Source organism: Dendropsophus ebraccatus, chromosome 5 (assembly GCF_027789765.1).
Source record: "Dendropsophus ebraccatus isolate aDenEbr1 chromosome 5, aDenEbr1.pat, whole genome shotgun sequence".
In the NCBI taxonomy this organism is placed as follows: Eukaryota; Metazoa; Chordata; class Amphibia; order Anura; family Hylidae; genus Dendropsophus; species Dendropsophus ebraccatus.
The window spans coordinates 131127160-131415517 of NC_091458.1; the positions used below are offsets into that span (position 1 = coordinate 131127160).

General features: G+C 43.0%; 10 protein-coding genes, 2 long non-coding RNA genes, 7 other non-coding genes and 2 pseudogenes across 25 annotated transcripts in view; 17 read left to right on the forward strand and 4 right to left on the reverse strand.

The window, feature by feature from the left end:
* Positions 1–10965: 10965 nt before the first annotated feature.
* LUZP1 (leucine zipper protein 1) lies at positions 10966–70827 on the forward strand. Its single transcript, XM_069971290.1, has 5 exons — positions 10966–11230; positions 51136–51199; positions 61969–65092; positions 66827–66974; positions 69955–70827. Exons 3-4 carry the CDS (start codon positions 62108–62110, stop codon positions 66971–66973), a joined length of 3132 nt encoding a protein of 1043 aa, XP_069827391.1. The 5' UTR covers positions 10966–11230; positions 51136–51199; positions 61969–62107; the 3' UTR covers position 66974; positions 69955–70827.
* LOC138794300 (U2 spliceosomal RNA) lies at positions 25735–25850 on the forward strand (annotated as a pseudogene).
* LOC138794308 (U2 spliceosomal RNA) lies at positions 26240–26451 on the forward strand (annotated as a pseudogene).
* Positions 70828–86638: 15811 nt separating the features above from the next.
* LOC138794195 (mucin-22-like) lies at positions 86639–88945 on the forward strand. The gene is made up of 2 exons (XM_069972972.1): positions 86639–86649; positions 87799–88945. Exons 1-2 carry the CDS (start codon positions 86639–86641, stop codon positions 88943–88945), a joined length of 1158 nt encoding a protein of 385 aa, XP_069829073.1.
* A 9090-nt stretch (positions 88946–98035) lies between these two features.
* Positions 98036–126530, forward strand: KDM1A (lysine demethylase 1A). 4 transcript variants are annotated; one of them, XM_069971294.1, is made up of 19 exons: positions 98036–98200; positions 104555–104720; positions 106110–106243; positions 106338–106416; positions 106812–106904; positions 107444–107550; positions 107759–107840; positions 108477–108577; positions 117430–117572; positions 117758–117848; positions 119151–119285; positions 120079–120152; positions 120284–120395; positions 120475–120607; positions 121434–121621; positions 122573–122687; positions 122786–122913; positions 123953–124099; positions 126017–126530. In XM_069971294.1, exons 2-19 carry the CDS (start codon positions 104570–104572, stop codon positions 126194–126196), a joined length of 2193 nt encoding a protein of 730 aa, XP_069827395.1. In that variant the 5' UTR covers positions 98036–98200; positions 104555–104569; the 3' UTR covers positions 126197–126530. The 4 variants fall into 4 exon arrangements, with proteins under 4 accessions (XP_069827395.1, XP_069827392.1, XP_069827393.1 ...); XM_069971291.1 differs by lacking the exon at positions 98036–98200 and adding an exon at positions 98274–98734; XM_069971292.1 differs by lacking the exon at positions 98036–98200 and adding an exon at positions 98274–98734 and having other exon boundaries at positions 108477–108571.
* An 11225-nt stretch (positions 126531–137755) lies between these two features.
* On the forward strand, positions 137756–137892 carry LOC138794237 (small nucleolar RNA SNORA16B/SNORA16A family). Its single transcript, XR_011363393.1, has one exon. It is a non-coding gene; the product is annotated as a small nucleolar RNA SNORA16B/SNORA16A family (small nucleolar RNA).
* Positions 137893–138274: 382 nt separating this feature from the next.
* On the forward strand, positions 138275–142902 carry LOC138793819 (uncharacterized). Its single transcript, XR_011363358.1, has 4 exons — positions 138275–138342; positions 141062–141112; positions 141444–141493; positions 142866–142902. It is a non-coding gene; the product is annotated as an uncharacterized lncRNA (long non-coding RNA).
* Positions 138367–138503, forward strand: LOC138794238 (small nucleolar RNA SNORA16B/SNORA16A family). The gene has a single exon (XR_011363394.1). It is a non-coding gene; the product is annotated as a small nucleolar RNA SNORA16B/SNORA16A family (small nucleolar RNA).
* Positions 141199–141332, forward strand: LOC138794251 (small nucleolar RNA SNORA44). The gene has a single exon (XR_011363406.1). It is a non-coding gene; the product is annotated as a small nucleolar RNA SNORA44 (small nucleolar RNA).
* On the forward strand, positions 141552–141622 carry LOC138794271 (small nucleolar RNA SNORD99). The gene has a single exon (XR_011363425.1). It is a non-coding gene; the product is annotated as a small nucleolar RNA SNORD99 (small nucleolar RNA).
* A 972-nt stretch (positions 142903–143874) lies between the features above and the next one.
* Positions 143875–143945, forward strand: LOC138794270 (small nucleolar RNA SNORD65). The gene has a single exon (XR_011363424.1). It is a non-coding gene; the product is annotated as a small nucleolar RNA SNORD65 (small nucleolar RNA).
* Positions 143946–144056: 111 nt separating this feature from the next.
* LOC138793820 (uncharacterized) lies at positions 144057–145270 on the forward strand. Of its 2 annotated transcripts, none has more exons than XR_011363359.1 (3): positions 144057–144124; positions 144893–144912; positions 145086–145270. It is a non-coding gene; the product is annotated as an uncharacterized lncRNA (long non-coding RNA). The 2 variants fall into 2 exon arrangements; XR_011363360.1 differs by having other exon boundaries at positions 144058–144136.
* On the forward strand, positions 144178–144247 carry LOC138794242 (small nucleolar RNA SNORD49). Its single transcript, XR_011363398.1, has one exon. It is a non-coding gene; the product is annotated as a small nucleolar RNA SNORD49 (small nucleolar RNA).
* LOC138794272 (small nucleolar RNA SNORD99) lies at positions 144946–145020 on the forward strand. The gene has a single exon (XR_011363426.1). It is a non-coding gene; the product is annotated as a small nucleolar RNA SNORD99 (small nucleolar RNA).
* A 5298-nt stretch (positions 145271–150568) lies between the features above and the next one.
* On the forward strand, positions 150569–181482 carry LOC138793036 (cell cycle control protein 50B-like). 2 transcript variants are annotated; one of them, XM_069971295.1, is made up of 8 exons: positions 150569–150743; positions 158236–158459; positions 161372–161479; positions 163984–164091; positions 164910–165000; positions 166178–166321; positions 172697–172888; positions 181009–181482. In XM_069971295.1, the coding sequence occupies exons 2-8, from the start codon at positions 158247–158249 to the stop codon at positions 181191–181193; spliced, it is 1041 nt and encodes a 346-aa protein (XP_069827396.1). In that variant the 5' UTR covers positions 150569–150743; positions 158236–158246; the 3' UTR covers positions 181194–181482. The 2 variants fall into 2 exon arrangements, with proteins under 2 accessions (XP_069827396.1, XP_069827397.1); XM_069971296.1 differs by lacking the exon at positions 150569–150743 and adding an exon at positions 156800–156896.
* Positions 181483–185037: 3555 nt separating this feature from the next.
* ZMPSTE24 (zinc metallopeptidase STE24) lies at positions 185038–196670 on the forward strand. Its single transcript, XM_069971297.1, has 10 exons — positions 185038–185316; positions 187252–187398; positions 188838–188924; positions 189260–189376; positions 190346–190498; positions 190839–190980; positions 191204–191364; positions 193179–193289; positions 194542–194685; positions 196446–196670. The coding sequence occupies exons 1-10, from the start codon at positions 185215–185217 to the stop codon at positions 196668–196670; spliced, it is 1389 nt and encodes a 462-aa protein (XP_069827398.1). The 5' UTR covers positions 185038–185214.
* A 5945-nt stretch (positions 196671–202615) lies between these two features.
* SMIM12 (small integral membrane protein 12) lies at positions 202616–204674 on the forward strand. Of its 2 annotated transcripts, none has more exons than XM_069972520.1 (2): positions 202616–202673; positions 204058–204674. In XM_069972520.1, exon 2 carries the CDS (start codon positions 204113–204115, stop codon positions 204386–204388), a length of 276 nt encoding a protein of 91 aa, XP_069828621.1. In that variant the 5' UTR covers positions 202616–202673; positions 204058–204112; the 3' UTR covers positions 204389–204674. The 2 variants fall into 2 exon arrangements, with proteins under 2 accessions (XP_069828621.1, XP_069828622.1); XM_069972521.1 differs by lacking the exon at positions 202616–202673 and adding an exon at positions 202870–203165.
* A 28374-nt stretch (positions 204675–233048) lies between these two features.
* LOC138793039 (gap junction alpha-4 protein-like) lies at positions 233049–238490 on the reverse strand. The gene is made up of 2 exons (XM_069971298.1): positions 238319–238490; positions 233049–235042 (listed from the first exon to the last, which is right to left on the reverse strand). Exon 2 carries the CDS (start codon positions 235022–235024, stop codon positions 233966–233968), a length of 1059 nt encoding a protein of 352 aa, XP_069827399.1. The 5' UTR covers positions 235025–235042; positions 238319–238490; the 3' UTR covers positions 233049–233965.
* Positions 238491–240516: 2026 nt separating this feature from the next.
* Positions 240517–256467, reverse strand: LOC138793040 (gap junction alpha-4 protein-like). The gene is made up of 3 exons (XM_069971299.1): positions 256374–256467; positions 255493–255599; positions 240517–241634 (listed from the first exon to the last, which is right to left on the reverse strand). Exon 3 carries the CDS (start codon positions 241614–241616, stop codon positions 240633–240635), a length of 984 nt encoding a protein of 327 aa, XP_069827400.1. The 5' UTR covers positions 241617–241634; positions 255493–255599; positions 256374–256467; the 3' UTR covers positions 240517–240632.
* Positions 256468–267289: 10822 nt separating this feature from the next.
* LOC138794196 (gap junction alpha-2 protein-like) lies at positions 267290–272283 on the reverse strand. The gene is made up of 2 exons (XM_069972973.1): positions 272236–272283; positions 267290–268270 (listed from the first exon to the last, which is right to left on the reverse strand). Exon 2 carries the CDS (start codon positions 268262–268264, stop codon positions 267290–267292), a length of 975 nt encoding a protein of 324 aa, XP_069829074.1. The 5' UTR covers positions 268265–268270; positions 272236–272283.
* A 12416-nt stretch (positions 272284–284699) lies between these two features.
* The window catches only part of LOC138793041 (gap junction beta-3 protein-like), a 12043-nt gene continuing 8384 nt past the window's right edge, over positions 284700–288358 (reverse strand). Inside the window, exon 2 of the mRNA XM_069971300.1 lies at positions 284700–288090. Coding sequence (XP_069827401.1) covers positions 287270–288076 — 807 coding nt within the window. The 5' untranslated portion in view covers positions 288077–288090 and the 3' untranslated portion in view covers positions 284700–287269. The remainder of the gene's footprint in view (positions 288091–288358) is intronic.

Below are 288358 nucleotides of genomic sequence, written 5' to 3' on the forward strand. Positions count from 1 at the left end.
TAATGAACCCGAACGCTCAACAGCAAATTCCCGCTGTCTGCCTGCTCCGTGGAGCGGGCGGATCCAGCGGGAGGAACGCCTGGAAAACTGGGATACAGCCTATGGCTATGGCTGTATCCCAGTTTTCCAGGCGGTCCTTCCACTGGATCCGCTTGACAGCGGGAATCATTACCGAGGGTTCGGGTTCGTACGAACCAGAACCGAACTCGGTTCGGACCATCCCTAGTCTTAACTGTAAGGTCTACTATTCACACTTAGGCTATGTTCACACACAGTAAAAAAAAACTAAAACCAAATATGGTCATAATAAAACAGGTGTGAACGGGTGGACAGGTAAAGCTGCCTATATCGAGGCTTAATATAGGCTGTTGTACTCCAAAATAATCATTCAAAAAAATGCCAGAGATCTGGAATTTACTTCTATTAAGAAATCTCCAGTTTTCCAGTGCTTATCAGCTGCTGCATGACCTGCAGGAAGTGGTGTGTTCTTTCTAGCCTGACACAATGCTCTCTGCTGCCATCTCTGTCCATGACAGGAACTGTCCAGAGCAGTAGCAAATCCCCATAGAAAACCTCTCCTGCTCTCCACACTGGAAATAATACATCACTTGCTGCAGGGCATACAGAAGCTGATAAGTACTGAAAGATTTGACTTTTCTTTTTAATAGAAGTAAATTATAAATCTGTATAACTTTCTGACACTAGTTGATTTGAAAGTATTTTTTGTAGTACCCCTTTAAAAAACACTTTGGAATTCTACCTGTGACCCCTGCGCCTACACTGTGACCTGTTCTGTCCATATGATCGCTTTCTTAGCTGCAGACGATAGAGTGTGTATGCAATCTGCAGTCCACAGAACTCATAAGCTGCCACTCCACTACCAATTAGCCACTGACAGTTTTTTTGTCATACTGTGCAAAGACTGAAAGCTTTCAGCAGGTGAAATGACAGCTCATGAATATCATGGACAATACAGGACATGCACACTATGTAGTCCACAGCTAATAGGGTGGCTTTACACAGTTTTTTTTTTTGCTGCGGACTTCACTTGGAATTCTGCCTGCCTCAGTGTCTCAATTCTAAGTATAGGGCGCCTCCGCTCTCCACTCCAAGAATTGGCATGTCAATTCTTTCAGCAAAGGTTCCCTATACTTATCATTGAGACACTGAGACAGGAGAAATTCCGCTCAGAATTTCATTTCCGTCTCTCTTCCTCAGTGTGAACATACCCAGGCACAGCATAAATAAAAGAGTTTTATGTCAGCTCACCCATGATAGCCGTAAACCTCTTGCGGTGTGTGGACCGCCTGAGTTTGAAGCTTTTTAAGGTTGTATTGCGGGCCGCAACCCGAAAATCCACCAAAATGAAAAACATCACAAAAAACAAAACAAAGAAATAAAGATAAAACACGCCATGTTTTTATCTTTTTTTCTTAGTTTTTTTGTGATGTCCCAATAAAAGCTATACATTTTTAGGAAGCCGTGGAAGGAATTTTTTGTTTTGGTATACCCATGCACAGTAAGTGCCTGTATTAGGGTCTCTGTCATTGCATTATGTGGCTTTCCGATTAAAAAAAAATAATAATAAACCTGGAAAATAATCCTACATGAAAATATAAACAAAGCTTGCTGTATAAGCTCCTCCGTAACTATATATGTTGACACATGTTATATTGAAAAGGTGGAGCACCACACTTGCTGAGCTCTGTAAAGACTAATAGTGTAATCCTACAGACTAATTTTTATCGTTGAATCATGGGAAAAACAGGCATGACGTTATAAGTTTTATAGGGCAAAGACTGACAAAGTAAAAGTATTATGCGTCATAAATACTGGCAAACAACATTTTGGTACTTTCCATGTCTTTATTTTAGTACCACTTTTTCCCACTTAGAACGAGAGGAATTTTGACACGTTCTCAGTGTCGGGTTTCTATGGAGGGTTTAGAAATGTAGTAAATCTTATGTCATGTAAGATTAAAAATTCCCAAAAGTAAACTGTACGATAGATCAATAACTTTGTGAAGGTGTCTGTTTGTTTAATATCAGGTACGTTATATTGGTAAAGTCAAAGTAAAAGTATATATGTATTTAGGGTGGCACTGTTATGTTTATTACAAGGTTTAACCCCTTCATGCCACAATCAATTTTCATTTTTGCACTTTCATTTTTCCTTATGTTTAGGCTTATGTTCACACGCTGTAAAAAAAATTAATTTACAACCAATACAGCAAATGAAAAATTTTTTTAAAAAATAAAAACATGCTAAAGATGAAATGCCTGTAACAAAAATAATGGTGAGCACACCCAGTCTCGTGTATGTGACATTGGACTCTAGTCTTGTTATATATAATACAAATATGATTACCTAATAGAGATCCTCCTGTTAGAGTTCACTATGTTATGCGCATCTGCACTAGGTTAATAAGTAGAGATGAGCGGATTTCCCGAAGTTCGGGTTCGTATGAACCAGAAATCTCGGCATCTGACTCCTGCTGTCTGCCGGCTCCGTGCAGTGGGTGGATACAGCCTAATTATAGGAACGCCTAGAAAACTGGGATACAGCCTATGCCAATGGCTCTATCATCTTACACAGACCCACATATAACTATACATGTAACATAGTATAATGGGGCAAATCACATAAAATATCAGCAACATGGCAAAATCACAGTATGTAGATAAAATAAAACATATTTAGGGTAGCTTCACACGTACCGACTCGCAGCGTTAATAACGCTGCGAGTCGGCTAGGTCCTGGCAGATCACTTTCACTACATACACACAGCGGTCTGAAAGACCGCTGCGTGTATGTAATTCTGCCGGCCGCTTAACCCCTTCTGTTGCCACCCGGCTCCTGCTCTGTATACATTACCTCTCCTCGCTGCACGGGGTCCCGGCGTACTGCTCTCCCGCCCGGCCAATCAGTGTGTTGCCCAGCCGCAGCCACTGATTGGTCGGGCGGGAGAGCAGTATGCCGGGACCCCGTGCAGCAAGGAGAGGTAATGTGTACAGAGCGGGAGCGGAGCAGGAGCCGGGCGGCAGCTGAAGAGGTTAAGCGGCCGGCAGAATTACATACACGCAGCGGTCGGTTAGACAGCTGCGAGTATGTAGTGACAGTGATCTGCCAGCACCTAGCCGACTCGCAGCGTTATTAACGCTGTGAGTCGGTACGAGTGAAGCTACCCATAAGCAATGTTATGTGCATGCACACTAAATTAATATGTTATCTGTTGTAATGTAATGTATTGTACTACTTCACATATCACTATATAACACAGCATCTTAAAGCAACTCTGTACCCACAATCTGCCCTCCCCCCTCCCCCAAACCACTTGTACCTTCTGATAGCTGCTTTTAATCCAAGATCTGTCCTGGGGTCCGTTCGGCAGGTGATGCAGTTATTGGCCTAAAACACAACTTTTAAACTTGCAGCCCTGTGTCAAATTGGGGTGGCCTAGAGTTTTTCTGCCCTAGGCTTGCAACACCCCTTTGTCCTTCCTCCCCATCCTCCTCATTAGGAATGCTCCTTGAAGGATTTCTCCTATTCATCACTTGTCTAAACAGTTCACAGGTGCCTTAACGATCCAGCACATGTTCAGTGTTCAGACAAGTGATGATTAGGAGTAATCCTGCCCAGGGACATTCCTAATGATGAAAAGGGTGGGGAGGAAGGACAGAGAGGTGTCGCTTGCAGCTTGCTCTGCCCTTCAAACAGTCACCACATACATCAGAGATGCGGACGTTTTTGAGCTCCCGCCACCATATGCGGTGATCGCAGATCCTCCATTCCGGTAGACACCGTAGATGCATTGGCCCATCTTTTAAATGTTTTTCATTTGTCTTGGTGTTGTGGTTGACATGAATTAAGATAATTTTCTATTTTTTCACTATCCTATCCTACTTTTCCTGGCATTTTTAAAGTCCTATATAGAATCCCACTGAAATCCAAAAAAATGCTATACTAAAAGCAAGTTGCAGTTTGGGAAAAAAAATAAAAATAAAACACATGGTTATGTTTAAAAAAAGACTTAAAGAGTAACTGTCATGTTTTTTTTTATTGCAGAAATCAGTAGTATAAGCGATTTTAAGAAACTCTGTAATAGGTTTTATCAGCCAAAAAAGCCTCCTTCTGTACTCAAGAAGCAATTTCCCAGCCTCCCCCCGACTTCTTATCTGTGCATTATCAGGCAAACACGTCTTCATTACAGAGAAGCCAGTGAAGACGGGCTCTGCTCTCTCCATTGTAAGCCTATGAAGGGGGGAGGGGCTGAGGGAGATGAAGGAGCAGGAAGAGGTGACATGAAGGTCAGCTGTCTGTAGACTCTGGGCAGCTAAAACGCTGGATTCAGGTTTCAGAAAGGTCAGTGCTTATCTATGAACTTACTGAGAGAAGATTGCAGGGTGTTGTGCTCTGCAGGACTGCTCTGTGCTCAGTCACTCCTAACAGCCCCTCCCCTCTCCATAGCCACATAATGGAGACAGAAATCCTGCTTCATTTGATGTGAGGGGGGGAGGCTGGGAGATTGCTTTTTCAGTACAGAAGGAAACTCTTTTAGTACATAAAACCTATTACAGAGTTTATTAAAATCGCTTGTACTGTTGATATTTAATGTTTTCAGAAAAATGGCCCTGAAATGACAGTTACGCTTTAAGGCTGGGTTCACACACAGTATATTTGAGGCTGTATTTGGTCCTCATGTCAGGTCCTCATAGCAACCAAAACCAGGAGTGGATTGAAAACACAGAAAGGCTCTGTCCACACAATGTTGTAATTGAGTGGATGGCCGCCATATAACGGTAAATAACTTCCATTATTTCAATACAACAGCCGTTGTTTTAAAATAACAGCACATATTTGCCATTAAATGACGGCCATCCACTCAATTACAACATTATGTGAACAGAGCCTTTCTGTGTTTTCAATCCACTCCTTGTTTTGGTTGCTATACAGCCTCAAACATACAGCCTCAAATATACGTAGTGTGAACATAGCCTCAAAGTGGTTTTCTTTTTGTGGACATTTTTTTTCCAAATGTATCCTGGTGCTGCAAAAATAAAAATACTCACCTACCCTGATCCCCATCAGCTACCATTCCAGTGGTTCTGCTACTGCTAGTTCCAATGACATCCTGTCAGGACAGGTGAGTATTTTTTTTTTTTTACTTTTTAAATCTTGATCCTCCTGCAAAGAATGGTAAATAAGATGACCTTTTCCGAACAAGATTTATTTGACTAAAATAAGTTGCAAAGTGCTACAGCCCGTGTCTGCTACACTTAAACGGCAACTGAACTTGAAATGAATATTATAAAGGAAAACGTTACAAAGATAACTCTGCAAACAGAAAATGACAAAAAGATCATCTGTAGACACAATCACATAATAATACCCCCTCCTTTCTTTAGGAACTGTGTGCTTTCCTCTCCGGTCATTAGGCATACCAAACCAGGTGGCAATGACCGAGCAATATCTTCCAGACTTCCTCCTAAACGTAGACCAAGCACAGAGAAACACAATAGGTTCTTATACATTCCACAAACAACTAAGATTCCTAAACTTCTTCCAATTATGTTTGACAGTTTGATGAAGGATACTGTATTATATAAGTATTTTTACTCTTTAACCCCTTCATGACCAGGCCCAAAATTACCTTAATTACCAAGCCAATTTAAATTTTTGCATTTTCATTTTATTTCCTCCTCACCTTCTAAGAACTATAGCGCTTTTATTTCTCCATCTACAGGACCATGTAAGGGCTTGTTTTTTTCAGGAACAAGTATACTTTGTAATGGCGCCTTTTACTGTACCATAAAATGTATGACGGAACCGCAAAAATATTATTTATGAAATTATTTTTGAAAATTGGGGGGAAAAAAAGCAATTCTGTAACTCTTCGAGGGTTCTCGTGTCAACATAATGCACTTTATGCTAAAACTGACATATCTTTATTCTATACATCAGTCCGAATACAGCGATATGCATGTTTTCATAGCTTTTTTTAATGTTTTACTTTTCTATTTTTTTTTACAGTAAAACTTTTTCCAATGGAAATAATTATGAATAAAATTGTCTTATAGTGACTTTTCTAACGGTTTTATTTTTTCACCTACAGGGCTTTATGGGGTATCATTCATTGTGCCACGATCTCTAGTTTTTATTAGTATCATATTTGTATAGATTGGACGATTTGATCACTTTATAAATATAACATAAGGGGGAAAAAACAGCAATCTTGGCGTTCTTTTCCTTAACGCCATTCACTGTGCTGGAACAATATAGTTATATTTTAAAAGATTAATTACGCACGCTACAGTATACAATATGTTTATTTATTTTTAGATGTTTTATTTGTATATTTGGAAGGGGGGGCTTTTAAACTTTTATTGGGGGAAGGGCTTTGGCATATTTTTTTAATTTTTTTTGCCTTTTTTACACTTTTTAAGTCCCCCTGGGGGACTATTACATGCAATCATTGGATTGCATATACACTATTTAATGATATGACACTACATAGTATTGATTAGTATTATATGTGCTCTTCTCATACAGACTGCCTGAGACAGACTCTGTTAAAAGATCGCTGATTGGACCGCACAGAGGTAAGTTTAACTCCTCTGGCAGTCAGGGAAGACGATCGGGATCAGTGTGATTGTGGGGGTCCTAATCAGTAAGTGACAGGAGCTGCTCCTGTCACACGAAATTGCAGCATTTAAAGGGTTAATGACTGGCAGTGCAATCGTTAGGGCCTGGCTGCTGCTACCAACGAGTCCTCATCCGCTATAAAGTGAGCTCAGCACCTGAGCTCACTTTATAGTTTCCTAGCAAAAGCATATAGGTACGGCATGGGTCGTCTGGTCACAGGCAGCCATGCCGTACCTGTATGGAGAGCTGACCATACAATGCGAGCACCCTCAGGATTCTCTGCTACTAAATGTGCACTGCAGCTGTACACGTGTGCAGTGAAGGAAGACACCTAGCGTCATATGTATAATGTTGATTTAAACATAGAAAACGAGAGAGTATATTGCAAAACTGCTAACGATCACAACCCCAATATTTTTCCCCAAAATGTTTTTGTTACGTTTTTCAACTCGAAAGCAACATAATGGTAATCAATAGAGTGGAGAAGGGGAAAAGGGAAGGGATTGAGGAAGAGATGGGGTAGATAGGGGAGTGTCCAGTCCTCAGGCATTGTGTGAGATATGGAAAAGTACAACAAATTACACTTTAAAGGCTGGTTCACACTATGTATATTTGAGGCTGTATTTGGTCCTCATGTCAGGTCCTCATAGCAACCAAAACCAGGAGTGGATTGAAAACACAGAAAGGCTCTGTGCACATAATGTTGAAATTGAGTGGATGGCCGCCATATAACGGTAAATAACTGCCATTATTTCAATATAACAGCCCTTCTTTTAAAATAACAGCACATATTTGCCATTAAATGGCGGCCATCCACTCAATTACAACATTATGTGAACAGAGCCTTTCTGTGTTTTCAATCCACTCCTTGTTTTGGTTGCTATACAGCCTCAAACATACAGCCTCAAATATACATAGTGTGAACCCAGCCTTAGGGTATATTCACACGGGCGGGCTCGCAGCGAGATTCTCGCTGCGAGCCCGGCAGGTCCTGTCAGTTCCCATACACTACATACTTGCTGCGGTCTAAACGACCGCAGCGAGTATGTAATTATACCGCCCTTAACCCCTTCTGCTCCCCCGCTGTGTATATACATTACCTGTCCTCGCTGCACGGGTTCGGCGTCCTGCTCTCCTGTCCGGCCAATCAGTGTGTTGCCCAGCCGCAGCCACTGATTGGCTGGGCGGGAGAGCAGGACGCCGGACCCGTGCAGCAAGGACAGGTAAAGTATATACACAGCGGGGGAGCAGAAGGGGTTAAGGGCGGTATAATTACATACTCGCTGCGGTCGTTTAGACCGCAGCAAGTATGTAGTGTATGGGAACTGACAGGACCTGCCGGGCTCGCCGCGAGAATCTCGCTGCGAGCCCGCCCGTGTGAATATACCCTAAGACTGGTTTAATGTGGTTGTTAAACAAATGTTTGCTAGCATCTATGTTACGACTCCAAGACTCACACACACATTTAGATCACCACTGGGTTCTTTGACAATATTAGGTTCTGTTCACATGATTATAATAGTGTATGTTTTATTTTTTGTTTAATTTAGAATCCAATGTCATACAGTGAATGTAAAATTAAAGAAGTCCGGCAATTTTCAAAGAAGGGCAGCCGGCAGGGGCAGTGGGGAATGAAATAAGTACTAACTTGCTTCTCTTTGTGGCTGGAGTGTGTGGCGGGACCGCCCTCAGCTGATGGACAGCCCGCTCTGCCAATCAGTGACTTGAGTGGCGTCCCTCCCCAGTCACTGACTGGCCGAGCAGCCAGTCCATCAGCCAGGTCATGACGTCTGCAGCGCCAGAGATCCCAGAGCCTGGCAGGGGTCCCAGATCGGCGATCCAGGGCTGAAGAGGCACAAGAAGAGGTGAGTTAATACTCTTTGTTACTTCCCCCGTGCCCCTGCTTTAAAAAAAAAAAATTTAATTTACTAATATGGCATCAACTGTGTGAATCTTTACCTGCACACACAGGTTTTTGCATATTCCCCTACAGTATTGTGATGACATTAGGATCTAGGCTTTATAAGCAAGATCCCTCCAATTTGTTGAATCATTTTTCAGTCTTTTCATATTATCACAGGGTGGTCTACAGCCCTGTACTCTGACCTAGGAAGTCTCCCTCGCCATCCAAATTATAGCAGATCCTCTTTAGGATGGGGCTAAACCAGGGGATAGGACTGTGGAAGTAATATCTCCATAGCTGTAACCCCCTCTCTCCCCGGACAGAGAGTGCTGCATCTATTTGCCCACATCTGCCCTGCTCATTCCTTCATGCTCCCTGCAGTCTCTGTCCGCCCTTGTTTCCCATTCTCTCCATGTACCTGCACTCACACTCAGCTATACACACTGCTGCTATAATGTGCCTGCACTCACACTCATCTATACACACTGCTGCTATAATGTGCCTGCACTCACACTCATCTATACACACTGCTGCTATAATGTGCCTGCAATCACACTCATCAATACACTCTGCTGCTATAATGTGCCTGCACTCACACTCAGCCATTCAAACTGCTGTATATAAAGTTTCTGTCTCTGTCCTCCTGCACAGATCAGTGATTCTTACTTCCTGATTGGTCCAGGCTGAGCACACACCCCTTCCCCATTGCTGTCATGTGACCACACAGACCTCTGACAGCGGCCCTGCTTCTCTATTCTAGCCTGTTGTACTACACTACTGCATTATGGGGATCTGCAGTTCCATCCTGTGTCTACACATTGCTGCTGTGTTATCAGGTGTATGCCCTTACTATACATTATACTCCACATGCTGATTGTTATACTGTACAGTAACCTATAATATGACATTCAGCTGTTTCTCATTGTTTGTTTCATCTGTTCTACATGTTATTCAGTAAAAAAAATCATTATTTTTGGGGTGTGGAACCAATTGTCTGCATATGAGTGATTTCTCAGGGAAAATTTGCTTTGGTTTAAGAATGGATTTGGATTACAAGCACGGATTATGTTCGTAATCCAAGGCACCACTGTACTAACTTACCTTTCCCTGTGCCGACGGTGAGACCAGCCGTGGGACCCCCGACGGGCTCCAGAGCTGACAACACCCGGCTGATGGACTGGCCGCTTGAACGGTTAGTGACTGTGGCGGGACACTGCCCTAGTTACTGATTGGTTGAGCGCCCAGTCCATCGGCCGGGAAAGGCATTTTCCTTTCGAGTCGTGATGTCATCAAAACTCGGGGGAAAAATGCCTTTTGGCTGGGGTCCCACGGCCAGAAGTAAGTTAGTACTTGTATTCAATTTCCTCCTGCCGGCTGCGGCATTTTACAATCCGCCGGACTTCTCCTTTAGGAGACGTTCACACGTACCGGATCCGCAGCGTATTTCTCACTGCGAATTTGCAGCGAGACCGGCTGCGGATCTCTGCCCAGTAAACTCTATGGGCAAACAAACTTGCAGGAGGATGCACATCCCGCTGCGAGTTTGTCAGCAGGCCATCCTGTTAACCCCCCCGGCCGCCTACTTCACCTGGTCCCCGCTCCAGCTTGCTTCAGGGGTTCTCGGGACGTCCCGCTCGGCCAATCAGTGCGCTGCCCTGAGCGCACTGATTGGCTGAGCGGTACATGAAGACACCGGGAGCCCCGAAGCAAACCAGAGCAGGGACCAGGTGAAGTATAGGCTCCGGCGGCCGGAGGGTTAACAGGACGGCTGGCTGACAAACTCGCAGCGGGATGTGCATCCTCCTGCAAGTTTGTCCGCTCATAGAGTTTACTGGGCAGGGATCCACAGCCAGTCTCGCAGCGGATCCAGTACGTGTGAACGTACCCTTAACTAGAACTGTACAACCTTAGCGGATCCGGATGCAGTACAGACCATTTTTTTTTTTACAGATTGCGGGGTACAAATACCGGACCTATATGCAGACCTGAGAAATGACTGAATGTGTGAGGCCTGAGGAGAAGAGTGGAAAAGGAAAAGGCAGCCATTTCAATTTCCTGGCTCCATAAAGGGTTAATTGTCACGTGTACCATTTATTAGGACGCACATCCACTGTAACCCTCCCAGTCCCCTCCGTGCCGGTGTCCTCCATAGTTCCCTATCCTGCCACTAACAGGCGCCAAAATAAAAGCGTCTCCCTTGTGTCCCCTCAGCCCGGAGCCCGCTCCGTGTTAGATAAGAGCCAGGCTCCCTGTGAGGTCTGTCACGCCGCATCCCGCGCTTTTCCTCCGCCTTCTGATTCATCACCTCCTTCACGTTCCTTCCCCAGCAGACCGTGCGCAGCGCTCCCTCTCTCCCGCCCTCTCTGTCTCCGCTCACTTCCCCGTCTCCCCGGTCTATCCCTTCCCCTGGGCGCTCCGGGGCTCCGCCTTTGCTGAGTAGAGCGGAGGACTCGGCCCAGCCTCTCCTTATATGGCCGAGGACTGACGGCAGCAGTGTGGAGGCTGGTCCGAGGGAAGGGAAGCCCACCTTACATTGTTACTATCCCCTGCCTGGAATGTGATGTCTGAGCCCTGCACTGCAGGGAAGGGAAGAGAAGGGGGAGAAGAGGATCTGAGCAAAGGAAATCGCTTCTCCTGGGGACTGGACACTTTCTGCTCTGGGATTGCTGATCTCTCCATGGCGAGGTAAGGAGCAGGGGATCTGGCTTCTCAACTGGATCCCAAGTGGATCTCCCTTGTTTTAAGTTTACTAACTTTACTCCTTTACTTTACTATCCCCCATAGTGTGTGCACTGCCTTTATTCTCCAGTGCTTCCTCTGCTCCAGCTTCTTCTTCTTCTTCTTCTTCTTTTTTCCTAATAATTCCTGTTTGTGATAAATCCTGTATTAACTGGATCTCCATAGATCCCACCAGCCTCAATGATCCCCATCTCAGCATGGCGAAAGCCTTTGTGGTCGGTGTGAAGGAATGTGATGGATCCTGTGGTATGTGCAGAGGTTACAAGGGGGGGAAATGACTGCAGTAACCTCATCTGCAGTGGGGGGATCAGGTGGCTGCCATTCTGCCAACAGCTGCCTGCGCTCCTACCCTATAGCGCTCCTACCCTATAGCGGGGGGCCGCTCATCCCGGATGGAGGAATTTCTTCGCCAATATCTTACCAGGCTATTTAACCATTAACTAATTAACCGCTGTGTTGTTTGACGGCTGAGGAGTGGAAGGGGTTAATCCTGTAGGATAGGCCTGGCTAGTGTTAATAGATCATTATGAGTTCCTTATGCCGGATTTGGCAAACCTCGAAGACTTAAACCTCGTGTAAGATTATAAAAGTCACTTCCTTATTGATTTATTTGGTTATTGCTAATGGTTTATTATCTATGTAAGGTTTAGCTAGAAAGTGTTTGTTGGTGCAGAGGAAGAAGCCTTTGGGTTGTTAGGTAACACTTGCCGCAATGATCTTCTAGGTTGGATTTCGTATGCGCTGCCTGAATCATTGGTCTGCAATGTGATTCAGGGATCTGTAGGGGAGCCTAGAAGAAAACTTTAAGGAAGGTGTGCACCAATACATTGCCCTCTCCGAACAATTCGGCGCTCTGCGCTGCTTCAGTTCGCTTTTTCCCCGAGGACGTGCAGGTATAGGTGACTTTCGATGTCGAGCAAACTGTAAATGTTGTTGTTTTTCCCCTTCGAAAGAAGAATTTTAACGTTCTTTCAGCCGAAACTGCATCAAGGTGACTTTCCAGTATATGCCTGCAGTAAGCTTTAGCAGAGAAATAATTACAAGCTGCAAGTAATGGCTATTCATTCAGTCCATCGCTAGGGAAAAGGTCGCCCTGCTTATTTCTGTGGCTGTCTGAATAGGCAAATGGGATCTGAATAGGCAAATAAATATTGATGCTTTCAGCTGTAATTTGGATATTAATCCTGCACATCAGCCTTAATCTCCCCGGCAGTGTAAAGCATAGATGAATTCTGTCAGCGTGCTGCTCGCAGATTGCTTGCTGAGCGTTTATCTGCAGGCCGAAGGATAAGAGGAGCCTGTGTTGGTGCGGAGAATATGTCATGTCTTATGAATTGGAGGGCCTTGATCGTATATAGCACATGTGAGATGTGATGGTTATGAGAAGAACATATGAAGATTGGAGGGCCTTGATCGTATATAGCACATGTGACATTCAGGGAAAGAGCTTATAAAGATTAGAGGGCCTTCATTGCATATATGACACATGGGGGTCACAGGAAGAACATCTAAAGATTCCAGAAGCCTTGATTGTATATAGCACATGTGAGATGTGGGGGTCACGGGAAGAACATCTAAAGATTCCAGAGCCTTCATGGCATATAGCACACATGAGATGTTGGGGTGAGGGAAAGAACATATGAAAATTGGAGGGCCTTCGTCGCATATAGCACACATGTGAGATGTGGGGGTTATGTGAAGAACATATGAAGGCAAATAGATAAACATGGCTACTGTTGAAGCATTCACTTGCCCCGTAAATGTTTATATCTAAGACAGTAGACATCCTATAAATACAGATCATTGAGTTGGTCGGTCCTTTCCAATTCTAATTGACCATTTCTGGGTAAGCTAGGTGACGTCCAATGTTGTCCAATGAGCGAACTGGGTTCGGGTTCGAGTCCATCCGAACGATCTGCATTTGATTAGCTGGGGCTGCTGAAGTTGGATAAAGCTCTAAGGTTGTCTGGAAAACATGGATACAGCCAATGACTATATCCTTGTTTTCCACATAGCTTTAGGGCTTTATTCAAGTTCAGCAGCCACCGATTTGGATGGACTCGAGCATGCTCGAGGTTCGCTCATCTTTAAATGTCTCCAATCCACCTTCCATGGAGGTTGTCCCCTATCTTTTAGTAACTTGAAAGATTAGTATAGCCATTAGAGATGAGCGAACCTCGAGCATGCTCGAGTCCATCCGAACCCGATCGTTCGGTATTTGATTAGCGGTGGCTGCTGAAGTTGGATAAAGCCCTAAGGCTATGTGGAAATCATGGATATAGTCATTGGCTGTATCCATTTTTTCCAGACAACCTTAGAGCTTTATCCAAGTTCAGCAGCCCCAGCTAATCAAATACCGAACGTTCAAATTCCCCGGTTCGCTCATCTCTACTGGGGGACCCTATTGGGTTCTCTTTAAAGTGTATGTACCAGTAGTACTTCGCTTTGTTTTTGTTTTATATGAATAGATGGGCGCCGGCCTGGGGATGCCAGTGCCACAGTCTTTTCTTTTTTTTGTTTTTGAACGATGGCCCGGTTCCCGAGCACGGCACCAGCCGTGCGTGAAGCACCCCAGAATCCTCCGCTTTGGGTAGTTTAACTTGTTACACTGTCAAATCATAACACAGCATGTAACGAATCGCTTTACCCCATTGGCAGTCCAGCGGTGAGATCACTGGCTGCCCTGTCCATCGGTATTCATGGCAGCCAACCTTCCGAAGACCCCATGCATGCCATGTTTATGCTTCTGCTGTGGCTGTGTGAATTGCTTTCCGGCATAATGCTGGTGGTTACAATACACTGCACCATTACTGTAGTGCAATGTATTGTATCAGTGATCAGCAGATTGCTGGTTAAAGTACACTAATGGAACTAGTATACAGTAAAAAAAAAAAAAAAAAAGGTGTGGAATAATATCTAATAATTTCACCCAAAAATAATAATAAAAAAAAATGCATGTTTCATAAGGGCATGTCTGTAACAACCCAAGCTATAAAATGTATACCATTATTTATAGAGCACAGTGAAAACAACAAAAAGGATCACTTGGTCCTATACAGTATAAGTAAAAAAATGTATAAATAAAAACTATACATTTTCCCTAAAAAACGAGCTCACACACAGCTCCATCACAAGATAGATAAGTACGCTATGGGTTTTGGAATGTGGCAACAGTTTTTTTTTTTTTTTTTTTCAGGAAAATTGTTTTTATTAAGCATTACTAAATAGAAACAAACTAAAACTATACGGAAAACGGAAGGTTTAGGCTACACAACTGATGGTCTGACGGCAGGGTTTCTTGTTGCCTGCATCGCTGCAAAGTGACAGAATTGTGCACGATTTTTGTACAAAGTGGCAGTTTGCACTCCTTTTTTGTGTGCAAAAAGGGTCTTGCACACAAAAATACTGACACGTAGAAACTAAAGTGAAAAGATTTGTACCTTTTTTCTGTATTTTAGAACCATTCCAGACATGGAAGTGTTAGGACTTATTCACACATCCCATATTTTACAGATACTACGGACGAGGAAGCTCTGTAGTGGGAGTGTTCAGCCGCCTGGCATGATGTATCAATATCATGGAGGAGCGGGGAAACAGTTTGAATATCCACAGCAATGTAATGACACAGCCATGCAGCTCTGTCACTATAGTGCCGCAGAGATTCTAACTGTTCTCTTTTTGTAAGGGATGTCTGACTAGTTGTTGCCACATACCACTGAAGAGGAGATGAGCAGCCATTCAATTTAGTATGATTTTAGTAGAATTTTTGACATGTCCATTCTTCAGTGCGGAGAGAGGAGGCACGTGAGCCTCCCATGGACTCCCAGTATGACATGGAAGCTGGCTGGCCGCCAGTTATACTCCGTGTGAACGGAGCCTTACATCTGGGCCCTTGTTTCTAGCAAGAAAATTCTAAGGCACAGATGTAAGGCTCTGTTCACACGGATGATTTTCGTTCCCTGTATGGTACAGTAGCAAATCTGAGGCAAATTAGTGTATACAAGAGGCCCTATACATCTGAGTAGGAGCTCTATTACAGCCTTGAACAAAACAAGGGCAGTGTGCATAAAACCTGATCTGCCTTACACATTTGGCGTTTTTTCAGAATGGCATTTTTTGCTCTCCTCCTTGGCGTTTTTGAGGCTATGTGGTAGTTTTTCCAAAACGCAGCATGCTGAGGGTGTACCATTTGTTTCTACCATTGACTCCAATGGGATTGTTTTGGTTGTCTCAAAAATGCCATTGCTTTTTTTTTTTTTTTCTGGTGTTTTTGTCACCTTTTGTGGACCAACAGCTAGGTCATGTGATGGAAGAGGAAAAAAAAGTTCAGCAGACAAAAATGCCTAAACCACAAAAAAGAGAATTCACACATGAAATTAAAAAACGCAAATGCTTGAGAAAAAAAAACGCAACATTGCTGGTTTTTGTGTCTTTTTCCTTTTTTTTTTTGCATAAAAATGTAGGGCGCACCCATACGTTTGCTTTCCATAAAAATTTATATAAACTCGGCAGAAACCTATGTATGTATGTATGTATGTATGAATACATCCGAGTCTATGCCCATGTGTAGCGATGTGGTGTCGATGTCTGTGAGCCATGGGCAGTGCAGGGGTGTTGCATGAATTATGACTGTGTTTGGGCCCATATGCCCTAAATAGGCATATCTATACCTGTCTGGGACGCTTATGGCGTATCCACAGGATCCACTCTGGTAGATTGGCCTTCTATAGCAAGTGTCTGATTCTTCTCTTGTAATTTAAAGGTAATGCAGAAATCATAGGGGAGATGCCTCCTTCTTTTATATACTGGTTTACTGAAATACATTTCTTTATATTGTATGCAGACAGATCCACGCACACGACTGATATAGTTAGGTATTCCTTTGTATACACACCCTGTGCTTCAATAAAAAAATGTGTATGTTCTTGGGTGTAACCATCATTGACTCAGGGGATGCAATTGCCATTTGCTTCATTGGTTCCTTTTACTTTTCTTTTCTGTGCTTTAGGTTTTCAACTGCTTTATCACCTTAAATTATGAGAAGTCCATGAACATGACGTTCAGAAAAGCTGTATGGCGTATAGGTCTTTTGAGGGCAACAGGATGAACTGATCTTAACTCCAGCTTTATAGTTACAATTTAATATCAATATATATATATTTTTTTTTTATTTGTATTTTTGCTATACTAAGGACAGCTTCACACAAACGTATGTAAATACGTCCGTAATAGAGATGTATTTCAGATGATATACTAACAGAATCCCTTTTTTTTTTTTTTCTGTACATTAAATACTGATAGGTGTCATGGAGACATGGCTGTGTAGATTGCCTGTCAGCTCAGTGCTGATATAGACAATACACTGTACTACTGTGGTAGTGCAGTGTATTGTATCATTGATCAAAAAAATCACTGGTTAGTGTACACTGGTTAGTTAAACAAAAAAAAAGTGTAAAATACTTCTGAGAAGACAGCTGGTAGGTGGCATAGAAATACATATTTTAAATATTTCACAAAACTAGATGGTGAGAATGAAGGTAATCCTCTTACCTTCATCCTCAGTGTCCTGTGCACTGAGAACAGAACAGCAGGTCAGAGTCCCTTTTAGGGAATGTGTCCCCCCATAACTCATAAGGACACTAAAATCATGGAGCAGAGCTCAATGTAAAACATTCCCGCTCTTTATCTAAGTTCTGCCCCAACAATTTACAACACACACACACACATTTAATTTTTCCTCAACATATTGATGTTTCTGCCTTCCATCACTTTTATTCACTTTGCTATCATCTTTTTCCTTTAGCCTATGAAGGGTACTGAGAACTTTCCATTTTTTATTCTATACAAAGGTAAGAGATTTGGCTTTGTGATTCCACAATCTTTGTAACACCTTTCCTGCTACCATCAGTAGTGTTTCCAGGCTCTTCACCATCTCCAATTTCCAGGGTTTGCGTTGACAGGATCACACAACTTATGTGTATGTGGACAACCTATTCTCTCCTGGCATCAAATGATGGGCTAAAGGAGATTTAATTTTCTTTTTCCTTAAAGGATTCTCCGATTAAAACTTATCCTCTATCCACAGCCGCCGGAAAGAGCCGAATGCTGTACTCGTCTTTCCGGCAGCTCCATAGGGAATAAATAGAGCTGCAGGTCATGTGCTGACCCATACCTGTATTCATAACAAAGGAGCTGGGGGGATTGCGGGGGGACATGGTGGTCAGAACCCCTGTGATCTCTTACTTGTCCCCTATCCTGTGGATAGGGGACAAGTAAGATTTAATTGGAAAACCCCTTACAGGAGATTGTGCCTGTAAAAGTATACGCTGCTGGTATAAGTGTGGAGTTTGCCAATAGGGTCTCTCCTGTAACATAGAAGCAGTTATGTATTTTTTTGGGATGGGGGAGGAGCAATATTAAGCATTTAATTTGCTGTATGCATTTTCGCATTAAGAGTGCATGAAGACTTCCAATCCTGTCAAACAGGTTCCCACAATGACAGGAAAGGTTAGTTTCTTACAGCACGAACCTGATTACTGGTTTATTACTCATCAAAGCCTGATTTGTCCTAGATGTTGACTGTAAAGGGAGAAAGGTGCACAAAATTTGTAGGCATTAAAAGGTGGACCTTACACCTTAGGGCCCTATTCCACGAGCCGATTATCGTTCGGATAATTATCGGATAATTGCTAACGATAAACAATCTCAAACGACCAATATTGCAAATGACCTGAAATCGTTCACACAATTACTCGTTACTTATGATCGTTCTTGCAGTTGTTTTGTCGTCCCTATTGCGTTTATTGCTACTGCGAACGACCGAACGACGCCTTATTCCATGCAAACGATGAGCTAGCAACGATAAAACTAGGTCCAGGTCTCATTAAGAGATCAATGATTTCTCGTTCGCCGTTTAATCGTTAACTTTTCAACCAAATGATTATCTTTGTTCCGAACGATTTAACGATTATCCAAATGATGATCGTCCGTGGAATAGGGCCCTTAGAAATGAACAAACCTATTAGTTCAGCGCTTGCTTTCTCCTCTATCCCTGTTTCCTGCCTGTGCCATTACACTGAGACAGTGAATAGGGAGCAGCAGGAGGAGCTGGGCTGCCCATTGACGTCAGTGGCGGTCTGCTGACATGATCAGGATTTTTCAGGGGGTTGAAAATGATAATCGTTTCGTGTAATAGACTCTGTTAATAGAATGTTTCTTAGTGAAAGGTAGTTCATTCATTCTTTGCCCGGGGCCATCTTGAACAACTGTAACAACCAAGATTCCCAACTATTTGCTTACCACTGGCATTTAGCATTTGTTATGTCACGGTTAGCTGCCATATTCTCAGAAGCGCCAGGAAAACTTGGTGATTTCAAGCGATAAGTTGATGTTCTCATGAGATGCTTGGATACATGCATGTAATGCTGAGGCCATATTTGCTCTTTGTATTGTCAACCAAACAAAGTTCTTTCCATGAATAATAAAAAGCAACCCTGGAATATTAATTGCAGACTAAGTACTAGGTGATCTTCTGGGAGCACAAAATGTTATGGAGAGTCTTATCAAGACCTAAAAACACATCTATCTAGTCTCTGAAGAAACGCCAACAGATCGTCGTCCTTCTCAATGTCCTCCACCTCATCCAGTAATCGTTTGAGGCTGTCGGCGACTGCGCACTAGTTAGATGCTCCTCTGGTAGTCTCATACTGTAAGTCTCACAGCTGTCCCCAATTCTGCATAGTACAATTGCAGCAGCATTGTTATTGATGTGTCCCTCCACATCCATGGCTGGAGATCTATTCCGTGTGGCTGCACTGTCCCAGGTTATGCTGATGTCTCTGGGTTGTCCTTTAGGGCTATCCAGGCACTATGCTGCCCCCCTTATGCCTTAGATGCCTCTTAAAATCTCCATACGAGCTACCAGATTTGTTATCCACCCGCCACTCCGCATGCCAGCATGAGTTCTTTGAGATTCTGAAAGAATTGGAAAGGGGGGGGGGGGGTCAGGCCCTTTAGGTGTATCTTCTCTGTAGTACACCTCGTGAAATTAAGGTATTATTAGACAAAGCTATTTTTAAGGATTAACAATAAACAATCGCGAACAAAAGTTACTTGATATCATTCACCATATTACACAGAATGATAGTCGTTAGTTACCATAGTTACTTGAATCATTTACTCCATCTGATCCCAGCAAAAGAGCGAATAATGTCGAATTACCCCGAACGATTAGCGATGATTTTGGTGTCGGCACAAAATCTGCGATGCATAAACGAATTCTCATTGGTCGATTAATCGTTGCGTGCACAAAACGATTATCATCTAAATTCAAACGATATAACTATTTTTCACACGATAATTGTCCTGTGTAATAGGGCCCTTAAGCAGGTTCCATTGTAGTGAAGTTTAACAGGATTTATTCAAGTATATTCTCAATACGGTAAACACCAACAAAAAGAAACATCAGTGGTGGTAATTCTCAAATGCTTCCTAGCACCCACATGGTCTGGCTTCTTAACACGCAGGGGAAAAGTTACAGATAACAGAGTTTCACCAGTCCTATGCTGCAATCCATCTGTTTCGCACTGGGCTACAGTCTGTCCCTTTGTGGCAAATTGAACTCCTGTGCTGTGATCTATGGCTGCTGTTCTCACATAATCTAGCTTTGTGTGGTGAGAGGGGGATACGGCAGGTGTATGCCAGGGAGAAGAGGCGAACCTGTGCAGGGGTGAAGTGATCGCAAACGTGGAGTCCAGTCAGTGTGTTGTGAGATAAAAGGAAGAAAGGTCCTGTTGGTTGTGAGGTAAAAACAGTAAGGCTACATGCACACGGAGCAAAAGTGGCTAAATTCTCCGCCGCTGAATGCCGCCAGCCAGTGGCGGATTAAATGTACCCTGGGCCCCGGGCTGTCCACCCAACCTGCCCACCCCCCAGTCAATCTGCCCACATTGTGATCCGCTACTGCCCCTCCCCCACGCTGTCCCCAAAAAACACTGCCTGCCTCGCCTCCTTGCTGACCCCAATAAACATAATGTTTGGTCCCTTGCTGCTACCCCCAGTAAGCATTGCCCACCCCACTTCCGCTGCCCCCAATAAACATATTGCCAACTCACCCTGATGTTGCCCCCCCCCCCCCAAGGTCACAGCAGCACAGAGGATGTCAGGAGAGGAGGGGGCTGATCTTATAGGGGAGGTCACAGCAGCACAGAGGATGTCAGGAGAGGAGGGTGCTGATCTTATAGGGGAGGTCAAAGCAGCACAGAGGAGTTCAGGAGAGGAGGGGGCTGATCTTATAGGGGAGGTCACAGCAGCACAGAGGAGTTCAGGAGAGGAGGGTGCTGATCTTATAGGGGAGGTCACAGCAGCACAGAGGATGTCAGGAGAGGAGGGTGCTGGTCTTATAGGGGAGGTCCCAGCAGCACAGAGGATGTCAGGAGAGGAGGGTGCTGATCTATAGGGGAGGTCACAGCAGCACAGAGGATGTCAGGAGAGGAGGGTGCTGATCTATAGGGGAGGTCACAGCAGCACAGAGGATGTCAGGAGAGGAGGGTGCTGGTCTATAGGGGAGGTCACAGCACCACAGAGGATGTCAGGAGAGGAGGGGTCTGATCTTATAGGAGAGGTCACAGCACCACAGAGGATGTCAGGAGAGGAGGGGGCTGATCTATAGGGGAGGACACAGCAGCACAGAGGATGTCAGGAGAGGAGGGTGCTAATCCTATAGGAGATGGTCCCCCTTTCCCCCCCTTATAGATGACCCCCCTCTTCCCCCCTTATAGATGACCCCCCTCTTTCCCCCTTTCCCCCCTTTATAGATGGTTCCCCTCTTTTTCCCTTTATAGATGGTCCCCCTCTTTTTTCCCCTTTATAGATGGTTCCCCTTTATAGATGGTCCCCCTCGCCCCCCCCCCCCCCTTCCACAGCAGTCAGTAAATAAAAAAAAAAAAAACACAACTCACCTGCCATCCGTTCCCCCGTCGATCCTCTCGGCTCCTGGTCTGTCCCCGGCTGCCTCCGGCTGATGTGCGGCTGCCGGGGGTGTCTCGTCCTCTCCCCGGCAGCGCGCGCATCACACAGCTCACTGTGCCGCCTGGGCCCTGACTTCCGGTACAGGGCGTCTCTAACGTGCGCTCTTAATACCAGAAGTCAGAGCATAGGTGGCACAGTGAGCTGTGTGATGCGCGCGCTGCCGGGGAGAGGACGAGACACCCCCGGCAGCCGCACATCAGCCGGGGACTCCTGTGACCGCAAGCGAAATAATGCTTGCGGTCACAAGAGTGCAGTGGCGGGCCGGGCCGCAGCGGCGTGGGCGGATTATAATGTGGGCGGCGCAACATGGGCCCCCCCGGAGCCTCGGGCCCCGGGCGGCCGCCCAAATCGCCCACATTATAATCCGTCACTGCTGCCAGCCTCCCTGTCATAATAACAGTCTATGGGAGGCTCGCACGCCTCCTCTCTCCAGGCTGAAGAATGAACATGTTCATTCTTCAGCCCGGAGAGAGGAGACGCGCAAGCCTCCCATAGACTGTAACTGTGATGGAGGCTGGCGGCATTCAGCGGTGGAGAAGCCTTAATGTTTTTACCTCACAACTAACAGGTCCTTTCTTCCTTTTATCTCACAACACACTGACTGGACTCCACTTCACCCCTGTGCAGATTCGCCTCTTCTCCCTGGCATACAGCTGCCGTACCCCCCTCTCACCACATATCTATCTATCCTCATATGTGGTCTTTACTACACATGTAACTACATATTTGTAGTTGCTGTGTATAACCCCCTGCAGGAAAAACAAACTCATTTTTAATGAGCTAACAAATAATTGCTAGTCATAAAAGGGCATTCTATTTATTGAGAGGGGGGGGGATAAAACCCTACAGCCTGTAAAATAAGCTACAGCATACTCACTTTGCCTGGTCTAGTGCCAGCTTTGCAGTCCACCCCGCTGCCTTTGTTAAATTACCCCAATGATGTGCCTCTTCTGCTGCTGCTGATGTTGTGAATTCACTGCATCCAGTCATTGTGACTGCAGTGGATCCAGAATCAGTAAGGGGTGGTATCGGGGTGGACCTGGTGAGGTGAGTATACACCATTTTGTTTCTGCAGTCCCATGAGGCTACTCTTTAGTTTTATAATAAATTGTAATACCCTTTTTCAGCTGACGTACACAGTACTATATCTAGCTGGTGGTTGAATGTGTCCTGCCCCCTCTTCACCAACCCACTGATTTTTCTCTATGCACTGTTAGGTAGACCGGTGTCAAGCAGATGCTAGATAGGCTTTTTGGATTGCAGTTATTGTTGTATACCATTTAACTTATTTATTTCTATTACTGTCTAAAAGCATCCTTTTTTTTTTTTTTTTTTTTTTTATTACATATTTTGACACTTATTAAAGGGATACTGCGGCAAAAATCTTCTTTAAATCAACTGATTTCAAAAAGTTATATAGATTTGTTCTCTGCTGCCACCTCTGTCTGAGACAGGAACTGTCCAAAGCAGAAGAGGTTTTTTTATGGGGATTCGGCACTGTTCTGGACAGTTCCTGTCTCGGACAGAGATGTCAACAGAGAGCACTGTGTCAGGCCTCAAAGAATACACCATTTTCTGCAGGACATACAACAGCTGACAAGTATGGGAAGACTGGAGGTTTTGAAATGGAAGCAGCTGACAAGTATGGGAAGACTGGAGGTTTTGAAATGGAAGTAAATTACAAATCTATATAACTTTCTGAAACTAGTAGGAAGGAATCTTGACTACGATTGTTAAATAAATAAATTAATCTTACCCATATACCTAGGACATGGTGACTAGGAGATGAGATGGCTAGTCCTTTAATCTCACCATGCTAGGGGCCCATTAGCCCATATAGTTACTACTAATGTTGTTCCCGTTGTTGTTGTTGTTGTTGTTGTTGTTGTTCCCAAAATCATGATCACAAGCAGTATCTAACTATAAGAATTTTTTTTACCCAGGTCCAATTTAAGTTTTAATGGGTGCCATACAGTATTTTCTTAGGAAATACTGTGTTTATCTGGCCTGTTTTAGTTTCCATACATGTGAATAAAGAAGAATATACCGTCCCTCACCAGCCGTGAATTGCAGCGTCACTGTCCAGATTTTGCTCTGTGTTTTCATGTGTAATACCTGCATTGCTTACTGCAGTGATACGTTTGTTGCTGAGCAGATGGTTTTCTTGCAGTTTTTTTTTCTTCCTCCTCTTCTCCTCTTCACTGCTGTAATCCTTTAGACTTTGCCTTCTGCATTAATTATGAACTTGGTGCTCGAGTTCACAAGGTGCCATCTGCGGCTACAGCTGAAAGTTCAAGCTGTTTTATATGATGGTTTCTGTTACAATGGCAAATGATTTGGGAGGAAAGCATCATGCCTACTATGTATTGGGCCGAGCAACTGAACAAAATAGAGGAGACTTTCTAAGCAGAATACATAAAAAAAAATCTAGTTTAATTTGTGCCAGAAATAACTGGTGCGTGTGTCTTGTGCCATGTTCTGTTTTGGAAGGAGTCTAGAAAATGAGTAGCACCAACCAAGAGGTGGTGTTTAAAAAAAAAAAAAATAATAATTTAACCAGAAGTATCAAATCTTTTAGGGTATGTTCACACGCTGAGAACTCCCCGCGGATTCCGCTGCTCAACTCTGCCCGCTTCCTTTATACTCTCCTGTTAATTCTTCGGACAGACGGCGGAATCCGCCCTACCATAAAATAGTCTATGGGGCCCCGGTGGAAATTCAAGTGGGAGCACAGAGGGGTGAGTGACAGTATCCGCAGGGAGTTCTTTGAGATTTCTGTAGTGTGGATATACACTTGGGGGCCTATTCCACTGAGCGATATTCGGCCGATAATCTCTCTGTGTAATAAATACAACGATCAGCTGATGACAACGATCGGCTGATCGTTGATATAGGTTTGAACCTATAATTTTCAGGCGCCGACCGCATATCGCTACGTGTAAAAGCGGTGCGCAGCTGACGTTTTACATTACATATCCAGGCTGCAGGGCTCCTCTTGCGGTCTTCTCCCCGAGTCCCGTGCGCTCCAGCTTCAGAGCCGCCTGTCTGAGCTGACAGGCCGCTCAGCCAATCACAGGCCGCTCTTAAGCTGGAGCGCGCAGGACCTGGGGAGTAGAAGACCGCAAGAGGAGCCCTGCAGCCTGGATAGGTAATGTATAAAGCTTAAGCAAGGGCTGCAAGGACATCGATAAACGATAATCGGGTCAGTACACTTATCACTCTGACTGTGGTGTTTTTTTTCTGCTTCATTTTCTCCCAGTTTAATTAACAAACCATTTGATTTTGATCTATTAAATATATTTAAACAACATTTTCACAAAACAGGAAAAAAAAAATCTCAATATATACTGGTCCACCCTCTAAACAGCCAGACCCCTGCCAATTAAAATATCAGTATATACTGGTCCACCAGCTGCACACCTAGATCCTGGCCAATCAAAACTTTTAAAATGTAAAAAAAAGTGACTGTAACACTTCAAATATGGTAATATGACTAGAACTCTACTTTTTTAAAAAGAGAAAATATCTATGAAGGCCTTTTTAAGGTATAATCGTGCTATGTGCAAAGGAATGTACCTGTGAAGGTGAGGATTCACTGGTGGTACTTACCAGATGGCCTTTTAAGCTATACACGGTTACAGAAAAACCATAGGATTCTTGTGGTTCATAAAACAGTGAATTTCCCCTCCAGGCAGGTACTGTTTGTTTCTTTAGTTGACTTGGAGGAATGTCTCAATTATTTGAAGTTTAAAAGCAAGTCTTTTAAGAATTATGTTTTAGGTGTCACACAAAGAATGTGCTGCAGCTTTTCATTTAGACTGCAATACAAATACATAGACTTCTGCTATGTGGAGGCTTTGTTGCCATCATAGAATTCCAATTCCTTTCTGACACCTGTGTTACCATGTTTGTTCTTTCTCCTCTCTCTCTCTGTCCCTCCTCATTCACACGTCTATATGTTTTTGGGGACTATATTTTGAGTCTGGCAATGATGTCCCATGCGGTGAGGAGACGCAAGAGTGCCATGCCGGCACGTTTGCATTTTAAGATGCATTGCGGTTCTCCACACACACACACACACACACACACACACACACACACACACACACACACACACACACACTGACATACTCATGCTTAGTTTGATCCACAATCCTCTAAAAAAAAAAAAAAAAAAAAAATGATGCCATGTCCTTTTTTTTTTTTTTTTTTTTTTTTTTTTGCACAGATCCACAAATTTTGTAAATAGTAAATGAGGCCTTTAACTGATATTTTGGGGAATGATTTCTGTGTAATCAGACCCCTCATTGTGTGGGAACAAGGTTCCGCATATGGAGTCAACACATGTCTATGAGTACTAACACTGGTTTTGAATAAGGGAACATAAGCCCTTACCATAGATTAAAAAAAGGAAATGGCCAATCGCTTCTCTACCTTTTGGCTAAGATCAAGTGTAGTATCTGTTCTTATCAGTTTAAAGGACAACTCGCGGCGTCAGCAAAAAAATAAATAAAACACTAACAGACACAGACCCTATATTCACCATCCCTCCCTAAGTTGATCGCCAGTCGAAAATCCTGGCGGAACAGCATAGGCGGAACGGCTTCAGACAGGTGACTAACACACATTACAAAGTTATATAACTTTGTAATGTGTGTTAGTTAAAGGGGGGGAAGCGGACGTGGGAGTTGTCCTTTAATATCTGATACGTCCCCTATCTGGGGACCATATTTTAAAGAGGACCTGTCATCCCCCCCCCCCCCCCCCCCGTGCCGGAGTGACAGGTTCCCGGCCCCCGCTAGAGCCCCCTATACTGAGATGAGTCCGATGCCCATAGAGAATGAATGGGGAGTCCGACGCTCCATTCATTCTTTATGAGCGTCGGACTCCTCTCAGGAGCGTGCGCGCCGGGCTTCGAGCGCTGAAATCTCTGCCACCGGATCAAGAAGCGGGACTTGGTGCGATCAGGTAAGTGTAGGGGGCTCTAACGGGGGGTCGGGAGCCTGTCACCCCGGCACGGGCGGTGACAGGTTCTCTTTAAATGGATTTTTAGAACAGGGAGATGGAAAAAGTGCTTGCTCTGTCCTCTCCAAGCATTGACCTGGTATTGCAGTGCTTCCAGGTTCATTGCACCAAAAAACAAACAAACAAAGGAAATGGCCAAACGTCTTGTATATTGAGGTTATAACATTTTTGAAAAATTTAAGTATGATTTTGCATTTGGTAAACTTTTGCCTATATGTTAATTTTCTGGTGTTCTTTGTTATTTTCAGTGGGAATTTTCCCACACCATGTAATTAAAATTTTTGCCCTATAGCGATACAAGATATTTGAGTATGCCATGAAATAACGGCCGTCTGTGGATGGATATATCATGTTGCAATACTCGCCACAGAGTTAGGGGCCACCCTGGTGTTTCCCTATTTATGTTCCAATACTCGTAACCGGGTGGGACTTATGGGGCTATGTATCAGGGTGGTTTGGTGATCTCCCCACTGGGAGGCACCCCCTTGGCAATGGGCTTTCCTCTCCTGGAGGGATATCTGGCTATTCCTGTGTTTTGAGACTCGTACGAGGCTGCACAGACCCCTCTTTTTATAAATGACCAAAAAGGAATTACATTTGTGAATTTCGGTTTGTGAATTTATTTGCTAGATATTTGTTAAGAGATTTTTCCTCTGTGTGGTAGAAATGATATGCTTCACATAGTTCAAAAAGATACCTGAAGTCCTCTCTCCATCATGGATTTTCTCATGTTGGGATCTGTTTTGTGCCTGAATAAGTCCTCATAGCCTCCTAAAACCTCTTCAATGAATCAGTAGTTCATGGTGGGTGCCCTTGATTTTGTTAGGAACAGGGAATCCATTAAGTCGTGTAGAAGCAGGTCGAGGATATGATGTTGGCACCCAATAAACACTCCTCCATGCATTGTATTCAACCAGTGACAAAAACGCCAAGGTTTACAGTTCTTCAGATACACCAACTGAAACCTACTGTTATCAACTCTCTTGCCATCAAAATGCAGGCAGAGTTCCCCTTAACCAATAACTTTTTTTCAGCCTATTTACTTTCTCTGCATCCTTGACCCCCTCAACACCAGATCCTGATTTTTGATGGTGTGGGTACATCCATTTCTCCTTCGGCCTCCTTCCTCCTCGTTCCTCCTTGAAGAACAGTTGATGTTTGCCTTTATTGACAAGGACAGTATATATTTCATACATCGTGAAGAACTATGGTTTTTCGTTCCGCTTTAAAGTAAAATTACAATGGGTGCGGAAGGTTTTTCAATGAAAATAATAAATGAACACCAGAAAACTAAAACCTAGGCAAGTTCATCAAATGCGACGTCAGGATAATTAAAAACTTTCAAAAAAGGTAAAATGTCATAACACTAATGTATATGTGTCTGTAAACAGGTGGCAGGTTGCCCAAAAATTTTTGCGACTGTCTTGAATGGAACGTGTAGAAATAGAATCTGCATTTGCCACAATACAATGAACTTATTTTTTTTTTTTTTTAAATTGCAATGGTCCTGTAAGGCACATAATCATCGTTACATCCCTCTGAAACGCAGATGGTCTCTATTCCTGTGGTATTTATGACTCTGTAAATATCACACAGGCTGAAGTGCACCTAAGTCAATAATTCATCTGCCTGACCTCTGAGTCTTGTAACCAAACTGCGTAGAGTCTCCCTCCTTCATTGTTAGGACTGTGTATAATATAGTGTGTGACAACTGTGCAGTGATGGCAGTGATGTCATTTTGTCACTATGTATCGTATGTGTTTAATTTGCCAATGGTGATATTTAAAGGTCAGGGAGCACAATGTTAAAGAAACCTCTGATGATCATGCAATTTGCACTAACAAGAAAACTTACAGTAGTTTTAAAGGGGTTATCCAGGATTACAAAAAAAGAAGCTTTCTTCAAAAAAACAGCACTATACCTGTCCTCCGTTCACTTTAATTGAATTGAGTTGCAATACCACATACAAACTGAGGCCAAGAGTGGTGCTGTCTTAGGCATGTTGGCAAATACCAGGCCTCTCTGCACAAAGCACCTCCCCAGCCTGATTTCAGCTTGGTAAGGGCCCTAGAATCCAGATAGGAGTCCATTATAGGCAGCACTGAGAGGATGGGCTGGGGAAGCCTAAGCACTTAAAGGAGAAGTCTGGCAAAATTTTTTATTAAAGTATTGTATTGCGCCCTCCCCAAAAGTTATACAAATCACCTACATACACTTATTACGGGAAATGCTTATAAAGTGCTTTTTTTTTTTCTATGCCCTTACTACTGTATCAAGGCTTCACTTCCTGGATAAAATGGTGATGTCACGTCCCGACTCCCAGTGCTGTGCGGGCTGTGGCTGCTGGAGAGGATGATGGCAGGGGGACACTGAGGGACACAGGACACTGGAGGGACACTGAGCATCCCTCTGCCAGCAGCCACAGCCCGCACAGCTCTGGGAGTTGGGTCGTGACATCACCATGTTATCCAGGAAGTGACATCACCATGTTATCCAGGAAGTGAAGCCTTGATGCAGTACTAAGTGCAGGGAAAAAAGCTCTTTATAAGCATTTCCCGTAATAAGTGTATATTGGTGATTTGTATAACTTTTGAGGGGGCAATACAATGCTTTAATAAAAAAAAAGGTTCGCCGGATTTCTCCTTTTAATATGCAGGGTCTGTCTCCTGGATACTTGCAGGCATGGTCCCTTGGACATTTAAGGCTATGTTCACATACCGTCAAAATAGCGGCCATTTTTCTTAGACTTCCATCATTTAAAGAGAAATTATGGTTATTTAGCAGCTGTTATAAAATGACGGCCGTGCAATTTAAAACAGACGCCCCATGGTGTGTGAACATAGCCCCAAACTGCTCTCTTGGCAATACAGTGTGCAGTGACTATGGTGGAAGGTATGTTAACACTGCTCTCCCCATTCCCTATATATCACTGTCAGTTTTGGGAACTCAAACTCTTTACGGACTATCTTTTAAGCCTTGTGCAGAGCCTGCGGGGACGGCACCTGGCTGCCTTTTTTAGTTTCACCTAAAAAAAAAAAAAAAAAAAAATCTGCTTAGTAATGACATCCTTACGTCACCATAAAATGTTCTGCAATATACAATTGGACATGCAAAAATAGCTCTGTGGATGAAACTGCAAGCGTTATGACTCTTAGGCGGTATAGAAGAAAAAATTAAAATCCAAAAAGTAAACTTTTCTGTGTCCTTGAAGAGTTAATACTCCTGGCCTCACTACAAAAATAGTATTAGTATTTAGTAGAAATAGTATTTTGGAACTAATTTGATGACCTGCTCTTCCAGATCTGTTTTCTGGATGTGCAAGGAAATAGTCTGATCTGTGGAGACCACAACGTGCGACTTGCAGGACTTTAACAGGTTTTAAAGGTCCTTTTGCAATAAGTGGGGATTTTCCAAAACACACATACCCGCGGCTGTGTCAGTACAGTAGCGTCAAGACTGACTTAAACAATCCCAAAGCTTCCAGCATCATAATGAACCATTATGTCTGAATTTCCGGCATCTGGTCCGCTGTAAGCAGTTCTTGCACAGATCGTATATTGTGTAGATTGCCCCTTAGTATTCTATTTACCTGCAGGAGAAATGACGCATTATGCAGGGCACCTTCTGGGTCATGAATGACTGGATAGGACCATTTGACTGTCTACCACTTGGTAGCACCAAAAAAAAAATTGAGAAAGTGCTGGCCTCATAGGCATGGAGCGCTCTGTTCATTCAGGGACATGTTTCACCCGTGTTCTTGTGATTTGTGGGAGTCCCAACAGTTGGATCCCGATAGGCAACTTGATATCCCCTTCCCTGTGGATAGGTGAAAACGTTTTGATGGCGATACTCTTTTTTTTTTTTTTTTTTTTTTTTTTTTTTTTTTTTTTATAACTGAAAAGTAGGTTCTGCTGGGAAGCTGTTGGGTCCGGGTGTTAAGGGCCAGTTCACACAGAGTAAAACTGGCGGAATCCGTGTCAGACTGGCAGTCTATGGGTGGGCTTGCGCACCTCCTCTCTCCGCGCCTCCCTGCTCAGAAGAATTTCAATTCTTCTGTGCGGAGAGAGGAGGCGGGAGCCCTCCCATAGACTGCCTGTTTGACATAGAGGCTGGTGAGATTCTACAGCTGAGAGTTCCGTCGCGGAATTCGACCAGTTTTACTCTATGTGAAATGGCCCTAGCGTGGATTTTATTTTGACTCGTATGGTTGTAGACCAAAAAGACCCCTTCATGGCGGCAGTATACCTTAAAGCAGGATAATGCTCCCTTTCTCTGGGGTGTATTTGCTTTTTTAGGTACATTGTAATATCTATTTTCCCGTCCTTTAATGAGTTAAGTTCTGAGAAGCCAATGCAGACAGTCTTGTTTTAACATGTTGTGTTCAAGTATTTCTACCTGCGACTTGTGCACAAGTAATTATTCCGAATATTTAAGGGAGTGTTACATGTCCCAACACAGATTGTTCTGTTAGTTGAAAGTAATCTGGTAAGTTGCATCACAAAGCGTATATTTAATTAAACTAATGATTTTTGGCATCTTAAAGTTGATTTTAATAACTGCTGTTTTAGGTTTTAAAAATATTTTTTAAAACTTTGTATGAATATGACAGGAACTAGGATTCTGTGAAACTCTGACAGCACAGACGGTAAAGCCCTGTCATGGAGAGGGGAAAGTGTTTGAATATTCACTGTAATGACATGGCCACGCAGCTACCTTGTCCGTGTTTTACGGAATGTGGGAATAAGCCCTTAAAGAAAACCTTTCATTAAAGGAGATTTCCATCTGGTCTTGTCAACCCCTAAACATAGGATTTAAAAGAAAGTTTTAGCAAAACTTTCCAGCGCCCTTAAAGGGAACCTGTCACCTCGGGACAGAGACTGTCCGCCCCTGATACTTACCTACTCCTGGCGCTTCCGCCGCAGAGAGTTTTATATTACTCTGGTGCCAAACAAGTGTTAGAAGTACAGAATAAAACTTGCCTTGGAAATATTGTTTGAATTCTGAATTTAAGATGAGAGCTGGATAAGAACTGTGGTACCACCGTGTGTGTATAAATATGTTCTGGCAACATTGAGTGGAAGGTCCTCGATGTAATGAAGTGAGGCTTGTTACGTTGAGTTGGGCAGTTTCACTCGCATGCGTTTTAAGGCTATGTTCACACTGCGTAAAACTACGGCCGTAGTTCTCGCCGCAGAACTACGATCGTAGTTTTGCGGTGTGTAACAAAGCCTTATGTTGAATGGGATCCCGTCCAGAGCGTACACACATTATCGTATGCGCTCCGGCCAGGAGCCCATGCGGCGCCGGAACAAAACTGACAGGTCAGTTTTCTGCGGCCGGAATTCAGGGAATTCCGGCCGCAGAAAGCCCTGTCAGTTCACACAGTGAAGCGAGCGCCTCCGGCCGCTCGCTTCACTGTGTGCTATGGGAAGCTCTGATGCGGGCGCGCTGACGCGCCCACATCAGAGCTCCGCGGCCGGAAAGATCACCCGGACGGTACTTAAGGCCCTATTCCACCAACAGATCTGACGACAGATTATCTGCCAAAGATTTGAAGCCAAACCCAGGAACAGACTATAAACAGAGAACAGGTTATAAAGAAAAGACTGGATTTCTCCTCTTTTCAAATCCACTCCTCGGTTTGGCTTCAAATCTTTGGCAGATAATCTGTCGTCAGATCTGTTGGTGTAATAGGGCCTTTAAGTATCGGCCGAGATGATCCGACCAGAGGCCGGCCGTTCCGTGACCCGGCCGGGGTCACGGAACGGCCGGTCTCATACAGCGTGTGAACATAGCCTAAGAGAAGACGTATTTAATAAATTATATTGTTTCTGGTTTTTGTAAGACAGAATTGAAGGTATCTTGATCTGTAGGGCTATATAGATAGATATAATTTTATTTATTTATTTGCTTTTTAAGTAAAATTACTGTTTGTTTTCCATTAACAAAAAAAGTAAAATATGTAGCTTGTAGCAGAGCATAGACCAAATCTGCGTGTTTAATTACTTCTTGTAGAACTGGAGGCTTCTAGTTCAGGCATCAATGGTTCCATGGGTGTTTCTTGTCTGGACTTTGACTAGACTTCTAATGCTTTTTATTATTGTTTTATATAGAGCAATTCAGATCTAGTCATTGTTTTGCTTTGGTAACACCACTATTCTCTCTGCAGTCTCGAGCAGATTGTTACTCATCTGTCCAGAGGTGTAAAAGTAGAGAAAGCATGTTACTTTCGATAATGACAGAGCATTCATACACCACAACAAACACCTTTTTAATTCTGTTACTCATGTATAAAAATACACTACAATGACTTTTACTTTTAACCCCTTAGTGACCGTCGATATGGCTTTCTATGGTGGTCACTACTAAGCTTTATTTATGGGTAGTTTAACCTGTTTTAGGCCGCTGTCAAGTCACAATAGTGGCATGTAACAGGCTCTGGTGGGGTGAGCACCCATCCTCACCTGAACGGAAGTCCTGCAGCAAAGACCCATCTTCTGATCGGGTCCATGGCAATCCCGTAGGCCTTTTGAAGGCCACACCATGCCCACAGCGATGGACAGAGTTAGTGACTGTCTGGAAGGGGTCTAAGGGTCCTATTCCACGGGCCGAGGAGGGCCCGATCAACGATGTAAATGAGCGGTGATCTGCTAGATCGCCGCTCGTTTACTGGGCCTATTCCTCGGCCCGATGATCGTTGAGCGAGGGCTGCAGGGACATCGTTACCAATGTCCTTGTAGCATCATACTTTACCTGTCCAGGCTCCTTCTCTGCATGGTCTTCATCCCCGGGTCCCGCACGCTCTATCTTCAGAATGGCGGTCCCGGACTGTGATTGGCTGAGCGCTCCGTCAGCTGACGGCCATTCTGAAGATACAGCCCGCGGGACTCGGGGATGAAGACAGCGTGGAGAAGAAGCCTGGACAGATGATGTATGATGCTGCTTGTCAAATTGTCGGTCGCCCGCCGCACACCGCTATTCAACCGTAGCGATGCGTGGTGGGGGAACGATGATTTTAGGTCTGGCCCTAAATGAACAATCAGCCGATGATACGATCATCGGCTGATCGTTCTCTCTATTTCACTGAACGATAATCGGCCGAATGGGGCCGATCCGGCCGATTATCGTTACTGTGGAATAGGGCCCTAACTCATGATTCTTCATTTGGAAGCTGTAAATGTAATAATGTTGCATGTTTTCGTGACACCAGATCACAGCTGTAATCCTCTTTACTTTCTATGATGTTTGCACTTTACATTAGACAGATTTTTTTGTGATTTGAGCCTTCAGGGAGAGAAGAACTCGAAGTTTATGTAAAGTGAGGAAGACTTTCCTCCTAATATTACCAGATTTATTTCAGCATTCCATATTATGTTCTAGTGTATTGGCTTAACGTATTTGTACCCGGTTTTGTATTATGGATGTGTGAATGACCCTTACCCGAGACTGCAGTGGTGTTCAGTAGAGATGAGGGCGACTCGATCGTGCATCTATAGCGTTCTGTATTACTCCTGTTTTTTTTTTGTGACTTCGTGGGCTAGATTAGCTGTTGCATTGATGCGCTCTTGCAGTAACTTTTGCAAAGTGAGCCACTCCTAGAAAAACATACTACTATTCAAGGGATGATAATCCATGCTTTTAGAGCAGAGTGGTGGTCTGTAGCCTTGATAACCTAGAGTTGTCAACAATGAAAGGGAAAGAGCGGAATATCAGGAGGAGGCACATTTGCTAAATGAATGTGTAATTGCAAAAATATTAAACTTGACAAGCCCTACAAGTATAACTTCGGTATATTCGTTGAGATGGAATTCCCCTTGAAGTGGATTATGTTAGGTTATCACCTCTGATTATTTATACTTTCTCAAAAATATTCATTGTAAGCAGGGAATGGGGGTAACATAATAAAGAACCTATACTTATTGGTCCCGGTGCCCTCACATAATTACTGGTCCTGGTAACTTATCGCACCTGAAAACTATCAATTCATTCCATACATGTCATTAACTTTTCTGTCTCCTTTCTCCCAGTTCTGACCCTGCTGCTATGTGCTGAAAACACAGAAAACTGTGTCTGAGCTGCTCTCTCCCTCTTCCCCCTCCTCCCCCTCTTCCCCCTCCTCCCCCTCCTCCCTTCTGAGACAGTTATGTAAACAGTATCCCTGGCCACTGTCTCTGCACTGTGTAAAGTGGGGAGGGTTAATCTAAGGTCAGGTTACTTCTGACCTGTGATTAATCCTCCCGGCCTTACAAAATGGAGAAACGGATGGCCAGGGACACAGTTTACATAAGCCGTCTCAGAAGGGAGGGGGAGGAGGGTGAGACAGAATGAACAGATAGCACACAGTTTTCTGTTTGTTTAGCAGAAAGCTGCAGCTAAGAACTGGGGGAAGTAAACAGAAAAGGTAACACCATGTATGGAATGAATTGTTAATCTCCAGGACGAAGAATGATCGTCATGTATTTTACCTTAGTGGAATACCCTTTTTAAAGTTCATACTCAAATGAGGAGCATTTTAAGGCAAAAATGTCACTCCTTTAGATTCACACTCCTGTCCGCTAGAAATTGCAAATGCCACTGTTTATGAACCAAAACCAGAGGTGTATCCAACCAGAAAGAGAAGTACACGTCCTCACTTTATATTTTCCTCCACATTTGAATCCACTTTTGGTTTTGACACAATTTCTAAAAAAAACTGTGTGTGTGAATCCAGCCTCAAGCAGTTTCTAGAGACGCAGAGCAGTAGTTCGTGTAAGGTAGCATAGCTTATGTTCTCAGAGAAGCATTGGAGCCCGGTGTAAAAGGGGCGGTGTTCGGAAAAGTATTTGGCAGCAGTTTACGGGTTACAGTTAACATGTGGCTTTAATGTTAACATTGTGGTAGGAAAATCTTAGACTTATCTAGAACATATCAAGAATAGGGTTATTTACATAGTTCCACATTTTTATCCCTTTACCAGCTATTTCCCTCGACTGTCAAGACCATCTTTTGCCTTTGATCTTTATCCGTCTGAAGACATTAAACATTACTCAGGCAATATATATAAAAAGGGTTGTGTTTAGAGATGAGCGAACCTTGAGCATGCTCGAGTCCATCCGAACCCGAACTTTTGGCATTTGATTAGCGGTGGCTGCTGAATTTTGATAAAGCCCTAAGGCTATGTGGAAAACATGGATATAGTCACTGGCTGTATCCATGTTTTCCAGACAACCTTAGAGCTTTATCCAAGTTCAGCAGCCCCAGCTAATCAAGTGCCGAATGATCGGGTTCGGATGGACTCGAACCTGAACCCGGTTCGCTCATCTCTAGTTGTGTTTTTTTCTTTTCTGTGTTTTTTTTTTTTTTTTTTTTTTTTAAATTGGATGGTAGTCTAGCTTTAGGGTTCACAATTTCAGGAAATAATCATTGTCTATATTATAAACCTCACCATCTTCTTGGAATGGAAAGTATACTTTGTTTGCCTTACATGTGCATTTCCATTTCCCTACAGGATTTCAACCGTAAGGAAAAATGTATTACACTTTAATGCTGTTGTGGCTTTGTATATGTTTGTCAGGATGGCTGAGCCATCATTGGCGGAGTGCAATTTCAGTAAAGAATGAAATTAGGCAACTTAAGGACCTTTTACGTGGGTCAATATCGGCCAGGAACATTGCTAGAAACATTCCTTTGACCAACAATCAGCCCGTGTAATAGTGAGATCGAGGACCAGGAAACCGCCTGATCGTGTCTTTGAGGCAGGCTTCAAAAGGTATAGTTATTGGCCGCACTGTGTCATGTGTAAACTGTGGATGTGCGTCCTATAACGATAAAGGCAAACTTACAGCACGGATATGCATAACAGTATGCATACTTACCCATCACGCTGCCTGTGATCCGGCTTTCCAGACCTCCGGTTGCTGCTGTATCTCGATGCCCCGCCTTCTCCAGAAGGATTTAACAGCTGGGACCTGGAGATACAGGACTGGAGAGCCGAAGAGCAAAATGCTGGATCACCAGCACTGCAGAAGGGGTAAGTATGTACTGCCTGTGACAGTACTGATATCTGTGCAGTTAGTTTTCATGGCTGTATGAATGATGCAAGGCTGCTTCGTGCAGCGTGGCTGCTTGATTGTCATGCCGTGTAAAGAAACTGCAAACCATTTTGCCAACTGGTGCCCGATTTGCCGCAGCCCATGGCCAGCAGGATTTATAATGTGAAAGGACTTTAACAATAAGAGAGTAGGTTAATAACATGGTACAGAGCCGAGAGAGAATACACTTAGGCCTTATTCACATGTTAAGTGATTTTCAAGGGCCTAGGATGAAGTCCGCTATCTATTCCTTGATCTGTAAAAAAAAAAAAACAATAAAAATCCATGGTTGCATCATTGTTAGTGTTTTGCACGGATCTGCTTAAAACTTTTTAAACTACACTGATTACATTACATGTTTTTTATGGTTTACATGGATGTACACGGATCTCATAGACTTGCATAGGGGAATCAGTGCCGTGCTCTCGTCTGAGTTACGACGTCGTGATTTTTTTTTTTTGTTTTTTTCACACAACAGATTGTGAATCCGTAAAAAAATGGAATGTGTGAAAAGCCCCAAAAGAAACCAATGGGCTAAAAAATTGTCTGTGATCACGGACTTCACAGAATGCGTGAATAAGGCCTAAAGGCTCTCAGCGCTCGTTTGCTCCTCGTTCCCCGCTCACTGCCGCCTTTTTCAAGCGCCAGCAGCGAGCGGGTGAGTTCGGGGAGAGCTGCGGAGGGGTTGCCCGGGTGATCGCTAGATCATCTGGGCAGCTCATAGCATACAGCAGCGTGTGCTACCGACGCTCCTACTACAACGATCAGCCGACATGAAAGATGTCTGATGATCGTTGCCTTCTATTCCATGGGACGATTATCGGCTGTAACGGCCGATATCTGATTAATACGGCCAATAATCGTTCCGTGGAATAGGGCCTTTAGTGTCGTCACCTGCTGGTTCATTCTAGGACATGTCAAAAGTTTAATATGCCTATCCGTGCAGTCAGTCTCTTTAATCAAACAGCAGGTTACAAGCATCTAACCTTCTGTTATGTTCCCTTAGTGCACCAGCCGATGAGAATATTTTACTTAACTTCATTGAATATGAAGTTAATCTGTATAACGTTTTGGCAACAGTTAGATTGAAACAAATGTATTTTTCTCTGGAGTACCCCTTTAAAGGAGAAGTCCGGCGAAAATATTTATTAAAGTATTGTATTGCCCCCAAACATTATACAAATCCCCAATATACACTTATTACGGCAAATGCTTACAAAGTGCTTTTTTCCCTGTACTTACTACTGCATCAAGGCTTCACTTCCTGGATAAAATGGTGATGTCACGACCCGACTCCCAGAGCTGTGCGAGCTGTGGTTGCTGGAGAGGATGATGGCAGAGGGATGCTCAGTGTCCCTCCAGTGCCCTGTGTCCCTCAGTGTCCCCCTGCCATCATCCTCTCCAGCAGCCACAGCTCGCACAGCTCTGGGAGTCGGGTTGTGACATCACCATTTTATCCAGGAAGTGAAGCCTTGATGCAGTAGTAAGTGCAGGAAAAAAAAGCACTTTGTAAGCATTTCCCGTAATAAGTGTATATTGGGGATTTGTATAGTGTTTGGGGGCAATACAATACTTTAATAAAAATTTTCGCTGGACTTCTCCTTTAAGGATATCCAAGTTCTCTGAGGAAATGGTTGTTTAACAGCCAGCCTTTTTATACAGTGCCTACAGGTAGTATTCAACCCCCTGCAGATTTAGCAGGTTTGATAAGTTGCAAATAAGTTAGAGCCTTCAAACAAGAGCAGGATTTATTAACAGATGCATAAATATTACAAACAAAAAAGTTATGTTGCTCAGTTAAATTATAATAAATTTAAACATAAAAGTGTGGGTCAATTATTATTCAACCCCTAGGTTTAATATTTTGTGGGAAAAACCCTTGTTTGCAATTACAGCTAATAATCGTCTTTTATAAGACCTGATCAGGCCGGCACAGGTCTCTGGAGTTATCTTGGCCCACTCCTCCATGCAGATCTTCTCCAAGTTATCTAGGTTCTTTGGGTGTCTCATGTGGACTTTAATCTTGAGCTCCTTCCACAAGTTGTCAATTGGGTTAAGGTCAGGAGACTGACTAGGCCACTGCAACACCTTGATTTTTTTTCCCTCTTGAACCAGGCCTTGGTTTTCTTGGCTGTGTGCTTTGGATCGTTGTCTTGTTGGAAGATTAAATGACGATCCATCTCAAGATCCTTGATGGAGGAGCGGAGGGTCTTGGACAAAATCTCCAGGTAGGCCGTGCTATCCATCTTCCCATGGATGCGGACCAGATGGCCAGGCCCCTTGGCTGAGAAGCAGCCCCACAGCATGATGCTGCCACCACCATGCTTGACTGTAGGGATGGTATTCTTTGGGTCATATGCAGTGCCATCCAGTCGCTAAACGTGTCACGTGTGTGGTTGGCACCAAAGATCTCGATCTTGGTCTCATCAGACCAGAGAACCTTGAACCAGTCTGTCTCAGTGTCCTCCAAGTGATCCTAAGCAAACTGTAGATGAGCCTTGACATGACGCTTTGAAAGTAAAGGTACCTTACGGGCTCGTCTGGAACGGAGACCATTGCGGTGGAGTACGTTACTTATGGTGTTGACTGAAACCAATGTCCCCACTGCCATGAGATCTTCCCAGAGCTCCTTCCTTGTTGTCCTTGGGTCAGCCTTGACTCTTCGGACAAGCCTGGCCTCGGCACGGGAGGAAACTTTTAAAGGCTGTCCAGGCCGTGGAAGGCTAACAGTAGTTCCATAAGCCTTCCACTTCCGGATGATGCTCCCAACAGTGGAGACAGGTAGGCCCAACTCCTTGGAAAGGGTTTTGTACCCCTTGCCAGCCTTGTGACCCTCCACGATCTTGTCTCTGATGGCCTTGGAATGCTCCTTTGTCTTTCCCATGTTGACCATGTATGAGTGCTGTTCACAAGTTTGGGGAGGGTCTTAAATAGTCAGAAAACGCGGGAAAAACAGATAATTAATCCAAACATGTGAAGCTCATTGTTCTTTGTGCCTGAACTACTTCTTAATACTTTAGGGGAACCAAACTGAATTCTGGTGGTTTGAGGGGGTTGAATAATAATTGACCCTCTGAATAAACTTTTCTCAATTTTAAAAAACAATAAACAAAGAAATAACATTCTTTTTTGCTGCAGAGCATTTCACACTTCCAGGCTGATCTACAGTCACAATGCCAAGTTAATTCCGAATGTGTAAACCTGCTAAATATGCAGGGGGTTGAATACTACTTGTAGGCACTGTAGACTATTGGGTGTAGTGATTCCCCTGTAAAGATGGCAGTTTTATTAGGACCTCCGTGTAGTTGGAATACATATGAAATCTTGGCTAGAGATCGTCCTAATTGCTAAAATATTTAACATCCACTCAGGCCATGCTATAGTTTCCATTGACAAAGATTCCTTCTGGCTGTAAGGTGTAGACTTGACACCTGATACAAGGATGTGTCCCGTCTGCACATACACATGGGCTTCCACTGTTTGCTTTTCTCAGTTATGTTAGCGTCTGTTTGCTGTTAACGTCTGCTTGTGCTGCCACATCACTCTTCAAGGTCTTTGCGCCCATGTTTACTAAACAGACTCTGTGGATCTGTATGGGGCTGCCGTCACCTATTCACCTCCCACCGGTGACTCTTCTTTTACTGGGCTAAAAATAGACGAGACTAAATGATTCATTATAGGTAAGAGAAGCCGATTCCAAAGGCTGAGAACTTTCCTTAACTTTTATGAGTAGTAGACACTTCCAGTATTTACATGGGTCTTGATATATAATGCATCTTTAGGGCTAACCTACTTTGAATTAAAAAAAAAAAAAAAAAAAAAATTAAAAAACTTTTATAGAATTTTATTTTATAAAAAAAAAATATCAGGAATCCCTAAAGCATGCATGTAGGTTGATGAACACTTATATCTCACATCAGGACTATGATTAGTACAATTAACATTATATTTTATGTATATAATGTAAATGTGGTTGACTACTCATTAGAACTAGGACCTCTGGCATTGTGTAGGCAGTGCATAAGGTAGGTAGCTGTACACCTTTCACCATACAGAACATGTTTGGGAAAATTGGGAGAGTGGGTAAGTCTCTGCTAGAAAGCGATGGAAGTTATCTCCCTAAACATCTCCCAACATCATCAAAAGTGTGTGTGTGTTTCTCTATCCTCATAACTAATTTCCACTTCAAGTATGATTAGCTGTATTTCCCCATGGTTAATATATCTCACTTCACTGCATTTCAGTGATGTACTAAGTTCTTACCAAGACATCTAAAGGGTGCCATAGAGTACCTGTCACTAGAGATGAGCGCAACTAGAGCATGCTTGACTTCCATCATTCAGCATTTAGATACCTGTGGTTGAAGAAGTTGGATGCAGCCCTAGGGAATCTGGAAAAGTATACCGAACTATTGCAGCCGAGCATGCCCGCATTGCGCTTATCTCTACCTGTCACCAAGAACTTAAGAGCAGATCATATAAGTCCTGTGAGTTGCAAGGTCAGCCTCCTGCTCGGTCTCATTGATATCCTGTGCATTTAAAGTCCACACCTTGAATTCTGTCATGTTCCTCAACCATTTTATAAAATGTAGCAGGATGCATGTTCCTTCTAAAAGACACCGCTGCCATTAGGGAAGACTACTGTCATGGTTGTACTTGGTCTTCAACACATACCAGCTATCTAAACACTGGTAAAGTAACATCCATATGAATGCCGGTGTCCATGCTCATTGCGCCGAGCATCGGCAATTGCCCCATCATACTACCTCCCCCACCATGCCGCCTTCCCTCTGTACATCCTAGTGCCATCTCCTGTCCAGGTAAACAACACACATAGCCATCCATCTGATGTGAAAGAGAGTCTCATTCCTATGACCAGACCGCCTTTTTCCATTGTTCCATGGTCCAATTCTGATGCTCTTTTGTTAATTTGTTTATTGTAGGTGGTGGGCAAGGTTAGCTTGGCTATTCTGACCATTCTGTGCCTACACTGAAACGTACGCAGTAATCTGTGATGCGTTCTCTTTTCTAATGCTGATCGCAGTCAGCAGTAATAAAAGGTATAAGGCAACAGACTAACCTTTGCTCCTTACACTTGTCACTGTGCCTTAAAGGGTTTATCCAACATGGCCACTTTGTTCCAGAGACAACACGACTCTTGTCTCCAGTTCAGGTGTGGTTTGCTATCAGGCTCCATTCACTTCAATGGAACGGAGTTGCAATACCACACCCAAACCAGAGTCATGCTCTATGGAAGAAAGTGGCCATGTTTTTCTTTTATGCAAAATAACCTCTTTAAGGCGTTTATCAACCTTTCACCAGTTAATCACTTGTCTTTTCTTGGACCACTTTTGCTAGGTAATAACCACTACGTATAGTTAACACCCCACAAGACCAGCCATTTTGGAGAATCCCTGTTAAATGGCCGCCAACCTACTTGAACTTTGGCTCATAGACTTGATCATGTCATCGCTATTTTGCAGGGACACTTGGCTCAGCTGTTTACTATACCAGCCTCGTCTCTGTGTAATTTACTTGTGAAACCTCAACACTAATATTTCCTAGTCCTATTGACTTACTGCAGGCATTAATAGCGGATAAGTCGCTCATTATATGATTCAGCTCTCATCCCGCCTCATTTACCTTCATCCCGCTTGCTAATGTATGTCCTCCCCGGCATTCCTTATTGTCAGGATTGGCTCCTAACCATATTTGTACTGTCATGCCATATTGAATTTGTGTAATAGAAGCGCATTTTTTTTTTTTTAATTTTTTTTTTTCCCCTGTAGAAATATATGAAATGAAGATCTACACTTAAGCTCCAAAACACAAAGAGGTCTGGACTTTGTCTGGCTCCGTCTGAATATTCACTTTGTTTTCATTTAGATAAACTGTTCTATTTCGGTCTGTGAAAAAGGAAATGTCTTGATTTGGTCGCAGACTTTTGGAGGGTAGAAGTAGATTTGCAGTCCTTGTTCTCCACAGCAGTAAATTGCAATCATTTTATGTGTCGGCCTAAAAGTAAGGAAACGGCTATCTAACTTTTTAGTATTGTTGACGATGTGGCTACAAATGTGTTACAGAAAGGCTGGCCCTTGTGTTGTCGCACCATTTGCAGCACATCCTATTGTCTGCTGAGTCACTGCCCACCCCCACCTTCTGTCTGTCTAAAGATTAGCCTGTAACGCTGTCGTATAGGAAGGTTTTCTGCGGGGTCCAAGTACACCAGTTGATAATGTGTCGGTTATGGCCATACCATAAACCTGTTCAGATAAAATAATGGAACTATGTTCACCACCTGGTCTTACTTCCTGGTGCCAGACAGAGCGCAGCTCTAGTTTCTGTTAACATTTAATTTTCTTCTGTCTACAATACAATGCCCGGTCTACCACAATAAACTGTTTTTTTTTTGTTTTTTTGTAGTACATGCAAAAATGATTTGATATGACACGGTCAGAATATTTAGTTGAAATTCTTGGTATCAGCTGCTATATAGTGGGGGGGGGGGAGGAATCATCTTAAAGCGACTCTGTACCCACAATCTGACCCCCCCCAAACCACTTGTACTTTCGGACAGCTGCTGTTAATCCAAGATCTGTCCTGTTGTTCGTTCGGCAGGTGATGCAGTTATTGTCCTAAAAAATTACTTTTAAACTTGAAGCCTGTGCCAAACGGGAGTATCTGTGCCCTAACTTTGCACCGCCCCTCCTCCCCACCCTTTTCATCATTAGGAATGCCATTGAAACATTTTCTCCATGCTGAACATTGCGCAGGAGGTCCTTAACGATCCAGCCCATGTGTCGGGCTGCCACAGCTGACGAATAGGAGACAATCTGCCTGGGGCATTCCTAATGATGAAGAGGGTGGGGAGGAGGGGTGGTGCAAAGTTAGGGCACAGATACTCCCGTTTAGCACGGGGCTTCAAGTTTAAAAGTATTTTTAGGACAATAACTGCATCACCTGCCGAACGGACCCCAGGACAGAACTTGGAGTAAAAGCAGCTATACGAAGGTACGAGTGGTTTGGGGGGTCAGATTGTGGGTACAGAGGCGCTTTAAAGGGAATGTACCACTGGTATTTCGCATTGTTTTTCACATGAATAGGCCGGCGCCAATCTAATAGTGAGCACCAGCCAGGCATGAAGCACTGGGGCAGGCTCGCCAGCCCCCCAGTGTCACTATCTCAAACCCTTCCCCCATGACGCGGCTCCATTATAATCAATGGAGCTGCATCAAAGAGGGGGCCCTGTGCTTCTTGCGGCCTGGTTCTTGCGAATAAACCAGCGCTGTCGTTATATCGTTAATCGTTCTGTGTAATTGCAGGCAACAATCTAAAAATCGTTTGTATGTCGTTGATCATTGATTTACATCTAAACCTAAAATCATTGCTAATCGTTCACTGTAATTCCACATTCGTTCACTCAAGTTCCGCGTTTGTTCACTAATCGTTTAGTATAATTGCATATTGTTCATTCATTGCTGGGATCAGATGGAGTAAACTATCATAGTAACGAACGCAGTAACGATCGTAACTAACGACCATCGTTCTGTGTAATATGATGAACAGTTTCAGGTTAACGATACACAATCTTGTTTGCGATCGTTTATCGTTAATCGTTAAAAATCGCTCTGTGTAATAGGACCTTTAGTGCATCAAGCTGAAAATGGGGCTAGTAATTCACTGCTAAGAGGGTGGACTGCTATAAAATGGAAATGGTAAAGGAATGCAAAGGTTAAAGCAAGGCAATCCAGTCATCCACATGCCGTCTAAAGATCAGGTCACTTGTCATGCATTTGTTTTGAGAAGAGCAGGTGAGAATCCTACTTTCATTACATCATCCTTGGGTATACGGGAGGCGCCAATAGAGCCATGCTGTAAGCAAGGTGTGAAGCAATGACTACATTCCCCATTATACTGTGACGCACTGTTTTCCAATGAAACTGTTACATTAAAACCATACACAGTTCCTTGTTTTTCACTTCATGTCTGTGCAAACAATGAGCTGAGTCTTTGGGAGTGGCCACACTTCCTCTGGCCCCATTGCCTGTACAGCTGATGTCTACGTCGTAAGACACTGCTTTTACATATGAGCTTGCTTTGAGTGACTGGCCTGTGTCCTGATATAGGGTCTTCAGAACTGTGTAACGTTTATGTGGTGTTGGTGGTTGTTTGTTTTTCTTTCTCTTTTTCAGTGGACAGGGTTTGTTAGAAGCTGTTCTAACTGGAGACCTTTTTAGGCCCTGTTCCCACTGAGCAAAACTAGCGGAACATGTTCATTTTTCAGCGCGGACAGAGCAGGAGCGCACGCCTCCCATAGACTCCCATTATGAGCGGGAGGCTAACTGCATTCCGCCGCGGAATTCCGCTAGTTTTGCTCAGTGGGAACGGGGCCTTACTGTGGTGCATGTGGCACAATGTGCTCGCTCAACCAGGTGCCAAATCCAATAATATGCATAAAGCTAATGTCCCTGTTCTAACATCAGATACATACTTCCCCATCACTCTTTACTCTTTGGATTTATATTTAATTCTTCAGTACTGCTAGATTCTTTACTTTACATGTGTTTTTATATAGCTTTCTCCTGTTTTTTTAATTTATTTTGATCACTGAATCACACTTATCTGCTGAAGAAGGGCCCTATTAGATGGAGTGATAATTTGCCGATTCGTGTAATAAAGACAGGCAATCATCTGCTGATTGTTTTGTCCTTTTATGGTGCGTTCACACCTACAGGATCTGCAGCTGATTTTCTGCAGCAGGTTTCATTTAAATAACTGAACACAGCATCAAATCTGCTGCAGATCTGCTGCAGATCCTGTAGGTGTGAACGCACCCTTAATATGTTTAAAGATCATCAGTCACCGGCTGCACATCACTACGTGTAATAGCGATGCTCAGTCGTCAGCTGAACAATGTGTAAAGTAAAATAATAAACTTTATACTTCCCTTTCCACACTCCCCAGTGTCGTCCTACTTCTTTCCACTGGCACGTCTGAAGCCATCTGTGCAGCCACTGACCGCTCATCCAGTCAGTGGCCATGGTACTGTCCCATCTCGGCTAGGCATTGACTTGTCACTTTAGACACTGCTTTAGCAGTGTAGTGAGTGGAGAGAAGCTAGAAGGAAACCTGTGAGTGTGGAGAGGTAAAATACACACTTTATTCTCTACTATATACAGCAATGGCTGCATGAACATCGCTAACTATGTCTGTGCAGACTTTACTTCACGATCATTGAATTGCCTAATAAGCTCGGTAAGCAGCCCTAAATTGTGGAGTCGGGCAGACCCTGAAGGTCTTACAGAAACCTTGGGTTGTTCTGACATCAGCTCTCCTCGGCAGAATCGCTGATCCACCAATGTGTTATGCGAAGGCCATTTAAAGGAGAAGCCCGGCAAAATTTTTTATTGAAGTATTGTGTTGTTCCTTAAAAGTTATACAAATCCCCCAATATACACTTATTACAGGAAATGCTTATAAAGTGCTTTTTTCCCTGCACTTACTACTGCATCAAGGCTTCACTTCCTAGATAAACTGGTGATGTCACGACCCGACTCCCAGAGCTGTGCAGGCTGTGGCTGCTGGAGAGGATGATGGCAGAGATGACAGATGCTCAGTGTCCCTCCAGTGCCCTGTGTCCCTCAGTGTCCCCCTGCCATTATCCTCTCCAGTAGCCACAGCCCGCACAGCTCCGGGAGCCGGGTTGTGACGTCACCATTTTATCCAGGAAGTGAAGCCTTGATGCAGTAGTAAGTGCAGAGAAAAAAGCACTTTATAAGCATTTCCCGTAATGTGTATATTGGGGATTTGTATAACTTTTGGGGTGCAATACAATACTTTAATACAAGTTTTCACCAGACTTCTCTTTTAAATTGAGCTATTGGTTTTTACAGCCGCATCTAAATGGCCAAATAGCCAGCGCAGGTAATTGCTACATTTTGTGATCTGACGCACAAAAACACATTTGAGGAAAGGTGCAATGTTTGGTCTTGGATTCTTCTGTAGTTTGAGTGTTCTTTTACTGCCTGATTTTGTAATTTTCTGCTGTTCTTGACCCATTTTTCTACATTTCTTGCCTGGCCAGCTTTGTAAGTGTTAATATAATGTATGTAGTTCTTTAAAAGGAAATTAATCACTTCTAGAACAAAGCTTAGTAGTTGGAAAAATATGCAGACAAATCGTTCTGACCAGACCTCGAAACTTCCTGTACTGCCAAGTCTCCTCTTAGAAGATATTGAAATGGCTTAACAAATGGACAAAAAAGGAATTGGTGAAAACTTGTGAATCATGAATGCTATATATGTCACGAGATCTATTTGGAGGTGCGGGAGATTTCTGCTACGTCCTTTTATGTATATGCAGTATATATTTCACAAATTTCTGAGATGATGATGTGTTACATGAAATTGAACTATAACTGCAATTGCATCACACAAGGTGATATAAGGTAGAAGGGACTGGAGGACCTATTGAAAAGACCATGCAAGGATTTTAAAGCTTACTCATCGAGGCAAAACCATGTGTGGCATCCAAGGTGTGTCTGAAATGTATGTGCTATTGTGACCGTTCTCCTAGATGGCCGTGGAGTTAATGATTTTTATCAAAGCAAATGTACCACCATTATATCGCGGTTTTTTTTATTTATATATATATATATATATATATATATATATATATATATATATATATATATATATATAATAATTATATGAATAGACCGTAATTGGGTTGCCGGAGCCGTGGACTTTTTTTTTTGAACCACCATATGGTGCTGGTCTATTACCAAGCACCAAGGTGGACATGAAGCACTGGAGACAGGCTGGCCGGACCCCAGTGTGACAAATCCCTCTTCCCTCTGTGACGCGGCTCCTTAAAGGACAACTCCGGCGGGACCCCCCCCAAAAAAAAAAAACAGACACACACAGACACCATACTCACCATCCCTCCGGTGACGATCGCCACTCCATTCGCCCGCCGTCCGCCTCACCGTCACCTGCGTCCGCCGTCCAGCGATGTCTCTTGCTTCCGGGTCCATGAGAGAGAAAAGGCTGCCAGTGCGTTTGCGCACTGGCAGCCTTTTCATTGGCTGGAGCGCATCACATGGCTTCCAGCAAGCTCAGCCAATCAGGGCTGAGCAAGCTGGAAGCCATGTGATGCGCTCCAGCCAATGAAAAGGCTGCTGGTGCGCATGTGCACCAGCAGCCTTTTCTCTCCCATTCACTCTCAATGAAGAGGAAGAAGACCCGGACCGCCCCCCAGCTCTGACGTCACCCGACACCAGAGAAGAAGACCGTGACGACCGTAATAGGTAATGTATACATTCTTTAACTTCCGGGGTGGGGTTCGGGGGTCGGAAAGTAGGGAAAGGGGGCCAGACCGGGTATTTAACCACATTACAAAGTTATATAACTTTGTAATGTGTGTTAAATAAGCCAAAAAAAATTTGTCGCCGGAGTTGTCCTTTAATAAAGCTGCGTCACACAGGAGCCGGCCGGCCCGCCTCCAGTGCTTCGTGCTCAGTAATAGACTGGTGGTGGTCTATTCATATAAAAAAAAAATCGATGTAACGGGAGTAAATTCTCTTTAAGGGTGCGTTCACACCTACAGGATCTGCAGCAGATTTGATGGTGTGTTCAGTTATTTAAATTAAATCTGCTGGGATGTGCTGCAGATCCGCAGCAGAAAATCCGCTGCGGATCCGGTAAGTGTGAACGTACCCTAATATAGATGAACGTTCTACGTTTTATTCTATATATGATTTATTCTATAAATGACATTAAAATGCAATTAGGACTAATACAGTATCTCATTCATTTAACCTTTTTATTTTCTCAAGTATAAATTACTTTAAATCCCACCACATCCACTTATCAATTCCGTAGGGCTCTTCCTACCATTGCCCCCCCCCCCCCCAACCTTCTTACAGCAAGATACAAGGGTGGGCCAGGCAGGTGAAAGGTGTTTTTTTTTTTTTTTCCTGGGCACAGCGCAACTCTACCATATTTTTTTCTTATACCGTGGATACCTACAGCTTGCTTTGCCCTTTAAACGGCGGAGATGCAGCTGTTTTTGCACTGCAGATTCTCCAGTCCGGCTCCAAGTTTTTCAGCACCCGTCCTATAGGACGACACCCGGCGTGTAATACTACATCTGACTTTTGAGAAGGGTTTTCCTGGGTTAAAAAGCAGTAAGTAATTAATAAATTACCGGCATCTCAGTCGTCTCTTGCACTTTTTCGTCGGAGGTGCGGGGCCATCAGGTCACTTTTTATTCAGAATACAGTAGTTTATAGCATGATCTAATATACCGCTGTAACAAGGCAAACCATTTTGAAAATTCTTTTGTCAATCTTTTTAAACAAGCAGCAGTCTGTCCTACAGCCATCCCCGACCTCTGTCGCTTTTATTGTAGCTAACAGTACACACCTGAGGTGCTGAGCGAAATTCTTACTTTGCATGTATGAAATTGTAGTCCAAGTGAAGAAAGGCCCATCCCCTCTCTAGGCCATTTCCTTCTAGCATGCACTGACTGGAAACGGGGATGTGATATCTTTTTGTGACTCACACTTTATATATGAACTGCTTCCACAACTCCACCCTCTTATTCAATGAAACAACTAATTGTGTCACAAAAAGTTATGAAATCTGGGAGTAAAGCAAATGACATAGTAGTTAGTAGGTACAAAATAAGACACTGCTTGCCTGGTATGACCTAATAAATCGGGGCTAATGTACTGACACAGTGCTATTACTTTTCCTAGACACAAGTGTCACCAGAAAGGCATAGTGAAAATGGAGAGTTCTTAGTATTTGATACTGAAAAGGATGATGACAAAATGTGAACCTTCAAGTCTATTAGGCCATGGTGTAGAATGTCAGTTTACACTGTTATCGACAAGCAATTTTTTTATTTTTGCATTTTTTTTTTTCCTTCTCCATGTTTCTAAAAGGACATAGCACAATAACCTTTTTATCTATAAACCCATGTGAGGTTTTATTTTTTGGAACACCAATTGTACTTTGTAATGACACTTAATTTTTGTTTTTGTTTTGTTCTTTCAGATTTTTTGGGGGGCAGTTCAGATCTAAAAAAGTACCTCGAAGGAAGCCCCAACACAAGTCCCTCCCACCAATTGGTCTGCTTAACCCCCTCCAGCCGCTGCAGTGTAAACTAACGTTGTTGCAGCCTATGCCTGAGGCTGCAGCGACGTTATTTACGATACAGGATGACACAGGCACACGAACTGTGCCTGTGTCATCCGCCGCAGCTTTTTAGGGCTCGCAGCATTTATAGGGCTTCGGAGAGAGAGAATTCTCCCTCTGCAGAGGGAGAATTCTCGGTCTGGTAACCATTGTGGCTCTGCAATGTGATTGCAGAGCCTCGATGGTAGCCTCAGGCTTCCGACATCCTGGATACGGAGGCCAGCGGGGAAGGGGAGGGAGGTAAGGCCGGCATGCGGCTGCGAGGTCTCCCCCCCCCCCCCCCCCCCCTCTTCCCTGCCACTGTTACAAGCTTCTAACAGCGGAAGGGACAGAGAAGAGGGGGCAGAGCAAGGGACTTCAGCTGAAGTCCTAAAATGACCTAGGCAATCAATGACCCATGGTCTTGAAAGGGTTCATTTGCTATTTAGTTTTTTTGACACAAGTGTAAACCCAGCCTAATTTACTTGCAAAGACTAGATTTTCATACAAAATAAAGTAGCAAAGTAAGATGCATTGTACGCCTTTTACAGTATATAATTAATTACTTTTCCTGACTATGTAATTGTTATCAATAAATGAAACCTGTCAATTTTCAAGCAGTACGTATAAACCAGTAAGTTTGTGCTGGTTTGGACATTGACTGTGACGTTTGATTGAATTGAACCAGAATAAAAATGACGTTAAGCATGAACTTTTATATTCATCATATAAGTATGTATTTTATTTTCCACCCCTTTTCTGTCCAAATGGTGCATTTGGACCAGTTTGGACTGGTCCCATTAGAAAATGTTTTTTTTTTTTTTCTTTTCTGATCAGTGTTTATTGAAAAATGAAACCAGTATAACATGCCATTGTACAAACCTCAACAAGAAAGCATTAGAGACCCAATCTGATCCAGCAATTTGTGCCACATGAAGGAAAATGGCACATTGGACCCTGTACTGACCAATATGTTCTGGCAAATTGTGCGGTGCTAGTAAAAGTAGCTGTGCCTGTTCTAGAGTTTTAGTTGTTTTTTTCCATACTGCACAATCTGCATCCAGTTGTGGAGAAATGTCATGTGTACGTGCTGACAAATATCAACACCATATGTGACCTCCTTATTTCCACCGCACTTCCTACACAGAGTAATGATTGCGAAAGGAAGGTCTCTTAAGCTGGCCATACTGTAGAAATTTGGGATGTTTTTTTTTGGTGTTCACTACTTTTAAACATTAACAGATCAATTGGGTTTTTTAAAAAAAACCTCCAGATGGATAGATTTGGGCGAGGGGGGGGGGGGAGGTTGGAATATGTGCTTCGTCAATCGTCATTCTTATGTAGCTGACTGAGCTGTAGTGTGACTTGTTAAATTGCAAAGTCTTTCTCTATAGTTTTAGTTCTGAGTATTTTACCTGCTTATACTTCATGTGTCGTGTGCCTGTTAGTACTTTTGTCTACATGGGTGTCACCGCCTTGTGCTGTATGTTTGACCTGTGCTCCAATACTCTTTTCAGATTGATATATGTTTAATTTATCTTTTGCAGATAGAGATACAGAAACTGACGATCACTGGCCCTGCTCACAACTGGAATGTGTAACGCTTGACAGGTATTTCCCTTTAGGTGTTATGTGTTTATAATTGCTAACCAGCTTTTATAGTATACAGCTATGGCTAGGTTCGCATGGCCTTTTTGGCCCCATGCAGGGCTATACGTTGGGATTCTATAAAAAAGATGCTAAAGTTAGCCCAGTGTGTAGACAATGGCCCCGTTGATTTAAATGGTCAGGATGTAGTCGTTTTGAGACTGTTCTGTCCATTTCCTGGACGAATACTTTTTATTTTATTGTGTGTGTGTGTGTGTGTGTGTGTGTGTGTGTGTGTGTGTGTGTGTGTGTGTGTGTGTGTGTGTGTGTAGGCCTTAAAAGTAAAGTCTTCCTCACTTGAGAAAAAGTCTATGGGCATAACACTAGATTCAGCTTTGCAGGGGTCCTTAAAGGGGTATTCTTTTAAAAAATCTATTTTAATATGTTGCTGCCCATGGCAAGAACATAACAAACAGTATTCTTACTTTTCTGCGCTCCCCCAGTTTTCTCCTGCAGCATCTTCAGGTCCTGGCCAAGATGAGTCCACTTCCGAGACGGACTCTGAGAGTGACAGCCCGCTCAGGCAATCGCTGGCCCCGCCGCTGTCCTGCCGGAGAACATCCGGGAAGTGCAGAAAGATAAGAATATGCTTTTTTGTTATACTTGCCATGGGTAGCAAGATATCAAAATTTATTTTAGAACAGGTTACTCCTATCTGTGTTGATAAAGAGGGCGCTGGTTTACCAAGGTAACAATTCTGGATATTTAACCCCTTAGCGACCCATGACGTATCTGATACGTCATGGTGCCGCTCGGGGTGTTCAGAGTGGGGTCCCGCCGGGACCCCGCTCTGAACGGTGCTGATCCCGGCTGACACGTGCAGCCGGGCAGTGCCTCTATTAGCCGGCGCGGGTCCCGTTGCCGCGCCGGCTAATTAAGCCTCTAAGTGCAGCTGTCAAACCTGACAGCTGCACTTAGAGGCTTAGGTAAACACATCCCTGGTGTCTAGTGGGACGGATCTCCCCCCCGCTCTTCCGTTCTTCCGTTCTTCTTTCGCTCTTCCGTTCTTCTGCCCGTGCCGGGCCTCAGCGTCGGAATGACGCTGATCCCGGCTCGGCAATAGATTGCTATGGCCTGCAGCAGGGGGGCTTCTAGTTACAGTAAAAAAGTGTTTTTATTAATAAAAAATCCCCTCCCCTAATAAAAGTCCAAATCACCCCCCTTTTCCCATTTTATAAATATAAATTAATAAATAAATAAACATATTTAGTATCGCCGCGTGCGTAATCGCCCGAACTATTAATTAATCACATTCCTGATCTCGCACGGTAAACGGCGTCAGCGCAAAAAAATTCGAAAGTGCAAAATTGCGCATTTTTGGTCGCATCAAATCCAGAAAAAATGTAATAAAAAAGATCAAAAAGTCGTATATGCGCAATCAAGGTACCGATAGAAAGAACACATCATGGCGCAAAAACTGACACCTCACACAGCCCCATAGACCAAAGGATAAAAGCGCTATAAGCCTGGGAATGGAGCGATTTTAAGGAACGTATATTTGTTAACAATGGTTTGAATTTTTTACAGGCCATCCGATACAATATAAGTTATACATGTTATATATCATAGTAATCGTAACGACTTAAGGAACATGCATAACAAGTCAGTTTTACCATAGGACGGACAGCGTAAATGCAAAACTCCCCGAAATCAAAACAAATTGGGTTTTTTTTCAATTTGACAGCGCAAATGATTTTTTTCCGGTTTCGCAGCATATGTTATGGAAAAATAATGCCTGTCATTGCAAAGTACAATTGGTTTTGCAAAAAATAAGCGCTCATATACGTCTCTAGGTGAAAAAATGCAAGCGCTATGGACTTTTAAACTTAAAATGGAATAAGCAAAAGCGCAAAAACGAAAATAGGCTTTGACCTTAAGGGGTTAAAATTTTCTCTTAAAGGCGTAAAGTGGACACCAGCGAGATAACAGAGATGCACACTAGGGCTTGACCATTATGGCCTAAATTGAAAAAAAAAAAATTTTTTTATGTATAATTTTACGCTTAAAGGGGATGTCACCTACATTTCATTTTACTGATTAGAGTCAGGTACTAAAAGTTATTTTATTTAAATCTGTTTCTATTTTCTGACATTTCTTTTTTTTACTTTTTGTACATTATGGGGGCTGCCAGCTTGCCTAAGCTGTTTTTAACAGCATTTAGTGACATGCTTTACAGCAAGCCTCATAGATGACAATAGGCGACAATAGAGTCTGTCCCCTTGAAATGACTGTAAAACATTACACATTACTAAGCGTACTCTGTGACTCTTGTGCTCCACAGAAAGCTTCTGTTTTGTATTGATGCTATCTACTTACTGGTGTCACATGTCTCTGCTGTAAAGTGATCTGTGCAGCATTGCAGCCTCCTCTTATCACCCCAGACAGAACAGGTTGTCTCAGCTTAGTTTTATGCCCAGTGTTGAGAAAGACTTAATCCACATGCAGCGTGCAGTGTTAACAGAGGCATAGATGTGCTGCCAATGTTTTGCTTTTTTCTGTTGTATGTGGGGGCCATGGCTACCTTCTGTTGTCTTGCACTCCACCCATGTCTCTTGGGTGGTATTGATAAAGATTTGGCTCCTATCTGCCCAGTTGTAGGCTTATTTAGCCCAGAAGAGGCCATTGCTAGTGTGAAAATGCTAGAGTAGGACCATGTCTCTTAGGACACCTTTATGTGGTGACATGGTACACTTTGTTTGATCAATAGTTTGCCAAGATCCTCATTTTTTTTAAATATCTATAGAGCAGGTTTTTATTTTGTGTACACTGGGGGAGTATGTACGGTAAACACTGTAGGTTGCTGTTGCACTTTCTGTTTTATTGTATGTCTCTCTGACATGTCAAATGGTTTTTGAAATGACAATTTTTATTAGGGGTGTGTTTTTTTTTTTTGTTTTTTTTTAATACTCAGGGGACTTTTATAACCAGTCATTTAATTGCCTATTGAATTCAGTGTACTAAATAATAGTTTTTTTTGTGTAATCTGCTACTTCAGCTGACTGTATAAGCAGATCTGTCATGGCAGCCACTGATGCTTTCAGAAGATTTCAGGCTGCTGATCCAACCCTATACCACCAATACAATGCCGCTGTCAGTTTTGAGGTCATGCCTCTTCCCCACCTTGCCGCTCACCCCTGCCTGCCCATCAGGGTAGCAGGACGAAAAAAACAGCACCTTTTCTCTGACGTCCGCCAGGGGCATGTTAGAACAGAAAAATAAAAGGTGTTTTTCTCTAAAAAAATTAAATGCCGTCTGCACTTTTTGCCATTCATCACTGCTAAGCAGCATGCTGACTTTTAGTATTTCAAACGTTTGCGTAGGAAGGGAAATGCTGGCAGTTGTTTGACTGGTTATTAAAAACAGGTTGGACTTCATGAATTCAATATGTGATACAAATCACTAATATGTGAAATAATTATTATTGTGTTGTTGAGGAGTAAACATGGCTGCCAAGTCCTGCTGCCCTCCTGATTGCTACTGTTAAAGTACTGCTGATACAGGTAATAAGGATTACATGCTTAAAGGAGAAGTCCAGCGAAAATATTTATTAAAAGTATTGGTATTGTATTGCCCCCCAAAAGTTATACAAATCCCCAATATACACTTATTACGGGAATTGTTATAAAATGCTTTTTTTCCCCTGCACTTACTACTGCATCAAGGCTTCACTTCCTGGATAAAATGGTGATGTCACAACCCGACTCCCAGAGCTGTGCGGGCTGTGGCTGCTGGAGAGCATGATGGCAGGGGGGGACACTGAGGGACACAGGGCACTGGAGGGACACTGAGCATCCCTCTGCCATCATCCTCTCCAGCAGCCACAGCCCGCACAGCTCTGGGAGTCAGGTCGTGACATCACCATATTATGCAGGAAGTGACATCACCATTTTATCTAGGAAGTGAAGCCTTGATGCAGTAGTAAGTGCAGGGAAAAAAAGCACTTTATAAGCATTTCCCATAATAAGTGTATATTGGTAATTTTGTATAACTTTTGAGGGGGCAATACAATACTTTAATAAAAAATTTCGCTGGACTTTAACTCCTTACAGTGGGAAACTCCGTACACAAATATAAACGTACAACCTTATAATATTTGTGATGTCCCATATAAATGCCCCCAGTATATGCAGTGCCCTGTACTGAGTATTGGTGAAGTCCTGTATGTGGTTGCTGCAGGTTAAATGACATTTGCAGATTGTTAATATAAAACCCGCAGAAATATTGGCCGTATTTTCCCATCCAGATTGTAGGGATGGAAATGCTGTGCTATGTAATTAGAAACATTATTTTTTTTTCTATAAATTAGTACCAGCTTAGGGAAATTGTGCTAAATTTAGATTACATCTGTCTTGCCTCTTCCCATCAAGAACTGTTAACACTGTATTATATAACCACGCTTTACATTTTCTTTTTAGTTGTTTCTTTGCAAGATGTATAGTGGTCTAGTCATTGTGTGTTTCAAGAAAGAAAGAGTCCTCTGTAGGAAAGGCAATTTTGCTATATTTAGTTGGAAAAGAAACTCAAAATAAGAATTAAATATTTTTTTTTTCTACAGTGTTTCCCCGAAAACAAGCCGCCCCCCCCCCCCAAAAAAAAATAAAAAAAATAAATAAAATAAGACACCCCAACTACCTTACCCTCTAGCCTAAAGTAAGGCATCCCCCCCAAAAATAAGGCACCCCTACTCTAAATTCAGGGCCCCCCCCGAAAGTTTTGCCACCCAGGACTTGCCTAATCCCCTTGTGGACCTTCACAGCTGGCACCACAGGCATATACTGGTCCTTGGCCTCCACGTCCTCTGCACATCCCGCATGTTCCACTGCATGCCTGACACACGTCCTGTCGGCACGTCCTGCTGCTGATGTGCTCTTAGTCCTAGGGTAAGTATTGCGGGGAGCATGTCTTATTTTTCTCCCCCTCACCGGGGGGAAAGAAATCAGACATCCCCCAAAAATAAGACACAGGGCCTGTTTTTGAGGGTAAAAAATATAAGGCACTGTCTTTCGGGGAAACACAGTAGTTATATTTACAGTTTTGTTAGGTTTTTTTTTATGGAGAAAAAAAAACCCAATTTTTATGCTTACTCAAATACACTGTGCAGACATAAGAAATGGGGCTCTGCATCTACATTGTTTTATAGCATACCCTGAGGAGAAGCAGCAGCATGAAGAACATTATTGTGCAGTAGAATCAAGTCGTAAATCATGGGTCTCCAAGTGGCGGCTCTCCAGCTGTTGCAAAACCACAATTCCCATCGTGCCCGGACAGCTAAAGCTTTTGATTTGGCTGTCCAGGCATGATGGGAAATGTAGTATTGCAACAGCTGGAGGGCTGCAGTTTGGAGACCCAATGCCGTAAATCAACACTGTGAAGTGTAAAATTTTTTTAACCCCCTTCACGACAGAACCCTTTGATGCACGGATGTCCGGGTCAAATTAATGCAATGTTCCTCCTTGCCTTCTAAGAGCCATAGCGCTTTTATTTTTCCACCTACAGGCCTGGTAGAGGTTTTATTTTTTGTGACATGATCTCTAGTTTTTATTAATATCATATTGGTGTAACAGAAAAATTAAGATTGCCGTGCGGGAACAATAATGTTATATTTCAGTAGATCAGACAATCCCGCATGCTACCATATGTAAGATGTTTGTTTATTTTTTAAATATTTTTATAATCGGCAAGGGGGTATTTTAAACTTTTATTGGAAAGGGTTTTTTTTTTATCCTTTTATTACACTTTTTTTCACTGTAAAACATGCAATCAATAGATTTCATATACTGATCTATGCTATGCCATAGCATAGATCAGTGTTATCGGTGATCTATGTATAAGAGCCTGCCTGAAAGCAGACTCTATTCATAGATTGCCGATCCGACAGGACGGAGGAGAGCGACTTACCCCTGCCCGTCGGCACAAGTAATCATCACCCCCCCCCCCCCCCCCAGCATGGCTGCAGGGGTCCCGATCACTCGGTGACAAAAGCTTGTTCTGTCACTGAGTACCCTAAACGCCGCGATCGCTATAGATCGTGATGTGTGAGGGACCCCTCTTACTGCAGCGGTCCCACACACATCAGTAAGCCCCTCAGTCAGGAACGTTTATATATACGGGGTATGTGCAGTAGGAACGTATATATAAAGGTTACTGATGGGAAGGGGTTAAAAAATATGACACAGCCCCTCCCCCAATAAGTTTAAATCGCCCTTTTTACAATTTTACAATTAAAACATGTAAAAATAAATACTTAAACAAACATATTATATATCGTCTCATACAAAATTGTCCGATCTATTAAGTTATAACAGTAGTGTTCCTGTATGGTGAATGGCCTAAACGAAAAGAGGGGAAAAAAGCGCCAAGATTGCAGATTTTTTTGGTCACATTACATTTTTCTGGTGCTAGAGTTTATGCCACTATCAGGCCTGTAGGTGGTTAAAATCAAAGCACTATGGCTGTTAGAAGGCGAGGAGAAAAAAAATAGCGAAAACGCAAAAATGAAAGTTTGCTCTGTCCTTAGAGAGTTCATAATGAATTGAATGGGAATGTACCCCTAACCTTATCAAGAAAAGGACATAGCCTCAATAATGCTAAAATCTGGTGACTGAGCTGACCACAGTAGATACTTATTAGGAACTTGTCATCTTTTTTTTATTTTTTTTTATCCTGCTTGACCTATGAAGGAGCTTCAAGGGGTCACTCCAGTGACTGGTAGTTCAGGTGGCATAAAATTGCTGAAAGGTTCCCTTTAATTTGTCATGATCAGAGATCTATTTCGCCAAGCAGTGTGGATAGGAGCATTGTTATCCTGGAAGATTTGATCACCATAGGATGTATATTGCTATAAAGTGACCTGTACAGACCCTGTACACTGACTGGTAACACCACTAGTTAGATGGCATCAGTATAACACCATAACTATTGCCTGTGAAATTACCTCTTCAAAGCTTATAGAGTATGCTCAGTAATGTTTCACATTCATTTCAAAGGGATGGACTCTTGTTTATTGTTGTCTATGTCCATGAGGCCTGCTGTAAAGCATATCACTAAATGCTGTTAAGAAGTTTTTTTTTTCTGTTTTCATTACCTTTCTCGTTATTTTTGCTACTGTAATGTATAAGCAGGGGTATAACTAAAAATGTCTGGGCCCCATAGCAAACTTTTGATTGGGTCCACCCAACGTACCACTAAAGCATTAACTGTAGTCATAACTACATAACTGCAAGTGCTGGTCAGGAGTACTTGCAGTTAAAGGCACATTTGCATAACCCGGGAGGCCAGCTCGGCTACTGGGTTCTGCAAATGATGACGGCGGTGTATTGCAGGAGCAGGCCATGGGGCCCCCTGATGCGGCGGGCCCCATAGCAGTTGCTATGGCTGCTATAGTGATAGTTACGCCCCTGTGTATAAAGTACCAACTCACAAAAAAGCCAAACCACCTTAATATCCATAAATCACATCATTGCATTAAACATAAAAATAAAAGCAATTATACAGGAAGAATCTGTACTGAAAAAACGTCGCTTACAGGATATGGTATTGATATGAGAAAATAATGTAATACAGTCTAATTAAAAATATACAAAATATATCTCCTATCCCAAAGGGCAGGATATGCACCCCTCACTTAAGGCCAAAGCCAGGGATGGTTTTGAAAAGAGAATAAATCTCAGTTTTTTCTTTATGACCTGTTCTGTTTATAGTCTGTTCCTGGCTTTGGCTTTAGTGATCTGTCAGATAAATAAGGCTCTTATTCAATATAGTAATAAAATGCAAAGTGCATTGAATATTCTAGTCAACAGAAATAGTAAAGTGCTATATGATACATATTTTTACCCAGAAAACTTATTGCAGCCAGCCCCTTGATCACCACACGCCCCAACTTGTGTTTCAGCATTCGTCATTGTCAGGGTTGGTACTTTACTATTTCTGTTGACTAGAATATTCAATGCACTTTGCACTTTATTACTGTAATGAATAAGTGAGGTGTGCATATCTTGCCCTTTGTGATAGAAGATACAATTAGATTGGATTACATTATTCTTCCATATCCATACCATACCCTGTAAGCTACGTTATTCAGTACTGATTATTCCTGTCTACTTTATTAAATTATAAAAATTTAAATGATTTAATTTATTGATATTGTGGTGGTTTTTTTTTTTTTTTTTTTTTTTGTGAGTTGGTAGTTTATATGTTTATGCCAGTAACCACTTAAGGTTATTACCAACCCTCACTACTTAGTGATTAAGGATTATGAGCATAATTTTGTTCTGGGACCGCGCTTGTAATCCAAATCCACTCTTAAACCAAATCAGTGATTTATGGGAAGTTTTGATATGCAGACAATTGGTTCCCCACCCCAAAAATATTTTTTTTTTAAATTCTAAATAACATGTAAAACTAATGAAACAAACATTTAAAAACAGCTGAATATGTGATATAAATTACTGTACAGTATAGCAATCAGCATGTGGAGTATAATGTATAGTAAGTGCAGAAACCTAAAAAAACAGCAGCAGTTTGTAGATACAGGATGGAACCGCAGATCCTCATAATAGCGAGGATGGGAAACACAAGGGGGGACACAGACTGCAGGAAGTATGAAGGAATGAGCAGGACAGATGTGGGCACATACATGCAGGGCTCTCTGTCCGGGGAGAGAGGGATTACAGCTATACCTCGGTTCCTGAACACCTCGGGGTTCGAACAATTCGGTATTCAAACTTAATTTCCACCTGATGTTTTGCTCGGTACTCTAACATTGCTCGGTATCCGAACAAAACCAGGGGGATAACTGTAAGCTGAGCTGATGTTCAGCTGACAGTTAAAAGTGTTCGGGAACAGTAGGAGGCAGGAGCGGACGGCTATTTAAACTTGCTGCCATGCCCCTGCTCCTCTCAGCTGCGGGGGACACCCTGTAAAGAAGTGGGGAATCCCATCATAATGAAGGGAATCCCCACTTTACAGGGTGTTCCCCGCAGCTGAGAGGAGCAGGAGCACGGCAGCAAGTTTAAATAGCCTCTCATTGCGGACACGCCCTGTAAAGAATATATAGCCTGCGGTGCACCCATGCTCTTGGCCCCACTCGCCAGCTTCTTAGCTTCTTGCTCCTGCTGCTCCCCGACGCCTCTCTAGGGGTGAGTGGGCCCGTGGGCGCAACAGCACGGGCGCGCCGCAGGCTATAGAAGTGTACCGGCTGGGTAAGCGTATAGGAAGTGCTATGGGCCAGCGGGGGTGATGTTGAGACATAGGTCAGTGCGACCGTTGGCCGGCTTCTGCACCTGACCCACGTAGTGTAAGATCCAATTAATCAGATTTACATTGTTCCCTATGGTAACTTACAGCTCGGTTCTCGAACTGCTCGGTTCTGAAACAGCCTTCCAGAGCAGATTATGTTCGAGAACCGAGGTACCACCGTATGTATGTGTATATGTATGTGTATCTATTATCTATATACAGTGCTTTATAGCATTGAGGGTGTGCTCTCTAGTTTTTGTTTTTTTGTTACGCGTTCTGTGAATACGGTCCATGTATGGAAGATAAGCTACGGACCAGAATGGAGAACTCCTGGCATTATGATTCATTACAGTTAGCGTGACTATTTGAACTGTTTAAAAGCTCCTGGCATTACAATGAATCATGATGCCGGGATTTCTGCAATCCAGTCTGTAGCACATCTTATGTGCACGAAAATGTGTGAATGCCCCAAAGTATGCCAATTCAGAGAATTTTCTTTTTAATGGCAAATATTTATGCCTTACTAAAATAATAAACTTAAGCTATTTTTCCTCCTTTTTTATCTTCTCAGCACTAGTCTAAGTAGTTTATTATGATTTCTAATTGCTGATTCAGACTGTGCAGTCATCTTGCATGTATGTGTTTGAGAGCTAAAAATACCTAACAAAATGTTCATAACATCATAGACCAACTCAAGACCCCTCCCCTCCGTGAGCCAGAGAGGAGCCACTGCAAAAAATTGTTCCTATTATGACAAACTTAACACAATGGCTTAGATTTATACAATCTTAGGCTGGGTTCACACTCCGTATATTTCAGTCAGTATTGTGGTCCTCATATTGCAACCAAAACCAGGAGTGGATTGAAAACACAGAAAGGCCCTGTTCAAATATTTGCTGTTATTTTAAAACAATGGCTGTTATATTGAAATAATGGCAGTTATTTACAGTTATATGGCGGCCATACACTCAATTTCAACATTGTGTGAACAGATCCTTTCTGTGTTTTTAATCCACTCCTGGTTTTGGTTGCAATATGAGGACCACAATACTGACTGAAATATACGTAGTGTGATCCCAGCCTAATGGTGCGTTTACACAGACAGATTTATCTGACAGATCTTTGAAGCCAAAACCAGGAGCAGACTATAAACAGGGATCAGGTCATAAAGGAAAGACTGGGATCTATCCTCTTTTTAAATCCATTCCTGGCTTTGGCTTCCAAAATCTGTCCGATAAATGTTTCTGTGTAAACGCGCCCTAAGATGAAAATCAGACACCTTTAATTTCTCAGAATTGGCTGTGATTGGTTGCTATCTGTCTGAGACAGAAATGTGTCCAGTTTTTGTCTCCGATTGATAGTTCTTGGTCAATGATTTCAATGTGTGCTATGTAAACATGTCTTGAATGAATATACTACCTACCATTTTGATATGTGCATAAGTTTTGGTTATATAAAAGTAAAGCACTATACTTTTTTTGTACTTTGTATCATAGGGTAAGATGGTCTCTGGATGTCCTACAAAGCGTTCTCATCAGGAAGAGAAAGGATAATTCTGAAACTATCCGTTTCAGAGCATTTTAGTTGAGCTATTAAAGACTCTCTGAAGAGTTCTTACTCTTTTTGTGGAAAAAAATGGAGCATTCAAGTCGTCATTTACGTTTTAAACTACAAAGTCTTGGCCGACGTTTGGATGATTTGGAAGAGGCAACAAAACATCTACAGAAAGCTGAAGATGAAGTTCTCGACCTTCAGGATAAAATTATACAGGCGGAGGGGAGTAATTCAAGCATGTTAGCAGAAGTGGAAGCTTTGAGAAAAAGAGTGCTAAAGATCGAAGGAAAAGATGAAGAAGTGAAGAAAGCAGAGGATTTGTGCCGACTGATAAAAGAAAAACTGGAAAATGAGGAAAATATTACCCGAGAACTTAAACTGGAAATTGAGCAACTCCAAAAGAGAATGGGAGAGCTTGAGAAGCTGGAAGAGGCTTTTAACAAGAGCAAAAGTGACTGTACGCAATTAAGCCTTAGTTTGAATGAAGAAAAAAATATGTCTAAGAAGTTGTCTTCTGAACTGGAAGTACTTAAAACCAGAGTGAAAGAACTGGAATCTTCTGAAGGTAAACTGGACAAAGCTGAACAGTTTTTAACAGGTGAGCTGGAGAAAATTAAGTCTTTGAGCCTCAGTTTTGCTAATGAAAAGAAGCAATTGATAGAAAGAGAAAAGCAGAATGAAAAATTAATTTTGGAACTTAAAGAACAAATAGAATTAAAAGGGAAAATGACAGGGGAGCAAAGTAGAAATGAATCCAATGCCTTGGAGAGATCACCCGATCAACATGAAGAGCATAATAAATTCAGAATTGAAGACAGCCTAACTTCTAAACCATTGCAAAGAGTTGGATTTGATTACATTAAGCAGTCAGAGATTCAGACAAGCAGCAACAATGAAAATGAGAAAAACAAGTACCAAGAAGACAATAAAATAAAGGAACTTAACCAAGAGATTGAGAAACTTAAGAATCAGCTCAAACACTATGAGGGACTCGAGCAAGAGTTGAAGCAGCTTAAAGAAAAACACTGTGAACTACAAGAAAGCTATGTTAGTGAACTGAATAAAAACAAACTGGTCACTGAAGAATTGCAGACATTACAAAGGCAAAATAACCAGTATAAAGAGATTGAAAATGGCATTCTTGAAAGTGAAGACTTCATTTCTCGAAGTAGAGTTAAAAATGAGAGAAAAAGTAAAGTAGCATCTACTGAGCCCCCCATTTCTAAATATACTTCACAAGATTTATCAACTCAACCGCTGAGAAATGATAGGTATCGACATTCAGAAGTTCTTAAGAGACAATTATCAAACTCTAGTTCAGGCAGTAGAAGAACTGCAAGGTCCACTCCCCTTCTTGATACAACTGGAAATCTAAAGAAAGAGGAGAAAGTGGTGCTCTCTTATGTTTCAAGTAGTAAAGATTTTAGCATGGTGCATAATGATACTAAAAAATCTAAAGACCAGCCGTCAGTTTTAAGTAGGTATCCACCAGCTGTTCAAGAACAAGCCCCTCAGAAGTCTTGGAAAGCGTCAACCTCAAAGCAATCAGACAGATCTATGAGGTTTTTTGGTGAAGATTATTCTGTTAAAGCTTACAAAAAGGAGACAACTTTGGAAAATGAAGTTGAAAAGGGGACTTCTGGTGAAAAATCGGAGAATACAGTACACATCGAGGAAATGGTTTCAACTGAAGACAGCTTGTCAAATTCACCTCTGCACCCAGATTTGAGTAACCTTAGTCCAAGACTTAGTAATATTCAAGGAAACACTGACATGACTGTTGGCTCAAAATTACAAATGAATTCTGATGTGGAAATAAAGTCCTCGTCTCGGGATAGACACTCCAGATATGGAGGTATTTTAGGCCGAGAAGACAATGTCACGGATGTTTTTGCTGAGCAAAACACTAAAGCTACAGTTTTTAATCATGAGGAAAGTGATCCACAAATAAGTCAGACTTCAAGTACGCACAAATCCTACTATAGTAGAGATAAAACAAGAGGTAGAGCCTCAAAACCTCAAATTCCTGAAAAGCCCCATATCTTAGAAGCAACAGATCACAGAGATTCTGAGAGAAGGACCAGGCTTTCGGGACTACACACCAAGAGACAATCAAGTTCTAGAGAAAAAGTCTTAAACCTAGATACTACTAGACATTCCTCTTTTGAAAGGCACAGTTATTCCAGTAATAAGGAGGCAGGGAATCTTAGAAAGATTTCTTCTGATGGCGCAGACAGTACAGAAACAAATTCTCACATTTCTGTGTCGCCAAGATCGTGCAGTCCACGAGAAGCGTTACAATCAACTATGGTTATTAAGCCCATTATAATTGAAAGAGATGTGAAGGAAGTTATGAGTGACTATAGAGCAAGATCCAGCTCCGATGTGAACAGAACTCCTACCAAAGTGAGTAGTATAAAAATTTACCCATCCGAAACATCTTCCCGCACCAACACAGATGAGATCATAAGAGAAAGACATACTTCCACAAGCAATATTAGACTGTCTGCAAATGATCAGCCACTGCTAAAAAACAACATCAGCATCCCACTTGAAATCTCTTTAAACAAAGATGATCTGATCTTAAAGGTGGCAGATAAGGATGCAGCCTTGAATCATAGGGAAGTGAGTAAGAACCTGGACCAAATTAATAAAGATAAGGTCAAGGAAAATGATTTAAGTATAGAAACAGTCACGTGGAAAAGTCACGACATCGGAGAAACAAATCATTTTGACATTAAAAGTGTAACAAATAAAAGCTCTTGGAGGAAAGGTGGTTTTGGTTCCACAGAGGAACTGGATCGGCTCGGTAATGAAAAGGATGACATGGATTCAAAGTCTAGACGGAAATCATGTTTTGATGGTGAAAATTCGTCAAGGGCGCGTTCTAGTGATCTGTATTCAAGAAGTAAAGTTTCAAGTATAAATAGTTATAGCCCTACCCCGGAATTTATCTCTAAACGGAGTCAAAGTAGTTTAAGTGCAACAGAAATTATTGCCAGACGAAACAGTCCAAGCATGGCTGTCACATCGGGAAAAGCTTCTTGGCATCGCTCAAGTTTTGAGGTGGGTGATTACTTTTTGTTTGTTCATAGCGTGTGCATTTGTTTTCATGCCTTCTGCAGTGTGTTTTCTTTATACTTTACGGGATTTGTGTCAGCTTTTAGAAATAATTAGCAGATTCTCTAGTCTACAAAATTAATTGCAAGAATCAATTTGCTAATTATTTTTAAAAATTTACCAAAAGTGACTCTGAAACCCAATAAAACGTTTTGTTTTTTTTTTGTTTTTTTTTTAATATGTATTTTTCAGATTCTAAAAAAAGATTCTAAAATGTTAGGCTAATTTCCTATGATATGTCAGACATAAAGAATATTATTAAAAAAAAATTGCTTATAAAAATTGGTTATATTACGACTGGTTACTGTCATGTAAAGTAATATTTAGGTATTGCTATTACAAAATGTTTGTGTCGATATTGACGGGGGGGTTGGGGTTGCTGGTCTTCGTCCTCAACGTCTTCCACTAAAGTGAATGGGAGAGGAAAAGGTTGCTGTGCACTTTTCATTGGCTGGAGTGCATCACATGACTTCTAGCTTGCTCAGCCCTGATTGGCTGATGTGCACCAGCAGTCTTTCCCTCTCCCGTTCACTTCACTGCAAGTGAGGGAGATCCAAAGACGCCAGCCGGAGCTGAAGGGAACGCGGCCGTCGGGGAGATTCAAGTGGCGATCGCCATCGGAGGGATGGTTAATATAAAGCATGGGTCTCCAAACTGGGGCTCTCCAGCTGTTGCAAAACCACAATTTCCATCATACCCAGACAGCTAAAGCTTTGGATTTGGCTGTCCCTGCATGATGGGAAATGTAGTATTGCAACACCTGGAGGGCTGCAGTTTGGAGACCCATGGTATAAAGTGTGTTTTTTTTTTTTTGTTTGTTTGTTTTTAATTGTGTCTCCGGAGTTGTTCTTTAAGGAAAGTTAGTTAAGGCATTGGAACTAGAATGTCCAGGCAGCACTTCTCTTCCAAGGGAATAAAGGGTCGGACATATTTCATGTATGATCTTTCTCCCATCAGGAGACTGATGGACTGCCATCAGTTAGTGACTGATTCTGCCAGACATTCGCTTTCAGCCAAACTATATCTGTGTAAGACTATCTTTAGAAGATAAGATTAAAGGGGTCGTGCCATTAAGAAAACTAGGTCTAAATTGATGCATATATAAATTAAAAATTTCTGAAAATGTACGGTTTGAGAGACTTGCTAACCGCCATTATTGTATTGATAAACCTGTTGCCCTTTGTTAAGACCCACTAAGGTGGGCCAGGCATGCTCAGTACAACTGCAGTCTCCAGGAAGTGTTGGTGGTCTCCAGCGAAAGAAAACCAGGAAGTGATTAAATCCATGGGGGAGAAAAACATTACATGGAGAAGGAAAACCTTTTTTTTTCTTTTTTTTTAATCAACACATGTGTACACCTGTACATCTATATGTAGTACACATCTCATTTCACCAACTTTGGTTCTTGCTACAACCCCTTTAAGAATTGTGTTAACTAAAACTTTGTGTGTGTGCTTGTAAAGCAGCCCCTCAGGAATACAGTGATATCCACATATTTCTTGATTTTACTTAACATTTATAAAAATTGCTGACTGCTACCTTATGGCTATAAGTGATGTCAATGTCTATAGGCTTTTGTGCCCTGGCTGTGCCATCCATAAACATTCAGCTGATTATCACGATCTTTCTCTCTTTTTTCTAATAGTGTGTTTTTGTTTTTTTGTTTTTTTTTCCTTACAGGTTGATGATAATTTTAATTCTAGAAGAAAATATTCCAGTGACAATTTGTATAGAACAGACTCTGCAGGATGGAAGCAGAATACAAGTACAAACCAGAGGCATCAAAAAAGCATGGTGGAGGAGCGGATCCGGCAGTTGGAGCACTGAGGTAAAGACCTTGTATACAACTATAGCACAGTACATGCTTCACAGTTCTGTACAGATATGTGTTATACCCCAGCCTATGTATAAATAGTAATGTCAGCCAGATCCGGCTCATATTGTTAGATGAACTGGCTCACCAGCATTTTTACCATGATGATGTGAATGGAATGGAATTCTTCCTTCTTTGTCTCTTAAGTTCTTAAGTAATTGCTTTGAATGATCACTCCTTTTACAAGGATTCACTTTACATTTAAAATGTTATTGAAGCTTGTAATGACAGCTGAAAAAGGTTTAACTGCCTTTAAAACACAAATGCTGGTAAAGTAATGAAATATATGTCTTTATTATGTGAGATGTGCAAATAATCGTTACAATGAAGAGGGTCTCCCCAATCTGGAACATCTCCAGCCACTTTCTTTTCTCTTCTCTTTGTTCTGTTTGGTTATTTTCTGAATTCTTCTGGTTGTCTTTGTATTCGTCTGTTCTTCCATCGGGTTGGATAAACACTTAATAACCTAAAATGACTGCAATTATGGTCCATGGCATTTTGTATCGGCTACATAAGTCATATGTGGTTTTGTCACTAAAATTTGACTAAAGCCGCCTTTAACCGGTTCCCTGAAAATCTGAATTCTAAAATGGTAAAATCATATTTCCCCTATGCCTATATATATTCTCAAAGTAGCCGCTCTGTACGTCGCTCTCCTTGTGCAATTTTGCATCAAGGTGTAACACGTTGTAAAAATGTGTTTCTGGCTAAATCAAAAACCGACTAAAATAAAAATACCCCCCCATAATTCATAATGCATATTGTACCAAAAAACAATGAGTTGGGTTTAAAATTTAAAATTTTAGTGGTGTGATACAAAGTTCTCAGGCCTTATTCCCACGTAGAAACAAGGATGGGGATTTTTAGGATAGTCCAGCAATCCAAGTTGTGTAGAAAAATATCGGAATTAATACATAACTTTAATTCTCTTAGCTAAAATTATAAAACCTTTTTATAATTTTAGTAAACAGAATAAAAGTTATGTTTTACTTCCGATATTTTTCTACTAGTCTTGGAGTGCTGGACTATCCTAAAAATCCCCTTCCTTGTTTCTCTGTGTGAATCCACGCCTGGCTAATATTGGGATCTGTGCACCCTATCATCTCCACTAGAGTTGAGCGAACCGGGTTCAGGTTCAAGTCCATCCGAACCTGAACGGTCGGCATTTGATTAGCGGTGGCTGCTGAACTTGGATAAAGCTCTAAGGTTGTCTGGAAAACATGGATACAGCCAATGACTATATCCATGTTTTCCACATTGCCTTAGGGCTTTATTCAAGGTCCGCAGCCACCGCTAATCAAATGCCGATCGTTCGGGTTCGGATCGACTCGAACCCAAATCTGGTTCGCTCATCTCTAATCTCCACCCATTTTCAATCAACCTTCAGCAGTCCTCAGATGCAAGGTGAGCTGATCTACCTTGTTTTTCTTCTTCGCTTATTCCCATATGCGTATTTTGCACAGAACATGGAAGGCCCATAAATTATATGTATGTATTTTAACGTAATAGGCCATATTACATGTGGCATTTATTAGCCAAACAAGTTCATACCTCCCTGACCAACGATCAGCTAATAAATGAGGAAACGCGCTGTTGTTTCCTGATTGAGTTCTAATGACCTGTCAGAAAATCATCAGCTGTCAGCGGTTCTCTTTACATTTTCCTAATGCAGTGTAGGGCCACTGGGGGGAATATACTTATGTCTCATTTTTAGCTCCCAAATGCACTAGATTTATTTAAGTGGCTCATGCTGTCTGGTAAATTCGGTTGTCCAGTCTAAGGCTGCATTTACATGTCCTGTACAATTGTCCGTGGCTGGGGATAAGCGACCACGTACACTTTTAGATGCCATTAAAGTCAATGTGGCCATTCACACGATCCGTGCCCCGACCCGCACAGTGCAAAGATAGGACATGTCCTAGTGTATATTAGACTAGACTACACCGCCTTCTCCCAGCAGTGTAGTCCAGGCCCATAATGCTCTCCTGTCATTGCTGGGGGGGATCCATGTCGGGCGGCGGGGGCATCAGCTAGGGGATCCATGCCGCGATCCTCCTCTGGATCGTGTGAATAAGCCTCAGGTTTAGACCAACTACAATTTCCCTACACTAGAATCATGTGCCGCTTCACTGATAAGCTATGTCCCTTTTGTTAAATGAGGCACAGGTGTCTAAAAAAGTATTTAAACTTTGTTGAGATGAGTGAATCTCAAGCACGCTGAGGTCCATCTGAACCAGAGTGTGTGGCATTTGATTATCGGTGGCGCTTCCTGAAAAACATGGATATAGCCATAGGCTGGGTTCACACACAGTATTTTTGCTCAGTATTTTGGCCCTCATATTGCAACCGAAACCGGGAGTGTATTGAAAACACAGAAAGGCTATGTTCACACACCGTTGAAATTTAGTGGATGGCCGTCATTTAATGGCAAACAATTGGCGTTATTTGAAAACCTTGGCCGTGGTTATGAAATAATAGCAGTTATTTGTCGTAAAATGACGGCCATCCACTAAATTTCAGCAGTGTGTGAACATAGACTTTGTTTTGGTTGCAATATGAGGACAAAAATACTGTGTGAGAACCCATCCATAGGCTGTATCCATGTTTTTCAGGACTCCCTAAGGCTACATCCAACTTATTCAGCCACCGGTAACCAAATGCTGCACACTCTGAATCTCGAGCAGGTTCAGGTATGTCCAATCCACTCAGCTCAAAGTATGTCATACATCACGTAAGCCAAATTAGTCCAGAATTCCTACACATCTGCCTCACTGTCTTCTGTTGTTCAGGGAGAGAAATGTACTACTGCCTATCTGCTTTCTCTTTTCTCTTTTGGGCTGATAGCGGACAGGTCACCATATAGGTAGAAAATGAATATTTTATATCCTACCGCTCTATATAGTCATGCCTAACCTTTACCGTCTTTTGTTTTCAGGTCTGTGTTCAAGAAGAAAATGGACTTTGTCTTTAAAATCTGAAGACGACGCTGCGTATACATGTTGGGTTCCCCATCAATGTGCACTTCCCGTTACTTAAGAAAGGACCTCAGCCATCTTGTTTGATCGTGCCCCCCCCCCATCCCTCTTACTTTTTTAGCTTTATCAATGAAATTGGCAAGGGAAATATTGCATGATTTCTCAGGGTAAAAAGAAGGGCACATATACTGCATTTGTAAATATTACTAAGTACTTAATTGGCTTTTTTTGAGGGATATATAAATATATATATATAGAGAGAGAGACATTTTTTTATATATTGCAAACCTGGCTTGCATGGCTACTGCTTATTATGTAGGTACTGAAAGTACTATGTTATAATATCTACTTTAACTTATAAATTATGCGCAGAGCAAGTAGGAAATTGTGCAAGCGTATTTTCTGTACAGTCTGGCTGTCCAAGCGAGCGCTAAGCATGTAACATTTGTATAAATACCAGGTAAATGTATTGTTTCTTGCAGCACAGTGTATATGTATATAGGAGCAAGGAACAGATTCTAAATAGCACGCAAAGATCCTTCTATTTCTTCCACATCAGCATTTTTACATTTGTCATAGATGCGGTCTTATTTTGTCGTCAAAGGTTTTTCTTATTTTTTTTTTTTATTTTTATTGTGTTTTTGGCTTTTTTTTTGTTTTTAAACATGGTTTATTTTAATTAAAATCCGTTGTATACAAGACTACTAAATAAATTGTATTGTGTCTTATGAACGAAGATTGTCACAGTGGGAAAAGAAACCAAACGAAACGCATGATTTGCATCATATGCACTTAGAGATTGTGGTGTATATTAATAGCAATTTTTTTTTTTTTTTAAATAAACATTGGTCATCTGTACATATGAGGTGCTAGCGGTGCTGTGAGCTGAAAAACTGTTAATGACCCAGAATGTCACTAGTATGGTTTGACTGGTTTGATACATCATCATGAATGTTTGAGCCATAAAATGCAGTGGCCAATAGATTTTCCCCAGCAGATCGTTTTAAGGGACATTAACACCTAATCTTAATCTAAATATGCAGTATTCATTCGTACAATGTCAGTTCTAATAGCCGTATTAAAAAAGATTGGCCAAATTTACACGTTTATAATTTCCTTTGCTCTGCCCTCACTTATATGCTAGAAACAAATCCCATTTCCAGCATGGTGTCTGCCATTTTGTCGGACAAAAGCACAGAACATACTGCACTGTTTTTGTTTTGCAGAGTTTTTTTTTTTGTATGTTTTTTTTTTTTACAGGGGTTATCCAGCACTACAAAAACATGGCCACTTTCCCCCTACTGTTGTCTCCAGATTGGGTGGGGTTTTGAAACTCCATTCCATTGAAGTAAATGGAGCTTAATTGCAAACCGCACCTGAACTGGAGACAACAGTAGGGGCAAAAGTGGCCATGTTTTTGTAGCGCTGGATAACCCCTTTAATGGACCCTCTGATGCAGATGTGAATTGGATCTAATCTGTCTATTTGGGTTCTATAGAAATCATCTTGTGTATTTTTCATTTTAAAAGGACCTTGACAAAAAACAGTTATACTGGTATAAGTTTTGGTTTTTTTTAAATCAGAAAAACAAAGTGAGATGTCCCTATTAATAAAGGCCTTCTGTGTCTTTTCACTATACATATACTCCATTTATTTTCCTGCTGCATTTTTTAATCATAAATTTTATTCATAATCTAAGATTGTTCATAAAAAAAGAATAAGTAGTCGAATAAGACTGTGCCTTGAATTAAACTTTATTTGAAGACAGACTGGTTATTAGGATTACTTGGTGTCTTTGTCCATGAAGCAGAAGACAACTGAAGGCTTCTGCTTCTCAGCACTCACTTCCTGTTCCTTGTCTTGGAAGTAAGCCTTCTGAGATATGGAGGTGGTGGGTGAATGTCCCAAACTTTGCGTGCAGACAAAAACCACCGCACGTATGTGATGTCCAATAGCGGCACAATGTAGCCAGTGTTGAGGCTCTGATGACCTGAACTAACAGCTGTTTGTTTTAGTCAACAGACTCTCGGTCAGGCTGGAACTTGCATCAGTAATATGGATGTAAATGGTTGCATGTTATACGCCTGTGTGAAACAGGCCAAAGACAGTGTTTGCGTATTTGAAGTGTTTTTGCCGCAATTTAATGCAAAATGGCGTTATTTTGTACAATAGCTGTAAGATAGCTCAGGATTCATTTTTTCAGAATGCCGGGGGAAGGGGTGGGTGAAAATAAAAAAAAATATATATATCATCCACCTCTCTCCCACCCACATTCTGCCTCTTTGGTCGCCGGTGTGCGGTCACTTCCTGTATTGAGCCAGGACTTTGGCCGTTCAGTGGCTGTAGTGGTGTTCTGCCTCTGCCGCTTAATGGCTGAGCAGGCCTGTCATGTCTCAAGTCCCAGCTTAATACCAGGAAGCACCAGAGCGGGGGGAGTCAGGGAGGTAAGTGGATGATGTTTTTTCACCCACCCCTTCCCCCATCATTTTGAAAAAAGGGGTCCTGGCTGAACTGTCCCTTTTTTAAAGCAAGAATATGGAAAAGAGGAGCCTGTGGAGCCTCATTGAAGAGTCTCAAAACACAGGACTAGCCAGATATCCCTCCGGGCTCCTAGGACTTCACTGCATTGAGTGCTTTCACTAGCAGCCGGCAGTGTTGTCATTTGGCTGGTCTCCTTGAGTTCAGCAATCTGTTTCTCTTTAAAGCAAGAATGGCAGTGTGCAACAGAGAACAGCTTATTACAGTGAATGCTGACCAAAAATCTAGGACATGCCGTTTTCCTATATGTGTGAACATTGACGGTTTTCTTAATAAGCCATAAACAAAGGTGCCACAGAGAGGCTTATTCACATGGCAAGATCTGTGGTCAAATCGCTTTCCCATATCTTTTGCTTCAGCAGGAATTAGATTGGAGTCTACAAAAATTTTACTGGATTTTACAGAAAACATATCCCATTGATAATGCTGTCCGGTCTTCAGGCATCATCATCCTGTCCAAATAGAACTAAGTATTTTGATACATACCTTTTGTGGAAAAATTAATAATGTAAATGGGAACTCAAGCATCAGTTTAAAAACTGAAATGCTGCAAAAGCATAATATATTGCATATACAATATGTCTACCCTAGTTCTGAAACCGCCAAAAATCTATTTGTTTTGTCGGTATGGAGTCCTCTCCCCTAACATATAGTCCTTTATTTCCTGGTTCAGAAGATATTCAGTACTACGATTCTCAGAATGCATTTCTCTCCCAACCTGCCCACTCCCCTCCCACAGAATTCTTGCCCAGAACTGCTGCATAACATAGCACAATAGTCTGCAGAAGCCGTATTCATTCCATCTTCACAATATAAGAAAAAAGAAAGCGGCACTCGCCTCTCTTCAAGTGCGTTATTTTTTTTTTTCTTTCTTTTTTTGCGTCTTTTTTTTAAAACTTTGCACAGGAGTGAGAGCGTCTGGCTGTGCAGGAGCTGCGACGGCCCGTTTTGTGCCTTACCGGCTCTTCGTCTGGCTGTGCAGCCCCGAATGTGTATATATAATATATATAATATATATATTGTTCACAAGAAGTTATATTGCAGCACACAGATCCCATAAAAGCCATCTCTTTATTTTCATCTCCAAGTAAAATTGCACTTAACCAACCGCATGAATATGAACCCCCACCTGCGGGAAGGATCGGCATGAGTATGGTAGATCGGTTTCTGTGACTTTGTGGCCTGTTTTTGAGTTGTTTAGACTATCCACATTAGGAATAGAGTAAGCTACATGGGTGTTTGTGACCATTGAGCAGTAATGTAGCCTGCATGAATTGTTGTTGATTGCATTTTCTGCCATAGGAATACTTAAGCATACTCAAACTTAGGATAACAATTGAGCACTCAGTATTGTATTATCTTAATATAATGTAAAAACAAAAATAAAACCCATCCTTTTATATTTATATAAAGGTATAATTTATCACCATGCTGTAACCAGAACTCTGGGGGGTTGCGGATATAAGGTGTCTGACACCCTCACATGACCGTGCTATCGCTGCTTTATACTGTCAGGGCAGTTTTAGTCATTTTGAATATGGAAGAGCTGGAGTCTACTCTGTACATATAGAACAGTTGTATCCCCACTATATTTTTATAAGGACAATAGAATCTAGTAGATTTTTTTTTTTCTTTTAATGAGGGAAATATTGCAGGAGTGGAAGCTGCTACAAACCTGTGAAAGATGGAATCTGAAAAAGTGGAAAACCACAATAATTCTAACACTTTGCCTATAGATGGCTCCTAAATGTTTTATTGTGCGTAAATCTAATCTGGACCAGTATAATGACTGCACAACTATTACACTTATACCACAAACTGTAGTTAGTGTAGTACATTTATTTTGCCACTATGTGGAGGTTATTTTTATTTTTTTTTAAACTATGGTTGTCTGCTTAAAGTGTGATGTTACTGGATGGCACACCGCATTTAGGCAATGTAACCACATGGTTTCTACTCTTGCACATGATCGGATTCATAAAAGTATTATGGACTAAACTATACAATGTACACGTAATCTGTGATTTGCCACTAACATTTGCTAAAGGAAACCTGGAGATTACGTTAACCATGGACTTTATGCACAATATTTCTGGTTATGCATCACATCCTACCATTTCCATCTGGTTTGTATTGAGGCATCTACCAGGACCTGTATCTCCATGGATTAAAAACGCTCCGGTTATTCCACATGCGCTCACAGTTCCACCCAAGTGCATCCTTGAGCTTAAAGTTGTGATGGCCATATGTATTCCATACCAAACTATAAAACTCTATTTTCATATAAGATCTCTATTAACCTGTGTCATTCCTCTATGTATTGTTTTGTTTTTTTCTTGGATTTGCCTGTACAGATGGCCATTTATCAATCTTTGATAATAAAAAAATTGTTTTTACAAATGTGTCTTGTCTTTATTTTTTATTCTTCCTTTGTGCTTCAGTGGTATGGGCACCAGGTTTGTGATCAGTTTGATACAAATCTGAGTACATCCCATAAGATTTAAAAGAGAAGTCCAGCGAAAATTTTTATTAAAGTATTGTATTTCCCCCAAAAGTTATACAAATCCCCAATATACACTTATTACGGGAAACACTTATAAAGTGCTTTTTCCCTGCACTTACTACTGCATCAAGGCTTCACTTCCTGGATAACATGGTGATGTCACTTCCTGGATAACATGGTGATATCACGACCCGACTCCCAGAGCTGTGCGGGCTGTGGCTGCTGGAGAGGATGATGGCAGACGGATGCTCAGTGTCCCTCCAGTGCCCTGTGTCCCTCAGTGTCCCCCTGCTATCAAAAATAAAAACCGTTTTTTACAATCCGAAAGTTAGGCATAAACAGGCAGAAACAGTGATAAGGGTTTGCATTAAAGGGGTTGTCCAGCGAAAATCTCTTTCTTTCAAATCAACTGATACCAGAAAGTTATATAGATTTGTAATTTACTTCTATTTAAAAATCTCAAGTCTCCCCATACTTATTAGCTGCTGTATGTCCTGCAGGTAGTGTTGTTTTATTTACAGTGAGACACACTGATCTCTGGCTGAGACAGGAACTGTTCAGAGCAGGAGATGTTTTCTATGGGGATTCATAGAAAACTGTCTCGGCCAGAGATGTCAGCAGAGAGCGCTGTGTCAAACAGTTCCTGCAGGACATACAGCAAATAATAAGTATGGGAAGACTTGAGATTTTTAAATAGAAGTAAAGTACAAATCTATATTACTTTCTGATATCAGTTGATTTGAAAGAAAAAGATTTTTGCTGGATAACACCTTTAAGCATGATTAACCTCTTCCATTGTCTCTCCGTCAATATTTTCTCATAGACTTACACTTTAAAATATTGATGGAATGAGCAGCCAGACAGGGAGCAGATCGCTCTGCCTTAATCTCTCCGCAGCTATATCTCCTGATCAAAGAGGGTCTTAACAGTAAGACCCACCGTGATCAATAACTTGTAACATGTCTGATATGTTAGAACTTATTTGAAGTGACAGGTACGTTTTTACTACAGTGCCTGAAGGTTTGAGATGCATCTCATTGGTGCAGGCTGCTGCTTTCTCCCTATTTGGCTGCATTTTTTTTCTTCCTTAGATTAGCTTAGAGGCTTACCAGGAAATCAGTGCGGGTTTCTTTAGCATGGCTTTGGAAGACACTTCCTGTTTATCAGAAATTGTGTGTGTTAAAAACACCACAAAAACAGTGGTTCTCAGACAATGAAAAAGGTTTGTAGCGACCGTGCCCAATTTAAGCTGCAGTCACAGATCACATTACTGAGATAAAGTGTCGAGGACATAAAGTTCCACCTTTAAATTTGTGTGTGTATAAATATATATATAATATATATATATATATTTTTTTTTAATTTACCATATTCCACAATGGGGTCCCTCTTATTTCTGTGTCTCAACAAGACCTACTTCCCTTGGGCCAATTTTATAGCAAGCTGAAAAAGTATGGTATTGTAGTATGGGAATAAACTGGAAAAGCTAAAGGAAATCGATGCAAACACAAAAGACCTACAAGATATTCAAAAAAAAGAGAAAAGGCATCCGCTTTTACTATTTTAAAAGACGTCCGTTATTGCCACAATGTAGCTGACTTTAATGCAGTCCATTGAATTCAATGAGATGACGGACGTCCAGTGCACACAGTGTATAAAACGACGGACGTTGTCTGCATGGACGTAAAAATAACTATCAAGACAATTATTTTCGGACATCTTTTGCAAAAAGCGGACGTTATTTTTTAGTTGGTCACACAGTTTTTCTTTTTTTCACTGGCCTTTCACCGTTTTTACTATTAACACCTTAAAGACGGGGCCCATTTTCGTTTTTGCGTTTTCGGTTTTTCCTCCTTGTGTTTAAAAGGCCATAGCACTTGCATTTTTCCACCTAGAGACCCACATGAGCCCTTATTTTTTGCATCACTAATTGTACTTTGCAATGACAGGCTGAATTTTTGCATTTGGTACACTACGAAACCAGAAAAAAATTCAAAGTGTGGTGAAATTGAAAAAAAAAAAACGCATTTCTTTTATTTGGGGGAACTGTGTTTTTACGCCATTCACCCTGGGGTAAAACTGACTTGTTATGCATGTTCCTCAAGTCGTTACGATTAAAACGATATGTAACATGTATAACTTTTATTGTATCTGATGGCCTGTAAAAAATTCAAACCATTGTTAACAAATATACGTTCCTTAAAATCGCTCCATTCCCAGGCTTATAACGCTTTTATCCTTTGGTCTATTTTTTTGCGCCATGATGTGATCTTTCTATCGGTACCTTGATTGCGCATATACGACTTTTTGAACGCTTTTTATTACATTTTTTTCTGGATTTGATGCGACCAAAAATGCGCAATTTTGCACTTTGGGATTTTTTTGCGCTGACGCCGTTTACCGTACGAAATCAGGAATGTGATTAATTATTAGTTCGGGCAATTACGCACGTGGCGATACCAAACATGTTTGTTTATTTATTTGTTTACTTTTATTTAAAACCTGGGAAAAGGGGGGTGATTCAGACTTTTATTAGGGGAGGGGGCTTTTTACTATAAACACCACTTTTTTTTTTTTTTTTTTTTTACACATATACTAGAAGCCCCCTTAGGGGACTTCTAGTATATATACTTTGATCTCTCATTGAGATCTTTGCTGTATAGATATGCTGCAGAGATCAATGAGATCGGCACTCGTTTGCTTTCGGCTGCTGCAGCCGGAAACAAACGAGTGCCGAGCCGGGGACGGCATCAGACAGGGAGATCGCTCCTCCGGGACAACGTCCCGGAGGAGCGATCTCCCCCACTAGACACCGGGGAACGGTTGCCTCCGGTAATCGGAGGCAGCTGTCAACTTTGACAGCTGCCTCCGATTAGCTAATTAGCGGGCACGGCGATCAGACTGTGCCCGCTAATAGCTGCGGTCCTGAGCTACACGCGGCACCCGGGACCGCGGCGCTTCAAAGCGGGGTCGTCGCGCGGCCCCGCTTTAAAGTGCTAATGAGGACATATGACGTACGGGTACATCATATGTCCTTAAGAGGTTAAAGAGGTTGTCCGGCGAAAATCTTTTTTTCTTATCAATTAAATTCAAAAAGTTATATAGATTTGTAATTTACTTCTATTAAAAAATCCCAAGTCTTCCCATATTTATTAGCTGCTGTATGTCCTGCAGGAAATGTTTTATTTTCAGTGTGACACAGTGCTCTCTGCTGACATCTCTGGCCCAGACAGGAACTGTGCAGAGTAGAAAAGCTTTCTATGGGGATTCCCATAGAAAACCTCTCCTGCTGTGGACAGTTCCTGTCTCGGCCAGAGATGTCAGCAGAGAGCACTGTGTCACACTGAAAATAAAACATTTCCTGCAGGACATACAGCAGCTAATAAGTATGGGAAGACTTATATAGATTTGTAATTTACTTCTATTAATAACTTTCTGAAAACAGTGGATTTGAAAGAAAAAGATTTTCGCTAGACAACCCCTTTAAATTCAATGGACTTTTCAATTAAAGACACAGCCAAAGGCCAATAAGCCCCCCTAAACTAGAATAATGTACCAACAGCCGGCATTGTACTCATGGGTGGCCAAACAGTGAAATAACGGACGTCACTTTTTTCTTTTTAATACCGGCTGGGAAAAAACGTAGTGGGAACCTTCACAGTATCAAACATGGCGGAGAACAGATAATGGGTAGGACTTTTTTTTTTTTTTTTTTTACCATTGCAATTTTGAGCTGACGTGGAATAAAGTTTCAGATGTTACTCAGCTGTAAGGAATGTCCTGTTGGGGCTTAGCAGAGCCTTCTGTCTGTAAGCATGTCTAAACAGGTAACAGAAGAGCGGCCGCACTATATTGGTGAAATGCTAAATCTTGTATTTTCCACATCTGCTATGTAGAAACGTCAGCAGACTTCAGGGAGTTGCATCCTTGAAGAAAATGTTCAGCAAGTATTTAATTACTGGCTAGATAGCCGCACTGGCAGAGGGCTAGAGATTGTGGGTTAAAGTAATAGAAACATAAATATACAAAGGATGTTCTACAAATCCTGCTGTATATATTTTACTGTTTACTCTTATCACTGATTCATGTACAAGTATTCCTGATGTCCCATAATATAGCCATCTGCGACGCTGGTTTCTAAAGCCTAACACATTTGAGGAAACATATAGGCGCACATATATATATATATAGACTGTGTCTGCCACCATTTTTTTTTTTTTTCATCATTAAAGGTGCAGGTGCAGTATATGTAGAAAATAAATGTAAAAAATGATAACTTATTTTTTACATGTAATTTCTAAATATATTGCGCCCCCTGCTGGACCCTTCAGGTATAGACTGGGTCGTGATGTTTGTTTTTTTTTTTTTTTTTTTTTTTTTTAGAGAAATTAAAGCCTGCCTGATCTACTAAATTAAGGGAAATAGCACTATATGTGCATTTCCCATAATTAGTGTAGATTAGGAATTTGTCCAACTTTTAACATATTAAAAAATACATTTTGGCCGGAGTTCTCCTTTAACATTTACTGGATGTAAACTAAAATTCAGCACATTTGTCAGACTTGTAAATTTTATGCAGGTATGACCATTTGGAGTATGCTCACTGTAGCTTAAAGGGGTTATCCAAGATTAGAAAATAGCACAGCTACTTTCTTACAAAGCACCAGCCCTGTCCCCAGGTTATGTGTGTGGTATTGCAATTAATATCCGTCCACTTGGAGGGAACTGAGCTTCAAAACCACACCGAAACTGAGGACAGAAAAGGTGCTGTATTTAATGACAAATGCTACAAAATTATTTTCATTTCCAGCATATAAGCAAAAAGTAATATATCAATATCCCGGTAAACCAGCCTCGTTCACCAAAAAAAAAAGGTATGGCTTTGTGCATGCAATTTTTATCTGGTCAAAGGCTTGCTTTATTGCATTGCTGCAATGGGATACAGAGGAAAAAGACCAATGGCCATTTTGTGTAACTGCATTTCCTCAAGACATTTGGTCTGATAATACACTAGTGACATACGGAATACACATATCCGTATACTCTTTAACACACTCTACATGTCAATACTCTGTTTATGTACTAATAAACAGAATTAATCTAGGTATTAGTGTATGTTCACACTACAGAACACACGGAAATTTCAAGCTAAGGCCACTTGACCAGGCAGCTGAGTGTGTCCTATTGAGGGGCAATAGGAATCAAGAAACTAGAGGTACTGAGAATATAACATAGATGTTGTGGGTAGGAATCTAAACTACCCTAGGGAATGCTGATAATTACGGTATGAAACTAATAGCTCTTTAGAAGCTCTGACAGTGTTCTTAAGGTCAATTGCTGCCCTCTTGTGGTTGGCTAGGATATTGCGTTGTCCAGTCTTGCATTTGCACTTGAGGCCTCGTCCACATATCTTTGTGCAAGTTAATAATGTGCTGTCTGTGGTTGCAGACAGCTCAAGGAGGTATAAAGGTGGTTAAAGCGACTCTGTACTAACAATCTGACCCCCCAAACCGCTTGTACCTTCGGATAGCTGCTTTTAATCCAAGATCTGTCCTGCGGTCCGCTTAGCAGGTGATGCAGTTATTGTCCTAAAAAACAACTTTTAAACTGGCAGCCCCGTGGCCAACGGTCGGGGCTTAGATTGTGTTTGCATTAGGCTGGCCCCTCCTCCCCGCCCTCCTCATCATTAGGAATGCTCCAGGCAGATTGCATACTATTCCCCACCTGTGTCAGCCCGGCACATGGGCTGAATCGTTAAGCAGCTGTGCAGTGTTCAGCATGGAGAAAATGTTCCAGTGGCATTCCTAATGATGAAGAGGGTGGGGAGGAGGGACGAAGGGGTGGTGCAAAGTTAGGGCACAGATACTCCCGTTGGGCATGGGGCTGAAAGTTTAAAAGTTGTTTTTTTAGGACAATAACTGCATCACCTGCCGAACGGACCCCAGGACAGATCTTAGATTAAAAGCAGCTATCCGAAGGTACAAGTGGTTTGGGGGGAGGGGGGGTCAGATTGTGGGTACAGAGTAGCTTTAAAGTCTATGAAGCTCCGGGATAATACATGGACTGTGGTATTCACGATTATGTGAACTGGCTCATAGACTTACAAGGTGTCCCGCCCCAGTCACTGACTGGCTGAGCAGGCATGAGAACAATAACATCCCGGGCTACTGCCCACATTCCATCGCTCCAATCCCCCGCTGTGTCGCCACTTCCTGGTCCCGGGAAGGGACTTGAGAAGCGACAGGTCCACTCAGCTTTTCAGCGACTCTAGCGGTGCCCTGCCTCTGAATGGGGGAGCGTGCCTGCTACGTCCTGTCTCAAGACCAGGAAGCATCGGAATGCAGGAGAAAGTGCTGGGGGGAGGGGGGGGTAAGTGGATGGTATTGTTCTCACCCATCCACTCTCCGGGCATTGCTGAATAAGGGGTCCCAGTGGAACCACCTGTCTTTCTTCCCCTATCCCCTCCTTGCTTTGATTTTGTTCCAGTCCTGAACCATGCACTTCAAACTGTATATCACTTGAGGGGAAGACATGTATCCTGAGGCTCAACACCGCCTCCTTGACCCTTCAGCTCCCAATAGGATCTAGAGCTAACAGTATTCCTTCAAAAACAGACTTGTCAGTAGTTTTTGGTATAAAAGTTAATGAGTTTCTCTCATTAGGAATCTTCACCCGATTGGTGAGCCGTCGATCTTGTCCCCAGAACATAAGGTAACTATTGATATGACCACGCCAAAGTTCTGTGCACAGGCCCTATTTTGATTCATTCTTCTGAACCTGAATGGGCAATAACTGATTCCTCCAGCACCGAGATATCACGCTAATAATTTGAAAATTAGCATTAATGCTGTCTTCTCCTTCAAAGCATGGTCTGCACTTGCAAGACAACATTGATGTGCATGCATTGCACCCTTTGTTCTACAAAACTTGCATGTAATTTCATGTGAGATAATACTACAGCCTAGTGCCTATCAGGGTGGAGGAGAAAATTAAGGGGGCCTTTACACAGAGAGATCGATCTGACAGATTTTTAACCCTTAGAGGACCCGGCCAATTTCAATTTTTGAATTTTCGTTTTTTCCTCCTTGTGTTTAAAAGGCCATAGCACTTTCCACCTAGAGACCCACATGAGCCCTTATTTTTTGCGCCACTAATTTTACTTTGCAATGACAGGCTGAATTTTTGCATAAACTACACTGCAAAACCAGAAAAAAATTCAAAGTGTGGTGAAATTGAAAAAAAACAACGCATTTCTTTTATTTGGGGGGTTTGTGTTTTTACGCCGTTCACCCTGGGGTAAAACTGACTTGTTATATATGTTCCTCAAGTCGATACGATTAAAACGATATGTAACATGTATAACTTACATTGTATCGGATGGCCTGTAAAAAATTCAAACCATTGTTAACAAATATATGTTCCTTAAAATCACTCCATTCCCAGGCTTATAGCGCTTTTATCCTTTGGTCTATGGGGCTTTATGAGGTGTCATTTTTTGCGCCATGATGTGTTCTTTCTATCGGTACCTTGATTGCGCATATACGACTTTTTGATCGCTTTTTATTACAATTTTTCTGGATTTGATGCGACCAAAAATGCGCAATTTTGAACTTTGGGATTTTTTTGCGCTGACGCCGTTTACCGTGCGAGATCAGGAATGTGATTAATTAATAGTTCGGGCGATTATAGACGTGGCGATAGCAAACATGTTTATTTATTTACTTTTATTTATAACCTGGGAAAAGGGGGGTGATTCTGACTTTTATTAGGGGAGGGGGCTTTTTACTTATAACATCACTTTTATTTTTACTTTTACACTTATACTAGAAGCCCCCCTGGGGGACTTCTAGTATATGCACTCTGATCTTTGCTGTATAGTTATACAGCAAAGATCAATGAGATCAGCACTCGTTTGCTTTCGGCTGCAGGTACAGGTACAGGCAGCAGGTACAGAGATAACGTCCCGGAGGAGCGATCTCCCCACTATACCACCACCGATCATCTGCAGCCGGTAATCGGAGGCAGCTGTCATCTTTGACAGCTGCCTCTGATTACCTGATTAGCGGGCATGGCGATCGGACCATGCCCGCTAATAGCCGCGATCCCGGGCTACATGCGGCACCCAGGATCGCGGCGGTTCAGAGCGCGGCCGCCTAAGGGTTAAAAGCCAAAGCCAGGAACAGACTATGAACAGAGAACGTGTCATAAAAGAAATGCTGAGATTTCTCCTTTTTTCAAATACAACCCTGGCTTTGGCTTCAAAAATCTGTCAGATAAATCTCTCTGTGTAAAGACACCCTCAGTTTATACACTAAAAAACTGCTGATCCGCTGTGCTGTATTTTTCAAATCTGACGGTCTTGTTTTATGAGCTAATAACTTTGTGACACTGAAACGTATCCAAGTGTTTCAGAAATGTTTTTTTGTGACAAAATGTACCTAATGTTAGCGGTGAATTTTGATCGATACATTAATCCTTCGTGAAAAAACTTTAAAACTGAAAAATTTGCGGAGATAGAATGCTGCCTGCTGCCACAATAGCGATTGCGGGGAGCCAATGGCTTCAAGCTCTGCAATCACAGCGCCGCATTTAAAGAGAAACTTTCCCCCTGGCTGCAGGCGTAGAGCCCGCCCGACCCCTGGTGGAGCCCCATATACCCTTCCATGAAGCCCTGCACGTGTGTTATGCTAATTACCAGAGATGAGTCCGATGTCCATAAAAAATGACTACTCCAATAGAAAATGTGCTCATCTAGAGAGCCTAAAGTTAAAGGGGAATTGGCCGTGCCCAGGAGGCGGCCGGCTGCCAGGTGCTGCCAGTGATGTAGTTTAACTTATTTATGTGCATGTACGTGAGTAGCAGCAAACCGCAAAAGGAACGCACGTGAATTGGTAGGAAGGGGTTAAGAACAATTTTTGTATTTGCATATTTATTTTTTCTACCTTGACTTTATAAGAGCCATAACCCTTTTTTTTCCTTTAACTAAACCATATGAGGACTTGTCTTTTTTTGGGATCAGTTGTACTTTTTAATGACACCCCTCTTTCTACCATAAAATGTAAATATATATATAGTGGTGCCTTGGATTACGAGTATAATTCGTTCCGGGACTGTGCTTGTAATCCAAATCCACTCTTGAACCAAAGCAAATTTTCCTTTAAGGAATCACTGAAATGCAGACAATTGCTTCCACACCCCAAAAAATAATGATTTTTTTCCTGAATAACAAGTAAAACAAGCATTTAGAAAGCTGCATATGTCATATTATAAGTTTCTGTAGAGTATAGCCAAACAGCATGTGGAGTATAATGTATAGTAAGTGCATAAGAATGAAAAAACAGCAGCAGTTTGTAGATGGAGGTGCAGATCCCCATAATGCAGTAGTGTAGTACAACAGGCTAAAATAAAGAAGCAGGGTTGCTGTCTGAGGTCTGTGTGGTCACATGATCACAATGGGGAAGGGTGTGTGTTCAGCATGGACCAATAAGGAATTGAGAATCACAGAGCTGTGCAGGAGGAGAGTGACAGAAACTTTTCTATACAGCAGTGTGAATGGCTGAGTGTAAGTGCAGGCACATTATAGCAGCAGTGTGTATAGCTGAGTGTAAGTGCAGGCACATTATAGCAGCAGTGTGTATAGCTGAGTGTGAGTGCAGGCACATTATAGCAGCAGTGTATATAGCTGAGTGTGAGTGCAGGCACATTATAGCAGGGATGGAAAGGAGGAGAAACACAAGGTATGACAGAGACTGCAGGAAGCATGAAGGAATGAGCAGGACAGATGTGGGCACAGTATAGCAGCACACTCTGTCCGGGGAGAGAGGGGTTACTTTTATGGAGAGATTACCACCACAGTCCTGTCCCCTGATGCAAGCCCCAACCTGAAGTGGATCTGCTATAATTTGGAAGGTGAGGAGACTTTCTGAGTCAGAGTACAGGGCTGTAGACCGTGCTATGCAGACCATGCTCCACACCGACTCTCCCTCCCACCCAAAGTTACTCTTAAACCAAGGTACCACTATATATATGTCCAAAAGTAGGTGGACAGAAAATAATAACTTTGATTCATATATACAAATATATTTACTAACACAAGAATAACATTGACAATTAAATTTTATTCTGAACAATAATACAAAAGCCTTTACATTTTATCAGTGCAGGTGCTCTGTTTTCCATCACAATTTGCACAGCTTTGAAGTCTGAAATGCATCTCTTATGTTATTTTTCAAATCACTGACACCTTGTTTGCGGCTATAAAGGTTGTCCTTGAGTAGTCCCCAAAAGAAAAAATCCATTGGGGTCAAGCCTGGTGAACGTGCCGGCCAATCAAGCGGGCTTCTTCGGCTAATCCATTTCTTAGGGAACATTTCATCAAGATACTTGCAGACTACTCTTGAATTATGTGGAGGGGCCCCATCTTGTTGGAAATAAAGGTAATTTGAATTAGGCTGTTGCTGTAACTGGGGAATGACTTGATTCATTAGAATTTCGTGATACTTATCTCCTATGACTGTTCAATCAAAAAATGCTGGTCCTAAAACACCAAAACTTTAAATACCACCCTGAACACTGACACCAGGCTTATGTAGTTGTTGCTCTAATGTTAAATGCATGTTCTCATTATACAAGTAAATACAATTATGTCTGTTAATATGACCGGATAATTTGAAAGAAGCTTACTCCACATAATGGTATCTAATGGTGCGTTTACACAGACAGATTTATCTGACAGATTTTATAAGCCAAAGCCAGGAACAGACTATAAACAGGGAACAGGTCATAAAGGAAAGACTGAGATTTCTCCCCTCTTCAAATCCATTCCTGGCTTTGGCTTCAAAGATCTGTCAGATAAATCTTTCTGTGTAAACACACCATAAAATTACTGGATTTTCTTCCATTTGGTTAAGCATAATCTCATTATATTGCAGCCGCCTGTCTGGATCATCCTCCAATAGCCGTGGACGATAAGCTTTCCACCCAATACATTTCAGGATTCGCATGAAAGAAGCTCCAGATTCCCAATTCCAAAGAGGCTCTTCTAGTCGACTTTTTTGGACTCTGAACAAATGTTTCAGCAAAAAGTTGCTTATTTTCTGTACAGACTGTTTTGGGTCGACCAGTTTTTGGAGCATTAGGATTGAGCCAAGGGGATTGAATTTGTCACGAATGCGGTAAATGGTTTGTCTCTTTGGCGCTTGAGGATTGAGTAACTGTTTCAGCATTTTGAGATTCCCAATACTGTTAAAATTTTCTTTTATCTGTATTTAAATTCTTTGCCATTATTGGTTATCTCAGTTGCCCCTAGTAACCAATCAGATTTCACCTTTCATTTTCCAAAGAGTCTGTGAGGAATGGTGGACTCTGATTGGTTGCTAGGGGCAACTGAGCCAGTTTTACTTTACACCATGTTTGATAAATCTCCCCTTTATAACCCTATTACACATACTGTCCACCTACTTTGGACCACCCTGTGTACCCAGACTATTTGACTCCTCAGATAAATTCACTCTGGAGCATATATCATTCCTTTCTTCTGGCTGTTACTACTGTGTTTGTATATATATAGTACATATATTTTCAGATGCAATAAAACGTACACAATGGGGCATGGGTCAGAGCTTTGTGGTCTGTGTGCAGTTTACCTACACATTTAGTTTTCAGAATTTCCCCTATGTTGTGCTGCTGACAGGACTAAGGGAAAATAAATGTACATTTTTAAAGGGATACTGTTACCCCTTTATGTATGAGGAGATCTCTACACAGCTGTAAAGACTAAATTCTGCAGTTTTCATACCTTACTTTATAATAGATTCCTGGGTGCTTGGTCCAGTGAAAAATGCTTATCGTTGGTGGCTTGGGCCACCTGGGTGGGGCTTCATGTCCACTGTGCCACTTCGCCCGCCCATCTGTGATGTCAAAAGCATCTAGACCCCGCCCACTCTGTGGCCATTGGAATGGGGGTGAGGCCTAGGCCATCCCAATCGGTTTACAACCTGAAGTCCTCATACAGAAGTTTAGTTGATATTTGTTTTACACTGTGTGATATCATACACTGTGTTGGAATAAGGTTGCAGAATAGTTGTCTCCTAAGATTTATGTTGGCACAGAAGAATAAGGATAATGTCACATCAGCAGTAACCACGCAGACTTCCTTTCCATACATCGCCAGGCACTTCTGTCTTAAGAAAATGGCTCAAAAGCAAATCTATATCACTTAATGATCTTCAAAAAGGAGCAGGAAACTGAAAGCAGAAACCTTTATGTACGTGCAACCTTCTAGGGATCTGTTCTGTATACTTTTTAAGGGAACTTTGCCTTTAAATCAAATTTTTGCTTGCCGAAAATCTCTAACAAAGTGAGTTCTGTAACCACTGTAGTATATTATCAGTCATGTGTTGCTGCCATCTTCTGGTATGAAATACTTCAGTATCAAATTACAGCGTGCATCTTTTTTTTTCTGTTACAAATTCTGGGGTTTTCTCTAGCCTCACCAGCTTATCCATGTTGATGTTGGAGTCTCACTGTCAAACACTGCTCTGCGACTAATATAATACTCTAGTTCCAACCAAGTACCAACAAACACTGTACATAATGTCCCCTAGTAGGGACAAACCAACAACACAGTGCAGCAGTGCGGCCCCTATTCTCACCTCTCTACCCAGAATCAGCACTGGCCCCCTCAGCACAACTTGCAGTGCCATCATTGACCTCCCTCAGTACCTCCTCTAATAGTAACATTGATCACCATCTCTAATGGCAGCACTGATCTCCTCACCATCTCTAATGGCAGCACTGACCTCCTCACCATCTCTAATGGCAGCACTGACCACCTCACCATCTCTAATGGCAGCACTGATCTCCTCACCATCTCTAATGGCAGCACTGACCTCCTCACCATCTCTAATGGCAGCACTGACCACCTCACCATCTCTAATGGCAGCACTGACCTCCTCACCATCTCTAATGGCAGCACTGACCTCCTCACCATCTCTAATGGCAGCACTGACCACCTCACCATCTCTAATGGCAGCACTGACCTCCTCACCATCTCTAATGGCAGCACTGATCTCCTCACCATCTCTAATGGCAGAACTGACCTCCTCACTATCTCTAATGGCAGCACTGACCACCTCACCATCTCTAATGGCAGCACTGATCTCCTCACCATCTCTAATGGCAGCACTGACCTCCTCACCATCTCTAATGGCAGCACTGACCTCCTCACCATCTCTAATGGCAGCACTGACCTCCTCACCATCTCTAATGGCAGCACTGACCACCTCACCATCTCTAATGGCAGCACTGACCTCCTCACCATCTCTAATGGCAGCACTGACCTCCTCACCATCTCTAATGGCAGCACTGACCTCCTCACCATCTCTAATGGCAGCACTGACCTCCTCACCATCTCTAATGGCAGCACTGACCTCCTCACCATCTCTAATGGCAGCACTGACCTCCTCACCATCTCTAATAGCATAACTGACCTCCTCACCATCTCTAATGGCAGCACTGACCTCCTCACCATCTCTAATAGCATAACTGACCTCCTCACCATCTCTAATGGCAGCACTGACCTCCTCACCATCTCTAATGGCAGCACTGACCTCCTCACCATCTCTAATGGCAGCACTGACCTCCTCACCATCTCTAATGGCAGCACTGACCTCCTCACCATCTCTAATGGCAGCACTGACTCCCTCACTACCTTTTCAACTGGCAGCACTGACTCCCCAGCACCTCTTCTTACATTTTCGGGACCTCTTTTAATAGCAGAACTGATCCCAGAGATGGTGGCAGTACCTGACAAGCCCAGGTGCTGTGCCTGGCTCTTTAACGCTGTAAGGGGGGATACTTACATGGGGATTTTCCTTATTAATATTCAGAACGTTTCGTTTTTCCAGTAACACACTCTTTAAATCAGGGTTTCTTAAACAATTTCTTGGGCCTGTAAAGTTGGTGATGTCACGTCACATAAACTGCTGACACCTGCAGCAGCGGTGGGGCAGACTGGAGCTGCAGGAGTTATCAGTTTATGTGACGTGACATCACCAACTTTACAGAAACCTGAACATGCCATGCTGTAGTAAGTGCAGGGAAAATGCACTATAGGTGCATTTCCCATAATAAGTGTCTATTAGTAATTTTCATAACTTTTGTTGGGCAATAACATATCTTAAAATTATTTTGCCTGGACTTCCCCTTTAAGGTCCTAATAGTCAGAAAGGGACAAAGAAGACAAGATGATCCAATATAGCGAGATCTGCCTTGGCGAAGGTAGAGCGCAAAGGAAAAAAACAGGTGGAAAAACTGGTTACAGTTGTCACATTTCTTCCAACATCAGTTTGAAGGGCAGAATCCACTGTCTGAGGGGTCTTGGTCCTAGCCAGACAGACTAAAGCTCTTGTTTTTATTTCTTCTCACAAAAGAGGTCTGATTTCTTTTGGGTGTCTCCTGTTAGGTATATGTTATACAGCTCTTTGGATATGGAGCCAATGTGCCTGGTTTTCCAGAGTGGAGTCGCATATATATGCGACTTCAGCTGTCGTGAGATCTAGTTCAAGGGAGGTGCGTGTGAAAGTCAGTATGTACCCATCAGAAACTTACCCACACCATGATGTACTGTATAGTTGCGCTGTGGTGCCGGTAACGGAGTATAGAAAGGGCTTAGGACGTGAGCCTTCTCTGTACTGGGCACTTCCCTACTGCTACCAGCAGCCGAGGACCATGGCTAATAGCTGGTATAGAGCTCCATTGTTGGCTATTTTAACTCTTCAAAAACTTTTAAAAATTGCAAATACCTCTCACTGATGGTGCGGATCAGCTTCCCATGATACCACTGCGGGAAGGCGATCCATTGAATATCCATTGTAGCTCATTGTAGATGCTGCGGTGGCTTGCCGACTGCCAAGAACATCCATCAATGCAGTACATAGGTACTGCGTTGATATCTATAAGTAATCATGGTATATTGGTTATAGAAATAAGGACAAGAGTGTAATAACGTTAAGTTTTTTTTTAATTTAAATAAATCCATCCCATTATAAAAGTTTAAATCGGTATAATCATAATCGTACTCAAGGAATATAGATAACTTGTCGGTCTTACCACATGGTGAGGGGTGTAAAGATGAAGACCCCCCCCCCCCACCCCAAATTTGATATAGCAATATACAATACTATATGGTACGAATATACACTCACCGGACAGTTTATTAGGTACACCATGCTAGTAACGGGTGGTCTTCTGCTGCTGTAGCCCATCTGCCTCAAAGTTGGACGTACTGTGCGTTCAGAGATGCTCTTCTGCCTACCTTGGTTGTAACGGTTGGCTATTTGAGTCACTGTTGCCTTTCTATCAGCTCGAACCAGTCTGCCCATTCTCCTCTGACCTCTGGCATCAACAAGGCATTTCCGCCCACAGAACTGCCGCTCACTGGATGTTTTTTCTTTTTCGGACCATTTTCTGTAAACCCTAGAGATGGTTGTGCATAAAAATCCCAGTAGATCAGCAGTTTCTGAAATACTCAGACCAGCCCTTCTGGCACCAACAACCATGCCACGTTCAAAGGCACTCAAATCACCTTTCTTCCCCATACTGATGCTCGGTTTGAACTGCAGGAGATTGTCTTAACCATGTCTACATGCCTAAATGCACTGAGTTGCCGCCATGTGATTGGCTGATTAGAAATTAAGTGGTAACGTGCAGTTGGACAGGTGTACCTAATAAAGTGGCCGCTGAGTGTATTATCTCATCAATAACAATGATAGGAACATTACATAAGAGAGAGTGAAAACCTGTACAGACTACATGCCCCACCCTTCATAGTACATTCTTCTGTTTAAGGTACAAACACATACGCCAGATCCGCAGCAGATTTCACACTGCAAATTCGCAGCAAAATCCGCTGTGGATCCCTTGCTGGTCATGTGACAGCCCCCTTAACCGCCCACTGGCCAGAGCATACATTACCTGCTCCACGCTCTCATTTGCTTCGGGGGGCTTCCTGCGTCTGGACGTCCTGCTCAGCCAATCAGTGGCTGCGGTGGGGCAGTGCACTGATTGACTGAGTGGGACGTCCAGTCGGGAGCCCCCAAAGCAAGCCGGGGTGCGCAGCAGGTTTAGTATGCTCTTATAGTGAGTTCCACTATGACTCTTCTCACTTTCTCAGTGTGATGCAGTTATATGTATGGGATATGTAAATTTTTGCACCATATGAATGACCAAACACACATATTATATTCCAGTAAACAAAATTTGTCCACTTTGAGCTTTCTTCTCGTGTTTATTTAGTTTTCAGCATTCAGATTCTCACATATCTCAGCATATAGTCAGGAGAAGCATGTGGCTGTATGCATCATTTCCAAGCTTGCTGCATTTTCTGCATGAGACAAGCAAAAGCCCATTGCACTCAGACTCTGACCAATTAAACGGGTCTCTGTTACATGGCAGAACCATTTATATTGACATGGACATGCTAATTATTTTCATGCATTTCACAAATCTCTGCTTGTTGTCAGGGAATGGGAGTGTTCTTGTTTAAATTTTTACTGGCCTTTGTGGTATCATCTCACTTTCCTGTAGGCTTTATAGTAATCTTGATGGCAAATATAGCACAATCTGCTATTAATGGTCGATCAGCTGGGAAATGAATAAGGCCTGCAAATTCTTAGCACTGGTTAAAACCAAGGACATTTCAAGCAAGCAGAGATCTTAAAATTGGTCAGGAACTTGGTCATGTTGTTAAACACAAACTACTTAAATCAATGTGTTTAGAATAGAAGGGAGTCGCATAGCAAAGACTAAATTGAGAGCCCATTATGGTGCTGGGTAGATTTCCCTCCATACCATTTACCTGATCCTTGGGACAGTTCTTCACCCTTGTAGATGCAGTTCGAAGTGCGTTCATTGAAGCTTCTCTCTACCAAATAGAGGGGATTGGACCAACCCCAAGCCACTTTCCAGGGTCTCTACAGTATGCCTCCATTGTACATATTCCCTTGGGTATCCCTTTAAGCAATAGAAAAAACACTAGACTAAACACTCCACACCCTAAAAACCGCTATCTAGAAGTAAATTAAAAGTAAAAACTACAGTGGTGCCTTGAATTACGAGCATAATTTGTTACGCGGCCGTGCTTGTAATCCAAATCCATTTTTAAACCAAAGCAAATTTTCCCATAAGAAATCACTAATATGCAGAGAATTGGTTCCACACCCCAAAAATAATGACTTTTTATTCTGAATAACATGTAAAACTAATGAAACAAACATGTACAACCAGCTGAATATGTGATATTATAAGTCACTATACAGTATAGCAATCAGCATGTGGTGTATAATGTATAGTAAGTGCATAAACCTGAAAAAACAGCAGCAGTTTGTAGATACAGGATGGAACTGCAGATCCCCATAATGCAGTAGCGTAGTACAACAGGCCAGAATAGAGAGCAGGGCTGCTGTCAGAGGTCTGTGTGGTCACATGATAGCAATGGACCAATCAGGAAGTGAGAATCACATTGCTCTACAGGACAGTGACAGAAACTTTATATACCGCCGTTTAAATGGCTGAGTGTAAGTGCAGGCACATTATAGCAGCAGTGTGTATAGCTGAGTGTAAGTGCAGGCACATTATAGCAGCAGTGTGTATAGCTGAGTGTAAGTGCAGGCACATTATAGCAGCAGTGTGTATAGCTGAGTGTAAGTGCAGGCACATTATAGCAGCAGTGTGTATAGCTGAGGGTAAATGCAGGCACATTATAGCAGCAGTGTGTATAGCTGAGTGTAAGTGCAGGCACATTATAGCAGCAGTGTGTATAGCTGAGGGTAAATGCAGGCACATTATAGCAGGAATGGAGAGAATGGGAAACACAAGGGCTGACAGAGACTGCAGGGAGTATTAAAGAATGAACAGGACATATGTGGGTGCGATGCCCAAGCCCCTAGGGACCTCTCCGCTGATAGGTGTAGTTACTGGCAGGAGCCGGAGCAGCTGCTGAGCAGAGGATTGTCACGGTTTTGGCACGAGGGTAACACAGCTGAGAACCGGGCTCCTGACCATGCAGAGGCTGGGCATGCGATTCTTCGTTGTCCTTAGTCAGGGCACCAATAATTACACCAATGCCAAGGTTTAGAAACAACGGTAGTTGTATATTTATTGTAACGGTGGTAACAAGTTTACAACAGTCTCTCCGGATGCAACCGGGAATAAGGCAGACTTGAATAAGGCAGAGTAATGGGTGATGCTGCAATAGGCTGTGATGATAGCGTACTGAATGATGGGAGTAGTAGTGATACTGAGGATAAGATGCTGGGTGGAATGGAACTGAGATGAATACTTGCTGTTGATGATCAGAGAAGATGATGAGAGGAAGGACTGAAGAACGGCACCCAGATCTTGAGAATAGATGAGAATCTTGAGGACTTGAGAATAGAACACAGCCAGGAACACTTCTGGTGGAACTGGAGCAGCAGAGCACACGTATCTCTCTCCTGACAGGGGAGAGAGAACACACACAGAACCTGTCCCCTGGATGGTGGAGGACAAGACTGAGGCAGACAGGAAGTCACATGGCATTCCCCAGCCAAAGCTCGATGGCCATTGGAGTCACCATGGAAGCAGGGGCAGTCACGTGACATCCAGCCATTGCATCATCACACCATTAGGCATATACAGTAAAATATACATGAGAAGTACCATACCTGAACACTGGGGGCGACACAATACCCTTAGGCACTGATAACTGAATATGCATACAAGAAATGAATGGAATAGCAGACCTGAACACTGAGAGGGGCGACACAATACACACAGCTTGCAGTGGACCACAGCTTTCCAGAACAGAGGCAATAAAATACTGGACTGACTCAGATATAAGGATACACTTTGAAGGAAACAATAAGAGAAGGAACTCTGTTCCGGGACACTGCATGGGTACATAGAGGGGTTACAGATATGGAGAGATTACCTCCACAGTCCTGTCCCCAGATGCAAGCCCCAACCTGAAGTGGATCTGCTATGATTTGGAAGGTGAGGGAGACTTCCTGGGTCAGAGTACAGGGCTGTAGACCACACTATGCAGGCCATGCCCCTCCTCCACTCCGCCTTCCACCCAGTACAGGGAGCTCTTAAACAAAAGCAATGCTCTTTAACCAAGTTACAAATTTGAAAAACTGTGAGCTCATCTTGCAAAACGCTCTCAATCCAAGTTACTCCTAAACCAAGGTACCACTGTATTTGCCTTTTAACAAAATTCTAGTTACACTATATTATCCTTGCCCATAACTTACAGGAGCTTAATGTTAATAATCAGCTCCACCTTCTGGCAGACTATAGATACTACTGGGTCTATATTAGAGATGAGCGAATCTTAAAGAGGTAGTGCGGCGGTAAAGAATTATTCACAGAATAACACACATTACAAAGTTATACAACTTTGTAATGTATGTTATGTCTGTGAATGGCCCCCTTCCCCGTGTCCCACCACCCCCACCCGTGTACCCGGAAGTGTGTTGCGCGATACATACCTGTGGCACAGTTATTCTCAGCCAATCGCGGCTGAGCAGCCGATGACGTGGCAGACGGGGGCTGGCACTCAGGACGGTCGGAGGGATTCGGCCCGACCGTCCGAAGATGACTTCAATGACTGAAGATCGGAGACAGGTATGTATAGCACACCACACTTCCGGGTACACGGGTGGGACACGGGGAAGGGGGCCATTCACAGACATAACATACATTACAAAGTTGTATAACTTTGTAATGTGTGTTATTCTGTGAATAATTCTTTACCGCCGCACTACCCCTTTAAGTAAGCTCAGGTTCACGATTGGCTGCTATGGAGAGTTTACACAAATTTCTATGCACAGCTTGATGAATCCAGGCTATAATAGCCATTCCAATGTCAGATACAGGCAATACCCCACAATGCCTTGCTGCGAGCAGGAAGAAATTATTAGTGTATAGAGGTTGTCTGAGAAAAAATAATGCTTTGCCGGGCTGCTGGGGGATATGCCACTAATGTATATTTACCTGTACAGTTTCCCGCTACTGCCGGATTCCAGGTCGCCTGTTCTGCAACGCTTTGTGTTTCCATATTGTACAATAACATCCTATTAGACTCTATACTGAGCAGCCATTTCCTATGGCAGTGGGATGCCATCAGACGTTCTGAAAACACAGGCAGCGGTGCAGAGGTGGCGGATGTGAAACAGCAGCGGCAGAGGAGAACTGGACAGGTAAGTATACATTACTGACACATCCCCCGCTGCCTTGACAAGTAATCATTTTTCTCGGACAACCTCTTTCACATAAATGGGAACTTTTTCTTCTCACATACCTTAGAGACATGTCAAAAGTTATGAGCGCTTCAAGTCTATGGAGGAGATTTATCTAAGGGTGTAAAATATACACTGAAATAAACTGCCCACAGCAACCAATCACAGCGCAGCTTCCAGTTCTGGTAAAATGAAAGCTGAGCTGTGATTGGTTGCTGTAGGCAGTTTATATCAGTCTATATTTTACACCCATTAGATTCTCCTACCCTGTATACAGACACTGCACAGTATAACTTCTACCCTGTATACACACTGCACAGTATCACTTCTCTTACCCTGTATACAGACACTGCACAGTAGCACTTCTCCTTCCCTGTATGCAGACACTGCACAGTATAACTTCTCCTTCCCTGTATACAGACACTGCACAATATAACTTCTCTTACCCTGTATACAGACACTGCACAGTATAACTTCTCTTACCCTGTATAGACACTGCACAGTATAACTTCTCCTACCCTGTATACAGACACTGCACAGTATAACTTCTCTTACCCTGTATACAGACACTGCACAGTATAACTTCTCTTACCCTGTATACAGACACTGCACAGTATAACTTCTATCCTGTATACAGGCACTGCACAGTATAACTTCTCCTTCCCTGTATACAGACATTGCACAGTATAACTTCTATCCTGTATACAGGCACTGCACAGTATCACTTCTCCTACCCTGTATACAGACACTGCACAGTATCACTTCCCCTACCCTGTATACAGACACTGCACAGTATCACTTCCCCTACCCTGTATACAGACACTGCACAGTATAACTTCTCCTTCCCTGTATACAGACATTGCACAGTATAACTTCTATCCTGTATACAGGCACTGCACAGTATCACTTCTCTTCTGACTCTTCTGGGCCACTGATCTCCCGCTGCTGACACACAGACAGGGAAGACTCACCTCAAATCCAAATCCTTTCAAAACACCATCTGCCCACATTGATACCAGTTTTTGCTCACAGACACAGATTTCAGGTGAGGACCTAAAGACACGATCAGCTGACGATAGCTGTCAAGGGCTGATCGTTGTCATTATTACAAAGAGCAATTTTCGGCAGATGATCGCTCCGTGTAATAGGGCCCTTAGGCACGGGACCAGAAGTCCCTCATGGCCAGGACAGCCCTAATTTAAAGGGGTTGTCCAGCCAAAATCTTTTTCTTTCATATAAACTGGTGTCAGAAAGTTATATAGATTTGTAATTAACTTCTATTAAAAAATTCCAAGTCTTCCCATACTTATTAGCTGCTGTATGTCATGCAGGAAATGTTTTATTTTCAGTCTGACACAGTGCTCTCTGCTGACATCTCTGGCCACAGGGACTGTCCAGAGCAGGAGAGGGTTTCTATGGGGATTCCCATAGAAAACTGAGACAGAGTCTAGGCCAGAGGTGTCAGCAGAGAGCAGTGTCCTGCAGGACATACAGCAGCTGATAAGTATGGGAAGACTTGAGATTTTTTTTAATAGAAATAAACTACAAATCTATATAACTTTTTGATATCAGTTGATATCAGTTAAAAATTTTAGCTAGACAACCCCTTTAATTACATAAATGGGAAGGAAATATGTATGATGCTAATCAGTGTGAACAGGGTCTGAAGCCTTAGTAGTGCGGCAACCCTAGCACTGCTGGGCCCCTGGTGCACTGTTCTGGGGGCCCCAGGCTGCAGATGGCAGGGATTCTGTGCCATGTGGCCCTGCACATGCCACCTATCCATGTCCCCGGGCCCCTGCACATGCCTCCTATCCATGTCCCCGGGCCCCTGCACATGCCACCTATCCATGTCCCCGGGCCCCCCGCACATGCCTCCTATCCATGTCCCCGGGCCCCTGCACATGCCACCTATCCATGCCCCCGGCCCCTGCCTCCTATCCATGTCCCGGGCCCCTGCACATGCCACCTATCCATGTCCCGGGCCCCTGCACATGCCACCTATCCATGTTCCCGGGCCCCCCGCACATGCCACCTATCCATGTCCCGGGCCCCTGCACATGCCACCTATCCATGTTCCCGGGCCCCCCGCACATGCCACCTATCCATGTCCCCGGGCCCCTGCACATGCCACCTATCCATGCCCCCGGCCCATGCCTCCTATCCATGTTCCCGGGCCCCCCGCACATGCCACCTATCCAGGTTCCCAGGCCCCTGCACATGCCACCTATCCATGCCCCCGGCCCCTGCCTCCTATCCATGTCCCGGGCCCCTGCACATGCCACCTATCCATGTCCCGGGCCCCTGCAGATGCCACCTATCCATGTCCCCGGGCCCCTGCACATGCCACCTATCCATGTCCCGGGGTCCCTGCACATGCCACCTATCCATGTTCCCGGGCCCCTGCACATGCCTCCTATCCATGTTCCCGGGCCCCCCGCACATGCCTCCTATCCATGTCCCCGGGCCCCTGCACATGCCACCTATCCATGTTCCCGGGCCCCCCGCACATGCCTCCTATCCATGTCCCCGGGCCCCTGCACATGCCACCTATCCATGCCCCCGGCCCCTGCCTCCTATCCATGTCCCGGGCCCCTGCACATGCCTCCTATCCATGTCCCGGGCCCCTGCACATGCCACCTATCCATGTCCCGGGCCCCTGCACATGCCACCTATCCATGTTCCCGGGCCCCTGCACATGCCTCCTATCCATGTCCCCGGGCCCCTGCACATGGCGGCAGCGCTCCCCGCACCAGCGCCCCTGTAACCTCTCCATGTGACGTACAAGGAAGTATGGGGATGTTTACTGTGGCCTAAGCCCGCTCCCGGCCGGCCGGTGTCCAGCCTCCTCCGCCCAGGCTCCGGGCGCCGCCGCCGCACAGCCAGGTGAGGTACCCAGCGGAGGGCACGGTTGGGGTAGACGCCCAGAGGTGGGCGGAGCCAGGTGCGCGCTCACGTCGTCCAGCGCGGTGCGCGCGGCCCCTGGTGCCTCCATTGCTCGCAGACAGCAGGCTCAGACCGCCGGTGTTTCAGGTCCTAGCGTCCACTACTCCACCCATCATCCCCGCACAGGCTCCACCCCCATTCTTTGGTCCCTCCCCCTGGATCCAAAGCCGCCATCTCGACTCGATGCTTACTGCTAAGAAGTCCGAGTCCGGCGGGGGTGGTGAGAACGGCGCCGAGTCTCAGCCCCCTGCATCCTCCTCTTCATCCTCCTCATCCTCCTCCTCGTCTTCTTCTAGCATAATGGCCTCGCCAGATACCGGGGCGCCCCTAGAGAGGACCCCGAGGAAGAAGGAGAGGGCCTCCCCCGGGGCAGAGCATGGAGGCTCCTCGGCCCCCGGGATCATGGCCGGAGCGGATGGGGGGCTGCCCGAAACCCCCGAAGGACGGCGCACGAGTCGGAGGAAGAGGGCAAAGGTGAGTGGTCGGAGGCCTCGTCCGATCGGGATCGCCGCGCACCATTGTCCTGCCCGATCCTTGCGTAAACGCAGCCGATCCGCTCCTAGGTGTGAATGGGAGTGTAATAAATATAGAGATACAACATCGTGATCGCCGCTCGGCGGGGGGGAAACGAGCACCGAGTGGCTGATACCAGAGGACAATAGCCTGCAGCCAGCCCATAGAGAGGTGCGATCCGTGATCCGCACTGGCTGTGTACACACTAAGCGATTCTGTAGTATAGAGAGACACACAGCTGCTCTATGGTATACCGCACATGGATAACAATGGGGGATCAGCCATTCATAGAGTTATTACTAGTGCAGCCCCCTCCCATAGGAAAGGATGGGGGGCATGTGTTTACTATTTATTTAAAAAATAAATAAATATAAGCTGAAATTAAAAATAAATAAAAGCTGCACCAAAACACAAAGCAATGGTGGGAGAGCTGGTGGTGTGACTTCCCCCAGCCATAGAATCTGATGGGGGCTCCCCTATCCTATACCCCCCCCCCCTCTATACACCATGGCTGCCCCTTCTGCCCCGACTAGTGATGGGGATGTCCGCCACCATTGCTGCCCCTTCTGCCCCGGCTGGTGATGGGGATGTCCGCCACCATTGCTGCCCCTTCTGCCCCGGCTGGTGATGGGGATGTCCCCCACCATTGCTGCCCCTTCTGCCCCGGCTGGTGATGGGGATGTCCCCCACCATTGCTGCCCCTTCTGCCCCGGCTGGTGATGGGGATGTCCGCCACCATTGCTGCCCCTTCTGCCCCGGCTGGTGATGGGGATGTCTGCCACCATGGCTGCCCCTTCTGCCCCGGCTGGTGATGGGGATGTCCCCCACCATTGCTGCCCCTTCTGCCCCGGCTGGTGATGGGGATGTCCGCCACCATTGCTGCCCCTTCTGCCCCGGCTGGTGATGGGGATGTCTGCCACCATTGCTGCCCCTTCTGCCCTGGCTGGTGATGGGGATGTCTGCCACCATTGCCGGCACTTCCTGGCTTTGTGCAGATGAGCTGCCGGCTGTATTGTGAGCCATGTGCTGCAGCTGTTGCTGCAAACAATGACCGTATTACAAGAGTCTGCCCGAACAAAGCTGCCGTTCCTGACCCTGGACAATGACATCGCTGATCCCTTCATAGGCGTAGGGATCAGTTACTAGTGCACCAGGTTATAGAGTCTTTATGCCTATGGGTGATAGCTGCTACTTTATTGCTATTGAGCGTCCAGCAATTGTAGGTATTGCAGTGTACTCGCCGCCTTTGTTCCAGATCAGCGGCTATGGCGCCGCTTATCCCCTAAGAGATACCTGATGGTCATCTATCTCCTGACCTCTGGGCCGCATGGGGTTAGGGTGTTCATGTCCTTACGGACGGAAGAATAAAATACGGCCAGATCCTGATGGAACGAAGCATCGGGTTTCTTGAAGTCCACAGGCCAGATCCTGGCTTCCCCTGACGGCCGTTGTCCGTGCACACAGCAGATTGGCAGGATCAGCTGTCATATTTGTAATGTGTATGGTACACTGATGAATTAGACAGGAACCATAGACTGGAAGCAGATCTTGTCACAATATATAAACTTTTTTTTTTTTTTTTTAAATTGGTGTTCTTTAACTAAATTGCAAAAATTGCGATACTGAGGCCAATTTTTTAAAAAATTTGGATTCCATATGAACAGTTTCCTACTGATTTGTAGCATACCCTAGAGCAGGGATAGGGAACCGTCCTCCCTCCAGCTGTTCTCCTCAGGTCTGGACAGCGATGCATCCTATGCATGATGGGAGTTGTAGTTTTGCAGCAGCTGTAGGGCCGTAGGTTCCCTATCCCTGCTCTAGAGGTTACCAGCCTGCCACTTCATTGTACCCATGTTCCGTGCTGCAGATCTGTATGTGTTGTGTGACCCCCAGCTTTTGGAATACTACCGTATGTAGTTGGCTCTGCACTTGACTACCTCTGAGCTTTTGTGTGGAGGTTAAAGGGTTACTCCGGTGAAAATCTTTTTCTTTCAAATCAACTGGTTTCAGAAAGTTACATAGATTTGTAATTTACTTCTATTTAAAAATCTCAAGTCTTCCGTTACTTATCAGTTGCCGTATGTCCTGCAGGAAGTGGAGTTTTCTTTTCAGTCTGACACAGTGCTCTCTCCTGCCGCCTCTGTTTGTGACAGGAACTGTCCAGAGCAGGAGAGGTTTTCTATGGGAATTAGCTGCTGCTCCGGACAGAGGTGGCAGCAGAGAGCACTGTGTCAGACTGAAAAGAAAACACCATTTCATTCGGTGCATACAGCAGCTGATAAGTATGGGAAGACTTCACATTTTTAAATAAAAGAAAATGACAAATCCATATAACTTTCTGAAACCAGTTGATCTGAAAGAAAAAGATTTTCGCCATAGTACCCCTTTAAATAGTGCAGACCCGAGGCCACAAGGTTGTGTAATTTATGTATGCTATGGGCTTCCAGCATTATGTGCGCTTGTTTTTAAAGGATTTTCTTTCAAAGCAACTGGTTTCAAAATGTTAAATGTTATAAATGGATTTGGATTTGGATGGAAAAAATGTTATATGGATTTGTCATTTACTTTTATTTAAAAATCTCAAGTCTTCCAGTATTTATCAGCTGCTGTATGTCCTGCAGAAAGTGGTGTATTCTTTTCAGTCTGCCACAGTGCTCTCTGCTGCCACCTCTGTCTCAGACAGGAACTGTCTAGACTAGAGTAGCAACAAATTTCGATAGAAAACCTCTCCTGCTGTGGACAGTTCCTGTCTGGGACAGAGGTGGCAGCATCTCTTCTTTGATGTCCCTTGCAGGTCTCCTCTTCCTTGTACCAACACAATGAAGATCTCCTTACCAATGATTCAGAGTATACAAAGCCAATATATGGTATCTGGGGGTTCCAACTAGGGCCAGTAGATCAATTGAATTAATTTGATTAATGACCGGGCTGCAGCTGCTCCGTCTGCAGGTCAGAGCGTTCCCCGCTAAATCCAGTTCTATCGCATGCGCACACAGGACACCCATGTTCTATACTGTACTACTACTACTCCCAATACTGCAAATCCAACACAGAAACTGAATAGTCTCGGCACTGTCTGGACAATCACCCCTCCAGGATACATGTGGTATTATCCTGCTGATGGTGACCTTATAAGTATACAGTGCTGCTCACTACTGCAGAAATAAGTGTCCAATAGTGATACGTAAAGAAAGAGCGGCACTTACTGACTTGCTTGTAGAAAAACAGACATTTATTTCATTAAAAGTGGGTCTTGGACGCTGAAAAGTTTTAGGCTTCAGCCGTTTCGCACAAATGCGCAGTCTTCATTATTACCTCTCTGCTCCTCTGTGCTGGGGTCCTACTCGGTATGTGTTCCTCCTCCAAGCACTGACTAGGCCTCCGACCCAGGCCGTAACCTTGAAGTTCACCCGACTCGCAGCGTCTGATCAGCAGAAGTGGATCCACGTGTCTCTGGGTCTTGCAGTATTAAGATGCACCATTTGTGGGTCTGTTTTGGGGGGGATATGGCAGGACAGGGGGTGCACACACAGGTGTTGCTCATATTACCAAAACTTGCTCGTTTACAAAGTTACAACTTTTTTTTTTAATAGTTAAAACAGCTCGTACACCACAGTACTTGTAAACCGAGGTTCTACTCTTATGGGGAGATTTATCAAACATGGTGTAAAGTGAAACTGGCTCAGTTGCCCCTAGCAACCAATCAGATTCCACCTTTCATTTTCCAAAGAGTCTGTGAGGAATGAAAGGTGGAATCTGATTGGTTGCTAGGGGCACCTGAGACAGTTTCACTTTACACCATGTTTGATAAATCTCCCCCTGTGTGTCTTTTAAATATTGGTGGGAACTATTAGTAGATACTGTTAGGTGTAAGAGTCAGCAGCGTGCCGGAGTAACAAGGGCCTTTAAATAAAAGCTACAAACTATTGATCCTAATCCCAACATACATTGTAATCCACGTGTAAAACTATAGAATGTGTGATCAGGGTGAACATGTGTATACCCAGTACAGTGGTGCCTTGGATTACGAGCATAATTCGTTCCGGCGCCGTGCTTGTAATCCAAATCACTCTTATACCAAAGCAAATTTTTCCATATGAAATCTCTGATATGCAGACAATTGGTTCCACAGCCCAAAAATAATGATTTTTTTTTTTTCTAAATAACATGTAAAACAGATGAAACAAACAATGAGAAACAGCAGAATATGTGATATTATAAGTTATTGTACAGTATAGCAACCAGCATGTGATGTATAATGTATCGTAAGTGCATAAACCTGATAACACAGCAGCAGCCGTTTGTAGATACAGGATGGAGGTGCAGATCCCCATAATGCAGTAGTGTAGTACAACAGGCTAGAATAGAGAAGCAGGGCTGCTGTCAGAGATCTGTGTGGTCATATGACAGCAATGGAGAAGGGGTGTGTGTTCAGCATGGACCAATCAGGACTGACAGAAACTGCAGGGAAAGAGGGGTTACAGCTATGGAGAGATTACCTCCACAGTCCTGTCCCCTGATGTAAGCCCCAGTCTGAAGTAAATCTGCTATTATTTGGAAGGTGAGGGAGACTTCCTGGGTCAGGGTACAGTGCTGTAGACCCCGCTATACAGACCATGCCCCACCCCAACTCCCCCTCCCACCTAGTACAGGGAGCTCTTAAACCAAAGCAATGCTCTTAAACCAAGTCACAATTTTGAAAAACTGCGAGCTCTTAAACCAAAACGCTCTTAAACCAAGTTACTCTTAAACCAAGGTACCACTGTACTAGTTATAGTGCGCAACCTTCCTTTAGCACAGGGGTAGGGAATCTTTGTCCCTCCAGCTGTTGCAAAACTACAACTCCCATCATGCCTGGACAGCATAGGACTAACAATAAATTAGACCTGTTAGCGTGCACTTGTGCTGTATAAATAGATGTCTACAGACCTGGGCTGCTGTTGTCTATGTGAGATGTGATAGCCAGCTGCTGACGGCAAACACAGCCCAGGTGTGAACCCAGCATGAGATATCTGTTCTGTGGTGAATTCAGCCTGACTCATATAGGTAAAGAATTACTGCCCTTTCCTAAATATATTGCCATCAATCATTCAAATGCTTAATGCCATGGTGGTCTCCATGCTCTATTTAACCCCTTTGCGTCCCATGAAGCGCCTCCATTAGTCGACATAGGTCCCGTCGCAAAAAATAAGGGCTTATGTGGGTCTCTAGGTGAAAAAATGCAAGTGCTATGGCCTTTTAAACATAAAGTGGAAAAAGCAAAAGCCCCAAAACGAAAATTGGCTTTGACCTTAAGGGGCACTCCAGCAAAAATCTTTTTCATTCAAATAACTGGCTTCAAAAAGTTATATGGATTTGTAATTTACTTCAATTTAAAAATTTGAAGTCTTCCAGTACTTATCAGCTGCTGTATGTCCTGCAGGAAATTTTTCTTTTCAGTCTGACACAGTGCTCTCTGCTGACATCTCTGTCCGAGACAGGAACTGTCCAGAGCAGGAGAGGTTTTCTTTGGGGATTTGCTGCTGCTCTGGACAGTTCCTGTCTCGGACAGAGATGTCAGCAGAGAGCACTGTGTCAGACTGAGAAGAAAACAACATTTCCTGCTGGACATACAGCAGCCGATAAGTATGGGACTTGAGAATTTTAAATAGAAGTAATTTTCAGATCTATATAACTTTCTGAAACCAGTTGATTTGAAAGAAAAAGATGTTTATTGTAGTGAACTGAAGATGCCCAAGTAAGGGACTTCTATTCATCTTCTTGTTCATTTACATTTCACAGGTGGAATACAGGGAGATGGATGAAAGTCTTGCCAACCTCTCTGAAGATGAATATTATTCAGAAGAAGAGCGAAATGCAAAAGCAGAAAGAGAGAAGAAAGTGCCCCCACCCCCACCACAAGCTCCTCCAGAGGAGGAAATAGACAGTGAGCCAGAAGAGCCATCAGGTAAATGTTGCTGAGTGGTTTGTAGTGGTCTCTAAAGGCCCCCATACACTTTATACCAAGTCAACCACACCCGTCACCAGTGGTGGGTTTGGCCAAGAGTATAATGTGTGGGGGCCTAACCTCTCTCCACTGACAGAAGGTGTCAGTGCAAATAGTGGTCAGGCACAATGGATTCTCGCTGCCTGACTAAGCTGGCACCCGAGCAGTCTGGCGTCGACTTACCCTGCCCTGTGGTTAACGTTCATGTCTATCGGGAGGATGGGAGAGGTAACCGTCAGTATTGAAGGCACTTTTTAAGGCTTACGATTTTACAATCACTTTTCACAAACAGTTGTGTTGCTCAGTTGCCCCTAGCAACCAATTAGATTTCACCTTTCATTTTCCAAAGAGGAGGAATGAAAAGTGGAATCTGATTGGTTTCTAGGGGCAACTGAGCCAGTTTCATTTTACACCATGTCTGATAAATCTCCCCCATCGTTTTGGTTTGCGTCCCATATTTAACATATAAAGAGAGTCGGGATGAGCGCCTGGGAGGGATTGGGAGATGGTTGTGTGTGTGCGGGGGGGGGGGGGGGGGATTTAAGTTGCCAAAATGATTAAATCTTGTTGTTGATGCATGTTAAATCCTTTTGGCAATGTAATATCAACAATATAGTCATACAGTAAATTATCCAATAAATATTACATGGTCAAATCGAGGTTTTGGTGACAGGTTGTGATAAATTATAGAAAGTTCTTGATGCTAGGAATTAAAGAGATTATCCAGGATAATTTGATAATTGCGCAGTCTGCTGGGATTGCTGGTGGCATATCAGTAATGTATACTAACTAGAGATGAGCGAACCCGGTTCAGGTTCGAGTCCATCCGAACCCGAACGTTTGGCATTTGATTAGCTGTGGCTGCTGAACTTGGATAAAGCTCTAAGGTTGTCTGGAAAACATGGATACAGCCAATGACTATATCCATGATTTCCACATAGCCTTGGGGCTTTATCCAACTTCAGCAGCCACCGCTAATCAAATGCCGAGCGTTCGGGTTCGGATGGACTCGAACCCGAACCCTGTTCGCTCATCTCTAATACTTACCTGTCCTGCTCCCCTGCCGCTGCTGGATTCCCAGCCATCCACTGTCTGCAGCTATAAGTGTTTTGGAAACTTCCTGTGATGTCCTGCTCCCTCCGAAAATGGCCAATTAGCATAGACAGTGTAGGATCTATGCTGAGTGGACATTTCTGGAGGAAGCGGCACATAAGTGGATGTTTCTAAAACATCGATATCGTCGGCGAACAGGTGGACAGGCAAGTATACATTACTAATCTTAGTCCCGGGCACGTTGGGTAGTTACTGTATTTGCACTTTTACCAAGAATAAGCTTTACTTCTTTCTCAGGTGTAGAGGGTGCAGCCTTCCAGAGCAGACTTCCCCATGACAGAATGACTTCCCAAGAGGCGGCTTGCTTCCCTGATATTATTAGTGGCCCGCAACCAACTCAGAAGGTCTTCCTGTATATCCGGAACCGTACAGTAAGTAGGACTACATGGATCCTTTTCTGCCCGTTAAGAACTGTTAGCTGTGAACTTGCTTTTACTCATATTGTCATTTCTTTATCTCTTATAGCTCCAGTTGTGGTTAGACAACCCTAAAGTCCAGCTGACATTTGAGGCGACACTTCAACAGCTAGAAGCACCTTATAATAGTAAGTTCATATGGTTATAGCATGAAAGTGTTACTGTAACTTCAAAACTTTTGGCATGTTTTTTTTTTAATCAGGCCAGATCTGGGTGTTTAACTCCCCACGATCACTAGATAAAGCTGGGAGAAGCACATGGCTGAGCGCTTCACTTTGTGGTTTCCTGCTCTCTCTGTCTCATTGCAGGAGACAGGCTCCATAGACTCGCTTATAGACTCCTGCTCCCTCTGTCTAGTGATCGATGGTTATCTAAGCAGCCAAACCCTACAGATCAAAACTTTCAACATGTCTGTGTGATATGTCAGATGGTTTTTAAAGTGACTGTAACACTTTAAGCTAAATCAAATTATACTTAAAATTGTATTTTTGGATTTTATTTACTTTTATTTTTCTTTATTTAGGTGACTCTGTGCTGGTTCACAGAATACACTGCTATTTGGAAAGACATGGATTAATTAACTTTGGGGTCTACAAGAGACTGAAGCCTTTACCAAGTAAGGAACTGAAAATAAAATAGATTTATTGGCACTAGTGCATGAACAAAACTAGTCTAGTTCCAGCTGTCCACATTATAGAACTGTGCATGTGTTTGTTTTTTATTTGTTTTGTTTGCTTTTTTTTTTGGGGGGGGGGGGGAGCAAAACAGTTAGGTAAATTACATTAAATGTGGAATCACCCCCCTCCCTCCTGGAGGCTAACAATTCATTCCATACTTGGTGTTACCTTATCAGTCTCCTTCCCCAGTTCTGGGCTGCTGCTTTCTGCTGAAGATACAGAAAACTGTGTGTGAGCTGTTCAGTATGTCTCCCTCGCAATTTGATCACAGATTAATCCTCCCGTCATTACATAGTGCAAAGACGGCTATCCCGGAAGGGAGGGCGGAGACGGAGAGAACAACTCTGATGGGCACTTTGGGAACTTTCATCCGCATCTATATCAAAACCTCAATGCCAATGTAAAACCTAGCTGTACAATTTTAGCTTGTTGGAATTTCAGACCATGTGTTAACCATCTTGTTTCCTGTCTCCTTTAGCTAAGAAAACGGGAAAGGTGATCATCATTGGCTCAGGAGTATCTGGGTTGGCTGCAGCTCGCCAGTTGCAGAGTTTTGGCATGGATGTTACTCTCTTAGAGGCGAGGGTAAGTGAAGTAAACCCCTTCTAGATTTTATTACCATCAACTCTTTACGGTGTTTAGATTTTTAACGTAATGTGACTGGGATATTTAGAAGCGGCGCTAGATGTCATTCTAAAGCATGAACAATTCTGTAGTGACTAGAGTCTCTCTTTTCTGTTGCTGTAAAGTAGATTTGCAAGATGGTAAATGAAGTAACTATGATTTGTTACAGGACCGCGTTGGCGGAAGAGTTGCAACTTTCCGTAAAGGAAATTATGTTGCAGACTTGGGTGCCATGGTGGTCACTGGGCTTGGTAAGTTAACCTTTCTTTTGATCGATATAAATGTAATCTGTTAATTTGATTGACTTAGGGTTTGATCGATTTGGTTTTTGATGTAGTTTTTTATTATTTGGCCAAGGCCATAAATGGACGACAGATATAATGGAAAGACGCACACTTGCTTCAAGGGGTTGTCCAAAAAAAATCTTTTTCCTTCAAATCAACTGATATCAGAAAGTTATATAGATTTGTAATTTACGTCTATTAAAAGATCTCAAGTCTTCCCATACTTATCAGCTGCTGTATTTCCTGCAGGAAATGTTTTTTTTTTTATTTTCAGTCTGACACAGTGTTCTCTGCTGACATCTCTGGCCGAGACAGGAACTCTGTCTTGGTTTTCTATGAATCCCCATAGAAAATCTCTCCTGCTCTGGACAGTTCCTGTCTCGGCCAGAGATGTCAGCAGAGAGCACTGTGTCAGACTGAAAATAAAACATTTCCTGCAGGACATACAGCTGCATATTCTGAGATGTTATTTCTAGGTTTTGTGTGTGGAAACTGACGTAGCAGTGAGGGGGAAAAACAGGGGAGGGGGTTGTTGTGAATTGTCTGATCTGGTGCATGTACGGGAGGATTCAATTACCATCTTCACGTTGTGTTTTGCTGTAGGTGGCAATCCAATGGCCGTGATCAGCAAACAAGTTAATATGGAACTGGCCAAAATAAAGCAGAAGTGCCCGCTGTATGAAGCTAATGGACAAGCGGTACCTGTACAGATATAGTCTATTACTTTTCTTTTTATCATATAGTAGTAGTAGTTATTTATATTGTATGTCTAATTTCTGATGATGTTGACAAGGGGCAGATCTTTTGTAGAACTGTATATTTGCTGTATACCGATCACCACCCTTGCCCTCTTGTCAAGGCTCTTCTACACAGGCCGATTATTGGGCCTAGGAAAACTTGTTTCTGACCACAGACCCATGTAAGGGGCTGGTGAGTGAGAAAACGCTCACTCATTGGCCTCTTTTGTGCGGCCAGTAAAACGATCTTTATCAGCCACATTTTAATGGACACACCTAAAGGCTATGTAAACTACTGCTATTCACAAGGATCAGTGCTAGTTGTTGTGAGCCTATTGGCCTGTGTAAAAGGGCCCTTAAAGGGTTATTTTCTTTAAAAGCAACTGGTGTCAGAGACTTGTAATTTACTTCTTGTAAAAAAAAATTTCCAGTCTTCCACTACTTATCAGCTGCTGAATGTGGTGTATTCCTTCCAGTTTGACACAGTGCTCTGTGCTGCCCCCGCTGTTAGTGAAAGTAACTGTCCAAGTAGTAGTAAATCCCCATAAAAAAAAAACCTCTTTTGCTCTCCATACTGGAAAGAATACACCACTTCCTGTAGAACATATAGCAGTTGATAAGTACTGGAAGATTGGAGAATTTTTTTAATAAAAGTAAATTACAAATTCCTGGCACCAGTTATTTTAGAAAAATTTTTGCTGGAGTAATCTGTTAAGATAAGCCTTCTAGAGCCTCACAAACATATCTAACTTATTAGAACCAATCATAGGCATCAAAAAGTCAATATAGTGGATATTGTAAAGGCTGCTCAGGAGCAGGAGGAACATAGAAGGACACTTTTCAAGACTGGCGTACTTGTGCTCTGGTCTTAAAGGGGTAGTGCGGCGCTAAGAAATTATTCACAAAATAACACACATTACAAAGTTATACAACTTTGTAATGTATGTTATGTATGTGAATCGCCCCCTTCCCTGTGTTCCCCCACCCCCGCACGTGGACCCGGAAGTGTAGTGTACCATACATACCTGACGCGAGTTGTCCCCGTCCCCGATCTTCTGTCAACGATTCTGTCTGCGATTGGCTGAGCATAACTGCCATTGATGCGGCAGAGGGGCCGGCATCAGGGATGGCTGCAGCGATTCGGCCGACCTCCTGAAGATTACTTCGTTGACAGAAGATTAGAGACTGGGACGACGCGCGTCAGGTATGTATGGTACACTACACTTCCGGGTCCACGTGCGGGGGTGGGGGAACACAGGGAAGGGGGCGATTCACATACATAACATAGAAAGTTGTATAACTTTGTAATGTGTGTTATTTTGTGAATAATTTCTTAGCGCCGCACTACCCCTTTAAATAAAGCCCCACCTCCAGTTAACCCACCAGATTTACTGAGAGGCTCAGGCCTCCTACTCTACCCACTGGAACCTGCCCACTGGAACCATGATAAATAAGAGCCCTATTACACAGGACGATTATCGTGCGAAAAATCGTTATATCGTTCGAATTTAATCGATAATCGTTCTGTGTAATTGCAGGAAACGATAAAAAAATCGTTCGTATGTTGATCGTTGATTTAGATCTGAACCTAAAATTATCGTAAATCTTTCGCTAATTGTTCGCTGTAATTCCACGTTTGTTCGCTCAAGTTCCGCATTTTTCACTAATCGTTCAGTGTAATTGCACGTTGCCCATTGTTTTCCTAAGTCAGAAGGAATAAATGATCGTAATAACAATCGTATCTAACGACCATCGCTCTGTGTAATATGGTGAACGATATCAGGTTAACGATATACACTCTCGTTTGCGATCGTTTATCGTTAGTTATTAATCGTTAAAAATCGCTCAGTGTAATAGGAGCCTAAGGCATCAGTCTGCGCCTTTTGTGTGGCGTACCTTTCATAAATGTCTAAGTAATGGGACAGAAACAGAGGATGTGTGGTCTCTCCTATCTGTTTTGGTAAATACTCAAAATCCTTTAAGCTCTGTGTTCTGCCAATCTTCTAGTATAAAGTTAAACTCTCACTGTTCTTTAATTTTTTTTTAATTTTTTTTTTTGCAGAAATCAATAGTACAGCCGATTTTAAGAAAGTTTGTAATTGGGTTTATTAGCCGAAAAATGCATTTTTATCAAAGCAGTTTGAAGCTCTCCCCCCTGTCTTTATGGTTCTCTTATGAAGAGGGGAGGGGTGGAGGGAGATAAGGCACCAAAACAGGACAACAAAGAGTTACTTTACAGCTACATCACCGGGCTATTTCCTCTGAAGTTAGCTCTGACCTCTGAATACCGGCTTTCACACAGGTCCCGCTGTGTTATCCTTTGTTCTCTGCAGGCGACTAATCTCCCTCCTCCCCCTCCCCTCTCCATAGATTACACAGGGCTCAACTGATGTAAGAGAGTCGAGATTTCCTGATAATGAGCAGAGGACGAGAGAGGAGGGAGGGGGGGGGGACCTGGGGAAAGTCTTTTTGAATGCAGATAATGCATATTTGCTTAATAAACCCAATTACAAAGTTTCTTAAAATCGCCTGGACTATTGATTTCTGCAAAAAAAAATAAAAAATTATATATATACAAACATACACGTCAGTGACACTTTAAATGGGTGTTACCAGTGGGATGTGCCTGACCCTGTGCAATTTGATGTGAAATTTTTATTATGGAAAAATAAACAGGTTTTATTCGAGACTGATGCAGTCTCTCTTGCTGGATCAGTTTGGTGTTGTGGAGTCCACAACTTTGCATCTTCATAGAGACCTGCTAGGTCCTCTTTGGCTCGAGTGCTGCTGATTCTACTTGGTTTATTATCCAATGGAATCTGACTGTACTAGTCAGTGTAGTGTCAGGCCCCCAGCTGGTAACACCTGGTCGACTATTTCCATACATTTCTAGGAAGAATAACAGGTGAATGCCCTAACACAGAGCTGTAGGAGAAGATGTTATTTTGTAGGTTATAAACTATGGGAATACAAATACTACTATTAAGAGAGACTTCAGGTCCCTTTGTTTAATAGTATGGCAGACTATCTCTTTAAGATGCTGGTTTGTTAAATGGGTACTCCAGCAAAAAAAATTATTCTTTCAAATCAACTGGTACCAGAGATTTGTAATTTAAATATTAATCTTAAAAAAACCTAATGTCTTCCAGTACCTATCAGCTATCACAGAAGAGAAGGACCACCGTAGGTCAAAATAAACTATAAAACATAACGTTTATTGGGTATACATCTAAAAAAGGTACAAGCTAGAACGTATATCTGCACCTAAGCTTAAAGAAAACAAATATAAATGTGCTGTATGGTTGGTGTAGTATAAAGTGTAAAACAACTCATAGAGTGGGGGAAGAAAAACAAGGGGATGTATGTTATCTCCCGAATGCGTGATGGCTGACGCTAAGAAAGACAGGTAATAGGGAATGTGCACTCTATTTTCTCAGATTCATAAATCTTTCCCTGCCTTTTGGGGAACCCACCTCCTTAATAGGGTGGCCCCAACCACGATGTCAGTCCCCACTCTAACTAAAGTGCTCAGGTGAAAAAATAACAAACAGACAAACAAGCGTGCCACAAATATCAAAATAATAATATATACATATTTACAAAGGAGATACTTTGATATGCAATACGTTCACGGAGAAATGAATTACTCCAAAACGTTATTTCGTTCCAACGCGTTTCCCCTGAGTGATGAATATGATTATAGATAATTCAGGTTCATCAGGGAACAAATATTAAATCCGGCTATGATACAGCTTAGAGAACGTATTGGATGTCTGTATTTATGCTAGAAGCTTGACCCATGATGCTTAAGTATTAAACGGTACTACCTAATAACATGATGGACACAGTCAGTCAGAATATGCAAGTACATCACACCTCACATAGGTCCACGAAAAGTGGCCACAAAACAGAGAAATTAACCCCCACTTATGTAGTTGGCAAGATATGTTAGCCAAAAATACATATATCATCAAGACCTGCCGCAGATATATAATATAAATGCAGATAAATATATGACTGAAGAATAAAACTGAAAATGATATCTGATGACTTATCTGTGGTCCAACGTTATAACCAAGCCTGATGATGCCGTGGTTAATGAAGTCTATCGGACGTGGACCGGTGACTGTGTAGCCCGCTGGTAGGATAAGCTCGGCTTATCCTACCAGCGGGCTACACAGTCACCGGTCCACGTCCGATAGACTTCATTAACCACGGCATCATCAGGCTTGGTTATAACGTTGGACCACAGATAAGTCATCAGATATCATTTTCAGTTTTATTCTTCAGTCATATATTTATCTGCATTTATATTATATATCTGCGGCAGGTCTTGATGATATATGTATTTTTGGCTAACATATCTTGCCAACTACATAAGTGGGGGTTAATTTCTCTGTTTTGTGGCCACTTTTCGTGGACCTATGTGAGGTGTGATGTACTTGCATATTCTGACTGACTGTGTCCATCATGTTATTAGGTAGTACCGTTTAATACTTAAGCATCATGGGTCAAGCTTCTAGCATAAATACAGACATCCAATACGTTCTCTAAGCTGTATCATAGCCGGATTTAATATTTGTTCCCTGATGAACCTGAATTATCTATAATCATATTCATCACTCAGGGGAAACGCGTTGGAACGAAATAACGTTTTGGAGTAATTCATTTCTCCGTGAACGTATTGCATATCAAAGTATCTCCTTTGTAAATATGTATATATTATTATTTTGATATTTGTGGCACGCTTGTTTGTCTGTTTGTTATTTTTTCACCTGAGCACTTTAGTTAGAGTGGGGACTGACATCGTGGTTGGGGCCACCCTATTAAGGAGGTGGGTTCCCCAAAAGGCAGGGAAAGATTTATGAATCTGAGAAAATAGAGTGCACATTCCCTATTACCTGTCTTTCTTAGCGTCAGCCATCACGCATTCGGGAGATAACATACATCCCCTTGTTTTTCTTCCCCCACTCTATGAGTTGTTTTACACTTTATACTACACCAACCATACAGCACATTTATATTTGTTTTCTTTAAGCTTAGGTGCAGATATACGTTCTAGCTTGTACCTTTTTTAGATGTATACCCAATAAACGTTATGTTTTATAGTTTATTTTGACCTACGGTGGTCCTTCTCTTCTGTGATAGCCATAATTAAAAATAATTAACCACTGGGTCACACCCATCATTGGTGGGCCGACAGACCCAATTATCGTTTTCTGTTTATATATAGTACCTATCAGCTGCTGTATGTCCTGCATGAAGTGGTGTATTCTCTCCAGTCTGGAGAGTAGGAGAGGTTTTTTACGGGGTTTGCTACTGTTTTGGACAGTTCCTGTCACGGACAGCGGGGGCAGCAGAGAGAGCACTGTCAGACTGGAAAGAACACACCACTTCCTGCAGGGCACACAGCTGCTGATAGTACTAGGAGACTTAAGATTTTTTTTAAATTAGAAGTACATTACAAATCTCAGAGAAATTGTGTGTGTACATATATATATATATATATATATATATATATATATATATATATATATATATATATATATATATATATCAGTCTAATGAAAGTACAAAAATTCTGCAATGCTAAATTAACTGAAAATGTATTGAAAAGATGATGTATTGATACAAGTGATGTAGCTTTTGAGGTGCTTTCTGAGTAACCCCTACAGCATTATTAGTATCACATCATTTGTGTCCCTACTATGATGGACCCTATAAGCAACCACACACACACACACACACCTACCTCTGTGTGACTTCTCATTGGCCACGGCTGCAAAATATTATTATATATTCTTGGAGACAGCATATCTGTATCTGTATGGTTACATACAGCAGCTGAGGTCTGTGTATTTTAGTATACCACAAACTTAATGCACGAGCTACAGGAACTCAACAGTGACCCCTGTTTCATTGATGACAGCTAGTCAGCACATGTCTTTGACTAAATATCATGACCTCTTGTTGCCAGGGATAATCGTTAGCAGTGATTAAATACATGGACCCCTTAGGTGTCCTCTGACTCCCTTCCACTGATACTTCTCTTTACTTTCCTGGTATATACCCACCTATATTCTCACCTCCATTTGTTGCAACCCGTATAAATATGCCACTTATTGAAAAATATATGGGGGAGATTTATCAAACATGGTGTAAAGTGAAACTGTCTCAGTTGCCCCTAGCAACCAATCAGATTCCACTTTTTATTCCCCACAGACTCTCTGGAAAATGAAAGGTGGAATCTGATTGGTTGCTAGGGGCAACTGAGCCAGTTTCACTTTACACCATGTTTGATAAATCTGCCCCATAAAGTTGTAGCTTATTTTAAACTGGAATGTAAACTGTTGACAAGATATGTCAGATATGGGGTTGTCCCACCTTGGGACCTCCACCTATCTTGAGGACATTGGTTTGTTGATCCCTGATCTCTGGTTAGGTAAAATACATGTTCAATAACCCCCCCCCCCCCCCTCCTCCTGGTGACCAACAACCCGTTCCATACTTCTTATCTTTACAGTCCTCTTCCTTAGTTCTGGTTCTGCTGCTTTCTACGCAAGACACAGAAAACTGTGTGATCCTGCTCTGAATCCTCCCCTCTTCGAGAATTCTCATGTAAACAGCTGTCTCTGCACTCTGTGATGCCAGGAGGGTTAATCACAGTGAGGTCACCAGCAACTTGATTTCAGAGGGGGCTGGCAGGCATTACAGAGTGCAGTGACAGCCTTTTACATGGGTTTTTCCGAAAGATGGAGAAAACAGCTGTTTTGAACAGAAGGCAGCAGACTCAAAACTCGGGAAGGATACTGATAAGTATGGAACAGATTGTTAGCCTTTAGGAGGAGGTATTATTGAACATGTATTTTACCTAACCGTATAACTTTTCTGTATAACAACTTTTCTGTATAACTTTTAATTTCAGAATTTTATATCTTTTAAAGTAAATAAGTCATCTGCAATTCACGCTCCAAACTGCTGACACTTTTATAGCTGTTAGAACAAGGATATGCATGGTTCCTTTCATATATCCAGCTGTGCTTCCAAGCCCCTGAAGTGCTGAGAGCTGTAACATCTACTCGCTCCCCCCTCCATCCCTATCCCTGCTTGACTGACAGTCTGCTGGAAGCTGAGCCCTGTTTCCAAGTCTTATCCCTGTGCTGTGCATACAAATTCTGCACAGGTTCTGCAAGTGTTGGAAACATGGCTTCCAGCTGACTGTCAGTCAGGATGGGATGGTAATGGGAGAAGGAGCAAGGAAATGTTCCAGTCATCAGCACTTCAGGATCTTAGGGAAAGCCTCTTTGTCTGTTTGCGGTGCAGAATAAAAGCATTTCTCTACATTCTGGAAGCACAGACATATATATGAAAGGTACCATGTGTCTCCTTGTATGCACCCCTAGGGAGTCCTGGAAACCATGGATAAAGCCTATGGCTGTATCCATGTATTCCAGGCAGCCTTAGGGCTGCATCCAACTTCTTCAGCCACCGATAATCAAATGCAGAGAGTTTGGGTTTGGATGAACCTGTACATGCTTGAGGTTCGCTCATCTCTAGACAGCACAGATATGTATATATCTGTGCTGCCAGTTTCACACAAACCTCACATACATACCTTGAGTGATGTGTGATCTGGCATCTTCAAAGAGAAGTGTATTCTGAACTGACAGTATTACAGAGGCATGTCTGACACTGTCTTCACCAGCAAAACCTCCGCCTGCCCGTTCTGTGGCCCCTTCTGCATTTCCAGGCGGCGACATCCCCTCTTTCTCTAGAATTATTGACAGCAGGAGGCGACCTGAAGACACACAAGTGGGCAGACATTGTCACAGACACACCATAGGAAGGCTAGGTTCGCACTGCGTTTTTGCAATCCGTTTTTTGCGAAAAACTGATGCATTTGTGTGCATCCGTTTTGATCCGTTTTTCCATTGACTTCCATTGTAAAAAAAAAAAAAAAAAAAAACACGGATCAAAACGGATCCGTTTATTTTAGACGGACACAAAAGTAGTTTTTTACAATGGAAGTCAATGGAAAAACGGATGCACACAAATGCATCCGGTTTTTTTTTCATCTGTTTTTTTGCAAAAATGGATTTAAAAAAACGCAGTATGAACCTAGCCTGACACTGTCAGCCCGGAATAAAGATCCTTTTTTCCCCAGAAGGTGCCGGATCACACAGCATCACTGAAGGTATGTATGTGATGCTTGTGTGAACGGCAGGATGCATATATGCATATCTGTGCTGTCACTTTCCCTCTAAGGGTAGCTTCACACGTACCAGATTCGCAGCGAATTCTTCTGCGAATCCTGGCAGTGTGATCTTCAATGGGGTTACATACCCGCAGCGGAATTTTCATTCCACTGCAAGTATGTAACGCTGGCCCCCTTAACCGCCCGCAGCATACATTACCTGCATCAGGCTCCTGGCTCCCGTCGGTCCCACTCAGCCAGTCACTGACTGTGGCGGGGCCGTGCACTGATTGGCTGAGCGGGACCGGCGGGAGCCTCAGATGCAGCCGCGGTACGGAGCAGGTAATGTATGCTTCGGGCAGGGCAGGTTAATGGCGCTGGCGTTACATACTCACAGCGGAATGAAAATTCCGCTGCGGGTATGTAACCCCATTGAAGATCGCACTACCAGAATTCGCAGCAGATTTCGCTGCAAATCGTAGCGTGAAATCCGCTGTGAATCCAGTACGTGTGAAGCTACCCTAAATTATTTTAGTACTTGTTGTATTATCTCTTTGCATACATGGCATACATACATCATCCTTTTGCATACATTGCCTACTTCCTATATTCTATTGCATTTCAGGTGCCAAAAGAAAAAGATGAAATGGTAGAGCAAGAATTTAACCGTTTATTGGAAGCCACCTCCTACCTCAGCCATCAGCTAGACTTTAATGTTCTTAACAATAAACCTGTCTCACTAGGACAAGCATTAGAAGTTGTTATACAGTAAGTTTACCTCATATGTTATATAGTACTAGAGGTAGATGCAGATTTGACTTGAGGTTGTAGCACATTGTGGTATTTTTCTCCTTTTGTAGGCCTTTTTATATATCCTATATAATGTTTCTGTTTTTATATACTGAATGACAATGATACATATAGAGTGGCCTTGTGTTATTTTATTTTTTAAGACTTCAAGAGAAACATGTTAAAGATGAACAAATTGAGCATTGGAAAAAAATTGTGAAAACACAGGAAGAATTAAAAGAACTATTGAATAAGGTAGGCATTTACATGGTTATCATACTGTCCTTATGTATTAAGCCACAATAACGTTTCATAAAGGGATTGCCCAGTGTAATGGGGACAAGCAAATTGTTGTGGCTGCTCTAAGGGCCGTATTACACAGACTGATAATCAGATTGGCTGAGCGGCCTGTCAGCTCAGACAGGCCGCTCTGAAGCCAAGGCATGCGGTGTCGGGATGGATACAGAGCAAGGCTTTACTAAATGATTATCTGGCCGTGTAATAGGCCCAGTAAACTAGATCAGCGCTCATTTACAGAGTTGATCAGGCCTTCATTGGCCTGTGTAATAGGACCCTAAGGGTCGTTTTACTCAGCCCAATGACCAATGTAAGTGAGCGCTGATCTGCTAAATCAGTGCTTGATTAACGAACCCTTTACACTGCTTAATAATCGTGCAGCCCTTGCCTTAAAGTGTCACTGTCGTTTAATTTTATTTTGCAAAAATCAATAGTGCAGGCGATTTTAAGAAACTTTGAAATTGGGTTTATTAGCCGAAAAATGCATTTTTATCATGAAAAAAAGCAGTTTGAAGCTCTTCCCCCCCCCCCCCCCCTGTCTTTATGGTTTTCTATGGAGAGGGGAGGGGTGGAGGGAGATGAGGCACCAAAACAGGACAACAAAGAGTTAATTTACAGCTACATCACTGGGCTCTCTGCTGGCGGCTAAGCTCCCTCTTCCCCTCCCCTCCCCTTCCCATAGGTTACACAGGGCTCAACTGATGTAAAAGAGTTAAGATTTCCTGATAATGGGCAGTGAATGAGAGGGGGGAGGGGGGACCTGGGGAAAGTCTTTTTGAATGCAGATAATGGCATATTTGCCTAATAAACCCAATTACAAAGTTTCTTAAAATCACCTGGACTATTGATTTCTGCCAAAAAAAAAACAAAAACCTGTGACACTTAAGTGTAAAATAAACTTTTATACATACTTGTCCACACTCCCTGATGTTCTGCTCGCTTCTGTCCGACAGCCGCCGCTGGAGTTTCTTGGCTGGTCTCTGAAGTGACAGGCCACACGTCCAATCAATTGTCAGGATGGGACAGTGCCGTGGCAAGTGATTGGCTGGCGGCCAATGACTTTTAAGCAAAATTTAAAGACGATCAGCCGATTATTGTTTCATCGCCTGATCACTGTGTGTATTACATGAACTCACACACCTTACGTGAAATAAGTTTGTAGTTGCAACTGTGATTTATTTATTTATTCCATTTTTTTAATATCTATAAAATTTTCTAAAACTAGCCTCTATAATTCTATACTGGTGTTGCTTTTACCAGATGGTTAATTTGAAAGAGAAGATAAAGGAGCTTCACCAGCAATACAAAGAAGCTTCTGATGTAAAGCCTCCCCGGGACATCACCGCTGAGTTCTTGGTGAAAAGCAAGCACAGAGATCTGACCGCACTTTGCAAGGTATTGACATTGTCATTTATTAACTTTAATTTTCTTTAATACGATTTTTAAAGATACAGTTGTAATGGTAAAATGATTGAAAGAAATAGCTTAGAATAGTATAGCAGTGCCAGCACGGGTTGGGGCACACCCTGAGGACCGTCATTTTAGGTCCCCAAACTGCCCATCACTGTTACGTTATGACGTCGATTGCCGGCACGTCTATTCAGTAAAAAAATTATTTTTATCACCTCTCAATGTGAATCCATGGCAAGAGGAGATAAAAACAGTGTACAGGGACCCCCAGAGACTGAGATCCCCCATGGCAGCTTAACGTCCTCCCAGTAGTGGCACCAAGGTTCAAAGGTGGCCAAATACTTCATAAAGACAGTTGCCCCTAGCAACCAATCAGATTCCACTTTTCATTCCTTACAGACTTTTTGAAAAATGAAAGGTGGAATCTGATTGGTTGCTAGGGGTAACTGAGCCAGTTTCACTTTACACCATGTTTGATAAATCTCCCCCAGTGAGTGTGAGTGATAGGGGCGATCAGTGACCATGCTCTCTGCTATCGGGCAGCATAGGGCACAGATCGGCGACCCCTGATTTGATCAGTGATCTCCATTATACACTGTATACTGATCGCTGTTTCTGACTGTGACAGCCTGCAATAAACACTTTTTATCTCCTCTCAGCACAAATATTTGCTGAAAGGAGATAAAAAAAAGTGCACACATACATGCAATAAAGTGCCCCCCCCCCCCATCCCATGTGGTCCAATAGCCTCATGTAACCACCATTTTGTTGGCTACAGGAGTACGATCAGCTGTCAGAGGCCCAGGGAAAGCTTGAAGAAAAACTGCAAGAACTAGAAGCCAATCCTCCAAGGTAAACTCTTAAGATTGTTACTGATTTCCTTGAAATTTAGAACATTGGTTGTTAGGTTTGTGATATCTTGTTATTTAAGGAAATACTCCTATAATCCTATATTACATATTCTCCCATTTTCTTCCTCTTAGTGATGTGTACTTATCTTCACGGGACAGACAGATACTGGACTGGCATTTTGCAAATTTAGAGTTTGCTAATGCGACACCGCTTTCTACCCTGTCCCTAAAGCATTGGGATCAGGTAATTTCAGTTTGTAGTGTTCTTCCATATGTTTGCACCACGCATCATCTTCTATAACATAGTTCCTCATGTTTGACAGGACGATGACTTTGAGTTCACTGGCAGCCATTTAACTGTACGGAATGGTTATTCCTGTGTTCCTGTGGCATTAGCAGAAGGGCTTGATATCAAGCTGAACACTGCTGTCCGACAAGTACGCTACACCGCTTCTGGTAGGTTCTAGAGTAACGTTGTTTATATTGGTATTTCAAACTTGAATTTAAGGGTGGGTTCACACCTACCGGAATCTCAGCAGATTTCACACTGCGAGTTATGTAGCGAAATCTGCTGCAATTCCCGGTACCGTCAATTTGTATGGGTTTACATACTCACAGCTGAATTTTCATTCCTATACAAGTATGTAAATCCTGTCCCCCTTAACCCGCCGTGGCTGTTGAATACTTTACCCTTCCAAGCTCCGGCCTGCTTCTGTGGCTCCCGGCTCTAACCAGCACACTGATTGGCTGAGCAGGACACCAGGGAGCCGCAGAAGCAGGCTGGAGCGCAGTCGGGTAAAGTATTCACCGGGCTTCAGAGGGTTAAAGGGGTTATATTGCATTAGAAAAACATGGCCACTTTCAGAGACAACCTGACTGTTGTTTTGCAACTCTGTTCCATTGAAGGTAATGGAGCTTAACTGGAAACCACACCTGAACTGGAGACAAGGGTCGTGTGGTCTCTGGAAGAATGTGGCCATGTTTTTCTAATGCTGGATAACCCCTTTAAGGGGGGACGGGGTTTACATGCTATACATATAGGGGGAGATTTATCAAACGTGGTGTAAAGTGAAACTGGCTCAGTTGCCCCTAGCAACCAATCAGATTCCACCTTTCATTTTTCAAAGAATCTGTGAGAAATTAAAAGTGGAAGCTGATTGGTTGCTAGGGGTAACTAAGACAATTCTACTTTACACCAGTTTGATAAATCTCCCCCATATAGTGTATTTCAGTGTAGTCTTTGCTGTAAAATAATATTCCTATTATCTATTTTATTTACTAGGATGTGAAGTCATAGCAGTGAACACACGCTCCACAAGTCAGACGTTTATATACAAGTGTGATGCTGTCCTTTGCACTTTGCCCCTGGGTGTATTAAAACAGCAGCCGCCAGCTGTACAGTTCGTCCCTCCACTTCCAGAATGGAAAACCTCAGCAGTTCAAAGAATGGGTTTTGGAAATCTCAATAAGGTGATGTTCATATTAGGCATGTTATGCACTGTGTGTAATGTTTGCGGGCATAGAACAGAATTCTTACAGGACTACAACTAAACTCATGTTTGACTGTGAACATTAAAGCATAAATAGCAGATCGGTAAGACCTGACCTCTGGGACCCCGTTGATTCCAAGGATGCAGGAAAATTAGAAGTGATCAGAAGCCAAATAGAAACTGAATAGAGAACAGGTTGTACCTGTGCACTGTACTCTGTTCATTCCAGGCCACAATTTTCCTGCATTCTTGGGATTGGCGGGGGTCCCAGCGGTTGGTCTCCCACTAATCTACTAGTTTTGCCCTGTCGTGTATGAGAATATCCTTTTTAAAGGGGTATTCCAATCAAACATAACTTTTCATATGTTGCTGTCCATGGTGAGACTAACAATTCATTCCATAGTTGTTATCTATTGTCTCCTTCCCCCAGTTCTGAGCTGCTTTTTTCTGCTGAAGACACACACAAAAAAAACTCCCCCTCTTTCCCTCTGAGACGGCTGATACAAGTAATTGGCAGGCTTTATCTGCAACTTTGTAGCTTCTTTGTAATGCTGGGAGGGTTAATCAGAGGTCAAGTTGCTGATTAACTCACTATGATTATTGCTCCAAGCATTACAGAGTTGCAGATAGGGACTTGTTTACATCAGCCTTCTCAGAGGGAAGGGGGGAGGAGGGGAAGACAGAGAGAAAAGCTCATACACAGTTTTTTGTGTCTTTAGCAGAAAGCAGCAGCTCAGAACTGGGGTAAGGAGACTGAAAAGATGCTAACAAGTATGGAAGGAATTGTTAGTCTCACCATGGGTAGCAACATATAAAAAGTTAAGTTTGAGTGGAATAGCCCTTTAATGTAAGCCTTTGGTCACCGAATTACTGAAGTGATCTTACCATTGCATAGAGAAATGTACTCATGGTTTGGAATCTGTTTCTCTAGGTGGTGCTGTGTTTTGACAGAGTATTTTGGGACCCCACTGTTAATTTATTTGGTCATGTTGGCAGCACCACTGCGAGTCGAGGGGAGCTGTTTCTTTTCTGGAATCTTTATAAAGGTAATTTTCTCCCACATTATCTGCCTACCAGGTTCCCGTGTACATGGATTTTTAAATAATACTGACAAGCTACATTTTATTTTTGTTTTCTATAACAGCCCCGATCTTGCTGGCCTTGGTGGCAGGAGAAGCCGCTGGAATTATGGAAAACATCAGTGATGATGTTATAGTTGGACGCTGTTTGGCCATTCTGAAAGGGATATTTGGCAGCAGTGCAGTACCACAGGTATGGCTTTTTTTTCTTTTTCTTAGAATTTTTTTTGCCTGCTATGCAGTTAGATATTTATCGTCCTATATATATGTTTAACACATCAACTCCTTTCTGGCCATCCCTAACTAAATTAATGGGCTATGGCAAGGGTGTCAAGCAGTCCTACAGTTTCCATCATGCCTGAACAGCTAGAGCTCTCATGTGACATGACCTGTATTTTGCACAGACATGGATATATTATTATGAAAAGATGTAAGTTACCCTAAATCAGCAGTAATAAGCCATGGCCACCAAACTTTGTCTTTTACTTCACTCTTAAAGGGGTTGTCCAGAATTAGAAAAACCGCTTTCTTCCAAAGACAGCACTATTCTCGTCTCCAGTTTGGATGTGGTTTGCAGTTAAGCTCCAATTTCACTATAATGGAGCGGAGTTGCTAAACCACACCCAAACTGGAAAGAAGAGTTGTGTTGTCTTTGGAAGTAAGCGGCCATGTTTTTCTAATTCTGGATAACCCCTTTAACTGCTTTTGTGAGATATGGAAGTGTATAGTCAGGTGAGATAATGTAGAACTAAGACGGAGCCTTTGTTTTTAGGGCTATAGTGATATCACACGTTACACAGTGTAAACATATCACACTGTTCAGCAGAATTGGAGGAATAATATGTAAAGTAATATTGTCAACCCCCCCTTACTTTCTCCACATTATCCACAATCTTAGATGCTGCACAATCCATATATACCTGTATAAAACTTGTCTATAAATCGCTTTACTTAATTGGTGGAGAGAGTCACCTAGGCGGGGTTTAGTGTCCATTGACCGCCTCAGTCCAGTGATGTTAGCCACGCCCCCTCCTGTGATGAGTCAGATTTCCCTCTGGTCATCAGAGCCCAAAACATTCCCATCATGAAGGGGTTAATGTGATAAGGAATACAGTATTTCCATTTGTTTTTCCTCTATTCCCACATTGAGACCTGCTTTACAGTGTGTGTGTGTGTGTGTGTGTGTTATTATTCCATATTCAGATACAAATCTATCATTTATTTTTATTCAGCCAAAAGAGACTGTTGTAAGTCGGTGGCGTGCAGACCCGTGGGCTCGGGGATCCTATTCCTATGTGGCAGCTGGCTCTTCGGGCAATGACTATGATTTGATGGCTCAACCAATTACTCCAGGCCCTGCCATTCCTGGAGCACCACAAGTAAGAGGACACTATTGAAAAGATTTTCCCATTTCTTTTATTTTAGAATAGAAACAGTACTGATGCAGCCGACATAGTGTCCATGGCTTTACTACCGCCATCTAGCTGTCATTTTCCTATATGCAACAGTTTGTACTTTATGTACCCATTTGTCTTTGAGTTCAATAGATGAATCTGGGTTAAGTAGCTTTTCCATATGTTATCAGACAACCAGGCCAAGGAATAGTGACCGGCCTTACCAGTTTACAGGTTTTTTAAATGGAGACATTCTGATAAAATCATCTTCTGATATGTCAGACAGGAGGAAAAGTGAAAAAAAAAATTGTCTGCCTCCTAAACAACCGAATAGTATTGTCTTAACAACGTCTTAAAGGGGTTATTCAGCGCTACAAAAACATGGCCACTTTCCTCCAGAGACAGCACTACTCGTGTTCAGCTCAGGTGTGGTTTTTAATAAAGTTCCATTTACTTTAATGGAACTGAGTTACAAAACCCACACTCAAACTAGAGACAGGAGTGGTGCTGTGTCTGGAAGAAAGTGGCCATGTTTTTGTGGAGCTCTAAAGGGATACTCCAGCGGGGGTTCTTTTTTTCGATCTGGCCCGGGAGGAGGTGGCTGAAGGCAGCGACATCCACTCACCTCCCCGGTTTCAGCGGCGGGTCCCGTATCGCGGCACTCTGGTCCCCGCTGCCCGGCTGCTTCCTGGTCTCTGACACGGGCTTGAGACGTGACGTTTCAAGTCCGCTCAGCCAGTCAGTGACGGAGGCGGAATCCCAGAGACCAGGAAGTGGCCGGGCAGCAGAGACCGGAGCGCTGCTGGAACCGGGGAGGTGAGTGGACGTCGCTGCCCTCAGCCACGTCCTCCCCGGCCAGATTGAAAAAAAGCCCCCCAACCCCCCCCCCCCCCGCCGGAGTACCCCTTTGACTACCTTTTCACAGCAGCTTGTTGTTTGCTGCATATAGTCTGGGCTCAGGAGCTGACATCATCCTGCAGCTGAAGTATGCTTCCAGCAGTTTAACTCTTTACATTTCACAATCATAAGATACTGCTGTATGTAGAGAGTTTACTGTCAGGGGTCCAATCGTCAGGATGCCAATAGGTTACTATGGCAGCTTCTGTACTGACTATAGTAACTCTGCGGATTGAGCCTCAGGCAGACTTAGCCAGCAGAGTACCGATATAACTGATCAATGCAGTAGTACACTATAGGGGCACACTAGAGATGAGCTAATCTTGAGTATGCTCGGGTTTGTCTGAAGTTGGATGCAGCCCTAGGGAGTCCTGTAAAGCAAGGATACCGCCTAAGGCTATGTGCACACTTAGTACGAGAACGGCCATTCTGTGACCTGGCCGGGTCATGGAACGGCCAGTCTCAGAAAAGATGATCTTTAGCACTGCAGAGTTCTGATGTTTTTCAATAAATAGCGGCCGCAGAAAACTGACATGTCCGTTTTTTTACGGCACTGTTAGGGATCCTGGCCAGAGTGTATACCCTGTGTATACACTCCGGCCGGGATTCCCTTGGCCTGCAGCACAACGTAAGTTCCGTACCAATCATGGCCGTTGTTGCAATGCATTAGTACGAAACTTTCGTTGTGTGAACATGGCCTAAGGCTGTAACCATGTTTTCTAGGCAGCCTTAGGACTGCATCCAACTTCTGAAGCCAACGCTAATCAAATGCAGTGCCAAGAGTCACCTGTAGTGCAAACTATGTCTGGGACCGCTACTGCCAAGTACTGGTTTAGCTGATGCATGTAATGTGTGCTTTTTTTGTAGAATGTTGCGTATTTAGATTTATTTAATTTATTATTTAAAGCTTATTTTCTCCTCCCCATGCAATATGTGATGCTTCTGCTTGCAGGGCACTTTTTGTGAACATACTAATATTTGTTTTTCTTTGCCCCATCCTTGCAGCCCATTCCACGTTTGTTCTTTGCTGGGGAGCATACCATTCGGAATTACCCCGCCACTGTTCATGGAGCTCTTCTGAGTGGTTTGCGAGAAGCTGGACGGATTGCTGACCAGTTTCTTGGTGTCATGTATAATATACCTCGCCAGGCCACCCCTGGGGTTCCTGCACCTCCTATGCCATAAAAAGAACATTGGATGGATAAACTTTAAAAATGGATATACAGATTTACAGTACTGAACTTCATGTTTCTGGCTGCTGAGCATTTGCAGGCCAGAGTGACTGTCATAGTATTCCATGGATTTATTTCTTCCACCGACTTTCTAGCAAGACTTTGAATCCCGGTGTTAAGCTGTTGTGGAGTAGATCGTAAACGCTATTCTCTAGCACTACTAGCTACTTTTTTGCGTCATGAATTTTGCCTCAGTATGTTTAAATAAAAATTATATTGGCATTAATTAATTATATTTTTATGTCTGTGTCGTTGTTTTTTTTATGTATTAAAACTTTACTATTTAAGTGCTGTCTTGAGGATTGTTTTTTTTTTTAATTAAACCAATTAATGTGAATGAAGCTGAATTGCAATACCACACACAAGCTTGTGGACAGGGGTGGTGCTGTTTTTGCAAGAAAGCTAATACTGGATAACCGCTTTAATGGGGGCTACAGGTTATATCTCTAGTTATACAGCCGAGCATACGATTAGCTTTCCCCACCGCCTGGTTGTACTGGTGACTCATTTTAAGGCTTGCAGAAATTACTATTCATAAATCCTTCTCTTCTGAAGTCTTTGCGAACTCAGAACCATCGATCTGATACTCGGATAGAGTATTCATCCTACTCAAGTGCATTATTTTATACATACATGGACTGCCAAGGAAAAAAAAACATACAGTGGTGCCTTGGATTACAAGCATAATTCATTCCGGGACCGCGCTTGTAATCCAAATCCACTCATACACCAAAGCAAATTTTCCCATAAGAAATCACTGATATGCAGACAATTGGTTCCACACCCCAAAAATAATGATTTTTATTCTGAATAACATGTAAAACAGATGAAACAAACATTTAGAAAATGCTGAATGTCATATAAGTTACTATAAAGTATAGCAAAGGGCATGTGATGTATAATGTATAGTAAGTGCATAAACCTGAAAAACAGCAGCAGTTTATAGATACAGGATGGAACTGCAGATCCCAATACTGCAGTAGTGTAGTACAACAGGCTAGAATAGAGAAGCAGGGCTGCTGTCAGAGGTCTGTGTGGTCACATGACAGCAATGGGAAGTGGGGGTTTTCAGCATGGACCAATCCGGAATTGAGAATCGCATTGCTGTGCAGCAGGACAGTAACAGAAACTTTTCTATACAGCAGTGTGAATATCTGAGTGTGAGTGCAGGCACATTATAGCAGCAGTGTGTATAGCTAAGTGTAAGTGCACACACATTATAGCAACAGTGTGTATAGCTGAGTGTGAGTGCAGGCACATTATAGCAGGAATGAAGAGGATGGGAAATACAACAACTGACAGAGACTGCAGGGAGCATGAAGGAATGAGCAGGATATATGTGGACACATACATGCAGCACTCTGTCCGAGGAGAGAGGGTTTACAGCTATGAAGAGATTACCTCCACAGTTCTGTCCCCTTATGCAAGCCTCAGCCTAAAGTGGATCTGCCATGATTTGGAAGGTGAGGGAGAGGTCCTGGTTCAGAGTACAGGGCTGTAGACCACGCTATGCAGACCATGCTCCTCCCCAGCTCCCCCTCCCACCCAGAACAGGGAGCTCTTAAACCAAGTTACAATTTCGAAAAACTGAGCTTTTCTTGCAAAATGCTCTTAATCCAAGTTACTCTTAAACCAAGTATCACTGTATAGAGCTTGGTAATATATTTTCTTTTAAATGAGTTCCTGTCCTGTTAAATACAGCAGAAAAACTTTAAGGGGTAGTCTTACCAGGGCACCTTTTTAGAATGCCCAGGGAAGGGGTGGGTGAAAAAAATAACATCTCTTTACCACCCTGGCTGCCTTGCTGCTGCTTGCATTCCTCCACTCAAGTCCCTGATGTCTGGTCCCTTCCTGGTATTGAGATGGGACTTGACTCTGGCCAAATGTAAAAATACAGGAACATAATAAAGTTATACTTACCAGTACCCACGCCTGCCACAGCTGCTGTGCCACCAGTTCTGTTTCTCCCGGCCTACTGCGTTGTCACAAACCGGCAGGAGCTAGCCACTGAGGCAGTCAGTGACTGCAGAGATATCCCGCCTCAGTCACTGACTGGCTGAAAGGGCATCTCTGAGACGGGTCGTGACGTCAAAGGACTGCGTAATAAAGGAGACCATTGTTTAATTATGAGAGGTAGCAATGTGCTACGGGGCCCTGGGACTAGACAGTGCAGATCTGCCTCAAAAACAAATGCAGATTTTATAGGGACTCATAAGTGCTCATTAGGAGTGCTTACAGTTAAGCAACACACTGACAGTGAGAAACCATTGGCTCCCCGTTCTGCCAGTCACTCTTGTGGCTACAGGCAGTATTTTGCCTCTGGACACAATGGGCCACTCTTTCCTCCCAGCTTCCTGGCACTCAGGTGACATGACTTGTTTACTTGCAGAGCAGGAAGAGAAGTCTCTGGAGGACAGCAGTGCTGCAGCCAGGTGAGTATTTTTATTTTTTTTTAATTTACAAAGTAAGGGTGGGTTCACACTATGGAATCCGCGCTGAGAACTTCCGACGGATTTTGTCGCTCGTACCCACTCACGGCAGCATGATTCACCACCCGTGCCATAGACACCATTCTATGACCGGGCCTTATTTTGGCTGACGGCGTAATCGACCCAGCCATAGAATGATGTCTATGGCACGGGTGGAGATGCACGCTGCCGTGAGTGGGTACGAGCGACAGAATCCGCTGGAACTTATCTGCGCGGATTCTGTAGTGTGAACCCACCCTAACGAATGCCAAAATGGAGGGAGTAGCTAACTGGGGATTCTGTCTACTTGGAAGTAGGTTCCCTAATATATTGGGTGATACTAAATACAAGGGGGGCTAACGGCCAAAGAGATTAAAAGGGAACTCCAGGTAGAGGTTAAAAAAAATTAAACTACTGCAGAAGCTTACAGCATTACTTACCTGTCTATACCAGTTTTGAAACTACCAAAAATCGATTTTTTTTTTTTCTGTTCTGTATTGTGTTTCTGTCCTTCCTGGTTGAGCAGTTCCCAGAATACAATGCTTTCCCTCAGCTGATCATCACAGTCCCCCACCCATCACAATCAGTAAAATTAGTGCTCCACCTGCTTTGGGCCATTCAGAGATGGTGAATCACTCAGGGGAATGGGGGGATCCAGCCAAGCCTCCTGTGAGATCACGCCGTGCCCCCTGTCTGCATCATCAGCCTGCCCCCTGTCTGCATCATCAGCCTGTGCTCAGCAAACACACACAATGTGAGACAGAGGCATGGAAGATTTGTCTCCTAACGTGGGAGAGCAGTGGAAGCAGGAGACAATGTGAATTAGCACAGTGGCCATTTTTTTTTTTCAATTCTGGATTTCTATCAGCTACCAGTGTGGCAGAGATACGGTAATACAGTGTATAGACACATCTATATAACTTTTAATAGAAAACAAGTTTTTCTTATCCAGAGTTCCCCTTTAGGCACAGGGGATGCCTGCTGGGGTGGGGATAACTACTGTGTTGTTCTGTCACTACAGTGCTGCGAAGATTCCGGAATGATATTGATACATCATGTCAGACAGGGAAACAGTCCAGGACAGGGCTTCCCCGTCTATACGGCCTGTAATTTATGGTACGTGTAAAAGCAGCCTAACAAATAAGCCACACCCCTAATTGTTGTCTCAAAGGGCATGTGTTACCTAGATTTTCTTTCACTGATTAAAGTGAAATACTTAAAGTTATTCTTTTATTCTAATTTGTTTCTATTTCCTGACTGTAATATTTTATTTCTTTTTTTGTACATTGTTATGTGGGCTGCCATCTTGCCTGAGCTGTTTTTAACAGCATTTAGTGACATGCTTTATGGCAAGCCTTATGGACACAGACAATAGACAGACTCTGTCCCCTTGAGATAAATGTGATACATTACTGAGTGCGCTCTGTGACCTTTGAAAAGGTCATTCCACAGGAGCTGCTATTGTCTCCTCTATCTACTGGTGTCACATGTTGCTGCAATGCTGTACAGATTACTTTACAGCAGCCTCCTCTTATCACCACAGACACAACAGGAAGTCTAGGCTTAGGTTTAGCCCCAGTGGCAAGAATTTCAGGATTATTTTATAATATTTTATAAACGTTTAAAAAAAATATTAACAAAATACTTTAAAAATATGTTTACCATAAAATCATTATTATAATAAGTCCTTTTTGAAGACACATTTCCTGGCAGATATGGATATAGGGGTATGGTCACACAGGTTGGAGTTTTTAACCCCTAGACAGGTACGTCCAGGGCCGCCTATGGGTTTACAGAGCGGGGCTGCGCGGCCGTCGCGCTCTGAACTGCCGCGGTCCCGGGTGCCGCATGTAGCCCGGGACCACGGCTATTAACGGGCATGGTCTGATCGCCGTGCCCGCTAATTAAGTAATCGGATGCAGCTGTCAAAGTTGATAGCTGCATCTGATTACCTTATGCAGCAGTTCCCTGGTTTCTAGTGGGGTGTATCGCTCCCCCAGGACGTTGTCCCGGTGGAGCGATCCACACATCTGCGCTGTAATGGCGCTGATCCTGGCTCGGCACTCGATCGCTTCCAGCTGGAAGCAATTGAGTGCCTATCTCATTGATCTATGCTGTATAACTATACAGCATAGATCTCAATGAGAGATCAGTGTGCTTATACTAGAAGTCCCCCAGGGGGAATAACCCTAACCCCAGCGGGGAATAACCCTAACCCCAGGGGGAATAACCCTAACCCCAGCGGGGAATAACCCTAACCCCAGGGGGGCTTCTAGTATAAGTGTAAAAAAAATAAATAAAAGTGTTGTTATTAATAAAAAAAAGCCCCCTCCCCTAATAAAAGTGTGAATCACCCCCTTTTCCCATGTTATAAATAAAAATAAATAAATAATAAAATTATTAATTAATCACATTCCTGATCTCGCACGGTAAACGGCGTCAGCGCTAAAAAATCCCGAAGTGTAAAATTGCACATTTCTGGTTGCATGAAATCCAGAAAAAATGTAATAAAAAGTGATCAAAAAGTCGTATATGCGCAATCAAGGTACCGATAGAAAGAACACGTCATGGCGCAAAAAATGACACCTCATACAGCCCCATAGACCAAAGGATAAAAGCGCTATAAGCCTGGGAATGGAGCGATTTTAAGGAACATATATTTGTTGACAATGGTTTGAATTTTTTACAGGCCATCAGATATACACTACACTATATACACTATGTAATATGCATGTTATATGAATATTGGATATTTTGGCACTGATGAGTAGATAAACACTTCTATACCTATGTTTACATTATGATGTCACTAATTGAGATACACACCTTGGGGGTGTTCCCCCTCGTATAAATATCACCATGATACCACTTTGTACTTGCTTGAGAAAGACTCATGTTAGAGTCAAAACGTCGCTGTTTGTGATTGGGTGAATAAATCTTCACTATATACTATTGGAGTGCCGTCCTCGTGTTCAATTTTGCTATCCAGAGGAGTCGGGGGTCGACTTTTATGGGACGTGCACCCACCAGCTTTAAGCTATTTTTTGACTTCAAGCCAGCACAGTGCCGTCCATCTACTACTTTCTATTCACCTTTTGATCCTGTGGACTGAGCACGTGAACATTATTATGGAATCTAATGATACAACACCCGTCACATATTCCTTCAGCAATGATGATGTAAGTCGCATTCTAAGTGGCCGCCTGGGAAATAGAGCTTATTTGAGTGTTCCATCGAAATTGGACACCAAGCGGACTTTTGAAGCGGATTCCAAGAGACTGATTACATTGGATTTGCATTTATCTTTGCTGTCCAATTATTATCAAACCAAAATGATCCCTAGAGGGTTGCGTCCCCATCTTAGGCCTAATCTGTTTCCTAGGAATAAAGAATTTTGCACACGTTTTGAAGGACTCACAAATAAATATGCCTTGGACCTAGTCCTTTTGAACATTGAGTTTTACAAGGAGAAATTATACGAATAGAACAAAAATTGGAAATAAGTGAAAGTGCCCTAACAGATGTCATGGAATCAGATGAGATCACAAGGTATAAAGAAAAAGTACAGAGCAATTTAGAGAAATATAAGAAGGAACAAGAGGAGCTGAAAAGACAAAAGTGGCACCGTGATTGCGAGGACTATAAAACCGGATTTGTTTATGATTGGCAGAAAGAAGGTAAACGTGAGGATAAACAACGAAACAAGGAAGCATCCAAGGGTTCCAAAACCAAGAAAGAAAAACCGGCTTTTTTGGATAAGGACAAGATGGACGCAGCAGGAGGCGGAGCAACATCAGGAGGGGTCGTGGAAGAAAACAACAGTGGCGGAGTCTCGACCAGGAAAGGGAAGGGAGTAAAGACCATACAGAAGGCTTGATGGACTTTGAGCAGGCCCCCTCATTAGTGGTAAATATCTCCTCTCATACTCTTACCCATGATGAATTAGATGTCCTTAACCATGGTTTAACTTTTTGCCCTACTACTCAGATTAACTGGTTACAGTTAGAGATCGATGTCCAGATGCTTCTTAGGAACATCAATCTCAAGGTTTGGTTTTCTGATAAGACCGATTTTGCGGCATTGAGAAAACCAAAACAGTCTGAACTGTGCCTGAAAAAGTATGGTTTGTCTAATAAGAGTGATTTTTGTCCCCCATCATCAGAAGCAGTTACTTATGTTTGGGACATTGGTTAAACGTGACATCGAGGTATTGAAATCTAGATTATTGAATGAGAGGAGGGGTAAACCCAATTTCTCTAAAAAACAAATGGAAGCCTTAAACTTGTCCCATAACGACGACATTGTGGTGAAACCCGCTGATAAAGGGGGTGCTGTCGTCGTTATGGATAAAGACAAATATGTAGGAGAAATTTTGAGACAGTTGGGGGATAGTAATGTATATAAAGAGACGCCTATTGACCCTAAGCAGGTCTTTTTCCGTAGGTTGAAGTTACTCGTGGATGATGCTTTTGCAGCAGATATCTGTCAGGATGGTATCTCTGCAGAGCATTATGCGCCCCTCTGCTCGTGCTGTTCGGCCGAGAAGGCACTGATTTTCTTGTATCCTGTTTCTGTGTTTTGTTTGCAGTGTGTGAACACTGGATTATATGCTCACCTTTGTTGGGAGACACACCCGACTTCACCTGCTGAATTCTGTCTGGCCATGTCATGGTTAATCTGTGTTTGGGTTCTGCTGTGACTGACAGGTCATCCTGCCAGTGGATCTGTCTTGTTCTCAGGTGTTTGTGCTTGGAGATCAGGGGGATGGTCCAATTACATTCTGGACCAGAATCCTGGCCTCCTATATAACTAACCCAGTCTGTGCTCTCATTGCCGGATATTGAGCTTGTCTCTGCCTGGTTCTGTGGTTCTATTCTTGCTCTGTTAATTCTGACCCTGCTTTGCCTTTCTAACCATTCTTGTTTGCTGCCTGCCCCTGACCATACTGCCTGTATATTGACTTTGCCTTCGGATTGTGATTTTGTACTTTTGCTGCCCGTTTGTTGTGACCCGGACTGTTGACCATTCGTTATTGTGTTTTGTCTGTCTGTCTTGTCCTTGTGTCCCACCTAGCCAGCGCAGGGACTGCCGCCCAGTTGCTCGCCGCCATTTTAGGGCGGATTGTGTCAAATAGGTAGAGGACAGTGGGCGGGGCTGAGCTTAGGGCTCACTGTTTGTCTTGTCCTGCTGTCCGGTTCCTAACAATATCATAGACTAACAACTTCATGACTACCTCCTGCCTCGCCACCCGGTCACCCCGACACTGTACTGTCTGCCCAAGATCCACAAATCTTTGGTGGATCCGCCGGGCAGACCTATTGTGTCTGGCTGTGATTCCATATTTAGTCCAGCGGCTGTCTTTGTTGACAAGGTATTGAGACAATATGCGGTCAAAACTAAATCATATATCCGTGACACGGCTGATTTTCTGCAAAAAATTAAGAATGTTGACATACCACCTGACTGTATTTTAGCATCGTTTGATGTGACTAGTCTGTATACCTGTATAGATCACGAGAGAGGAATACAATGTGTGAGGAAAGTACTGCAGAGATCTGATTTTTCAGATGAGGGCAAGGAATTTGTGGTTAATCTGTTGGAGACTTTGTTGACTTGTAACTACTTCTGCTTCCAGGACAAGTTTTTTGTTCAAGTAAAGGGTACGGCCATGGGGTCAAATATGGCACCTACATATGCCAACATAGTCATGGCCGACCTTGAGGAGTCCCACGTCTATATGTCCCACCACCACAGCAAGTTGCTTGGGTGGTGGAGATATATAGACAATATTTTTTTGATATGGATTGGCTCCCAGGTGGAATTGGTTGAGTTTTTTGATTACATGAACATTATTGATCCTGACATTAAATTTACGATGACCAGTTCGACCGTTGGTGTCCAGTTTTTGGACACATGGGTCTATATTGAAGAGGGATTTCTTCGGACTGACATATATTTAAAACCGACAGACAGGAACAATTTGTTGAGATTTGATAGCATGCATCCCAGGAGGATGGTAGAATCGCTACCTAAAAGCCAATTACTTAGGGTGCAGAGAATTGTTGATGATGTCTCCAAGGTAGACTCCAGATTGTATGAGATGGGTAACCGGTTTATCCAACGGGGTTACCCTAAAAGATTAGTCCAGAGAAGCATGACTGAGGTTAAAACCCTAAATAGGGTATCACCATCAATCAGAGATAAGAAGGCTTTAGACAGGGTCCCGTTTATTAGTACATTTAGTGAACAGAGCCATTGCATTGCCCGGATAATCCGTAAACACTGGAGTGTTATTGCTAACTTTCACAATAACATCTCTATTCTTAAAAATCCTCCTCTCTCATCTTACAGACGGGCAGCAAGTATTAGAGACAAATTGGTCCGTGCAGACTGTCAGAAGAAAAGATTGGATCTGTCATCTTCACTCAAACCGGGCAGCTTCCCTTGTTTGGGATGTGACAGCTGCAATCTGATGATAAAAGGAGATGTCTTTTGTCACCCTAACACTAATCACAGTTACAAGTTGCGGTTTCATACAAGTTGTAAGACGGATCATGTCATTTATGTCCTTCAGTGTCCGTGTCCGTATATTTATGTAGGAGAAACAACGAATGAGTGTCGTATACGTTTGAATAATCATAAGTCTTCTATTCGCAAAGGTAGACTTGACCTCCCTGTTTCCAGACATTTTGTAGAAGCGGGCCATAGCCTTCAACAGTTGCGATTTACAATAATTGACCATATTCCGTTACCACGCTGGGGTGGAAACAGACAAAAAATGTTAAAACAAAGAGAGGCCCAATGGATTACACGTCTCAATGCCCTTCAACCGCATGGGTTAAATGTGGACTTTTCATTGAAAGCATTTCTATGATTTAGAGCTTGACCACTGTGCAATTATTTACATGCTCTTGCTGAAGGAAAGAGTACATAGATCTTTATTATTTATTATTTATTTTTTACGTGCACTTACACTATGTAATATATACACTGACACTTATGTTTAATTATGTTTTTTCTTCTGTTTATCTATACAGATGGAGCGAGGACCTTATACTCACCTTTCCGACTGAATCTTCTTCAATCCTTCTTCAAACCATTATCCGGTCTTTATTTAAACCACCTTTCGATCTGTGTGAAACTAATATGGGACAAAATTTGTAGGAATCGAGGGAAGGTCGCTCTAAGAAGAGTAGTCATATAAGGTAATTTGGCAGTCCTTGAATCTGGCAGAGCCCGTGCGCTCAGGAGAGTGATGAATTCACCGTGAAGAGTGTGGCACTGCTGTGACTGCTTTAGACACCTCGTTTATGACAAACTCCATTTTGTGAGCAACTTTTCTTCCCCCCCTTTTCCTACTAGTCCTGCAATACACCTCTTTGACATTTGTAGGAGGTATGGGCGATGGAAGGTGTTGTTACCTTTCCCAAGATGGCGCCCGATGTATCACACGGACATCCTGCACATGCGCGCGCTGGAAGGTGATGTTACCTTTCCCAAGATGGCGCCCGTTGTATCACGCGGACTGTTTGCGCATGCGCACAATTAATCATGTGATCGTCACCGGACTTTGAGCAGATGACAAGCCACATGACATGCCCACATCCAGATATGCGCAGATGCTCTGTTTACAAGCGGTATGCGGCATGCCTCCAATACAGTGGGATTGGCTGAACGGACGGAGGGTGAGTCAGGTCCGACCTCCATCTTAACCCTTGATTAGAAGGAAGAGTATGTTTCAGTGATTATATATGGATTTTGGGAGGAATTTCATATGCACTTGCTATGCACTAAAATGTATATACACTATGTAATATGCATGTTACATGAATATTGAATATTTTGGCACTGATGAGTAGATAAACACTTCTATACCTATGTTTACATTATGATGTCACTAATTGAGATACACACCCTGGGGGTGTTCCCCCTCGTATAAATATCACCATGATACCACTTTGTACTTGCTTGAGAGACTCATGTTAGAGTCGAAACGTCGCTGTTTGTGATTGGGTGAATAAATCTTCACTATATACTCTTGGAGTGCCGTCCTCGTGTTCAATTTAGATACAATATAAGTTATACATGTTACATATCGTTGTAATCGTAACGACTTGAGGAACATATATAACAAGTCAGTTTTACCCCAGGGCGAACGGCGCAAAAAAAAATACTCCCCAAATAAAAGAAATGCGTGTTTTTTTTCAATTTCACCACACATTGAATTTGTTTCTGGTTTCGCAGTGTACTTTATGCAAAAATTCAGCCTGTCATTGCAAAGTACAATTAGTGACGCAAAAAATAAGGGCTCATGTGGGTCTCTAGGTGGAAAAATGCAAGTGCTATGGCCTTTTAAACACAAGGAGGAAAAAACAAAAATGCAAAAATTTAAATTGGTCGGATCCTCTAAGGGTTAAAGGGATTATCCAGCACTACAGAAACATGGCCACTTTCTTCCAGAGACAGACCCACTCTGGTCTCCAGCTTGAGCGAGGTTTTGCTGCTCAGTTCCATTGAGGTGAATGGAACTTAATTGCAAATCGCACCTGAACTGGAGACAAGAGTCGTGTTGTCTCTGAAAAAAAGTGGCCATGTTTTTGTAGCGCTGGATAACCCCTTTAATGGCAATTAAATGATGCAGTCACATACCATTTTCAGGGAGTTACTGTGTGTGTTTATGCAGAATATCGCATGTAATGTAAACGCTTCTGACAATGGACAATCCCAAGTTGCGAGAAAACTAAAATGTGGTGTCTCGTACTACACATCCCATGAGGCATTGCGCGGCCCCGCCCAGTCACGTCCGAACCAATCAGAGAGCACGATGTGTCGGCTCCAGGCATACAAAAACGCTGGAGCGCGCTAGAGACGTTCTCTTTCGCTGCAGCCTGGGTAATGGCGGTGTGCACTATGGAGAGCCGCGAGGTACAATCCTCGCCCATCCGCCCCTGCTGGATGCTCGTACACCCCGCAGCCATCACGGAGCCTTCCTGCAGCCTCACATGAACGCAGTACGGTGAGTATTGGACGTTGCTGTGCTGTGCTCAGGCCCTGATCGAAGCCGGGTTAGAAGCTGCTGTATCTGACGCGGTCAAACAGAGGCCGATATGAAGGTTTTCTTCCGACGGTCGCTGCTCTGGCTCCTGTGCCGGTGATGGCAACATTATGGGGAAATACATGTATAGTGTGGCGGTATCCTTCCGCCTATCATGTGTGTAGTGTGGCAGTATACTGCCACCTCGTGTGTGTGTGTGGCTGTATCCTTCCGCCTATCATGTATGTAGTGTGTGTATCCTGCCGCCTCCTGTGTGTGTGCGGCAGTATTCTTCCGCCTATCATGTATGTAGTGTGTGTATCCTGCCGCCTATCTTGTATGTAGTGTGTATCCTGCCGCCTCCTATATGTGTGGCTGTATCCTGCCGCCTATCTTGTATGTAGTGTGTGGCTGTGTCCTTCTGCCTATCATGTGTGTAGTGTGGCGGTATCCTGCCGCCTCTCATGTGTAGTGTCTGTATACTGTTGCCTCGGGTGTCTTTGTATACTGCCCATATATACATGATGCTACTGTGAGCTTTCTGTATCTGCAGATGGAGAGCGGTGGCCCTGGCTCTGCAGATAGTGGACTATCTTGGTAAGTGTCAGTGTGAATAGTGTCCTGTGGCTCTATCCAAGCTATGGCAGCCCGGGCAGTGGGTGTCATGGTGGTTCTGAGCCCAGAGAGAAATGGCTTCTGACGGTCGCTCTTCAGGTTTATTCCTCTACCTGATGGCAACATTATAGGAGCTGACAGCTGCCCCTGTATGATACAGCTTGTCCTATAGTCCCAGCATGCTGCTGGTATAGTAACTCCATACACTATAATCCTATACAGCTGTGGACTTGTTGCACTGTATAATGGGCTGTGGTAATACTGTTCCTGCCTGTAGGTCACTTGTTTGGAAGCACATGGCTGCAGGTGGGATGGACTGTAGGAAAAGCTGTTAAAGTTTACCAATTTATTTCTTTTAAATTAACTGGTGCCAGAGATTTGTAATTTACTTTATTAAAAAAAAAAATCTCCAGCCTTCCAGTATTTATCAGCTGCTGTATGTCCCGCGGGAGTTGGTCTATTTCCCGTCTGGAGAGGTTTTCAATGGGGATTTGCTACTGCTCTGAACAGTTACTGACATGGAGAGCACCACTGCCTGCAGGACATACAGCAGCTGATAAGTATTGGAAGACTGAAGGTTTTTTGTTACATAGAAGTAAATTACATATCTGCATCCAGTTGACTTGACAATTTTTTGGGGGGAACTACAATATTTTCCTGTGTATAAGACTACTTTTTAACCCAGGAAAATCTCCAGTCAGAGGTAGTCTTTTATATGTAAAGTGTCGTATTATAGGGCAAAAACGTCAGAATCTGACTGGAGCATCTGCAGTAGCTGCATTTGGTGGGGGAAGGGCATAGTGAGCGGCAGGCATCCTTGGTATGGAAGGAGTACAGTAGAATGGCGCCGTGCCCAGAAAAACACTTCACCCGTCTGGCCGTCCTTGTATCCAACCAGTATTACTGTACCTCCTTCTCTGCCTCTTGGATCTCGCTGCTGGCTGATTTTAAATTTTTAATTGGTGTGGATTGGATAAGGGGTAGTGTTATACGGCAAGTATATCCCTAACTCTATATTTTAACTTAACCCTTAGACGACCCAGGGCGTATAGTTACGCCATGGAAGTCTGTCCCCAGACGACCTAGGGCGTAACTGTACGCCCTGGGTGTTATTTCCGCTATGAAGTGCGCTCCGGAGCGGAGCGCGCTTCATAGGAGGTGGGGGCCGGCTGCAGTGAGCAGCCGGGACCTCACCGGCAATGACACGCTGCAGCGATCGCGCTGCCGCGTGTCATTAACCCCTTAAACGCCGCGATCGCGGCGCGACCGCGGCGTTTAGGTGTAAGTGACAGGGGGAGTCCCCTGTCACTTATCGATCGGGACCCCCGCAGTGTGACTGCGGGGGTCCCGATCGGTAAAACGGACTGCTGGAGGTCTCTTACCTGCCTCCGTGCGGTCCGATCGGCGCTCTGCTACTCTAAGCCTGCACAGGCAGGCTCAATGAGCAGAGCGCCGATAACACTGATCAATGCTATGCCTATGGCATAGCATTCATCAGTGTAGAAATCAGACTAATCTATGTAAAAGTCCCCCAAAGGGACTTCAAATGTGTAAAAAAAAAAAAGTTAAAAACACTAACACACTACCCCAAAACCCCTCCCCCAATAAAAGTTGAAATCACCCCCCTATCCTATTATATAAATAAAACATATAAAAATAAATAAATAGATAAACATATAATATACCGTAGCGTGCGTAATTGTCCGATCTATTAAAATATAACAAGTGTCATTGCGAACGGTAAACGGCGTACACGAAAAGAGGGGAAAAAGTGCGCAGATTACCGATTTTATGTTACATTATATATATAAAAAAATTAATAAAAAGTGATCAAAACGTCCGATCTTCACAAATATGGTATTAATAAAAACTAGAGATCATGGCGGAAAAAATGACACCCCATACAGCCCCGTAGGTGAAAAAATAAAACCGTTATAAGCGTCACAATAGTCCCATTTTATTTATAATTAATTGCCAAAAAAAGGATTTCATAAAAAAATACATATATAACATTAGAGAATCTGTGTAACCTGCATATGGTTGTGTTCAGGCTGACCTATAGAATAATAGTGTCATGTCGCTTTTACCATATAGTGCATTACGTAGACACAGGAACCCCCCAAACGTTACCATATTGCATTCTTTTTTGCGATTTCACCAATTTATATCTTCATAAATAATATATTTGGAATTCCATCATACATGTTATGGTAAAATGAAAGACGCCATTACAAAGTACAACTATTCCTGTAAAAAACAAGCACTTACATGGCCTGTAGATAGAAAACTGAAAGTGCTAGAGCTCTTAGAAGGGGAGGAGGGAAAAACGGAAACACTAAGATCAAAATTTGCGCGGTCCACTGGGTCATTTTGGGCCTGGTCCTCAAAGGGTTAAAGCTGCGGGTTGTCTTGTACTCATAATACGGTAGGGTTGAAGGACATCTGATAGTTACCACCCCCAGTGATGCCCTGTGCCCCCTCTATTACCTGCTGGGCATGGCTCTGGACCACCAGTAGCAGCTGTGCCCTTGTATTTCAGTGGCATGAACTGCAGTTGTATGTACAGGACTCTGCCTGGTGGGTAATGGAGAGGGCACAACACTAGTGGCTCCTTAGTCACATGACTAGCGGGTATACAGGGTGTCTAGAAGTCTTGTACATCTTACTGATTGTAACTGGTTATAACTAAATTGTTTTCAAGGTGTATGATGTGATGAGATGGTCTGTCTGAAGATGGGATGACCCTCCTAAGGTAACTATTTCATAGCTGTGTTAGCTGCCCTCTCTATACATGATTATACATGTCTGTGGGTGTGTACTGTTAATGTGAGGGCTGTGACGCATGTTAACCGAGGGCTGCAGCTAGCATTGTAGCAGCAGCTTCTCCAACAGCATGCAAGAAAAACTGAGGGGCTTTGACAGGTTGGGTCTTCACCTGATGCCGCAAGCTGTCACTCAACCCTCCTACAAAGCTGCATGGCCTCGCTCTTCTGCCAGTATAACATAGGCTGAGCAGTTCTCAGTGCATTCTGGGTCTGTTCATACTGTGGTGGTCTGTGGCTGATCTCTGATCTTTGTTTCAGGAATCCCTTTCAGATGCCTTAGTACCCAGTGGCTGGAGGACACCTGACTGGTAAGGACTCTCACACCTAGGAAACTTGCATGTTTCTATTAAGGCATTTGTGGCTCTTGCTGGTCTGTGATGAGTCTTATATTTGGAGACTGTTGGATGACTCCTGCGGATATGGGACTGAGGCCAGCAAGGTCTATAGGTGTTGGATATTAATTGTACATGGGGTGGGGGGGGCACTCCTCTCTAGGAGTGAGTTTAGTGTTGGCAAAGCTCTGTTAGGTCAGCTTGTATGCCAGCTGCTACTTAACTCTGTGCTGCTTCTCCCCAGGTGCCTGAAAAGCTGGATCCAGTCCTGGGAAACTGGAAACTGGATCCAGTTTTTCCAGGCACCTGGGGAGAAGTGGCAGAGTTAACAGCAGCCGCCATATAAGCTGACCTAAGCTCGCTCATCTCTACTACTTGGTGTTTCAAGGAATAATTAGGGTTACTTTACTGCATATTGGGATGATGGCTGCATATACTCAATCTGTGCCTTTGGGGTATAGTCACTTACAGGTTTTTGTCTCAAACATGTCTTTCCTCACATTAGAAGTGCTAAGTCACTACTTCTGGGCACTTGTTTGGATCAGGCACTTAGTAGCTCCTATAGAAGTGGAAATGCACCCGAAACATGCTGAGAAGCCTCTACTGTAAACCATCCCCAGCTCAAAGCCACACACATAAACTAACTGTAAAATCACTGTTTTATCATGTGGTAATTAAACTTTGTGTGTACATGTAGTTAAACATAACTTTGGCAGCAGCTTATGGGTGCTAGATGGTCTTGTCCCATATGGGGGGGGGGGGGGGGTTGCATACTTATGCACACCTATCTTTACTTTATTTTAAAGCTTCTTTGTTTCCATCATATTACATGTACTGTCCTCATATTGCCTCTTGATGTATGCCTACATCATATTTAATGGGCAGTTCTGATTGGAAGCAATAGCCTAAAGGCTGAATCCTATTGGATGACTTGTAACTTTCCAGAGCTGCTGCCTATAAATAAAGCTTATTTTGGGTAGTCAAGGAAGAAAACCTCCAAATGCTGAAGGAGCAATGTCTTTCTGGCCAGATTAACCCCCCCTACCCTCCAGAAGGGTAATGGGGAAAGCACACAGATAACATGGGGAAATCCTGGGGTTGTGGAATCATTAAAGCGACTCTGTACCCACAATCGCCCCCCCCAATATTGTGCTCCTCTCCTATTGGGTGCAGGTTTTGGGACTCCATGCCGTTCTGCATGCAGAAACTTCACTTGTACTATGCTGTGGTATAGACTAAAGGTCACTTAGACCTTGTTGTTGGGGCACTGGCAACACTAAAGCATCTACAAGGCAATAACTTTTGTTGAAGTGACTTTATTGATGAATGACACTTGAATTTTTTTCAGGTGAACACTGGGCATGGTCACCAGGAATGATGGTAAGCTTTTTTTTTTTTTTTTTTGTCAATTAGAAAACTTTAATGAGAACCTGCTGTCTTTTAGGCAGGTACTCACAGAACACTGACGTGGAATGCCTGTAACGGGCTTGACCCCCCCCCCCCACCGGGCAGCATTTGTGATAAGATGCTGGAAGTGTTATTTTAGGAGCTGCACACCAATGCTATAAGTGTCTCAATTTTCATGGGCATTGCATGTAGAGAAGACGGGCCAGGCATGGTGACTGGTCCCCCTTAAATCTAGGTAATTGACTTCCTAGATATGTGTTCTTGTAGGGCTAGTAAAGTTAAATATATCTGGAAATATTTTCACTTAGCCAACTTGCCTCCTAAGATGGCCATTTTTTCATCCTATGTACTATATCTACAGTTATACCAGTCTGGGCACTGCTCTTAGGGTTCCTGAACACTGCTCTGACAAAGGGTGGAAAAGTGGGCATATCAAGGAGGTGACGTGTGCATACATTTCCGTAGGCAAGCCCTAAAAGTTTGACTTGGGAGATTGAAATGTTTCCTTTTTAAATGGGTACTCCAGAGGGAGGTCAAACAGTTATACTGACTTCTATTTAAATTTGATCCTTCCAATACTTGGCTGCTCTATAATGTGTATACAAATATTTGCTCCTAGTCTTGGAAGGGGGACATTACCATATAGTGATCAATACATGTAGTGTCCACTGGCATCACTGTGCTAATCATTTATATGGTACCCGCTCCCACCCTGGCTTCAGGCATATGCCTTTCAAGAAAACGGAGATGCACAGCTAGTTTCTCCTGCTCCTCAGACAACCCTTTCTATCAGGATTAGAAAGATCTGATTTCCTTCACAAACAGCACCACACTTGTTGCCAGGTTGGGCTTGGTATTGCAATGTGGCTCTGTTCACTTCAATAGAGCTTCACTGCAATTCCACAAAAATTGATTCCCTTAGTGAAGTACTTAATATATAATACTGGGATACATGATGAAAACAAAACAAAATAGCTGGAATTACCGGCAGAAATCTTTTGTTGATGACTGTTTTCTGACAAGATCCTGGTTGTGTACAGTGGCCCAGGCTTCCATCTGAAACCGCCTGTGTTTTGGTTGCTGTGGGTGGGGGCGTCAGTCATGGTCTACTGAAAAAAAACTCACAACTAACCTTGGCCATATTCTTTTCCAGGGGCCAACTACATTACCACTGGACAGCCTGGGAGTCCTGCACACTAGGTATGTGTTGGGGTATGTATCTACCGGTCTTGGTGTAAGTGCCACATGGACTGTAACATGATGAGACTCTGGAATAGGAAGTGCCGTCAGATGCGATAACTGACGATAGATTCCACTCTGACTTGCAGTCTCTTCCCCTTTCTAGTTGTCTAGTGGCTAGGTATGTGTCCTCTGCTCAGTTCCATCCTTCTTCTCCTAAAGGTCATCCAGCGCTACAAAAACATGGCCACTTCCCCTTTCGTCCCCAGTTCAGACGTAGTTTGCAATTAGGCTCCATTTACTTCAATGGAACGGAGTTTAAAACCCCACCCAGTCTGGAGAGGGGTGGGGGGGAGTGGCCATGTTTTTGTAGCACTGCAATAACCCCTCTAAGGTAGCATGGCTACATGATGTAGTAGGTTTAGGTGTATTTGTCCAATGGAAGGACTCCTGCTAGTTTGGGGTTTAGGGTCCATTTACACACAGATTATGTGCCAAAGATTTGAAGCCAGATAAAGATAATCTGTGTAAGTGGACCCTTACAGCCTAGTGAGATGCATAACATCTACACACATACACACTATAGCTCTTAACTACTTAGAGACTTACAGACCTATATAGACAGGTATTTGTGGGAACTATAGTATCTGCTAGGCTGTGGACGAGCCATCCCCTGCCCAGTTGAGTGGCAAAGGGCAACATAAACCTAAAGTCACAAACTTGCAACTTTTATACACAGACCAGGAATAAACTTTTTTTTTTTTTTTTTTTTTTTTTTTCTTTTTGCAGGTCTGACAAGCACTGCTGGGGTAAGTAAAAGCCCCCTTTACAAGACATCTCGGACTGGTCAGTGATGACTTCATAACTATTAATGGACAGATGGGATGAGAGATGCGGATATGGGACTGAGACCTGCAGCCATAACATGTCATTGATTCTTGTAATACCACTTTATAAAAGTCATGTTCTGTGCTTTGTTTAGCCTCCATGAAGGATCGGAGTTTCAGTGCCTGGTGAACTATTACAGATGAGAATCAGTGAAATGAACACTTTGTAACGTGGAGTACATCAATGAAGCTTGGATAAGAAGCATTTTTGTCTTAAGCAATCCATGTCTGCTTATGTCTTACTGCCTAGTATGTAAATAACAGCTGTGAATAAAGGAAACTACTACTGGTTCTCCTCGTATATTTACTTTACTGAATCAACAGCAAACTGTGGGGTAAGGGGCAAACAGCTGTTGACTCTGCTGTCGCTGATTTCTTTCCAGTGCTCTTTCAGTAGCCGTGCAAGGTCCTGCACTTCTCCATTCAATTGGTGATTTAGCAGTGGCCCTGCTGGGAGACTGACCTGATCTAAAAGGGCGTCCTTGGCTGCAGTACATTCAGCTTGGCACCACTTCATTCTTTTTCTTCCCTAACCCGTTTTTGTTTTTGTTTCTCTTTTCTCCGTGTTTTGCACTCCTCCTGGTGAGACCCACATGACCGCAATTAGCAGGAGACACCTGAGTGCTCATGGTTTTAATCCCTCCTGTCTGTCCCATTCTATCTTTGATGGCTATGGTGAGTGCAATACCTTATCCAGACTTGTGCTGTTTGGGGGCAGCTTCCTCCGCCGGTGGTGCTGGCTGGGTTTTGGTGTGGCATTTTTGGGTCTGGTCCTGTGGCATGGGGGTTGCAGGGCCGTTCCATGGCCTCCCTTCCCTGACTGTCCACGCCTGTGGGGGGGGGTGGTCGCTGACTGGCACAGTGTGGACTTAGTGTAGAGACCCATGTGTATCAGATACCTGCACGAGGTACATGGTGCAGTGTGGCTTGATCAATTCACATACAGAATTCTGATGGGTTTTTTTTATGCAGCCGAGAGGTACTAGTATCAGCCATAGGTGTGAGGTGCAGCACTCTTTTTCTTCCCTGAACCACTTCATCCCCTCACTTCCTGACCTGGTGCAGGAGCGAGGACAGGATGTATTGCTGAGCTTAAAGGGTTATCCGGTCCTGGGGATACTTCTCCCAGTTTCTGAGGAGTGGCATGGACATCAAAGCCAGCAGCCTAACCATCTTCTGGCTAACACAAACTTTGTTCCAACCATAAGTTAGCTTATCCATAGGTAGGGCCATAATGACTTCTCTGCACATACTGCCAGTTTCAAATCTACCATACGTCAGCATAAGGGACAGACTGTTAGAGATGGCCTTGTAAACAGAACCTGGCTGTAAATGCATTTTTTTAAGTGCCTCTACACTGGAACATATTTGAGTGCTTGATTTCTATCATTTTTACCATATCTATAGTACTTATTAAACATAGCCAGTGGAACAATCAGTGCTCTGGTCTCTGGTGTAGCAGGGCTGTAGCGTCTCAACACAGATGAGCTGTGATGGGTACAAGCGTAGGAACAGGTTTGTATTCCCACTAAATTGGGGCCCCTTTTACAAACAGATTATCTGACGCCAAAGCCGGGAACAGACTGTAAACAGAACAGGTCGTAAAGGGACTGATTTCTCCTGTTAAATCCATTCCTGGTTTTGGCTGCAAAAATCTTACAGATATGTGTCAGATAATCTGTTTAACGGGACTCTCACATCAGGAGATAGATGTAATTGATACTACTATGTAAAGTGCTGTTTGGCAAACCTTACTACTGATATCCCCATAAATCTAATTATTTCCTGGTTCTATGAATTGTTACCAGCTATAAAACAGTGCACAGCCTTCCCCACAATTCTCCTTTAAATCCTGAGATTAAAGTTAGAGGATGTACCACGAGGTATGTAGTCTTTAACCTGACACGGATAGAACGGCGCAGTGGTCAGTTTTTGAACCGTGGCCCAGCTCCCCCGTACGGCGCCATTCCTTTCACGGTTATCGGCTGGTGCTCAAGCACTGGAGGTAGGCCGGCCCGCCACCAGTGGGAGGGAATTTCCTCCCCCTCTGACGCGGCTCCTTTGATTCTGACGGAGCCGTGTCATAGAAGGGAGGGGATTCGTGGGCCAGCCTACCGCCAGTGCTTGAGCACTGGCCAGTAACCTTGGAAAGAACGGGGGAACCGGGCCGCGGTTCGAAAAACAGACCGCGGCATCGGCTTCCCCTTCACGGTGCTGTTCTATCCCTGTCAGGTTAAAGAGGATGCACCTGGTGGTACATCCTCTTTAAACTAAGCATGTCTCACCCACCTTAGTGGTGCATAATGGGGAGGGGGTGTTACTATGTCTATTTGCATGTCATGAGCAGTGACTGTTGCCATGTTCTCAGGCCTGTCAAAAGTTGCTTATTCTATTGGGTTTCACTACTGAGACCTGTTCTATCCTGCAATGCACAGCAGCATGTGTCTCCCTGCCTGTCAATCACTTTAAGGGTACAAACCCACTTGACGTATTTGCTGCGTGAATCAGTCTTAGAAATAAGCAGGCAAAACGTTCTGTTAAAATACGCAATTGTGTATTTTTGAAGCGTGAAGCTACATGCGTTTTTCGCACAGGTTAACAACTGATGCTTTGCTAACAACAAGCTTCACGCTTCAAAAGTACGCAATTGCGTATTTTAACGCAGAACAATCGTATAAAGCCAACCTGCGTTTTGCCTGCTTATTTTTACGACTGATTCACGCAGCAAATACGTCAAGTGGGTTTGTACCCTAAAAGGGTTATCCAGTGTTACAAAAACATGGCCACTTTTCACCCTCTCGTCTCCAGTTCAGGTGTGGTTTGCAATTAAGCTCCATTTACTTCAACAGAACGGAGTTTGAAACCTCACCCAAACTGGAGACAAGAGAGGGGGGGGGGGGGGAAAGTGGGCATGTTTTTAAAGCACTGGATAACCCCTTTAAACTTATTTGCTTTAGTCTATGGCAGTGCTTCTCAGTTCCAGTCCTCAGGCCTCACCAACAGGACATGTTTTGTGGAATTCCTTAGTATTTCACAGGTGATATAATTATACTCAGTACATCAGGTATTATCACTGGTGTTCTTTGTATGGGAAATCCTCAAAACCTGACCTGTTGGTGAGGACTGGAATTGAGAAGCACTGGTCTATGGAACGAAAGAAGGTCCTATTACACAAAGTGATTATCGGCCAATACCGACCGTTATGGCCGATAGTTCCTTAGTGTAATAGAAGACAACAATCAGCCGATGTATGATGATGTTGAAATGTGAATGATCCCGATAGTAGCGGTATGCTGCTATCGCCCCACGGAATAAGAGCGGCGGCAGCAGACTGCCGCTATCTTCATGGGCTCCCCTGCCCCTCCTCTTACCCGCTCGCTGCTGACATGTGTAATAGCACTGACAGCAAGTAGGGAATGACAGGTCGGCGCTTGTTTGCTTCTGTGAATCGCCCCATGTAATAGGGGCTTTAGTCTGTTCAGCCGTCCGGGGTGTGGAGTGTTCGGCTATATCCTTTATCAGCAGTGTGCTGTCAGCACTAGTAAAATATGCCCTGCAAAAAATTGTTCAGTAATGGTTTGAAAAACATTGTCTTGTTACAAAAAGCCTCGGTGTAGATTTACAGATAATAAATGTTAAGGATCTATCCGGAGGCTGCGAAATTGCGGCATTCCTTTCCTCTTACTGAGGACAGTCATAATAATAGTATGCTACAATAACAAATTAACAACAAAAAGCTTCCGTGACTTACCTAATAATTATGTAACAATACAGGTTACAGGGTGTGAGGATGTAGACAAATACAGTGAGAAATGTTTAATCAGACACAGGGTAATCTTCCTTAAAAGCTTCAGCAAACCCAAATATCAGCAGTGGTTATCTTTGGAAGCGCCAATCCCTGCTGTGCTCAAGAGCCGGTATACCTCGGGCGGCGGCTTGCTGCACTGGTTATTTATTGGTAGCGATGGGAAAAGCAGACAGTTTTTGTCTTGCACAGATTGATAAATCCAAAAAACTGGGAGAAGTATCCCAAGACAGGATCCATCTTTTTACAGCACCCAGGGAGGAGCGGCAGGGAGCAGAGCAGAAGCCTGCAGCCCGATGAGCAGAATGCTGATAGAAACAAAGTGATTCACTCATCTCTAGTTTTAACATCTCTAGACAAGTGATAGGGGGTGACAAACAGGAACATTACAAGATCAAAACATTGAATGGCCAACTGGTACTGGGAAAAGCCCGTGAGGGCTTACAATCTAAGAGGTAAGGGGAAAGAGAAAGAAGGTAAAGAGCAGCCAGTCAAACTGAGACATAGGTTGTAGTCTAGTTTTCAGGTCACTTTTGAGTCTTGATGGTGGATGAGAGACAGATGTGTCAGAGTTAGCGAGTTCCAGAGAATGGGGAAGAGTATTGGCCTGCTGTGTCTAGTAGTAGTAGTGTCTAGTAGTAATGCCCCCTGCTGTGCCCCCAAATAGTAATAATGTCCCCTGCTGTGCCCTCCATATAGTAATAATGCCGCCTGCTGTGCTCCCCAAATAGTAATAATGTCCTCTGCTGTGCCCCCCCCATATAGTAATAATGCCTCCTGCTGTGCCCCCATATAGTAATAATGCCTCCTGCTGTGCCCCCATATAGTAATAATGTCTCCTGCTGTGCCCCATATAGTAATAATGCCTTCTGCTGTGCTCTCCATATAGAAATAATGCCTCCTGCTGTGCCCCCATATAGTAATAATGTCTTCTGCTGTGCTCTCCATATAGTAATAATTCCTCCTGCTGTGTCTCAATATAGTAATAATTTCCCCTGCTGTAGACTCGATATAGTAATAATTTCCCATACTGTGCCCTCCACATGTAGTAGCCCTGCTATGTTTTAATAGTAATTATGCCCCCACCCAGCTGTGCCCCCTTAGTTAATGCCCCCTGCCCTGCTGTTCTTCCTTTCTTCTGGCTCTCTTCTGTAGCCTGTGAGCCATGGTGACAGATCCTACAGGAGGCCCAAAGACATATCACTGCTCCTGCTGGAGGGAGAGATCACACACTCACACGAGGTCCGAGGAGAGGGGTGATGGGGACTCGAACAAAGGAGTGCCAAAGCACTAAGAGGGTGCAGTATGTCCGCCACTAAACTGCTTTACAGGGTGACTGTCAGTATTTATTTAGCTTGTTTTTATTATAGGCCTGTATTTGCTGTTGTAGGAGGGATGGGCTTCAGGAAGTGATTCCAGGAATGTGCACTGTGTGAAGTTACACTGCCAGCAGCCTATAAGTTACAGTGTCAGCAATGTTAAGAGGACAGTGACTGAGGGATCTCCTATCTGTCCCAATAAGTTCCCTGATAGATCATGGACTGGGTGGTCATACCTACAGATACCAGCCCTACCGATAACTATTCTAGTGTACCTGGAGTTTATAGCTTTGGAAGTATTCTTTAAGCTGCCAGGGTGTGTTTAATATGGGAACCTATAAACATACAGGATGTGGGCAATAAGTAAACATCATTTGCAAAGCTGTGCCAAAGTACAATCGACCATGTCCTCCCAATAACAGCCAGGTGACTAAACCCCGACACCATGACACAAGCAAATCACAACAAGAAGAGGGAGGGAGGGTGTTGGCAGCTTCCTACTTCAACAGCTGCTTCAAAGCCAACTGAGGATCAAAGCTCCAGACGCCTTCCTAAACAGATGGCAGATTCCCACTCTCAGCTAATGCGCCCCAAGATTTTCTGCCCAGGTACCAGAATCTTCTAGAAGGGTGAGTCCACCTGCAACAAAAGGGGAGAGTCAGGAGTAAACCATAACACCCTTACACTTTAACATAGAAAAAAAAGGGGGAGGTGTGTGCGATCCATTTTATTAAAACGGGGGCCCTTTCAAAATGAGTGGTACGTGCAGGTTCTTAATCGTTTAAAAACACACTAAAACAGTATAAATGAACTTTGTTGGTGGTATAAGGTAATGGATCAGCTTCCCTTAAAGGAGATCTCTGGAGAGCAGGAAAGATCCATGGGGATAACCCATTTAAGTTGATCACAGGGTGCTCAACCATTGTTATGGCAGCCTGAGCCTGTACAGTGGTCCCACAAAAACATAACCACTCATACTTCTCTATAGAGGGCAAAATAAGGTTCTTAAAGGAGTTAAAGAGACTTTGTCAGCAGGTCTATGCTGTCCTATGTAAGGTTAGCATAAACTAGTCACAGAGAAGCTGAACAGAATGATGTATCACTTACATTGTTCTGTGCAGCTGATCCAGAGATATCCTCCTGAATAACATGGACAATAAGTACTCCTCTCCATTATGTGCATGAGCCCAGTAGTCCTGGATATTCATGAGAAGCAGAAAACTTCACCCACCAGCTGCTGATTGGCAGTTATCTATCCCTGCTGTGTATAGGCAGTCAGCTCTCAATCAGCAGCTGGAGGGCTGGAGGGGGAGGGGTGTGGCAAGAATCCTATTCTCCTGCATATTAGGAGAACGGCTGAACAGAATAATGTTAGTAATACACCGATCTGTTCAGCATTTCTGTCACTAGTTTATGCTGCCTCATTTAAGGTGGAATACACAGAGTGACAGATTCCCTTTAGGGTTCTAAAAAGGTGAAGAGAAAGAAACAAAGCAAAAAGGTAAAAATGAACATTGGCTTTAGAGAAATAAAATGGTCATTTCATTTTAAACAACATTTGCTAACATATCAGGGGAGATTTATCAAACGTGGTGTAAAGTAAAACTGGCTCAGTTGCCCCTAGCAACCAACCAGATTCCACCTTTCATTTTTTAAAGAATTTGTGAGGAATGAAAGGTGGAATCTGATTGGTTGTTAGGGGCAACTAAGCCAGTTCTACTTTTCACCAGTTTGCCATGGAGATGGCATGAAAAGCGTTTTTTAGATCTACGTTTATGAGGAACAATTCTTTTTCTAGCAAGAATCTGAATTCTGTCATATTTTCCATTCTGAACATTTTTCGTTTTATGAATTTGTTTAGTGGTCTGACATTTAAGTCTTACTGACCCAATTGGTTTCATGGCTGGGAAAAAATGACTTTTCCTGTTCTTCTGGCCTGGATCTGCCTTTGAGATCTTTCCTCTCTGCAATGCTATCTCTAACACTTGGTATAATCTTTCGTCTGACCAAAAGTGAGGTTAGTGTTGTTGAAAGGACAACATCAATAACAGTAGCTGTAGACCTTTATTACACAGTTTGCCAAGAGTTTAAATATGGAATGAATGGAGAAAGTTCTTTTTGTAGAGTGTATTCTCTGAAAACCTCCCCTGTGGGTGTAGCTTGTTCCTCTGGAATACAGTTTTCTCACCTGTCCCTGACTTTAGTCATGGGTCTGTCCATGAGACCTATAAGACCGACCTTCTGTAGGAAAGGGTCTTTTAATGTGGTGTGGCTAGGCCAATATAATTTCTTAGGACCAAGTCATCCTCCTTGCTTGATGTGGTTCTGAATACCAGTTGCGCAAAATCCCTCCCGTCAGATGAATCTGCTATGGCCCATCTTTGGTAAAACAGCTTGCTAGGTGTTGCCCTGCTTGCCACTCCCACTCTGCTCATTTGTAGGTCACTTCGCTGGCCCCTCTCGGATGTGACAGATGACCGACCGAGCTACCATGTCACAATCCCAGTCTACTTCCTCGAGAGGGGAAAATGTAAGCGAAGTAAATGCTTTATAGGGTGCCTTCACACCTACCGGATTTTACACTGCCAATTCGCTACGAAATCCGCTGCGGATCCAGTGTCATTCAACCTTATTGACAATACACACGATTAACATCCCGCAATGAGTATGTAAATTAACCCCCCGGCGGCCGGAGCGCAACACTGACAGCAGCCAGAGCATACTGACAGAGGCACCCATCCTCCTGCACAGACCGATCATGCAGGCTCTTCTACGATGTGCTGCTGCTGCCGGCCACGGCTCTCCTCATGGCTTGGGACGCTGCACGTCTCACAGTCACTTTCTTTCCTCAAACGAGAACTCTTTTTATTAAAGACAACCCTCTCCTTTGGGTCTTACTCTGAATGGTCTCTGGACTCTGCTCTCTTCTTTGAATGTGGGATGTCCTCTGTAGAAGATGTCTTTGTGTCTGCACTGTAGGGACTGTAGATGGACTATGGGAGGTGCCTCAGATATCTATCAGCTAATGTTGAGTGGCTGCTTCCCTGAAAGCCATTGGTGGTATAGGTGGTGGGGCTTTTCTTACAGGCTGTACCAGTAAAATGCAGATCTCATGGATGAATGCAGTAGATATGTACTGCATTGATTTCTATGTAAAATCTAATGACTGCTCATAAAAGTACCCTAGGGGGACTGAAAAAGTGAGGCGGCGGGGAAGTTTTTTAAAAATATCAAAAATTCCCTTCAACAAAAATTTTAATCGGTCCCTTCTTCCCATTTGTTAAATAAAAAAGTAAAAACAAATATAAAAATATTTGGTCACTTTGTGCGCAAATATCTTAACTGTAAAATTGTTATCTTAACTGCATGGCGAGTATGATTTTTGTCATATCATATGCCACAAAAATGGAATAAAACGCAGATCTACTCAACATGGTACCAATACAAATTACAGATACTGCAGTGAAAGGAAAAAAAAAAAAAAGCGCCCAAACACCTTCACAGACAAAAAAACGTTATAGGGGTCAGAATTTTTTATATTTCTTTAATAGTAGTAAAACATTATGGAAACTATACAAACTGGGTATTGTTGTGACTGGACCAACCTGAGCAATAAAGGGTACTTGTCAACTTCAGTGCACAGTGAACAAGATAAATACGAACACCCCCTTGCAAACTTGCAATTTTTTTTATTCTTTTTTTTTTTTGCCAGTACTCCTCATAGTAATTTGTAGGATGTTGTTACAAAGCAGTATATATGGCTCCGTAGATAGAAAAATAACAATTATGACTCTTAGGGTGGGTTCATACTGAGGAATTCTCGCGGATAATATTCGCAGAATTCCGTCGGCTGTCCGCGCGCACGGCTCCATAGACATGTCTCTTCTTTCAACGGATAGCGGAATCTGCCGGCCCATAGAATGGTGTCTATGGAGCCGACGGAAAGGCGTGCGAACAGCTGACGGAATTCCGCTGATATTATCTGCGAGAATTCCGTAGTGTGAACCCACCCTTAGAAGGAGAGGAGTAAAAAAAATGAAGATACTAAGTTGAAATTTCTTGGGTCGTCAAAGGGTTAATAGCCCATTTGCAGTAAATTACAACAGCCTCAAAACAACAACAACAAAAAATCTGTTGGTGTGAGCATACCCTTGAAGACCATGAGGCTGGATTGACATTTGGTTTGTCACACAACAGCTGCTTCACGTGCATCATTTAGTCATAGTCGGAGGATGTGTGGAGCGCAGCTTGTTACAATCACAGTCATAGTCGGTTCCTGTTATGATGGGTGGAGTCAGGTGAACATGGTTAGGTCCAGACAAAAAAGTGTTAGAACAACATGAGCAAAGGAAAGACAATAGTGCTAGCAGGATAACTGGTTTATCTAGCTCTCCACAGAGGAGTGTCTTGAGGAAAAGTCGGAGCCTTCGGCTGCAGTGTTTGTGTCTCTCCGGTAAGTGTGTTTTGGTTATCTCTATTTTTTTGTTTTTAATTCTTTACATTTACGATACATGTGGAAGGATGGGAATAATGTGGTCTTATCTTGTCTCCTATCCTTTATGTATATACCATTTTTGAGCCGCCTTTTCGGCTGTTTTTATGTTCACGCACAGTTTTCAGCCATTTTTTGCTTTTTGTCCATCTTTTCAGTCATTTCCAGCTCAAAAACAAAAGTTTGCGAACATAGGCGTAGTTTTATGTGTTCTGCCTTGCTGTGGGTCTGCAACCGGACAACTTACCGGTCTGGACTATTGGTGGAATATTGATAAGACGTTAGGAGATAATATAAGAAAACTTTTGTATTAAATCTGCGTAAATAAAATGATCAAAAGTGAAAGTATGTTTTAGATACAGCCACATATACTCTATAGGGCGTTGGTTATAGAGACTATTAAAATGAGTTTAGCTCTCTAGGCTGTTATATGCAGACAGGACTTTATCAAGCCTCTAATCTGTATCCGGAGCCGCTACCTCTCACATCTCCTGATCTCTTTATATTGACACGTGATCATTATAAAGGAATGCATTTCTATAGGACTCTAGGGCTTAAACACATTCTGATGTATACTTGAATTCCAAGCACCTGAACAATCTAAAAAGTTTGAAACTGAAGTTATAAATATGTTAATTGGATTTGTTTCCCAGGGGGTAAAGCTGTGTTCACACTGGTTTGTACTTTATGATAGCCATATACATTACGGGTGTGTTCACATGTACAGGATCCACAGCAGATTTGATGCTGCGTTCAGTTATTTAGATGAAATCTGCGGCGGATCCGCACCATCAAATCAGCTGCAATACGGTATGTGTGAAGGTACCCTAAGGCTAGGTTCACACTATGTAAAAATGGTGGCTGTTATTGCGCAATAACAATTGGTATTAAAAACAGCCAGTCATTTTTATATGGTGTGAACCTAGCCTTAAAGGGTTTATCCAGCGAAAATCATTTTCAGAAAGTTATATTTGTAATTAACTGCTACTTAATAATCTCAAGTCTTCCCATACTTAATAGCTACTGTATGTCATGCAGGAGGTGGTGTATTCTTTCCAGTCTGACACAGTGCTCTCTGCTGACATCTCTGGCCGAGACAGAGCAGGAAAGGTTTTCTAGGGGGATTTTCTACTGCTCTGGACAGTTCCTGTCTCATGCACAGGTGGCAGCAGAGAGCACTGTGTCAGACTGGAAAGAATACACCACCTCCTGCAGGGCATACAGCAGCTGATATGTATGAGAAGACTTGAGATATTTAAATAGAAGTAAATTACAAATCTATATAACTTTCTGACACCAGTTGATTTGAAAGAAAAAGATTTTCACTGTATAACCCCTTTATTTTTTAGGCCATATATGTCGCCTAAAGATGAGCATGTGTCGGATTGCTCAGCATTTAAAGGGGTTATCCAGCGCTACAAAAACATGGCCACTTTCCCCCTACTGTTGTCTCCAGATTGGGTGGGGTTTTGAAACTCTGTTCCATTGAAATAGATGGAGCTTAATTGGAAACTGCACCTGAACTGGAGACAACAGTAGGGGGAAAAGTGGCCATGTTTTTGTAGCGCTGGATAACCCCTTTAAATACCAGTGGCTGATGAAGCCACATACATCCCTAGTAAGTCCTGGAAAATTTGGATACAACCATTGGCTGTATCCATATTTTCCAGGACTCCCTAGAGCTGCATCCAATCTGACTAGAGCATGCTTGAGTCACAATCATCTCTATTGTTCGCATACACCTTTGCCTGGACTGAAAAGCATCGTCAAAGTGCAAACAGATTCCATAAAAAATATACTGTGCAGTAAATGTTTTTACGATAGGAGTCAAGAGGTGACGTAGCCAACTGTATGACATACGGTTCCATGGATGTGTATGTGAAAGAGTCTTTATGAGCACAGCCATAACCTACTGTATTATTTTCACACTGTTCTTCAGGCTATGTTCACACACTATAAAACGGGGGTAGGTAAATGTGGCTCTCCAGCTGTTGCAAAACTATAACTCCCATCATGCCTGGACAGCCAAAGCTTTAGCTCCAGGCATGATGGGAGTTGTAGTTTTGCAACAGGAGGAGAGCCAAGGTTTCCTACCCCTGATCTAAGGCCTCAACCTCACAGCAGTTTTTCTTCTGGGACCTTAGAAATTGGGATTATTTTTTTATTATATTGTTTTTATTTGTAGTGATGTCGTGGAGAAACCATCTGTATGACTTCAGTGATGTATCTGTTTTTGTGGATCTGCAACAACAGATGGGATAATAAATGACTGCAAGGCAACCCGTTAAGTGTAACTATCATTCTTTGCTGGCAACAGGATATGCTGTCAAAATCCTATCGCCACGCTCCCTGTGCAGGCGAATGCCGGAGAAGGAATTCTTCAGGCAGCACCGTTGTATACAATGCTGTTAGTTATGCTGCTGGAAGAATTCCATCTTTGGAATACAGAGTATCTTGCCATTAACACGATACGTGCCACAACCCCCACCGTGAAAAAATAGGACATGTCGTAGTGCCAATCACCAAACAAATTCTGCCCCCTTACCGCAGCAGAAATGGCAGGAGCGCAAAAGACAACTACTCCCAGTGTCAGTCAACATGTGAGTGGGCCGACACAGGGGGAGTAGTAGGTGAGTAGTTGTCTTCTGCGCTCCTATCATCTCTGCTGCCGGGCGGCAGGGGGGGCTGCACTTTGGGGGATCCATGCCGCGATCCTTCTCCGGTCACTGCAGTGTGGGTCGTGGCACGGATCGTGTGAATAAGACCTTACAGTAAACATGGATGGCACCGGAAAGTTAAAAACCAAACCAATGACTTCTTTTGCTGTTCTACAAAAATTTATAAATGAAATAATTTTTTTTAGTTATCATGCTGTAAAACAAAGCTATACTTACCTGTAACCAGGTCCAGTCTCCTGAAGGCAGCTTTTAAAACCCCTATTACACAGGCCAATCAGCACTCTCATGCTCCTCATTCCCCACTCGCTGCCAGCGCTATTACACATGCACTGACAGCTACCCAGTAAGAGCGGGGAGCTGTAGGAGGGGCTCTAAAGATCGCCCAGAGGCCATAGGAAATTGCGGCAGTCTGCTGCTGCCGCTCCTGTTACACGGAGCGACGGCCAGCAGACCGTCGTTATCATTTAAAAAATGTTCAACATGTTGAAAGATATGGATCAGCCGACATTGTGCATGCCGGCTGATTGTTGCCTTTTAACAGTAGCTATTATACCAAGTGATTATTGGCCGAATATAAGCGTTAATTGCTTGGTAAAATAGGGCTTTTAGTCTTGTGCTGGTTAAAAAAAAAGAGACTAAACACAAAGTCCGGCCAGTACAGAGAGTCACGGCTCAATGTGTCCATCAATCACATGACTGCCTTCTCTCTGTGAGCGCTCAGGTGGCCTGGGATACACAGGACTTCCTGAGTTTAGACTCTTTGAAATAAAAAGTCAAAATGATAACTAAAAAATAATATAATGAATGTATATGGCAAACTTGCTTTATATCACATCTACTGCTGATTTAGATTTTGGAAGTTATAACCACAGTGACACTTTAAGTTTCAGATCCGCAGCCAATAAGGTACCTTACTATTATTTACCTTCACTTTTCTTTTTTTTTTACTAGAAATCTAAAGAATGAAGCCACCATCCAGGAACTTTTCCAATAAGCATGAGCCTCTCCCATGCCAGAGACCTGACAACACATCGTTCACTCAGCAGAGACTTCCCGCCTGGCAGCCTTTCCTCTCCGCCAGTATAATCCTGCCACTCTTCTTCTTTATAGGATTATCTTTTATAGGAATTGGTATTGGATTATATTATTCGTCAAACAGCATAAAAGAATCTGAAGTAAGTGTTCCATATAACATCCTTTTCCAGCACCCTCCAGACTCAAATTCACTCCGTTTAGTTAGTTCCCCACCTAAAGAACTTTTATTTTACCCTTAAAAAAATGAAAATAAAGAAATATAAATAGGGAAACTGAGATTTCCCCTTGTAATTTAAAGGGGATCTGTCAGTTCTATATCACACCCTTCTCCTTCTCCCACTACTCTTTTCCATGTGTGATTAATGTACAGGGCCTGGTTTAAAGGACATGTGCCATGAAAAACTTTTTCCCAGTAATTGAAGCACATTACAAAGTTATATAACTCTGTAATATGCTTCAATCATCTATCTGCCTCCCTTCCCTGTCTTTTCCCCCCTCCACCCCCCACCAGGAAGTGTCCTGACTCACACAGACCTAATTACTGTCGTCACCGTCATCAAGCTCTTCTCTCAGCTCCTTCTCCTGTTACACTAGCCTCCCCCCTCCCCTGCCTTGTCAGGTGACTCAGCTTGCTCAGCTCCCATTGGCTTAACAACTGCAAGCCATCACTTAGACTGGGGAGGGGGGGCTGGTGTAACAGGAACTAGACCAGCCCTCCTGCTGATGACTCACAAGAAGGAGCTGCCTGGTGACGGTGACGACAGTAATTAGGTCTCTGTGAGTTAGGGCCCTATTCCACCGGACAATTATCGTTCAGATTATCGTTAAATCGTTCGAATCTAAACGATAATTGTTCGGTTGAAATGCATTGAATTGAATTAACGATTAACGACCGAACGAGAAATCGTTGATCGCTTTATAAGACCTGGACCTATTTTTATCGTTGCTCGTTCGCAAAACGTTCGCAAATCGTTCGCATTGAATAAGACATTGTTCGGTCGTTTGCAATAGATACGAACGCAATAGCGAATAAATAGCGAAGAAAAACTATCGCAATTACGTTCATAAGTAACGATTATCGTTCCATGGAAATGAGTGAAGGTTTTCAGGTCTTTCGCTATAGCGGTCATTTGAGATCGTTAATCATTAACGATTATGCGAACGATAATCGTCCGGTGGAATAGGGCCCTTAGGACACTTCCTGGTGGGGGGTGGAGGGGGGAAAGACAGGGAAGGGAGGCAGATAGGTGATTGAAGCATATTACAGAGTTATATAACTTTGTAATGTGCTTCAATTACTGGGAAAAAGTTTTTCATGGCACTTGTCCTTTAAGGCATGGATCGCTGTATCTCAATCACTGAAGGAGGGAGGAGACCTGCATGCTGGGGCTTGGTTACGACTCTGTGACACTTGAGCTCTAAGCATGATATAGAGCTGTTTTTATTTTTGCTAAGTGTCCGTATCAAAAGTACAAAAAATGTCTAGTGTGAACAAAGTCTCTTATACACTGTGTGTGTCAATGATCCGCACAGGTGATGTGCACTCTCAGACTCCCAGGCTGCCACTAGCCCGTACATATGCAATAATATCGGATATAAAGGTGCTGGAGTGCCGTATAAATACGTACAATACTGTTTATGATTCCTTATATTTTCAGAAATAAAGGAGAGGTAGACTCACGTTTCAGTTGCTGAATTTTATCTGTTTTATTTCAGAAATTTTCGCATGGTGAATCCATACCGGTAGCTAGTGGGCTCTCTCGGGTGTGCATAGAACGGAGTGGGCGTTTTTGCTAAGGCTGAGTTCACACTGCGTTTTTGCAATTCGTTTTTTGCGAAAAACGGATGAAAAAAAGGATGCATTTGTATGCATCTGTTTTTCCATTGACCTCTATTATAAAAAAAAAAAAAAAAAAAGGATCAATACGGATCCTTTCTTTTTTTAACGGACACAAAAGTTGTGTCAACACTACTTTTGTGTCCGTTAAAAAAAGGATGCTTTTTGATAGTTTTTTTTTTTTTGTTATAATGGAAGTTAATGGAAAAACGGATAGATACAAATGCATCCTTTTTTTTTTTTTTTTTTGCAAACACCATGGACTAGCATGTACAGCTATCCATTAATATATAATCAGACTGAATAGTAAGCGACAATGCTGATATCCTGCGCAGCTTAGACAACAATTTATATGTTATATATTCTTCACTATGCATCCTCCATAGGAATACCATATTTTCCGGCGTATTTGATGATTTTTTAACCCCGAAAAATCTTCTTAGATTATGGGTATGGTCGCCCCATACGGTGGGGGAGCTAAAAAATGGCCGCATCCCCACTGTATGGGGCGAACACTATATAACTCACCTGGGGCCCGTTTCCGGCGCAGGCAGTGTGACGTACACTGCCTGCGCAGGGAATCCCCGAAGCTCTCCCGAACATCAGAGAAGCTCGGCTGCTAGGAGAGCTTCGGGAGAATGACAGAGGCTCCAGAAGTTTCCTTAGCCTCTGTCATTCTCCTGAAGCTCTCTCGGCAGCCGAGCGTCTCCGAGCTTCTCTGATGAGACGCTTGGCTGCTCAGGAGAGCTTTGGGAAATCCCAGCGCAGGCAGTGTACATCACACTGCCTGCACCGGGAACGGGACAGGAGACGCGCGGATGTTGGGAACGGGTCCCAGGTGAGTTAACTGTTTGTTTGTTTTTTAATTTAGCTCCAGTTACCCCCAGCCTGACCGCAGCAGGGCTGCGATTGGGCAGGGGTTAACATTTTCCGGCATATAAGGCGAACCCCTGACAATCTTCTTAGAAGTCAGGGGTCGTCTTATACGCCCCGTCGCCTTATACGCCGGGAAATACGGTACACTGGGCACTAAGAAAGTGGTGCACATGGTATTCCTGTGAAGGACTTAGGGCCAGTTCACATGGAGTAAAACAGGCGAAATTCCACGATGGAACTGTGGGAGGGTCTCCTCTCTCCACTCAAAGAATTTACATGTCAATTTTAAAAGTCTTTTGAAAGCTTGGGTATGTTTTAAAAAAAACCTTCTTTTTTCAGTATGATTACACAGGAGCAGTATCAGGAGAACCCTGTTCTGACTGTGCCGCTAATGCCTCCAGACCCTGCTATTGTAGCATTAATTTTAACATAACAGAATTCTTTCAGGTAAGTTCCACACTGCTACATCCCTTTACAATATATGAGCCTGATAAACACATATGAACTTTACGGTTATAATCTATGTCTAGCTGATGCTACCTGTAGATATACTGTTCTGGACTGGTATAAATAGTTTTGATTGGATTGATATATGTATTATTTTAATGTAAAACTAGGAGGGATCCAAATTGGGTTGCACTGGCTCTCTAAGTCTTTATTGGACAGTATATTAAAATGAAAATGATGTACATAGCTGGCGTTGTATAGTGGGTTCGCTATCTCTGATTTCTCCAACAATACATAAACACTATAGAAGAGATTTATCAAATATGGTGTAAAGTGAAACTGGCTCAGTTGCCCCTAGCAGATTCCACCTTTCATTTTCCAAAGAGTCTGTGAGGAATGAAAAGTGGAATCTGATTGGTTGCTAGGGGCAACTGAGCCAGTTTTACTTTACACCATGTTTGATAAATCTCCCCCTATAAGCCCACATTCATATAAAGTATTATTTCAATAAATAATGGACGTTGTTTGCAACACCGGCTGCTATTTATTGAAATATCAAATTACATTGTTTTCTATGGAATCCCCGACGGAGTATATACACTCCGGCTGGGATTCCATGTGGCTACACAGAAAACTTACATGTCAATTTTGTGCGGCCACTATTCATTGAAAAACAGCCACACAAAATTGACTTTGCAGTTCTTGTAAAGGGTGGCTCCAGCCGTACTTTACATTTGTCTGCAATGATAATTGGAAAGTGGATACGCCCAAATGCACACTCATTCTAATTCAAAAGAATTGCAGTACTGGCTGGGATGAGCTTTACAGACAGTGGCCGTTCTGTGACAAGGCCGTGTCATAGAACGGCCACTGTTATGCCATGTGTGAACATGGCCTAAGGCTGTTCTCACACAGTAATTTTGCTCAGTATTTTTCAACCAAAACCAGGAAAACACAGAAAGGCTATGTACACACGCTGTTGAAATTGAGTGAATGGCCGTTAACTACAGTTATTTTAAAACAACGGCCATTGTTTTGAAATAACAGCCGTTATTTGCCGTTAAATGATGGCCATCCATTAAATTTCAACAGTGTGTGAACATAGCCTTTCTGTGTTTACAAATCACTCCTAGTTTTCGCGAAAAAATACTGAACAAAAATACTGTGTGGGAACATAGCCTTAATTGGTATTTGAAATATGTCAGCGTGCTGTCAAAACAGGAATCTGGTGTAGAGCTGGATTTCCTTTAAAGCTTCAAAGCATACCTGCCCATAGGAATTTTTACTCAATGGACGTGTAGTCGCTCCTGCCGCCAGATGATCCGGTAACCATGGATGTGACCACGCTGGGTGGGTTCTGTGCTTGAGCCCGATTCTAATTCAATAAGGCTCATGAATGGAACTCAAACAGCATGGTTGAATGCATAGTTATGACTGCTTGAAGATTCCTAATGACAGGTGCGTTTTAATGGACTAAATGTAGTCTAAATGTTCTGTTCATCTTCCGAATGTATGCACTTCCTGTGCGGGACTGAGTGTATAAACACTGAATATTGTGCGCATGTTAAATAATTTCTACAGTTATAGAATTAATACTGAAGTATGATGAAGGCGGGCAGAAACAAGATGGACATTAGCAACATGTTTATTCTTTTTGGCAAAAATATTAATATCTGATATACCTAAAAAAGATTACAATATTTTTGATTTCCTTGAATTACTACCGGATATAGTTTTGTGTAATAAGTCAAGTCATTCTGACTCTTCCTCTTTTGCTTAGGACCGTATTACATGGGCCGACCACTTTAGTAAACAAGCACAATCTGCTAGATCGTCGCTCCTTCACTGAGCCTGTTACATGGCTCGATTATCGTGCAGGAGATCGCTAGCGGTGTCTGTGCAGCCTTTGCTGTATATAGTAAAAGATAAACTGTATTCATTAAATCTGTACACTCTACACACAGTGGGGGAGATTTATCAAACATGGTGTGAAGTGAAACTGGCCCAGTTGCCCCTAGCAACCAATCAGATTCCACTTTTCATTCATCAGACTCTTTGGAAAATGAAAGGTGGAATCTGATTGGTTGCCGGGGGCAACTGAGCCAGTTTCACTTTACACCATGTTTGATAAATCTCACCCAGTGTCGTCTTGGATTCTCCACACTCCCTGCAGTCACAGGCCAATCAGCCAATCAGTGGCGACAGCGGTCCCGTCCCGGCCATTGAGACACAAGACACAATCGACAAATGATTTTTGCCATCGGTTGATCGTAGTCTTTTACTACACGGAACGATCATTTGCCGAATCGGCCTTATTCGGGGTATTATCGTTTCATGTATTAGAGCCCATAACTTTACACTTCTAGCATTGCATTGCAATCCTTGGTGAATTTGTTGGGATCCAAGAATTTTAGTAACTTTCCGCTGCCTCCATTCCATGTTATGTGAGTTCATATTACAAGTTTCTCTATGTACATTTATGTTTCTTAAATCATCTATTCTAGGGACCTGTTTTTATGTACTATGAATTATCGAACTTCTATCAGAACAACTATCGGTATATGATCTCTAGGGATGATACACAGCTAAGCGGAGGTCTTAATAATCTAAAGGTAGGTACAGATCTATCAATCAAAACTGGTGCGACAGCAAGAAGCCACTTGGGAACCACCATGATGACTTGTGGTGATAGGTTCCAGTCATGCAACAAAACACAATAATCACAAAACAAGAGTCCGTGGAGCCTCGGTTGCGAGTCTCAAAACACGGGAATATCCAGATATCTCTAGCCTGTTGCCACGGGGTGCCTCCATTATGGGGAGAGCACCACACCACCCTGATAAATAGCCCCTCATGTCCCACTCTGTTGCGAGTATTTGAACATAAATAGAGAAACAACAGGGTGGCCCCTTTTTGTCAATGAAACGGCTGTCTGTGGATGGAGGCCTGCCTTGGCCGGCCCTTGTCATCATCGCAATACTCGCACCTTGAGTTAGACATTGAAAAAAAGGGGCCACCCTGTTGTTTGCCTATTTATGTTCCAATACTCGCAGCCGAGTGGGACTTAAGGGGCTATCTATCAGGGTGGTGTGGTGCTCTCCCTATCATGGAGGCACCCCATGGCAACAGGCTAGGGATATCTGGCTATTCCCGTGTTTTGAGACTCGCAACCTAGGCTCCACGGACTCTTGTTTTGCCTATCGCAGTCGTGGCAACCAATAGACTGTTCTGTATACCACAAATACCCTAATGATGGAACTTTTTGAACAACATGAATATTATGGTAGTCATGGTGTGGTTAGGTAATATTTTTTTTCTTCCATAATTGTGGCAACAGTCAAGATATGACCACAGCGTATGAATGTACTATTAAAGGGAAATATGTCTGTCTTATGCAGAACTCAACCTTTCCCCTCTTTTGTTACTGTAGAATCCTGCCAATGAGTGTGCTCCATATAGAGTGAATTCTGAACAGAAGCCGATTGCTCCGTGTGGTGCTGTTGCAAACAGCATGTTTAATGGTAAGGGTTATGCAATCCAGCTAGAGCAGATTGAAATAATGTTTTGTGTATTCAGTATAAAAATCTTTCCCATTCTAAAATATCTAAACTAACATCAATAGTTTATAGAGATGACTTCTAGGTAATTGACCTGTTACTAGTTTTTAGATGGAAGAAACTATATTTTTAGACCATGTGCAGAGTAAGGCTATGTTCACACAGTGAGTGTCAAACAATGGCTGCTATATTATTATTTTGGCCGATATTGTATTATCAGCTGTAGGAACATTATTTTCCACTCATTAATACGCTGGCCGTATGACTGTGAATGAAAATCAATTAACCATTGACTTTTATTCACACTATGGCTGGCAGGACAACCGCACAGTGTGTGAACGGTCTATTTTTCTATGGCCGTTGTACGTGAAGGATGCTCGGGTCTGTCCAAACCCGATTGTGCGGCAATTGATTACCGGTGGCTGAAGAAGTTGGATGCAGCCCTAGGAAAACGTGGATACAGTCTATGGTAATGATACTGCTGTAAAGTGGTCTAGTACGCTGTTACACAGTTTATGAACATTCCCAATGTAATATACTCTCCACATTAGTCTGTCTACTAGGTGAATTGGATGAGAGCCTACACACAACTGCCTGTTTTATTTAGAATTTTTGGAGTGAACTGATGTGTTTGAGTGCGGAGTATGCTAGTTGTAGTGATAGTACCCCTTTTAATTATGAGCGTTAGAGATGAAGCGCTTTACTTAGTTATTACTGTAAATTCACTCAATATCTCTGCAATCCGCTCATCAGCCAGCTGCCTTGTAAGGGCCAGATCACACGGAGCAAAAGCAGTGGAATTCCGCCTGCTTCAATTCTCCCACAGTGTGTCTATGGGCGGGCTTGTGCACCTCTGCTTCCGCGGCTTTTCGTTTAAAGAATTGAGAAGCCAATTCTTTTAGTAGCCGAAGAGGAGACAGCCCTAACTGACTGATGCTCCTCCCTGGGTGCTGGGAAAAGCTGGATCCAGTCCTGGGAAACCTGGAGAAGTTTTCCAGGACTGGATCCAGCTCTTCCCTGCACCCGGGGAGGAGCGGCAGTGAGTTATAAGGCATCAGGCTATATTTCATGTAATAAATGCTATACCAGATAAAAAAAATTATAGAAAATTCAGACCAGCAATCCTGCTTCTTTTCTTCAGATACTATTACACTCTTTTACAATAAGAATGGAAAGTCTACTGTAGTCCCATTAAATGGAACAGGGATATCCTGGTGGACCGATTACAACATTAAATTTCAAAACCCAACGAACGGCAATCTGACCTTGGCCCAAATCTTAGAAGGTAACTATCAAATATGTTTTACTTGTAATAGTCAATCTACTTCATTGTTTTTGGGAAGTACTGGGGGAACATCGGTCCTCTTGGTGAGAAGAGAAGGGAAAAAAAGGGCGAGAGGCGGCACCTCGTGTGATACCGTTTGTGATGGTAATGAGGGTGAGGACAAGTGATTCAAGGCTCACCTTTTAGCCACTTGGGCTTGATGCATATCACCCCTTGTATGGGGTACTCAAAGGTTTCCAATGGTGATACTGTATTGTATACTGGAGCTGCAGGCTAGTCCTAAGGTAGGCTCTCCGGGATGCTCCCAAAATGGGGCCCGTGGGAAGGGTGCATAAAGAGAAAACGAAAAAGGTGCCAAAAAGTCCTTCTGGGGACCAGCGCTGCTCCAGAGAATTCACAGCCACGAGGTAGATGAAAGTAATGTTTGTTTATTGCAAAGGCACAGGTATAACGCGTTTCAGAAGCAGCAGCTTCCTTCATCAGAAATTGTGCATACAGAGCAGAGACAATCAGTGGGGTTATAAAGGGTACATTTTGGATAAAAAAACCCCACAAAAACATGCAAAAGGGCGCCAAACCCGTCCCCTCATGTTGCTAGGCGGCGATGGTAAACACATGTAAACACATGTGAAGAGTGGGACAATATCAGACACAAAGTAGTTTCAATACATAAATATAAACAGTAACATTTAGATAGAACTAATAGTAAGACTATGGTAGAGTGCAAAATTCAGCGATCGCTATAGTTGCAGGCTGTAACAGAAAGATGCATGCTGTAACAGAATAATACTATGAAGCTCCGGCTCACGTGGGGGCACGCTGGCCAATCAGGGAGGAGGTGTGGCGCTATTGGGCCAATGGGAGTGCGGACAACAAACTGGAAGCTCCGGTCTGAATCCCCACGTAGCTGTCGTGTAGTACAGCGTCTGATGGTGATTTGAGCGATCCTTTGAGTGAATGATCGGGTAGTAGATTGCCAGCGATCGTGGAGTGTATACCGCATTGGAAAGGATTAGTTAAATGCGGAGGTAAAACACAGGACGAAGAATAACACAATATTGGACAACCTGTGCATTGGAAAGGATTGGTTAGATACGGAGGTAAAACACAGGACAAAGAAAAACATAATATTGGACATCATGTGCATGGTAAATAGAAAAAATAGTACATAAAAATAATAAGAATAAATAAATAGATATGCGTAGGGGTAAATACATATGATGAAATAATGAGCAAAGCTGAAATGTATATGTGTAGATAATATGTATAAAGTACATATGATGAATTAATGAACAAACATAAAATGTATATGTGTAGATAATCTGTATAAAATACATATGCTGAATTAATGAACATGAGATGTATAAGTGTAGAAAACCAGTATAAAAAAAATATATATTTTAAAAACAATTAAAAATGCATACGGAGAGAACATAGGATAATCATTATATAATGAACAAAATGGTGGGACAAGATCGAAAAATATAAAAGGTATGTGGATGTATATGTCCATACATGTGGAAAATGGAATAAATCCATATAAATTGATGTTGAATAGGAATGGATGCAGAGGATCTATGACAGGGGGGTGGGCTCATAGGTGCATCCAGGACTAAGGGAAGGTACAGTCAGTGGTGGATAGACTAAGGGAGTGGGAGTCAGTAGACCTTCTCAATATATTCGTTAAGCCCTTTTGGTACCAAAGTTTTTAGTTTGAAATTCCAGAAATTTTCCCTTTTTCGCAGCATTTGGAAACGTTGGCCACCCGTGGGGATTTGTTCGATTGGTGTGACGCGGAAAGGGCAGAAGCTTGATTCGGTGGATTCAGTCGCATGCCTGGAGACACTATGTAGAGTGAACCCTTTTTCCACATTCGCTCTATGTTGGTTCATCCGGGTACGGAGACTGCGAGTTGTACGGCCGATACATTGTACCCCACAGCGACACTCTAGTAGATATATAACGTATGAGGATCCACAGTTAAGGAAGGATTTGATGGGATAGGACTCGCCTGTGGTGTGGGACTTGAAATGAGTGGTTCTATGGGTGATGTTCAGACAGCATTTGCAGGCTTTTGTTCCGCACCTAAAACTGCCCAGTAGTGGGGGTAGGAAGGGGGTAGTTGTGCTTACACTTGTATTGGTTGGTTTGTTCTTTCTTAGTTTGCTTGGGGCGAGGATATTCTTCAAGGAACAGGCTCTCCTAAAAGTGACCAGAGGTCTAAGAGGTACTGTGTCACAGAGAAAGAGATCCTGTCTGAGGATGTTCCAGTGTTTATTTAGGATATTCCTGATGGCCTTATGATCTGAAGTGTAGGTGGTAATAAAGTTCAGGCCGAATTCTGATGGATTATCCTTGTTGGATTTGCCTGGTTGGAGACATTGTTTCTGGCTTAAAGTCTCGGCTCTCATGGCTGACTGTTTCACTAGGGAGGGTGATTATTATGATTATCCTATGTTCTCTCCGTATGCATTTTTAATTGTTTTTAAAATATATATTTTTTTATACTGGTTTTCTACACTTATACATCTCATGTTTGTTCATTAATTCATCATATGTATTTTATACAGATTATCTACACATATACATTTTATGTTTGTTCATTAACTCATCATATGTTCTTTATACATATTATCTACACATATACATTTCAGCTTTGCTCATTATTTCATCATATGTATTTACCCCTACGCATATCTATCTATTTATTTATTCTTATTATTTTTATGTACTATTTTTTCTATTTACCATGCACATGATGTCCAATATTATGTTTTTCTTTGTCCTGTGTTTTACCTCCGTATCTAACCAATCCTTTCCAATGCACAGGTTGTCCAATATTGTGTTTTTCTTCGTCCTGTGTTTTACCTCCGCATTTAACTAATCCTTTCCAATGCGGTATACACTCCACGATCGCTGGCAATCTACTACCCGATCATTCACTCAAAGGATCGCTCAAATCACCATCAGACGCTGTACTACACGACAGCTACATGGGGATTCAGACCGGAGCTTCCAGTTTGTTGTCCGCAGGGCCGTCTTAGCAGCATTATGGGCCCCTGGGCAGAGGTGCGAATTGGGCCCCCCCCAACCGCCGCCATCAAATCCCCCCCCATCTTTGCATATAGTGCCCCCCATAGTAGCCAATTCCCCCATATAGTGCCCCCCATAGTAGCCAATTCCCCCATATAGTGCCCCCCATAGTAGCCAGTACCCCCATAGTAGCCAGTGCCCCCCATAGTAGCCAGTACCCCTATAGTAACCAGTGCCCCCCATAGTAGCCAGTACCCCTATAGTAGCCAGTGCCCCCCATAGTAGCCAGTGCCCCCCAAAACAACAAACCAGTTACTCACCCGTCCGGCGGCCCCAGCAGCTCCTCTCCCGGCAGCGCGCCACTCCCGACATCCTCCGGGCACAGGCAGCGGGGTACAGAGAGACTGCCTGTGCCGGAAGTGTCCGGCTGCACGACACATCCAGGACACAGGCAGCGTCTCTGTACCCCGCTGTCTGTGCCCGGAGGATGACGGGAGCGCGCTGCCGGGAGAGGAGCTGCTGGGGCCGCCGGACGGGTGAGTTCCTGGACTGCCGGCCCCTTCTATCGCCACTTAGCTAAGCCGATCAGAAGCCCAGGAAAGTGCTGCTCATTGCACTTTCCTGGGCTTCTGATCGGCTGTCAGCTGAGAAGCGATAGAAGGGGCGGGCGGGGCGGGCGGGGCGGGCGGAGGGGGTGGCTCAGGGCCGCTCACTATGCATATGCATAGTGAGCGGCAATACAGGGGGCAGGCGGGACGGCTTCCTTGCGGTGCTCAGCACTGCTTGGAAGCAGTCTTCGCTTTATAAGACGCACTTAGTTTTATAAGTGCGTCTTATAAAGCAAAAAATACAGGTGTGTCCCAGAGGGCAGGGGCTCCCTAGGACGCAAGGGCCCCCGGGCAGCCGCCTACCCTGCCCAATGGGTAAGACGGCCCTGGTTGTCCGCACTCCTATTGGCCCAATAGCGCCACACCTCCTCCCTGATTGGCCAGCGTGCCCCCACGTGACCCGTTCCAGCTCCGTGAGCCGGAGCTTCATAGTATTATTCTGTTACAGCATGCATCTTTCTGTTACAGCCTGCAACTATAGCGATCGCTAAATTTTGCACTCTACCATAGTCTTACTATTAGTTCTATCTAAATGTTACTGTTTATATTTATATATAATATGTATATATTTATATATATATATATATATATATATGTGTATTGAAACTACTTTGTGTCTGATATTGTCCCACTCTTCACATGTGTTTACATGTGTTTACCATCGCCGGCTAGCAACATGAGGGGGGCGGGTTTGGCGCCCTTTTGCATGTTTTTGTGGGGGTTTTTTTCTGATGAAGGAAGCTGCTGATTCTGAAACGCGTTATACCTGTGCCTTTGCAATAAACAAACATTACTTGAAATATTTAGTTCTGTGGAGGGTTGGTGTCTGAAAGTGATCCCAGAACAGTACATATATATATAATATATATATATATATATAAAAGAAATAAATAGGTATGTTGTCAACATATACCATAGAGTTAGACTTTTAGGCACCAAATGGTCCCCGCTAGCCTTTGGTGCCCTTGAGCACTGCATGCTGGTAACCTCCCATAAGGCCTGTTATCATTTTGGAGGTGCTTTGACACAGTTATCTTGTCATCACACTTAGTTCCTTCCCATACATTTTGTGCTTCCAACACCTAAACTGAAAGGACTGGCTGTTTACTTGCTGCCAAATATATTCCACAAAGACCCTTTTATGTACTTCATACATCAGTAATTTTATTGTTCTGGTGTAAACAGGTTATTATGTGGCATGCCTCCGGATGATGTTTTAGCGGCGGGACGGCCGGTCACTTGCTAGATGAAAGTGTGACGCAACTCCTTGGGGTGGATGGCCGAGATACAGACGGACCTTAAGGGTTTTGTCACGTAACTCCAGTGCCTGGTGGGCACACAGGTGTGATGGCACGCCTGCTTTTGTAATGTAAGGCAGGTTGTACCCTTCTCCCCTGTGGTCGGTGTCCTGTCGGGTTGCTGCAGGGTCCCTTGGGACTATGTCACAGGTGTCCAGAGTGGTATAGTAACCCTCCCGAATAGTGGTAGGACCCGCCACCCACAGAAAGGGAAAATGTCCCAAGGTTGCGGTGTAGTGCTGTGCAGGTGGTAGTGAGTAATCACACTCAGGTGATAACGTTGACATGGTTCACTAGTTGTTAATGTGCAGCAGGTAATACAACGAGTCTTGAATACACTTGATACAGTTCCAATAAATACATGAATATAGAACCACCAGATCTGTGTGATAAGTGCTGAGTAGGATGTAGTAGAGTTTAAAAGGTTGCACTGAGGTAGCGTAGTAGACAGGAGGGTGTCGTGAGAGTCTCAACCCAAGCAGTAATGTTCTCTCCCGGGAGGTTGGAGTGCATAGAAGAATACTTGAAGAAGAAACATCCTGAGCCTGTGTTTTGACCTTTCCTAGTCTTTACACCTTCTGATGCCCACTAGCTTTGGCTGAACTGTACTGATGGGTGACACAGGCCCCAGACCCTGTTACCTGGGTTGAGCGGAATGGTTAGGATTTCCTAAATACACCCGTGTTGCAAGATGGAGTTCATAGACTTTACGTAACTTTGCTCCACTCAGATCAGTTCCTAGCTCTTTAGCTCTCTTATGGATACTGTCCTGCACTGTAGTTACTCCTTGTCCTCGGCATGGGTTGAGGTTATCTGTTGGCTAGTCCTCTCTTGAAGGACTTAACAGTGCATCACACAGCGTGTGTGGTGCTTCAAGAAAAAGGTTTGCCAGAGGGCTCTGTTCTGCGTCCTACCCATGTGGGGTACTAACTAAGATCAACTTGTAGAGGGGACCTGGCAGAGGGCCAGGGCCCAGGTAGTTCCACGGTGGAGAGCTATCTGAGCTCCGTCCTTTCTCCACTAAAGCTTGGCTAAAACTCCTCCTCCACCCAAGGGACTAATTTCCTAACCAGCGTGTAAGATGCGCTGTGGTTGGGTGGAAAGGGTGCAATAGAGAAGAGGGGGAAAGAAAGAGAGAATAGGATAGAAGAAAGGAGTGATCCTACTGGATAACAGAATCTGGTGCATACACACACAAATAACCCTTAAGATACTTCAGCTGTGCAACTTCTGGACCTTGGTTATACTATACAGCAACATCTAGTGGTCATTTTGGCAATACTACAGTTACCACAAGACCACTAACACGTACAGACTTTTACAAGGGGTGTAAGGAATAGCAACCCCCGCAGTGGGACGCCACAATTATAAATGAGCATATCCAAATCAATTACCTCTTCTATCTATGATTTGGTGCCTTTTTACCCTTATTTTAGGAACATCCAAACCCATAAACTGGCAAAATGGAACGTACAACCTGTCTGAATCGGGATTTAAAAATGAAGACTTTATTGTGTGGATGAGAGCGGCAGCGTTGCCCACATTTCGGAAATTGTACAGGAAAATTGCAAGTGGAGAATTTGCGGATGGTCTACCTGTTGGAGAATATCAACTAAGAATTGAATACAGTATCCTTTTCCTATTTTATTTTCACCTTGGTAACAAACATGGGGGGAGATTTATCAAACATGGTGTAAAATGGAACTGGCTCAGTTGCCCCTAGCAACCAATCAGATTCCTCCTTTCATTCCTCACAGACTCTTTGGAAAAAGAAAGGTGGAATCTGGTTGCTAGGGGCAACTGGGCCAGTTTCATTTTACACTATGTTTGATAAATCTCCCCCATGGTGTTTTTACACAGACAGATTTTTGAAGCCAGATTTGAAAAGAAGAGAAATTTCAGTCTTTCTTTAATGAATTGTTCTCTGTTTATAGTCTGTTCCTGGCTTTGGCTTTAAAAATCTGTCAGATAAATCCGTCTGTGTAAACACGCCCTTAGGGTTAGCTAGGGACTGGTGTTAATATGTAAGGATATCTCAGGAGATAGAAGGGAAATAAATTGCTGGGTATGTGGGTTCTGAATACTTACCCCCCAGTTTTCTGCATTGTCATTCGTTTCATCCCAGCTCAGCAGTATCCATACATTTTATTATAGCATTTGAGTCATGTGATCCCCTGTCTGAAAACCAAATGCCTTAATATGTCAAGCTCTTGTTTCTGGCCAAGTTCATGTTCTAAGGCATCATGGGAAATGGAATCAAGATGGCAGACAACCCATGCATACCACATACACTAATGCGGTTCAGGGAAGAAACAGAGTGCTGCACATCACACCTATGGCTGATACTAGTGCCGCTAGGCTAAATAAAAAACACATCAGAATTTTGTGTATGAATTGATCAAGCCACCTGAGTGCACATGGTTTTAATCCCTCCTGTTTTTTCCCATTCTGTTTGCTGCAGCTATGGTGAGTGTAATTCCTTATCCAGACTTGTGCTGCTTGGGGGCGACCTTCTCCGCCGGCGGTGCTGGCCGGGTTCTGGTGTGGTGTTTTTGGGTCTGGTCCTGTGGCATGGGGGTCGCAGGGCCGTCCCATGGCCCCCGTTCCCTGACTGTGCACGCCTGCGGGGTTGGTGGCCACTGACTGGCACGGTGTGGACTTAGTGTAGGGACCCATGTGTATCAGATACTGGCACGAGGTACATGGGGTAGTATGGCTTGATCAATTCATACACAAAATTCTGATGTGTTTTTTATTTAGCCTAGCGGCACTAGTATCAGCCATAGGTGTGATGTGCAGCACTCTGTTTCTTCCCTGAACCACACCACATACACTAATGTTTGCAGGAAGTTCACTCAACTCTACCCCTTGTTAATATGACTTATAATTTTTAACAACAACAGTTACATTTTGCTGATAAATGATTCGGGGTATATGTTGTCCTATGAAAAAAGCTTGATGCTATGAATTGATCCCCTACCAATCTCATATTGATAGCCTAAAACTGCCTTTAGGATAGGCTATGTGCACAAAACATTCTTTTTCCTGTGTATTTTAGGATGAACGCCATTATAAGGTATCGTAATTATCAAAATACAGCTTTTATACATCGTCCACATGACAGCACCACATGGAGGATGTCACCCTTGACCTAACAGGAACAGGAAATACAGAGAGAGGTTAAAAGGGCACTTCCCCAATCCCACCTCAGTGTTTTTCCTGTTCCTGTCAGGATCAAAAGGAATACAGAAGTTACCTGTGATCCTTCCCGGTCACGGGTCGGGACGTTAGCCTCAGGTGGTGGTCCGGGGTGTTCCTCTGTTCCCCTCCAAGGTCCGGTCACGGCTCAGTGAGGGGTCCCTTGTGGATCCCTCGTGGTCCCAGTCTCCCTGCGGCGCTCAAAGCGGGTTGATGCAGGGAGACGATCCAGATTGCCGCTTCCCCTCGCACGCTGCGGCGCGCCTGGGCCTACGCGCGCGGCGGATGTGACGTGCGGATGACGTCAGACGCCGGCGCACGCGTCCCGCATGGATTGCCGGGAGTACGGCATGACGTCTTTGGGCGCCAAATTCAAAACGCCTATGGAGGCGGACCGGAAGTTCGGCGGTAGCACCAGGTGACGCCAAGTTCAATCGGACCCAGCAGTATTTAATGGTGAGATGTCCAGTCCAGCTCTCTCTCTCTCTCTCCTTGCCACCATGGATTCTCCTGCTGCTATAGGAGAGGCTGCTGAGTCTACTGCTACTGCCGGCTCCGTGAGTTAACCCCTTGGGGTCTCTTTTACATAGGAAGCAATCCTTTTATGCTGATTCCTTCCCTATAATTGTGTTTTTGGCTCTCTGCTTTCTCTTAGGGAGAAAAAGAGACACAAAAGAAACCAAAAAGTAGAAGATGTGTGGGCTGTAATGATAAGATACCTGATGATTATGCAAGACAACTGTGTAAAGTGTGCTACAATAAGCTGCATCCCTCCTCACGTGTATCCATCTCAGAGGAACTGCGCAAGGTTATCCGTCAGGAGATCAAATCTATATCTAAAACAAACCCCTCTACTTCTACTTCAGCTTCTGCTACCCCTCCCCCTGCTCCTCCACCCAAGAAGCGCAGATATGTTATATCAGATTCTGAGTCTGAACAAGAGAAGGAAGCTTCTGAGGAGGGTGAAATTCCTATTGATTCCACTCCTAAGGAGTCTGGGAAGTTTTACTTCTCCTCTGAGGATTCAGAAACCCTAATTAGAGCCATAAGAAGCGTTATGGGTATTGATGATTCTGAACAGCCTGTATCTATTCAGGATACTATGTTCGGAGGTCTTAAACCCAAGAAAAAGAAAGTTTTTCCTATTCACGAAAATATCAAAGATCTTATTAAAACTGAATGGAAGGAGCCTGAAAAAAGGCTGTTTATACCTAAAGAATTCAGTAACAGATTAAATTTTGATGAAAAGGATACTGCAACATGGGCCAATATCCCTAAAGTAGACTTTCAAGTATCCAAGATATTAAAAAAGACAATGCTTCCTTTTGAAGATGCCTCTCAGCTAAAAGATGCAATGGATAGGAAAATGGAGGGACTACTAAGAAAATCCTGGGAAGCCTCCGCAGCCATGATTAATCCTAACATAGCTGCTACAAATGTGTCTAGGGCGCTCTTCATATGGTTGGAGCAGTTAGAGGGCCACCTGGGAGGTACTACCTCGAGGGAGGAGATCCTTAAATCTATTCCTATGCTGAAATTGGCAACAAGTTTTCTGGCAGATGCGTCTGCCGAATCAGTCAGAATTGCCGCAAAATCAGCTGCCCTCTCTAATGCAACCAGAAGGGCCCTTTGGTTAAAGAATTGGCAGGGTGATGCAACGTCTAAAATAAAACTATGTCAAATTCCTTTTGAAGGTGATCTCCTCTTCGGCTCTTTCCTTGAAGAGATCTTGGATAAGGCGGCTGATAAGAAAAAGGATTTCCCTACACCCAAACAAGAGAAAGGTAAGAAACCTTTTCGTCACTATACACAGTACACCCACAGAAGGGACGAGTTTAAAGGTAAAGGCAAAGGAGGAAGATGGGCCTACCCAAAAGGAGGACGTGGCAGGGGATTCCTCCTTAATCCCTCTACTGAGGGAAAAAACAAGTGACAGCTCCAGAGTGGGGGGAAGGCTATCCTTATTCCACCGTCAATGGGAGAAGATAACAAACAACCAGTTCATCTTAAACATCCTGAAAAGTGGGTACTTAATAGACTTCTCCTCCCTTCCCCCCCAAAAATTCTGTATAACCCACTTCAAATCAAAACTAATGATGGATCGTGTGATGAAGGGGGTTCGGGATCTGCTACTATTAGGGGCAATCATCCCTGTTCCCCAGAAGGAAATCGGTTTGGGTCATTACTCAACCCTTTTCCTAGTCCCAAAACCCAATGGGACTTACAGGACAATAATCAATCTCAAGCCTCTAAACCGATCTATCAAACACAAGAAATTCAAGATGGAGACAGTGAAAACTACTTCCCCTCATACATCAGGGGGCATCACTAGCAACCTTAGACTTGAAAGATGCTTACTTCCATATACCCATTCACCCTGCGCATCAGAAATACCTCAGATTCGCAGTTCAGACACAGCATCAACTAGTACACTATCAATTTCAAGCCCTACCGTTCGGAATCTCATCAGCCCCATGGCTATTCACAAAGATTATGTTGGAAGTAGTAGCCTATCTAAGGAAACAAGAGATAACTATTGTTCCATATCTGGACGATCTCCTGTTAATCGCTCCATCTCCATCTATCCTTTCTATACAGATTCAGATAACTATTTCTATCCTACAGGATCTCGGCTGGATAATAAACCTGGACAAATCAGATTTAACACCAGCCTGCAGGAAGAGATTCCTGGGAATGATCCTGGATTCAAACCTGCAGAAAACTTTCCTGCCTCAAGACAAGGTGAATTTGTTAATGACAAACATTGCCTCCTTCAGGAAGAAAAAATCCACCACAATCCGGAAGGCCATGTCGCTCTTGGGTTCTATGACCGCTACCATCCCAGCAGTACCTTGGTGCCAACACCATGTTCGCATCCTACAGGGCGATATACTTCATGTGTGGAACAGATCCCCCTTAACATTGGACAAACGGATGACGATTTCACAAAAAGTGAAGATTTCGCTCCTCTGGTGGCTGAAGGAGTCCAATCTACAGAAAGGTTGCCCTTGGATTCTGGATCCAGTAGTCACGGTGACCACGGATGCCAGCCAATCAGGTTGGGGTGCTCACATTCAGGGCTTTCACTTTCAGGGTCGTTGGTCGGAAGAAATCAGTGCCCAGTCCTCCAACTTTCGAGAACTGGCTGCAGTCTGGGAGTCTCTGAAAATGGCGGAATACCTGCTCCTCAACAACCATATAAAGGTCTATTCGGACAACTCGACGGTGGTAGCATATCTTCGCCACCAAGGAGGGACAAGATGCAAACTTCTGCAGCTGCTATCCAGAAAAATCTTCTCTTGGGCAGAAGGCAAGGTGAGATCTATCTCAGCAGTCCATCTAAGGGGAGTGGACAACAAACTGGCAGACTTTTTAAGTCGCAAAATAATACACCCTGGGGAATGGGAACTCAGTTCCCAGATCTTCTATCAACTTGCAGACAGATGGGGTTTTCCACAGGTGGACCTGTTCGCCTCAAGATCCAACAGGAAGACAGAAGAATTCTTCAGCCTGAACCTTCGGGATTATCCAACAGCATTGGATGCTCTCCAACAAGACTGGAATTTTCATCCGGCCTATGCGTTTCCTCCTCTACCTCTCATCCCGAGAGCTCTACAGAAGATACGCTCCAGCGATACCACGGTCATCTTCATAGCTCCCCACTGGCCAAAGAGGAGTTGGTTCAGTCTCCTATCCTCCATGTCAATCCAGGAGCCCTTTCCGCTTCCTCTCAGAGCAGATCTCCTATCCCAGGGACCTCTTCATCATCCGGACCTTCAAAACCTCCAATTAACTGCCTGGCTACTGAGAGGTCCATCCTCACAGCCAGAGGTTTGTCATCTAGAGTAGTAAATACTCTTATGAAAAGTAAAAAAGAAATAACATCTGCCATATACCTTAAACAATGGAAGAAGTTTTGCTCCTGGTGTGGAGATCCGCCTCCGGATTTGACAAAACCAGACATTCCTAAAATATTGGACTTTCTACAAGCTGGATTAGACAAGGGTCTCTCCTTAAGTACCTTGAAGGTTCAGGTCTCAGCTTTAGGATGCATTTATGATACCAGAATTGCAGAGCATCAGTGGATCAAAAGATTCTTCAGGGCAGTATCCAGAATCAAGCCGAAGATAAAAAATCTAACAGCGCCTTGGGACTTGAATACTGTTCTCTTGGGCCTCTCAGACAGACCATTTGAGCCCTTACATGAGATCTCTTTAAAATTACTTACCATCAAAACCGCCTTTCTTATTGCTATAACAACAGCAAGGAGGGTAGGAGAGATTCAAGCCTTATCTATTATGCAACCCTACTGTACCATTCTAGATGACAAAATAGTATTTAAATTAAATCCTGTTTTTCTACCAAAAGTTGTGACCAATTTTCACAGGTCCCAGGATATTGTTATTCCTTCATTCTGTGACAATCCGAAAAATGAGAAGGAAGAGTCATTTCATCGCCTGGACGTAAGACGTGCTATTCTTCAGTACCTGGAAACCACAAAACCGTGGAGGAAAGATGAAAACCTGTTGGTCCAATTTCAAGGTCCTAACAAAGGTAAAAAAGCCTCCAAAGGTTCTATAGCCCGTTGGATCAAGACTGCCATCTGTGAGTCTTACTCGGCCAGAGGAAAAGAAGCTCCATCGGGTCTCAAAGCTCATTCTACCAGAGCCACTGCAGTCTCCTGGGCAGCCAAATCAGCAGCCTCTCTTGAACAAATTTGCAAGGCTGCTACCTGGTCCTCGCCTCATACCTTTTTCAGGCATTACCGGCTGGACGTGGGTACTTCCCAAGACATGGCTTTCGGGAGAAAGGTGCTACACGCTGTGGTCCCGCCCTGAAAGTCTAAGTTGGTATGTCTCCATGTGGTGCTGTCATGTGGACGATGTATAAAGCAAGAATTATTACTTACGATAATTCACTTTTTATGAGTCCATCATGACAGCACCCTTAGATTTCCCTCCCTATGTGTTGTTGATCCTATGGTTTCGTTATAATAACACTGAGGTGGGATTGGGGAAGTGCCCTTTTAACCTCTCTCTGTATTTCCTGTTCCTGTTAGGTCAAGGGTGACATCCTCCATGTGGTGCTGTCATGATGGACTCATAAAAAGTGAATTATCGTAAGTAATAATTCTTGCTTTTTTAGTGTCAAAATGATGGCCTTCCTCAAAATACAGCCAAAACGAATGTTGTGTGAACAGAGCCTTGGTTGTTAAAGTGTCACTGTCACCATAAATTTATTTATTTTTTTTACATGTTATAAAGACATAAAAAGCAATAGAAAAAAATTAGATAGCACTCCACTAACACTCGTTCACACTGCCGTTGCCAACATACAGACAAAAACAGAAAGAATGCTGCAGCAACCTGCATGTGTCAGGACTCATTTACTCCCTGCGTCATACACGTGATAAAAACTTCTAAAGATTTTTTAAAAACTTTTCTTTAAGAAATGAGGTTCTAAGCAAACCATTTGATGAAATAGAATGTACAATCTCATCATGTTAAAGGAGACATGTCACCCCCCGTGTCGGGGTGACAGGCTCCCGACCCCCCCCCCCGTTACAGCCCCCTATACTCACGTGGTCCCGCTTCCTGAGCCGGTCGAGTCACAGAGATATCAGCGCCCGAAGCCCGGAGCGCGCGCTGACAGCGGAGACAGATGGCCATAGAGAATGAATGGGGAGTCCGATGCTCCGTCATTTTCTATGGGCATCGGACTCTCCTGTCAGCGCGCGCTGGGCTTCGGGCGCTGATATCTCCGTGACCTGACCGGTTCAGGAAGCGGGACCCGGCGGGATCACGTGAGCATAGGGGGCTCTAACGGGGGGTCGGGAGCCTGTCACCCCGGCACAGGGGGTGACAGGTCCTCTTTAAGGTGTCCTCAGAGTGATGGTCCCTATACTAGCCAAGGCCTTTCCCAGACTATGGGGGACATTTATTAGGTCCAACGTTTTTTACGCCGGACTTAAAAATGTCCCCGCATCTCCGGCGGTACGGGGATTTATGTAGAGGCGAACTGCCTGTACATAAATCCCGTGCGCTCCGGTGCACACAGCCAAAAACCTACGCCAGCTGAGGACTGGAGTAGGTTTTCGGTGTATCTTTTGGCGGAACGGATGGTGAATCGGACTCTGAGTCCGCCCCCTTCGTTCCGCCCCCCGGCGGAATGTGAAGATTTGCGAATATTTTATTTGCAAATCGGCCATTTGCGAATAAAATAATGCGCAAATCGGCACTTTCCGCCGAAAACCCCCTGTACGCCCGTTCATACATGTCCCCCTGTGTCTACAAAACTGGGCATGCAGGATCCAAGTAAACTCTGTTGAAAACATCCACAGATGGGTGGGGTGCAAGCTAAAAGGAGGTATGTTAGCCATGGCAGCGTGAACATTGCACAGTGTGAACAAGTGTTAGTGGAGTTCTTGATTTTTTTTTTTTCGTTTTGTGCCACACAACATGACAGTGATGCTTTAAGGTCCCAGATAATCCTTAAAAAAAAAAAAAAAAAAAGTTTATAATGATATTCAACCTTAACTGCTGCTTAACAGATTACCCAGTAATAAGTTTTCAAGGAAGGAAAAAAATCGTTTTCAGCAGTATATCCTGGATGGGAGGAAAGAATCCATTCCTGGGAATTGCATATCTTGTTTTTGGTTCTTTGTGTATTGTTTTTGCTATCATTATGCTCATTGTATTTATAAAGTACCAGGGGAAAAATGATGATGACATCTAGAATCGGGTCTAATATTATTTAATAAAGTATTATTCATTACAGATCATGATCCAATGTTTACACAGAGTAGCAATATTAGTAACAGCAATAAGATCACAAAAACCAGAAACTATCATGTACACTTCTTTACGGAAAGGCACTAAACACTCTGCTATAATACTGGAAGTGTAAGTATAACAAATTCTTTGGTATAGGCAAGGAAAATGCTCGTAATTTGTATGTAATTTATGTACCAATGCTTTAAGACTGTTTACATTTGATCAATAAAATATTACATTTTTATACCGAAGTGTTCTACTTAGCCGTGTTGTAATATTGTAGCTGTTACAGCAAGGATGCGACCAGCACCCTGATGTTTCCACCCACACGCCGACACCATCTTCTTATTCAATCCTCTCTTTACCTTTTTTTATTTTTACACATTATGGCTATGTTCCCAAAACGTACTGAGAAGCACAAACAGTGGCCAAATTTAATGTTCATGATCATTAATTTAACGGCCGTTGTATGTGCTTATCAGTACGTTGTGGGAACATACCTATTTTAAGGAAAAGTCCAGCCAGGCCCATTTTTTAGCAAGTGGTGGGGAGGATAAAAGAAATGACATGCTCTTACCTCCCCCCCCTCCTCCAGCAATGGGGGCCCGCATACCGCCGCTCCAGTCCCCAGCCCTTCCTAGTCTGAGCATGGACCCGGGTTGTGACATGTGAGGTCCGCTCAGCCAGGCAGCGGTCAAGGGGGGACCCCACTACCGTTGCTGACTCCCTAAGCGGACCTCACACGTCACAACCTGGGTCCCTGCTCGGACTAGAAAGGGCTGGGGACTGGAGCAGAAGGATACGGCCACCAGCATGGAAGCCAGGGAGGTAAGATCATGTTATTACTGTTATACTCCCCTGGTCGGACTTTCCCCTTCAAAGGAAAACTACCAGTAGGTTAGACGAATGTGACCTTCTGATACCTTCATCCCCAGCATTCAGAACGTACTATTTTTTTTCTGAGTGTTTTGATTTATATAAGAAAAGACCTTTTTTCTGGCAGTTGGCTGAAGGGGGGGCAGCTGCACCACAAGTGGCAGCAGCCCCGTCCTATGTGCCGTGGACGGGGCCGCTGAAACTTGTGATCCCTAGTTATTCTTACAATGTAATTTCTCCATATACTGCGCCCCCTGCTGGACATTTTATATGAATTACACCTGATTCGTGACGGCACAGTTTTTAAGAGAAATTGAAGCTTGTCTGATCTACTAAATCGAGGGAAAGAGCACTTTATGTGCATTTCCCATAAATAGTGTATATTAGGAATTTGTCTAACTTTCCTTATGTAACAACATATTAAAATACATTTTGCACAGAGTTGTCCTTTAACCCCTTAGCGACCCATGACGTACCTGGTGTCGCGGGGGGGGGGTTCAGAGCGGGGTTCTGCCGGGACCCCGCTTTGAACGGCACCGCTCCCAGCTGCAATCTGCAGCCGGGCAGTGCCTCTATTAGCCGGCGTGGGTCCCGTTGCCGCGCCGGCTAATTAAGCACTTCAATGCAGCTGTCAAACCTGACAGCTGCATTGAAGTGCTTTATGCACAACATCCCTGGTGTCTAGTGGGACGGATCTCCCCCCCGCGATGCGATCGCGGGGGGAGATCCGTTCTTCTGGCCGGCCCGGGCCTCTATGAGAGATCAGTGCTGTGTATATACAAGTCCCCCAGGGGGGCTTCTAGTTTATGTAAAAAAAAAAAAAAAGTGTTTTTATTAATAAAAAAAATCCCCTCCCCTAATAAAAGCGAAATCACCCTTTTCCCATTATTAAATAAACAAACATATTTAGTATCGCCGCACACGTAATCGCCCGAACTATTAATATATCACATTCTGATCTCGCACGGTAAACGGCGTCAGCGCAAAAAAATTCCAAAGTGCAAAATTGTGCATTTTTGGTCGCATCAAATCCAGAAAAAATGTAATAAGAAGTGATCAAAAAGTCGTATATGCGCAAACAAGGTACCGATAGAAAGAACACATCATGGCGCAAAAAATTACACCTGACACAGCCCCATAGACCAAAGGATAAAAGCGCTATAAGCCTGGGAAGGGAGCGATTTTAAGGAACATATATTTTTTTTTAACAATGGTTTGAATTTTTTACAAGCCATCAGATACAATAAAAGTTATACATGTTATATATGTTGTAATCGTAACAACTTAAAGGGGTAGTCCACCCAAAAATTTTTTCTTTCAAATCAACTGGTGCCATAAAGTGCCAGAGATTTGTAATTCACTTCTATTAAAAAATCTTAAGTCTTCCAGTACTTATTAGCTGCTGTATGTCCAGCAGGAAGTGGTGTTTTCTTTCCTGTCTGACCCAGTGCTCTCTGTTGCCTCCTCTGTCCATGTCAGGAACTGTCCAAAGCAGGAGCAAATCCCCATAGAAAACCCCTCCTGCTCTCCAGACTGGAAATAATACAACTTCCTGTTGGGCATACAGCAGCTGATAAGTACTGGAAGGCTTGAGATTTTTTAATAGAAGTAAATTACAAATCTCTGTCACTTCATGGCAGCAGTTGATTTGAAAGAAAAAAATTTTGGGTGGACTACCCCTTTAAGGAACATATATAACAAGTTAGTTTTACCATACGGCGAACGACGTAAATGCAAAACTCCCCAAAATCAAAACAAATTCGTTTTTTTTTTTTCAATTTGACAGCGCAAATGATTTTTTTCCGTTTTCGCAGCATATGTTATGGAAAAATAATGCCTGTCATTGCAAAGTACAATTTGTTTCGCAAAAAATAAGCGCTCAAATAAGTCTCTAGGTGAAAAAATGCAAGCGCTATGGACTTTTAAACATAAAATGGAAAAAGCAAAAGCGCAAAAACAAAAATTTGACCTTAAGGGGTTAATCTCACAGATGCTGTGATCAGTGCGATCTCCGCAACAATAGAGCAGAACAGAGGGAGAATTCTCCCTCTGTTCAGTATCAGGGCTACGCAGAGTTATCGCACAGCTCCGATGGTAACTATAACAAGCGGAGGCCTACTGTGTCATAATTTCAGTGGCTGATAAGGCTCAGTCTGATCAACAATGTAATGTGCCTGGCAATCAAATAGTGAAGTTCCTGTGGTGGGACAGTAAAATAAAGTAAAAATGTTAAAATCAATGAAATAAAATACAACACAATCTTCATAGCCCTCCATGCAAACAATAAAAGTAGAAAATAAAAAGGGGGAGATTTATCAAACATGGTGTAAAGTGAAACTGGCTCAGTTGCCCCTAGCAACCAATCAGATTCCACCTTTCATTTTCCAGAGTCTGTGAGGAATGAAATGTGGAATCTGATTGGTTGCTAGGGACAACTGAGCCAGCTTCACTTTACACCATGTTTGATAAATCTCCCCCATAGCATCCTTCCCTGCATGAGCGCACAGAGGACTGGGACTTCCTGTGTTTGGCCTCGAATATACCAATATTGGCAGGGGGGGGGGGGAGCATGGACCACAGTCTGGCCGATTGTATAATATTGATGTAAACATAGAAAACAAAAAATAGAGTATATTGCAAAATAGCTTAAAATCACAATTCCTGTTGATTTCTTAAAATAAAAACGTGCAACAGTTATATGCTGGAACATAGCTTTCTGGCCATGGGATATGCTTTGCATAACGCCTGGCTGCATAGACTGACTATAGGACATGATCTCCCTCCCCGTCCAGGACGCTTCTGAGCACAGACATATACATATATACACACTACAGGCGGCTGCCACCACAGCGACTCGCTCCTGACCACTCCAGCCAGTCACCCACTTCAAGACGCTGCCGTGACGTCACAGGGGCACGTGACCGGAAGCGGGCTCCACCAATCCTAGCCCGCGTATACTGATAGGGCGAACCAATGAGAACTCCGTCAACTACAGCCGAGGAGACGTTTCCGTACGAGCAGTCCCAGCCGGTAACCAATCAGGGCTCAGCAGGTTCGGTTTCGCTTACACACCGGTGTCTTCTGCTCATTTTCCTGCTGCCGCCAACATGATGCTGTCCGACATGTCGGTGGAGCGGCAGATCTTCTGCTCGGTGCTGGTCTTCTCGTGGGTGGTTTATATATGGGAGGCTTATCTGGCCAGGAGGCAGGTGAGTGGAGCGGCGGCGGCTGCTGTGTCACTCTGAGTATCATCCCTATGTATCATCCCTATGTATCATCCCTATGTATCATCCCTATGTGCTGCGGTGGCATCTGGCATTGCCTGGTTTTAACTCTTTCAAGGCTGATCTGTTTTCCTCACTGCAGCATTGTGTTGTATAGGGGAGGAGACCTGCAGAGGAGCTCTCTTTCCTTCAGGCTGCAAATTTAAAGGGGACCTCACTGCCCATGGGTGATGACCTTGTTTCCTCTCCATGAAGAAACTGCCCTATGGGGAGATCCTAAAGCACAGGCTACTTTGCCCACTGAAGTCCCTGGGCTCCGCTATCTGCAGCTCTTCACACTGCGCCATATAGCAATCAGTTCTGTCTATTCTCATAGAATAAGATCAACAAGAAGGCTTCATCATAAATAATCCACCTTATTGTAACCACATGAGTGTTAGAGAAGTAATAAAAGAAAATACTCATACCAAAATTATGACGCAGCGTGTCCATGAGCTATATCATGCTGGATCAGTCATGCACAGTACATAATAGTGCATGAATACTGCTATCAGTAAGGGGTTGTCCAGGGGTAACAAAAACTAATTCTAAACTATCCCACTCCCTAATACCCCCCTATGTCTAATATACATGTATACACCTATCTTGCACCCTTTCCCTGTTTTTTTTCTTCTTCTCATATTTATCCGCTCTGGATGTCTAAAATCATCTCTGTGTCCTCTCTGACCACGCTCGGCTCACTTTTCTCCCCTCCCTTTGTAGACACCGGACATGTGATCTCCTCTCTGGAGGCCGGGTTAGCTGTCTATTAACTTGGTAACCCGATCCCCAGGAGGCATCATCTGCATCATCTCCATGCACCTGTGATGCTTCCATAGACTTACATTTGTCCCTATTTAGATTTTTTTTTTTCATTCTGTTACGAGTATGTAAACCCCGCCACCCTTGACCCACCGCAGCTCACCAAGTACATAACCGGTCCGTGCTCCGGCCTGTTTCTGTGGCTCCTCTCTGTCGTTCTGCTCAGCCAATCAGTGGCTGCGGCATGACAGCGCACTGATTGGCTGAGTGGGACGTCATGGAGCTGGGAGCCACAGATACAGGCCAGAGTGTGGATCAGTAATATATTCACCAGGCCAGGGTGGGTTATAGTTCGCAGTCGTACTATGCCTGTGTGAATCAGGTTTAAAAGGCAATTGTCTCTTGTCCGTTTCTTGTCCAGAAAGACAGACTCCTTTCCAATTCTTCTCTACACACAACTTAAAGGGATATACCACTCAAACACAACTTTTTTTATGTTACTGCCATTGGGGAGACTTCCAATTCAGTCCATACTTGTTGTTATCTATTCAGTCTCCCTAACCCAGTTCTGAGCTGCTGCTTTCTGCTAAAAACCCAAAAATCTGGGGGAAGGAGACTGAATAGATAATAACAAGTATGGAAGGAATTGTTGGTCTCACCATGGGCAGCAACATAACTTTTAAGGATAAAGATAAGGATTTATCTGCTTTTCACACTCTATTCATATACACCTTTCCTAGCAACAGCATAGGCGATAGATGTCTGATTGGGGGTTGTCGGACTATAGATTAGAATGGGGGTCCGCAGTGTCCCTGTTTGAATTAAGTAAGGGACACTGGTGCCCCATTTATCTGCTGTGGGACTATGAGCCCCACAGACTCCGGTATGATCTGACGCCATCATATTTGTTCTGTTCTTATGACTGAGAAGAACAAAGAGAATTCCTTATGCGAGTATGAGAGGGTCCTTAGATGACAAGAAGCCAAAGTCAATATTCACATGCTTTGTATAAACCAGCACTCTCATTAAAGTGAAGGTTTTGAAAGCTCGCTCTGTTTGCATTGGGCATTACTCGTGATTGTGCTAAGGTTTGTTGGTTTTTCCCCCTGTTTATTGCAGCGTCGGATTTATCAAGCTACAAGACATGTCCCAGCTGAGCTGGGGAATATCATGGATCCGGAAACCTTTGAGAAGTCTCGCCTGTACCAGCTGGATAAGAGTACATTCAGTTTCTGGTCTGGATTGTATTCGGAGGCAGAAGGCACTGTAAGTTGTGTCTGTCTGGTTTTATTTTTATTTTTTAACACTGAATCCTTTTAGCTTGCAGTTTTAGGCCATGTTCTCACACTGTATTTTTACAATAAACGGCTGTTTATTGCTGTTTGCAAGTTGCAACAATGGCTGTTGCTTATTGACAGTGTGCGATTACATTGTAGTTTATAGAACGGCCGTAGTGTATACAATCTGTATACACTACAGACGGACAGAATAACTAAGAGGTCTATTTTGTGTGTCCGCTATTCAGTGAACAGCGGCCGTACAGAACAGCCTGTTCTCACAATGTAAAGAATGGCTCCCGGACGTTCTATGACTAATTGGAGTGCGGGCACAAACAAATATGCCCGCATTTCAATTCAAATAAAGTGATTTTCATCCAGCCCATACTGTAGTATAGGCTAGGTGAGCATCTCAGACAGCGGCCGTTGTTTGACCCGGCTGGTCAACAGCAGAAGTTCACACAGTGTTTGTGAACGTGGCTTTAAAGTGAATCTGTCACATTGTACACATGCAGTCTGATCCACCAGCATCATCCAGTTATAGATAAACAGAAGCAGAGCAGATTAATATAAATTTATTAGAAAACAGAGGATTATTGAACATGTATTTAACCTAACTGGAAACCGTTTTAAAGGGGTACTCCAGCAAAATTTTTCTCTCTAGTTAACTGATTTCAGAAAGTTATGCTGTGTTTACACGGAGCGATAATTCGCCCAATCGATCGTTGAACCAACGATTTGGTTTTTATAACGATCGGCTTTTAAATGGATAAATCGTTAGAAAAATCGTAAGAAAATTCATAAGAAAAATCGTTAATGCGATTGTTTTTAAGATCGCATAAGCCCATCTTTTACATCGGGTGAATCTTTGAAAGACTGTTTACACGAAGCGATCTGCGAATTTTTAGCGAACGATGAGAACGTTGAGAACATGTTGAAAGATCAAAATGAACGATTTTTCACTCATCGCTTGATCGTTTGCTGTGTTTACATGAAATGATTATCGCTCAAATGCGATCGTTATTGCGAAAATTCGAACGATAATAGTTTTGTGTAAACTCAGCATTATATAGATTTGTAATTTACTTCTTTTTAAAAATCTCAAGTCTTCCAGTATTTTTCAGCTGCTGTATGTCCTGCAGGAAGTGGTGTATATTTTCCAGTCTGACACAGTGCTCTCTGCTGCCACCTCTGTCCATGACATGAACTGTCCAGAGCAGCAGCAAATCCCCAAAGAAAACCTCTCCTGCTATACAGACTGGTAATATTACACCACTTCTTGCAGAACCTTCTCAACATCAAAGGAACAGAGAGCTGAGCTAGGTACCCTCTTGCTTTTTCTACTTGGCAAATAGGTGTAATGCTGAATCACATGGCAGGTTGGATTCATTTTTTTTTACATGTCATAATTGTGCAATTTGTGTACAGATCATCCTTGTCCTTGGTGGTATCCCTTTCCTCTGGAATGTATCTGAGCACCTCCTGAATCGTGCAGGTTTTGGTCCTGAGTATGAGGTGAGAATTTTGTTATTTCAAATTGTGCATGAATTTCTTTTTTTATTATCCTGGACACTCAAAAGTAGAATACGAAGTGTAAATAATAATAATACATTTATTATTATTATTAGGTATATATTGGTGGGGACAGGGTTGAAGATCTTTCAGAGATATTAGATCCCATAGCAGTATGCATGAGTGAGATCTCTGGAGCTTTGAGGTACTGCTTTCTGTGCATGTCAGTGGAGGAAGACAGGAGAACTGAACTCTGGTAACTAGGAGGGCAGAGCTATCTAGTGCCTGACTGCAATGCACCCCTAGATGACTGCTCAACTGTGTCTTCCTTTTTCTAGATAGTACATTCATTGATATTCCTACTCCTGGCTACACTGTTCAGCTCCCTGACCGGCCTCCCATGGAGCTTATATAATACTTTTGTGATTGAAGAGAAACATGGCTTTAACCAACAAGTAAGTGTTCTTGGCGTGACCTTCTGATATTTTTTTCTCTGCTCTCTGCTGCAGACTAATCTCCCTCCTCCCCCCCTCCCCTCTCCATAGGTTACACAGGGCCCGACTGATGTAAAACAGTTGAGATTTCCTGATAATGAGCAGTGAATGAGAGAGGGGGGCGGGGGGACCTGGGGAAAGTCTTTTTGAACTCAGATAATGGCATATTTGCCTAATAAACCCAATTGCAAAGTTTCTTAAAATCACCTGTACTGATTTCTGCAAAAAACAACAGTGACACTTTAAATCCATCTATCCATCTTTTTGGGAGGCAACATGAACAAAAAACAGCCTATAGATATTTTTTTTTTTTTTTTTTTTGCGAAAATATTTTAGTAATTTAGACACTTCATATGGCAGTTTTTTTTTGTTTTTTTTTATAGTCCATTTTTGAAAAGCTAGTGAGTTTTAGTTTATAAATGTATATATATTTTTTTTATACCTGTGTATATTAGGCTTCACTTTGTCTTTACCTCCAGCCACAAATAAGTCACCCCAGCAGTAAGGGCGGGTTCACACTACGGAATTCTTGCGGACAACGTCCGCGAAATTCCGTCAGCTGTCCGCCCGCACGGGCACGCGCTTTTTCTGCCGGCTCCATAGACACCATTCTATGGGCAAGGCGTATTCCACGATCCGCTAAAAGAAGTGACATGACACTTCTTTCAGCGTATAGCGGAATACGCCGTCCCATAGAATGGTGTCTATGGGCCGGCAGAAAGGCGCCCAGATGTGCGGGCGGACAGCTGACGGAATTCCGCGGACATTGTCCGTAGTGTGAACCCGCCCTTACTCTGTTTGCTGTTTTACTTAGCAGATAAGTGCTGCTGTTTAATAGGAAATAAATAAGGTGTCACTTCCCTAATCTCCGGAGTACAGGAACCATGAAAATGTTTTTTTTTTTTAATATTGTCACATTTCTGTTTGCAGACGCTTGGATTTTTTTTCAAAGATGCCCTGAAGAAGTTCTTAGTTACCCAGTGCATTCTCCTACCTGTTACCTCTCTTTTGTTGTACATCATCAAGATCGGTGGTGATTACTTCTTCATCTATGCATGGTTGTTCACTCTGGTGGTGTCCCTGGTAAGAGCATATGCTTTCTGTTCTTTAAGGGGTACTCTCAAAATCTCAAGTCTTCTAGTATTTATCAGCTGCTAAATGCCCTGCAGGAAGTGGTGTATTCTTTCCAGTCTGGAGAGCAGGAGAGGTTTTCTATGGGGATTTCTCTTAATCCTGACTGTTCCTGTCACGAACGAAGATGGCAGCAGAAAGCACTGGAAGAATACACCACTTCCTGCAGGACATACAGCAGCTGATAAGTACTAGAAGACTGGAAGTTTTTTTTTGCTGGAGTACCTCCTTAGGGGATATACAGATGTGATAGTAGTTTGTGTATATTTATCTCCCAATTCCTTATTTTTAGGTCCTTGTAACAATATATGCAGATTATATTGCACCATTATTTGATAAATTTACCCCGCTTCCCGATGGAGAATTGAAAGAAGCTATAGAAACAATGGCAAAAAGCATTGACTTTCCCCTGACCAAAGTTTATGTTGTTGAAGGTGAGAAATAGCGGAAAATCACTTGGTATAAGATCCTTTGTTACAATATGCAGCTGGATAATCCTTGAAAGTAAGAGGCCAAACCTCAGACCTGTGCGGGAATAGGAAACGTCCGTGAAGTGTATGTCTGATGTGTCTCTCTATCCTATTGGGAGTTTTGTGTGTGGGAGTTATTGCTATAAGCGATCCACAGGTATGCCATTTCTCAATGTCTCTTACCTAGGCTCCAAGCGTTCCTCTCACAGCAATGCATACTTCTATGGCTTCTTTAAAAACAAGCGCATTGTATTGTTTGACACCCTGCTGGAGGACTACTCTCCCCTAAACAAAGCTAGCACCGAGGAGACCGAAACTGAAAATGTGGATCTGAAACCCAAAGGCAAAGTGAGTTAAAGTTGAAATTTTATCTTTACAAACGGACATTGTGCTGCTCCAGATTCCCGCCACCCGCATAGTACGAGGTCCGTCCCCATCAGCAACCCCCCAGCCCCCCCACCGCCGCACGCCTGTCCACTTCCCTGCCATAATATGAGCAGATGATGGGAGGAGTAGAAGTGTGTATCTGTCCCACTGCACCGAGCAGGGAGGGAGGAGAAAGGTAGTTAGATGCACCGCCACTTCTCTCCCTCCCTGCTCGGTGCCCTCCATTTGGAAAACAAGTGTCCTTGCTCCCCAAATTATTCCATAAACATACTGCACCAATAAAGCGTAGTGTACATTACATACAGCTCCATAGACAATACAGTGCCATAGACTTCTACATATAGTGTGCCCACTGCTGGACACTCCATAGGAATTACACCTGATTCGTGACGTCACATGTTTTTAGAGAATTTGAAGCTCCTCTGATCTACTTAAGGGAAATAGCACTATATGTGTATTTCCCATTATTAATGTACATGAGGAATTTGTCTAACTTTCCTTACGTAATAACATATTAAAAAATACCTTTTGGCTTCAAGTTCTTGCTGTCAGAAATACTGAAAGCTTGATAGGTTACTCTGACCAAAACCTTAGATGCAGATATTAAAAGCTTTTAAAGGGGGTGTCTGACTCTAGTGTAGAAAAATAACAATGGTAAGTATTAATCTGTAATCCCCCAATGCAGCACAGCTGCTCCAGTAGTCACGTTTATCTTTGTTTAGAAGCCATCAGCATTAATGTGACGGTACTGACACATGAGCACTGCGTTAGCAGTAAGGGTCCTATTACACAGCCCGATCATAAACTGTAAACTAACACCGATGTTTACTGAGCAATTACACAGGCCTACTGTCAGGCAGCAAGGGCCGCACAGACAGTTATCGATGTCCGTGCAGCCCTTGCCTTTAGTGTAAAATAAAGTATTACCTTACCACGTTCCCTGGTGTCTCTGGCTTTCCCCGGTGTTTGCAGCTCTGCCTTCTGTCATGGTCTCTACACTAACAGGCTACCGGCTGCTCAGCCAATCACTGGTCGCGGCTTGTCTCGGCTGAGTGGACTTGGCCTGTCAGTGTAGAGACTGGATAAGAAGATAGAGCTGCAGACACTGGGGAAGGTCAGAGGACACCAGGGAACATGGTAAGATAAGTTAATACTTTTATTATTTTATACTACAAAACAGCCTGATTCGGCTGACTATCACTCCGTGTAATAGGGCCCTTGCGTGCCGTACCACTGGCTCCACCTGTAACACCCACGTCCCACATAGAGGTGGGCAGTTTACCTGGTGTATTCCTACGTACCGGATGTGCTGCAGATTTTATGCTGCTGATAGCCGTGTAACTGAATGATGGAACACAACATAAAATCTGCTTCAGATCCTGTACGTGTGAATGGGCCCTAAATTGTAGTTTACCCTTGTGTCACAAAATGAATTTACATAAATGAAAGTGTTTATATGACTTTAAATCTTGCAATGTGCTTTTCAGAGAGTCTTCTTTTACAGCCACTCTTTGTAATATGTGACTGCTGGTTATATTGGTTTAGCATTGTGAGTATGCTAGATGTGTTGGAGGCTGATATAAATAAGAATTCCAATGTATCCACTTTTTTTAAGGTACAAGGCGGAGAAAAATAAAATCATAATGTTTTGTACGTGAGGGATTTCTCAATATTGGACTAATCCCAGTCATTAAAATGCATTCAGGTTCATCTTGTAAAATATTGATGCTGTATGTTGAAACAGTGGACGTTGATGAACTATTTTCTAAATTTAGAATTTAAATAAGAAACAAGGTTGCAACAACCAAGAAGTCCTGGCTGTTCTTGGTCACGAGCTGGGCCACTGGAAGTTGGGTCACACCGTAAAGAACATTGTCATTAGTCAGGTGAGTGTTCAGAGCTGCTCTTCTCTCTTTCTCTGAGGACGTAACATTGCAGCCATGTTTAAAGGGATATTCCACTCAAACAGAACTTTTCATATGTTGCTGCCCATGGTTCATTCCATACTTGTTATCTATTCAGTCTCCTTCACCCAGTTCTGAGCTGCTGCTTTCTGCTGAATACAAAAAAAAAACACTGTGTGTGAGCTTCTCTCTCCCCCTTCCTCCTTCCTTCCAAGACTACTAATGTAAATAAGTCCCTATCTGCAACTTTGTAATTCACCAGCAACATGACCTCAGATTAACCCTCCCAGCATTAAAAAGATTCTCCAAAGTTGCAGATAAAGCCTGCCAGGGACTTGTTTTCATCAACCATCTCAGAAGGGGGGGGGGGGGGGGGGGGGGTTGGAACACGGAGAGAAAAGCTCAATGAACTGTTAGTCTCACCATGAACAGCAACAACATATGAAAAGTAATGTTTGAGCAGAATTCCCCTTTAAAGCTCTTCTTAGTTATACCTTCTATACATGCATGAATAGTACATCGCAATAATGCGCCATTACAGTAAACTAGTTGTTTTTTTCCCCCTGAAAATAATTACTACACTTGGTCGGATGTGCAATATAAAGCAGCCAGTCTGCCCAGCTTTCATTTTCCCAAAGCAGTTTATACTGCTTTGGGTTGCCAGCAGCAAAAAAGCCAATTTTTTTCTTTTACTTTAGTTTTCATAAATGATGTCCAAAGTGTTCCTTATATATATCCTTTATATACCCTAAATCAACTGCAAACTTTGGGACGTATTTTTTACTGTATTGCTGGTGCAAATACCTTTAGAAGATATTACATGCAGGCTAAATTCCCTATTTAAAGGGTTTATCCATCAATAGGAAAAAACATAGCTCCCCTGTTACAGAGCGCCAGTCTAGTTCTATTGATGTTAATGGAGCAGAGTTCTGATAAAACACACAACCTGCAGACAGGAGAAAAGCATTGTGACACTGTTCTCCTTTGCTCTTTGCAGTGTCACATAGAGGTAAGAAATAACTTTAAATGCCACGTTCAGTGGCTGGTATCTAGTCTCAGAATGGGGGAAGCGGTAATATATATTGTAAAGAAAGGCATTACTTTGCTATATAAGAGTTCTGCTATGTTTGTATTTTGTTGTGCTGTGGGGAGGTACATGTGGGATCCCTATGATTTATCTGCTTGTATTACATCGTAAGAACATCATTTTTTTTTTTCCCCCCCCCCCTTTTAGATGAACTCTTTCCTCTGTTTCTTCTTGTTTGCCGCCCTTATTGGACGTAAAGAACTGTTTGCAGCTTTTGGATTTCATTCAACGCAACCCACTCTGATTGGTCTGATGATTATATTTCAGTTTATCTTCTCGCCTTACAATGAAGTAAGAGTTCCTGAAAACAATTAATAAATTAAGTCACCAAGGCCGTACACCTTGCATAACTGTCAGACAAACTGCAGTTACCTCTCCTATTAAGGCCCCGTTCCCACTGAGGAAAGGTAGCGGAATTCCGCGACGGAATTGTCCGCCGCGGAATGCCGTTAGCCTCCCGCTCATAATGGGAGTCTATGTGAGGCGCGCGCTCCTGCTCTGTCCGCGCTGAACATGTTCATTCTTCAGCGCGGACAGGGCAGGAGCGCGCGCCTCCCATAGACTCCCATTATGAGCGGGAGGCTAACGGCATTCCGCGGCGGACAATTCCGTCGCGGAATTCCGCTACCTTTCCTCAGTGGGAACGGGGCCTAAGGCACATGAATGCCGCCGGCTAGAGATGAGCGAACCGGGTTCGGGTTCAAGTCCATCCGAACCCGAACGATCGGCATTTGATTAGCGGTGGCTGCTGAACTTGGATAAAGCTCTAAAGTTGTCTGGAAAACATGGATACAGCCAATGACTATATCCATGTTTTCCACATAGCCTTAAGGCTTTATCCAACTTCAGCAGCCACCGCTAATCAAATGCCGAAAGTTCGGGTTCGGATGGACTCGAACATGCTCCAGGTTCGCTCATCTCTGATGCCGGCACTACCTGTTCTGGTGTAGGGGTAAGCCTCAGCAAGACTTCTCTGTCGCCAGCTTATTTCTCTTAGAACAGAGGGGTCGAGCACCGACAGATCTTGTTTTCTTTGTAGGTCCTGCCAATTCTTAGAACTTTTAAATCCAAATGAAATATGTAAATTAGCTTGTTTTGGGGCATTTCTCAGCCTGCCTGCCACTCCCTTCAGTCACACCTACCTATGCATACTCAATTATGCATATGCAGGCTGGCCTTTAGGTAGGCGTGACCGAAGCAGGCCCAACAGTGCACCAAACAAGCTTATTTACATAATACAAATTAAATAACATTCTCTAAAACAGCAGGACCTACAAAGAAAACAAAAAAGATGAGGTATTGGCTGCAGGAAGATATCAGCAGGTCCTTTTGCACAAACCTGTGATAGTTTCCTTTTAAAGCAAATGTCTGGTACATAACAAAGGGGGAGATTTATCAAACATGGTAACATGGTATCACACACACACACACACACACACACACACACACAGGACAGCCTTAGGGCCCTATTCCACTGGACGATTATCGTTTGCATATCATTAACGATTAACGATCGCAAACGACCACTATTGCGAAAGACCTGAAAACGTTCACTCATTTCCATTGAACGATAATCGTTACTTATGATCGTAATTGCGATCGTTTTTTCTTCGCTATTTATTCGCTATTGCATTCGTATCTATTGCGAACGACCGAACGATGTCTTATTCAACGCGAACGATTTGCGAACGAGCAACGATAAAAATAGGTCCAGGTCTTATAAAGCGATCAACGATTTCTCGTTCGGTCGTTAATCGTTAACTGCATTTCAACCGAACGATTATCGTTTAGATTCGAACGATTTAACGATAATCTGAACGATAATCGTCCAGTGGAATAGGGCCCTTAGTGTGGCACAAATTCCCTATGCTGAATGAAGGGGTCCATGCAAATGCAGACATGTTGCCTACTGTTATGGATGAATGTCTGTGGGTCCACATAGGGCTACGGATGTGTGCATGAGGCCTAAGGCTTTCTAATTGAGACAAAGTTGTGTTTTTGTACATTTTTTACTTCAGCTGCAAGTCCTTTTTTTCTCCTTCTCTTCCTAGGTCCTGTCATTCTGTCTGACTGTACTTAGCCGGAGATTTGAATTTCAGGCCGACGCATTTGCCCGGAATCTTGGGAAAGCGAAAGACTTGTATTCCGCTTTGATTAAACTAAATAAGGACAATTTAGGATTTCCAGTATCGGACTGGATGTTTTCCATGTGGCATTATTCTCACCCTCCTCTACTTGAAAGACTACAAGCTTTAAAAGTTGACAAACAGAATTGATAAAAAAAAACACCAAACCTTTTATCGTATGAAAACAAACTTCACTCGAGGGTTTCTCTATTCAGTTCTGGTGCTGCATATGAAAGTGCAGACTGTCTATTCTAATTGTGTTGTTGATCCATGATGATGACGGTGAGAACATTTTTAAGGATTTGGAAGTGTATAAAATGTACATCACACATTTTCATAAGAGGGAAAAGATGTTTTGGGTTTTAATTGAAAGTGTTTTTTTTTTTTTTCTTTATCTTTTTATAAAGCCTTATTTTTGTGTTTTTATTCTTTAAACTACTATGTGCTTAAACTGTTAGAGGCTGTTAACGTCGGCTCCTGTGGTGATCAACAGGACTTTTTTTTTTTTTATGTTAGTAAAAACTGGGATCACAACAAAGTATCACGTATGAATGGATGTATGATGATTAAATGTATGTTCTCTATGAAATGTTTGAAGTTCAGTGTATTTTCTTTTGTACTGTTTTTGTTCTGAGGGGTATTTGATATTTTGCAGAGGTCGTTATGAAAACAAAAAATAAACCTACCCTGCTTCTGCTTGTACTTGCTTCTGAGAGGTGTTGGTGCAGGACCTGCCTGCTCAGCCAATCAATGACTGAGGCAGAACACTGCAGCAGCCAATGATTGGTTGAAGCAGGTACAAGTGGGGGACTATTTTATTTAGTTTCTGTTAGATTAAGAGGAACTGTGGGGCCCAGGCTGTTGTATACTCTTAAAATGTCACTGGAGATAACTTTCAAAATCTAAATTAATAGCAGAGGTAATATAAAGCAATTTACATTTTTTTTTTAATCATACTGTAACACAAAGCTAAACTTACCAGAAATCCAGGTCCAGTCTCCTAAAGGCAGATTTTCTGACTTGCGCTGGTTGACAAAAGAGACTAAACACAGGAATTCTGCCCAGTACAGAGAGTCACGGCTTAATGTGTCCATCAATGTGTCCATCTGACTTTTTTTTTTTTTTTCCTCTCAAAAAACGGGAAACAGTCAGAAAACTGGAAGTGTGTTGTCCACGATAACTAAAAAAATATTAATTAATGGAAATTGCAAACTTTTGATTTTGAAAGTTATAACGAAAGTGACACTTTAAGCATAATGCCTCGCATAAAAAGATCAGTAAAAGTTAAAGAGGTTGTATTCTGGAAATAAAAAAATAAATAAATAAAAAAACTTGCCTTAAAGGGGTACTTTTTTTTTTTTTTTTTTTACCTTTCACGTCATCTGGTGTCAGAAAATCATACAGATTTGTAAGTTACTACTTTTACAAGTACTTATGAGCTGCTGTATGTCCTGCAGGAAGTGGTGTATTTTTTCTAGTCTGACACTGTGCCCTCTGCTGCCACCTCTGCCTGTGACAGGAGCTGTCTACAGGCATTTGCTACTGCTCTGGACACAACTAGGAACTGGTGCGGCCCCTTCAGTTGTATGAGTGAAGGGGTCATGCAGCAGGCAGTGCAACATGTGGGTTCCTTGTTGTGCGACTGAGAATCGCTGTGTATCCTTAGCTTTACATGCATCTTGCACGTATAGATGCCTGCATGCTTCCCAAAAGGAACTAGGGGTGATTAGGAAGGGAGGTGAAAGGGGGATACATTTAGCTGTTGAAGACTATTCAGTAGGTGTTTGGCCCTTGTATATCATTAAAACAAAGTCTGTGTAAGTGAACCAATTTACCAAATCCGGCTCGTACAATTGCCAACCACCACTGGTCATCAGTAACACGTATTCAGTATGAATTGGAGCCAGCACTGAACACTAATTGAGAATGAAAAATAAAACAACATGTGAAGACTGCAAAAAGTGAGTCTACCTCTTGCTGTATAAATATTGTATCGCTGCAAAACATGACATATGCTGGATCCAATTCATACTGAATAGGTGTTTGGCCCTTGTTTACGCAGGATTGATTAGATTTCTGTTAATGTGTTCTCACTCTGCAAAGGTACAATATTAGGGAGTGGGGGAGGATTTATCAAGATTAGCATCTCCTACGCCAATCTTAAAAATCCCCTTGCCAGCACACGGACATACAGGATCTATGTAGAAGCCTGCACAAGAGTTCCCTGTGATATCATTTACCATTTACCCCGACAAGCCGACATAAATGGTTGTAAATGCAGTGCACGCAGAGGCTATGGACCTTCCGCATGCGTCTGTGCCCACTGCCCAGCCCTCTCCCCGCCTCTCTGGCGTGAGCAGTGCTGAGGGTAAACATTCTCTTTGTTTTTGTGCAACACAAGTATTTTTTATTTTCCCTCTGTGCCATGAAACCCCCCCCCCCCCCCATCTGTGGGGGAATTCACATTCTGACACATGACAGCAAAAAAAATAGGAATCCTGCACCAAAATTGTTACTGCATTTTAGCTATGTCTTCTTTGGTCAGAGGTGGTGGAAAAAGTTTCTAAAACTATGCCGTAAGTAAGCAGGTTTTATTTTTAACACAAAATCCCCCCAAATTCTAGTACATTTTCAGTAGTAAATCTTCCTCATAGCATATCGCAGTCACATGTCTTCACATCAAGCATTTAATACTAGACATGTCATTGATGGGCATATGGGGTTTTGAAAATTTGGAAAAGTGTGGCCCTACCATAAACAACATATCCCTAGAATAATACACCCCCCCCCCCCCAAAAAAAAAAAATATATAAAAACAAAATATACATACATAAATATACCTAGAATAAGTTCCCCTTTTAACTTAAAGCACTGTGTATGTCTTCACTAATAGGTGTCACTGTGTGAAAAAACATCCAAGCATCTCAGGACGAACACCCACTGAGCTGGTTTTGTGGGTATATTCAATTTCCATTGCAGAATTAGAAGTTTTGCCTTCTCTGATTAAACAAGGACTTTTTAAGTGGAACCAGCTTGATCGCCTCCAAAACTGATACACCTCCAAGAACTGTCAGTAGAACATTTGTTTGACCAACAGTGATCTCTCCTGGAGTTGGTGAAGAGTCGAGGCGTTTTGCCCTCTGAAGACACATCTCTAACTGTTTTGCGCCTTACTCACGTGTCATATAAAGTTGTCCGTAATCAAGGTTCAGCTTAGAGCACATTGATTTATATTGGGCTATTCACACAGTCCGTGTTAATTTTGTCCTAGTGCAGATTGTGATTGCGGTGTGAATTACCAATAGAAGTCTATGGGATCTGTATTTTTTTTTACAGACGTCACATCCACAACACAGATTAAAGCTATGCAAACTTGTACTGTCCATATTTTACGGAAACAGAAACGGATGCAAATACGGATGATTTTCCACGTATCACGGAGAAAAAAATAGCGGGAGGTTTTGCGGCCCAGAAAAATTGCTGAACGGGTGAATAAGGCCTTACTGTTCCATCACAGCTGAAAAATAGAAATGTTGAAATACTAAATCTGTCACACAGCAGACACCACTGCTGCGATCGACAAATTATTGCCCTGCGTGATGGTGCGTTTACACGGAACGATTATCGTTCGTATTTTTGCAATAACGATTGTCTCGTGTAAACAAAGCGAACGATCAAGCGACGAGCGAGAAATCATTGTGATCTTTCATCGGCGACTATGATCAGCCAATGAAACGATCTTTAGGCTCAAACCTAAATTCATTGGCCGCCGACTGCGCGTTGCTACGTTGACAGCTGATGATTCAACAAACAGTTTACATTACCTGTGCTCGTTCCGGTCTCCTCCTGCGCTCTGCTTCCTCCCTGGTCCCGCACATTGCAACTTCAGGGCGGCCTGTCTGAGCTGACAGGCCGCTCAGCCAATCACTGGCCGTGGCGGTCCTGGACAGTGATTGGCTGAGCGGCCTGTTAGCTCACACAGGCCACTCTGAAGCTGCAGCGTGAAGTTTCGGGGAGGAAGCAGAGCGCAGAAGACCGGGAACGTAGGCAGGTGATGTAAACTGTTAGGGCAAAGGCTGCACAGACATCGCTGATGATGTCTGTGCAGCCCTTGCTAAGCGATTATCGTTCTGTGTAATAGGCCAAGTAAATGAGCGCTGATCTAGCAGATCGGCACTCATTTACAGTATTAATCGCCTATGTAATAGGACCCTCACCCATGCTTGGAATCACATATCCCTAAAATAGGATAATTCACATGGACTAGTCCGAAAAATAATTGCTGCAGTCTTCTTCCTGTGGAACATGAGCATGCCTGCTGAGCACAGCTACCATCATCCTAATACAACAAACAGGCTTTGTGCCCTAAAGTGCCCAGAGACACCCCAGAATGTCCATTTATAAATCATAGAGACGTCAAAAGTTTTGATCAGTCTGTGTCTGAGTGTTCAGGTCCGCACTGATCGCACTGCAGCATGGCCCGCTCCCTGCTCTGTTAGGCCTGATTTACACGTTCAGTAATTTTTCTTGACTGTAAAACCTCCCGCTATTTGCTTCTGTTTCCCTTTCCGCATCCGTTATATGAACAGTACTAGTTTGCATATATTTGATCCCTGTTTTTTACGTACATCACGGATGTGACATCCGTGACGTCCGTGAAAACACGGATCCCATAGACTTCTATTGGTAATCTGTAACGCGATCACAATCCGCACTAGGACATGTTCTTTTTTTTTAAGGATCAAAATTAACACTGTGACTGTGTGAATAGCCCAATACAAATCAATGTGCTCTAAGCTTAACCTTGATTACGGACAATTTTATAGGACACGTGAATAAGGCCCAAAACAGTTATAGATGTGTCTTCAGAGAACCGCGATTATGGATCCGGAAAAACGGACAATCTTACTGAACGTGTGAATAAGGCCTTAGTGTAAGAGTTGGGCGTCATGGCCCTATTACACGGAGCCATAATTGGCCGACAACGTTCAACGCCATCGGAGACAACGATCAGCAAATGAAACGATCTTTAGGCTCAGACCTAAATTCATTGCTGCGAATTGCTACGTCGATGGCTAATGATTCAACAAACAGTTTACATTACCTGTGCTCGTTCCGGTCTCCTTCTGTGCTCTGCTTCCTCCCCGATCCTGCACACTGCAACTTCAGGGCGGCCTGTCTGAGCTGACAGGCCGCTCAGTCAATCACTGGCCGTGGCGGTCCTGGACAGTGATTGGCTGAGCGCCCTGTTAGCTCAGACAGGCCGTCCTGAAGTTGCAGTGTGCAGGACCGGGGAGGAAGCAGAGCGCAGAAGACCGGGAACATGGACAGGTGATGTAAACTGTTAGGGCAAAGGCTGCACAGACTTTGCTAATGATGTCCGTGCAGCCCTTGCTAAGCGAATATCGGGCTGTGTATTAGACCTAGTAAATGAGCGCTGATCTAACAGGTCGGCACTCGTTTACAGTATTAATCGCCTGTGTAATAGGACCCTTACACCATGAGCCAGACTCATCACGTGACACCGGAAGAGGACCATGCTGAGCACTTCTCCTAGCTCATTCTCACCATAGGTATGGGTATGAACACTCCGACCCGGGACTGATCAAAACTTTTGACATGTCTCTATTGAACAAACACTTTAAAATTGTCCAAGCAAAATCAGGCTTTTCGGCAAGTATGTATAGTGCTGTTATAGTGCTAATATTCATGAAGTGTTGAGCGGACCTGTCAAAATGTTCATCTTCGGCGATGTTATCCGAAACCAAACGCTCAGTGTTAGATTCCCAACGGTTTTCGGATGTCGCCCTAGGGAGTTCTGGGAAACATGAAAACAGCCCAAGTTATCCCAGCAGCCCTAGGGAGTCATTCATCTCCTGAAGCCGCTGGGAATCAAACGCTGAGTGTTCAGGTTCAGATAACATTGACGAACCTGAACATTCTGACTATTCAGTATATAAGCAATGTGTATATATATATATATATATATAAAGCAGCTGGACATGGATGACCCCTGCACCATTCATGTGAGTCTGCTCTCTATATCCCCTGCTGCACAGTCACTGAGCCCACAGCCTCTCTGCCTGCACGTGACTGGTCACATGGTTGTGACATCATCAAAGGTCCTTTAGCCTCCTAGTTGCTGTCTTCTGGGTAAGTCTATGGACTGGGTTAGCAGGCAGCTGGCTGGGAGAGTGTGCTGTGAGTGAGTGGTCGGAGGGCAGCAGTGTGTGTGTGTTCTCCTGTACAGTCAGGCTGCCGCACACTCTGGCACCTCACTTACTTCTATTGCTGACCTTGCCATGTGTTCCTGCAGAGCGCTGAGCAGGCTGGGAGCACTTCCTGGTAGACTGCTGCAGGTGTCACACAGCACAGGGCTCATGTACTTGTCTTGTGCAGCAGTGTGGTCAGTGGAGTCAGCGCTGCCATGTGTGATCCCATAGTCACTGTGAGGTCCCCCCCCCCTTACTTGTGTACATATAGTCATGTTCCCCCTGTAAATACTGTACACTCATGGAGACCACTTTATATCAGGGATGGGGAACTTTCAGCCCTCTAGCTGTTGCAAAACTACAACTCCCATGGTTCCCGGGCGCCCAGAGCTTTGGGGGTTGTAGTATGGCTTTAAAACAAAACTAAAAGCAGGTTGGTATTGTGTTCTTATAGGGCAGAAGATACTGGCTACTAATGTTTCTTTATTAGGGTAACTTCACACGCATTGGATCTGCAGCGGATTTCACGCTGCGAGTTTGCAACGAAATCTGCTGTGGATCCTGGTTGTGTGAAGCTCAATGGGTCACATATACACATATCTCTATAGACCTTCACACTACCAGGATCCGCAGCGGATTTTGCTGCAAACTCGCAGCGTGAAATCCGCTGCAGATCCAATACGTGTGAAGCTACCCTAAGGGTATGTCCAGACTGAGGAGTAGGCGAGTATTCAGCGAGGAATTCAAGAGGAAAGAATTTTAGCAGAATTGAAGCAGAATTTAAATTAACACTGTCACACCCTTTTTGCATTCTGACTTCTCTACACAGTACCTCATTTTATATCATACGTCATTATGCTTGTAAAAAGTGATCTTTTATCATCTGCAGATTGTGCTATCTGGGTGGGGCTTAATGGGCAAAGCGCCACTTAGCCCCACCCACAACATCACAGTTGCCCCCTCCCCGTGACGTCATCAGCGCATAGGTCCCACCCCTCGACGACCATTGGAACAGGCCAGCCTAAAGGTCTAGGCCCCACCCTACCAATGGCCGCTGAGAGGGCGGGGCCTATGCACCGACTAAGTCACAGCATCAAATCTGCTACGGATCCTGTACGTGTGAACACACCCTAATAGTACTGATCGAAGTCTTTATATGACCTGAAATGTCAACGCTGCATAGAGAATATTGTGTTGTCAGAATCTCATTGTATTGCATTATTAGACAATAGGCCTGTATCTTGAATAAATCCTATTCGTACATAAAGGAAAAAGATTATAAACAATTGCTGGAATTAATGGAGAATTCTTCATCTTTCTTACAGCTTTTAGGCCTTCACTTGCCTGCCATTCAGGAACATTACAGACCCTTGAGGAACCATGTGGCCTGTGCTATGGGCTGCCCTAAGGACATATGCCCCATATGTCACTTTTCCAGTGGCTCTTGTGGTTGGTACAGTAGGATACCAGTTGGAATGGTTTATTCGTGGAACTCCACAACAGTCTGTGGAGGAGCTGAGCATTTTGGAAAAGAGAGAGGAAAGGGTGTTACAGGAGGCAGCAGGACGGGATCTTACTCAAGTCATCAGCCTAAAAGAGAAGATTGAGTTCACCCCTAAGGCTGTTCTCAACCGCAACAGACAGGAGAAGAGCTGAGATGACTTAATGGCAGACTTTTTCTGAAACTCTGTTGGAGAAAGTTACTGGAAGGACACTGAGAAAACCTTCCAAGTGAAAGTGACAGGTGGCAGTTCTTTATGACTCTGGAGACATAAATGGAGTCATCGTATTTACCCATACTTTGGTGGTCTATCATAAAATAATCGCGCAGTCCCAGATTTCACAATTACAGTGGCATGTCTTATAGTATGTGTCAGCTACTCGGTTCATATACTACCACTCATGAGAATTATATTTCTAAATAAAGTTAAATTATAAGGTGTACAGTTCATTGTTAAGCTGTAAATGAGACTGTGAGTTGCCACAGGAACCTATATTGCTGGCAATTATAGATGGATGTAATTTTATCCCGGCTTACTGATACCTCAGGGCCCCGTCTGCTGCAACTTTATGGCCCTGCTGATGGATTGCCCATTCAACCAGTCAGTGACTGCAACGGTGTTCTGTTCCAGTCACTGACTGGCTGATCAGGCCAAAAAGTTGCAGCTGCAGGAGGCTGGCAGATGTCAGAGATCAGTAAGGCAGCACTGCGGGGGGACGGGGATGGGTAAGTATACATTTTAATGTTCCCACCCCTCCTGTCTGCCTGAGATTTTTTTTTTCACAGGACGACTTCTTTAATAATATGCACTGTATTCACATCCAGGCTTATGAAGGATCTGGCATCCCTTAATATATCTGTCCAAACGATTGGCGGCTGGGAGTTTACTTAAACCGCCATGATATGCAGGTCTTAGTAAATTCCCCCTAAGTGTATACATTGGCCCAGATGTATCAATCTATCTGGGATAAAATAGTTTCCCACATGAAACCTTTTCAGTGTCCTGGTACCATGTGGTGATCATGTTTTGAGATATTGCGTTTCTTACTAAGCTGAAGGAAAAGTAGGGGTGGAAACATCTGTAGATATAGTTATGCATTAGCAAAATATATTACATTTACGTACAAAAACAACACACAAAAACCAAAGTGTGGGAATTTGAAGAATGGAGACATAGGATGCCTTTAGAGTATATGTGATGTAATGGAAATCTGGAACGCCCATTTATCCAGAAGAACATTTGTGAGGTCAGATGGGAAGGTCTGGCTTGCAGTCTCTTTTCTAGTTCATTCCAGTGGTGTTGGGGTCCGAGCTCTGTGTGGGCCGGTAAAGTTCTTTGACACCAAACATACCGAGCCATGCGCTTTGCTTTGTGTGCTTGGGCAAAGTCCTGCTGGGAGAGAAAAGGGTCTTCCCCAAACTGTTCCCAGACAGGTGAAAGTATACTATTGTCCAAAATGGCTTTATATGCTGAAGCATTAATGGGGATGTCTTATAAAGCTAAGATGGTAAGGCCAGATGTGTACCACATACATATTTATGTTTTCAGTGAAGCAGCTTGCATCACTGTACTGTTTTACTCCTCCATGACTATTTACTTTTTGGTATCCTGTTTGGGTATATCCACACTACAGAATCCCAGCGGATCACCTGCCATGAATTCCGCAGCCCGTCCCTGCACATCACTGCTGTAGGGAAAAGGAGTCACTGGGCCAGGAGGAAGACTGGATCGGCCCACAACTCCAGTCAGCCCCCGGATGATGTGCAGCTGTCAGGGGTGTCCCGTCCTATCCTCGGGCAGCGCGCGCATTAGAGAGCTCTCTGTGCGCCTGTGCCTTCCGGTACAGGGGGTGCACGTTATAGACGCTCCCTGTGCCGGAAGTCCCAGACTCTGTGCACAGGGAGTTCTCTGATGAGCGCGCTGCCCAGGGATAGGACGTGACACCCCGGCAGCCGTGCATCATCCGGGCCCCCTATGTTGCCCCCCTTATAGATGGCCCCCTCTCCCCCTATGTTGCTCCCCCCTTATAGATGGCCCCCTCTCCCCCTATTTGCCCCCCCTTATAGATGGCCCTCTCCCCCTATGTTGCCTCCCCTCTTATAGATGGCCCCCTCTCCCCCTATGTTGCCTCCCCTTATAGATGGCCCCTCTCCCCTATGTTACCCCCGCTTATAGATGGCTCCTCCTCCCTATGTTGCCCCCTCTCGCCCTATGTTACCCCCCCCCCTTAGAGATGGCCTCCTCTCCCCCTATGTTGCCCCCTCTCCCTCTATGTTCCCCCCCCCCTTATAGATGGCCCTCTCTCTTTCTATGTTGAGATTTTGGAAGTCATAGTATTTAGAAATGTCTACAGTCGGCAAGCACCAAGTTACTGCGAAGCAAGCAAAGGATATCTATTTAGAATTAGAAACCAATGGCTCCTGATGCCCGAAGAGATCTGACATCAGCAGGATAGGTTTTTACCTCTTCCTATTTCTTCATATGAGGGTTGTCCCAATAGAGAGGCTAATAGGTAGTTACTTTCCTAACAGTCTCTCACAGTGCTTATAGGCAGGTATGTTCATTTCCCTGCAGGATTCCAGAACAATGATTCAGAAACCATGTAATCTACAGTATTATGCAGTATAACCTAATATATACAGTATTACCTAAGAGTTTGATACTCAAAACACAGGGCTTTGATGCCACCTAGTGGCAGTTTTGGAGTAGTGTCACTGAGAAAAGTCCATGGACTAGCCAGTTTTCCATAGATTTAGCCCTAGTAGGGGTCAGGTATTAAGATCTGGGTAGACTGAGCCACCATTATGCTAAGGAGGTCAATTTTGGTTGTGCCCCTCTCTTATCTGGTTGTTGGCAACCAGCACAGCTTATACCAGAAAAGGAGTGTGGTGGCTGAATATGTAAGATGGAAGTAGGGAGAAGCCACAGTAAAGTAAGATATGACATTGCTAAGGCCAATTTATGTGTATACACACAAGGTGGACTTTAGTGGATTGTGGCCTTTCCTTCTCAGTGACAAGACCCACCCCTCACCCTGATATACAGAGAGAGAGAAGACCATGACAACTGACAACAGAAATTGGGTTTCCTAGTTCCCATAATAAATACGTTTCAAAAAAGTAGAAAAGTGGGCGCCTTGAATCTACTTTTATACTTGGTAATAATTTTTTTCTTTAAGTAGTTTTTTTTCTTTTTATTAATTGAAGTTTTACATGACATAACATAGGGTATGGCATTAGTATATAAGAAAAATTGCTCACAAGCCGTAGGGCCGATAGAAGTTAGCATTACAATATAGGCTAAACAGTAAAGGAATAATGCAATGTCTACAACAAGTGACTACAACAGGAGCCTAGCCGCTAGTCACTACTTGTAGACATTGCATTATTCCTTTACTGTTTAGCTTATATTATAGTGCTAACTTCTATTGGCCTGATGGCACATTTGTTTTAACTATTTACTATGATAGATTAATCTGTGTTTGTGCAATTCCTTTTGGGTATCTACAAGTTAGGGTACGTTCACACAGCAGAATCCATGCAGAGACTTCAAGCAGATTGTACTGGGTAGCCTCCGCTTGAACTCCCGCCCGTTCCATAGACTCAATGATATTTGGCAGTGGATTCCGCTGTCAACTCTTTGGGCAGACGGCGGAATCCACCAGCAATTCTCATTGAGTCATGGGCAATTATCAGCTAAACGAACATTCTTATGGTGCGTTTACACAGAGATTTATCTGACAGATTTTTGAAGCCAAAGCCAGGAACAAACTATAAACAGAACAGGTCATAAAGGAAAGATTGACATTTCTTCTCTTTTCAAATCCATTCCTGGCTTTGGCTTCCAAAATCTGTCAAATCTGAATGTTTATTCCCAATTCCTCACCTTTGTAGGTGAAAATACACAAGCTCTTAGCCACATGTGGCTGGAAAGTGGCAACCAAGCAACCTAAAAGCCTCAGCGATCAGCTGTTGAACAGGCAAACGCATTCACTCTACTTGTGTCATTGTGGCCGATTTTGCTCACACATGTAGGGCTGTCATCTAGTCCCTTATTCACACTTTTTTTGTGCCGCTGTCAGTTGAATGTGGCTGATGTGAAGAAAGGTCCTTTCATCAGTAGTCCCGCTGTAGCTTCTATCTGTGGTATAAATATAATGGCCAGAAATACTGCAGTTGCTCATGTTCACACACAACTGCCTATTCTAAAAAAAAAACCTTAAACGGAAACACTAAAGGCCCTACTACACCAACCGTATTTGGCCGATTGTTGTCCTTTACAGCCAATAATCACTGGGTGTAATAGCTCCTGTTAAAAGGCAATGATCAGTCGACACGCACAATGTCAGCCTTGTCAACATGTTGGAAAAAACTAGAACAATAGTGACGGCCGGCAATAGTAGCGGCGGCAGCAAACCGCTGCTATCTCCCATGAGCCCCGTCTACAACTCCCCATCACACCCCTGCTCTTACCCGCTCGCTGTCAGTGCTGGCAGTGATCAGGGAATCTGCAAACTCGGATGCAAATCTTTCCATTGGATACATTGATATCATGGAAGTAAATTGAGCAGATCTAACTGTCTCTAGGCACAACATATCCATCTATGTCTAATGACAAACTGATCATTTATGAACACAGGCATCAATGATCACATTTTCCATGCAGCACTATAACAGTTACTTGTGTGGTTTCCCACCACGGGTGTTTCTAGTCTTTACACCCTTCGTAAAAGTCTGTACTCTAAAGTAGAAGTGGTAATGAAGTAGTACCCAAGTTTTGCCACTAGATGTCGCTGTTATGAGTATTATGTACCTAGGTATTGTACGGTTGGATGTAACTAAAGGGTTATTGTTTTAGGATATGTGCACCAATGGGAGTTCTTTCTCTTTTCCTCCTATCCCTATCCTTCTCTTTCTCTTGTACTCTCTTCTCACCCACTCACAGCACACCTTATAACTACTGTAGAAGGAAGTCACATGGGGAGAGGAAGTGTAGCCACATCTTAGTGAGCGGATGCACATAAGACACCTTAGCACTTTTTCCTTGAAAACAGCGCTTCAATACACTGCAGTGCTGAACGCATTCTTTGAGAGGACAAGTCAAGAATATCCCCAACCCACGCCAACAATCAGTCTAAAAAAGCAGGAGAGTATCCAGCAGAAGAAAGGAACTGATCCAGATAGAGAAAAGTTGCTAGGAGCCTACGTACTCTATCTTGCAGAGCGGGTGTAATCAGAAAATTCTGACCACTCTGCTCATCCCAAGTAACAAGTTCTGGGGCTTGTGTCACCCTCTAGGATGAATCGCCCGACACTGGTGGGCAATAGGTTGTGCAACAGGTGGTGCAAAGAGTCAAAACACAGGCACAAGTATTCTCTCTATTCTCAAGTTTTCTACTTATTTTTCTAAAGTTCCAGCAGAGCACACTTCTACCCTGGGTTGGGACTCTCTCGACATCCTTCTCTCTACTTCTCAGGACTTCTACTACCTCTCAGCACGCAACTCCATACTCACACCTGGCAGGTCACCGACCACAGGGGAATGGATATACAGTAGCCAGCCCCTTTAAAATAAAAGCAGGTGTGCCAGCATACCTGTGTGCTTAACCGGCACTGGCGTCACGACAACCTAACATCTGACTGAGCTATATTCCGACCTACCACTATAGAAGTGGCATCACACGTTAACACCTAGCAAGTGACCGGTCGAGCGTTCACCACACTTGATAGACATCGATGACATGAACTTCTAGAAGGAAAGGAGCAGAAGCTGCCAGCTAAGCAGTATGCCCCTTTTCCTTACTAGGCTAGGCATAAACATATTCATGTACATAAGATGTCTGCCTTGGAAAAAAAAGCCTCCTTTTCCCCCAAGAGGATCATAGTGCTCATTTCACTTCATTGTGTTCCAGTAGTTTTTCATTGTAAAAAAAAAAAACTTCTTTCAAGTTAACTGGTATCAGAAAGCGATATAGATTTGTAATTTACTTCTCTTTAAAAATCATAAGTCTTATAGTACTTATCAGCTGCTGTATGTCCTGCAGGTAGTGGTGTAATCTTTCCAGTCTAAAACACTGCTCTCTGCTGCCACCTCTGCCCATGACAGGAACTGTCCAGAGCAGGAGAGGTTTTCTATGGGGATTTGCTGCTGCTCTTGACAGTTCCTGTCATGGACAGAGGTGGCAGCAAAGAGCACAGAGTCAGACTGGAAAGAATACACCACTTCCTGCAGGACATACAGCAGTTTATAAGTACTGGAAGACTTGAGATTTTTTAAATAGAAGTAAAATTAAATCTATATAACTTTCAAGGTTTCTCTTATGGCTCTACTAGGCATTGCTCCCACCTAGCCAGAACCCTGCTCCATGCTGATGAGGGGCAACATCCTGAAACAGCTGTATGTGAATGGTTACCTGACCTTGGTTTTTCCCCTTGTCATTACATTGACTTATAGGGCCATTTAATATGGTGATTTTGGTGGTATCCTTACAGGAGCCACCCTTTGGCTGGGTCCTCTCCGGAGGGATATCTGTCTAGTCTTGTGTTTTGAGACTCTTTGATGAGGCTCCAGTCCACGGGCTCTTCTTTAGCATAATTTTCAATGTTGTCTATGTGCCACTTGTCTGGGATAATAGTTATGGACTGATATAGCGGTGAGCTGTGTGTCATCGGTGAGTCTATGTGTGTTACTCTGAGTATAGACTATCTCTAGTGTGATGTATTTGACCTCGACTTTTGTGCTCTTAGTTCAGGGTAATGAGGAAACACTTGCTGCCTTCATCTGATAAGTGCTGTAATGGGTTTCTAGAGGAAGCTACAAGCTGGTGACTCCATCATCCATTGTTACTTTATACTGGAAGACTAAACAGAGGCAGGAATTAGCCCTGTGAGTAACAAAACATATGAGCATATTGAAATTGGCAAGAAGTTGTAGGACTTTAATTCCCAAAAGACAAGAGTCCGCAGGGTATTGTTTAACAGCTAATACCGATATCCTTTTGTCTACTATATAAACTTAGAAATGTCATTTCTGCCATTATAAAGTCAAGTAGGTGCTGTGAAAGTTCTAGCATCATTTTAAAGGGGTTGTCCTGGCTTGGAAGAACACATGACTGCTCTCTTTCAGAAACAGCGCCACCCTTGTACTCAGTATGTGTGGGGTTTTGCAGCTCAGTTCTGTTGAAGTCAATGGAGCTGTATTGCAATACCACACACAACCTGATGACAGGTGTGGTGCTACAAAGTAGCCATGCTTTTTCTCATCCTGTATAATCCCTTTAAGGGACATTACAAAAATGTAAAAACATATAGAGGGAGATTTATTAAACATGGTGTAAAGTGAAACTGTCTCAGTTGCCCCTAGCAACCAATCAGATTCCACCTTTTATTTTTCAAAGAGTCTGTGAAGAATGAAAAGTGGAATCTGATTGGTTGCTAGGGGCAACTGAGACAGTTTCACTTTACACCATGTTTAATAAATCTCCCCCATAGTAGCTGATAAGTACTGAAACATGTCAATTCTTTGGGCGGATAGGGTAATGCGCGAGACATCCTATTAGATCAATGGAACAGGCAGAACTTTAAGCGGTGTGGACAATGCTTAAAGAGGATGTACCACCAGGTACATCCTCTTTAATCTGAACCCACGGATCGAATGGCGCCGTCACAGGGAAGCCGGTGCCGCTGTCCGTTTTTCAGACCGCGGCCCGGTTCCCGTGCTCGGCGCTGTTCTATGCACCGGAACCGGCCGTGCTCAAGCACTGGAGGTAGGCCGGCCCGCGTCCACTGGGAGGGAATTCCCTCCCCTGTATGACGCGGCTCCCTTAGAATGAATGGAGCCGCATCATACAGGGGAGGGAATTCCCTCCCACTGGGGGCGGGCTGGCCTGCCTCCTGTACTTGAGCACCGGCCGGTTCCAGTTCATAGAACGGCGCCGTGCACGGGAACTGGTCCGCGGTCCGTTCGATCAGTGGGTTCAGATTAAAGAGGATGCTAAAATTATTATGTTAATTTGTTTTCCCTAAGACCCATTGGCATCACAACATATGGGGTAAATTCGCCCCTGCGAGCCCCTGGGACGAAGGAATATTTAATGAAAAAATAACAATTAAATTTTAATCCCCTCCTCCATGAGGTATAAATAGGCTCCACCTCCCCCTAGACCTCAGTCTAATTATAAAGAAACATAAAACACAGGGAGGGAGTCTTGTGATGCCAATGGGTCTTAGGGAAAACAAATTAACATAATAATTTTAGCTTCCCTTACGTCCCATTGGCATCACAACATATGGGGAATTAGCAAGCATTATCCCCAATGGGCGGGTTATTTATTACGTCCGCATTAAGAACAGATCTTGCAAAGGTTGTTCTTGACAAAAAAGAAGTATCCAGCCTGAAATATCTCACAAAGGTTGTCAAAGACGACCAGGTAGCTGCCTGGCATATGTCCTCAAGTGGCACAGCGGCACGCTCTGCCCAAGTGGAGGCCACAGCTCTAGTAGAGTGAGCCCTGGTAAATTCTGGTGGATCCAGATCAGCAGAAGAGTAACATAAGGCAATGGAGTCACAGATCCATCTGGATATTAAAGGTTTTGAAGCCTTTCTCCCCTTGTTCTTTCCTGCGAAAGGGATAAAGAAATTCTCGTCTTTACGAAAATCACCTACTCTATGTAGATAGATCTTGATAGCTCTGGATACGTCCAATAAAGAAAGATCCAAGTCTTCTTTAGATGATCCAGTAGGAGAAAATACAGGCAATACTATTGGCTGGTTGATGTTGGCAAATGAAGCCACCTTAGGCAGGAATCCTGGAAGGAACCTAAGGATAACTTTGTCTTGGGAAAAAAAAAATCACGTATGGAGGTGCAGAGCCAAGGGCTTGAAGTTCTCCAACTCTCTTAGCAGAGGTAATGGCTAGTAAAAGAGAAACTTTCAATGTTAACTTGAAGTCTACTTCCTCCCAAGGCTCAAAGGGAGGAAGACACAGGCGTCTCAACACAAAGGATAAGTCCCATGGGTCTACCTGCTTTACCAGGTTAGGCCTAGTCTAGCCTTAACAAAATTCTTTACCTCCAAGATCTGAAAGAAACGTGAGTTCAGGTGTGCAGAGAGGGCTGCTATCTGCACCTTGATGGAACTAGGTTTTAATCCTTTATAGAAGCCTTCCTGTAAAAACTCCAATGACTGTGGAGTAGAAGGTTTAAGTCCATCAATACTCCTGCTTACACACCAATCTTGAAAATCTTCCAAATCCGTGCATAAGATTTATTTGTAGTGCAACTACGAGTGTGAGAAAGGGTATACTATACCTTCTCAGAAAAACTAGAGTCCAATACGGTCCTCTCAGTCTCCGAGCTGTCAAGCTGAGGCTGGAAAGATTCCTGCACAGATGTTGACCCTGGAATATTAGATCCGGATGCAGAGGTAATCTCCAAAATTCCCCTCTGCTCATATTCATGGGCAGGGTGAACCATGCCCTCTTCGGCCAGAAGGAAGTTATTATTATCACTGACAACTGATCTTCATCAAACTCTGGGAATCATGGCTATGGGAGGAAAGATATACGCCAGCTGGTATGTCCATGGTATTGTCATTGAGTCCACTACCGTGGGATTGTCTGCTCTGTAAAGGGAACAGAAATTCCTCAGTTTGGCATTGCTTGCTGATGCCATGAGGTCTCTCTGAGGAAGCCCCCACCTCTGGGTTAACTGAATGAACACTCTCCTTGAGAGAGACCATTCCCCCGGTAATGTCAGGCCTCGACTCAGTCAATCCGCCAATATATTGTCGACACCCCTGATATGAATCGCAGAGAGTCTGGTTATTCTGGTTTCTGCCCAACAGAAAAATCTTCTCTACTTCCCTGAGGAGAGAAGGGGATCTGGTACCTCCCTGTTTAGGTACGCCACACAGGTCATGTCGTTCATCCGGATTCTGACTGCTCTCTGTAAAATAGGAGGAGAAAAATGAAGAAGAGCTGGGTAAATCGCTCTAAGCTCCCTCACGTTGGAGGGCAGAGCGGATTCCTGTTGACTCCAAGATCCTGCAGTCGTGATGACTGTCAGATGAGCTCCCCAACCTGTTCCTGAAGCATCCGTCGTGATGGTTATCCAGTGTGGTTCTGAAAATAAACTCCATGTTTGACTTGTCTCCACCACATTAGAGAATGTCTTGTTTGAGTCGATAGAACATGCATCGCATCCAAGTCCTTCAGTCTTCGGTTCCATACTGTTAGTGCTTCTCTCTGAAGAAATCTCATGTGCCATAACGCCCATGGCACCGCGTCCGCAGCTGAGGCAAGGAGCCCTAAAAAGCGCATTTATGTTCTTATGGATACCTGACGAGGAGGAATTAGGAATTAAGTCTGATTTCTCTATGTTGATAAGCCAACCTAATTGTTGAAGTATGTCCTGGACATAGTTCAACTGAACTCTCAGAAGATCCTGAGTCTGAGTCATAATCAACCAATCATCCAGGTAAGGGATAACTTTATCCCCTGTAAACGGAAGCGAACCATCATGGTGACACTACCTTTGTGAAAACAAAGGGTGCGGAGGTATTCCGGGTGGAAGGACTTTGAATTGTAAGTGTCTTACCTTCCCCTGGATTTGGATGGCGAAGGCTCTCCTGTGAGCCTTCAGAATCGGTACATGAAGATATGCATCCGGTAGATCTATGGTGACCATAAAATCTCCCTCCTGGAGGATAGATTTTACCGATCTTATGTTCTCCATGTGGAAAGTCTTCTTTACGATGCATCTGTTGAGATATCGCAAATCTATAATAAGCCTCCAATTTCCGGATGGCTTCAGCACTAGTAACACTGGGGAGTAAACTCCCTGACCGATCTCAGATAGAGGAACATCCTCTAGAGCCTCAATGGAAAGGAGGCGAAGAATTTCTGTCTCTAGGACTAAGTGTCTTTCTGGCTTAAGATTTCTTGACAGAAGAAATCTTGGAGGAGGAAGAGATGATAAATGAAGGACATAACCATTTTGAATAATATTTAACACCCAGTGATCTTTTCTTAATTCTTCCCAGGCAGGGAGAAACAAACTCAGACGTGTTCCCACTGGACAGCTTCTGCGTCAGAAGTCTGGTTTCTTGTTGGTGTCCTTATTCTGCTGCTTCCCGGAACCTCTTCTGGAATAGTTTCTTCCTCGACCTCTGTACTGGTATCTCCCTTTGCCTCGCTGAGGAGATTTTGCTCTGCGAAAGGAATCACCGCTCTTATAGGACAATGGTAGGGACTTCCCCTCCTTGTCAGACAATTCCTCCATTAATTTATCCAGCTCAGAGCCAAACAGCCTACCTTGCTGGAACTCCATATTACAGAGCTGAATTTTGGAGTTAGCCTCTCCAACCCAGGGTTTTAACCATAGCGCCCTTCGGCAGCGGTTGAGAGCGTACTAGTTTTTTTACGCTAACCTGGTTCCCTGAGATGCATCATCGCAGAGGAAGTCAATGGCCATAATGACCTTTTTTAAGGAGCGAAGGACCTTGTCCCTGCTAGCTCTACCTTCCAATTTTCCTGGACCTTGGTCAGCCATCTTCTTAGGCTTCTAGAAACCTCAAAAGAAGAAATGGAGACTGCCCCTTGGGCTGCCGCTGCCGTATATGATCTCTTGAGGGCTACCTCCACCCTTCTATCCATCGGATCCTTAAGATTGGATCCGTCCTCCGCAGGCAGCACAGTACATTTTGACAGTTTGGCTATGGCCGGGTCCACCTTTGGAGGCTCATTCCAGTCCTTACCTTGTTCTTCCTTGAGAACATATAAGGTCTTAAACCTCTTGCTCAAACCCGGAGCCTTTTCCGGTTCCTTCCATTCCGCCTGTAACATAGACAATGAAGTCTTACCCACAGAAAAAGCCCTAGGCTTTTTTGAGGAGGACCAATCCTATCCTCTTCTATTTCCTTAGGGTGTATTTCAGCTTGCACAGCTTAGCAGAGCTTGTGAATTCTATCAGCTGTGAAATACCCCCTGAATAATTCTTTCTCATCTTCAGAAGTAGAAGAGGTTTCAGAAGAAGATGATGAGTTAACTTCATCAATCACAGTAAAACTGAAAATGACCATAATCCTACAGCCATAAAGTAATATACTCAAAGGCTGGGAGTAGAGAGAGAAATACTCCATTTGGTCTTTATCTTAGGACACGGGCGGCGATTCTCATTAGCCGCTAAAGTCTTTTGCACATAGTCCTTGACCCATACAACTACATCCTGAACATCAGGCTCCTCATAGGTTTAGGTCTACATGAAGGACAGCGTACTTAGGCATTATAAATATTTTTAGGCATTCATAAATATTTTTATGAAAGAAAGGATGAATCTTATCTGGAAAAAATGATCCTCCTACGGTATCCATAGCCGTCAGGTAGTGGAGTCTCACACTCGGTACATGAAGTGCTTCCTTAGAAGGTCTTTTGCCAGCAGCAGGACTGGTCTCCATTTCAGACATCTGCAAATAATCAATGTATTACAATACATATAAACCACTAGCCTGGCTAGAGTGATATCGGAAAGAGACACTAGGTGGCAGCAACACTTACTTTTAAGTATATAGAAGAGAGATCACAGCACTTTGCACTCAGATGTTTTCTATTAGATCCAAATGAGCCACAGAAAATCCTTCCAGAGGAAGACAGCCAGACCTAGAGGTAGCAACAGCTTACCCTCTGCCTTGGACACACAGCTAATCCGGCATGCAGAGAGTGCGCCGCTGCCGGCCCCCGGAAGTGACATGACGCCGACGCCGCAGTGCTGAGACGCACGCAGCGCCTATGCGTTCCACAGTCGAACGCGACTGGAAGAAAAGCCAGCGGCTCGGGTGACACGCAGAGTGCGTTCCAAGAAGCACTAGGTAAGAAAAACTTAAAAGCTAAGACCTGCAGAAGCAAATATCAGGATACTACCTGGACACCGGCTCCAGCGGCATCCCAGCAATCATTACCTGGAGAGAAAACCTGAATGCAACAGGTTAACAAAGCATAAAAACGGAGGAGGGACAAAGTCCCCTAGGGCTAACAGCAACGAAGTAAAAAAAGACTGAGGTCTAGGGGGAGGTGGAGCCTATTTATACCTCATGGAGGAGGGGATTAAAATGTAATTGTTATTTTTTCATTAAATATTCCTTCGTCCCAGGGGCTCGCAGGGGCGAATTTACCCCATATGTTGTGATGCCAATGGGACGTAAGGGAAGTACCTGATGGTACATCCTCTTTAAAATTCTACGCTGATTCTATGATTCAATTTTCACAGTAGTACTAAGCTGTGTAGCTGCTAATCCAGCCCTGAGGTGAGATAGAAGACTTACTATAAACTAAAATAGCGTCTAAGGTTCTTTTTCAAATGGCTTAATATGCTGGTGTCCATGGCGACGATCAGTGATAACGGTGCTCGTTTGCAGTGCCTTTGCAAGGCGCAATAAATCGTGCAGCCGGGCTACACAAGCGGTCTCTGTATCATTCGTAATTGACATGCGTTATTTGCTGTGCGTTTTCTGTTAAAGTAGAAGGTCGGCGGATTATAAAAGCCGGCAGCCTGCAGGGACATGGGGAAATTGATTATTAAGTAGTAACTTACCTCTCCAGATCCCTGACAGGCTCCGTTGTCTCCAGAGCTGACACGCCACGACCCGGCTGATGGATTGGCTGTTCAGCCAGTCCACCAGCCAGGACAGGCCTTTTTCCCCGAGTCGTCGTCACAACTCGGGGGAAAATGTCTTCCTGCAGGAGTCCTGCAGCTGGTCACACTGCTCACCGCGGGCACGAAGAAAGGTAAGTTACTTGTAGGTACTTGTAATCAATTTCCCCCCTCCCCCTGCCTGCTGCTGGAGTTTATAATCCACCAGACTTCTCCTTTAAGCCAGGAGACATTTTTACCGCTAAACAAATCAGCTGTTGAGCAGGCGTTTGCTCATTCATCAGCCGATGTCTGACTCTTTTACTCAAGCTGATTATCTGCTGAATGAGCATCGGAAAGAACGCTTTTTAGCAATAATCTCCATGTGTAAAATGGTCCTTAGGTGCCTTCCTCTGTCTCTGCCTCTGTCTGACTCCAGCAGCCCACCTTTCCTCCCCTTCCGTTTTCCATAGCTGACTCTGGGTAGCATGTAACCTGATTCCTCAGTAAAATGATACTTTCCTGACTCTCCAGATGGAACTTAGCTGGGAATTTAGAGTGAACGATCAGTGCAGAGGTTTTTTTGAAGGGTAAATGGCTAATAGGTGGGAACAATTTTAAAAAAATAACTTACCTTTCTTTGTGGAATACACAGAGCCTATTAACCAGCTCTTATTTACCAGAATCTCCTTTTTCTACTCTCCCTTAGGAGAGACTAAACAGATTTACTGCGCCAATACTTTTATTTAACATTAATTAAAGAAACTCATAAAATCGCCGATTGTTTTTCCTAAGTCAACATTTCCCTTTCGTCCTCTATTGTAAAGTGCCAGGTCGAAAACTTACAATAAGGAGTTTTTAATTAGAACATAAAAAAAAGCGCTGCAAATGTTGGCATTGTGAAGCGGAGAACAAAACATGGGGACTAACACGGAAATAAAGTTTCTTGTTATTGTTGCAAATACAATTAGATGCAGAGAGAATGGGTGCAGCTTACTGTAGCAGAATCGGGCGTCTTCCTGGGTATGGGGGGAAACCAGTCCTTTGAAAGATATGCAAGCAGCTGATTAGCAAAGCTATTCTATAGGCGTTTACTTATCACCATGTCTGCTGGCCGAGGTCTCGACTTATTCTTGTAAGGGCACAGGAAGTAGCTTGTAGGGGATGTAATGTGAGGTACTTAGTAGGGGAAGTGCTCTTAATAATAGGTAATTCAATAAGAAATTGGGATAGCCTGTTAAGAGGAAATGTCATAAAAGAGCATTGTGTTCTCCTTGAGAACAAACTACTTGGCTGTGTCAAGCAAAACGACCCACAGATACATTCTTAAACCTATGGCTAGTTAGGAAATTTTACAACTTTACATAGATGTTGCCAGGAGCTGTAAATGTATAGTAAGGTAAATGGCATGTACTTGGCTGGTTAATAGGAAATTCTATTTAGTGTCATGAATGGATGTGGGCCATGTGTCAATCAGTATACATGCATCTGATCTGATCTGAATAAACATTGACTACTTTATGATGTTTAAAGCAACTCTGTACCCACAATCTGTCCCCCCGAAACCGCTTGTACCTTCAGATAGCTGCTTTTAATCCAAGATCCGTCCAGGGGTCCGTTCGGCTGGTGATGCAGTTATTGTCCTAAAAAACAACTTTTAAACTTGCAGCCCCGTGCCCAACGGCCGTGGCCTACAGTGTGTATGCATTAGGCTGGCACAAGCTCTCTTCCCCACCCTCTTTATTAATAGGAATGCCCCTAGAACATTTTCTCCTGTCTGAACATTGCACGGGTTCCTTAACGATCCAGCCCATGTGCCGGGCTGACACAGGTGGGGATTAGGAGACGATCTGGCTGGGGCATTCCTAATGATGAGGAGGGTGGGGAGGAGGGACAGAGAGTTTGTGCCAGCCTAATGCATACACAATCTAGGCCACTGCCGTTGGGCACAGGGCTGCAAGTTTAAAAGTTGTTTTTAGGACAATAACTGCATCACCTCCTGAATGGATCCCAGGACAGATCTTGCATTAAAAGCAGCTATCCGAAGGTACAGTCGGTTTGGGGGGGGGGGGGGGGGGGGTCAGATTGTGGGTACAGAGTCACTTAGATAGCCATATTTACAGTCACCCAGTTATGCCAAAATGCACTTATGCCTTGTTCACACTAGTGTAAAGATTTCAATGGTTTATAATGGAGCAATAACAATTCTAGAATCTGAAATCTAATGGATATCTGATGGATGCCATTGACTTTAATTAGGTGCATCAGGTTTCATCTGATATTTTCGGTGGCAAGAATAGCATTATACATTTGCACCATTCTAAAATAGGCACTGCTGTTATAAGCTTCAAAATCTAAATCAGCACGGGGTGTGATATAAAGCAAGTTTGCCATTTACATTAATTGTTTTCTTTTTCAGTTATCATGCTTTATAACAAAGCTATACTTACTTGTATCCAGGTATAGCCTTATGCTGGTTGAAAAAAAGAGACCAAATGATTACATACTCAAAATGTCAAAATAAGGTTACAAATAACATTGCTATTGATTGTTCTTGTACAGCTAGGACCTGCGTATCCCTATTTTTTACTCTGACTAGTGATGCTAGTATGTTGCTAGTATGTACTGACCTTTCTTAATAAAAACAAGTTTAGAGAAAAAAAGAAAAAAAAAAAGAGACTAAATACACCTGAGCGCTCACAGAGAAGGCAGTCATGTAACCCACTGACACATTGAGCCGTGACTCTCTGTACTGGCTGGGACTTCCTGTGTTTAGTCTCTTTTTTCAACCAGCACAAGTCTAAGAAGTTGCCTTAAGGAGACTGGACCTAGATACATGTAAGTATAGCTTTGTCATAAAGCATGATAAAAAAATATTGATGTTAATTATGTAAATACAAACTTTCTTCATATCACATCCCCTGATGATTTAGATTTTGAAAGTTATAACATCAGTGACACTTTAACATAAAAATACCTGAAACCCTAAGAGACCTATTAATGCCAATCTGAGTCTATGAAAAGGCAAACTTTTATTGTAGATTTCCACCTACTACAGTAAGTACTAGAAATCAAGGAATTTACTTTACAAACTGAATCACTTTGTTTGCTCAGCAGTTGGCTTATATGCTGTCTGCCTTCGATCTCCCAGTTTCCCAGAACTAGATCCAGCTTTTCCAGGCACCCGGGGAGGAGCGGCACGGAGATAAAAAGCAGCTGGCGTATAAGCCGACTGCCGAGCAAACCAAGCGATTCGCTTAGTTTGTCATGTAAATTTGCTCATCTCTAGAAAAAAAACTAAACTGGTAATAATTTTACTATAAATTTGCCAATCTTTTTAATGGTTTGGTCTAAGGTCTTCATTCATTTTTGGGGTCCAGTGCTAAAGCTTTGGCTGTCCAGGCCCGACGGGAGTTATTAATGGGGTTATCTAGAATTAGGAAAACATATATTTCTTCCAAAACCATGGCCACACCTGTACTCGGGTTGTGTGTTATTACGCCTCTATTCACATAAATGGAACATCACACACAACCTGAAGACAGCAGTACCGATGTTTCTGGAAGAAAGCAGCTATGTATTTGTAACCCTTTATAAACCATTTAACCCATTATATTATTAAAACTTTTTGATACCAGTATATTGACCACAATGTTCAATAAGGTGTCAATGATGAATCTTTAAATGGAACCAATCAGCACATTTGTGCTGATTGGGCTCCCAGAACGGCTGTCGGGTGTCCTGTGGATGGAACCCCCTACACCACAGGAGACCAGTCCGAGAGGATCGTGCAGCCGTTCACAAATGTGTTGATTGGTTCCCTTTAATAAACCAATTTACAGGTTTCTTTTGAATATCTTATTTCCAGATTACATGCCTTTACCAATTTTAATGTCCAGGAGACATTTTTATTTTCTGGACTCCAATATTGCTGGCAACTACAATGCAGACAATAGCCTCTATTTTAAACACAGATAAAATTAGCTTACTTTTCTGTTTCCCATGCTCTGTGTCTTCGGTAGTTTCTCACAGTCATCCTTTGGATCTTTGCCTTAACCCTGATAGTGCTGGTATGTAACTCTCTCTTTTTGCTCAGTTTCACTTAAAGTTTATTACACATTTTGCATTCAGTATGTTAAAATTATCTTCTGGGTTTTTTTTTATAGAATTTTTTTTTTTTTTATAGAAATACGTCACATGCCACATCAAGGCTCCTTTATGCATGTATGGATCAGGGGCTAGTCACCTGGTCCAATTTCACTGTATGACAAATTGTTGAAAAGGTTAATGCTACCTTTATTATGTAGGTCCCTTTAATTACTTTAAAAAGCTTTTGCATTACTTTACTACTTTTAAATAAGTTAAACTTTTGTGTTACAAAATGGATATGCTTAAAGGGGTTGGCCACTTGTTCAGTTTACAGTAATGGTAACTGTACTCACAGCACTTATAGCAGCTCCCTGTGTACCTCATAGAGCTAAAATCAGACTCCCCTCCTCCAGGCTGTGTTGTCCTGCTCTAAGGTGAGTCTGTCCATAAGATGGCGGACATGGAGGAGCATGTGACTATGCCCTGCCGCCCCCAGTGTCCACCACTGAGCCTGTATATGAATATAGAGGAAGATCACATGCTTCTCCTATTTTATGGACGGACTCACCACAGGGCAGGACAGCTCAGCCTGTAAGAAGGGAGTCTGATTTTAGCTCTATAAGGTACACAGGGAGCTGCCTTCAGTAAGTGCAGTGAGTACACCTACTAATACTGTACACTAAATAATAATTCTACTATAAAATATCCAACCCCTTGAAAGTGATATTATCACCCTCTTTCCATACAAGGAGTTCTCAGTACCATTCTTAAGCTTATATTGTGGACATTTTATATCTTACCATATAAAGGATTTTTTGGTGGTCTCTCCCCTCAGAAGTGCAATAAGTATATGTAAACCCCTTCATGACCGAGGTCATTGGTGCTCGGATGTCCGGGTCAAATTAATGCGATGTTCCTCCCTGCCTTCTAAGAGCCATAGGGGACATTTATCAAACTAATTGCACCTGTTTTAGTCTAATATATCTAGTTTGCGCTCAAAATAAATCTAATATGAATTTTTTTAAGCTTTTTTAGACAAGACTATCCAAATTAGTTGTGACTTTTTGAATTCGATTTTTTGTTGTTTATTAGGTCGAAAGTGCGCCCAGAATTCTTTTTTAGCTAAATTTATTAACTGCTCAATTTTTTAAAAAGGTCGCATATATTGGCGCATCGCTACGTCTGCTCCGAACCAGGTGAATTTATTAGACTAATTAAATGACCATTATTTTTAAGACACATTTACTATGCTATTAGACAATTTACATAAATTTGACTAAACACATTAGATTGGAAATTATGCCAAAACATCTTTGACAAAATCGTGGTTTTAGATTTGTTAGTAAATATCCCCCATAGTGTTTTATTTTTCTACCTAGCATAGCATAGATCAGTGTTATCGGCGATCTGTACATAGAGCCTGCCTGAGAGCAGACTCTGTACACAGATCGCTTATCCGATAGGACATAGGTAGGTGGCTTACCCCCGCCCGTTGGTGCAAGTGATCGGGATCCTCGCAGCAAGGCTTAACCTGTCGCTGACTTCCTTTAACACTGCGTTTAAAGGGTTAATGACAGGCATCTACGGGATTGCAGCTGCCTGTCATTATCTCTGACCCCAGCCACACTGATGTGTGCAGGAACGCTAACACTGCAGCAGTCCTGCACACATCTACAGCCCCTGAAGTCAGGAACGTTTATATACGCTTCTGCTGCATGAGGCAGCAGGAACATTTATAAATGTATTGTGGATGCGAAGGGGTTAAGGAGGCCTAAGGGCAGTTCCTTTATATGAAGGGTATGTTAAATTGTACCTGTCATCAGGGTAGCTGCTGGATCAGCTGAGATTTCCAATCTGCGGGTGGAGGTTCGGGTCTCCATGGTTATGGTCTCAAGCGCCTTTGTAGCCATGGAGCCTGGCCAGGAGAGTGGAGACTTTTTTTATATAAATATGCTCAGACAGGTGATAAATATACCGCCCCCTATACTTACCTCCCCTGCCACCTCTGCAGTCATGAAACCCCCGTACCAATTTTGCGCACTACAGGGATCGCATTCATAAAGAAAATAGAAGAAAGATGGACAACTCCTTTGACTTAACAATGTTGTTGAAATGATGTAGAAATTACTACATAGGTAGTACATTTTTCCCTTGATAAAATAGAGTTTATTATTATATTAGTGTTGTAATAGTACATTGTACTAGTGTGTCATTATATAGTAGTATAGTATGTTTCACTTTCATCGTTTAACCTTTATCTAGCTCATGTGTCTCTTGCTATGTTCCTGTTTGTATGACCTTTCCCAGGACATAAGTGGGATAGGAACCATATTCTGTCGCATTTCGCTGAATGTTTTTCTTTCCCTAGAGTCCCTATAAAAATATCTAGTAGGAAAGCGCTGACCAAAAATATCCCAGATGTTACTGTTAACTGTTAATAGCTAAAGCACATGATGCTGAATGAATCTGAGATAGAATATAGGAGATATCTGATGGCAAGGTGGAGCTTTTTAACACTAAATAATGATTAGACTAAAGGGGGAATTTACTGAGACCCAGTAAATCCTACATTCACTTCAATGGAACTGAGCTGCAAAACTACACCCAAACTGAAGGCAAGAGTGCTGCTGTTTCTGGAAGAAAGTGAATATGTTTTTATATGCCAGTAAAACCCTGGCGATGCATCGGCTCTACTAAGAGACATCGGCTTCTCAATAATTCTGGTGTACCTGTGGCTCCTTCTGCGGCAGCTGTAGATAAAGTTGGCATAGAGCTCCTCTATAATCAATAAACAAAACAACAAAACAAAATAATGAACTCCAAAAGTATTATTATTATTATTTAAATGGAATTGTCCTAATATAATCTGAAAGAGGTTCTCTAAGATAAGGAATTTATTTTATATTTTGTGGATGGCTTGCTAAACTTCCTAGTCTGGTTCCTGTTGACGTGTTGTTTCAGCCACATCCCTCTCATCCAACCAATGACTACACCAGTGTCCCACCTCCGACAGTGATTGGCCGAGTAGGCCATGACAATGATGTGCAACAAGGTAGCAGTGATGAGTGGGGACAAGGAAATATCAGACCAGGAGCTGTGGGGGATCAGGGTAAGTGAGTGTAGCTTCTATCTTAGCAAAATGTAACATTTTGTTCTTCTTTGACAAAAAATAAAAATAAAGATTTGGCATTTGTAATAAACCAACATTGGTAAATGTAAATCTGTATATAGTATTTTCTTTGTGATCTTTTTGCTTCTTCCAACAGACAAACAATACTTGATACTTGCCATGATTAAGGGAGCCTATCCCGAAACGCGTCGCCGTGTATTTGAACTTTTTGTATGCATTTTATGGACAAACAATAAACTTTTGGATTTTATCTGGAGCTGTGGATTTCCTTTTCACACAAGACTGTACCCACCACCTCCGAACCTAGCCAACATTATAACAGAGTAACAATCGAGCTAGTAACAAAGAGCAACAGCTCCATAGTCCAGATGTCAGAAGATACCAAGAATTCAGAAACTCTATTAGTCTCTTTATTTAATTTACATCTCATTAGTCCTGTTAAACTTAGGGGCAGATTAACTTTACCATAGTCCCCGGACTGTTCATCAATCCTGCCCCCCCCCCCCCTGTAACTCTGTAACTATGGCAGCACTAGTGTGGTGTTCATAGTACAGGATAGATAATGTCATGATGGCCTGATTTGTGCAAAATTGCGGTAAAAAAGTACTTATTTTTTTTTTAAATCATGGCAGAATTGTAGCCAGTAGACAATATACCACTGAAAGTGGAGCTCAGGGCCCCGGGCTACCGCCTGAAACGGACCTGCTATAATCTGCTATAATCTGCTACTGGGTACACTTGAGTGGTATGGTCTTCTTATGCAGAATGGAAAGGGTCTCTCTGGAGACTGTGATGATGTGAGGCCTAGGAATGGGCCATCAATTTTGAAAGTTTCGATAACACCTTTCACTTTTAAGATATCACAGTACTCCATCATATACACCATCAATGTGTTTTTAATAGGGATCTGACTTCCCCCCAGACATGCAGAATGTTGTGGCTACTCTGATACCTGGAGCACTATAACCTCTTTATTGCAAACACTGAAAAATGTCAAGGATCCATCAAGTAAAACCTATAAACATACTGTGTTGTGCTCTCTCCTGCACGCTATTCCGTCATTAATGTTAATGATAGTAATTCAGTGTTTTTGCTGGCATGTATCGGCACATATTTTTTATATTACAGGCATTGATTGACACAAAACATTGTTATAACAAACCATCTATCATTGTTCTTAGAGGTTAAGTTCACCCTGTCTGGGCACTGGCATAAGGGAGCCAGGAAATAAGCAATAAGTAATGCAAAATAGGAAATAGGCAATCAGTAGTGTTCTGGGGTACATGGAAGGTCAAGCATAGGTCAGACCCCAAAGAGACCTTATGATGCTCTCCATTGTATGTTTTTAGGATAGGTTCTTAAGGCTTCCCTTGCACTTGTCTTGACCTAGAATGAACGTTTCCCTGTATGAATATTATTGACTTGTTTTTCATACTGTCTCTGCCAGATACATTTTGTGGCTCATCTTCTCCACCAATGTGCTAAGTGCTTTTCCTGCCTTTCAGGATCAATGGTCCTTATCAGGTCCAGTCTAGCCTTCCCTCCAAGATTCTATAAAAACAAGGAAGTAGTTTTTTTTGCTTAATTTGCAATTTTAGTTTGTTAATGGAGAATTATGGTAACTGCTGGGTAAACACTTAGATGTCACCTTCTCCAAAAACACAACCAATGACCTGGGAAATATCCGGACTGTGGCTACATGTTGCTTTTGGAAAGACTTGCAGACCTGTTTCCTCCAGCTGTTTAAGCAGCATAGGACGTGCCAGGGCAAACCAGTTATCGGAATGTGTTTGTTAGAAGTGAAAGAGAGTAGTGTTGATTTTTATTGTTCCAAAACAAAAACCACAATGGTATCTCAGCTATCAGCAGATTATAAATGAAAAGTTAAAGAGTCTCTGTACCTACAATCTGCCCCCTCAAATTGCTTGTACCGTTGGATAGCTGCTTTTAATCCAAGATCTGTCCTGGGTGATGCAGTTATGGTCCTAAAAAAAAACCTTTTAAACTTGCAGCCCTGTGTCAAATTGGCTTGGCCTAAAGTGTCTGTGCCCTAGGCCTGCACTGCCTCTCTGTTCCTCATTCCCACCCTCCTCGTCATTAGGAATGTCCCTAAAAGAATTTCTCCTGATCACCACTTGTCTGAACACACATGTGCTTGATAGTTAAGGCACATGTGCAACGTTCAGACAAGTGATGATTAGGAGAAATCCTGCCCAGGGGGATTCCTAATGGTCAAGAGTGCGGGGAGGAGAGACAGAGAGGTGTCGCCGGACTAGGGACCCCACACTCTAGGCCACACCAATTTGACATAGGGCTGCAAGTTTAAAAGTTGACTTTTAGGACAATGACTGCATCATCTACCGAATGGACCCCAGGACAGATCTTGGATTAAAAGCAGCTATCTGATGGTACAAGTGGTTTGAGGGGGGGGGGGGGGGGGGGCAGATTGTGGATACAGAGTGGCTTTAAAACTTCACATGAAGAGAAATAATCTGCTACTGTATAACACAAGTAACAGATCTTATAGGAGTTGTTGGAGATCAAATAAAAAGGCCCCCTAATATTGTTCATGATTTTTTATATAGAGCATATATTACCTTATGTGTCAATGCCAAAATCTAGGGGGGTTAGTTTTGTTATTATTTATTATGAAAAATTTCCATAATTATTTGTAAACAATGAATCATTGTTGGCTTTACATTCTTATAAACTTTATAATGTTTTTTGTTCATGCTATAATGTTCGATAACTACAATAAAAATTGTTCTTTAAATTTTTTTTAAAGTTGTTCCTTAAAAAAAAAAAAAAAATGTCTTCCAAAACACATTCTTGCCCCTCGGTTTTGTGTTGCATCGTAGCTGAGCTTCATTTACAAGAAGCCATGTAGTCTGCAGTATTAATAACAGTGTGCCATACAGTTGCCAAGATTCAACCTAGCTTGCACTTTGTACACAGTGTACTGTGGGATCTTATCTGCTTAATAAAACAATAAGACTCTTACGTGAAATTCAAAAGTAAGAAATACACAGTCTCAATTGAGGGAAATTTCTATATGGGAACAAAAAGTTTTTGCGGGCGCTATGGTGTGGCTTCACCGCTGCCATACTGGTCACTATCAATAGTGCCACTTATATCTCGTTGCTTGTTATATTCAACTGGTTTAAAATATTAAATTACAATTTTTTGGCCTTCCTCTAAGGACTAAAGAGAAGGAGAATGGTAGCAAGAGATAACATAGCTTTCTGAGTTTCAGCGGGGATGAATTTCGAGGTACTCTTGGATAATTCTAGTGATCATTCTTAGTTGGCTTGTGGCCCAGCCTAGATACCTAGTCAGGAAAGCTTTTATTGGCATCTCTAGTGACCATCTTTGTCTAGTACCCTGTCTGAAGTCTCCCATGTCCGCTGGTTTGTGACGCTCTCTGTTGCAGGCAACTACAAACACTTCTGCGCGTAAGTGTAGTCACCCATCTTAGGCTGCCAGTCATTATAAATGAACTGGTTAGGGACTGGATTGGATTGATTGGATTGTATAAGTGCCTATGTCAAAGTAAACTGTTTAAAGGGAACCAATCATTTCCAAAATAGCCCAGGAAGCTATAGGTATGGTGTAATGAAGTTGGATTACAGCAAACTCGAGTGCGCCATCTGTGACTAGCTCAGTGCTGAGTAACGTCAACATGACTAGTTGAGGATAATTTGGATATGGTCTGAGAAACTTTGTTTTTGGGGAGTTTGTGCAAAGCTCATAGGTGTCAGATACAAATTTGGAAACAGTGCACGGGGCTTTATTACACCATACGTATAGCTTCCTGGGCATTTTTGGAGTGATTGGTTCCCTTTAAGTAAAGAAGTTACCGTTGCATCACTTCCCAGTTGTCTGGTTTTACATCAAAAACTGTCATCAGCCCAGACAGCAGTATTAGGGAGCTGGGGGAACCACAGGGTTCACTTCACTGACCACCATTACCACCATCAAGAACATAAGGTGCTGTTCCCTTAAACCTCTACAGCAGACCCCAAGAGAGAGTTGCTCATCAGTGATCCCTTTGTTCCTGAGCTAAGCCCTGAACACCAGTAGGGAGGCCCTAGTCACCCATTGCCATTACCACCATCCATCATCCTCTCCTGCATCATTCCCTCTCCCTCTCCCTCTCTTTCACACATACTGGGCCTGCTGTTTATATATATATATATATATATATATATATATATATATATATATAGAGAGAGAGAGAGAGAGAGAGAGATGGCAACATGGAAAATAAAAAACCCCACAAAAATCTTTAATAAAGATTAATTTAAACAATATGCAATTTTCAGATAACACATTCCCTTTCACACCTCCCTAATACTGTTATTATTGGCTTAGGTGAGTGAATGTTGACGTGAAGAAATATTAACAAACCCAAATGGGTTAAATGATTTTGTGTTGTATAGACAATCGTCAAGAACAGCTATCATCATTAGAAGATGCAGTTAAGTAAGGTGTTGGGTGGAGATGCGACTCTCGTATAATCTAATGAAGGTATTGGGAGTCAGGAAGCAGAAGGAAATAGATGTTAGTGAAAGCAGGCAGTCATCGGCCAAGTAAAATAGCCTGTGGTCAGGTGAAAAAACAAGGTTAACTGGCTGTAGTATTGCCACTCGAGTGGGGAAAGAGAAAGTTTTCCACTCAAGCTAACGGGTCAGTAGAGGACTTTAATTTAGTTATGGTTTGCAATTTACGGTATCTTAAACTTTTATACATTTCTGAAAATGTAATATATGGATTATATTAAAGGTAGAGAGGCTCAAATTGGTTTATTAGTGGACTATGACAAAATTATATTTTAGAACAGGACACCAGAGTCTGTGTAGAAAATCTATAACTTGCCAGTATGTCTTTGTGGTAAGTCATAAGTCTGTATGCTTACTATTATACATTAAAGGGGTATTCCACCAAAACATAACTTTTAATATGTATATGTATTCTGTCCCTTTTTCAATGTGGCTGGCACTCCTCCTTTGTAAGACCCATGTGATCCAAATTAGTAGGAAGCACCTGTGTACATATGGTAAGTACCTCCTCTTTTCTCCCATTCTACCTGTAGAAGCAATGGTGAGAGGTAACAGCTTGTTCACACTTGTGTTGCTTGGTGGCCGCTTTCTCCGACGGTGGTGCCTGCAGAATTTGGGGGGGCCCTTGGGGTTTGGTTCTGTGACATTGGGGTGGCAGTGCCATTTTGTGGCCTCCCTTCACTCCTTGCGCACCCTTTGCAGGGTTGGTGTTCGCTGACAGGCACAGTGCTTGGTTAGGGACTCATGTGTATCAGAGACCTGCACGTGGTACATGAGGCAATATGGTTTGATCAAATTATATACTAACTTCTGATGTTGGTTTTTAATGTAGCTGAACAAGCTTTCGTGTCAACCATGGGTGCGATGTGCAGCCATTTCTGTCCTTTAGGCTTGTGCAGAACTTTAAATATACTGCTGCCCATGGTGAAAAAACATACAGCCTATTCTTACCTTTCTGCTATCCCCTGTTGTCCTCCTACGGCATGTTTGGGTCCTGGCCGAGATGATTCACTTGTGACACCACATTTAGCCATTTACTGGACGTGGTGCTGCCCTGTCTCGGCCAGAAATTGGCTGTTTATTATTTTCTCAAATAATGAAGAAACATGATATGTCAGCATACCGGTATAATGTAATCCTTTGGTGCACGGATCCACACCTGGCCAGCTCGCTCATGTAATCCAGGAAGAAAGCACTTGATTCGGCACTTGCAAAAATGAATGTTTTTTTTAAATCATTCATCTGTGCAAGTGCAGAATCAAGTGCTTTCTTCTTGGCTTGTTATTTTCTCAACATGGGCAGCAGTATATTAAAAATTACGATGCAAAGTAGAAACCAGCATGGGGCACTCACCATTTCTTGACTTTATTAGATCAGTGCTCCATAGTGGAAAGGGAAGGGAGGATGGGAGGAGGAGGATGGGGAGGCGCGTACAATCCCTGAGAGAGCTGTTTTACTCTCACTGGTCCTTCTTCCGGCCAAGGAATATTTAAAGTTATGTTTAAGCAGAATACCCCTTTAAAGATGGACTATTGTTAAATCAAGTTTTATTTCAACCTTTTTTTTCTTTAAAATGGACACTTGTTATTATTCTTATCATCGATGACTGAAATAAAAAGTAACATCTCTATTATAAAGCTGGTTCCTCGATTCACAATAGATATTATTCACAGTTACCCCCCCAACCCTCCCCCCAACACACACACTTAACGATCTCTGCATAGTCCTGAAATTGTTGGGATTTTGCCAACAGTATTTAATAAAGGAATTTCTTGCAAATATTTTTCTCAGACAGTGTCACACTAAATGCTCGGACAGCTGTATATTTTTCTTGTACTCAGCTAATAAGTCAAAATTACTGGCCAGGGTAGGCAATGTACATATCACCCAAACCTCCATTAATCAAAAAACCTGACATGTTAACTATTCAGAGGGGCCAAAAGCTTGATAAGTGGTCAGGAGAATACAGATTCGCTTTAAGGTGTTTTCCGACCTAAAAGGATGGCCCGTCCACAGGATAGGAGCCAATACAGTGTTTGTAATAGTGGCATAGGGTAACTGCAGAGCAGCTTCCATTTGCTTCAGAGAGAGCTGCTCTGCAGTTACCCAGTGCCACTGCAAAGGCTAGAAAAGCCTTTTAAACCATGCAAAACCATCTGCAGTGTTTTCGCTAAACTATGTGCTCTGTAAATTTGAAGTGTCACTGTTGTTATCGTTTCATAGAGACATGTCACTGTCACTGTTTGACGTATCATAGAGACATGTCAAAAGTTTTGATTGGCCCACGTGTGAGTGTTCAGACCCATACAGATCGGGTAGACGAGTTAAAAAAAAAAAGAGTTGAGGTCCATTATAAGTTTGACTCTTTTTTTCTAACTCAGCAGCAGTCCTCTCCCCGCTCGTTCTCCTGATTGGTACGGGTGTGAACACTCAGACCTGGACCAATCAAAACTTTTAATATGTCTCTTTAACATGTCAAAAGATTTTTGTAAGATAGTGACAATTTATGTGTTAAAACTAGATATCAATGAGGATTACCTACCTCAAAAACTACTGTAGATAGGGTACGCAGTGTTTAAATTTATAATTTCCTGTGTACACATCTTTTAGGGAACATTAGAAACTGGTAAATATTTCAGGGTGAAGTCTGACATATTGATATTATGCAGACTGATATTCTTCCGAGGTCAATATTGTCCATGTTGATGTCATATTGTGGCCACTGAATATGGCTCCAATGGCAATACACGTGGATGGCTGTACCAAACCACAATACATACTAAGGCCCTGCTCATACAACGTATGTTTTGTATAAATAATGGCCGTTGTTGAAATTTTCAACAACGGCCGTAATATATACAAAACATATGTTGAATTGGAATGAATGGAATCCCGGATGGAGTGTATACACATAGTATACGCTCCGGCTGGCATTTCATCTGGCTGCACGAAAAACTGACATATCAGTTTTCTGCAGCCGCTATTCATTGAACAGCGGCCGCACAAGTCATGTCAGTTCACACAATGGAGCGTGTGGCTCCGGCCATACGCTCCATTGTGTGCAGCGAGGAATTGGGATGCCGACGCACATGGGTGTGCCCGCATCCGAATTCACCAGAAATGAAGATCATCTGCAGTACCGACCGGGATGATCTTCAGTAATACCGTCCGTTCTGTGACCTGGCCATTGTGTACACCCGGCCTAAGGATTACAAAATAGGTTACTGGTTTTGTATGATAGTATAGCATCATCTATTCTATTCATATAGTATAAAATATCAAATTTTATTCTTCAAAACACAAAAAAAAGTTTACCTAAATTGATCAGATAAGGTATATTTTATAAAGTTCTTTTTTCACTTTATTTTTTTATACATAAAAATAGAAGAACGTACACATTAAATGTGTCACACGTTACCCATTTCCTTAGAAAAAAAAAATACAAACTCACATATGTAAAAAAGTGCTGAACATAGAAATGATACTCTGAAGAAAGAAATCATAAAATATGTATGTAACAATGGGGTGACTGGGACCCAGACATGTCCTTTACCTCAACCATACCATGACACGGGTTATAATAGCATACTACCCTAGACAAGCACATGACATTTTCCCTTTACATGCTCTGCGCTCACTTTTGCCACTATAGTAACTGTTTGTGAGACACTTCTGACCATGAGCTGTACCCTAATAACTGAATGGTCAGCTTGTCCCTATTTGATAGGTTCATACATTGTGCATAGTTACAGCGTTGCCAACCATGCCATAAACTTGCCACAATAAAACGAAAAAAAATCTGTGCAAAACAGTTTGTAAAAAATCATACAGTTGTATAAAGCTATCACAGTATAACTCACATTTATTAAAAGGGAAACCAATAGAAATGAGCGAACCTAGAGCATGTTTGGGTTCGTCCAACCCCGAACTCTCTGTATTCGATTACTGGTAGTTGAAAAAGTTGGATGCAGCTTTAAGGCTGCCTGGAAAACATGGACACAGCCAGCGGAAATCAAATGCAGAGACTTTAGGTTTGGACAAACCTGAACGCTCTCGGAGTTCGCTCATCTCTAGAAACCAACCATACAGGACTTTATCTTCTCACAAGGAGTCAAAATGAGCATGATGAGTGCATTATAAATAATGATGCTCAAGTGAGTGCCGAGATTTTTATACTTTGCTAGTTCTTTCTTTTACGGCAGCTACAGAGGTTGCTACCAATTAGCCTGACAGCACTTTAAGGGTGTCTTGTATTACGGTAACTCTATGGACCTTATGGAAACTCCTATAGACCCTAGAACATAACAAAATTTCAGATGCAGTATTTCTCAAACATATTGTTTCTTAGATGCCGAGCTACTGGCTCTACTTGGTTGCTTCTCCACTACAGCATGGGAACTAGTAGTAACAGGAGTGAAACCACTAGAATAATGTTCCAGATTTGCTTGTTTCCCAACATGCATTGCTATCTGTTTCTCCGTATTGAAGTTAGCCCAGTTGTCCTCATTCTGGATTTTATATGCTGGGTAGGAAATGTTCTCACTCATTGGAAGGTACATGTACGATTTGTCATTAAAAGGAGCGGTAGCAGTCTCGGGGCATTTCCCAGGGTACACATCCTCTTCTTTTGAGTATCTTGGGTTGGAATTATAAGTAGAGTATTTTTTCAAGGTGTGAAGCATACTCTTGAAAACTAGATGCATAAGTTCTAGAAGGTTGAGGAAAAGAGAAATAAGCGACACCACTAACATAAATAAGATGAAAATAGTTTTCTCCATAGGTCTCGACACAAAACAATCCACTTTGTGAGGGCAAGGATTTCTTTCACATACATAGACAGCTGGCATAACGAAACCGTAAAGGTACCACTGACCCAGCAAAAAGCCAGCTTCAAAAATACTTTTGAAAATGACGCTTGTGACGTATGTATACATCAGAGCCCCCCTGATTTTGACTCGGCCATCTTCTTGAATGCAGATTTTTAACCGTTTCTTCTCTATGACTGCTATGGCTTGGTCCACTTGATGGTCTTTGTCACTTATAGCTCTTAATTCTTCCTCTTTTTGTTTGAGCTTCTCTTCTTTTCTAGATAGATAGATTACATGGCCCAGATAAAATAACGTGGGGGTGCTAACGAAAAGAAACTGAAGCACCCAGAATCGTACATGGGAGATTGGAAAAGCCTTGTCATAACAAACGTTTGGACACCCAGGTTGTTCTGTATTGCAGACAAAATCTGATTGTTCGTCTCCCCAAACTGATTCCCCTGCGAGACCAAGAATTAAGATGCGGAAGATAAACAGCAATATTAGCCAGACTTTGCCAAAGCCAGTAGAGTGTTCTTGCACTTGATCCAACAACTTTTCAAGAAACTCCCAGTCTCCCATTGTACTTCAGTATTTTCCCTGTAAAATAAAAGCATTTAATAGTATTTGCCTTTTTGTGATTTATACGGCAAGACATAAATGATGTATAAGTAAAATAAGTGACCATTTTTTGTGCAGCATATTACTTGCTAATAAAGATATTTTTTGGGCTATGTTCAAGTACCACCACTTTTTTGGCTGTTCGGTGTTTTTTTCCCCCAAAATGGCTGTCATATAAAGGCCAAATAACAGCCTTAATTATGCAAAAAAAAACAAAACCCTATTCTAAAAAAATACCCATCAAACGGCCAAAAAAAAACATGGAGGGAGATTTATCAAACTGGTGTAAAGTAGAATTGGCTCAGTTGCCCCTAGCAACCAATCAGATTCCACCTTTCATTTTCCAAAGAATCTGTGAGGAAAGAAAAGTGGAATCTGATTGGTTGCTAGGGCAACTAAGACAATTCTACTTTACACTACTTTGATAAATCTCCCCATAGTGCTTATAGTGTGATTGTCAAGTTTAGGGTATGTCCACACAATATATATTTTCGTAAAACCATGGCCGTTATACAACTGCCGTGATTTACACGAAAATATATGTGCCATACACATACTATACGCTCCGGCCAGGATCCCTAGCGGTGCTGCAACCAACTGACATGTCAGTTTTCTGCGGCTGCTATTCATTGAATAGCGGCCGTAGAAAACCTTGTCAGTGCACACTGTGGAGTTAGCGGCTCTGGTCGCTCGCTCCATAGTGTGCTGTTGGGAGTTCTGATGCGGGCGCGCGGGCCCGAAAGATCATCCGATGATGATCTTTATAGAGACCGGCCGTTCCCTGACCCTGACTCTTACTGTGTGTTAACATAGCCTTAGAGTGTTATTTTGAAGGAGCCTCAGGTTAATATCCTTGGTAACCATGACTTATCCTAGTCCAGCATGGTCGTGGGATGAATTACGTTAACAGAGTAAGCGAGTAAGGGTTTCATTTCTCTTTCCAAATTTTTGGAGTATGTGCCCAAAAATCTTTGAAAGGAAGCTTAAATGAATATTTTCTTCTATATTAAAATGGACACTTTGTAAAACCCATCTCATTACATTTCCATCTTTTTGTATATATTACATGAAACCCCCATCTAGTAAGATTGCATGTATTTATAAAACAGATGGTGCTAATGGTAAAAAATATATAATTGACAAGTTTCCTGCTTTTTGTGGTAGCTAGAACTTGTCAACAATTCTAAATCCTTTTCAACAGAAATACAGGTATACAGAAATATTATTCTGAGTATATTATCCTATTCTATTATTCTTTGCCTTAGTTGTTCATATATGACTAGACTGAAACAGCAATATTCAAAGATACAGCTATCAAAAGGAAACGGGCAGCCTACTGACTGAGTCATAGCTGATCGCCGTGTTGTTGTATTTCCTCATCCTTTTCTCAAGCAGATAAGCTTAAAGTGGTATTCACATCTTTGCGTATAGGATAGGGGATAACAAGCTGTTTGCTGGGGGGTCTGACAGCTGGGACCCCCACCCTTTCTGAGAATGGGATGCAATCATCCTAGCAATAAATGAAGTGCTTGGTGGGGTTCCCGGCTGTCTTCTATCCTATGAAAATATTATAGTTTCCTTTTAAGATAATGCTTTCATAGCTAACACGTGAAAAAAAAAGTACAGCAATTGGGGAGAGGTGTACGAATCAATTTGTGGCATTTTTTTAAATCTATCTATCTATCTCCTATCTATATCTATCTATCTATCTATCTATCTATCTATCTATCTATCTATGTTCTATCTATCTATCTATCTATCTATCTATCTATCTATCTATCTCCTATCTATCTATCTATCTATCTATCTATCTCCTATCTATCTATCTTATCTATCTATCTATCTATCTATCTATCTATCTATCTATCTTCTATCTATCTATCTATCTATCTCCTATCTATCTATCTATCTATCTCCTATCTATCTATCTTATCTATCTATCTATCTATCTATCTATCTATCTATCTATCTATCATCTATCTATCTATCTATCTATCTATCTATCTCCTATCTATCTATCTATCTATCTATCTATCTATCTATCTCCTATCTATCTATCTATCTATCTATCTATCTATCTATCTATCTAAAGTATTCCACCGGCACTCCAGATTAGGTGAAAAAAAACACTTTGATTTATTCAGTGAGTATACAGCACAGCAAGCATAATCAGTTGGCAACGTTTCTGTGGCCTCTCGCCACCATTTTCAAGCATTTTCAGGCTGGTGGCGAGAGGCCACAGAAACGTTGCCGACTGATTATGCTTGCTGTGCTGTATACTCACTGAATAAATCAAAGTGTTTTTTTCACCTAATCTGGAGTGCCGGTGGAATACTTTACATATATATGCACCTCGTGGTTGGAGGATACATCTGGCACCCTGAGTCCTTGTGATGTGCTGCTGATTATACTAAAGAATATCTATCTATCTATCTATCTATCTATCTATCTATCTATCTATCTATCTATTTATCTATCTGTCTATCTTCTATCTATCTATCTATCTCCTATCTATCTATCTATCTATCTATCTATCTATCTATCTATCTATCTATCTATCTATCTATCTATCTATCATACTGGAATACAGACCCATGGTAATCCTTATCACTTCATACCCAGGACCATCCCTATACCATTCTCCTGTTACATTGTAGGAGTATAGATGGGTAGGGTATAGATTGTCTTGTATAACTGAGTAAAAACCAGATGCTATTGTACACCATTATACTATAAAGAAAAAAAAAAAATGCATTGCAACAATACAATTTTATTTATTTTTTGCTGGATACAATAGCGTCGTCATCTACATTTTTGTAGACAGCAAAATGAAATGTCTTGACAAACTGTAGTGTAAACCTCTGAAAATGTTGATAATAACACTGTGAAGGACAGTCTAATTCACATCGTAATTAAAATGTGATGTTCAGAAGAAGTTAATTGTTTCCCATATTTTGTACAAAATATACAATAACATGACATTTTCCTAAAGCTTTGTTGATGCAGTTTTTTTTTTAAAATACACATTAAAAGAAAATAGAGAAAAATTTTATTTTTGGGGCCCTACACAAACATGCTGATACATAGTCATTTACATGTCAAATTCCAATTCTGAAATGGTCAAATTTAAAGTATAAAATCCATTTGCTTCGCCAGTTACTGCACCGCGCTGAACTTTTTCTGTGCATAACAGTATATAGATTTCTGTACTGTGCAAAATACGTCATCTGTTAATAAAGTTATTATTTAATTTACCTTATAATCAGCGGAGGAGCTCTACCTATAAGATGTTACTGATGTTTCCACGTGCTCGTGCATGCCAAGGAACGTCCCTGTAACCAGCAGCAGTGCAGGTCGTTCTTGATAGAGCCATATGAGGTTTGCAGTACCAGTGGCTGTGAGATAAGAGAGCTAGACAGACGATGCCCTTGCTTAAAAAAAAAGAAAAGATCATTCCATAGGGAAAAGAGGAAACCATGGGACGGACTAGAGGAGGTGCAGGATGTTAGGGGTGTACTCCGATGAGAGCTTGTTATGTTATGTGTGGAAGATTAACATGTTATAGGCAAGAACGCGGCAGTCATTTCATACTGGGAAATGTCTCCGCTATAACTGAGCTTTAGAATTTTTTTCTTCTTTGTATATTGTGACATTGCAAAGACATTTGTTGAAGAAATCCAAGCAAATGTGTATTTTATGTACAGTATATGGTGATGGTTAAGCAGATTCAGTGGACACTAAATAGATTACAACAGTTCCATAATGTCACCAATGCTTGGGATTTGGGGAACTGGAACACAATTTTGATTGGGTCCGAAGAGTCTTAAGCTATGGATACGTTGATTAGTTGATGCGTTGAATCACGTGGTGGAGCCACTTCATAACTGCACAGCAAAAAAAAAAAAAAAAAAAGCCTATAAATACATGAGGATGTTTTACGCTATTTTGCTACAATTTTGCTTTACTATGAATTGGGACAGCTACAATGGGTCCTGACTAGAGATGAGCGAACCGGGTTCGGGTTCGAGTCCATCCGAACCCGAACGTTCGGCATTTGATTAGCGGGGGCTACTGAACTTTGATAAAGCTCTAAGGTTGTCTGGAAAACATGGATACAGCCAATGACTATATCCATGCCAAAAGTTAGGGTTCGGATTGACTCGAGCATGCTCGAGGTTCACTCATCTCTAGTAACTACCATTTTTTTTTAAATTCTGCCACAGGGACATGTCAGAAGTGCATATCGGTCGGGGTCCGGCTGCTGAGAACCCCGCCGATTGTTAGGATTCAGGGGCAGGCTGCTAATACCAGCAGTTCACGGAATTCACCTCCCTGTAGCGGAGATGAGGGGGCAGAGCGCACAGTCCCACACGTGCCTGCCCCTCTGTTCTAGTGATCGGCGGGGTTCTCAGCAGCCGGACCCCAACTGATACGCACTTCTGACATGTCAAAAGTTTTTTAAAAATAGTAGTTACACTTTAACATCCACGGTTTTAAATGACTATCAGAACTAGTGTTGAGTGTGCACTAAAATGCTTGAGTGCTCGTTATTCGAGTCTAATATTTCTCAATGCTGGAGTACTCGACCCATTAAATGCCATTAAACTCGAGCATTTAACTAGATGCCCCCTGGTTGGCAGAGTGAAGGGTGCCTGGTTTACCTTCAATGTGTCTTGCAGTAAGTAGAGATGAGTGAATTTACAGTGTCAATGAAGCGGGTGCCTGGTCAGGCTGGATCCAGTCCTGGAAAATTGGGACAAGTTTCTCAGGACTGGATAAAGCTTTTCTAGGTACTCGGAGCAGAGCTTTACAGAGTTCAAAGGTAGTCGATAAGCCGACTGCCGAGCTAAAGAAGCACTTTGCTCCATTAATACTGTAAATTTGCTCATCTCTAGCAGTAAGGTAGATTTTGATTTTGATTTTCGCTTTTTTTGTTCCTTAAAGGGATGTGCAAAACAAAATGCACAAACAATATACAAAAATTGAATGAATGCTGATGCTGGGATCTGGTAAACTGTATACTCATATAAATAATTATTATAAAAATGCCATTAAATGACCTTCGTCATTTTGACGGTGTGTGTGAATACAGCCTAAGGCTATGTTTACACAACGTCATAAAAAGAGAAAAGGTGGGCGCTTTTACTATTTAAAAAGACGTCTGTTTGTGCCGCGACTTAATTGACTTCAATGCAGTCAATAGAAGTCAATGGGATGATGGCCGTCCAATGCACACATTGTATTAAAATAACGGACTTTGTGCGGATGTGATTTTTTATTGTTCACACACAGTTTTTCTTTTTTTCATCCATCCTTTCACCGTTTTTACTACTATGCTGTGATAAAGATACTGTTCATCTCATATATACATATTCACAAAGTTATAATTGCTAAAAAAGATGTTTCTGGAAACACTTATCCAGTCTTGAGTTTTTATTGTTTTTATTGTTTTTTTCAGGTACAAGAATAAGTTAGAAAATAGTATAACAAAAGTAGAAAGCAGCAAGTAAAATATCCCGTTTTTAAAAAATTGCCGTTTTTAATGCAGTCAAGAACCAAGATAGTAAATTTATACATATTGCTTTTTCCACACAGAACTGTTAGATCGGCTGGAAACATGTGAGGAGTCATTACAGCAAATGTTACAATCCATGGTTGAGCGTGATCCAACATTTAATCCCAACTCCTTTTCGGTGTTGTAGTTAGCCCAGTTCTCTTCATTGGAGATTTTGTAAGCGGGACATTTATCTTTGTCCATAGGAAAATATAGACAGGATTTGTTCAGTACTGGTGCACTAGGCGAGCTGTAGGACTTTAAGTGGAATATCTCTGTTGTATCAGCTGTATATTTGACTGATGCGCAGCGTTTTACTTTCCGGCAGATGTTCTGGATAATAAGGATGGTCAGCTCTAGTAAGTTCAGGAACAATGAGATAAGCGACACAACAAGCATGAAAAGAATGAATATGGTTTTCTCCATGGGCCGAGATACAAAGCAGTCTACCTTGTGAGGGCAGGGAGGTCTCTCACACACGTACTTTGGAGTCATCACAAAACCATAGAGATACCACTGACCAAGTAGAAATCCAGCCTCAAGGACACTCTTAAAAACAATACTTATTATATATGTGCACATCAATGCCCCCCTAATCTTGACTTTTCCATCCTCCTGAATTAAGAATTTCCTGGGTTTCTTTACCTCATCGACTTTATCATAGTCGTTTTCTTTATTCCTTAACTTTGCTTCTTTTCTTGATATGTAAAGTACATGGCCCAAATAAAATAGGGTCGGAGAGCTGACAAATAGGAACTGAAGCACCCAGTAGCGAATGTGGGAAATAGGAAATGCTTTATCATAGCAAACATTTGGACATCCAGGTTGTTTAGTGTTACAGATGAAGTCCGATTGCTCATCCCCCCAAACCGATTCTCCTGCCAAGCTCAGGATCAGAAGACGGAACACAAACAAGACCACGAGCCAGACTTTTCCAATTGCTGTAGAATGCTCCTGCACTTGGTCCAGCAACTTTTCAAGAAAACTCCAGTCTCCCATTCTACTTGGCTATAGAATCTAAAATTGGGAAGACAAAAAGTGAAATAATAGCATTAATATATTTCTGGGTATACTTCCTTATCATCAATAAATCATCATATAAAGGGAATGCTGGATACAAGTATATATAACTTTGTAATGTGAGTTAAATAAGCTAAAACACAAAACGCCAAAGTTGTCCTTTAAACTCATAATCAGATAATTTTTAGTTTACTAAAATCCAGAGTTAAAATACTTAATAATATAATAAGAAACATTGAAGTTCCCTTCTCTGGAATGGAGAAACATTGGTTCTTTCATTGAATGTCTTCCCATTATACCTATTCTAGCGTCAATGATCATGTCTGACCTTGTTTTTCAGAAGTAGCATTATATTAGTCTGTGTCTAAGGCTGCATTTACACGGAACATGGACGTGGAATGCCTGTAACGGACTCCACCCCAACCAGGCAGCATCTGTAATAAGATGCTGAGAGTGGGGGAACTGTACAGTCATTACAGCACAGAGCATATCTCTACAGTTCCTCCGCTCTCCCCATCTAATTACAGATGCTGCCGGGGCGGGGGAGTATCCGTTACAGGCATTCCACGTCTGTGTTCCTTGAGGTACACGTAACGTGGGAATGCAGTCTAAGGCTGGCTATATGCATTAAAGGGGTTGTGTCATGAAACAAATAAGTTAAAATGAGATCTATACAAAAAACAAACAAACAAACATATATATACAGTGGCGTAGCTATAGGGGTCGCCATGGCGACCCGCACGGCCCCCCCCTTGCCAATTGTGACAGTGTCACTTTAAGCATCCCGAGAAGCTGCGCGGCCGCACAGATCGCTTTGATGTTACGCCCGCACAGTGAGCAGGCGGAACATTAAAGCGATCAGAATACAGGAGAAGGACCTGTCAGCGTCCTCCTCCTGTATTCTCTCCCATAGGCTGCCGGCACTTCATACCTATGGGAGGCCGGGCCGTGACCTCTCCGGCAGGCGTGAGGATGTGACGTCATCACGTCTGCCGGAACTCCCGTCCCTGCAGCTCGCAAGATGGAGCCCGAAGAGAAGGAAGAGCTGCTGCCTGCAGCCACACCGCGCGGATTAGGTGAGTAGGATGTTTGTTTTTTTAGGGGCACCTCTGGGGGCATTATTAGTATATGGGGGCACCTCTGGGGGCATTATTAGTATATGGGGGCACCTCTGAGGCCATTATTAGTTCTTGGGGGCACCTTTGGGGGCATTATTATTGTATGGGGGCACCTCTGGGGGCATTATTAGTTCTTGGGGGCACCTCTGGGGGCATTATTATTGTATGGGGGCACCTCTGGGGGCATTATTAGTTCTTGGGGGCACCTCTGGGGGCATTATTAGCTCATGTGGGCACCTCTGGGGGCATCATTATTGTATGGGGGCACCTCTGGGGGCATTATTAGTATATGGGGGCACCTCTGGGGGCATTATTATTGTATGGGGGCACCTCTGGGGGCATTATTAGTTCTTGGGGGCAACTCTGTGGGCATTATTAGCTCATGTGGGCACCTCTGGGGGCATCATTATTGTATGGGGGCACCTCTGGGGGCATTATTAGTATATGGGGGCACCTCTGGGGGCATTATTATTGTATGGGGGCACCTCTGGGGGCATTATTAGTTCATGGGGGCAACTCTGTGGGCATTATTAGCTCATGGGGGCACCTCTGGGGGCATTATTAGTTGACGGGGGGCAACTCTGGGGGTATTATTAGCTCATGGGGGCACCTCTGGGGGCATTATTAGTATATGGGGGCACCTTTGGGGGCATTATTAGTTCATGGGGGCACCTCTGGGGGCACTATTAGCTCATGGGGGCATCTCTGGGGGCATTATTAGTTCATGGGGGCACCTCTGGGGGCACTATTAGCTCATGGAGGCACCTCTGGGGGCGTTATTAGTTCATAGGGGGCAACTCTGGGGGCATTATTAGTTCATGGGGGCACCTCTGGAGGCATTATTAGTTCATGGAGGCACCTCTGGGGGCATTATTAGTTCATGGGGGCACCTCTGGGGGCATTTTTAGCTCATGGGGGCCACCTCTGGGGGCATTATTAGCTCATGGGGGCACCTCTGGGGGCATTATTAGTTGATGGGGGCACCTCTGGGGGCATTATTAGTTCATGGGGCACCTCTGGGGGCATTATTAGTCCATGGGGGCACCTCTGGGGGCATTTTTAGCTCATGAGGGCACCTCTGGGGGCATTATTAGCTCATGAGGGCACCTCTGGGGCCATTATTTGTTCATGGGGGCACCTCTGGGGGCATAATTAGCTCATGAGGGCACCTCTGGGGGCATTATTATTGTATGGGGGCACCTCTGGGGGCATTATTAGCTTATGGGGGCACAGCAGGGAATCCTACATACAGGGGGCATCCCACATTCCTACTCACTTTACTGCACATTACACAAAACAGTGCACTTACTATGGGAGCCTACAGGAGGGAGGAAGGAAAGGAAGTTGCTAGAAATGTGCGGAGCCTAAATTGTTTGTCTCACAGGTTCTAAGGGGATGAAACGTATCTGGAAGGAATCATCCTGGAGGTCTGGGCCGGATGAAGAGAAAAAGGGAAAGTGACGCCTCAGATCAAAGAAGACATCACCGGTGAGTCACTGTATGACGGTTTTCTTATTTTGTAGAACATCATTTAGTAGGGGTGCCCCGAGGTGGAAAAGGTTGGGAAGCACTGCGCTAATCTGTCCCGCTGCGCCCGCTTGCACATGCTGTCATCTGATTGGGCCTCTTACCTAATCAGATGACAGCAAGTACCAGCGCCCCCTCCTCCAGACATCTGCCTTGGCGGCCCAAGCTATGTCCTATGGCCGTATCTTTACCGCGTTGAGCTCCAGCTTGTGCTGCATCTACATTATCTGTACTCAGAGATATCACTGTGTTATCTGTGGTGTTACATAGGACTGCAGGGGACATCTACTACATGATCTGTACTCAGAGATATCACTGTGTTATCTGTGGTGTTACATAGGACTGCAGGTGACATCTACTACATTATCTGTACTCAGAGATATCACTGCGTTATCTGTGGTGTTACATAGGACTGCAGATGACTACTACATTATCTGTACTCAGAGGGATATCACTGTTATCTGTGGTGTTACATAGGACTGCAGGTGATATCAGGTGACTTCTCCAGGTTGCAGAAGTTCAAACTTCATCATGCCCTGCTGACAGTTTATAATGGGAGTTGTAGTTTTGCAGCATGTGGCTCTTCAGGTTGCAGCACTACAACCCCCATCGTTTCCAACTGGCAGTTCATGATGAGAGTTGTAGTTTTTCAGCTGTAGAGTCAAAGATTGGAATACAATGATTAGACAATGACACAGTACAGTCCATTAATTATAGGGGGCAGTCCGATCAGTAGACTGCAACTGAACTGAGCATGACGGACCCAACCTGGTGAATGGGCTGTGACTGAGAGCGACAGGTTATCAAAGACAAATGTGGTATTAGTAAATCTATATCTCTTAAATGATACACTTTAAGAAATTCTTGTACATTTGAAATATGTTTCATTTAACATAATGAATTAGTTAAGGCTTAGTTTTATTCCTAACACAACCTGTTTAGTTGATGTTCTGCAAACCGGCTGACCATGTCATTTGTATGGGGACTTGCTCCTTTACAAATGTTATGGAGGGGAGGGGGCTTAGTAAGATCAGGGGGTTTAATTTCAACATGCCTCATCATTTTGATCTCAGGAGAGATTAGCTGCCACCAGAACTGTTTGGCAGCAGTTATCTTACCCTTGCCAATTTGAACAGCATGTGTGCTTAGCTGAATGTGCATGTGTATAGGGAGAGGGAAGTTGGGAGAGAAAGCCAGGGCCGGCATCAGCACAGGGCTTACTCGGGCAAGTGCTGGGGCCCACAGCGCCTCAGTAGCAGATTATACAGGTCCGTTTTGGGCGGTAGCCATGAGCTGCAAAAAATTGCTGCTTTATTACCACAATTTTGCCAAATTTAGGGAATCATGACATGAACACCACGCTAGTGTTGCCATAGTTATAGTGGGACGGGGGGGGCCCAGGCTTGGTGAACAGCGCCTCTAAGGGCCCAGTGTTCTAGTGTTCTAATGTTCATTCCCTTCACTGTAGTGCAGGGTGAGCGGGCTGAAAAAACAGAGAAAGAGAATCCTGCAGAGAGAGAGAGAGGGGCATAAAGGACCTGATCACATGACCCGCAGGTCCTCAATACTACAGTGTGGAGATCGGCTGGGCAGAGAGGAAGAGGGAGAAGACTGAGCTGTAAGTGCTGTGTGTTAGTGTGTGTGTCAGGAATATGTGTATGTGTGTGTCAGTCAGTAATGTATGTGTCGTTTAGTGATGTGTGTGTGCGTCAGTCAGTCATATGTGTGTGTGTCAGTCAGTAGTGTGTCTGTGTGTGTCAGTCAGTAATGTGTGTGTCAGTCAGTATTGTGTGTGTCAGTAAGTGTGTGTTTGTATATGTTAGTGGTGGCTCAAGTGATTGTGTATAGTGGAAATATGGATGAGGGGCCCACTGAGGCTTTGTTGGCCAAGGACCTGCAAAAACCTAAAGCCAGCCCTGGAGAAAGTATATTTCATTAACAGGTACCTACTGTGTATGGCTAGGTTAACGTGTATGGCTAGGTTAACATACAGCATTGCTTCCCTACCTGCTCCAGTTCTGAAACCACTAAAAATCCATGTGTTTCATGTGTCTAAAATCCTTACCCTGTTTTCTCATTTCTTCTCAATTCAGTAGTTACTCAATACTACAATTCCTAGAATGCATTGCTTTTCCTCAGCTCTCCATCACAGCTCTCCCACCCTGCATACTTTCTTCCCACAGCACTTCTGCCAGTTCCAGCACTTCTGCAGTACCGGCCGGATGACCTCTAGTGCGCTGAGTTCTGATGCGCATCCATGCGCGCCCACATCAGAACTCCCCACTGCACACTACGGAGCGTGGGGCTCGATCTGCTCGCTCCATAGTGTGCACTGACAGGGTTTTCTGCGGCCGCTTTTCAACTAATGTCAGTTTTCTACGGCGCCACTAGGGATCACGGCCGGAGTGTATACCATGTGTATACACTCCGGCTGGGATTTCCTCAACCTTCAGCACTACGTAGGTTCTGTACCAATCACAGCCATTGAAAAAATGGCTGTGATTAGTAGTGAAGTTACGTTGTGTGAACATGGCTCAATGCTGGAAGTATAGGCTTGGGAAGATTCTTGACATATGACTTGACGATATAACAATGTATGTGAACAGAGGCCATTTACTTGTATATGGTATAATTTCCCTTCAATAAACTGTGCTGGAAAGAAAATACTTTGGGAAAGGCATAAAAGAGGCACGTTTTGTGGTACTGCTAAGTGTCAGTTCCTCCCTATTATTTATGGAGCTTTTGTTTTTAGCGAGTTAGCTCTGAAACCTGTATAAATACATCATATCCTTCCTGAATGAGAGCTTTGTGATCACAGAAAGGAAAGACAAATCTCGGTTTTTATCGTGTTCTGCTAAACGACAAGTTTTTTTTACATGCTATAAGAGCAAGAGCCATGATCAAAGCCAAAATATACAGTACACTGTATACAATAACAATAAAGTGACATCTACAAAACATATCATACAAGTACTCTAGATTATAACAGTTATATAAGCATATATGCAGAATACATAATATTTTCTCTGTATGCTGCAGCTAAATGTTGTGATACTAACAAGAACTTTTGGGTCCCAAAATTAAATTTGTAACCACATAAAGCAGTCAAAAATAAGTCACAGGTAGGCTATATTTGATCAACTCAATCCTAAGGACTTGAGACATTATGGGTCAGAAACTTCAAGCTCTGGGCCTAGCACAAACCGGGAAGGGGTTGCAAGTTTTTGTGCAAGGACCTCCTTCCCTTTTTGCTGGTTTGTGCCGTGTGTCATATGGGTGGAGAGCTGTGTGGGGAGGCCTGTCCAAAATTTATCAACAATTTTCAGCCTGCTCCACAGCAGCCTCCGATGTGCTGGATATATATCGAGTGCTGTGTGCCTCTTGATAAATCCAGCAATGCGAAACCGGGGACATTTAAAATAATAACTGCGCAAAAAAAAAAAGAAGCATATTAATCATCATGTGTTAGAATAACTTTTTGCTGCTATCCCCAAGTATAGCTGTGGAAAATATATGAACAGCCATTAACAGTAAAAAAAAAATCTGAAGGTCAGTGCGGCACAACATAATAAGATGCTATTCTTACCTTACCACGCTCCCCCCGTGTCCTCCTGTGGGGTCTTCCAGCTCCCCTGCTGAACACCCCCACCATTACCTTCTGAGACAGACTCTCGGCAATGACAGCCTGCTCAACCAATCACTGACCTTGCCGCTGTCCCATCTCAGTCAGCGATTGGCTGAGCAGGCAGTCACTGCCTGCCGAGACGAGTCTATCTCAGAAGTTCAACATTGCTGGAGTACTGTTAAGCCTGATAGAGCCTCACAGGAGCCTTACAGGAGCACTGCATCACGAAGCATTACTTTGACACAGCCCATTTTTTTAAGTGTTTAAAATTATTCTCAGGATTAGTCAGTATCAGATTGGTGGAATGGAGCTGCAGTATTGGTCATGAATACAGTTTGACCAGAAAACTCCTTTAAATGCTATAGTCACATTCTAAAAGCATTTTTAAACAATTCTTTTGTATACTTACCGCTGGTGACAACCTGTTCTCAATCCTGACCATGTTGCTTTCCGCCTCAGGCTCAGTCCTGCCTACTCCTCCGCGGATCACCCAGGGTCTGCTTGTATCACCTAGCATTCTTGCTTCTTTTAGCCACCGCTGCAATAACACCCCTGTGCACTAGGGTGTGTGTGTAGCTATTTGTCGAGGATTTAAAGAGCCAGTATGTCTCCACCTATTTTTTCCTCCACTAATGCTGTTCCACCTGTATATTTTTAAGGTCGCTCCGCCTGTTCCTCCTTAGCTTTGTTGGATTACATACTGAAATGTTCTGGCGCTGCTGTTGTCTCCCAGTTCTAAACTTCCACACACAGAGGAGGACATTAGGGCCAGGAGAGCTGTCAGACGCCAGCCTAACCTGTAATCCTCGCTGTGATTGGTCCTACTATAAAGACGGAACAATAGCAGTGATCCCCGAGCAAGGCGAGTGATCATGGGGCCCTGGTTGGATGTTGCGTATTGCACATGTGGGCCTGCACTAACATGCAGCAACCCCTCATGTACATATGTACATGTACATGAAAAAACATTAAGGGTTTAAACAGAAGCTGTCTGGAAATAGTAAGTTGGCTAGAAGGACTCAAAAAGGGCAGCACATGATGCCACATTATAAAGAGATTCAAGTACTGATGCCAAAGAAGAAAATGAACATTTAAAGAACTGTTGGTCTCACAGAATTTTTATTAGATCCATGTCATTTTTGATAGATACTACATTCTTCTTTTTTTTTTAAATGATAAATTTTTATTCATTTTTCAATTTGTAAAATATTATTGATAATCAAGAATAGAGTTTATACTTTCAGTAGCCACGTCACCAGTGATAATTTCTTTATAAAATCATTCCTCAACTGTTCTACTTACAGTACGTCATCTATTTGCTGGAATGTGGATGTAGCGTTCAATATGTAAGCTGTACAACAAACACTTTGAGCAGCAAATATTGTTGGAATGTCAACAACGGTTACACTAAAATAGTGTCTCTAGACATGTGATTTGGGTACATTTTGAATTTGATGTGTTCTCTGCATCCCCAAATGTGGCTAGAGGGAAGGGAAACAAACCAAATTACTAAGACATCAATATTTTTCTCCAGAATTTCTGGCCTTTTCTTCACTCTAGCAAGATAACTAATAACTGTTAGATTAAAGGGGTATTCCACTAAAGAGCAAAAAAACACGAAATGCTCCTAAACCTGGCTAGTTATACTCAACAAGTCCCCTTGAGTAATTTAAGACTTATCCCATCTTTCTAGCTGTCACCGTTACTGAGCTACATGTCTTTCTAAAAGCCAGTCTATATCCAAGATAGGAAACTACATTTCCCAGCATGCATTGCATCTCAGAGCCATCTGCCAGGTATCTGCCCATCACTGGCTCAATCTGCCTCTGTTTTATAGTGTAAACAAAATATCTATCAATCTAAGAGATGAAACTGTTTTAATTACCCTATACTGCTCTGGAGGCTGTCACTGTTCTGTTGTTTCCCCGCCCTTGGCAAGGTGCTCACTGATAGGTGTGATGTAACTGGTGGGCGGAGTTAGCGATGAGATGTTAGAGTGTGCCTGGCAACAGAGGAGAGTTCATATGACTTTGGTCCAGAAGGGAGGTGGAGGATAGGGGAGCCAAGACCATATGGACCAGGAAGTGAGGATTTTTAGCAGCTTCAGAGTGTGTCAGGATGTGCTGCAGACAAATGGTCCAATTCATTTAATAGAAACCTATTACAAACAAGCTTAGATTATGGGTGGGGATTGAACAGGATTACATTTTATTAAGTGGAGTACCCCTTTAATGATGGTCTGCACTAACAGACTTAGGGTCCATTTACACCAAAAGATTATCTGACAGATTATCTGCCAAAGATTTGAAGCCAAAGCCAGGAATGGATTTGAAAAGAGGAAAAATCTCAGGCTTCAACCTAAAAATCAGGCTATGACCTGATCTCTGTTTATAGTCTATTTCTGGCTTTGGCTTTAAATCTGTCAGATAATCACTTAAGCCTATCTCGCACATAGGAAAAATCATAGAACGACTGTTTACACGGAACGGTCGGCGAATTTTTTGCGAACGACGAACGATGATTTAAGAACCTGTTAAAAGATCAAAATGAACGATTTCTCGCTCGTCGTTCGATCGTTCGCTGCGTTTACACGTACGATTATCGTTCGAATTCGCACGATAATCGTTCCGTGTAAACCCAGCCTTACATACCCAGATCTAGCAGTCTGACTGAGACAAGCATGACTTTAATAAAGAAGTACAGTAAAATATCGCACCTGTTTAAAGGGAATCCGTCAGCTCCCGGGCACCTAAGGTGTTGACAGTGTGCTGTAGCTGGCAGTCCCCCAGTGAGCATGGTGCCTTTTTGGTAATTTTCCGTGCAGCGGATTATGTACAATCTTATGTCTCCTACTGTCACAGAGCAGTTGTTCGTGCCACACTTGTCATGCATCCTCCTCCCTCTTCATGAATAATCAATGCTGCCCGGCCGTCTGCTCGCTCAGCTGTTAGATTGCAGATCAGTCCTGTGTAGGCAGGTTATATCTGAAAGAATCTTTCCTCTGTAATGTGTTGGAGCTGTGGTCTAGGGGTAACTCACTTGTCTAGAGACCGGCCAGCAGTTCATTCTCTGGTTTGAATCCCCTGATGAAAATTAAATACATGCTTTTTTTTTTCTCATTATTGTATCATTTTTAAGGCTATGTTCACACACAGTATTTTTGGTCAGTATTTTGGTCAGTATTTTGCAACCAAAACCAGGAGTGGATTGAGAACACAGAAAGGCTATGTTCTCACACTGTTAAAATTGAGCAGATGGCCTTCATTTAATGGCAAATATCGGACGTTGTTTTTAATAAAAAGTAATTATTTGCCATTAAATGACAGCAATCCACTCAATTTCAACAGTGTGTGAACATAGCATTTCAGTGTTTTCAATCCACTTCTGGTTTTGGTTGCAAAATACTAAGCAAAATACTGAGCAAAAATACTGTGTGTGTGAACATAGCCTTAAAAATGATACAATAATGAGGAAAAAAAAAGACATCTATTTAATTTCCATCAGGGGATTCAAACCAGAGAATGAACTGCTGTCAGGTCTCTAGACAAGTGAGTTACCCAGGTATGTGTTGGTATATCCAGGGGTTTTCACATGCCACCCCTGGCCACTGTGACAAGCAGTGGCGGATTAAATGTACCCTGGGCCCCGGGCTGTCCACCCAACCTGGCAACCCCCCCCAGCCACCCCAGCAGGCTGTGTGGGGTATATAAGAATACAGAGGTCTGAGGGGGATCAGTATATAGAAGTGACCCCAGAACATCACTAATAGTGATAGGGGGGATGTTTTTTATTCTATCCCCTATTAGTGATGTTCTGGGGTCACTTTCCTGCACTGAGCCCCCACAGATCTATGTATTCTTATATGCTACAAAGCATCCAGTGTATAATGCACCTAGGACCCAACTACAACAGCTGCAGGCACTACATCTCCCAGCATGTACTGACAGTCTGCAGCCCTCATAATATGCTGGGAGTTGTAGTGCCTGCAGTTGTAGTTGGGTTCTAGTTTAAAAGTTTTCGCTAGTGTACTGTAGTGACCCCGGGGCTGTGTCAGTACACTACCGCAAACAAAACACTGACCCATTTAGACCCCAATGGTACACAGGCTCTGCACATTATAGGGCTGGGTTCACACTATGTATATTTCAGGCAGTATTTGGTCCTCATGTCAGGTCCTCATAGCAACCAAAACCAGGAGTGGATGGAAAACACAGAAAGGATCTGTTGACACAATGTTGTAATTGAGTGGATGGCCGTCATATAACAGTAAATAACGGCCATTATTTCAATATAACAGCCGTTGTTTTAAAATAACAGCAAATATATGCCATTAAATGACGGCCATCCACTCAGTTACAACATTGTGTGAACAGAGCCTTTCTGTGTTTTCCATCCACTCCTGGTTTTGGTTGCTATGAGGACCACAATACTGACTGAAATATACTGTGTGTGAACCCAGCCTATAAGTGATTACAGTGCAGTTACTAATGACTCACAGGTGACGTCTTCTCCGATTGCCGTCGCTCACTTTTTCCTTTCTTCTCTATTTGGCGCAGCATCATGAAGACTTCTCCGACCCCAACTCAACTGCAGGCGGGGAGCTGGGGGTGACTGGGGAAGGGAGACAGCTGGGGCGACAGGGGGAGAAGCTGGGGCAACAGGGGCCGGGGAGGGGGGGGGGGGGGGAAGCTGGGAAGGCAGGGAAGCAGCAGGGGGTGAACATGATGGGGGTAGCAGCAGGGGGAGAAGATGATGGGGGTAGCAGCAGGGGGAGAAGATAATGGGGGTAGCAGCAGGGGGAGAAGATGATGGGGGTGGCAGCAGGAGGAGAAGATGATGAAGGGTAGCAGCAGGGGGAGAAGATGATGAAGGGTAGCAGCAGGGGGAGAAGACGATGGGGGTAGCAGCAGGGGGAGAAGATGATGGGGGTAGCAGCAGGGGGAGAAGATGATGGGGGTAGCAGCAGGGGGAGAAGATGATGGGGGTGGCAGCAGGGGGAGATGATGGGGGTAGCAGCAGGGGGAGAAGATGATGGGGGTAGCAGCAGGGGGAGAAGATGATTGAGGTAGCAGCAGGGGGAGAAGATCATGGGGGTAGCAGGGTCGCTCACTTTTTCCTTTCTTCTCTATTTGGCGCAGCATCATGAAGACTTCTCCGACCCCAACTCAACTGCAGGCGGGGAGCTGGGGGTGACTGGGGAAGGGAGACAGCTGGGGCGACAGGGGGAGAAGCTGGGGCAACAGGGGCCGGGGAGGGGGGGGGGGGGAAGCTGGGAAGGCAGGGAAGCAGCAGGGGGTGAACATGATGGGGGTAGCAGCAGGGGGAGAAGATGATGGGGGTAGCAGCAGGGGGAGAAGATAATGGGGGTAGCAGCAGGGGGAGAAGATGATGGGGGTGGCAGCAGGAGGAGAAGATGATGAAGGGTAGCAGCAGGGGGAGAAGATGATGAAGGGTAGCAGCAGGGGGAGAAGACGATGGGGGTAGCAGCAGGGGGAGAAGATGATGGGGGTAGCAGCAGGGGGAGAAGATGATGGGGGTAGCAGCAGGGGGAGAAGATGATGGGGGTGGCAGCAGGGGGAGATGATGGGGGTAGCAGCAGGGGGAGAAGATGATGGGGGTAGCAGCAGGGGGAGAAGATGATTGAGGTAGCAGCAGGGGGAGAAGATCATGGGGGTAGCAGCAGGGGGAGAAGATGATGGGGGTAGCAGCCGGGGGAGAAGATGATGGGGGTAGCAGCAGGGGGAGAAGATGATGGGGGTAGCAGCAGGGGGAGAAGATGGGGCGGCATGGAGAGCAGCTAAGGGGCAAGGGGTACAGCCGGGTGGCAGGGGGTATAGTCGGGCGGCAGGGAGCCAGGGTGAGCTTCCGGCAGAGAGAGCAGGCCGGAAGCTCACAGTGCAGCCCCGCGGTGCCCGAACTTCTCTGCTTGGCGGCGCGCAGGATGTGACGTCATCACGTCGCCAGGAGAGAAGTACGGGCACCACAAAGACGGCAAGGAAAGAGGGGGCGGTGCCGCGGCGGACTCCGACAACAGCGCGCCACAGCAGAACATCACTCGGGGGCCCATTGGGCCCCGAAAGTGATGTGCTGCTGGCGCTGCTATGTAAGAACTTAATGTGGGCGGCGCGGGCCCCCCCGGAGCCTTGGGCCCCGGGCGGCCGCCCAAACCGCTCACATTATAATCCGCCACTGGTGACAAGTGCCTAAGTGGTACACTACCATCCTGCCCCAGCTAAACACCACCTGTCTCCCATGGGTTACTGTTGCTGTCTGTTTTATTTTACAGGTTGCATATAACAAAAACACAAATCATGAAGAGAAATTCCTAGCATTGTCCAGGAGCTAACTACACAAAATACAGTCCCCAACTACAGAACGAAGCTAAGCTAGCCTGAGCCCAGCTAAACACAATAAAGCTTTAGAGCTACCTGTACACTAGCATTTTCTTTGCCCAACCGATCAGCAGCGTCCTCTCAGGGAGATTTATCTTGTCTCCCTCTCCAGGCTGAGAGATCCAACAAGCCTTGGAGCCTGTGTCTCCCACAGGAAAAAAATCACCTGGAAAATCTTAAAGTAACACTGTCACCCCCTTTTTTCATTCTGACTTCTCTACACAGGTGTAAAGGGTAAATTTAGCAGTTTCCATACCTTATTTTATATCATACGTCATGGTGCTTGTTCAAGTAAAAAGTGATCTTTTATCAACTGCAGATTGAGCCAAGTGGGCGGGACTCACAGCAATAGCGCTACTTAGCCCCGCCCTTTGTGACGTCATCAATACATAGGCCCGCCTCTCGACACCCATTGGTATGGGCCTACCTAGAGGGGGTGGGGGCTAGACCATTAGGCCAGCCTGTTCCAATGGTCATCGAGAGGGTGGGGTCTATGTGGCTATGATGTCACAGAGGGGTGGGGCTAAGTGGTGCTATTGCTGTGAGACCCTGCCCACTTAGCACAATCTGCAGTTGATAAAAGATCACTTTTTACTTGAGCAAGCACCATGACGTATGATATAAAATGAGGTATGAAAACTGCTAAATTTACCCATTACACCTGTGTACAAAAGTCAGTATGTAAAAAGGGGGGGGGGGCAGGACAGTGTCACTTTAAAGTCTCTAATAAAGATCCACCAGGTGGATTCTTATTGAGTGGAGCATATGGTCCAGTAGCTGTCCCTAAGGCCACAATCTTCACTCCAGAGGCACAGAACTGCCTGTCCGAAAGTCAGATTTATGGACATGAGAACCCAGCCATCTTTCGTTACTTACTGTGAACACTGTGTGAGCACTGTTCCTGTACTGAACTTAAGCATACTCATAAAATGAAACCTTTCAGACCAGTCATGCCTCCACATAGGAACCCTGCACTAGGGCCAAAAGACTCTAGTGACAAAGGCACCATCTAAGGGCTGAACGCAGTGTTTATGAGACCTCTGTGCCAGTTGTTGAGACACATATGAGTCTATTCTTTGTGCTTTGCAACGTGCATTGTGAGTACATACTTTACAATATATTACTTCATAAATAAGACATATTTAATATTTTCATTATAGAAAAACCATTGTACGATAAACTTTTGTTCTTACCATGAGTCTAGAAAGCTGGTGGCTAGGTGTCCGACATGTCTATATCAGGCTGTGTGTTTGTCAGTAATCTTTCTGCCTTAACGGAGTAGACATTATCCAGAGATGCCCTGAAACAATGCAAGGGGACAGCCAAGTCTTCAAGCAGCTTAACCTTACAGTAACTGAAAAAGTCTTGTTGCACAAAAATGATCTTGGACGTTTGATACTCTTTACCACAGATTAGACAATGTGTCACAATCCCATGATAATGTTATTATGATGTTATGATACTACTTAAATTCTTATACCATTACTTATGCCGCTTGTTCAAATAATAGGAATAACAAGCAAAAAGGGTGGATAGTGATTCTAGAATATGGAATACTTTCTACCACTACTTCAGTCTATCACATGTAAATCATAACTTTTCTTACATACTGGTCTCGGAAAAATCTAGATTGACACTAATAGAATGTATCGAAATTATTCTGTTTAATAATTTCTCCAATATTCAGATCAGTTATATATATATATATATATATATATATATATATATATATATATATATTAGGATTATTCTTACATATTTAACTTCCTATGTAAACACTAATGTTTAACAATAACATATCATACAATAACAATAACATGCAAGACTATATACATTGATTGTGAGATCTATATATCAATGTTAAGATTATGACTCATAAACAACTCATAAACTCCAAAGGCTTTCATCACCTGAACGGAGTAAACCATTGTTATAGATCTACTTTATTTACACTTTCCATTGACAACTACAATAAAAAGTGCCGACTTCCTGGAGGAACAGTTTGTGCTTTACAAGTAAGTTAGCAGGGCAAGTAAACAGCGAGAGTATTTAGTAGCCAGAGAGTAGGACTTACCTTAAATAAGCTAAAAAAAGACAAGTAGCGAACCGTGAAAGATTCCAATTTAGATCATTCGGAATGGTACACAGATTCAGTGATGGGATGGGATATTTTTTTCAGAGCAGGATGCTGAGAGGAGGAGCAGGGAAAAATAGGGCAGGACGTGATTTAACTCATTGTCTAAAAGTTTTGTGCTGTAGACATCCAAAATGAATGATGCAGATGTACAGTATACATCACAATATATAAAAAGTACTCAAATATATAAGAAACAGAACACCCTAAACTATGAAATAATGAATGTATATATATATATATATATATATATATATATATATATATATATATTTGGGAAATATCTAAAATATATCTATACTTTACTGTACCTTGTATCCATATGTTATTTTTATATGAGATCAATAGAAAGAGGTGATCGGCACTACAGGCCCCAGAACAGGTTACCAACAGTATTTCACTGGATATTACCGTATTCAGTGGTGCTTACTAAGCAAAATGTGTCATAACGGTACCAAAATTCAAGTAAAGAAACAGTAGTGGCACTCACTGATGAAAATGCTGGTGCAGATTTCTTTTTATTAATAATGCATGGACGTACACTGGGCAGACGCCAGGTACCTGCATCTACCTGGCGTCCGCCCAGTGTACGTCCATGCGTTATTAATAAAAAGAAATCTGCACCAGCATCTTCATCGGTGAGTGCCACTACTGTTTCTTTACTTGAATTTATATATGAGACATTCCCACATGCTGCTATACAGGGTGGGTGCATGTAGCTTTGCCAAAGCAAGAGCCCTTATAATAGAGAAACATGCGAAAAAACTTTCTGAGAATTATAAAAGTCCTGAAGAAGTAGTAGTATGTTTACATGTAAGTGGTAGGATAAGCTGAACAGAACTTTACATTGTCTGAATAGGACACATTATTTTGAATGCCCATAATTTCAATATTAAAACCAAAAATATCTCCAAATTACAAGGGAGCTGCCCTAAAAATGTAATTCTTTCTACAAGACAATTCCAACAATAACAAGTACTGTCCCTTAGACTGGGTTCACATTACAGTTTTTCAGAAAAACAGATGTAAGAACAGATACATTTGTTGTGTATCCATTTTAATCATTTTTTTCCATTGACTTCCATTATGAATAAAAAAAACAGATCAACACGAATGTGTTTTTTTTAACGCACACAAAACGTGGTTGACCACATTTTTGTGTACACTAAAAGAAAAGCAAGTGTTTTGATCAGTTTTTATTTTATAATAGAAGCTAATGGAAAAAAGATTAAAATGGATACACACAAATGCATCTGTTCTTACATCCGCTTTTTGTTTTAAAAACTGATGAAAAAAATATAGTGTGAACCCAGTCTAATGATGATCCTAGCATAGCACTTACTCCTGTGGTGGCGTAGGGGCTGCAAGGTGGTATTAGCAGGAGCTAGGGTGTTGTGGTACTGCTGTGAAACTTATCATGGGGCTTAAGTGGTAAGCTAGCAGTTCCCAAAGTCCTGACTCACACTTCTTAAATGTTCCTATTACCCTTTTCTACGGTGTGTTGTTGCAGGACACAATCACAGAGAGTTCAGGAGTAACTTGGGAATGGTAAACTTTACTGAAAAGTTCTTTAAGGTGCAGATGCAGCATACAGTAACAGTCTTTAGTAAACATAACACTTTGTACACAAGTGGCAATACCTTGGTAGCAAGTTTCCCCTTTAATAATATTCATAATAGAAAGTTTTGAGGACTTGGGATAGTTTTTGACTTCAAGATAATTTTAGTAGTGATATTATACAGAAGTGACAGGGTGGACTACAATAAGAGGGGGCTGTCCATATGGTGTTGAACTCTGATGGAGAAGGATCTGACATCCTTGGGTCAGTTACAATAACTTGAGAATAAGATTTGAGAGAAAGAAATGCATAATGCGATAATGCATCAAGCTGTGGCAAGGACGCAAAGCAGCACCTGGCACTGGTGCGTCACTAGTAAGATTTGACTTTTGGCCAGTAGGTCTCAAAAGCATAGAGGCACATCGGGAACAATTTGCAGCTTCTCCAACCCCTGACTAGACTTGACATTGTGGAATACTGGACTTGACTTGAGACGATGACCCTTTCTGCATAGACAACAGGTTCCCTCAGGTGTAGTCACGCTTATGTTAAGTTAGCACTGCATAGTTATGCAGTCAGGAGCACAGGGAGAGTAGCTTAGTCATCTACACTCAACTACTCCAGACTAAAACTGAGTACATGGCCCTCCCCACCCCTATTTATAGATTTCTGGGTAGCTTCCTATAGGTGGACAGGAGCCTGAGGCAACTTGGTTGCTGATAGGTCGACAGACATGTGGAGACTTTTGGCAAGGCCTTGATAGGCCAGGGGAAAGAAAAGTTACTAAAAGCCTCATTAGTAAGCTGTTATAGGCTGACCTTGGAATAGACAGAGACAGACTAACTCCTCCACGAGGTGGCAAAGCAGAATGCCCTAGAACTGCGAAGGGGAATCTGTGGCCCTATTTTCCAGGACTCCCTAGGGTGGCATCCAACTTCTCCAGATGCTGGGAGTTGAATGCCAGGCTTTTTCACTGACACTTTTCTACAAGTTCCTGCATCACTATTCTTGACCAAGTTTACACACACCACAGCAGGGATTTTTTTTTCCACTTCTCCATACACATCTTCTTCAGATCTTTCAGGTTTCGGGCTGATGTAGGGCAACACTGAGTTATAGCTCCCTCCAAATATTTCTATTGGTTCAGGTGTGGATATGCTTCTTTTGGAGCCACTGCTTAGTTGCCTTGGCTGTGTGTTTCAGGTCATTGTCATGCTGGAAGACCCCGCCACGACCTATCTTCGATGCTTTTAATGAGGGAGGGAGGTTTTTGGACAAAATCCTCATGATACATGGCCTCATCCATCCTTACTTCAATGCGGTCCAGTCATCTAAGCAGAAAAGCAACCCCAATGTATGATTTTCCATTGCCATGCTTCACAGGACTGTATTCTTGGGGTTGTACTCCTCCTTCTTCTTCCTCCTAACACAGCGAGTGTAGTTGATACAAACTTGTATTTCTGGGATGATTCCTGAACTTTTTCAGAACCCTCCTTACCCCACGAGGTGAGATCTTACATGGAGCTCCAGACCGAGGAAGACTGACAGTCATCTTGTTTTTCTTCCAGGTAATAAGTGCAGAGTAGGAAGAGCTTCTTAAAGAAAAATGAACAGGTCTGTAAGAGACAGAATTCTTGCTGGTTGGTTGGTGAATACATACTGTTTCCTTGCAATAAAATGCAAAATAAACTGTAAACTTGAGTTTACAGTTCTTGAGCAAAAATTCAACAATCATAAAGATTTGTATAGCAAAAAGTAGGTATAGATTTAACACGTGAAAGAGTTTTTGGTCTCTGTCCCTTTAAGGTTATTACTAATAGCAGGTTTACTTAATACTTAAGCCTTAGAGTACTTTGGTAGAAGTAAAGGTTGGTTGCTATGGGTTTAAGAGCTACTTAAAGGGTCTGCCTCGAGTCCACCTTACCGTGGTGGGGCAGCTTACACTGTTTGCAAATAGTAACCAAGAGCCTCATTATTTTTGTGGGAGTTTTTTTTAGCAGTTGGGGGGGCTGCTTTTAATTATTTTCATGTCTATGGTGGGTCTGTATCTTGCTGTTGCGGTGAGCTGTTGCATTTTTCTGTGTTTTTGTGTGTTTGCAATTTCAGCCATAGCAACGTGCTCTTGCCTAGTGTGAACGGTGTTCTAGGAGAGCTGACCAATATTGTCCTTTTTTTTTCTGTGTTAAAGGGAACTAGACTGAGCTTATGAGTATCTCCTTAGTTTGTCTGGCTGTGGTTAAGAATAAACATTCATACTCAAAGAAGAACTCTGATGATCTGTCACATGATATCCGGAGGCAGGGGTGCTTCCGCCATGAGGCCAGTTACAGTGGCTTCCTTAGGAGGCACCAACTGCTGTCAGAAGGGGCTGTCAGGTTAGGCTGGGTTCACACTGCGTTTTTGCAATCCCTTTTTTTCATTTTTTTCATTTTTTTTCATTCATGCATTTGTGTGCATCCGTTTTGATCCGTTTTTCCATTGACTTCCATTGTAAAAAAAACCCGGATCATAACGGATCCGTTTTTTTTTTTGACGGACACAAAAACGTAGCTGACACTATTTTTGTGTCCGTTAAAAAAAACGGATCCGTTTTTAACCGTTCTTTTTTTACAATGGAAGTCAATGGAAAAACGGATCATAACGGATGCACACAAATGCAAAAACGGATGAAAAAAACGGATTGCAAAAACGCAGTTTAAACCCAGCCTTAAAAGAGTGAAGAGCAACTGGCTTCCCCACCCTGCTGATCCCTGTACCTCTGGTGGCCTGAAGCAGCTTTATATGGCCTAGCGCTCAAGTGATGTACATTAATATATAGTTGAACATCTGTGTACACACACACTGTCTATATATCACACATATATCACACATATAACACACATATAATTTGCCGTGGGCAGTAGAGAGGCTTGATTGACAGGGCAAGGGCCCCTGGTAGATGTTGGCACTGTCCTTAGCCAGAAGCCAGAAACAGGAAAACAGCATAGCGGGGGGGGGGGGGGGGGGGGGCACTTTGGCACTGCACAAATTGTCCAAACCCCTGGCCTGAGGTTTGAAAGATGATGGATTGGCAGATTGGGTGGATTGGCAGAACCGCAGTGGTAGCTGCACCTAAGGTATTAAGCAGAGCATGGCTCTGGAACCCAGGAACATTCTCTGAACCCCCCCCCCCCCCTACTTATTCCAGACTAAACAGACTGAATTGCACGCAGCTCTCCCAACCACTACTTATGGACTTTTGAGGCTGTTTTCCTGTCAGTGAGTTAACTTGAGCACCCATTGGCTCAAGGGAATGAGAAGACTTTTGGCAGGACCTGATAGGCCCAGAAGTAGGAGTTGACCAAGACTTACCATCTCTGCAAGCAGGTGGCATAGCTTTACAGAAAAAAAGAAAAAATTGGTCAGCTCTCCTAGAACACCGTTCACACTAGGCAGGAGCACGTTGCTATAGCTGAAATTGCAAACACACAAAAACACAGAAAAATGCAACAGCTCACCGCAACAGCAAGGTACAGACCCAGCACAGACCCAGCACAGGTATGGTTAAACCTGGAGAACTGCTATGTGCACATTAAGAGTCTGATCTCACTGAGCAAAAGTGGTGGAATTTTTTAGCGGAGCACACGACACAGACTCTGCTTGAAATTCCCCCTGTCCCATTGATTGGTCCCAACTTTTCTCTCCACCCAAAGAATTGACAGAGCGGAGACGCATGAAATTCCGCCTCTTTTGCTCTGCGTCAATGGGCCTTTAGGCAATGTTCACCCAATGTAAAAGATAAGGGAAATAGCGTCTATTGTTGCAAAGTAACGGCCGTTATTCATTAGCATGATTTTATATAACAGCCATTGTTTTGCAATGACATCTACTATTTGCCCTTATTTTTACATTGTGGAAACATAGAGAAAAAAAAGAAAAAATTGGTCAGCTCTCCTAGAACACCCACAAAAGCAGCACAAAAGTTAAAAGCAGCCCCCCCAACTGCTAAAAAAACTCCCACAAAAATAATGAGTCTCTTGGTTACTATTTGCAAACAAGGTATACTGCCTCACCACAAAAAGGTGGCCTCATATCGAGGCAGATCCTACAATGTACTATGGCCTCTCCATGGCGTGTAATACGCCTATGCTCTGGGCATGCAAGATCCGTCTAATACCTGTAAAAATAATTGCGCCACCTGGGTGGGACAGGCGGCGAGCACGACGAAACAGAGGCAGCCACTCCCCCAACTGGAACACAGAAAAAAAAGACAATATTGGTCAGCTCTCCTAGAACACCGTTCACACTAGGCAGGAGCACGTTGCTATGGCTGAAATTGCAAACACACAAAAACACAGAATAGCATAGCTTTACAGCAGCATTCAGTGTGCTGCTCTACATAGCAACACACTTCAGCATCATGAGAAATGGTCTTGTCCTAGACTCCCCTCTCCTGTGCGCAGATGCATAAAGTACTATGGAGGAGATTTATCAAACTGGTGTAAAGTAGAATTGTCTTAGTTGCCCCTAGAAACCAATCAGATTCCACTTTTCATTCCTTACAGATTCTTTGAAAAATGAAAGGTGGAATCTGATTGGTTGCTAGGGGCAACTAAGACAATTCTACTTTACACCAATTCGATAAATCTTCCCCTATGTGTTTGCTGCTTTCTTAAATCTGTCAGCTGTAATTCATGTTCCAAACTGCTAAATAGCTGTTAGGTCAAGGAGACACAGGATACCTTTTATGAATCCAACTGGGCTTCCAGAATGTGGTAACATTCTCTTATTCTCTGGTATGAGTCAAAGAGGCTTTTCCAAGGTCCTAAAAACCTGCAATCTGTAATCCTTCCCCCTTCTCTGCTTGACTGACACCTAGATAGAGATAAGCATGCTGGAGTCAGATCACTTGGCATTTGAATACCCGTGGCTGACGAAGTTGGATGCAACCCTAGGGAGATTCCGTAGGGCTGCATCAAACTTCCTCAGCACCAGTATTCAAATGCCGAGTGATCTGACGCCAGCATGCTAAGGTCGTGCTCATCTCTACACCTGGAAGCTAAATCCCAAGCAGGGTTGGGTATTTAAAGAGGACCTGTCACCCCCCGTGCCGGGGTGAAAGGCTCCCGACCCCCCGCTAGAGCCCCCTATGCTTACCTGATCGCGCTGGGTCCCGCTTCTTGATGCGGTCCTGTGACGGAGATTTCAGTGCCCGAAGCCCGGCGTGCGCTTCTGAGATGAGTCCGATGCCCATAGAGAATGAATGGTGAGTCCGACGCTCTGTTGTGCCCGTTTGGTTTGGACTTTGGCTTGTCGACTTCCCTTTGTGTTTGTTCATCTGTCTTGTTTCGTGTAACACCTATAGTAGTGCAGGGATCACCTTTGTGGTTGTCCGCAGCTAACTAGGGCCGTTTGAGGCAAGTAGGTAGGGACAGTGGGTGGCCTGAGATTTTCCTCTTTTCAAATCCATTCCTGGCTTTGGCTTCAAATCTTTGGCAGATAATCTGTGTAAATGGACCCTTAGTGTTTTCAGTTATAAATCACTCGATTTACATACTTTGCAAACTTTTTTTTACTTTAAATTCCTGTAATACATAGTATGGATGAGAGGTGGAGTAACACTGCCATCTTATGGTCACTGCTGAGAATAGCTCATGGTCCATAGAGCCAGATTTAAAATGAACCTTCAGTTAAAAAAAAAGTGCAAAATCTCTCGCTTCAGCAGCCTTTCTTCGTGTAAGAAACAATATACTGTATATATTTTTTGTAAAATGATGGACACCGTGACCTGATAGCCCATCATGTGAGCTTAGCCATAGAATCACATGACACAAGGTCCTGAACTGGCTATTTCAAGTTTCAAAATTTAAATAATTTAGAAAAATGACTATTGTGCACTATAATCACTTCTCATTATACTTACTTCATGGGTACTGTTGCTTTTGCCAGATTTTTTTATTGTTTTTTCTATAGCAGAGGTATGGTTGAACCTGGAGAATTGCTATGTGCACATTAAGAGTCTGATCTCACTGAGCAAAAGTGGTGGAATTTTTTAGCGGAGCACACGACACAGACTCTGCTTGAAATTCCCCCTGTCCCATTGATTGGTGGGATTTGTCGCACAACTTTTCTCTCCACCCAAAGAATTGACAGAGCGGAGACGCATGAAATTCCGCCACTTTTGCTCTGCGTCAATGGGCCTTTAGGCAATGTTCACCCAATGTAAAAGATAAGGGAAATAGCGTCCATTGTTGCAAAGTAACGGCCGTTATTCATTAGCATGATTTTATATAACAGCCATTGTTCTGCAACGACATCTACTATTTGCCCTTTTTTTTACATTGTGGAAACAGCCTATAAAAGGTACCAACAGAGTTATACAGATTTGCAAAGTACTTCTATTTTAATAATTCAAGTATTCCAGTACTTATTAGCTGCTGTGTGTCTTGCAGGAAGTGGTGTATTCTCTCCAGGCTGACAGTGATCTTTGCTGCCACCTTAATTTGTGACAGAAACTGTCCATATCAGTAGCAAATTCCCATAAAAACCTCTCCTTTGAATATTTCCTTACTTGGACAGAGGTGGCGACAGAGAGCACTGCACTTCCTGCAGGACATACAGCAGCTGATAAGTTCTGAAAGCGGTGAGATTTTTTTTTTTTAAATAGAAGTCATTTAAATATTTGTATAACTTTTTGGCACTAGTTGTTTTCAGAAACATTTTCCCCTTTTTAGCATCAATATTTTACAGGTAAAAAACTGAAACCATCAGATCTTATTCTGCCTTATGGGAGGTTTTTTTAAGCCTTTTTTGCATTTGAGCCTTTTTATTTTAAAGCATTTCTGTCACTTCAAGTGACTTTTCAGGATAAGCTCCCACATGTGGGTACATGAGGATTACCACTATGACCATCATGTATCTTATACAGTCTTTTTCTTTGCAGATTTCTGCCCTTCAATCTGAATCTGTAATTTTCAGTTGTCCCAGAGTTGAAGATGTCAAACTCAGGCCCTGCCGCTGTTATAAAACTACAATTCCCATCATGCCAGCTTTAGCTTTGGCTGTTCAAGGCATGATGGGAATTGCTGTTTTGTAACAGCTGGAGGGCCTGAGTTTAAAGGGGAACTCCGGATAAGAAAAACTTGTTTTCTACTAAAAATACATTAAAAATTAAATATATCTGTCTATACAATGTATTACCAGATCTGTACGGTTCTGCCACACTGGTAGCTGATAGAAATCCAGGAAGTGAAATAAAAAAATAAAAAAATGGCCCCTGTGCAAATCCACATTGTCTCCTGCTATCCCCCCTTAGGAGACAAATCTTCCATGCCTCTGTCTCACATTGTGTGTGTTTGCCGAGATCAGGCTGATGATGCAGACAGGGGGCAGGGCGTGATGTCCCAGGAGGCTTGGCTGGATCCCCAATCCCCTGAGTGGTTCACCATCTCTGACCGGCCAGAAGCAGGTATTGCACTGATTTCTCTAATTGTGCAAAAGTGTGCAGTGAAATTAGGGCTGTGTTCACACATGTTGGAGTGTCATTGCAGTACTGCAGCGTTTTCACAAAAATGATGCAGTAACACAAGTAAATGATGCTAAAAGGCAGAGAGGATCAGAGACCAATTGTGGGGCTCAACTTCAAAGATAACAGATGCTTGATCATAATATGTGCGTGGAAATGAAAAGAAAAAAAATAATTCTGAAAGTTCTTTACTTTATTCCAATATCAGTGTTACAGGTGGAGAATACAGCGTGCTGTGTGGTGTTACAGGTAGAGAATACAGCGTGCTGTGTGGTGTTACAGGTAGAGAATACAGCGTGCTGTGTGGTGTTACAGGTAGAGAATACAGCGTGCTGTGTGGTGTTACAGGTAGAGAATACAGCGTGCTGTGTGGTGTTACAGGTAGAGAATACAGCGTGCTGTGTGGTGTTACAGGTAGAGAATACAGCGCGCTGTGTGGTGTTACAGGTAGAGAATACAGCGTGCTGTGTGGTGTTACAGGTAGAGAATACAGCGTGCTGTGTGGTGTTACAGGTAGAGAATACAGCATGCTGTGTGGTGTTACAGGTAGAGAATACAGCGTGCTGTGTGGTGTTACAGGTAGAGAATACAGCATGCTGTGTGGTGTTACAGGTAGAGAATACAGTGTGCTGTGTGGTGTTACAGGTAGAGAATACAGTGTGCTGTGTGGTGTTACAGGTAGAGAATACAGCGTGCTGTGTGTGTGTGGGTGGGACCACAATGAAATCATAAATCACTGCAAATAATTCAGTAACACATTGAAACTGCAATGTGTGAACACAGCCTAGATGTTCTGCAACAGCTTTGGGCGGGGAATAGGCAGGGTGTAGGACTGTGATGAACAGCTGAGGGAAAGCATTGCATTCTGGAACCTGTAGTACTGTGTACAACTGATAAACCAGGAAGTACAGAAACACAAAACAGAACAAAACTCCCCAAAACAAATGGATTTTTGGTAGTTTCAAAAATGGAATAGATAGGTAAGTAATGCTTTATGCTTCTGCAGAAGTTTCATTTTTTTAACCTCTACCTGGAGTTCCCCTTTAACACTAGTCATCTATGGTAACTGCACAAAGGAGGAGATCCTAGACAGTCTAGCAGGGAGGGGGCAAACAGAGAAGATTCTTGATAACAGGAAAGGGAAGCATTTATAAGAAAGATGTATTGAGCAGTTTCTTATATTAACTTTTCAGACTTTTTTCTCTTTGCAAATAAAATTTTTGGGGATAAAATTCTCTTTCACTTAATTTTTACAGATGTAAAACTAAGTAAAATTAATGTAGTAATGGACCTTTAAGGGTATTTTTGAGACATAAAATTGCAATTTTATGTGTTAAACGAGGGACCAAAATGAAGAAAGGGGGGGGGGGCATGAATAGGACTATGAGGAGAAAGAATAAAATAAAAATGGTGCACATTATTAATTATTAGACAGGATTTTTTTTACGGTGCTCCAGAGCGGAGTTTACCCCAACTAACAGGGGGCTATCAACGGGTTAGATTTGTCTAACCTGCTGATAGTTCCCCTTTAATATTTTTTGCTTGGGGGGCATTTATGCACAAGTCAGAAACCATATTGTGTTCAACGTGCCAATATTTTATTTTAGTTTTTTTTATACATTCATGCATTACATTGTGAGAGAAACAGCCAGTAAAGAGGTGCATTTCCACTGCTTTTTTAAATCATTGTACATAGATGACTTTAGCCATATACAACATTTGCAAAACAGTATTCATGTAAAGACAGTCGCCCTTACAGTCTGAAAAAAAAGAATGCAGTTTCCGCAGAAATAACTATACATATTGCTGTTTGTTAGCCGTCTGGGAGCTACAGGTTGTGGTTGCAGAGTTGGCCGTTAGTCCTGGAACGTTATTAACAACCATTGATAAACCACTTTGGGACCAGCAGTCAGATGTTGTCTTGACCTTTTCTGTACTATTTTTTTCTCCTATATGAATGACCGGCCAACGATTCCTATTTGTAGTGTCTTTGCTGTACACAGGTAGCTCTTGGTCACTTGGCGTGGGATTAGAATAAGACTGATGAGAAATGACTCCATTCAATAAGCTTTTAGGCGATTTAGTAACAATATTACAATTGCGTTTATGAAATTGCTTGCTGCAAAGGTGAATAAGTTCAAGTAAGTTGAGCAACAAAGATATGAGAGAAACCACTAACATGAAGATGATGAAGATGGTCTTTTCCATGGGTCGGGAAACAAAACAGTCCACTTTGTGGGGGCATGGCATTCTTGAGCACTCAACAACTGGAGGCATCACAAAACCATACAAATACCACTGACCAAACACAAACCCAGCTTCAAATACACTTTTGAAGATAACGCTAAGTGCATAGGTGTAGACTAAGGCTCCATGGATTTTAAATTTTTTGGGAATCGCTTGATTTTTTGTATTATTCTCAGCACTTACGTCTTTGGTATTCTCCCAATTCAATTTTTCTTCCCTTCTGGACAAATAAATGACATGCCCGAGGTAGATCAAGGTGGGAGTGCTGACGAATAGAAACTGCAGCACCCAATAGCGCACATGCGAGATAGGGAAAGCCTTATCGTAACAGACATTGGTACACCCGGGCTGCTTTGTGTTGCAGGTGAAGTCAGACAGCTCATCTCCCCAAACAGACTCGCCGGCCAAGCTTAGGATGAGTATTCTGAAGATGAAAAGCACAGTCAGCCAAACTTTTCCAATCAGCGTGGAATGTTCCTGAACTTCATCAAGCAATATTTTAAGTAAATCCCATCCCGCCATGGTTCACTGAGAATACAAAAAGGCACAAGGAAGTAAAAAGTTATTTTGAAATATGTTGCAGACTGACGTACATCAAGAGTCAAGATGTAACTGGTTAAGAAAAAGTACCAAACGTATAATTTTAAATCAACAGTGCCATCTGGGAAAACTAAAAATTTAGGCAATGGCCACACGGCAATTTTTCTTTTCTGCTGTGGAATCCATGGGAGAAATCCAAGTCATGATCCTAAAATCATGGATTTTTTCTTCCCAATTAAAAAAAAAACAACAAAAAACTGGAAAGCACTGTCAACACTGCCGCTAGTCCATCAACGTCTGTGGCGATGGGTGCCCTTTAAAAGGGGTCCCATCGGATATGCCAGTTTGTCTCCTGATCCTTTTTTCTGGCTGACAAATGCCAACAGGAGATGAAACTATTTACTACAACTCACTTTATTTTAGAGATCAGCAGGTTCATAACAGTTGCTAACAATTTATGTCAGATGATAATGCAACATTTAAATTGAATCTTCCCCCTCATCCATATAAAAATGTATAGTTATTTTTTTTTTACACTTTTCATTTGTGAGGGCAAAGGCTGGGTTGTCACACAATGTGAGCTGTCCCGCTGCCCCCAGTGACTGGCTGGCTGGCTTGTTAGTGAGCAGGCATCGGGAGACTGATGGTGCCTTTTCACAGAGAGATCTATCTGAGATTTTTGAAGCCAAAGCCAGGAATGGATTTGAGATGAGAGAAAAACTTAGTCTTTCCTTTAGGACCTGTTCTCTGTTCATAGTCTGTTCCTGGCTTTGGCTTTAAAAATCTGTCAGATAAATCTCTTAACATACTGTACCTGGTGTTTTTGGGTGAAAAAATGCTGTGGCCAGATGTTCGTTAGAGGTCAGGAGGGAATATAAAACTCTGTACCTACAATACTTTCTGCCAATTTTTTCTTAACTTGGGGAACATTTTTTGGGTAAGTTTTTAAATATACAGCAAGCTCTAAGGCTGGATTCACAACCATAAGTGGGTTGAAAACACAAAAACTGAGCAAATATTCCCAATATAGTTTTTCTCTGTCTGTTACACTCCTGAATTTGGGTATGTGCACAGTATGGATTCAGAGCGGAGAACTTAAAGGGGTTATGCAGCGCTCCCCCTACTGTTGTCTCCAGTTCAGGTGTGGTTTGCAATTAAGCTCCATTTACTTCAATGGAGCTGAGTTTCAAAACCCCACCCAAACTGGAGACAACAGTAGGGGGAAAGTGGCCATGTTTTTGTAGCGCTGGATAACCCCTTTAAAGCGGATTCTGCTCGAAGTTCCGCCCGTCCCATAAGCTTCATTCTATGATCAGGCAGATTCCACCATCCGCCCAAAGAAGTGATATGTCAAGGCTTTGGGTGAACGAAGGAATCTGCCCGAGCATAGAATCCGCTTGAAGTTCCCTTTGACTGAAAATGCTGACAGAAAAACTGCTCAAAATACTATGGGAACATTTATTATGGTGCGGAGTGGCCATTTTCTGGTGTAGAGGGACCACATGTGAATAAATTTATTCACACATGCTTGTTGTGCCAGAGGGGCGGAACGGGGGATGTAGGCTCTGTGTCCACTTAAAGAAACCTTTGCCAGTTCTGAGCTGGTGTTTGTTTCACTACGTGCACACACTGGAGAGTATGGGATTTATGTAGAGGCTGCACATCGACGTTGCTGGGACATTTTTAATCCACCGCAAAAAATGCCAGACTTAGTAGAGGTCCGGCAAAAATTTTTATTAAAAGTATTGTATTGCCCCCCAAAAGTTATACAAATCCCCAATATACACTTATTACGAGAAATGCTTATAAAGTTCTTTTTTCCCTGCACTTACTACTGCATCAAGGCTTCACTTCCTGGATAACATGGTGATGTCACGACCCAACTCCCAGAGCTGTGCGGGCTGTGGCTGCTGGAGAGGATGGTGGCAGGGGGACACTGAGGGAGACAGGGCACTGGAGGGACACTGAGCATCCCTCTGCCATAGGCATTTCCTGTAATAAGTGTATATTGGGGATTTGTATAACTTTTGGGGGACAATACAATTCTTTAATAAAATTTTTTGCCAGACTTCTCCTTTAATAAATGTCCCCCTATGTGTAAACAGCCTCACACACTAAACTGAAAAGGTAAAAAAAAAAAAAAACACCAGAAAAACAAAACATAGTTAAGAACTGCCAGCAGTTTTTAGGCCAAAAAATGACTTACTAAATTTGTGACTGATGGAAGCCTAGGAGCTGCGGGCGGCCGGACTATCGCGCGACAACTGTTAACACAGAACGATCGGCGAATTTTTTGCGATCGGCGAACGACGATTTATGAACATGTTAAAAGATCAAAATGAATGATTTTTCGATCGTTCGCCGCATTTACACGTACGATTATTGTTCGAATTCGATTGTTAAAATTCGCCCGATAATCGTTTCGTGTAAACGTAGCATAATGGTGCATTTGCATAGGCAGATTTATCTGACAGATTTTGGAAGCCAAAACCAGGAATGGATTTGACAAAAAGGAGAAATCTCAGTCTTTCCTTTATGACCCGTTCCCTGTTTATGGTCTGTTCCTGGCTTTGGCTTCAAAAATCTGTCAGATAAATCTGCCTGTGTGAACGCACCATAAGACAATTCTACTTTACACCAGTTTGATAAATCTCCCCCTATGTCTTTTGAGTACATTCATGCATACAGGATATGCTGCAGATTTGATATTGCAAAGTCAATGTAACTTAATGATTTAACAGCATAAAATCTGCAGCAGATCTTGTACATGTGAATGTACCCTTCTTATCTATAAAAAACAAAAACACATACATAAAAGTATGTTGCCCTTTTCTTTGTTGCACTTATTTTTTTTACAATTCTCTAGAGAGATCTTTCATGACGGCACATAATCAAATAATCACTCCACTTGTACCAGGAAAAACTAAAAACACCTATAAGCTATGTTCACACATAGTATTTCTGCCAATCTTTTTGAAACCAAAACCAGAAGTGGAACTGACGGGGCAAAATTAAAACGGAAAGATCTGCACAACTTCTGTGTTTTCAGACGCCTTTGGGTTTTGGTTGGAAAAAGACTGACGGAAATGTGTGAACACAACCAATCTATTATACACTATTATGGAAAAAATGCCACAAAGACTGCAACCAAATTTTTTTCAAGCCACAACAAAAAGGATGTAAAGGCGACCTAAAAGAGTGACTACCATTATGCGCTGCCACGGGATGTCCACAGTGTATTGTGAAGTTACACATCTAACACCAATTGCCCTACCCCCAGTGAGTTCCATGCACAAGCTCTTTGATTAAAACATGTGGTAAGGCATAATGATGGGGACTCTTTAGGGTAAAAACACACACGGCATATACGCTGCGTATTTACTGCTGCGATACGCAGCAGATAAGATCTAAATAACTGAACACAGCATCAAATCTGCTGCGTATCTGCTGTGTGTGTTTGTACTCTTAAAGCGTAACTAACATCTTTCACTGGTGGTAGGATACACTATCAAAATACTGCAGCCCCATGGACTGCATTGTATACCATGCCACTACCAGAAGAATTCCATCTCTGGTGTATGCCTAACCAGGGAGCATGACCGCAGGATTTTGATAGCGTATCCTGCCACCAGCGAAAGATGATAGTTGCACTTTAAACAACCTCTAAGAAAACCCTATGGGGCAATGAATGTATCAGTCATGGTTCCTACATGTCTATTTGGCCTCTATTGTTCTAGTACACCATGTGCTGTATGGATTAGTGAAGCAGACTGCCCTTTTTTCTTTCTTTTTTTGTACACTGTTCACATTTTTGTTTTTACACAATGGGAGCCTATGGCATATACAATGGCATTCATCAAATGTATATATCAAGAAATCCTCTTGGCATATACCTGTGACACTGTAAAATGCAATGTGGAATTATCCTTAGTAGAACACACAGTCATACATACAATATTTGTGATAAGTGGGGGGCCTGGCGACTTCTCTTCATTGATCGTCTTCTCCTTTGTCAGTTTTGCATTCAATCTTGAGAAAGTAGAAATAAAAGGGAACAGGTCAGCTTGCTCACTGGGCTATTACCCTATAAGAATAGTCTAATGACAAATTCACCTCTGCTAAATCTACATCTTCCCATCCTGACCTCGCACATCCAGATCCGCCATATCTTGTTCTGGACAAAACCTAGTAGACAATTCTCTCCTACAAGACAGGTGTGGTTTCTAAATGAGTGAATTGTCATTACAGCTATATAGTTTTCAGCAGTGGTGTGATCTTGATTCTGCAGGGCAGTGCCAATTCCAGTCCCTATAGTCCATGTTTTGAGGATATCCAGAACAAAGAACACCTGTGATAATACCTGAGGCACTGAGGATAATTATACCACCTGCGAAATACTAAGGAAATCCTCAAAACATGACCTGTTGGTAGCCATAAGGACTGGAATTGAGAAACACTGGTGGAGAATGGGGGTTTATTAGGCTAAGTTCACATTGCCTTGAGGATGCCCTCACACACACTTTTTGTCTGGCGTTTTTGAGGCCAGAAAAACAAAATGCTAGAAAAACGCTAATGCGGCACATGACTTTTTTATGCATCTGCGTTGTTCTAGCATTTTTGAATTTGTGTGTGTGTGTAAAACTTTTTTACTCAGATGAATTAGCTTCTGGACCACAAAAGGTGACAAAAACGCCAGAAAAAAACAAACAAAAACCACAAAACACCCAAACGCACAGCAATTCAGACAACCGGAATAATCCCATTGAAGTCTATGGGAGAAAAAAATGCCACATACTCATCATGGAAAAACAGTTTTGGAAACACTTCCCCAGAGCCTCAAAAATGCAAGAAAGGAGAGAAAAACGCCACCCCAAAAAAGGCCATATGTGTAATGCTACTTTTACACAGAACGATTATCGGGCAAATTTTCGGGATAACGATCGCATTGATCGATAATTGCTCCGTGTAAACGCAGCGAACGATCAAGCGATTAGCTAAAAATCGTTCATTTTGATCTTTGAACATGTTAATAAATCGTCGTTGATCGTTCCCAAAAAAAATCGCAGATCGTTCCGTGTAAACAGTGTTTCACCAATTTAACCTATGTGTGAGATAGGCTTTAGCGATCGCAAAACGATCGCTTAACGTTTTTTTCCGTACGATATATCGTTCCATCTAAATGCTGATCGTTATATAAAAAAAAATCGTTCGTTTGAAATTGTTAATCGTACAATTGGGCGAATTATCGCTCCATGTAAACGTAGCATTATGCTACGTTTACACGAAGAGATAATTCGCCGGATCATACCATTAACGATTTCGAAGTAACAATTTTTTTTATAACGATCAGCGTTTAGATGGAACGATATATCGTACAGAAAATTCGTTTTGCGATCGTTTTGCGATCGTTTAAGCCTATTTCGCACATAGGTAAAATCAGTGAACGACTGTTTACACGAAACGATCTGCGAATTTTTTGCGATCGATCAACGACGATTTATTAACATGTTCAAAGATAAAAATTAACGATTTTTAGCTAATCGCTTAATCGTTCGCTGCGTTTACACGGAACAATTATTGCTCAATGTGATCGTTATCGTGAAAATTCGCCCGATAATCGTTCCGTGTAAACATAGCATAAGGGTACATTTACACAGAAAGATTATCTGACAAATTATCTGCCAAAGATTTGAAGCCAAAGCCAGGTATGAATTTGAAAAGAGGAGAAATCTCAGGCTTTCCTTTATCACCTGATCTCTGTTTATAGTCTGTTTCTGGCTTTGGCTTCAAATCTTTGGGAGATAATCTGTCAGATAATCTTTCTGTGTAAACGCACCTTTATGCTACGTTTACATGGAACGATTATCGGGCGAATTTTCGCGATAACGATCGCATTGAGCGATAATTGTTCCGTGTAAACGCAGCGAACGATCAAGCGATTAGCTAAAAATCGTTCATTTTGATCTTTGAACATGTTAATAAATCGTCGTTGATCGTTCGCAAAAAATTTGCAGATCGTTCCGTGTAAACAGTCGTTCACTGATTTTACCTATGTGTGAGATAGGCTTATGCAATCGTAAAACGATCGCAAAACGAATTTTCTGTACGATATATCGTTCCATCTAAACGCTGATCGTTTTAAAAAAAATCGTTACTTCAAAATCGTTCATCGTACGATCGGGCGAATTATCGTTCCGTGTAAATGTAGCATAAGGGTACAAACACACACACCGTATACGCAGCAGATACGCAGCAGATACGCAGCAGATTTGATGCTGTGTTCAGTTATTTAGATGCAATCTGCTGCGTATCTGCTGCGTATCTTCTGCGTATCGCAGCAGTAAATACGCTGCGTATACGGTGTGTGTGTTTGTACCCTTACCCTGGTGCGTTTACACAGATAGACTTATCTGACAGATTTTTGAAGCCCAAACCAGGAACAGACTATAAACAGGGATCAGGTCATAAAGGAAAGACTATGATCTATCCTCTTTTCAAATCCATTCCTGGCTTTGGCTTCCAAAATCTGTCAGATAAATCTGTCAGTGTAAACGCAGCATTAGGGTGGTATTACACGGGCCGAGCAGGGCCCGATCGTTGCTCGTTTACTGGCTTTATTACACGGTCCGATAATCGTTTGACAAGAGCTGCAAGGACATCGTTACCGATGTCCTTGCAGCCCTTGCTAAACTGGCATACATTACCCATCCACGTTCCAGGGCTGCTCCTGCCGTCCGCTTCTCCCGGGGTCCCGTGCGCGCTCTAGCTTCACAGCGGCCTGTCAGCTGGTAGGCCGCTCAGCCAATCATAGGCCGGGACCGCCGCACCCTGTGATTGGCTGAGCGGCCTATCAGCTGACAAGCCGCTGTGAAGCTAGAGCGCGCACGGGACCCCGGGAGAAGCGGACGGCAGGAGAAGCCCTGGAACGTGGATGGGTAATGTATATCGTTAGTCGCTGGCCACGCACCGCTATTACACGTAGCGGTGCGCGGTCGGCGCCCGACAAAAATAGGGTCTAACCTATATCAACTATATTGCATTTATTACATGGAGCGATAATCGGCCGAATCGGGCCAATTCGGCCGATTATCGTTCCGTGTAATAGTACCCTTAGTCTCCAAAAGCCTCAGGGTCCATTTACACAGAAAGATTATCTGGCAGATTATCTGCCAAAGATTTAAAGCCAAAACCAGGAGTGGATTTGAAAATAGGAGAAATCTCAAGCTTTCCTTTATAACCTGATCTCTGTTTATAGTCTGTTCCTGGCTTTGGCTTCAAATCTTTGGCAGATAATCTGTCAGATAATCTTTCTGTGTAAATGGACCCTAATGCTACGTTTACATGGAGAGATAATTCGCCCGATTGTACGATTAACGATTTCGAAGTAACGATTTTTTTAGAACGATCAGCGTTTAGATGGAACGATATATCGTACAGAAAATTCGTTTTGCGATCGCTTAAGCCTATCTCGCACATAGGTAAAATCACTGAACGACTGTTTACACGGAACGATCAGCGATTTTTTTGCGAACGATCAACAACGATTTATTAACATGTTCAAAGATCAAAATGAACGATGTTTAGCTAATCTCTTGATCGTTCGCTGCGTTTACACGGAACAATTATTGCTCAATGCGATCGTTATCGCGAAAATTCGTCCGATAATCGTTCCGTGTAAACGTAGCATAAGTGACTAGACTAGACTGTTTCTCACTAGTATAGTATATGCTAATTTACCTGGACACAAAAGCACAGCACACCGACACAACTGAGTTCCCCTGAAGTAGTATATACTAAAATAAATGGAATCATTAGGCGATTCTGTTCAGGTCATTGAAATAAAAGGCATCCGCTACTGTATGTCACAGTATACGTTGTCATCACATTATCATGGGATGTTGATACATGTAAAAAAAACATAAACATGGTGTGAACATAGCTTTACTTGCTTTTTTAATTTTTTTTTTGGCTGAAAAACATTTCCGCCACATTTTAGGCCGAATTGCAGATTTGTAATTACACTTTTGACTTAGTGCGCATTGATTTTTATTAACTATTCACACCATCAGTAGATTACGTGTACGCATCCTGTTCGAAAAAAATGGACATGCCCTAGTGTGGATCCTCCCATAGAAGTCTATGAAATTTGCTATTTCTTGTGGATTGTACGAGTTTTGCATCCAAAACCTCTGCAAAAAATAGCGGCTCGTGATTTCGCCATAGGAGAAGGGGTTGGGTTTAAGAAAGAAGAAGAAGCCCATGAATAGAGCAGCCCTAACAGTGCAACTGCAGTGTCCCGGGGACACTGCACAACCACCGAGCAGCCATATACAGAGCAGCCATATACAGAGCAGCCACCGAGCAGCCATATACAGAGCAGCCATATACAGAGCAGCCATATACAGAGCAGCCATAAACATGGATGTGGAGAAGCTCATTATACTGGCGCAAGAAAGACGCTATTTGTGGAGCAAAAAAAATTATCTTTATCTGAACAAACATACCAGTGACCAGTTGCTGTGACCGAGGGTGGTACAGCAAGGTGGGCTTGAATTCACTTTTGGAAAATTGTCACGGTGGCCAGGAGTGGTGATAGAACCCACCCTAGGGCACTGTGCTTGAAAAAGAGGTAGCCAAAGTGTAAGGTGTAGGTGCAGGTGCGGCAACACGAAAATAGGACAGATACCAGCACTTAACCAGAGTGACTTTTACTTGGAAAAGACTTTAGTGCAACAAAAGATAACAGTAGTAAACTCAGCAGGTGCAGGTGATAGAAGTTAAGAGTGAAGAGAAGGTAGAAGTAGTTTAGTGCAGGTGTAGGGGCCATCTTGAGGGCCTTGTCCAATTAGCAGTATACTCTGTCAGGATTTGTAGTGTAGAAGAGTGTGGAGAACAATACTTGTACTCACGTTTAGATACCTGCTATCTGAACGCCTTCTGCCCAACCAGTTCAGCGAGTGCCAGGTTGGGTAGTATGAGCCCCAGTCCTTTACTTCTGAGCGTGGAGACTTCCACAGACCACCAAGGAGAGCTATGCTTGCTCTTTGTCTTACTGGGCATCAGTTCCTTGCTGTGGTAACTCACCTGAGAATATAGGAACAGTATAGGACAGTTAAGATTTAGCACTGCATACTGGTACTAGTCACTTGCATTGAAAAGGAATCTCTCTTTCCTGTTTCTAGTCCTTGACAAGATCTCCTGCCTGGGCCAGGCCCGGCTTCACTGCAGCAGGAGCTCTTAGCTCTTAGCTGTGTTCTCCGCCACATCTACTGAAGACTAGAAGACCTCCCACCAGGAACTAACCACCCTTTTATAGGGGAAACTGGGACTGACTCCCATTGATGGGGAAAAGAGAGGGAAGACGTGTAAAGCTGTGTGGGGCACCTGCACCTGTGATAGGATAAAACAGTGTACAGACAAGGGAGTAATTGAGTATAAATTTCACTTTTAAAGCAAAGGCTTCACAGAAATCGCTAAAGATGTCCGTGCAGCCCTGGCTGCACAATAATTAGTTGCCAATACAACTTCCTACCTATTTGTTTACTGCCATACAAAGCCTTTTTTCCAGGTCTATATGGAAACAGAAAACACATTGCTTGTTTCACTCCCTTCTCACGTGTCCATGCAACCCTTGCTGTCCAATAGTTGGCCTGTGTAATAGCTCTGTGGTGCACTCTGAGGTCATGTTCTTTGTTGTGACGCCAGTGCTAGTCCAGCACACAGGTGTCATGTTGGTACCTGTTTTATATATGGCCAGTTTGTGACTCCAAATGATTGGTTACCTCCAATGTTGTAGGTCACTTGGGCTCTTGTCACAGCGACCTGGAGTGGCAAATAACCCACCCGGGATGTCGGTACCGCCACCCACAGAGAAGGGGAAAAATAACCCAAGGTGTGCGGTGGTGTGTTTATAGGTGCAGGTGCAGGCAGAGGTAGACAGAGTCTCTTGCGTTTGATATATAAAAATATAACAACTTTACTGAAAAGCTTTGAGAATACAACAGTACACATTTTGCAACCAGTATTAATCTTGACACAGACTGAGTGCTGACTTAGTGCTTTAGGTAGGTGCTTGGAAGAGTGGAAGTAGTAGTACTTTGTAGAAGGTAGAGAGAAGAGGAGAGGAGTTTGCCAGAGGAGACCTATGCCCAATGTAGCCCTTGTACTCTGCCGGAACTATATTGAAGATATCTTTGTAGTGAAGTGATACTCTTACTCACATTTAGACTATGTCTGACCAGACTGAGAATAAGGGCCTTTTGTAAGTTCCTACAGCTGGGCATTTGAAAGACATACCTCCTGTTTCTTGCAGGGTTTCCTTTAATACGTACCTCCTGCTTCTTGCAGGGTTTGAGAAAAGAGAATAATCCCTCAATGGCCGTGGAGTTCCTGGCATGGACTAGGGTGTTCCTTGGTGGCTGCTATCCCTTACTGTTGCTTAACACTGCATAGTGAAGTAGTTGGTTGCATAGAAGAAAGTCTTTTCTGCATCTGTACTTGGTTCCTGTCAGGGGTCCTGGCTTAACTACAGCAGGAACTTGGTTTGGCTGTGTCCTCTCTCACTGAAAACCTGACAAGAACTGAACCCACTTCCTCCCCATCAGTGTAGTTCCTCCTACAAGGGTGTTTGTGTACCCTCCTGTGAGTGGTGGGGATAAGTATGTGGAGAGAGAGGCAAAAGAGGGAAGGATAGCAGAAAAGAGCACTTGTGATAGTTGAGCACACAACACATGGTACACACAATTAACTGTGCAATAGTAGTGGGGAAACTTAAAATACCTCATCCGCCACTTGTTTAACCTGAGTGATAACTTTAGGACAGGTGCAAAGAAGAAAACACCAGTGGTGGGACACCACATACTCCCCCACTTGAGAAAACCTGTCCATGGCATAGCACCTGAAGGAAAGTAAGAAGGACGGTTAAGGCAAAGCATGGGTTAAAACAAGACAATATACACAGTATAAAACAGGCAAATTAATAACAATATAAATAACTTTGGCAATAGGCAATGGTAAGATCATCCATAGTGCAATTAACTTGTAAACTAGAATGCTGGATGCATCAGTCCATTTACACCCTTAATGGTGCTATGATGCATCTACAATTTGCAGCATAGCTGGGCACAGAAACTTGAACGGTTTCAGCACACATGAACTTGTGGCCAACAGGGCCTAGTCACTGTGGTGAGTTCATCATCTCACCTTACAGCCTGACAGGGCCGCTCACTGGCTCCTCCGCTTCCTTGGGGGAGACCGGAGCAGTGTCTGATCCTTCAGTAATAATACATATAAGAAATACTGACTCGAAATACCTCATCCACCACTTGTTTAACCTGACTGAGAACTTTAGGGCAGGTGCAAAGAAGAAAACCCCAGTGGTGGGATACCACAGCTCAAAAAACGAGTGCCGATCTAGCACAATATTAGGACAGAGTCCAGCACTTAACCAGAATGACAGTTTACTTAAAATCTTCAGTGCAATACAAGTTAGTAAAAATAACACTGGTCCTTCTGAGAGCAGTTGCAGATGACAGAGAATGAAGAGCAAGTAAGAATAGTAAAAGTAGCTTGTTAGAAGTGCAGGGGGGCCGTCTTGGGAGCCTCGTCCAGGTAGCTATGTACTCTGCTCGCATAGTGTTTAGTAGAAGTAGTGTTGAAGAGTGAAGAGTACTCGTTTAGATAATTCTATCTCACTGCCTTCTGTCCTAAACCAGTTCAACAAGTGCCAGGCTGGGTAGTACAAGTCCCAGGCCTTTACTACTGGGTGTAGCAGATGTTCCAATTTTTCCTGGAAATCGCTGTGCGCTCTCAGTAGGATGTGTCAGCTTCCTGCTATTTGTCCAATGGGGGTCAGTTCCTTGCTGTGGTAACTGCCCTGACTGTTGAAAAGAAGGTTCCCAGGCGTGAACAAGGGAGAATCCAAAGGACGACGAGTACCCCTTCTTGAGATTAAGCATTGCATGCTGGAACAAGTTACTTGCATAGAAGAATCTAGTCCCTGACAAAGGTCCTGGCCTGGGCCAGGCCCAGCTTCACTGCAGCAGGAACTTTCTCTCTGGCTGTGTCTCTTTTCATTCACTGACTAACTGAAGACCTCCCACCAGGAACTGACCTCCCTTTTATAGGGGTGACTAAGCTTCTCTGGGATTGTTGGGGCTGCTTAAAATAGGAGAGAGAATAAGTGTAAGAGGTGTAAAAATAAGGGGAAACAAATCTGCACCTGTGATTGGACACATACCAAAACATGACAATACAACCTAACCCAATACTCTCCTTCAGTGGCCGTAGCGGAGTCCCGCTTCGGGACTCCAGAGTCCCTCCTCGGCCTCTGAATGGCAGAGCTGCCTTGAGACGTCACATCTCATGCGGCAGCTCTGACCAGGAAGCGGCAGTGGGACGGGAGTACCGGGCGGCGCTATCCAGGCTACGGCGCTGGAACGGGGGAGGTAAGTGACCTCTGGCTTCAATTTCCAGCCCCTCCCCGGCGATCCTCCAAAATACCCCCCAGCCCGGAGTACCCCTTTTATATAAGATATTAATTGGTTCCAGGGTGACCATTGTATGTTGAAACCAATACTCTAAGGAAAACTGGTAATTGATTCAGAACCCCCAAAAGTTCATTCCAAAATGAGAAAAAATAAATAAATTTAAATGAAAATAAGCAGCTAACTAATATGAATAAAGCAATTCCTTACATACAACAGACAGAAAGAGTGACTAGAAGCTGTAAATCACTTTCTATATAAAGGACTGGAGTGTGTTCTGGGTTCTGTACAGCTTATACAGGGTTCCAAAAAAATAAAATGAAGCCGTCCTCACCTGGTGACCAAAGGAGCAGCTCATTATGGTACAGGTAAAGAACAGTACAGGACATGTAGTATCACTCTGTAGTGTAGAGAGGAGATACTAGCCAGCCAATCACTGCAGGCACTTTAGTAACACTGGGGTTTTACCAGTAAAATGGCCACTTACATTGATTGGTTATCTATTTTTTTACATGTGATGCCGATCCTTACTGTCTGTAGCATTGTATGTTTAGTCAAGTCTCAAGTTACGATGGTCCAGAAAGGACCATTGTATGTTGAAAATATTGTATCTTGAGGCCATTGTAAGTTGAGGGACCACTGTACATATACATAAGACAGAGAGTGACTCCTAGTGGGGAAACGCACAAATAACACCTTCATCCCCGTTTGTGTGTTACCTGTCAGAGTTACTTTACCCAGGTGGTATAAAGCTTAGTGGACTATCTGTACCAGGACACTACAGACTCAGAGAACATACAATTAAAAAGACACTACTGTTCTAAGGCATCATATGTACATTGAGACAATCGGCCTTAAATTCCCCCCCGACTTATCCCCAGTAGTTCCCCACAGTGTTATACACGCAGAAGACCTGGAAATACACAAATTCCTCCAGCTCATAGCTCATAGTAGATTTCTGCGACTAAAAACAGCCTCAGATTCATTGGATTTGCTGAGAGGTGTACGCCTCTCAGTAAATCTGATGTGGGACATGGGCATGGGGCTTTATGTTAGACTGGCAAACTTGTACACTGGTCTTGATAAATGCCACCCATAGTGTCTGCGGGACCTCAAGATGACCTCAGAGGTACCAACCTTCAGCTCACCCAGGTGTCTCATGTCTCTTCTGCCCACAACAACATGTTAACTTCTCCGTAATGACCATACAAACCTGTTAATCATTTTGCGTATACGAGACATTATATAACTTTTCCAATGTCTATCAGTATACTGTATAATTCTGAAACTCATAAATAAGAGAAGGAAATGAAAAAAGAATAGCATGTGTGTGTAAATGTGCTTTGATGGTTCAGTAAATTACTATTTTTGTTCTGCATCACATGTTAGGTGTGTTCCCCACTGGTCTAACTGGTTCTAGTTTTAGCTCTTACAGTATTTGCCTAGCTTTTACTTATGACTACTACTCTTACGACGTGCTAGTACTTGTGTTAAAATAACGCCTAGAAAGCCATATTGCCTACGCCTGAAAGGGAAAATACAACAGTTTACAGTTTATTTTTATTTTTTAAACTTTTGCATTTATACTGCCCTGTACATGTTTAGGCAAGGTGGCTGCCCAAGAGAGAATACTTTAGTGCACCTGTCATGTGGCAAACTTTTCTAAGGCTTCTGTCAGACCCAAATTTTGCATGGTGTTTTTTGGGCTGAAAATATGCCACAAAAAACGCAGATCTTTCTGTTTATTGGTGGATTTTCTGTCAGTTCTTCTGTTATTTTATCATTTTAGTGTAAATGAGTATAGGCAGTGGAGTAAAAAAAAAGGTTTCAATGGTCCCCATGCTAGGGCGGCCTACCTGCCCATCTTACCAAATGCTGAATTGGCAGTTCTCCTGAATTGGCTGAATTTAAGCAGGGTGTGCCCCAGGGGACTAAAATGCCAGCAAAGTAGTGCAGCCCCACTTTCTTTCCATTGTGATGACTACTTAGTTTTTCATTGTTGAACTAGTTAGACACCTACTATTACAGCATAAAATAGCTTATGCAATTGATAAATGTTGCCCATGGCTGTGCATAGGTCCTGGTATTGGGCCAAGGGACTGGCAAAGGCAAATGTAGTGCTGATCTTCAAAAAGGGCTCTAGGACTTCCTCATGTAATTATAGTCTGTTAAGCTTAGGAAAAACTATTTGAGCTGTGAAACTATCTGAGGGGTAATAGTATTATGTAAATTATAGTCGGCATATTATATGAGGGATAGCCAGAATGGTTTTACTAAGGACAGAAGCCAACCTGATCAGGTTTACTGAAGATTTGAGTAAAATCCAAGATAGAGGATATAGCATATCTTGATTATGCAAAAGTGTTTGACACTGTCCCTCATAGATGTCTGATGGGTAAATCAAGGTTTATAAATTTAGAAATCTTAGTTTGTAACCTGATTGAAAACTGGCTTAAGAACCATTCCCAGAGAGTGGTGGTCAATGATTCCTACTCTGAATGGTCCTCAATTATAAGTAGACTACCCCACAGGTTCAGTACTGGGCCCCCCTTCTGTTTAACTTATTTAATATTGATGTAGAGGATGGGATTACCCTCACTGTTTCTATTTTTTCAGATGACACCATGGTTTGTAATAAATTACAGTCTATGAAAGATGTGCGTAAGGTATAAATAGACTTTGAAGCACAGTATTTGGACATCTACTTGACAAATGACTTTCAATGTGGACAAATGTAAATTAAGCATCTGTGTACTAATAACCTGAATGCATCATATGTCCTAGGAGGAGTTACCCTGGGAGAGTCGCTGGTAGAGAAGGATTGGAGTGTACTCGTAGACTACAGAACTGCACACAATGTCAGTCAGGCCAACAGGATAATATCAATGTCATGCAATAAAACAGGCCTGGACTCTTGGGACATGGATATAATATTTCCGCTCTATAAAACTTTGGTGCGGCCTCATCTGGAGTATGGTGTTCAGTTCTGGGTACCAGTTCATTTAATGCATGTTCTAGAACTGAAAAAAGTACAAAAAGTTCAATCTCCAAAATGTCAGGCCTTCTGAAAACTGTATATCTGTGAATCTAAACAGTCACCATCATCCATATTCTTTCCTTTTATCCATCCATTCTCTCCCTTGGTTGAATTTGGTGATTATGTGATTTTTTTCAATCATACTAACTGTGTAACTATGTACCAAATGTGGTGCTTACCATAAATGACACCTTTTTTTTAAATTCAGTTTGCTACAGAATTGTGCCATCTTTTGCTGAGCAAATCTCCACACTTAAAGGGGTTATCCAGCGCTACAAAAACATGGCCACTTTCCCCCTACTGTTGTCTCCAGTTTGGGTGGGGTTTTGAAACTCAATTCCATTGAAGTAAATGGAGCTTAATTGCAAACCACGCCTGAACTGGAGACAACAGTAGGGGGAAAAGTGTCCATGTTTTTGTAGTGCTGGATAACCCCTTTAAGTTTGAAAAATTTGTACTGCCTAGATGTTAAATAACGAATAGATCTGCTAAAGGATGTAGGACATTAGCCATGATCCAGGAAAACAGTCCACAATTACAATTTCAGCAGCTATATAACAGAATAGAATTTATAGCTGGGAATTTCAAGGTGTAATAGAAAAATTACAATTCCAACCTGCCCCTTTATTAATATCTTTTCTTACTTCCATGCAAAACCCCCCACAAAATTGAGATTGAAAACAAATGTCACTTATTTTAAAAATGCATTTTTAATAAAATATATACAGTTTTATAAATAATAAATACAAATGCCATAAAAAGAATAGTCTTAGAATAGCTTAAGACTTGATATAACAGAATAACCGTTCTTCTGTAGTGTCACTATCTGCTCAGGGGTGGATCATGGTTGGTGGAGGAAAAGAAATTGGAGAGGAACACCCTTTTATTCTTTATCATTCAGCAGCTGCCACTTCACACTACCCTCCAATGGCAGTCAAAGTAATCTCCCCAATTTTCGGCTGAGCTTGGCAGCTAACAAGCTCTGATCAGCGCGATCGGCGTTTGCTTGCAGAGCCTTTACAAGGCACGACTAATCACATAGCCAAGCTGCACAAATGATCGTGGTATCACTCATGTGGCTATTAAAGGAGAAGGTTTGTGAACTTGAAAAAAGGGAGGAAGGCGGGGGGGTATGGGAAAATAATAAACAAAGTATTATTACCCCTCCCCATGTACCGCAGCACCGCTCCTGGGTCCTGCTGACAGCCACCTGCAGCTCTTCCAGGTGCAACATCATGTACCCAGGTGATTGATTGCCCACTCAGCCAATCAGTGACTGGGGCGGGACACCGCTCCATGGCGGGCAATTGCTCAGCCAGCCATGATGTTGCAGCTGGAAGAGCCTGGTAAAGTGACATACCCAGATTCCAGCCAAAAATTACATTAGGCGGCCGCCAGTACGAGCCAGGACGGCCGCTACAGAGGCACGGGAACAGGTAAGTTCACTTTTTTTATTAGTTTCCTGCACCACCCTGCCTTCTTCCCATTTCTCAGTTTTCCTTTACACCGAGTTTACAAATCAATAACAAAAAATTTTCCCGCTCCTCAGCTGATTGATGCCCGTGTGAATATTAGACTTCCATAATTATGATCAGCATACTCTCACTGATCAGCTATTTATTCCTGGAGAATCAGTTTCATTCTGGGCATACTTTATTAAGGGAAGTGGATGGTGGCGCCCCCTTCTGCCATATATTAGAACCCTTGGTCTGTCCAGTAACATAACATTGTGCATACAGTTGTAAATAATTGCATTTACAATTTGTCTGGCAGTTTGTGCATGGACCTGACCATAAGTAATGTGCCTTACATATTAGAAGATTAATCCAAGCTTATAAAAACAAGGGCACTGTCTTTCAAAAACAGCACCTCTCCTGTCCTAAGTTAGGGTGTCGGTTTTGCTTCTCCATTCCATCGAAGTGTATAGAGCTGAATTGTTATACCACTCACAACCTGTGATAGGTGTGGCGCTGTTTTTGCAAGAAAGTATTCATACCTTTTCTAATCCTGGATGACCCCTTTAATATTGTTGTTCCCATCCAGCATGATAAACAGTACACCTACAATCTGAACCTTGCCGAAAGCATAATGGCTAGCCTAGTAGCTGTAAGACATGAAATATTATACACTATTATATGCATAACTTTGTTTATAATCTGTACAAAGCTTTCTACAGAGACAAAAAGATAAATGAGAGTGTTTTCTAGTGTTTCAACTAAAGAAACAATAACAACTGGGTTACGGTAGCCCAACCAGAGGAAGTTAAAGGGGTTATCCAGCGCTACAAAAAAATTACCACTTTTGCCCCACTCTTGTCACTAGTTCAGGTGTAGTTTGCAATTAAGCTCCATTTACTTTAATGGAACTGAGTTTCAAACCCCAGCCACTCTGAAGACAAGAGCGGAGCAAGTGGACATATTTATTTTAGCACTGGATAAACCCTTTAATCTGTGTACCAGAGATGAGCGCAACTCGAACTTACTTAAGTCCAACTATTTGGCATTTGAATACCGGTGGCTGAAGAATTTAGATGCGGCCTTAGGGAGTCTGGGAAAACATGGATACAGAATACTGTTGGCTTAAGAACTTGGAAGCAGCCCTAGGGAGTCGGGAATTACATATTCATGTTATCCCGGACTCCTTAGGGCTGAACCCAACTTCTTCAGCCACCAGTATTTAAATGCTGAACTCACGGACTCGAGCATGCTGGTATAGCACTCATCTTGACTGTGTATTAATCCTCCAGATGGAAGAAAAAAAGATCCTTATTTGATTACATTGTAATCTCTGCTAATATTAATAAGAAGTTAACCCAGAAAATAATAGCTCCCAGCGGCAATTCAACTGGAACTGGATATGTCCGCTATGAACCTCAGCCCTGTTGTTTCACAATCGGAGTTACTGGGGGATCCTCTGGAGGGCCAGCATGACCCTGCATATGCATGCAAATTGATGTCACTAACATCAGGCTTGTTTAAGCGTATCCAGTCAATATAGTACAATAGTTTTTAACTCCAAGTATCGCAAGTAGTCCATTACAGAAGTCCAGTCTATGTCAACATGTATAATGCGGCAGTAAGTATAATACTTTCACCTGAAGACCTCTATTGAGTGGCGTCATTTTGCAACCAAACTTTGAAATGCATATTATAGGATCTTGACTCCAGGAGTAGACGGTAACTTTTTTTTATAGTAATCTTATAGTCTATTTGTTGACTTTTAATCTATAGAGTTCCTAATGTTCTCAAAAATTTGCGTTATTCTTCCCTCGTGGAATGTTCCAAACGTGCAGCAACCCACATTTTAAATTTTCTTATGGCGACTCTGAAGGAAAGTCCTTACGACAAGACTCCAAATGTTTCCCTTCTATACATTTTAAATTAACACTACCAAAAATAGAAGACAATATAAAAGTTCTGTAAACTGGGTGATTTGGATGAATATGTATAAACCGAAAAGGAAATTTTACAAACCGGTTAGATTGGGAGCAGAAGCTCTCAGAGACTCCACCGTCTTGTTAAGCGGTTTCTTTTCGGAGGTTTCCAAATGAATATGGCACTGGCATGTTGATGCTTTGCTGTAGGTAACGGAGTGTTTTTTGGTCTTTTTATACTTGCTGACACAATTGACAACTCTTTTAGATAGGAGGTAGAATATCTCACAAATACTTAGAATAATGCAGATGGCTGAGGCTGCCACCATAAAATAGGTAAAAACTTTCTTCTCGGTTGGTCGTGCAATATAGCAATCCACAATATTAGGGCAAGGATCCACATTGGTGCACTTGACAAGTCTTGGAAGGTCGAAGCTATCCCACATTTTATGAAGAATGTACAGGAATGTAATTTCTATACCGGTTTTGAAGAAAAGGCTTAAAAGGTAGGTCCACCAAAGACCACCATGTTTCTTGCCTGGGTTTTCATACAATTTATGGCAGTTATCTCCATTTTTCAGCCTGTTCTTTTTCTCACGATCTTCTCTGTAAGCCACATGCATAATTACCAAGAGTGAAGGGCAAGTCACAAATATGAGTTGTAGAGCCCAAAGACGGATGTGAGAAATCGGGAAATAGTGGTCATAGCAAACATTGGTGCAACCTGGTTGTCGGGTGTTACAATCAAAATCTTTTTGTTCGTCTCCCCATACTTTCTCTGCTGCAACCACATACACGAGAACTCGGAATACAAATACTACTGACAGCCAGATTCTTCCAAATGCTGTAGAGTACTTGTTCACACCACTCAGCAGACCCTGAAATGTTTTCCAGTCCATTTTTTGTTAGCTGCCTAAAGGAGATAAAAATAACTGAATTAATTTAAGATAGGCTCTTGAGGATGAAAAATATGCAAAATATGCAAAGATAAATGGACAATAAAAGCTTAGACTAGACAGTCTGGGGGTCGTATTACCTGTCCCGATCAGTAAAGTAATCTGCTAGATTGTTGCTTGTTTATTGAGCCTATAACACAGCTTGACTATAATAAAGGGCTGTATAGATATTATTAGTGATGTTCGTGCAGCCCTTGTCTTTAGTGTAAAGGCTCCTGCCGCGCA

Coding starts and splice junctions, on each gene's coding strand:
- LOC138793036 (XM_069971295.1), top strand. CDS start 158,247: ATGAAGCCACCATCCAGGAACTTTTCCAATAAGCATGAGCCTCTCCCA. Junction 165,001..166,177: donor TGCAAACAGCATGTTTAATG/GTAAGGGTTATG, acceptor TCTTTTCTTCAG/ATACTATTACACTCTTTTAC. Junction 172,889..181,008: donor TCAACTAAGAATTGAATACA/GTATCCTTTTCC, acceptor GCTGCTTAACAG/ATTACCCAGTAATAAGTTTT.
- LUZP1 (XM_069971290.1), top strand. CDS start 62,108: ATGGAGCATTCAAGTCGTCATTTACGTTTTAAACTACAAAGTCTTGGC. Junction 65,093..66,826: donor GGCATCGCTCAAGTTTTGAG/GTGGGTGATTAC, acceptor TTTTCCTTACAG/GTTGATGATAATTTTAATTC.
- KDM1A (XM_069971291.1), top strand. CDS start 98,444: ATGCTTACTGCTAAGAAGTCCGAGTCCGGCGGGGGTGGTGAGAACGGC. Junction 106,905..107,443: donor GAGACTGAAGCCTTTACCAA/GTAAGGAACTGA, acceptor TGTCTCCTTTAG/CTAAGAAAACGGGAAAGGTG. Junction 121,622..122,572: donor GTTTTGGAAATCTCAATAAG/GTGATGTTCATA, acceptor CTGTTTCTCTAG/GTGGTGCTGTGTTTTGACAG.
- LOC138793040 (XM_069971299.1), bottom strand. CDS start 241,616: ATGGGAGACTGGAGTTTTCTTGAAAAGTTGCTGGACCAAGTGCAGGAG.
- LOC138793039 (XM_069971298.1), bottom strand. CDS start 235,024: ATGGGAGACTGGGAGTTTCTTGAAAAGTTGTTGGATCAAGTGCAAGAA.
- ZMPSTE24 (XM_069971297.1), top strand. CDS start 185,215: ATGATGCTGTCCGACATGTCGGTGGAGCGGCAGATCTTCTGCTCGGTG. Junction 185,317..187,251: donor CTTATCTGGCCAGGAGGCAG/GTGAGTGGAGCG, acceptor TGTTTATTGCAG/CGTCGGATTTATCAAGCTAC. Junction 194,686..196,445: donor TCTTCTCGCCTTACAATGAA/GTAAGAGTTCCT, acceptor TTCTCTTCCTAG/GTCCTGTCATTCTGTCTGAC.
- SMIM12 (XM_069972520.1), top strand. CDS start 204,113: ATGTGGCCTGTGCTATGGGCTGCCCTAAGGACATATGCCCCATATGTC.
- LOC138794196 (XM_069972973.1), bottom strand. CDS start 268,264: ATGGCGGGATGGGATTTACTTAAAATATTGCTTGATGAAGTTCAGGAA.